The sequence below is a fragment of the Microcaecilia unicolor genome, chromosome 9 (genome assembly GCF_901765095.1).
Source record: "Microcaecilia unicolor chromosome 9, aMicUni1.1, whole genome shotgun sequence".
Classification (NCBI taxonomy): Eukaryota; Metazoa; Chordata; class Amphibia; order Gymnophiona; family Siphonopidae; genus Microcaecilia; species Microcaecilia unicolor.
Genome location: NC_044039.1, coordinates 123,838,986 through 124,127,343, shown reverse-complemented (window position 1 = coordinate 124,127,343; position 288,358 = coordinate 123,838,986). Strand labels below are relative to the sequence as shown.

Genomic DNA, 288,358 nt, shown 5'->3' with positions numbered 1-288,358 from the left:
TTCTCTGTTCTCACAAAGAATTATTTTCTCTGTCTGATCCCCTTTGTTGTTTTCTATATATTCTCCTTCTCTCTCTTATTAGCCTTGGTTCTCTAATCTCTAACTGCTCCTACTGCCTTTTTGGCATGTGGAACACAAATTCTCATAACTCTCTCTTCACTATACATTGCAATCTCTTCATTTTTCCTCATGGCTCTTACTGCCTGAATAAATTCCATGCGGTTTATGCTTAATCCCTCAGTGGCATGGATAAGAAGCGTCGAATATATAAGGGTAAAATGAGAGGTAGGAAGGTAAATGTTTAACTTTCCTCCAGCGAGTCATCTGGAGAAGAAGAGAGACCAAGAAGACACAAGCCGGTTACAATGAGTACACAGAAGGCACAGGATCAAGTTAGTACATTACCTGACTCTTTTTTTAAGGCTTCCAGATCAGATGCAGCCTGCATCCACGACGAGCGAGGCTCCAATCCAAGGCGCGTGCGCTGCGCACGGTACGGGAAGGCAGCAGAAGTAGAGCAGCGCATGCGCATAGGTGCCGACGCGACTTATTTTTTAAATTTAATACTATACTCGGCCGGCGGCGGCAGCACCCTTGATTGGCAGGCGCCCCCCTGCCGTGCTTACCCCGCTTGCTGGGTTGGCACGGCCCTGCTTGTGACACACCAAGCCAGTCTGGTTTTTAAGATATCCGCAATGAATCCACATGAGAAAAAACTTGCATACACTGCCTCCATTGTATGTAAATCTATCTCAAGCATATTCATTGTGGGTATTCTAAAAACCTGACTGGCTGAGTATATCCCAAGGACTGGGTTAAAGTGATGGGTCACCTCACCGAGCAAGCTCATGTTTTCAAAAGCTTAGGTTGTCACAATTTAGTTCATTCTGAAATAAGAGTACACCTTTGGTACTGCTCCAGCATACAAAAGATCCAAGTACATGATTTCACACAATGCTCCTATAAGATGCCCCATACCTGTCACCAACAAAAACTGAGGTAGCACCAGCCCCTATTTTAGCTTACTTCTCTATCTTGTGGGCTACAACCAAAAGAAAAAAAAAAACAGAGAGAACAACATCTTTTTTGAAATGCGAGAACCACCTAGTATTCAAAGGGCAGTTGCACCATGGAACAACATAAAGGCATTATAATATTCTTTCTTTATTATACATTTTTTTCCTAATAATTCCTTGGCCTCTGCTGTACACTAAGCAAAGGATTTCAACATATCTATGATAAGACTTAGATGCTTTTGCTGGGTGGTGATTCCTAATGTGGAACCAACCCCACTCTTTACCTTTCTCCATTGAGAATACTGACAATTTAACTCTATTCTCTATACTCTCTGTTTTAACCATTTCTTAATTCACAGTAGGACACTGCCTCCTATCCTACTACTTTTTACTTTTCTCAGAAGTCATTCATGAGGTACTTTTTCAAATGCTTTCTGAAAAACTAGATATGCAATATCAACCAGCTCATTTTTATTCATCCCTTTGAAAAAAATATAGCAGATTGGTGAGGCAAGATTTCTCTTGGCTAAATCTATGTTGGCTTTGTCCACCATTCCATTTCCTTTGTACATTTTAAGTAATTTGGGGGGTCTTTTACTAAAGATTAGCTCGAGTTATCTGCAGCAGGGCCCGTTTTATTCCTATAGGCCCTGCTACAGATAATTCAAGCCAATCTTCAGTAAAATTCCTTCTTTGTTCTTTATAACAAATAGTCTCATCATTTTGCCCAGCACCGACATCAGGCTCAACGGTATATAATTTCCCCGGTTGCTTCTGGACCCCTTTTTAAAAATTGGTGTTACCTCCTGGAGGGGACTGCTTTTGAATAAAAGCAATGCTTATGGGATCTCAGACAAAAATCAGGAGTTATTCTTGTGTAAGACCCATGCAGTGGGGAAAAAATGTATACTCACTGGCTGCAGGCTGAGCCACCCTCCTTTTGGTACTGGAGAAGTAGGTTCCATGAGCTAATGCTCTGGGAGGCCAGGGAGGCTTACGGTAACCCAAAGAAAAGAAAGATCTTTCTTAATATATGGTCTAAATATTTACAAAATATCTCCCACACAACTAGAAGTGCAGTGCTTAACAAATTGGATACGTCCTAGATAGTGAGACATACAGCAGATATTTGCTCCGGATTTTGGACCGGTTAAGACCTATAATAGATATTGCTAGTATAATTACCATGAAATAAGTAGATAAAGGTAAAGGAGTAAAATAAAGGGGAGGTTGGGGGGGGGGGGGGAAGGGGGAGGAAAGGATGTAAAGTAATGATGATGATGTTAGACTAGATGCATATGTACAATTATGACATGACTGAATGTTTACAAAATGTTTGACTTTATTGGTTTTGTTTGACGTGGTACATCATCAATAAAAACTGTTGAAATATAAAAAATTGGTGTTACATTGGTCACCCTCCACTCTTCAGATACCACACTCAATTTTAAAGAGAAGTTACAAATTACTAACAGTAGATCTGCAATTTCATTTTTTAGTTTTGTCAGTACTTTGGGGTAGGTACAATCCAGTCCATCCAGTCCAGGTGATTTGTCACTCTTTAGTTTGTCAAATTTGCCCTATTACATCTTCCAGTTTACAGAAACTTCTTTCAGTTCCTCTAGCTCATCATCATCATCAAATATTATTTCTGGCATGGGTATCTCCCCTATTCCTTCCTCAGTGAAGACCAAAGAAAGAATTCATTTAGCTTCTCCAGTATGGCCTTGTCCTCCCTGAGTACCCCTTATACCCCAAAATCATCAAGTGGCCCAGATTCTTTCACCAATTTCCTGCTTCCAATATATCTTTAAAAAAATTATTCTGTATTTTTGCCTCTGAGGCAAGTTTATTTTCAAAGTCTCCTTTTGCCTTCATCAATGCTTTGCATTTGACTTGCCATCCCTTATGCTGTTTCCTATTATCTTCATTTGGATCCTTCTTCCATTTTGTGCAAGATGTTCTTTTAGCTCAAATAGCCTCCTTCACCTCACTCTTTATCCATGCTGACTGTCGTTTGGCCTTTCTTCTGCTTTCTTAAATATCTTGAATATATCTAGTCTGGGCTTCCTGGACGGTATTTTTGAACAACACCCACGTCTGATATAAAAGTTTTGACCTCTGTAGCTCACCTAAGTTTTGTTTTTTTTTTACCATTTTCTTCATTTTCCATAGTCTTTTTTTTTTTTTTAAGTTAAAGGCTAATGTGGTAGATTTTCTTTGTATACTCTCTCCAGTTACTAAATCAGATTTGATCATGTTATGATTGCTGTTGCCAAGTGGATCCAGTACCGTAAATTCCTGCACCAAACCATGAGTTCTACTAAAGACTAGCTCTATAATTGCTCCATTTCTTATTCCTGAACCTGCTACTACATGAAGCAGTCATTTATTTCATCAAGAAACTTTACCTCCCTTGAATGCCCTGACATTCTATTTATCCACTCAACACTGGGGTAATTGAAATCATTCATTATTATTGTGTGACCTAATTTGTTTGCTTCCCTAAACTCTAATAGCATTTCAACATCTGTTCATTCTGGCCAAGCAGACAATAGTATACACTTATAACTATTATTTTCCCATTTATACACGTAGTCTCTATCCATAAGGATTCCAAGATCAACTTTGTTTCCTACAGAACTATTATTCCATTTGATTCAAGGCCCTCTAACATATAGTGAAGCCCCTCCTTCAGTTTAATCCACCCCATCACTGTAATATAACAGTGTATGACAATGTCTCCATTATTCTCCTTCCACCAGGTCTTAGAGATGCCTATTTTTCTACATTTTCAGTCATATATTCTTCCATTTGTATTCAGACACTTCAGACAATGTTTTTTGTTCCTATTAACAACTTGCTCAGCAGTTGACAGTGAATTTGCAGTTTTTCTAGTCTGCTCTTTATTTAAAGACAAGTAAAAAGGGCCCGTTTCTGACACAAATGAAACGAGCGCTAGCAAGGGTTTCCTCGGAGTGTGTATGTTTGAGTCTGTGTCAGAGTGAGTGAATGTGCGAGTGTGTGTGTGTGTGACAGAGAGTGAGACTGGGTGGGAGTGTGTGTGTTGTGGTTTGTTCGTGGGTGTGTGGCAGTGCGGTGGCAAGTTTAGGAGGTACACCTGTTTACATTTGATATTCACCCCAGTCCCCTCCCCCAACTGTTCTGTTCTCCCTACCTTTTGCAGCTGCCTGACGTTCCTCAGAAATCTGAGTTATTAAAAAAAAAAAAAAAAAACCCTATACTGGGCTTTGCTGTGGTGGACTTCCAGTTTCTCAGTGTGTGTTATCTTTGTGGGAGAGTGAGCCGGCTCCAGTTTCTGCCTCTTTGCCTATGCTCCTTCTGGGGGGGGGGGGGGGGGGGGTTGTTTCCCTTCTTACTCAGTTGCAGTGTCCGTTTGGGTTTTTTTTAATGGTGGCAGAATTGGTAAAGCATTGCTGCCGCTGTGGGAGGTGGCGAACAGCGTCTGATCTTTGTTGGGGAGGGTGTTGGAGGCCTGATGTGCGTGATGTTGCTGGCGGAGAGGTTGAGGCTGTGTGTTGAGGCATACAGGAATTGCGCTGTGCACCGACTTCGGAGGAGCTGGCAGCCATGTTGGATGCATCCTTCGCAGTTAGCACATACTGGCGTCGACACCTCGGTTCTCTGAGCCTGTGACTTGTCCCGCTGTGCCTGTTAGAGAGGGTGACGTCAGTCGTAGGGGGCTGCTCCTGGCATGGTGTTCCATTAGTCTGCCTCCTCTCAGTCGGGTGAGCAATGCGATTGGATGAGTGTCAGTGTTCTGCCCTCGGCGTCATAATGTTGTGATGCGAGGGCGGGGCAGACACTCATGGGGGAACAGCGATCTACACAACTACGGAAGTTGGCTTCATTAGAACGTTGGAGTTGCGAATTATGTCTGGATGGGGCGTGGCTGAGGGCGGGTCTATGAGTGAGGGCGAGTGGTGCTGACAGCCTAGCCTCCGAACAGTACAGGGCTTCAGTGCTTCCCTGCCACGGAGTGAGCTTCAGAACGTTGGAGGTGGAAATTATTTATACAGATACATGGTCTATTGTTGCCTTTATCACAACCTATCAGGATGCTCTAACTTCCCTGTTTGATAATATCCTTCAAAGATACCTTATTCTGAACCATGTGCTCTTGCTACTGTCACCTTTTTCCAAGGTTCTAGTTTAAAAGCTGGGGATTTTTTTTGTTTTTTTAAATGTTGATGCCAGCAGCCTGGTTCCACCTTAGTTAAGGTGGAGCCCAATTTTACACAATAGGCTCTCCTTCCCCAGATATATTGTCCAGAAACATAAATTCCTCTTCCTTGCACCACTGTCTCATTCGTACATTGAGAGGGTCTTTTACTAAAGCTTAGCTCAAGTTATCTACAGCAGGGTCCATTTTATTCCTATGGACCCTGCTACAGATAACTCGAGCTAGCTTTAATAAAAGACCCCCTGAGTCTCCAGGAGCTCTGCCTGTCTCTTGAGGCTTGTGCATAGAACGGGCAGCATTTCTGAGAAAGCTACTCTGGAGGTTCTGGATTTCAACTTTCTACCATATAACTTAAATGTATTTATTTATTTATTTATGCATGCATGCATGCATTTGTACAACACATTTTCCAATCAAGTTGTCGGTTCAATGTGGCTTACAGTTTATTTCATATAGACAAGTTATTGCTATTTGGAGTAGACGCAGGCTTTGTTCAGTGACTGTTAATGATTAAGTATCATGGTGTGATTGGTTGGTGTTCCAGTTGACTTACAGGCTTATTTTCAAAGCACTTTGGGAGGCTAAGTTCCATAGGTTTCTATGGAACTTTGGGAGGCTAAGTGCTTTGAAAATATGCCTCTTAGTGGGTTTGACAAAGAAAACTTTTCTGAAGAAACGGGCTTTCAGGTATTTCTGGAAGGTTATGTAGTCTTTTGTGCATTTCAGGACTTTCGGTATCGTGTTCCACATCTTGGGGCAAATATATGTGAAGCAAGTTGTGTATAAGGATTTATATTTTAGGCCTTGGCATTTGGGAAAGTGTAGGGTAAGGTTCTTGCATCCTTGAGTGCGTTTCAGATAGGTAAATCTATCACGTTTGTCATGAATGCTGGTGCCAGGCTGAAAATTATTCTGTAAGCCAGACAGCATATCTTGAAGGATATCCGTGATTTAATGGGTAGCCAGTGTAGGTTTTGGAGTAACGGTTTTGCGCTTTCAAAACAGTTTGTTCCGAATATTAGTCTTGCAGCTGTACTTTGTGTTTTGCAATTTCTTTAGTAATTGTTCCCTGCATCTGGCATAAATTCAGTTGCAGTAGTCAGTATGAGAGAGTACCATGGATTACACTAGAGCGAATGCTACATACCTGTAGAAGGTATTCTCCGAGGACAGCAGGCTGATTGTTCTCACTGATGGGTGACGTCCACGGCAGCCCCTCCAATCGGAAACTTCACTAGCAAAGGCCTTTGCTAGTCCTCGCGCACCCATGCGCACCGCGCATGCGCGGCCGTCTTCCCGCCCGAACCGGCTCGTGTTCGTCAGTCCCATATGTAGCAAGACAAAGCAAAGGAAGACACAACTCCAAAGGGGAGGCGGGCGGGTTTGTGAGAACAATCAGCCTGCTGTCCTCGGAGAATACCTTCTACAGGTATGTAGCATTCGCTTTCTCCGAGGACAAGCAGGCTGCTTGTTCTCACTGATGGGGTATCCCTAGCCCCCAGGCTCACTCAAAACAACAACCATGGTCAATTGGGCCTCGCAACGGCGAGGACATTACTGAGATTGACCTAAAAAATTTACCAACTAACTGAGAGTGCAGCCTGGAACAGAACAAACAGGGCCCTCGGGGGGTGGAGTTGGATCCTAAAGCCCGAACAGGTTGTGAAGCACTGACTGCCCGAACCGACTGTCGCGTCGGGTATCCTGCTGCAGGCAGTAATGAGATGTGAATGTGTGGACAGATGACCACGTCGCAGCTTTGCAAATCTCTTCAATAGTGGCAGACTTCAAGTGGGCTACCGACGCAGCCATGGCTCTAACATTATGAGCCGTGACATGACCCTCAAGAGCCAGCCCAGCCTGGGCGTAAGTGAAGGAAATGCAATCTGCTAGCCAATTGGATATGGTGCGTTTCCCCACAGCCACTCCCCTTCTGTTGGGATCAAAAGAAACAAACAATTGGGCGGACTGTCTGTTGGGCTGTGTCCGCTCCAGATAGAAGGCCAATGCTCTCTTGCAGTCCAATGTGTGCAGCTGACGTTCAGCAGGGCAGGAATGAGGACAGGGAAAGAATGTTGGCAAGACAATTGACTGGTTCAGATGGAACTCCGACACAACCTTTGGCAAGAACTTAGGGTGAGTGCGGAGGACTACTCTGTTATGATGAAATTTGGTGTAAGGGGCCTGGGCTACCAGGGCCTGAAGCTCACTGACTCTACAAGCTGAAGTAACTGCCACCAAGAAAATGACCTTCCAAGTCAAGTACTTCAGATGGCAGGAATTCAGTGGCTCAAAAGGAGGTTTCATCAGCTGGGTGAGAACGACATTGAGATCCCATGACACTGTAGGAGGCTTGACAGGGGACTTTGACAAAAGCAAACCTCTCATGAAGCGAACAACTAAAGGCTGTGTCCTGAGATCGGCTTACCTTCCACATGGTAATGGTATGCACTGATTGCACTAAGGTGAACCCTTACAGAGTTGGTCTTGAGACCAGACTCAGACAGGTGCAGAAGGTATTCAAGCAGGGTCTGTGTAGGACAAGAGCGAGGATCTAGGGCCTTGCTGTCACACCAGACAGCAAACCTCCTCCACAGAAAGAAGTAACTCCTCTTAGTGGAATCTTTCCTGGAAGCAAGCAAGATGCGGGAGACACCCTCTGACAGACCCAAAGAGGCAAAGTCTACGCTCTCAACATCCAGGCCGTGAGAGCCAGGGACCGGAGGTTGGGATGCAGAAGTGCCCCTTCGTCCTGTGTGATGAGGGTCGGAAAACACTCCAATCTCCATGGTTCTTCGGAGGACAACTCCAGAAGAAGAGGGAACCAGATCTGACACGGCCAAAAAGGAGCAATCAGAATCATGGTGCCTCGGTCTTGCTTGAGTTTCAACAAAGTCTTCCCCACCAGAGGTATGGGAGGATAAGCATACAGTAGACCCTCCCCCCAGTCCAGGAGGAAGGCATATGATGCCAGTCTGCCATGGGCCTGAAGCCTGGAACAGAACTGAGGGTCTTTGTGGTTGGCTCGAGATGCGAAGAGATCTACCAAGGGGGTGCCCCACACCTGGAAGATCTGTCGCACTACACGGGAATTGAGCAACCACTCGTGAGGTTGCATAATCCTGCTCAACCTGTCGGCCAGACTGTTGTTTACGCCTGCCAGATATGTGGCTTGGAGCACCATGCCGTGACGGCGAGCCCAGAGCCACATGCTGACGGCTTCCTGACACAGGGGGCGAGATCCGGTGCCCCCCTGCTTGACGACGTAATACATGGCAACCTGGTTGTCTGTCTGAATTTGGATAATTTGGTGGGACAGCCGATCTCTGAAAGCCTTCAGAGCGTTCCAGATCGCTCGTAACTCCAGAAGATTGATCTGCAGATCGCGTTCCTGGAGGGACCAGGTTCCTTGGGTGTGAAGCCCATCGACATGAGCTCCCCATCCCAGGAGAGACGCATCCGTGGTCAGCACTTTTTGTGGCTGAGGAATTTGGAAAGGACGTCCCAGAATCAAATTGGACCAAATCGTCCACCAATACAGGGATTTGAGAAAACTCGTGGACAGGTGGATCACGTCTTCTAGATCCCCAGCAGCCTGAAACCACTGGGAAGCTAGGGTCCATTGAGCAGATCTCATGTGAAGGCGGGCCATGGGAGTCACATGGACTGTGGAGGCCATGTGGCCCAGCAATCTCAACATCTGCCGAGCTGTGATCTGCTGTGACGCTTGCACCCGCGAGACGAGGGACAACAAGTTGTTGGCTCTCGCCTCTGGGAGATAGGCGCGAGCCGTCCGAGAATCCAGCAGAGCTCCTATGAATTCGAGTTTCTGCACTGGGAGAAGATGGGACTTTGGATAATTTATCACAAACCCCAGTAGCTCCAGGAGGCGAATAGTCATCTGCATGGACTGCAGGGCTCCTGCCTCGGATGTGTTCTTCACCAGCCAATCGTCGAGATATGGGAACACGTGCACCCCCAGCCTGCGAAGTGCCACTGCTACTACAGCCAAGCACTTTGTGAACACTCTGGGCGCAGAGGCGAGCCCAAAGGGTAGCACACAGTACTGGAAGTGACGTGTGCCCAGCTGAAATCGCAGATACTGTCTGTGAGCTGGCAGTATCGGGATGTGAGTGTAGGCATCCTTCAAGTCCAGAGAGCATAACCAATCGTTTTCCTGAATCATGGGAAGAAGGGTGCCTAGGGAAAGCATCCTGAACTTTTCTTTGACCAGATGTTTGTTCAGGGCCCTTAGGTCTAGGATGGGACGCATCCCCCCTGTTTTCTTTTCCACAAGGAAGTACCTGGAATAGAATCCCAGCCCTTCTTGCCCGGATGGCACGGGCTCGACCGCATTGGCGCTGAGAAGGGCGGAGAGTTCCTCTGCAAGTACCTGCTTGTGCTGGAAGCTGTAAGACTGAGCTCCCGGTGGACAATTTGGAGGTTTTGAGGCCAAATTGAGGGTGTATCCTTGCCGGACTATTTGGAGAACCCACTGATCAGAGGTTATGAGAGGCCACCTTTGGTGAAAAGCTTTCAACCTCCCTCCGACTGGCAGGTCGCCCGGCACTGACACTTGGATGTCGGCTATGCTCTGCTGGAGCCAGTCAAAAGCTCGTCCCTTGCTTTTGCTGGGGAGCCGAGGGGCCTTGCTGAGGCGCACGCTGCTGACGAGAGCGAGCGCGCTGGGGCTTAGCCTGGGCCGCAGGCTGTCGAGAAGGAGGATTGTACCTACGCTTACCAGAAGAGTAGGGAACAGTCTTCCTTCCCCCGAAAAATCTTCTACTTGTAGAGGTAGAGGCTGAAGGCTGCCGGCAGGAGAACTTGTCGAATGCGGTGTCCCGCTGGTGGAGCTGCTCTACCACCTGCTCGACTTTTTCTCCAAAAATGTTATCCGCACGGCAAGGCGAGTCCGCAATCCGCTGCTGGATTCTATTCTCCAGGTCGGAGGCACGCAGCCATGAGAGTCTGCGCATCACCACACCTTGAGCAGCGGCCCTGGACGCAACATCAAAGGTGTCATACACCCCTCTGGCCAGGAATTTTCTGCACGCCTTCAGCTGCCTGACCACCTCCTGAAATGGTTTGGCTTGCTCAGGGGGGAGCTTGTCCACCAAGCCCGCCAACTGCCGCACATTGTTCCGCATGTGTATGCTCGTGTAGAGCTGGTAAGACTGAATTTTGGCCACGAGCATAGAAGAATGGTAGGCCTTCCTCCCAAAGGAGTCCAAGGTTCTAGAGTCCTTGCCCGGGGGTGCCGAAGCATGCTCCCTAGAACTCTTGGCCTTCTTTAGGGCCAAATCCACAACTCCAGAGTCGTGAGGCAACTGAGTGCGCATCAGCTCTGGGTCCCCATGGGACTCGATCTTCTTGGGAATGTGGGGGTTAGTTAGAGGCTTGGTCCAGTTCGCCAGCAATGTCTTTTTTAGGATATGATGCATGGGTACTGTGGACGCTTCCTTAGGTGGAGAAGGATAGTCCAGGAGCTCAAACATTTCAGCCCTGGGCTCGTCCTCCACAACCACCGGGAAGGGGATGGCCGTAGACATCTCCCGGACAAAGGAAGCGAAAGACAGACTCTCGGGAGGAGAAAGCTGTCTTTCAGGAGAGGGAGTGGGATCGGAAGGAAGACCCTCAGACTCCTCGTCAGAGAAATATCTGATGTCTCCTTCGTCTTCCCATGAGGCCTCACCCTCGGTGTCAGACACAAGTTCACGGACCTGTGTCTGCAACCGCGCTCGACTCGACTCCGTGGAGCCACGTCCACGATGGGAGCGTCGAGAGGTAGACTCTCTCGCCCGCATCGGCGAAGCTCCCTCCGCCGACGTAGTCGGGGAGCCTTCCTGGGAGGCGACCGCAGTCGGTGCCGCACGCGGTACCGATGCAGAAGGCCTCACCTCGGGCATGGGACCAGCCGGCGCCTCGCTCGACGGTACCGGTGGCGCAAGCACCCCCGGTACCGGAGGGGTAGGGCGCAACAGCTCCCCCAGGATCTCTGGGAGAACGGCCCGGAGGCTCTCGTGCAGAGCGGCTGTGGAGAAAGACATCGATGTCGATGCAGGAGTCGATGTCAAAACCTGTTCCGAGCGTGGAGGCTGTTCCGGGCTGTCCAGAGTGGAGCGCATCGACACCTCCTGAACAGAGGGTGAGCGGTCCTCTCGGTGCCGATGCCTACTGGGTGCCGACTCCCTCGGCGACCCAGAGCTCTCGGTGCCGACACGGGAAGGAGACCGGTGACGATGCTTCTTCGATTTCTTGGAGCGAAGCATGTCACCGGAGCTTCCCGGCACCGACGAGGAGGACGTCGAATCCAGCCGTCGCTTCCTCGGGGCCGAGGCCGAAGGAGGTTGGTCTCGGGGGGGCTGTACCGCGGGAGCCCTCAGGGCAGGAGGAGACCCACCCGAAGGCTCACCGCCACCAGCAGGGGAATGGACAGCCCTCACCTGCGCTCCAGACGAAGCACCACCGTCCGACGACATCAGCAAAAGAGGAGGTCTCGATGTCACCGATGCCGACGCGGCCCTCCGATGTCGCCCCGATGCAGAGGGTCGATGCCTCGATACACTCGATGCAGTCAGGGGCGAAGATGAAGGTCCGGGCGCTGACGACGTCGATGCACTGGATCCTCCCGGTGCCGATGCCGACGAAGAGCCCGAGAACAAAACGTTCCACTGGGCCAATCTCGCTACCTGAGTCCGCTTTTGTAAAAGGGAACACAGACTACAGGCCTGCGGGCGGTGCCCAGCCCCTAAGCACTGAAGACACGACGCGTGCCTATCAGTGAGCGAGATGACCCGGGCGCACTGGGTGCACTTCTTGAAGCCGCTGGGAGACTTCGATGTCATGGGCGGAAAAATCACGCCGGCGAGATCAAAAGTCGAAATGGCGGAAAAGGCACCACAAAAACAAGGGGAAGAAAACTTCGACCCGAGGCCTAAAAGCGGCCTACCCCGACGACGAAAGAAAACTTACCGGGGCGAAAAACTGAAAGTATGGGAAGGAAAAGACCGGAGAGTCTCCTTCCACACAGAGTTTTTTTTTTTTTTTTTTTAACACGAAGTAAGAACGACGCGCGAGGTCGACTTTCCGGGGTGCGACACGACGAAAACACGACCGTACCGAGCGCGGACAAAAGAAGACTGACGAACACGAGCCGGTTCGGGCGGGAAGACGGCCGCGCATGCGCGGTGCGCATGGGCGCGCGAGGACTAGCAAAGGCCTTTGCTAGTGAAGTTTCCGATTGGAGGGGCTGCCGTGGACGTCACCCATCAGTGAGAACAAGCAGCCTGCTTGTCCTCGGAGAATGAACAGAATACACTTCTTGGGAAGTAATTTTTTTTGCATTTCAGTTTCCACATTGTTTGGAACATTTTCTTCATAGTTCTCTTCAAATCTCTTATTCATCAATGAAACCTGGATCCACAGCAATAAAGACCCCATAATTCTTGACCTCTGCCCTCTGGGCTACAAAATACTACACCAAACCAGAGGAGGAAAAAAAAGGAGGAGGAATCGCACTCATTCATAAAGCCCACTTTGAAATAGAGCAGATAATCAAATGTTACGTCCCTCACCTGCAGTGCGGCCCGCGCGGCCGGTTCACCTCCGAGCACTGTCCCGGTAACGGTGGCCAGTCATGCGGGCTGTCAGCGGCGGTCTTGGTCTGTCCAATCATGGTGACAGGTCTTGATAGGCTGGCCATGCTGGTGCTGGCCGGCCATATTGTAATGGCCATGGTGGCCGTCCACGCGGACTATTGGCATTCCAGAAGAGGGGCTTGCTTCCGGCGCGGTTCCCTCGCCGCGCCTGATGGTGCAGGATTGGCCGCCTTTCGCCGCTGCTCCACCTTTTTCCAGTGGCCACCAATCTAGATCGTTCCCTCCAGCTGCGAAGAGTTACTGCTGATGGAGGGACTATTTAAGAACTGCAGTCGCCTTCAGTCTTTGCTTCGGCTTCTATTGCTATAGAGGTTGGGTGCTTGCTATTGTGTGCTTTGCTGTCTACGTGCTACTTGCTTTCCGGATTGACCCTTGGACTGAACATTGACCACCCGCTGTGTTTCTGCCTGCCTAGACCCTTGGACTGAATATTGACCACCCGCTGTGTTTCTGCCTGCCTAGACCCTTGGACTGAACATTGACTACCCGCTGTGTTTCTGCCTGCCTAGACCCTTGGACTGTTCTCGACTACCCACCAGCCAGGTCAGTGGCTGTCCAACCCCATCCGTATCCCGAAGTCCTGGTGGCCACCCGCACCTGGCGGCTCAACTCCCGGGGAATGGTGGTCGCTTCCCAGGTGAAGCTAGGGGTTGTCCGGCTGCCTGACCGAGTACGGTGCTGCCCTTCAACCGTGCTCAGTCGGGGCACAAGGACTCACTATCCGGGTATTAACACCGAATCCACAACTAGAAATAATCTCAATCAGGATAAAAGACAAATACTCCCAACTCTCTGTGCTGGGTTTTCGGGGTCCAGTGTAGGCTGTGCAGTTCCATCCATTCTTTGGTTGCATACGGGTGGGGTGATCATTTTAATTCACATCAGAATCTGTTCTGATTCCAATCAGGAGATGTCCCTGGATGCTTTTGGAGCAGTCAGCCACCTCGGAGCTTGCCACAGTGCATCCTCTTCAGACGGCAGCTTCTAAAACTTCTCTCCCACACTCTCCTATATCACTGATACCCACATATATCAAGGCAGCAGGCTCCTTCCCAGGACTGCCTAAAATCTTATCTAGGTGACGCTTGAGGTCCACTACATTCACATCATGCAGTTATCAAGTGATCCTCACATCCATCAACCACCCAGCCTGCCTGGGCACATGGCTTTGGAAACTTATCCTTGGTGCAAAAGGATATTACATCAGAGTGCAGGTTCTGGCTACAGGATCACTTCCTGCTACACAAAACTGATGCTCTCCTTCTCCTCCATGGCAACACTGAGGTTGCTAGACTGGAGGTGGGAACTCTCTACTATGTCTCTCAAGATCTCCTTTATATACCTCTGTCTACTTCACCTCCTCAAAGTCTGCCACACTAGCCTCTAGAGATAAGACTCATTCCTGAGCGATAAGAACTCTTTGCAACAAGTGAACACATATGATCTTTCACCACATGAGAAATAATCATACATGTGACTCTCAGTGTAAAATAATGGATAGACCCCATCTCAATGCTGGACTGCTGCCTTCGTCTTCGTATTGGTGGATTGTTAATTAAGGTAACTAAAGGGGTATGGGTATGTAAACTAAAACAAGTTCCTTAAACTTTCTAGCTATGCTGCATATCATACTATTTTGAGCTTTTGTTAAGGACTTTAACACACTGTATTGCCATTCTGGTGTTTTTCTCTTTTTTATACTGTATCCAGTTTCCTTGCATCCAGCTTTTTATAGGTAAGAATGAGGACGTGCCAGGTAATCACAAACTTTAATTCTCTTAGGGTCATGATCCCAGTGATTTTCCGGTATATCAATACTATAATGTTTACAAAAGTTTCCAATAGATGAGACATGCCACCTTATTATGCCTTTCTGTATGGAAATTTTTGTCCATTAGAACTTCGCAGCCAGCTACCAGATGAGTAACCATTTCCAGATCTTGTGTGAAGGGTCCTCAGTGCCTCTGCTATACTTCTATATCCTTGGCTTTGGTGTGTTGGCTCAATCCAGATTCATAATTACAACCAGTATCCAGGTTCCATGATGCAATCTTGTGGTGAAAGATAAATCTGTTTCATTTTTATTCAACTCTTGCTGGAAAACACCTTTCTGGGCTCCTTCACAATATCAAAGCCTCAATGTAAAATATTTCAAGGTGCACATAACTTAGAATTTAAGATGGAGTCGCATTAGACCTGATCTATGTCGACTTTAAATGGTCCAGGACACCTTCTCACATTCTCCAAAACAATGCACCAAGTCATGAATGAATAAGGACTTTTAGAGATTCTTCTGTAATTCCACAATTAACTTTTGACATTTAAACATAAGCATTTTTCTTTGTTTATTCAACTGCATACCCTAAAGTTCACTTAAAACTATTCAGAGAATGAATTGACAATGTATGCACATCATCATCCACCTTAGAACTAGGCTCTATAAAGCACTGTGTGAAGCAGTGGCATCAGCACAAGCTCTGAGTCAGCACAAAATTAGCATTTCAGCCAACTACAATTAAATTAAAAAGGCAATGAACATCCTCCAGCATAAACTCCAAAGCACTAGGCTTTGCCAGAGAACAGCATCATAGTTTCCCTCCATATGAATTTAAACTTCATTAAGTATAGTACTCTACTTACAGACATCATTCTACAGCTTGTCTTTTTTTTCCTGGATGCCTACTACTCTATAAATAATATATGTCAATTGTTTGACATAGTGAATTCACATATTTTTAATATCACTTTGTTCCAGCTTCATTATTTTGGAGAGAGGAAAGACTACTGAAAATTATTTTCCAAGAAAGCATCCTAACTTTGAATATTTTTTCACAGTAAGCAGACCTCCCCCTCCCCCCCAACATAGGCGGTCAGTGGCCCAACTGTTTGGGGAGGCTAAAGGGGCGGGGTTAGAAGTGGGCCAGGGGTGGAGCTTACATCCATAACTGTCTGACAACACACAGAAAAAAAATAAGTAAAAATAAAATAGTCACAATTAATACCTTTTATTAAATTTAGATATTAGATATGTATCCTATGTCAAAGAATAAAGTGGTTGCTCAAAGCATATACTAACCACAATCGCTCAACTGCAAAACACTATGCACAAACTTGTGCAAAAACACACTCAGAACCTTACTGTACCATAAATATTACACTAATACATCAATATATCACCCATACCTTACCTAACACCTTCTACCTAAATTCCTCTTTCACCTCAGCTTATGATCGACTGTTTTCTTAAATCAAGTAATGACGTTCTCATTTCCATACTCTGTAAGCCACATTGAGCCTGCAAAAAGGTGGGAAAATGTGGGGTCCAAATACAATAAATAAATAAATACGGACAACATCACAGACCGTCAACAATATGAAACAAGGGATCATATCACAATTCTCATGTACAGCCACAAAACATCATTTTAGGGTGGATGGTATTCACAATGAGCTCCTTTTATTAACGACCAGAAAGAGATAAGAGTTTTCACATTTCAATTTTGGCACATTATAAGTCATCACAAACAAAATATAAGAAAACCAATGGACTGCATTAGGGGCTTATAGCCCATTTAGTTATGTTTAAACAAAAGAGATCTGCATGAAACAAAATATTTTTTATTTTGACTTATAATATAAAACCTGCCTCAGAGTCAGCACCTCTCTTGAAATCCAATGTGCGGCGTGCCACAATTTCCTTTTGAATTTGATAGTAGGTCTGGTCTGGGAACACTAGTATTCAAGCTCAGATATCAAATATTCTTCAATTTATAACGAAAAGATGCAGCAAATAACCTGGTTTTCTCAAAATAAATGACACATTTACTCACCTCTAACTTCCATGTTGTACCCAGGACACTTATAAACTGCAAACCTTCAGATTTATAATTTGATTGCAAGACATCTCAGAAACATCTTCCTAGTCATTTATAACGAACTCGTCTCACATTTTCTTATTTTTTGTGAAACCGAAAATCAAAGCATATGCAGTTGAACACACCCGCAAAGAGCGATAAGAGGACTTACTTACTTGTATTGACAGAACCAAAGCAAACAAGGAAACTAATGTTCCTGAGTGAGGACAGGAGTACACACATCCGCGCCCTTTTCAGTACCAAGTGAATTCGCACGAGAGGCTGCTCGCGCGGCGTCATGCCCTCTCAAAGTTGCATTTGCCCATAGGCAGTGGCGTACCTAGCGTATTTGACACCCAGGGCCAATCATTTTTTAACACCCCCTCTTCTATATGAAAATATTATTTTTACTAATAGTCTATGAGTCACACAACAAGGGTGTCCTAGGAAAGGCAGCATCTTAAACACTAGAGTGAGCACTAGAACATCAATACACCCATTGTAAAACTCAACAAGACATTAGTAAAAATGATCCTGCCAACAGAAAACCATGTCTTTTTCACAAACATAGAACACAGATACATCCTCACCAAGTATAGAATAAGTAACCACAAACTAAAATAGAAATATATAGACAAAAATTAAACTGAACCCCCAAGAGGCCAGATTCCACATTCAATGCAACACCACAGAAACAGTGATGCATATCCCTAGTACTGTGCAAAATATAAAGACAGCAGACGTAAATTTAAAAAAACTGACAAATACCAATCACCACTTTACAAATTAAAAAATTGAAATAAAACAAAACAGAGAAAATAAGATAATACCATTTTATTGGACTAATACTTTTTCAATTAGCATTCAGAGGCCAAAACCTCCTTCCTCAAGTCAGTACTGCTGTTACAGTCCTGTCCTTACCTAAGGATGGAGGTTTTGGTCTCTGAAAGTTGGTCAAAACTGTATTAAATTAGTCCAACAAAAAGATCACCTTATTTTCATTTTCTATTTATCACCACAGCTACAATACTACTTTATTCTAGAGCAAATAAATAAATCTTTTTTTCTACCTTTGTTGTCTCTGGTTTCTGCTTTCCTCGTCTTCACTCTCTCCCTTCCATCCAGCATCTGCTCTCTTTCTCTCTCCCATTCATCCAGCGTCTGTCTGCTTTCTCTGCCCCTTCCATCCACTATCTGCCCTTTCCCCTTTTCATATGGTGTCTGCAAGCTTTCTCTGCCCCTTCCATCCACTGCCTGCCTTTTCTTTCCCTTCTGCCTGTGTCTTCCTCTTTTCTTTTTACATATGCATTCCAGTCTCTCCCCCCTCCATCTTTATTTCTCCTCTCTCTGTTCCCCATCCATATCCATCTTCTGCTTATCTCCTATTTGACTTTTTTCTCTCCATGTCCACTGTCATTCCCTCTGACTCACTATTAATTCTCTCCTATCCATAACCTCCCCTGTCCCCTCTGTGTCCCTGTCCCTATTCCACCCATATTCAGCATTTGCTCTGTGTTCCCATCCCCGTTCCCCCCATGTTCAGTATTTGCTCTCTGTGTTCCCATCCCTGTTACCCCCAAGTTCAGCATCTGCCCTGTGTCCCCTTCCCATGATGTTCCTCACCCTTCTTTCTCCCTCTCTCCTGCACTCCCACCCCAGGGCCAGTATCTCTCCATCCTCTTCTCTCCACCCCCCCCTTTCCCTTTGGTCTGGCTGGAATCGTTCTCCCTCCGTCCTCCCCCCGATTAGTGTGGTTTTGCACTCCCCCTCCTGCATGCCTCCAAGCTTTCAGGTCTGCCAGCAGCATCTCAGCAATGAATGTGCTGCCTTCTGCCTGCCCCAGAAGCCTCCTCTATACAACTTCCCGCGTAGGCGGGACGCTGTACAGAGAATGCTTCCGGGGCTGGCTGAAGGCAGCACTCACATTGCTGATGCTGCTGGAGGCTTCGAAGTTTAAAGACTAGCAGATTGGGGTGAGCGAGGAGGGGGGAAGATGCTGGGACACCCCATGCAGCACTGCACCAGTTGGGGGAGGGGGAAGACGTCAATGAATGGCAGCACCCCTAACGAGTTGCACCTGCCCATAGGCCCCACCCCCCGCGTGCGCACAGATTGTTTTGAGTTGATGGTGCCAATCGCTACTGCTACTGGTAGCAATTAAGGGAGCAGGAGGACTCGATGCCAGCCGCCCAGCCTGACGTGAGAGTCGCGCGGGGGAGGGAAAGAGGAGAAACCGCGGGGCACTGCAAAGAAGAGAGACCGGTCTGGAGGAAGAGAAAGACGGAGAAACTGTTGATCCTGCTGTTAACTTCTGGCTGGGAAGGCTTAGCCTTCCCAAGCCTCTTATACCAGGCGGCTTGCCCCCCCCCCCCAACTGCCCTTTCACTGTAAGGACTGAAGGTGACTAGAAAGCATATTTTGTTTTCAGTACATTAGTCCCTTTAACTTATCAGGAAGTTCTCTAATTTTAACAGGTTCTGACCTGTTCTGTAAATTCAGCTACTAGTGTTTGTGTTTCCTGTATCTTTCTTTCTGTCCTGCAGTTTCACTCCTCCCAGACTACACAGATATGATAGCAATCACTTGGAACAACTAAGGGATGTTCATTTCTCTTTTTTTAAATGAAAAAAAAAAAAGAACACCCAGTGTACGCAGTTTTCAAGTAACAGGTGTTACTGTCTAGCTTTATTTAACTCCACTCTATGACTGATCAATAATAATTCATGTTGCAATGCAAAAACTGATCTCCCATTGAGTGTTACAAAAGAACCAACTTAGGCTTTTGCTCAGCAAAAGCCACTAACTACTCCCTTTCCAAACCCCTGCTCAGCAAGCAAATGTGGTGGTAGGGGGGAGTGACTGCCTAATGCTGAACTGGTCCTCTTGACAGGCTGCTAGGCAGGTACCCGAGCACCTCCCAGGTTGTGACTCTCTCTCCTATGGGAGTTGTGTGAAGAAACAGTGTGTTTTAAGCCTGTAAAATGTATTGGATATTTTCCTGCATTAATTATATTCTGAAGTGTATTTCTCCTATTTGGCCAGCAAGTGGTATTTCTTTGCTGTAAAGCTGTTACAGAGAACTGAGTTGTTTTTGTTTTAATTTAGCTTGACACAAACGGGAAGCAAGAAGCAGTATATATTTGAAATCTTGTGACTAGGCTCTGATTGGCCCAGGAGCTCATCGCATGTGGACTTTACTGGTTTTGAGTTCAGTTTCAGCCCGGGAGAAGAGCGACAGAGAGCTCTTTGCTGAAGCCCTTTAAAAAAAAAAAGCAGTTATATTTGATAACTGGTGAACAGCTATATATGATCCCCGCAGGTACTTTCTAGGAAATATGCAAATGTTTAGTTAGTTTTCTAATTGATCCATTTTTCAGTTACTTGTTACTGTTTGCTAGCTGCACATTTTTTGTCCACTGTTCCAAGTTCTGAGAATAAACACATTTGTTCATTCTGCCTGTCTAGACTGATAAAGAATCCTGGTGGTTTGTGTGTTGTGTCTGTGGGAACTGTTGGATCATTGGGAGTGTGGCTCCAGTAACCTATCATCACTGGAGGTAATTTAAGCACGAGAGACTCACCCAGAGGCAGTTCTGACCCAGTCGGTAGGAGGAGGGTGATAGTGTAGAGTACGAGCGGCAGGTGCAGGCAAACTTGAGCTGTGCTGGGGATAGACCCTCTAACTGGCCGCTGGGTTACCCCAGGTGGATGGCTAGGCGTTTTGTGACAAGTTGGATGACTCCTGAATTTGACAGGAAGGAGACAGGAATCTTTAGAAAATGATGTTGGGGGGTGGGGGGGACAAACTCAGACATTCTCCTACCCTTCTGCTCTTATATAAATCAGTGAGTGAGACTGAACATGTTCCTAATGTGCTGAAAGACTAGGCAGTGCAAGTAGTTGTTCAGACCAGAAAAAAAAAAGCTTCTTCATTTGTTACACAAGAATCCCTGCAGTAGAATCACCCAACAGTGCAAGGAAGAAGAGCATTTACTGCTGAAGTGAGAGATGGCAAAGGGGAAAGCAAACCAGAATAGATGACAGCTTAACTTAAGAGGCTAAAAATTATTACATTAAAATTTTTAAATATTTTATTATTCACTTTTAGCTATCATTCCTTTTAAATAAAACCAAGAACATTCAGCATTCTAAACACTTGAAAATTCTGTGGTTGTTCTTGGCAATACAGAGAGAGACAGGACACCGGATCTAATTCTCATACCATATTTGTTGTAACCACCAAGTTCTAAACTAATAATCTATTTTCTTTCAAATAAATGGGTTAGATTCCGCTGACCTCAGGTAGCAGTCATACTCTTCCCTTCAACAGGTTAGGTCACCTTATTTGCCTTATCATCCCTGATGTCATCTAGACCTGACAGCCTGAAAATTATAACACTATTTCAGAGGCTGAATGCTAGAGAGGAAGAAATGTCATAAAATTATACAAAAACAGTATGGTTTCCTGCTTTCTAAAGCAAAAAATAATAAACTGCAGCATAATAACTTTAGACACTGTTAATTTTTGTTCAGTTTTATTTGAAAGAATGTTTAGCATGCTTGCTACCAAACAACAGAAAACCTGTACAGGTACTGTCTTAATAAAACAGTCACTCTTAATCTTCTGGTTAAGTAGGCCAGGCACGCATACTTAAAACCCAGAGACAATATGTGTACAAGCACAGTAAGATGTTTCAATAAATTGAACATAAAGAAAGAAGTTTCCTTGGAGGTCTACAAACTCCTGAGCTGCCACTGAATCTCTACCTGTCATATTCTGTGGTTTTTCCCGTGTATTGTCACAGCTGCCATTTTTGCTTAGACTGCCTTCCCAAGTAAAACATCACATGGGAAAGATAATTGAAATGAGAAAAGTTTTTGACTGATCATTCATAAAACAGCAAACAGAGTACACAACAGCTTCAGCAAGTAAAATTTCTCCATGTCAGCAACTGAAAATCCCCACATGATCTGTCACTTTCAACCCTTGGGTCTCACTTCCTCTGTACCAATTCAGTCCTTTACTCACAGCTTGCAACAGTTCACTCATGCTCACTGGTATCAGATTACAATCAGCAACTCTTGCTGTAGTATAAATTGTAGCATTTATTAACTATATTACTGGTCATACAGAAAACAAGATTGAGGATACATGTTCTTCAGTTAATCTTCCTTCCACACAGCTCTACTAGGATACTCCTGCTGCATCCTACAGTGATGTGTGCCTAAGCCAATATAACACCTTATCCTTAGTCATACAGAGACAGCCCTACCATTAGGCCAGCAGAGGTGGGGACACTCAGGCGGCACGCTTCAAGGACTGGCATCTCGCTCCATTCCACCACCACCTCCACACACACACACCAGCCGCGGTCTAGCATCTCCCCCCACTCTTCCTTCCTCAACCCCCTTCCCTGAATCTACCTTCTTTCCTTTTTTTCCAAAAGTCAGCAGCAATTCCCATAGAATGCCCTGCTACCGGCTGCCTCTTTCTACTGTGGCCCACCTCTCTGATGCAACTTCCTGTTTCATCAGAGGTGAGCCACAGTAGAGAGAAGAGACCAGTGCCAATAGCAGAGCAGCCTATGGGAATCGCTGCCACCGCAAACTTTTGGAAAACAAGAAAAGAAGGTAGATTTGGGGAAGGGTCTGGAAGAAGGAAGGGGGGAGATGCCAGACCATGGCCGGAGGGGGGCGGGAAGGAGTTGAGAGAGAAAGAGAGAGTATGAATGAAAAGATGTTGGATTCGGGGGGAGGCAGCAGGGCAGTATCTCATTCCCTCACGTCAGTCAGCAGATTGCCTTGGGCCGCACCTGCCTACAGATACTGCCTGTTCCATCCTAAAGCTATACTATGAAAAGAGAAATTTACAGGTAATTAAGAGACTACTAAAATAACTTGACAACCTCTAAAGGATAAATCTTATTATCTAGGGACTAGCACAGTTATTGATTTACACTTTTTAAGTCATAACTAAACAGATTTCATATTTCTGCACTGCAATAGCTGTCACTTGTTTATAGTAGCAATGCAAAGAAAGAGGGGCCTGACCAGCAGGATGGGTTAATCTGGTTGCTTCAATGGGGTTCATTTCAATACAAAGTATAAACACTTGATGAACATAACTGGCAAAAGGATAAAAGGGTTTTTTTTCAATTGCTTACTATGACCGCATCCTTACAAAACTCTTAACAATCTGCATACCCAGCCATCAATTTTATTACCTCTTGCTGAAAAGGATGGCACTGCACTTACTGGTATGGAAAATTCCTCAGCAAAATACTTCAGTAGTGATGCTTCTCTAGCCAGAAGATTACTTCTCTTGGTCAGGTTTCCTTGGAGTTGTGTGTCAAACTCCTTCCTTACCACTGAGGCAACAGAGTCAACAATGACGAGTTTTACTTTTTTAGAAATGATTTCTTCTTCCAAAGACTCAATCCTGGAAAAAGAAGGTTAACATATTAATCTAACATCACAAGTTATAGTGGCAAACTACTTTGATGTGTTCAGTACAATCAGAAACATATTAAGAGCTAAATACACTAAGCCCTTTTTTTTCACATGGATGCAAAACAAGACAAGACCTACTTTTGGGACCTATGTGATACGGTTTAACCTGTATATTAAGACAGTAAACCATACCACTAATTCATAAATGTAAAGATGAATGCATCATTTGCAAATCAGAGTTTACTAGACCAATACGAAATATGCACAATATGCTCTCCACATTCACATTGCTTTGTCTTAGTGCAGATTGACCTTAGTGAAAAGGGAGAAGTTAGGCCAGGGGAGGGAGGCAAGTGCATGCATAGGACTGCCTTTCAACTCACTACACATATTTTCTAGTACATATAAAATTTCCCATGGTTTGTGTGCCACTTTCATTTTACAAAGGAAACTCCACAAGGAGTTTCCCCTTCAAAATGAGCTTGCATGCAAGCAAGCACCAAGGCAGTATCAGCATTTCCCTCCTAATAAACATAAAGATTGTAATCACACACTGATGTACTACAGAATGTTCATATATAAAACTGTATATACAGGCCATGCTATGCAAATAATTGAAATGATACTTATTTCACTACATGACACATTAACCATAGAAATTTCTGGCTGTCCACAGCACCTTTTCAGTACATCTTCACAAGTCAGTTCACGATACAGATGAATTCTGCTTGTCATGGAAAGCAGTTTTTCTTCTGTGTCAAAATATTCCGGAAAGCGATGTGTAGCGATCTCAACAAGTCTGCAGGAATAAAAAGCAAAGCAAGTTTCCTCAAGGGTGCAACCTGCGCACAGATGAGCCTATGTGTGACCTTGTCACCGTGGCACCCACTTCCTCCATATTAAATGTGAAAACTGTCACTTCAGCAAACCAAAACTAAAAAAACATACTTCAAAATTACAAAAAAATACATATACTTGTTCTAAGGCTCGGTGTAAAGCTTGGAAATATGACCGAGCTTCATTACTTTTGGCCAAACTTCAGTGGCTTCCAATCCATTTCTGTATCATTTTCAAAACTCTATGTCTTGCCCATAAGCTCTTCACTAAGGTACTCTCTCTTATCTCTCCTCTTTAATCATTCCATATACCCCAAACTGTGGTCTGAGATTCACTGGCGCTCATCATCTCATCTTACCTCCCTCCAGAAAAGCTCACAATGAGTCCACAAAAAATTCAGCATTTTTCTTTATTGTACCCAGACACTGGAATGATCTCCCTCCTAAAATAAGATCAGAATTGTCCTTTTCTAAATGTAAATCTCTTCTGAAGGTTCATTTTTACAATCTAGCCTATACTTCCTCTCACTAGGCTCTGGTCCCTGTCGTCACTGCTGCAGACTTTTTGACGTATTTCCAATTCCAACTTCTCTCCTCGCCCTTCCTCACCTCCTACATCTCTCCTATCCATCTTCCTTACACGTATGAATTCTTTTCTATACTTTATTGGCATTCTTTTCTTATTTTAGCTTTATTCTATGTTAATTTTAATTGTACACCGCTGTAATCTACATGTTTGTAATGGCAGTATATCAAATTTTAATAAATTATAACTATCAGTCTGATGCTCTACCACCCCTGAGTTGCAAGTGGCTAGTCTCATTCCCTTTTACCCACAGCAGTTTAAAAAGAGTAAGAGGAATGTAGTTTGTACATTTAACCACTGCCCTGAGACATATCACAATATGCTTTCAACAGGCTTTAAATTAGTGGAGTAGCATGGAGGAATGGCCTGTGGTTAGAGCACTGGTATTGACATTTGGAGGTGCCTGGTTCAAATCCCACTGCCGCTCCTTGGGTAAGTCACTTAACCCTCCATTGCCTCAGCTACAAACTTAGGGCCCGTTTACTAAGGCATGTTAGCGTTTTTAACGCGCCTACAATTAGCACACGCATTAACCGTGTAGGCACCTATAGAGATATTGTAGGTGCGTACACAGTTAATGCACGTACATGGTTAACGCACGTTAAAGATGCTAACGCGCCTATAACACTGCTTAGTAAACAGAGCCCTTCGATTGCAAGCCCTCTGCATGTAACTCACCTTGAGCTACCACTGAAAAAGGTATGAGTAAAATCCAAATAAAAAAAAAAACATTTAAATTAACTTGTATTCCTGTTCTGAATTTATTTTCATACAAAAACATATTTTATTGTTTCCATGCACCCATATTCCATCCAAGTTTCTGCATCAGTTGCTCCAAGAAGCAGTCGTTTATTTCATCTATGAATTTTACCTCCCTAGCATTTCCTGACCTGACATTTATCCAGTCAATACTGGAGTAATTAAAATTACTGGACCAACTGGATTTTGCTCGATTGGCTCTGTTTTAAGGTTGTTAGACCCAAAATCAATCCAATCCAAAATTAGTGGAGAAAATAGACCCCAAAGTGCACTTGTCCACAACCCTGTGACTCTTCTTGTTCCAGGCCGGAAATGGTCCTATCATTGGTCATAAAAAGAAAACTCTACTAATATTCAATAATAAATTGAACATTTGTCATAACACTTTCAACACAAATATTAGAGTGCAAAATTGTTAGGTCTCTGTGTGTCGTCAACATCTCAAATCACTAGGCACAATGTTCCATAATTCACTTAACTTGCCATTTGAAGAATTTTGTCATCCCATGAGGGTAATCTTCGAAAAGTCTTTGATCTCGACAGAGGTCCCTGTTTCCTAAACCAAGCTGTTTCAGAGGATAGCCTACACTACTGCTCATAATGTGGCCATTTAGAAGTGTGACAAATATATGTAGAGAAAGTGAAAAAGGTTACAGGCTGAGGAGACAAGTAAAATGGCAATATTATCCCACAGAAACAGAGAATAGGGGAAGAGGAAAGATGGGTTTAGGAGGAAAGATAAGATGGTCAGACTTGGTCATGTTCAGTTTCAGATGGCAGGTGGACATTGAGGCAGCAAAGTTAGACAAGCAGGTTGAGACTTGGGGCTGGATTCCTGGTGAAATTTCAAGTGCAGAGAGGAAGATCTGGGAGTCCATCAGTGTAAAGACGGTACTGAAAACTGTGGACGAGATCAGAACACTAAGAGGTCAAGTATAGAGACAGAAAAGAAGAGGTCCCAAGATAAAGCCCTGAGGTACACTGACTGATAATGTGAAAACAGTGGAAGAATGTCTACCACAGCACACACTAAAAGTGTGATGAGAGAGAAGAACAAACCCAGGACAGGACAGAAGCCAAAATCCAAGTGAGAAAAGTGTACCAATGAGTTAGCCCTTTTTTTATTATAATTATTTCAGGGTTTTTTTATTGTAAACTGATCAATAATTACAGATTTACACTGAATGTCAACGAACAGTATGTCAAAAGAGAACATAAACAGATCTAAACAGGAATTTGAAACATTCTGAGCTTTCCCTTTTTGCCTTTATCTTAGGACTCCTAGTTTCAGTTTCTTTTCAATTGAAAGAGGCCTGGCTCCTGTTTTTTTTATAGCATGAACATATCTCCTCTCTCACTTTTCTTACAAAGTATATATACATAGACCTTTGTCTGCCCCCATATGCTTTATGATGAAGACCCCTGACCATTTTAGTAGTTGCCATCTGGATCGACTCTGTCCTGTAAACCTTTTGAAGCTGCAGTCTTCAGAACTACACAGAGTCTTCCAAAATCAGATTTCATCAGAGACGGATACAGAGATACTATACTGTTAACTTGTTTTTTCCTGCTGGCTATTCCTCTCCTTGGGCGACCAAGCATCTTTCTGGCTTTTGCCATCTCCTCTTCTACCTGTTTGGCCATCTTAAGATCAACAGATTCAATCACCCCCAGATCCTGCTCTTCCTTCATGTGCAGAACAACTTCACCCTCTACACTATATTGCTCCCTTCCAGGCCAAATACATGATACTGCATTTTTTGCATTAAATCTTAGCTGCTGTATGGTATATTTTCTATTGACCACAATGAAGACCACTACAAGCTGATAAGCCTCAACTTAACTCAGTGGTGTGAAAAGTAATAGAAACGTTGCTGAAGGAAAGGACAGTTTTAAACCCAGTGGTTTTACAAGATCCAATGCAGCACAGTTCTATCAGAGGCAGGTCATGTCAAAAGAATTACATTTCTTCAACTGGGTGACCAGACAATAAAGGGCACATGTTAGATGTGGTGAACTTTGATTTTAGCGAAGGCTTTGATATAGTTCCTCATAGGAGGCTTATAAATAAACTGAACAACTTGAAGACAGTCCCAAGGATGTCAAGCAGATTAAAAATTCTTTGACTGACAGACAGGTAGTGGTAACAGCATTCAGGCAGAAAACAAGAAAGGTGAGTAATTAAGTGTCTCAATGGTCAGTCATGGAGTTGATTTCGTTTAATATCTTTGTGAACAATATCACCAGTTAGAAGGAAAAATCAGCTTTTTGTGGACAACACAAGACCTGTAACCCTGGAGGTAGTATGCACAGTGGGAAGTGATCTATGAAGCTAGGAGACTGGTCAAATGATCAGACGTTAACACTTTTACTGTGAAGTACAGCATGATGCATTCGGATTGCAGAAACCCAAAGGAGCTATATGCAACACGAGGGGAGAAGCCAATGTGCATGGTCCAGGAGAGACACCTTGGGTGATAGTGCCTGAAGATCTCAAGGCAGCGAAATTTGACAAAGCAGTAGCTAAGCTAAAAGGATATTAGGCTGTATTGAGAGGGGTATGAGAAGCCAGAAGGTGGTTATAATTACCCCTGTAGAGAAGATTAGTGAGGCTGAAGACCCTGAAAACATTTATGAGAATCCCCGTCTAGAGAAGAGTATCAAGGGTTAAATTTATGGATAGAGAAATAAATGGGCCGCCCATCTTGTTTCGATAATACGGGTTTCCCCGCTGCTTCACGGGGATGTCCTGCGAGGACGCCCTCAGGAAAACTTGGGCGCCCCATTCAATTATGCCCATCAAAGTGAACTAAGAATTTCAACAAGTTTCAATATGTGGCAAATATCCTGTTCAGCTGTTGGAAAGCTTTTAAAAGTTGTAAACATCTCTTGTGCAAACTAAACAGGAACAAGGTACAAAGCTGAACTTATATTTTTATATCCCTGAACTACACATGCAATCAAAATTTGACGTATATATGTAATCAGTATCTGTTTACCAATTACAATAGTGGGACTTTACCACCTAACTGTTGTCTGTTATTGCTTTATTCTTCACAATATTTGGACTGCTGGCCTGTTGATTTATGCAACATCTGTCAGAGGCTCTTCAATAAAAGGGCAAGAGTGGTAGGATGGGCTGAGCCAGTCAGGTGTCAATTCACTGCTGTTAAGTGAACGGCTGAGACTGTTGTTCTCAAAAGCTTTTGCCAGTTAACTAACTGTGTGCGATATTCTTTCTCTTGGCCTCTCCCAGGGATGGGAGACAAGGGTTGAGCTGGTGTTCTACCTGAGCAGATATCCAGACAAACAAGGCCACACTTGGACTACTGTGTTCAGTTTTGGAAGTCACATCTTGCTAAGGACATAAAGAAGCTGGAGTCAGTCCAGAGGAAATCAACCAAAATGGTAAGAGGTCTTCAGCACAAAACAGTTGTGAAATGGTTTTGCACTTCTAACAATTCATGGGAAAGTAACCCACATTACTCTTACCGCATGGCCATGTGTCAGGGAGCCCTTACTGCCACCCATTGAGGTGGCCATAAGAGCTCCCATGCTAACCTGGTGATAACAAATTAATGCCGTGCAAGCCATTTCCGGGGGTTTCTTTTCCCCCCGGAAATGGCGCGTGCTTGGGGTGGGACTACTGCCGGCAGCTACGTTGGGCCGGCGGCAATCCTGAAAGAGCGAGTGGTAAGCCCGTGCTGGGCTTACTGCCGCTCTGTAAAAGGGCCCCATAGAGGGGCATAATCGAAAGGGGCGCCCATGTTTTCCTGAGGACATCCTCACAGGACGTCCCGGCGAATTGGTAGGGAAACCTGTATTATCGAAACAAGATGGGCGTCCATCTTTTGTTTCGATAATACAGTCGGGGACGCCCAAATCGCGAAATTTAGGTCAACCTTAGAGATAGTCGTCCCCGATTTTCGGTAATAATGGAAACCGAGGACACCCATCTCAGAAACAACCAAATCCAAGCCCTTTGGTAGTGGGAGGAGCCAGCATTCGTAGTGCACTGGTCCCCCTGACATGCCAAGACACTAACCAGGCACCCTAGCGGGCACTGCAGTGGACTTCAGAAATTGCTCCCAGGTGCATAGCTCCCTTGTGTGCTAAGCCCCCCCAACCCCCCCCAAACCCACTCCCCACAACTGTACACCACTACCATAGAGTGAAGGGGGGCACCTACATGTGGGTACAGTGGGTTTCTGGTGGGTTTTGAAGGGCTCACATTTACCACCACAAGTGTAACAGGTGGGGGGGGGGGGGGTGTGGGCCTGGGTCTTCCTGCCTGAAGTGCACTGCACCCTCTAAAACTGCTACAGGGACCTGCATACTGCTGTCAGGGAGCTGGGTATGACATTTGAGGCTGGCAAAAAATATTTTAAAAGTTTTTTTTTAGGGTAGGAAGGGGTTAGTGACCACTGGAGGAGGAAGGGGAGGTCATCCCCGATTCCCTCCGGTGGTCATTTGGTCAGTTCAGGCACCTTCTTGAGGCTTGGTCGTAAGAAAAAATGGACTAAGTAAAGTTGCCCAAGTGCTCGTCAGCGACTCCCTTCTTTTTTCCATTATTGGTCAAGGACGCCCATGTGTTAGACTTTACTTGGTCCTTTTTTTTTTACGACCAGGCCATAAAAATGTGCCCTAAATGACCAGATGATCACAGTAGGGAATCGGGGATGACCTCCCCTGACTCCCCCAGTGGTCACTAACCACCTCCCACCCTGAAAAAAACAACTTAAAAAAATTTTTTTTTAAGAGTATGGGTGAAGGACCTCCTTCGCTATACCTCTGTCCCTGCAACGGCAGTTGAGGATGTCCTTCGCTATTTATTTGTTTAGATTCTGCTCAGACCTTTTTCAGTAGTAGCTCAAGGTGAGTTACATTCAGGTACACTGGATATTTCTATGCCTCAACGGCAGTTGAGGATGTCCTTTGGTATGCCTCCATCGTCCCTGCGACGGCAGTTGAAGACATCCAAAATGTGGATGTTTGTGAGAAGGATGTCCATACCTGGATGTTTTTGTGAGAAGGACGTCCATGCCTGCTATGCCTCCGACACCCCCTTTATTTATTTGGATTTTGGATCACAAGTAGCAGCACTGGGATTTGAACTGGCCACCTCGGGATTGCAAGACCGGTGCTCTAACCACTAGGCCACTCCTCTACTCCACTCCACGCCCTTGAAATCTGGCCATTCCTGGGGGGGGGCAGTATACAGGTCCCTTGGGGGGGGGGGTATGTGTGTGTCAGCGGAGGCATAACGAGGGCGTGGACGTCCTTCTTTCAAACATTTTGGACATCCTCAACTGCCCCTCCCCCACAGGGATGGCCAAATTTCAAGGGAGTGGAGTGGCCTAGTGGTTAGAGCACTGGTCTGGCAACCCAGAGGTGGCCAGTTTAAATCCCACTGTTGCTACTTGTGATCCAAAATCCAAATAAATAGAGAGGGTGTCGGAGGCATAGCAGGCATGGACGTCCTTCTCACAAACATCCACATTTTGGACGTCCTCAACTGCCATAGCAAAGAACGTCTTCAACTGCCGTTGCAGGGACGGAAGCATATCAGAGGACATCCTCTACTGCCGTTGCAGGGACGGAGGTATAGAAATATCCAGTGTACCTGAATGTAACTCACCTTGAGCTACTACTGAAAAAGGTGTGAGCAAAATCTAAATAAATAGCGAAGGACGTCCTCAACTGCCATCGCGGAGGCATAGCGAAGGACATCCTTCACCCATACTCTTAAAAAAAAACCACAAATGTTTTTAAAGTTGTTCTTTTCGGGGTGGGAGGTGGTAGTGACCACTGCATGCCGTTTTCTATTCACTTAGTGCATCAGTTAATCCACTGCAGTGCCCCCTAGGGTGCCCAGTTGGTGTCCTGGCATGTCAACGGACCAGTGTACTATGAATGCTGGCTCCTCCCACGACCAAATGACTTGGATTTGGTCGTTTTTGAGATGGGTGTCCTCGGTTTCTATTATCGCCGAAAACTGGGGATGACCATCTCTAAGGTCGACCTAAATGTTGAGATTTGGGCGTCCCCAACCATATTATCAAAACGAAAGATGGATGCCCATCTCTTTCGATAATACGGGTTTCCCCGCCCCTTCACCGGACGCTCTTAGAGATGGTCATCCCCGTTCGATTATGCCCCTCTGTATCAACCGTCTCACCTTTAATGACGTTTATTCACACCTTCAAAGAAAAGATGCAAATTGGTGAGAAATGTAGCAAAGAAAGTACAGAGTCAGTGTACAGAATCTCTAAGGAAGAAGGAACCGTATAGCTGACCAGTCGGAGTCAATGAGCCCACCACATAGCCTTCTGGATAGTCTCTATCTGCCATCATGTTCTATGAGATGCAAATGAGGCATGCACTACCACAAACAATGAAGTATGCACATATATGCAGATAACAACCCAAAGTTTAAGCACCCCACCTGAGGAACAGTTAATTTTGGGGGGTTGATCTACAATGCATTTAGAGTGGGGGGGGGGGGGTGTTAAACATGTGTTTCTTTCTCATTGTGCTAACAGGCAATGAGTTATTTTGAATAATTTTGAATATCACTACTTCATTAGCATAGATGCTGTATTAACATTATCACAAGCTACTTTATGCACGTTAACCACTTTAAATAGATATGCAGGCAATCAGTATGTGTTATGTCAGTATGCTTGCAGTGGCATTTACAGAGTTCAGGAGACTGGTCCCTAAGTTTTCCATTGTGTACCACCTCATTCTCTCCACTCTCACACCTTCTTATATACTTGCACTGACCACGGATTCTCCTGCTTTTTATGCTCTCTCTTCCTGATTTCTCTGAATCATTCACCTAACATTCAAGATGCCCCCTCCTTTGCAATTTTCCATTTAAAACTCAACTCATTCCTCATGTTGGCCTGTGCCCAGTGCTTAATTCCTCAGGACTTCCTCTGTCTCCACTTAGTTCCTGAGGGGTAGCCACATTAAACTAAACTAAATTGCCCTTGGCTATTTGCTTGACAGACCACCTTTCAAGAAATGCAGCAAAGCAATTTATAATAACAATATTACTAGGTTACAAAAGGCAGCAAAGACAGAATAAAGAAAATGGGGGGGGGGGGGGGGGGGAGTTACAATTTGGGAAGAACCTGGCAGAGAAAAGAAACAAGAGAAAATACCACTAAGGAAGAGTTCTTGATAGACATGCTAACTCAAAAAAACAAGTCTTAAGATCAGATATAAAAGAGGAGTGAGGTACAATATATCCTGAAATATAAAAGAATAGAAGTTCCATAAATAAAAAGCAAGAAAACCATCTGATTAAAAAAAATCTGCATCAGGGATGTTAGAACTGGCAATAGAACTAACAAAGAGGCTGGTGGCATCTCACAGGCTAAAGGATTTTTTAAGGCATAAATGGAGGACAATTCTATAAGCAGAATGCCAATATTTAGACACCAAAATACTAGCACATATGCGTATAAATGCCAATATTCCATCTACGCACTGTTCTATAACATATTACCTAAATGCAATGGCACATAGTTTGAAGGTGAGTGTACACATGGACACAGTCTGGGTGGGGCAAGCAAAAGTGGAGCAAAATCAAATAAAAGAATCAAAGAGTCCAAGGACAATCAAAACACCTGCAGATCAGTAAAACAGCACAAGAAATAAGACTCGACACAGCCGAGTTTCGGCAAGGATGACTACATCAGGAGTCAACATTCCAATTACTTGTAATGAAGTTTACCCTCACGCATGCTTCAATGCTAAAACACCAGTTGTGTTTATAAACACCAAAGAAAAGGTACACACTTTCTAATCGGGAGAACGACTGGCATTTTGCAAGTGTGGCAGTATCAGGGTAAAAACTGTTTGACTCCTGAAACACATATCCTTGTCAAAACACAGCCATGTCAAGTCATTCGTTCTGCTGTCTTACTGATCTACTGAAATTTGGATTGTCCTTTATTTTTTGTGATTTTATGAATAAACTGAGATCAAATATCTACAGTATTGGAATCTTTGGTTCTTTCATTTGACCTCACACCACTTTTGCTTGTACTTATCTGTGAGGATTTTGTTCTCCTACTTCTGATTTCTCTATAGTCTGGGAAGAACATGGTTGGGGTCTACAATCATGACCGTAAATTATAGAACACTATAATTTGCATGCATCTTTTAGATATCTAGGCAAAAGCATTTACACTAGCTCTATGGCTGGTATAAAAGCTCATGTCTAAATTATAGTGTGTATTTGGTTTGTTACACTCATATTCTATAAAGGAAAGAAGGTACTTACTTTCCTCTTTAGTAAACTAAGAAACCTTCTTCTTAGTGCCTAAAACTAGGTGCCCCTTTATAGAATTAGCCCCCTAATGACACGGACTCTTATTCTCAAAAATTTGTCTCAATATATCTATTAGTATAAAGTGCAACCAGTCTCTATGCCTCTCCTCAAGTCACTTCACTGGCTTCTGATCAGATACCGCATACAGTTCAAGCTTTTCCTACTAACCTACAAATGCACTCGATCTGCAGCCCCCCCCCCCCCCTTACCTCTCCACCCTCATCTCCCCTTACGTCCCTACCCGTAACCTCCGCTCTCAAGACAAATCCCTTCTTTCAGTACCCTTCTCCACCACCGCCAACTCCAGGCTCCGCCCTTTCTGCCTCGCCTCGCCTCACCCCATGCTTGGAACAAACTCCCTGAGCCCATATGCCAGGCCCCCTTCCTACCCATCTTCAAATCATTGCTCAAAGCCCACCTCTTCAATGTCGCCTTTGGCACCTAACCACTACACCTCTACTCAGGAAATCTAGACTACCCCAACTTGACATTTCGTCCTTTAGATTGTAAGCTTCTTTGAGCAGGGACCGTCCTTCTTTGTTAATTTGTACAGCGCTGCGTAACCCTAGTAGCGCTCTAGAAATGTTAAGTCATAGTAGTAGTAGTTTCCATTTACTCTTCATTTTGCTTGCTTTAAGATACCGTAGATGAGACACTAAGGGCCCTGTTTACTAAGCTGCTCTGTAGGCGCACTAACATTTTTAGCAAGCTAACACTAGAGACACCTATAAGAATATATGGGTGTCTCTAGAATTAGAATGTTAAAAATGCTAGCGTGCCTTAATAAACAGGGCTCTAAATATAAATTGTAAATAAAATTAAATATTAGTCCTGAATTCACTGTAATGTCTATCTGTTGCCCTTCCCCCTCAATCCCTCCTCCCAATCCCTCATACTAGAGCTAAAAAAAAACGCCCCAGCACATTCAGTTCAGGTTTACCCCACAATATTCTCATTTTAACCAAAAAACACATAAAATTCAACAAAGGACCATTAAGCCCATCTAGTTTTTGAGTTCTTGATGCAATATTATGGACCTCAGTTATCTCTGGTCTTCCCCTCGCTTCATGGCTTATCCTTTGTTTACCTTTACTAACAACTTTAAAATGAATACCAAGTGATTTGGAGGATAGGTTCTGAGAAAGATGGAAGCAGGTAATATAACAGTTGGAGGATACTTGATCCCAGGGAAGGGGTAGAAGGGGTGGTTTAGGGTACTGGTCAAGGAATGCTTGTTGCTCTGATAATATTTTACATTTGCCTTGGGATATTCATAAGAACACACTGAATCCTACGGCAAGCAGCAGTATCACTGAGGAAAGCAGGGGGAGATGGGTAGTAGCAGTATGGAAGGAACAGAATCGGGGACAAAATGTAACATTTGATGAGTTGGAACATTTAAGATTATGATGCTCTGTTGGACACTTTGTATCAGATGTTTCATCCTCAATGTTCACTTGTAGGTCTGCCAATAAAGATACTTTTAAAAGTAAAACAAACATTAATGTTGAAATCCAACCTATGCTCTTTCAGGCAACATCACCTTTAACTCATTTGTCATTGCTCTGATGAAGCAAGCTTAGCTTCAAAATATCCTAAACATATTAAGCAATGGTATACAAATTTTGAAGAGCACAAAATAAAACCCCTTTAAGGACTGAAACAGCAGCTAGAAAAAAAAAACCCACAGCCTCAACAGCACTATCCTTATTCAAATGTTTTAGAACAGTGACATCTTGTGGAAGTTTGGGCACACCACTGTTTAAAACATGGAATAATAGACTGTCAGATGTTCTCAGATAGTATTTATCTACAGAATAAGGAGGGGTTTAAAGAACCATAAATGCTTTTGAGGATTCTTCATTCTATAATACAAACATCAGGTCAAAAGACTTAAGCTCCCCCCTCCCCCCAAAAATGAAAGAACTATTCCCAAAACATATCCAGTCCAAACTTTACAGCAACCATACAAAACAAAGGGATTCTTTTAGAAAGTTGTGCTAGTGATTCCCGCACAGCAAATGAGAGGAATCTCATTTACCATGCAGGAATCGCTAGCATGGCCGTGTAAAGATGCCCTAAGTTTCTTCTATTTCTCCTGCAATTAGCAATACATTTATAGTTGAAGGCTGTTACCTTTGAAAAAGTCTTCTCTGCCATAAGACTGAAATCATATTAAGTTGTCATGTATGATCTGGTTTCAAAAGGATGATCAAAGTTGCTTTTTTACTTGGTATTGTATTTATTTGTTGTGCTCTTGTATATTTTCTGTTATAATAATTGTGTGTGTTTTAGAACCCACCAAAGCCACCGAATTGGAAGGATACAAATATATATATTGAATTTATACAAAAAGGGAGCAAAAGTGGCAGTTCTGAATTAAAACACGACAGTTCTTAGAGGAGTTATGAAACAGAAATAGGTTTGTAAGAAAAAAAACGCAACACAAACAGAAAAATTTGGCAACACAATAGTAATGGAATATTTTATTACCAAAATTACAAAAAATACTCCTGTAGTCTAAGTGCTGTTTATGGACAAAGGTAAGTAACTAAACGAATTATGTAAGAAGGAAAGGGAAATGGGACTAGATATACTGCCTTTCTGAGGTTTTTGCAACTACATTCAAAGTGGTTTACATATATTCAGGTACTTATTTTGTACCAGGGGCAATGGAGGGTTACGTGACTTGCCCAGAGTCACAAGGAGCTGCAGTGGGAATTGAACTCAGTTCCCCAGGATCAAAGTCCACTACATTAACCACTAGGCTACTCCTCCACTCCTCAGGATCCTGTACCTTAACATGCAAAAGGATAATGGTACCAAAGGGATCTATAAAATAATTGGGCCTGTAAACTGTCCAAAACTGTTTATTTCAGAAGTATCAAATAACCCCCCCCCCCCCCCCCCCCCCCCCCCCCCCGTTTACTAAACCGTACTAGAGGCTGCTACATGGGAATGCAGACACAGCCCATTCAAAGTGAATGGGCTGTGTCAGCATTAGCACAGGGTAGCCGCTAGTAAACAGGGGGGAAGTGTTTAACTATGAATGGTGGAGAAAAAGACTCATTCTAAAAACTGGGGCCAAAAAAAAAAACAGCACAAAATGTTATTGCCAATATGCCACACTTAAGCAGTCCATAAAATTCAAAAAACATTTTGTTCAAATAGAACTGACAGTCTTTGACAACCTTGCCATGTGTATTAGTTTCTTTGCTGCCCTCTTATTCATTTGGTTTTGTGCTATGTTTTGTAACAGTGGGCATTTCTTTAAAGACCTTTCCTCTCCTCCTTTCTCATGGTTTTGTATTAAAAAATAAATTACTTACTTTCAGACTCTTGTATCTATTAAAATGATAAAAGCTTTCCCCTTTAAGTAGATTTTTTTTAACAAGTTACATCATTAGTATATTTGCTTGTATATTTTTCAATGCTGCTTTCATGTTTCATTGAACTGTTAAAAATCTGTGTACCCAGTTTCTTTTAAAAATAAAAATTTGACAAACAAAATGAACTGACAATGCTTGACAACCTTGGTTTCCATTATATCATGAACAACACAATTCCCAGTAAATGCAGGTTTTGCAGGTAATTTATACTTAGCTTGTAGCACAGAAGCACATCGGCTGCTCCCCTTTAACTCTGAATGTATGCACTAGAGAATGACACGAGGATGGGGATCCACAGTAACTGCGGAGATGAGGACAAAGCCCAGGGGAACAGGGCGGGGACAGATTCCATGGGGATGGGGACAGAGCCCGTGGGGACGGGGACAAACTTTGTCCACGTGTCATTCTCTACTTTGAAGCCTTTTAATAAACTGGACTGTTATTTATGTTTGAGTGATGCAGACAACGATATTTTGATTTTTTTGAAAAACAAGCGAACATACTGGCCACAACTGGCAAACTTTGCATGGTGGATCATGTACATCCCTGCTACCAGCACATCTTCTAAGAAGACATATTCTATTGCAGGAAGGGCTGTGGAAGACAGGAGAGCTAGACTGAATCCTGAGATTGTTGATGACTTATTCATCCATAGACTTAAAAATCATAACAGTGATTCATAGGGCATATTTCTCCACCGCTAGGGCATACAGAACAGGTTGTATTTTGTGTATTTTGTACCCCTGGACACTTTAACAGTGTGAATTAGGATTCCTTGGGGTGGTAGAAATCAGCTATTGTTGAGGTTGGAAGTGTGAGGGTAGGAGTGGGGGGGAGGGTTATTATAGCTACTCGTTGTTGTTGTTATTATTGTTTTCTATTTGTGATTTATACACAACAGTTGCACAGCATGTTGTTCCTTGCTATACTTTAATAAAAACATTTAAATATAAAATCATAAGTGTTCAAGGCTTCTGCAGATTAGGACAGAGCCCACAGGGATGGGGTGGGGACGGAGACTGGGCCTGCAGGGATAGGATGGACACAGAACCTGCATGGATGGGGTGGGGATGGAGACAGAACCCATAGGGACAGGGTGGGGATGAGGACAAACTTTGTCCCCGTGTGATTCTCTAGTATGCACTCCACTCAGGCTATTGCAGCAAACAGCAGCTCTCCTCTAGCTCTCAAACCATTGTCTCAGTGCTCCTAACAAGGGCCTCATATTTTGCGATAACATAAAATCAAAAAGCTCTAAAAAAAAGGCTTTCCATTCCAAGGAGGCATTCAAGCCACCACGCTTAACTGTCTTAAGACCAAAATTCCATCCTTGTTCTTTCTGTTGTAAACTTTTTCAGATGTTTCCTGAACCTAATATAATCATAAACACAACATCCGTAAAGGAGTGTTGACTTTTCAAACAATGTCAGACCAAAAGTTCTTCTAATTTCACATGAGTAACAGAATGATGATGTTCTATCACCCGAGCCTTAAACACACATGTGGTTTGGCCAATATATCTTAATGAACAAGGATAAGTACTCATATATATATATAGCATTTCTAGGAGTATAGGTAGTAGATTATCTCAAGTAAAAGTTTTTCCCCGTCAATAGATCCATAAAATAATCCTCTTCTTCAGTCATCTCAAAAATGGAACTTGCCCAGATTTTGATTACCCCAATATCGACCTGGTAGATGCCGTATCTATTTAGTTACTAGGTCAGTGGTTCCAAAACCTAGTCCTGGAGGCACCCCAGCCTGTCATGTTTTCAGAATATCTACAATGAATATCCATGAGAGAGATTTGCATGCACTGCTTCCACTGCATGCAAATCTGTCTCGTGACTATTCATTGTGGATATCCTGAAAACCAGACTGGCTGAGGTACCTACAGGACCAGGTTTGGGAACCACTGTTCTAGGTAAAATAAATGCAGATGATCCTAATTCAGAAAGATGTACCATTCCCTTAGCTCTTCAAATTGTACCACCCCTCCCTTAGAGACTATTGAGGTCATATTTGAAGGGTGATATAGTAGTTGCATGTACACAGGACACACAAGTGTAAATGTCACACAGATTTTAAAAGGAAGTGTGTTCTGGGCAGTGCAAGAAAATGTACAGGTATTGCTTATTCTACACAGCAAATAAACATATTTTTCTCAGCACCTTTATATATCTATATTAATAAATCCCACCTTGAACGTTCTGAAGCTCACTCCAAGGCAGAGAAGCTCACTCCAAGGCAGAGAAGCACAAAAATCCTGTAGTCTTCATAGGCTAGGACCAGTCATCCTCACTCATAGACCTGCCCTCAGCCACGCCCCATCTCTCTATATAAAACGCACCTCCAACGTTCGAATGAAGCCTCTGTTAGCCAAAAGTGAAGGGGGTGAGATTGCATTGTGTCTGCCCCGCCCACGCGTCAAACGTGATGACGTCGAGGGCGGAGCAATGACACTCAACCAATCGCAACGCTCGGCAGCGAAGCGTCAGGGAAGGAGGCGGCGCTCTCAACGTCTAGCCTTCCCTTCGCTGTGTTCCGCCTTCTTCTGACGTCAAGGATGACGTCAAAAGAAGGCGGAACACAGCGAAGGGAAACCTAGACGTCAGGAGCACCGCCTCCTTCCCTGACGCTTCGCTGCCGGAACCGCCACGGAGGTAAATTTAAAAACAAGAAAAAAAAAAAAAACCATGTTGGGGGGAGCGAAGAGGGTGGCCACAAAAGAAAAACAATGGGACCGGGAGGGCAAGGGGAGAAACGACAGCATGGATGCGAGGGGGAGGGGGGGGGAAGAAGAGGGCGGCCCAGGCTGGGACATGGGAGAGAGAGGAGCATGGATGCAAGGGGGGGTCATGGAAGGGAGACAGGGGACTTGCTGGAAAAGGATGAATGGAGGCGGCAGGGGACAGAGGAGCATGGATGGGCATGGATTGGGAGGGCAGGGCTCAGGGAGAGAGGGCAATTGCTGGAAAGGGATGAATGGAGGGGGCAGGGGACAGAGGAGCATGGATGGCCATGGATTGGGAGGGCAGGACATGGGAGAGAGGGAAATTGCTGGATAGGGATGAATAGAGGGGACAGATGGGCATGGATGGATATGGATTGCAGGGCAGGCCTCAGGGAGACAGGGCAATTGCTGGATAGGGAAAAATGGAGGGGCCAGGTGACAGATGAGCATGGATTGGAAGGGCAGGACTCAGGGAGACGGGAATTGCTGAATAGGGATGAATGGAGGGGACAGATGGGCATGGATGGATATGGATTGCAGGGCAGGCCTCAGCCAGAGAGGGGAAATGCTGGATAGGGAAAAATGGAGGGGCCAGGTGACAGATGAGCATGGATGGGCATGGATTGGAAGGGCAGGACTCAGGGAGAGGGGAATTGCTGGATAGGGATGAATGGAGGGCACAGATGGGCATGGATGCATATGGATTGCAGGGCAGGCCTCAGGCAGAGAGGGGAATTGCTGGATACGGATGAATGGAGGGGCCAGGTGAAAGAGGAGCATGGATTGGAAGGGCAGGACTCAGGGAGAGGGGAATTGCTGGATAGGGATGAATGGAGGGGACAGATGGCCATGGATGGATATGGATTGCAGGGCAGGCCTCAGGCAGAGAGGGGAAATGCTGGATAGGGAAAAATGGAGGGGCCAGGTGACAAAGGAGCATGGATGGGCATGGATTGGAAGGGCAGGACTCAGGGAGAGGGGAATTGCTGGATAGGGATGAATGGAGGGGACAGATGGCCATGGATGGATATGGATTGCAGGGCAGGCCTCAGGCAGAGAGGGGAAATGCTGGATAGGGAAAAATGGAGGGGCCAGGTGACAAAGGAGCATGGATGGGCATGGATTGGAAGGGCAGGACTCAGGGAGAGGGGAATTGCTGGATAGGGATGAATGGAGGGGACAGATGGCCATGGATGCATATGGATTGCAGGGCAGGCCTCAGGGAGACAGCGGAATTGCTGGATAGGGATGAATGGAGGGGCCAGGTGACAGAGGAGCATGGATTGGACTCACACTTTCACTTTGACTCTCAAACACTCACTCTCACATACACTCTCCCAAACATACACACTCAGAGGAAAACCTTGCTAGCGCCCGTTTCATTTGTGTCAGAAACGGGCCTTTTTTACTAGTCTGTACATAAAATGCTACCTCAACATTCTGAAGACAACCTGCTGAAGCCATCTGCAAAATCCCTAAACAGTTCGTAAGTTCATGGTGGTGAAGCCATCCAACTCACCATGTCTCTCTGCCCCGCTCTCGAGGGCGGAACACAGAGAGTAAAGCGATCCATAAAGGCACCCCTACCAACTGGCAACCCCCTCCAACAAACAACGACCCAGGCAGGGGGAGTGTTTCCGTACTCCTCCCCCTGCCTAGGAATCGCTACAGACTGCTGGCAAACTCCCCAACCACACGACCACAAAAGCCACCCGCAACCCCCCCCCCCACACACACAAACACACAAACACAAACACACACACAAACACACAAACGCAAACACATACACACATAAACACACACACAAACGCAAACACACACAGAAACACACACACAGAAACACAGAAACACACACACACACATAAACACACAAACACACACGCAAACACACACACACACACATAAACACACACACACATAAACACACACGCAAACACACACACAAACAAACGCACACACACATAAACACACACACAAACACACAAACACACACATACATACACACAAACACACACACAAACGCAAACACACACACATAAGCACACACACACATAAACGCACACACACACATAAACACACACACAAACACACACATAAACACACACACATACACACACACACGCAAACACACACACACGCAAACACACACACACACAGAAACACACACACAGAAACACACACACAGAAACACACACACAGAAACACAGAAACACACACACACAAAAACATACACACATATAAACACACAAACACACATGCAAACACACACACACAAACACATACACAAACACACACGCAAACACACACACACATAAACACACACACAAACGCACACATAAACGCACACACACACAAACACACACATACACACGCAAACACACACACACACACAGAAACACACACACACAAAAACATACACACACATAAACACACACACAAACACACACATACACACAAACACACACACAAACACACACATAAACACACACACAAACGCACACACACATAAACACACAAACACACACATACACACAAACGCAAACACACACACATAAACACACACAAACACACACAAACACACACAAACAAATGCACACACACACAAACACACACACAAACACACACGCAAACACACACACACACAAACACACACGCAAACACAAACACAAACACACACACACAAACACAAACACACAGAAACGCACACACACAAACACACACACACACAAACGCAAACACACAGAAACGCACACACACACACACACAAACGCAAACACACAGAAACGCACACACACACACAAATGCCCACACACAAACACACAAAAACATACACACAAACACACACACACACACACACACACAAAATACACACACACACAAACATACACACACACACACACACCCACAAACAAACACACACACACACAAACAAACACACACACAAACACACACACACACAAACACACACCCACAAACAAACACACACACACAGAAACACAAACGCACACACAAATGCCCACACACAAACACACAAAAACATACACACAAACACACACACAAACACACACACACACACAAAATACACACACACACAAACATACACACACACACACACACCCACAAACAAACACACACACACACAAACAAACACACACACAAACACACACACACAAACACACACACACATACAAACACACACACACACCCACAAACACACACAAACAAACACACACACACAGAAACACAAACGCACACACAAATGCCCACACACAAACACACAAAAACATACACACAAACACACACACAAACAAACACCCACAAACAAACACACACACACACAAACACAAACGCACACACAAATGCCCACACACAAACACACAAAAACATACACACAAACACACACACAAACACACACACACACACAAAATACACACACACACAAACATACACACACACACACACACCCACAAACAAACACACACACACACAAACAAACACACACACAAACACACACACACACAAACACACACACACATACAAACACACACACACACCCACAAACACACACAAACAAACACACACACACATACAAACACACACATACACACACACATACACACAAACACACACACAAACACAAACACACACACACACAGAAACACAAACACACACACACACAGAAACACAAACTAACACACACACACAAACACAAACACCCACACACACACAAACACACCCACACCCACAAACAAACACACACAAACAAACAAACACACACACAAACACCCACAAACACCCACACACACAAACACACACACACACACACACAAACACCCACAAACACACACACATACACACACACACACACACAAACACACACACACAAACAGCCTCAACGGTGCACCTCTAAGTGCCCCCCCGCCGCATCGCCACAACAACCCGTGCAACGGGGCATCAGAAAGCCCCTACCCCCCTTCCCTCCTTGCCGCATCACCCAACCCCTCCCCCGCCACTTCACCAAGCCCCTCCCCCCCACATCGACCGCCTCGCCACCCGTGACCGCTAATACAAACTCTGTCCGGCGGCTGCTGCTGCTTCTATTCAGCAGCAGCAGCCCGTACATAAAGAAAACAAACAAAAAAACAACCTCCTAAAACGCACCTCCGTGGAGAACCATCTCACATTGGCTGACGTCTCTGCAGCCGCTCCTCCTCTCCCCTCAACATCAGTGCCCCTGCTGTAAGACCCCGGAGAAACGCCGAGATGTCAGAGGGGAGAGGAGGAGCGCATGCTGAGACTTCAGCCAACGTGAGATGCTTCTGAATGGAGGTGCGTTTTAGGAGGATTTTTTTTTTTTTTTGTTTTCTTTATGTACGGGCTGCTGCTGCTGAATAGCAGAAGCAGCAGCCGCCGGACACAGTTTGTATTAGCGGTTGCGGGTGGCGAGGGGGTTGATGAGGGGGGAGGGACTTGGTGATGTGCCACGGTGGGGGGGGTCGGGTGATGCGCGAGGGGGGGGACAAGGTTTCTTTGGGTGCTGTGCCGGCTGAGGGGGGCGGGAAGGGGGGTCTCGCTGGACATGGGTGGCTGGAAGGAAGCAGGGGGAGGGGAGGGTCGCTGCACATGGGTGGCTGCAGGGGGGGCAGGGAACAGGGAGATAGGGATGGGGCTCCACACACCACATGGGTGCCTGCAAGGGGAACAGGGGATATAGGACGGACACTGCAGGGCGGGCAGGGGGACAGAAGGGTTGGTGGTCATCAGGGGGGACAGGTGGGTTGATGGACATGGCTGGCCACAGGGGAGGAACAGGGAAAAAGGAGAGGAGTGTCCTCAGACATGGGTGGCTGCACAGGAGAGGAGGGTCGCTGGATATGGGTAGCTGCAGGGGGGGGCAGGGGGACAGAAGGGTCGCTGGACATGGCTGGCTGCAGGGGGGACAGGGGAGAGAGGAGGGACGCTGCACATGCGTGCCTGCAGGGGGACAGGAGGGATGCTGAGGGGGGGGGGGCTGAGACCACATGGGTGGCTGCAGGGGGAGCAGGGGAGACAGGAAGGACGCAGCAGGGGGAGAGGAGGGTTGATGGGCATGGGTGGCTGCAGGGGGATGCTGGACATGGGTGGCTGCAGGGGGAACACGGGGAGAGGAGGGTCGCTGCACATGCCTGGCTGCAAGGGGGCAGGGGAGAAGGAGGGGGTGAGGAGGTTCCTCACACCACACGCAGTCACTCATTCTCTGTCTGCCACATACACTCTCACTCACACACTCACTGTCTTTGTCCCTCTCTCTCACACAGTGTCACACAGAAACACAAACACTGTCTCTCACACACTCTCTCTCGCACAAACACATACACTCTGTCTCTCTCTCTCTCACATTCTCTCTCTGACACACACGCTCCATCTCTCACACACGCTTTTTCTGAAACATACACTCCAAGGAAAACCTTGCTAGCGCCCGTTTCATTTCTAACAGAAACGGGCCTTTTTTACTAGTATTTTACAAAAGGCTCAATGTTCACAGCAGTGTCTTTTATAAAATATTCAGGGGAATTGAGAACATCCCGACTTGGATGCCCCAATTCCTCTACCTGGATGTCCTGTGCAAAATAGGCCTTTAATTATCCTACTGCTTTCAAATCTTTCATTATCATACCTTAAGTGTTCCATAGACCAACTCAGGATAAAAGGCCTTATTAAATCAAATAGGTTTGGCACTTGTATGCACCTTTCACAAAAGCAGGATTGGACAAAATATAACCCATACTCATAGTAAGTTTTTTTTAGTCATAGTATTTTTATTAGATTAAATACAGAACAACGAAGTATGAACCAGTGTAGCAATAATAATGTACATATTATCTAAAGTTACAGTATAGAGAGAGGGGAAGAATGGAATTAAAAAAAAAACACTTCTCAACATGCTTCTTTAAAATAAGACAGCAACAAAGACCACTTCTCCTTATATAAGATAAACCGAGGTGACTCTTATAGTAAGTTTTACAAAAAAATAGTTCTCCATCAATGGACTGGGACAAGCTTGACAAAGTAACCAAAACGAAACGATATAATGGTATTTCCTCTACGTAGGCCATTATTTCATGGAATCCCTCTCCAATCCATAAAGGCTCACAAGTGAGCCACTGCACAATAACCATTAATGTTCAGGATACATAAACTACCATGTGATTTATTTTAATATAAAAATACCCTTAGTCATTCTCAGGAAAGGGGTCCAAATGAAGTACAAAAAAATTCTTTTATGCAAAGCTCTGACTGCCTTATTGGGGACTTCAATTGAAGAGTTTGAAATAGTCTGATTAGCCTAGGGAGGATATTCACTGTAACACTAACAATAATTCCTTACCAGGAAATATTGTCCCCGACCCACACATCCAGGTCCCAATGTATAGAGTTTAGCATAGGAGTAAATATTTAATCTGGCCTACATTTCCTACTATTTTTATTTTAAATATTAGAAAATTTCCCTTGTCCATCTAATGGAAAATAAGTCCTGGAGAGTTGCCACCACCCTATCCTGTAAATTAACTTTGAAAGCTTCAAACTTACTCATATTGACTTTGAAGCCAAACACTTTATTATATCTGTGGAGTTCATTATCAAGGAACAGAACGGACATAATAGGTTCCACAATCATAATCATCCCCAAACAAGGAAATCTTGTACTCTTGTTACACCCATATATATTCTCTTTACATGAGGCTTTGTGGAAAATGTTGGCAAGACAATTAACTGGTTAAGATGGAACACCACCACCTTAGGAAGAAACTTAGGATGTGTGCACAGAACTACTCTGATATGATAAAACTTTATGTAAGGTGGATCAGCTATTAGAGCCTGCAGAACACTGACTCTACGAGCTAAAGTGACGCTGCCACCACCAAGACCTTCCAAGGTCAAGTACTTCAGATGACAGGAATTAAGTGGTTCAAAAGGAGTTTTCATCAGCTGGGTTAGGATGACATTGAGACCTCATGATGCTGTCAGAGGTTTGATGGCGGGCTCTCTCAGAAGCAAACGTACATAAAACAAACAGCTGTGCAGAGATGGGTTTATCGTCTGCATGGTAATGGGTAGCACTAATTGTACTGAGGTGAACCCTTACACAGTTGGTTTGAGACCAGATTCACAGAGGTGTAGAAGATACTTGCGAAGCTTTTGTATATGGCAAGTGAAAGGATCTAGGGCCTTGCCCTCACACCAGATGGCAAACTTCCTCCATTTGAATGTATAACACCTCTTAGGGGAGTCTTTCCTGGAAGCCAGCAGTATCTGGAATCACCCTCAGGAGGTTGAAGGGATGCAAACTCTACACTCTCAAGACAAAAGAGCCAGGGATTGAAGGTTGGGATGCAGGAGAGACCCCTCATTCTGCATGGTGAGGTTTAGACCAAGGTTATTTAGAGGACAACTCCACAAGAGGGAACCAAATTTGCCGTGGCCAAAGAGGCACACTGAGGATCATGGTTCCCCTTTCCTGCTGGAGTTTCAGCAGGGTCCTCCCTATTAGAGGGACTGGCGGTTATGCATACTGAAGGCCCTCCCCTCAACTGAAAAGGAAGGCATTTGATGCTAGCCTGCAACCCGAGGGGGTGCTCCTCTCTCAGAGGATCTTGTGGTCTATGCCCATATTGAGAGATCACTAATGTGGTTGCATCACCCTGCTCAATCTGTCTGCCAGACTGTTGTCTTTACCTGCCAGATATGTGGCTCTGAGCACCATGCCATGGTTGGCCCACTGCCACATCCCAACTGATTCCTGACTCAAGGGATAGGATCCTATACGCCCCTGCTTGTTGATGTAGTACATGGAAACCTGATTGTCTGTTTGGATCAGAACAATTTGGTTCAACAACTGAGCTCTGAACCTCTTTACCATACTGCCCGCAGCTCCAGGAGACTGATGTGAAGTTGACTCTCCTGAGTGAACCAGTAACCCTGGGTGTGAAGCGATCTACATGAGCACCCCATCCAGGTTTGATGCATCTGTGGTCAGAATTTTCAAGGGAGGAGGAGGAATTTGGAATTAAAGTCCCCAGGTAAAATTGGTCAAAGTTGTCCACCAGAGGAGGGACTACTCAACTCGGGGGTGAATGAGATGCATCCTTCAGGTTCCCTATGGCCTGACACCACTGGGCACCTCACAAATGGAGGCATACCATGAACATAACATGCACAGTGGAGGCCATATGGACTAACAAACTCAACATCTGCCAAGTTGTGACCTGTTGACTGCTGCAAACCTGACAAGTAATGCAAATGAGCGCATCTACCCACACTTGAGAAAGGTAGGCTCAAGCTTGAACCATGTCTAGCAGGGCTCCAATTTACTCCAATTGTTGTACTGAGAGTAGATGTGATTTTGGGTAGTTGATTATGAACCCTAGTAGCTCCAACCTACTAAAAGTTCTCTGCATTGATTCTTGTGCACCTTCTCTTGATATGTTCTTTACCAGTCAGCTGTCCAGATAGGGAAACACGTGTACTCCAAGTCTTCATAGCAATGCTGTAAGTAAGGCAAGACATTTTGTAAACACTCTTGGAGGCAGACGTGAGGCCAAAAGGAAGAACGCAATACTGGTAGTGGAGTTTCCCCCTACTCAAAACCTGAAATCCTTCCTGTGACTGAAATGTTTCCAGATATGGGTATAAGTGTCCTTTAAGCCCAAATAATCATGGGAAAAAGTCATCCTGAACTTGTTTTTAACCAAATATTTGTTCAGGACCCTTAAGACTAGAATGGGAAACACATTCCTCCTCCTCTCTCCAAAATCTTCTTAGGTACAAGGATGTTCTTGGAATAGAATCACATACCTTCATCCCCTGGTGAATGGGCTCAGCAACATGAGCCTTTGAAAGAGAAGAGAGTTCCTCTGCGAGCACTTACTGATGCTGTGAGCTAAGTTTTGACACTCTTGTTAAATTGCAAGAGGATTGTGAAAAATTACAAGCGGACCTTCCGCGTCTGGGAATCCAAATGGCAGGTGACGTTTAATGTGCACAAGTGCAAAGTGATGCAAGTGGGAAAGAGGAACCCAAACTAGGTCCCCTTTTGTTGAGAATGAGATGGATATAAGACTTCCCCTAATGAAGCAGTCATGAAACTGGCTCCCGTTGGGACTGTCCCATTATAAGATAAGTCTCTCTCTCACACTCAATGATTGAAACATAAGGGTTTTCAAATGAATCTGTTCAGGAAATGAGAATTTTATATATAAATAATTTTGAAGAAAAGTATAATTAATACGGAGGTTTTTTTGAGCCAATGATTGAATGCGGCTGAGTGGAGAATGCTACAATATGCAGTTCCCATGAATGTTATCGAGGTTTCAGCAATAACTGAGGCTCTTTCCCTTCCATTAACAAATATTAAAATTAAAGAGTGATTTGTATGGTAAAGATTCCCTGGACAGATACATTTTTTTTTTGATTGATCGCTATTTAGAAAAACTTTTAGTGGAAACGTTTTCCAGTGATCATAGTCTTCATTTTGTGGTATGATATTGAAATATAATGGTAGAGAATTCCATAAAGAAGGGACAAGGAAAGCAACAGAGAAACATGTCATCTGTAACAGAATCCATGAAGAAGGGGGCTGAAAATGAATAAGGCAGTCACCTAACAAGAATAGGGTTTAAGGGGATCAGTCAACCAGGCAAGATTATCTAAAAAAGGGCCCAATGTGCCAGTACCACAAATTTAAATTTCAGATGATATGGCACCAGCAGCCAGTGTTAGGAAGCAAGTAAAGGAAAGACGTGGTCAACTCTTCAAGCCCCAGTCAACAACTTTATCATTGTGTTTTGCATGAGCTGGAGATGCTTGAATGTAGTAAATGGAAGGCCATTAACAAAGTATTACAATAATCAAGTTGAGAGATGACAAAAAAAAAACAGAAGCATCCTAAGATCCTGTGCATATAACTGCTCTGAATAGAGCTAATCCTGCACAATGCAGCAAAGGACAAGTGAAGTGTTTGGAGCTTTTGCACAAAAGAAGAGTCCACTATAAAGTTTAGCGTACAATTTTAATTGTATAAAGCAAGGGAGTGCCCTAACATTGAGTGAGAAAGTTGAAAATTAGGGCTCTCAAACCAGACTACTTCATATTTGCTGATATTAAGACTTGTCTGTGGTCAACAAGCCAATCTACAACTGTATTCAAGTAGCCATTGAGGGCCAATATACAGGGTTGATAGATCAACAGGAAAAACGTTTTGAATGATTTATCTACATAGATATGTAGCAAACCTCTCAGATTAGTGGTGCCAGGGGATAAGCCTGAGGTCATTTTTCTGGTGTTTGCATCCAAAAGACTTCAAATCTCCCAAAATGTATTCCAATGCAAAGGGTCACTTAAGGGCAGGTTTAAATATTAATTAGCATAAGACAAGCACAGCAAAGTCAAAAGGTAAAAATGTAACTGGGAGACTGTATGTAATTATAATAAGATTCCTATTTATTGAGCTCTCCAATACTACACAAATATATACAAAAGTAGGCAAACAGTCCATAACAACAAAGTGAAATAGTTACACAAAGAATCAAAAAGTTTCAAAGGATTCATCACTCTTGTTCTCGTCTAAGCAGTGCTACCTATTTCCAGCTCAAACATTTTTCATAGCTCTTTGTAGACAGGACGGCTGTAAAAATCCTTATTCCTCTGTATGGTGCCTTTGGTCTCCTTTAAAGATGTCAGCAGCCTCTATCTCTCTTTTTTTCAGTCCTTCACAAGTATGGGTCTTTTAGGCAAGGGTTAATTAAGCCCTGTCCTTTTCTCCTCTCACTGCCTCTTGGTAAACAAACAGATCTCCTATGCAGTGGCGTAGCGAGGGGGCTGCCACCTAGGGTGGGGCGGTTCGCCGTTGCACCCCCCCCCCCCCGGGTGCAGCACGATGACATATCCCCCCCCCCCCTCGGCGCATCGACACCCCCCCCCCCCGACCCAGTGCCCACCCTCTTCCGTCCAACCAGCTCCCTACCTTTAAAAAAATATCGGAATCTGAAGCAAGGCGCAGCGCCTCGCGCCTGCACATAAAGAGTAGTTACTTACCTGTAACAGGTGTTCTCCGAAGACAGCAGGCTGCATATTCTCACAAGTGGGTGACGCCACGTCGGCCCCGGAGGATTTTAAAGCAAAATCTCAAAATCTCTTTACGGCGTTCCGACGCGCGAGCGATCGTACTGCGCATGTGCGCACACCTCTTCCCGCTCGCCGTGCGGACACGCCCCTCAGTTAAATCCAAAAGATGGAGGAGACAACTCCAAAAGGGGAAGGTGGGAGGGTTTGTGAGAATATGCAGCCTGCTGTCTTCGGAGAACACCTGTTACAGGTAAGTAACTACTCTTTCTCCAAAGACAAGCAGGCTGATATTCTCACAAGTGGGGTATCCCTAGCTTCCAGGCTTACACAACAAACAGTGGTCAATTGAGTCTCGCAACGGCGAGGCCAGAATAAAATTGACCTGAAAAGAAGAAATATCTAAATGAGTGTAGCCTGGAACAGAACAAAAATGGGCTTAGGAGGGTTGGAGTTGGATTCTAAACCCCAAAGAAGTTCTGCAGCCCCGACTGCCCAAACCGACTGACGAGTCGGCTATTGCTGAAGGCAGTAGTAAGATGAAAATGTGTGGACTGATGACCACACCGCAGCTTTGCAGATCTCTTCAATAGTGACTGATCTTAGATGAGCCACCGACTTAGCCATGGCTCTAATTTTGTGAGCCGTGACATGGCCTTCTAGAGTCAGTCCAGCTTGGACAAAAATGAAGGAGATACACTCTGCTATCCAAGAAGAAATTATGCAGTTTCCGACAGCAACTGGCATTAAAAGAAATAAACAACTGGGCGGACCGTCCGAGGGAGCTCGTCTGCTCCACGCAAAAAGTGCGGAGCTTGCTTTCGCCAGGGCTTGTAAGATGAGGGAGAAAGAATGTTGGTAAGACAACTGACTGGATCAGCTGGTACTCTGATACCAGCGCCAGTAAGAACTTTGTCTGCATGCAGAGAACTACTCTGTTAAGATGAGAAGTAAGGTAAGGCGCTTGAGCTACTAGAGACCGAAGCTCACCGACCTTACGAGTTGAAGGAACAGCCACTAAGGAAAACGACCTTCCAGGTCCAATACTTCAGATGGCAGGAATCCAGTGGCCCGAATTGAGCTTGCAGCAGCTGGATGAAAACGACATTGGGACCCCAAGATACTGGATAAGGAGTGATAGGAACTCTGACCGAAGCATAAGAGCCAACTGTCAAAATTATTGTGGGTGGTAAGCCCAACAGAAATAATCTCCCCTAGACACATACAAGGAATTCTCTCAATATTGGGGGAGAGATAAACCTCTCGTGAAGTGGACAGCTAAAGGCTGACCTTTCACACGTTGATGATAAGCTCTATTGCACAAAGATGAATACTGACAGAGTTGGTCTTGAGACCAGACTCTGACAGGTGTAGAAAGAACTCAAGCAAGGTCTGTATAAGACAAGATGCAGGATCTAGGGCCTTGCTGTCACACTAGACGGCAAACCTCTTCCATGAAAAAGAATAACACCTCTTTGTGAAATCTTTTCTGAAAGCAAGCAAGAGTCGGGAGACACTCTGGAAAACTCAATGAAATCCCACTCTCAACATCCAGACCGTGTGAGCCAGAGATTTGAGGTTGGGATGTAGAAGTGCCCCCTCGTTCTGCGTAATGAGAGCTGGAAAACATTCCAACTCCAGAAGAAGAGGGAATCCTATCTGATGCAGCTAGAAAAGAGCAATCAGAATCATGGCTCCACAATCTTGCTTGAGAAACAGCAAAGTCTTTTCCACCAGATGTATGGGAGGATACGCATACGGAAAACCTGTCTCCCAAAGAAGGAGAAAGGCATCCGATGGTAGCCTGCCGTGAACCTGAAGCCTGGAACAGAACTGAGGGACTTTGCGATTGGACTAAGTAGCAAAAAGATCCACTGAGGGGTCTTTCGAACTATAGGCATGCTCAACTGTAGCATTATCCTGCTCAGCCTGTCGGCCAGACTGCTGTTTACGCCAATTAGATAAGTGGCTTGGAGAAAACATGCCGCATTGCGGGCCCACCGCTACATCTGCATGGCATCCTAACTCAGAGGGCAAGATCCAGTACTCCTTTGTTATCGAGTACATCACAACCCGATTGTTTGGTTGAATTAAAATAATTTGGTTGGATAGCCAGGAGGGATGCAACCTTCGTCAGCAGCTTTTGACTGAGTAAGATGCCTCAGAATCAAAATAGAGAGAATTAACCACCTCTGAGGGGAATACCGAAGACTGGCGAACAGTCGGGTTACATCCTCTAGATACCCTAAACTTGATACCACTGGGAAGCTAGGATGCACTGAGCGGATGTCATGTGCAAAAGTGCCATGGGAGTTACATGAACTGCGGAAGCCATGTGTCTAGAAGTCTCAATATGTAGTGTGCTGTAATCTGTTGAGACGGGCAATCATCGTGTTAAGGGAACACGTGCACTCCCAGTCCATGAAGATACGCTGCAACAACAGCCAGGCACTAGGAAAAAAACATACTCTGGATGCAAAGAGAGTATAAGTATCCTGTAAATCCAGAGAGCATAACCAATCGTTTTCCTGAAGTATGGGAAGAAGGATGCCCAGGGAAAGCATCCTGAACCAAATCTGTTTAGGCCCCTTATGTCTATGATGGGACGCAACCCACAAAGAAAGACCTGGAATAGAATCTCAACCCTTCTTGCCCTGGTGGAACGGGCTCGACTGCATTGGCGCTGAGAAAAGCAGAGAGTTCCTCTGCAAGTACTCACTTTTGATGGAAGCTAAAGGATTAAGCTTCCAATGAACAATGTGGAGGGTTTGATTCCAGATTGAGAATGTATCCTAACCGGACTAGTTGAAAAACCCCACCGGTTGGAGGATAAAGAAGTCACCTTTGGTGGAGAAAATGTAAACTTCCCCCTCGACAGGCAGAATGGCCGGTACGGACATTTTTTTTTTTTTTTTTTTTAGTGGCTATACTGAATTGGAGCCAGTCAAAAACCCCTCTGTTTCCTGGGGAATAGCTGCAGGGGCCTGATTAGGTGCACGCCGCTGACTAGAACGAGCGTGCTGAGGCATAGCCCGAACCGGCTGTCGAGAAGTAGGAGTATAGGTACGACCCCTTAAGGCACAAGGAAAACTACTCCTCTCTCTAAAGAACTTCCAAGATGAGGAAGTGTATGTACAGCATATCTATAGTTTTCTGCTGAGTCTCCTCCTCCAGGAGAGAGGCACACAGTCATGAGAGTCTGTCACTGTACCTAGAGCAGAAATCTAGGTGTTACATTACAAGTGTCGAAAACGCCCTTGGACAGGAACCTGCGACACACCGTGTGCTACCTGACCACTTGGTGAAAAGGTCTAGCCTATTCCGGTGGGAATGCTCGTAAAGATCTGACAAGACTTGATTTGGGATGCGATCATGCCAGCCTGGTACGCCATTCTCCAAAAGAGGCTAAGGATGTATGCTCTGGCCCTGGGGGCGCCAAAGTAAGTTCTTAGAACTCCTATCTGTTCTGAGTGCAGAAGACTCAGGTGAAGATAGTAGTCCAGGACCTCTAGCATCTGGGCATTGGGATTCACAATCTCCACTGTAATGTCAGATGACCATCATTGAACTGAACTAACTACTCAAACAGAGCAGCTCAGATCCAAACACGTCCGATATGGAGGCTAATATGGGTCGAGAAGTTGCCCCAGTAGGGTGCGAACACCCATACCAGAGGCAGCATCGGTGAAGGAGACCAGGTGAAAAGCCAGATGCCGCAGGAGGCGGTAGCACCCATGGCATCCAATGGTACCCATGGTCCCGAAGCCAAGGACAAAGTCTGGAAATGCAAGGGAATCGAAACCAGACTGCTAGACCATGGCACCGACAGTACCGATGATACACATGGTACCGATGGACCCCGGTACCAATGGTACCCATGGTACTTGGTACCGATGATAGTCATGGTATCCGGTATCGATGGTACCCATGATACCTGGTACCGATGGTAACCATGACATGTGGTACCAATGGTACCCCTGATATCCGGCACCAACAGCACCGACGGTACCGATGGTACACATGGCACCGACGGTGCTCATGACACCTGGTACCAATGGCACCCATGGCACCGATGGTACCTGGTCATGATATCTGGTATTGATGGTACTCATGTGCCGACGGCATCCATGATACCTGATACCCATGTATCCACGGTACCGACGATACCTGATAGTATGGTACCGATGGCAGTCATGATACTCGGTACCGATGGGCGATGATACCTGGTACCGATAGTCGATGGTGCCCATGATACCTGGTGCCGATGGTGCCCATGATTCCCGGTACCGACAGCACCCATGGCACCGATGACACTCGGCATCAACGGCACCCATGGTACCGATGATACCCGGTGCCGACGGGACCCATGGTACCGATGATACCCGGTACCGACGGGACCCATGACACCGACCATGGTACCAATGTAGTTGGCGTCGATACTCCTCGGTACCGACGCACCGATGATATTCGGTACCGACAGTACACATGGCACCGATGATACTCGGTACCGACGGCACTCATGGCACCGATGATACCCGGTACCGACAGCACCCATGGCACCGATGACACTCGGCGTCGACGGCACCCATGGTACCGATGATACCCGGTGCCGACGGGACCCATGGTACCGATGATACCCGGTACCGACGGGACCCATGACACCGACCATGGTACCAATGTAGTTGGCATCGATACTCCTCGGTACCGACGCACCGATGATATTCGGTACCGACAGTACCCATGGCACCGATGATACTCGGTACCGACGGCACTCATGGCACCGATGATACCCGGTACCGACAGCACCCATGGCACCAATGACACTCGGCATCTATGGCACCCATGGTACCGATGATACCCGGTGCCGACGGGACCCATGGTACCGATGATACCTGGTACCGACGTACCGGTGCATCGACGTCCAATGCCAGGATACCTCCATAACAGAGGGAGCAACGCTCTCGGCACCGACTGATGTCTGAAGCCCGGATACCTCCATAACCGAGGGAGCAAAGCTCTGGGCATCTCCTTTGGGCATCCCTGGCAGAGTAGAATACGTCTCGTTACTTTGAGACACTACTTGCGCTTCACAGGGAGATGATCCGGCCTAAGACACATCCGCCGATGCGCCCGAATGACCTGCCAAGCAGGAGGCGCCGAGGCAGGTGGAGACCTATTCGATGCATAACTATACCCAGCGTGCATCGGTCTCTGTCGGACTCCAGAATGATCTCCTTTGGGCATCCCTGGCAGAGTAGAATACGTCTCGTTTCTTTGAGACACTACTTGCGCTTCACAGGGAGATGATCCGGCCCAAGACACATCCTCCGATGCGCCCGAATGACCTGCAGAGCAGGAGGCACCGAGGCGGGTGGAGACTCACTTCAAAGGTTACACCACTGATATTGTGTCACCAGGTTGCCCATTCAGTGGTTGACCAGGGATGCACCTGCTTAGGTTCCTGGTTTTTCCTGTGACATACACCTTTTATCACTTGTGGGGCTTAAAGACAGTGGTGTGCTGGAGCAGGCTGTCACAGCTCTGGAGAGCCGTTTGTAAAGTTTTAATAAATGGATCATAAAAATGTGGGCTGTTTAGTTTGCTGGCTAGAGAGAGCCCACAGATAACAATATACCAGCACTTTCAAGAAAAAAGAAAAGAGAAGCTTATATGCTTTGTTCAGGCACAGCCCCTTGTGACTCTGGCAATTACTTAAATTTTTTCTTGCCTCAGGTACAAAAAATACCTGTATATAGAAGCCACAATGAGCCTGCCATGAAAAGTACAAATGAAAAAATAAAAAAGAGATTTAACTCCGAAGACCTGAAGAAAACACGAAGCCCTAACGAACTCCGTGTCTCCTCAGACGCGGAAAAAGAAAAACTGAGGGGCGTGTCCGCACGGCGAGCGGGAAGAGGTGTGCGCACATGCGCAGTACGATCGCTCGCGCGTCGGAACGCCGTAAAGAGATTTTGAGATTTTGCTTTAAAATCCTCCGGGGCCGACGTGGCGTCACCCACTTGTGAGAATATCAGCCTGCTTGTCTTTGGAGAAAAGAAATGTGCACCATCTCATCGGGCCTTCCCGCACTCTGTTTGTCCCGCCCTCTGCTGACGCAACTTCCTATTTCCGCAAGGGCGGGACAGACAGAGCGAGAGAAGGCCCGATGAGACGGTGCACATTTCTTTTACGTGCAGGCGTGAGGCGCTGCGCCTTGCTTCGGATTCGATATTTTTTTTAAAGGTAGGGAGCTGGTTGGACGGAGGAGGGTGGGCACTGGGGTGTCGATGCGCCGAGGGGGGAGGAGCTGGCAGGGAGCACCCCCCCCCCCCCCGAGCTGACACCCGGGGCGGACCGCCCCCCCCCCCTTGCTACGCCACTGCTCCTATGCTCCAATCACTCTTCTCTAGCTCTGTGTTCCCCAGTGCTCTTCTATTAGAACAGGCAGATTAATCAGTACCCAAGTAGAATTTTTCCTCCTATCTCTTTAAGGTATCAGCATTCATACCTGCACTCTCCTAGCATCCAAGTCCTTGCTCCATAAGTACTGCATTCTGGTTGCAGCTTCATTATGTATGTCTCTGGTAAGATCAGGATCAGATCTCCTCAGTGATCTATCTACTCCTCTCTTTGATTCTATAAAATACACTTTGGTACCTAGCTATTTTATATCTATATCTATCTATCTATGCACGCACGCACGCACGCACACACACACACACACACACACACGCACGCACGCACGCACGCACGCACGCACGCACACACACACACACACACACACACACACACACACACTGTTTGGGGAAAAAAAACCCTAACTCCTCACCCTAAACCTCTAACTTTGTTCTTTAACAACACAATTTAAGCAAATTTGGATGATATGTACCAAAATAAAATGGCAAGCAATACTTTGCATAATTGACTGCCAGAAATGGCTGCTTACTTACTTTTTCTACCATTCAAATGTGACATTCAGTGTGATGTCACTGTTTACAATAACTGTGAAAATGGAATTTACTGAAAATACAGTTGTCATCAAGTTTTTTGCGAGAAACTAAACATCACAAAGAACTGGACACTGGGCATCTTACATAAGCTTCTGATAAAGACTGATGAAACGGGTACAACAGAACGGTGGAAAGTTAGTGGCCAGCTATGCACCACTCACAAGGTCACAAACATTGATCACATTCATGGTCTTATGCTGAGTCAAGAAGAACCATCACAGACTCACAGAACTTAGCATGAAATTGCACGAGACCTTTGCTTGAGATGCTACAAAAAGTGCAAAGCAACTGAATTAACTGAGGCAAGCTGAGAAATGGTGTTTTATATTTAGGTCTATATTATAAGGTCTCAGCCCAACTTCTAGAAACAGGTTACAAGGTACTTTATTTATTTATTTAAAAGATGTACCGCTGGTATGCGGAAGAATGATAAATTTAGGAAACAGTGTGGACAAGAGGGGTCCTTCCTACACATGTGGTGGGGATGCACCCAAATTAATGCTTTATGGAAGGTCATGGGGGGAGTTAATTAAGGGGTTAACGAAGAATCAAACAGATGTGACCCTAGAGTGTTGTCTACTCCATTTGATTAATATACATAGGCAAGGCAAGACAAAACATCTGGTTTATTTTACTGTGCCTATTAGCCACCAAACATTGTATTGCTTACTGCTAGAGACAGCCCATCATTTCCACAAACTCTGAAGTGACATAAATGCCGTTGGCTATCTACCAGATAGAATGAATCACTGCGCTCTAGACTCAAACCATAGGTGCCTTCCAAGATTTTTGGAGTCTCATTCTTAGTTGGTGGCAAGCACCTCCGTTACAATGATGCTGAAAAATTATATACAGAGACTTTTTTCTTACTTAGTTGTCTGTAGAGTAGAGGGGTGGGCGGGCGGGATCTGATAACTACATTTTGATATTGATGATTTTTTTGTAGGTATGGGATATTAATAAATAAATAAATATTATAGGGAGGAGGTTGTGTTCTTTTTGTATTGTTTATTCATAATAAAATGAATAATTAAAAAAGGGTAGGGGCAAGCAGAGACCCTTGGGAACCACATATGTGATTTAGAACAGCAGGAACTCCTGCTGATACTTTGTGGGCTCTTTTGTATTTTCGGATGACAAATGTGTTATGATAAGTGCCTTTAATATGATGCCAATAGAGAATACAGCTACACAGCTTGTGGTTAGAGGCAGAAATTATTCATGGCAGTCGCCTCCCTTGCACAAGAGGGGGTATGAAGTGTCTGGGCTGCACAGACTTGCAGCTAAATTTCCACAGTGCTCAAAGCAAAAAGAAAAGCCAGAAAGTCCAAAGAAAAGCCCAAGAAAGAGCCCCAGAGAAAGCCTTTTCAAAACTACCAGTGCATAGCTACAATTATACTTTTATTCTGTCTGGCCCAAACAGGGCAGGACCTGGCCAAGATAACCAATCAGAACATGTGCATGAACATAGAACCTGGCCAGGGTAACAGGTGCATGTGCACAGAAAGGAATGTTTCCCAGTCACTAACTGATAAGGGAGGTGAAAGCTCTTTAGTGACACCCTTTAGAAAGAGGAACTCAATACTACAGCAGTGTAAACATGGACATGTAAATAGTATCAAAGAAGAAAAACAGACAAGGGTCAAAATAAAGATTAAATGACGGCTTTGGATGCTCAAGGAACCTTCAAGTGCGCCCAATTTGCAGTAACAGAAGCAAGTCAGTTTTTTTTCATTCACTTCTAAGAAACTGGGATCACAGATGTGTGCCCTTTGTATCATATAGTAGGATAATCAGGCCTAGGACTACATATTGCAAAAAATGTCTGTCAGGATGTATGATAGGCCTTCTCCTAGGAACCCAGAAAGATTCACCTAAAGTGTTTCTAGCTTTATTGATTATCATATTATCAATTCATTTCTACTGTTACATATAAGGAATAAGGCAAACCACAATTACTAACAATCAGCTTTTGTTGGGCACATAAGCAACAACACTAATGCTATTCAGATGATCTTCTTTTGCCATTCTTGACAATAATACATTTGTTGTGTGTCAGTTCATCGTGGCCTTGTGAAGAGAGTTGCATTCACAGCTCCCATTGCACGTGGAAACTTCTGTCTCGCACTTTCAACGGTTAATTTCAGTTCATCTCTTCTGCAGCAGCATGAGGTAGATGTTTCAGGTTATCAACAGTATCAGCCCAGATGCTGACTATCAGATAGCTGTGGTCAGTATTCTTGCAGGACAGGTTTACTGTTCATCAGTGATGTGACATCCTCTGGGTAAGAACAGCAGTATCTGGACCATACCTGCTAGGAGTGGGAAAGCGCGGGCTACAAATGTAACAAAATAAAAATATAAAGCTCCCTTTCCTGGGTTCATGTCACGGTTGTGCCCAGGTTCCTTGCTTACAGACACCTCAGCCCCCGGTGGTTAAACCTGGCGGGTGCTGGGAACTGATGGCTTACCGTTTCCCATGTTCCAGAAGATATGCTGGTCCGGTCCGGTCCGGATCTTCCAGCCTTCCAGAGTGTTTTGGGAGTTTTTTGAAACCAAGCAGTACCCGTACTTAGTGAACTCCCTTGTAGGTTGCCTTTATTAACCACCTGGGTAGGTCTCTAGTTTGCCTTGCAACAGAGGTCCTCAGAGGTGTTTCCTTTGGTGAGAGTTGTTGCAGTGCGCCTGTGCTATTTTTTCCCTTTTTTGTCTTTGACCCTGCTTGTCTCCTGGATTATTCTCCTGCCTGCTGCCTGCCCAGACCCAGCTTGTTGTTGGATTATTCTCCTGCCTGCCCAGACCCGGCTTGTTTCTGGACTATTCGTCTGCCTGCTGCCTACTTGGGACCCCAGTTGGATGGTTGACAACCACCAGTGGGATTGTTTCCCACAAGATACTCAGGGTTTGAGAGGGCATTTTCTGTTGTAAGCCCTATTTGCTGAGTTTATTCAGGCATTCAGCCAGTTCTTCTTATCTTGCCTGGCAGGCAATGTGGATGACCAAGGTGATCTCAATCAGCTGCCCATGTTGCATGGGCTGCCCGGTGAAATGACTTCCTGCCAAATCTGCACACTGTTCTCTGGAAAATATCCACCTGATGGACACCAAATGATTTAGAACAGCAGTGATTCCTGCTGATACCTTATAGGTTCTTTTGTATTTTCTTATGACAAATGTGCATAAACTACAGACTCACACACACTCACCCAGGAAACAGATATGATAAATATATTTAATATGATGCCAACAGAAAATACAGCTACATAGCTTCTGGTTTCAGGCAGAAGATATTCATGGCAGTGTCTCCCTTGCACAGGGAAGGGGAACGAAGGGTCTGGACCAGTATTCCCTCTAAGGTAAGCGTGAGTGACTGCTCATATAAACTGGGAGCGTTGTTCACGTCAGGTCAGTAATCACTCACTGGTCCCAAGAAACCTTATATTCAGTGCGGGGGTAGACAGTTTCAATTAGAATACACTCTCTGTTGGTTAATATCCCACTTTCTCTGCCACTAATAATTTTTAAATCTTGCTCCACTCTCATTGATCTACCAGACCATCACAATACTCTTTTTGATATTCTAATTACTATTGTTCAACAAATGATTTTGGCAAATTGGAAAAATTCATCGCTCCTGCATGAGCACTTTTGGTGGCAGTCTATTCTCCTTTATCACACATATGAACTGGCATTGATGAATTTTCTGGATCATTTATTAAAAGACATTCAATCTTGTCCCCTTTTAATGACTATCAGGTGAATTTTCGAAAGAGAAGGATGACCATCTTCCGACACAAATCGGGAGATGGGCGTCATTCTCTCAGGGTCGCCCAAATCGGCATAATCGAGTGGGGAATATAGCTATTTTCAAAACAGAAAAATGTCGATCTTGTTTTTTGAAAATAAGTTTTTATGCTCTGTGCGTTTATCTTTTTGGGCCATTTTTGATTTAAAAGAAACAAAAAACGTCCAAGTGAAAAACGCACAAAATCAAGCCATTGATATGTAGGAGGAGCAAGCATTCTTAATAGACTGGCCACACAGATATTATAGAAAAGCAATGGGGCGGTACTGGAAGTCATGTGTCCCCAGTTGAAATCGAAGATACTTCCTGTAACCTGGAAGTATCAAAATGTGAGTGTAAGCATCCTTTAAATCCAGAGAGAATTGCCAATCATTTTCTTTAATCATGCGGAGAAGGGTGCCCAGGGAAAACATCCTAAACTTTTCTTTGACCAGGAATTTGTTCAGGGCCCTTAGGTCTAGGATGGGATGCATCCCCTCTATTTTCTTGGGCGCAAGGAAGTACCTGAAATAGAATCTCTGCCCTTCTTCCCCTGGGGTTTCTGCCAGGCACTTGTGAACTGGAAAAGGGTATTTGGCCAGATGGACCATAGGGCTGACCCAGTACGGCTATTCTTATGGTGAAATGGGTTCGACCGCATGGGCCCTTAGAAGGGAGGTGAGTTCCTCTGCAAGTACCTGCTTGTGCTGAGAGTTGAAGTACGACACTCTCGGTGGGCAATTTGGTGGTCTTTGACCCACTTAATGCACATCCACTCCCAGTGTCCAAGACAGACCTCTCAACCATACGGACCAATGCACCTGATGCTGATACAACTCCCGACGTCAATGTTGATATCGACGCCAAGGTTTCAGATCAGGCTCCAAAATTTTTTTCTCTTTGAGCCTCTCTGGCTAGCTGGGATATTTTCTTCATACATAGGTAAAGAGCGCAGCTGGAAGGGATACATTCAGGCCCCAAACACTGAAAACACCAAGAATGAGTGTCTTTGCCAGAGATGGTCCTATATGAACTGGCTACAGTGCTTATAGCCCCTGGGAACCTTTGGTGACATGGAAGGGAGAACAGCAGTGGCCAAATCAAACGGCTCAATGCTGACTGAAAAAAGGAACAAGCACCAGAAAAATAGAGCCTGACCAAAGCTCAAGCCTAAGAGGGCCTACTGAGTGTGGTAAAAATAAAGGAAACATAAAAGTGGGAAAAACCGAACTAAAACTATAAAAGAAGGGAGAGGAAATTTTTCAGAAGAAAATAAAACAAAAATCGGGGGGGGGGGGGGGGGGGGGGGGGGACTCTTTAGGGAAGGCACAAAAAAAGCTCGAAAACCAACACACGCACCAGACACTGTGAGGAATTCAGGACAATGCTTTCTCTCCTCATGGCAAATAAAGAGACTGCTGGTCCAGTGCTTTCACGGCAGGTGGGAAGGCACTCACACATGCGTGGTGGGGATGCTGGGGGTGCTCTTAAAGGTAAAATTATGTATAATCATACCTGATAATTTTCTTTCCATTAATCATAGCTGATCAATCCATAGACTGGTGGGTTGTGTCCATCTACCAGCAGGTGGAGATAGAGAGCAAACTTTTGCCTCCCTATATGTGGTCATGTGCTGCCGGAAACTCCTCAGTATGTCGATATCAAAGCTCTATCCGCAGGACTCAGCACTTAGAGAATTACACCCACGAAGGGACACTCTGCCCAGCTCACCACCGCCGAAACGGGGGAGGGGAATTAACCCAGCTCATCCCCACACAAGTGGGGGAGGGGAATCCGTCCAGCTCATCCCCGCGGAGCGGGGGAGGGACACCACACCCGCCGATGCGGGGGATCTGGCTTATCCTGCAACCGCAACCGCGGGAGGAGCTGACTGACCCTAACACCGCCGAAGCGGGAGGGGTACAAAGCTGCCCTACAGCCGCACGAAGCGGGAGGGAGTGCCGGCAGAATTTATGTCTCAATCCAGCCCCGTAAAACGGAGGGGAGAGGAATGCAGCAGCTCACTGTAACACAAACTCGTCTCAACTCTTGAAGAATCCAAGTGAAAGAAGAACTTGAACACGAAGTCCTCCTGAAGTAACTGAAGGCTAAACTTGAACCTAAAATTCAACCAGAATATAAACAGTACAGATATCTGGGAGGGGCTATGGATTGATCAGCTATGATTAATGGAAAGAAAATTATCAGGTATGATGATACATAATTTTACCTTCCATATCATCAAGCTGATCAATCCATAGACTGGTGGGATGTACCGAAGCAGTACTCACCCAGGGCGGGACATAGAAATCCCTGACCTCAACACTGAAGCTCCAAACCGGGCCTCCGCCCGTGCAGCCACAGTCAAACGGTAATGCTTGGAGAATGTATGAGCCGAAGCCCAAGTTGCCGCCTTGCATATCTCTTCCAAGGAGACGGATCCGGCCTCTGCCATCGAGGCCGCCTGAGCTCTCGTGGAGTGAGCCTTCAGCTGGATAGGCGGCACCTTCCCCGCGGCCACATAAGCCGCTGCAATGGCTTCCTTGACCCATCTTGCCCCTGTAGGCTTAGCAGCCTGCAGACCCTTACGAGGACCTGCAAACAGGACAAACAGATGATCCGATTTCCGGAAATCATTGGTCACTTCCAAGTATCTGATGATGACTCGTCTCACATCCAGATATTTAAGAGCAGAGTACTCCTCTGGGTAGTCCTCCCTACGAAAGGAAGGGAGACAGAGCTGCTGATTCACATGGAAGCGAGAACCAATCTTGGGCAGGAAGGAAGGCACTGTGCGAATAGTCACTCCTGCCTCAGTGAACTGCAGAAAAGGCTCTCGACATGAGAGCGCCTGGAGCTCGGAAACTCTTCTGGCTGAAGTGATAGCCACCAAAAAGACTGCTTTCAACGTCAGGTCTTTCAGAGATGCCCTCGACATGGGTTCCAAAGGCGGCTTCTGCAATGCTCTTAGCACCAGGTTGAGATTCCACGCAGGCACCACTGAGTGCAGAGGAGGGCGCAGGTGATTAACTCCCTTGAGAAAGCGCACCACATCTGGCTGCGAAGCCAGGGAAACACCCTTCAGGCGGCCCCTGAAGCAAGCCAGAGCCGCTACCTGGACTTTAAGGGAACTGAGCGACAGGCCTTTCTCCAGACCTTCTTGCAGGAACGCCAACACTGAAGAAATTGGAGCAGTGAAGGGAGAAAGTGAGCCTGCTTCACACCATGCTGCAAAGATACGCCAAACCCTGGCGTAAGCAGTAGAAGTAGAGCGCTTCCTCGCTCTCAGCATAGTGGCGATGACCTTGTCTGAGAAGCCCTTCTTCCTCAGACGCTGCCGCTCAATAGCCAGGCCGTAAGACCAAAGGGAGAGGGATCCTCCATCACCACGGGACCCTGATGTAACAGGCCCTGCTCCACTGACAGCCGCAGAGGATCGTCGACTGAGAGCCTGAACAAGTCCGCATACCAGGGACGTCTGGGCCAATCCGGACCCACCAGGATTACCCTGCCGGGATGCTTTGCCACCCGGTCTAGCACCCTGCCCAACATGGGCCAGGGCGGGAACACATAGAGGAGCTCTTGTGTCGGCCACTGTTGGAGAAGAGCATCTACTCTCAGGGATCGAGGGTCCCGTCCTCTGCTGAAAAAGCGCGGCACTTGGCCATTGGCCGATGACGCCATCAGATCTAGGCTCGGCTGGCCCCAGCGCTTCGTGATGTCCAAGAACGCCTGAGCAGATAGTTGCCACTCTCCGGGCTCCAAGGTATGGCGACTGAGAAAGTCCGCCTTGACATTCATGACTCCGGCAATGTGGGCCGCTGAAAGCTGCTCCAGGTTCGCTTCCGCCCACTGGCAAAGACTCATAGCCTCCTTGGCTAGAGGGGCGCTCTTGGTACCTCCCTGGCGGTTGATATAGGCCACAGCCGTGGCATTGTCCGACAGGACCCGTACAGGCTTCAACACCAGTACCGGGATGAACTCCAATAACACCAACCGAATGGCTCTGAGTTCCAGGAGGTTGATAGACCACTTGCCTCTGCAGGAGACTAGAGCCCCTGCGCTGTCCTTCCCAAGCAGTGGGCTCCCCAGCCCATCAAAGAGGCGTCTGTCGTGACGACAATCCACTCCGGGGTCACCAGAGGCAATCCTGCAGACAACTTGTCTGTCTGCGTCCACCAGCTCAGCGCCTTGCGCACTGCTGGGTCCACGGGAAGGCGCACAGCATAATCCTCCGACATCGGAGTCCAGCGCAGCAGCAGAGATAGCTGTAGTGGTCTCATATGAGCCCTGGCCCAGGGCACTACTTCCATCGTGGCCGTCATAGAGCCCAACAGCTGCACGTAGTCCCAAGCCCGAATAGGAGAGGCTACTAGGAACTAGTCCACCTGAGCCTGAAGCTTGACAATCCGATTGTCTGGCAGGAACACTCTGCCCACTTGGGTGTCGAATCGAACTTCCAGATACACCAGGGACTGAGTCGGGCGCAGCTGGCTCTTCTTCCAGTTGATGATCCATCCCAGGGAGCTCAAAAGAGCAATTACCCGGTCCATAGCTTTGCCGCACTCTGCATAAGAGGGGGCTCGGATCAACCAGTCGTCCAGATAAGGATGGACTTGTACTCCTTCCTTTAGCAGGAAGGCCGCTATGACCCCCATTACTTTGGAAAAGGTCCGCGGAGCAGTAGCCAACCCGAAAGGGAGGGCTCTGAACTGGAAGTGTCGTCTCAGGACTGTAAAACGCAGAAAGCGTTGGAGAGGAGGCCAGATGGGAATATGCAGGTACGCTTCCTTGATGTCCAAGGAAGCCAAGAACTCTCCTGCCTTCACTGCCGCTATAACAGAGCGGAGAGTCTCCATGCGAAAGTGCCTCACTTTCCAGGCCCGATTGACCCCTTTGAGGTCGAGGATAGGCCGGACAGAACCTCCTTTCTTTGGAACCACAAAGTAAATGGAGTAACGTCCCTTGCCAATCTGATTTTTTGGCACCGGAACGACCGCACCCAGGCGGATCAGGTTGTCCAAGGTCTGCTGCACTACCACAGCTTGACCGGAGACTTGCAGGGAGAGAGTACAAACCCGTCTCTTAAGGGTTGGCAGAACTCTAGCTTGTAGCCGTCTCTGATGACTTCCAGCACCCACGCGTCTGAAGTTATAGTGGTCCACTCGCCCAGAAACGAGGACAGCCGTCCTCCAATCTGCACTGGGGCGTGGACCAAGGCCCCGTCATTGGGTACGAGACCCTGGGGGAGGACCGGAGGGAGCACCTCCGGGACGGCGGTCTCTGCGAAAGGAATGCTGCTTGGGGGAGAAATTCCTCTTGAAGGAAGAGGGGGCAGAGGAACCCGACTTGCCCGGGCGGTACCGATGGGCTTCCTGCAACCGTCCTCTGGAGGTATCGGGACGAGTACTAACCCGAGCCCTGACCTCTGGTAATTTCTTGCCCTTAGACGTGCCGAGATCGGTCACGATTTTGTCCAGCTCGACCCCAAAGAGCAGCTTGCCTTTAAAAGGCAATCTAGCCAGGCGGGATTTAGAGGCGTGGTCAGCAGACCAATGTTTCAGCCAAAGCCACCGCCGCGCAGAGACTGTCTGAGCCATGCCTTTAGCTGAGGCTCTCAAGACATCATACAGCAAGTCTGCCAAATAGGCTAAGCCCGATTCCAGGGCCGGCCAATCAGCCCTCAAGGAATGATCCGAGGGGGAAGCCCGCTGCACCATAGTCCGGCACGCCCTGGCCACATAGGAGCCGCAAACTGAGGCCTGCAAACTTAAAGCAGCTGCCTCAAAGGACGACCTTAAGGCCGCCTCCAATCTTCTGTCTTGGGCGTCCTTTAGGGCCGTGCCACCTTCCACCGGCAACGCCATTTTCTTAGTCACCGCAGTGATTAAAGAATCCACGGTAGGCCACAGATAGGCCTCACGTTCACTCACAGCCAAAGGATAGAGGCGGGACATAGCCCTAGCCACTTTAAGGCTCGTTTCCGGGACATCCCATTGAGCCGCAATTAAGGTGTGCATGGCATCATGCACGTGGAAGGTTCTAGGCGGGCGCTTCGTCCCCAGCATAATGGCAGAGCCAACAGGGGCTGAGGGAGAGACGTCCTCCGGAGAGGAAATCTTCAAAGTGTCCATGGCCTGTAACAACAGGTTGGGCAAATCCTCTGGGCTAAAAAGCCGCGCTGCAGAGGGGTCATCCGCTCCAGCCGAGCGGGGATCTATCTCCTCCAAGGAATCCGCAAAGGATCGTTGGGAGACCTCAGACACGCTGCCCTCATCTACATCGGAGGAGACAAAAGTCCTCCAAGGCCTGGAAATCAACCCGAGGGCGTTTACCTCTGGGAACCTCAACCTCTTTATCAGAAGAGGGAGCAGGGGCAGCGTTTTGCATGAGGAAAGCCTGATGCAGCAGCAAAACAAACTCGGGGGAGAAACCCCCCAGACTGTGCACTTCCGCAGCCTGGGCAACAGCCCTAGACGCACTCTCAACCGGCGCTCGCAATAGCGGGGGAGAGACATGCTGCACATCCAAAATGGCGTCTGGCGCGAAACTCCGTGAAGGAGCCGCGCGGGAAGAACGGCGCTTAACTTTAGCCGCTTTTGTGCCGTCGCCCAAATTAAGGGCGTTCATGGCATTAATGTCTCCAACCTCAAGGGCGGCCCTGAAGAAGCCGTCCGAGCCGCGTGGCCGGCCAAGATGGCGGAGGCGAGGAGCGGGGGATGGGCGTTTATGGCGGGAAAAAACCGCCACGCCGGAGGAACGACCGGGACATTCATCGGTCACTAAACTATCACCCATCAAGGGCGAATCAGGTTGTAAAACCCCCGCATCCCCTCTAGAAGCGCTCCAGCGATCCGGGGAGCGACCCTTTGCGCCCTCGCCCTCCGACACCATTGCCACGAGGAGAAGAATCGGGGAACCCCCTGCCCGCTATAAAAAGGTAAAATTACCTGCTTGCCGCTCCGAGCTGTAACGAACTGGTGTCCCAGTGAGTAGCTGCAATGAACGTTTAAAGAAACGTCGAATTAAACGCCTTTAAAGACGTTTAAAAATATATTTTTTTTTTTTTTTAAACGGAGCCAGCGGGAGGGGGGAGAAAAGGAGGGACCTGGCACCACCAGGTTTGCACTTGCTCAAAAGAGCCCTCAACCCCAGGCCTCAACAAAACCTAAGGATTAGGCTTGGAGGCCTAGCCAGAGCTGCTGCTGTGTGTGACCACCACCTGCTGAGATAGAGAACATACTGAGGAGTTTCCGGCAGCACATGACCACATATAGGGAGGCAAAAGTTTGCTCTCTATCTCCACCTGCTGGTAGATGGACACAACCCACCAGTCTATGGATTGATCAGCTTGATGATATGGAAGCTGTATTAGCTTTATTCAAGCATTGCACCAGACGACGAGAATAACATCACCCACTTGTGAGTATATGGCTTGCTTGTCCTCAAAGAAATGATATTACAATGAAATAAAGTTTATATATTAGAAAATAATTTGAGAAATGTATTGCTTTTGATTGTAATTTTTCAGAGCTTATAGTTCTCATATTCAATAACACCAAGGAGCTTTTTTATTCTGGATGTGGGTCAGGCTGGTATAATGTCCCGCAGTATAGACCAGTGTCTGGACTCCTTTACCCTATTGTAGGAAGAATCTATATCATGCTTGTCTTTAATCAGTTTTATAACTAAACATATAACGGGAAACGTCTCAATGCTACTTTCTCGTTACTCCTGCACAGTTTGGGTAAGAATAAAAAACTGGTAATCATAATTTTTTTTACACGCTCTCAAAAACGTCCTGTCTCAGAGGATATTTAACTACATCTGCATTGACTTGGGAACTAAACATACCACACTTGTAATGAAGTCATTGTTAAAATGGCTCTCCCAGTTGTCACTCTGTGCTTGTAATTCCTGGAACTGGAGAGTAGTAATCTCCTGTGGGTTTAGCAGAGGGCTGCTGACTGCAAGCTCTAATTATACCCAGTAGGCCTCATTGGTTCAACATTCACTAAATCATGCTGCTCTGTTCCAAATGTCCATAATACATGAAGCTGTCATAGAGCCCGTATCCCCTTCTGGTTTCACTTTCAGGAGAGAGGGAGGGGGACAGCAACCACTGGGGGATTAAGGAGGTATCGTGCATTAATCCCTCCAGTGGTTAGCTGCTCAATCAGAACACCTTTTGTACCCCAAATGTGACTGAAACAAGTCTAACTAAGGACGTCCTTTTTAGACATGGAAGTTTCTTTCCCTTCGATAATTGTTGTTGGATGTCCTGCTTTTGGGCCCTCCCTACACATGCCCACAGCACTCCTGCTTGCTATTTGGATGTACGGCAGTGTTGGATGTCCAAATCCTGCCTTTGCAAAATTGGGATTCGGACATTTCAAGCACATGGACATCATTTTTGGCATTTGGGGACATCCATATGTTTCAAAAATAAGTGCCATAGGCACCTAATATTATATTATCACAAAATTTGCGGCAATTGTAGCTAAAATGCTGCTGCATACATTCACACTAGCTCAGGAGCTGATGTAAATCTATGCAGCTGAGGTACCTGTGTAGGTGAGTATTTTATAACCTACATATGTACTTCAAGACCCCGCCTACATTCTGCACCAACTCCTCTCCCAAACAAACATTCCCTCTAACTGCATACAAGTGCACACCTTCTCTTCACTGTGTACTTTATTCTGTGGGGTAATTTTATAAGAAATATTTACATGTCAATAAGGTTTATGCATAAACAATCCATAATAAAATTACCCCAAGTGTATACTTATGATGTACACGTGTATTTTATAAAACACATACCTACATTACAACTCCACCCTTGCTTAACCCAAACCATGTCCCCAGGAACGTTTACATATGGTGCACATGTAAGTACATGCCATCTTGTGGACTATGCATTCATAAACACACATACCGTTGAACAATTTATAAAAGGCCTTTTTGTACATAAAGCATGATATATGTATGAGAAAATCTTTATAGAATTATCCCCTTAAAAGCAGTTCCCATCTTGGCAAAGAACAGTATAAAAAACATACCCATCACATTACCTCTATAACCCCTCCAAAAACCATTAAGGCCTTAACAGGTCTCCATTCATTGATAGCCCCAAATCTCCATTCAAGCAGCTATCCCCACACAAAACAAATCCCCCAACCCTCTCCTCTATTCTATCTCACTCAACCATCCAGTCTGCTCCTGCTCTCACACACAAGACTACAGCAAGAAGGAGCAGCACCCTCCCAGCTAGAGCAATTGCCTCTGTTTTAAAAAGTTAAACTGCGATTAAACCAACCACCAGGCTCATGTTTTGTCAAGGCAAGATTTACACTATTTCTATTCTAGTCTTTACCAAACACTTCAGGACCTGGAGTTCTTGGGAGTAACATAAAACAGTCTATGGATGGAGTACAGAATTTCCTTTTGTGGGGCTATATCCAAGGCCTTCAACAGATCTGCATTTCAAATCTCTACCTGCTCTGTTATATTATATCAGTCTCTCATCTATTAGGGAATATTCTAGAGCTGTTAAGCAGGTTTTCAGGAATCTGTCATGTCTAATTTTGGATGAACTTCAGGATTCTTGTAGGGTCTACCTCTGAGGTCACTTTGAGGACTTTATAACACTTTCATGGACTAACCATTCACTAATAATCTTTACTCTGGCAGCCTTGTGTTCTGGAATGTTAACCTCAATAAAGACAAGGGTGTTTCCAGTTTCATGGGCTGGAGACTTAATGACCTGAGTGAAATCTAGTGCTGTCATAATGGTGAGGAAGTTTTCGGTAAGATGTTGGGCCGAAGTTTTGCACGGGGCGAAGTTTCGCTAGGGCCGAACTTATCCCTAAAAGATCTAAGTTCTGTTCAACTACAATATCATGAATCAATAGTGATTATTTCTTTACTGATCTGGCATTCATCAAGCCTACGTCTAACATTGTGCTGAGTGGGTAAAATTCAAAGGAGCTATTTTAATGTCAACAAACCTTTTTGTAAGGAAAGAAAATAAAAGTAACAGAAAAAGAAGACTGCTTTGTTTCTCAAAAGTTACATAAGTACATAAGTAATGCCACATTGGGAAAAGACCAAGGGTCCATTGAGCCCAGCATCCTGTCCACGACAGCGGCCAATCCAGGCCAAGGGCACCTGGCAAGCTTCCCAAACGTACAAACATTCTATACATGTTATTCCTGGAATTGAGGATTTTTCCCAAGTCCATTTAGTAGCGGTTTATGGACTTGTCCTTTAGGAAACCGTCTAACCCCCTTTTAAACTCTGCCAAGATAACCGCCTTCACCACGTTCTCTGGCAACGAATTCCAGAGTTTAATTATACGTTGGGGGAAGAAAAATTTTCTCCGGTTTGTTTTAAATTTACTACACTGTAGTTTCATCGCATGCCCCCTAGTCCTAGTATTTTTGGAAAGTGTGAACAGACGCTTCACATCCACCTGTTCCATTCCACTCATTATTTTATATACCTCTATCATGTCTCCCCTCAGCCGTCTCTTCTCCAAGCTGAAAAGCCCTAGCCTCCTTAGTCTTTCTTCATAGGGAAGTCGTCCTTCGCTGCACCTTTTCCAATTCCACTATATCTTTCTTGAGATGCGGCGACCAGAATTGAACACAATACTCAAGGTGCGGTCGCACCATGGAGCGATATAACGGCATTATAACATCCTCACACCTGTTTTCCATACCTTTCCTAATAATACCCAACATTCTATTCGCTTTCCGAGCCGCAGCAGCACACTGAGCAGAAGGTTTCAGTGTATTATCGACGACGACACCCAGATCCCTTTCTTGGTCCGTAACTCCTAACGTGGAACCTTGCATGACGTAGCTATAATTCGGGTTCTTTTTTCCCCACATGCATCACCTTGCACTTGCTCACATTAAACGTCATCTGCCATTTAGCCGCCCAGTCTCCCAGTCTCGTAAGGTCCTTCTGTAATTTTTCACAATCCTGTCACGAGTTAACGACTTTGAATAACTTTGTGTCATCAGCAAATTTAATTACCTCGCTAGTTACTCCCATCTCTAAATCATTTATAAATATATTAAAAAGCAGTGGTCCTAGCACAGACCCCCGAGGAACCCCACTAACTATCCTTCTCCATTACTGAATAGGTATGGAAAAAAAGAGATTAGCCTTTATAAACTACAAGAGATCACAAAAAGAGGAAAACCATTAACAAAATTTGGAAAATCTAAGAGAAACTGGTAAAGTTGTCAGGAAAGCAAAGATGTATATGGGTGAAGGAGAGGAATATGTAGAAGCTGATAAGGGATAAGGTGACTTGCTTAACAAATATTTCTGTTCTGTGTTCCTAGGTGAAGGGCCAGGAGTAGGACTGCAGAAGACAAATACAGATAGGAATGGAAGTAGGGTAAGCTAGCAATGGGGCTGGATGGCATACATCCAAAGGTACTGAAGCAACTTAGGGAAGTTCTGGCAGCTCCACTGTCTGACTTTTTCAATGTTTCACAGGAGTTGGAGGGTCCTAGAGGACTGCAGAAGAGCAGATGTGGTCCCTCTCCACAAAAGCAAAGTACAGAGGAGGTTGGGAACTACAGGCCAGTTAGTCTGACCTCTGTGGTAAGTAAGTTAATGGAAACATTTTAAACACAGGTAATAGTGAGGTTTCTTGAATCCAACAGATTGCAAGACCCAAGGCAGAGTTGTTTTATAAAAGGCAGGTCTTGTCAGGCATATCTGATTAATTTCTTTGACAGTTTGATTGAGGGAGAGTGCTAGATGTGGTGTACCTAGATTTTAGCAAAGCCTTCAACACAGTTCTGCATATATGACATAAATGAACTGAGTTTTGGATGAGTAGAAGGTAACCAAGTGGTAAATGGAGCTCACTCTGAGGAAAGGCATGTTATCAGTGTTGTGCTACAAGAATCGGTTCTCAGGCCGGATCTTTTTATACTTATAAAAACCTTGTGCTGACACTGTAAGTAGTATATTATGCCATACTTTGTATTGTCTGAATATCTTTACTGCTTTGTCTATTGCTCATGTTTGATTTATTCTTACTGTACACCGCCTTGAGTGAATTCCTACAAAAGGCAGTAAATAAATCCAAATAAATAAATAAAATAATAAATATTGAAAGAAGCAATGTGAAACAGAGATCAAGTGTTTATTTCAGTAGGATTTAGTGTAGTAGAGCCCTGGATTATTCGTATTCGAATTTAAATCACTATTCAGTTGAATATAATGTATTTGTGGTACTATTCAGTGTCAAATCGAATTGAATATGAATATTCAGTACAGCCCTAATAAGAATAAATGTTAAAATGGCTTCTTTTTCTCCAAACACCCGCCCCCCCCCCCCCCCCCCCCCACACACACACACACGAACACATTCTGTAAAGTAATAAAAGTACAGGTTTGATATTTTATAACATTTCAATCATGAATCTGAGTATCATTAATAGATTTCTTCAGTTTCTATTACCTTTCAGCACTGAACGCAGACTCCGTGTCAATGAAAACAACAGCCCCATTCAGTCCTCTCATGCTTGAAGGTAATGTGGCTAGCAAGCTCATCAAAATGCAGAACTGTGTTTTGCCACATCCTGAAGGGCCTGTTACCTGAAGTGAGACAGCAGTTTTACTAGATAGAAGCAGCAGGGACACCACACAAAATAGCAAAGTAACTCACCTGTAGTAGGTGTTCTCCAAAGACAGCAGGCTAAGTATTCTCACATCTGGGTGATGTCATCTGACGGAGCCCAGCGAGGATGCTGATTAGCAACATTAATGTAGACATTTTTACCATTGCCCCACCTCACATACGCTTGTATCTTCCTGCCCGACGCACAAGCACGGGCCCCTGAGTCATGTAAAACAGCTAAAGAATACAACTCCAAGGGGAGGTGGGAGGATATGTAAGAATACTTGGCCTGCTGTCCTTGGAGGACACCTGCTACAGGTGAGTAACTTTGCTTTCACAAAAGACAAGCAGACCAGTTGTATTCTCACATCTAGGAATCCCTACCTACCAGGCTCACTGAAAACAATAATGCTAGGATAATAGGGACTCGAAACATCAAGGCCTAAAAGTCAATTAACTATATACATACTAGTTGTGAAAGTGCAGCCTGGAACCAAAGAAAACTGGGTCTAGGGGGATGGAGTTGGATTCTAGCTAGAGAATGACACGGGGATAAAATTTGTCCCCGTGGGTTCTGTCTCCGTCCCCACCACGTTCCCACAAGCCTTGTCTCCATCCCTGTCCCATCCCTGCCCCACCCCATCCCATCTCCATGGGCTCTGTTTTCATCTGCAGAAGCCTCGAACACTTACGATTTTATATTAAAATCTTTTTATTACAGTATAAAAAGGAACAATATGCTGTGCAACTGTTGTGTATAAATTACAAATAGTAAACAACAATAACAATGAGGAGCTATAATAAACCCTCCCACCAACACCACCCTCTACCCACCCTTCCAACCCCAACAATAACTGACTTCTACTACCCCAAGGAATCCTAATCCACCCTGTTAAAATGTCCAGGGGTACAAAATACAAACCATTCTGTATGCCCTAGAGGGGAGAAATAAGCCCTATGAAGCACTGTTATGATTTTTTAATCTGTGGATGAATAAGAAGTCATCAACAATCTCAGGAGTCAGTCTAGCTCTCCTGTCTTCCACAGTCCCTCCTGCAATAGAATATGTCTTCTTAGAAGATGTGCTGGTAGCAGGATGTACAGGATCCCCCATGCAAATTTTGCTAGCTGTGGCCAGAATATTTGCTTGTTTTTCCAAAAAATAAAAAATATTGTCATCTACATCAAACATAAATAACTGTCCAGTTCATTAACGGGTTTCAAAGAAGAAAGTGACACGGGGCCAAAGTTTGTCCTCACAGGCTCTCTCCCCATTCCCACCCTGTCCCCGTGGGATCTGTCCCTTCCCCAGCTCCGTGTCATTCACTAATTCTAGACACCGAACAAATTCTGCAGGAATGTCTGATCGAACCTGCTGTCATGTCGGGTATCCTGCTCAAGGCAGTAGTGAGATGTGAATGTGTGGACAGAAAACCACGTCACAGCTTTGCACATTCCCTCTATGGAGGCTGACTTCAAGTGGGCATAAGTGAAAGAGATGCAATTTGCTAACCAATTAGAAGTCGTGCATTTGCCAATGGCTACCCCTCCCCCTATTCAGCTTGGGTTAAAAGAAACAAAAAGCTGGGTGGATTGTCTATGGACTTTAGTCCGCTCAAGATAGAAGGCTAAGGCTCGCTTGCCATCTAAGGTATGCGGTACAATTTCACCAGGATGGGTATGTGGTTTTGGAAAAAATGATGGAGGAACAAACTGACTGATTAAGTTGGAGCTCTGACACTACATTAGAAAGGAACTTAGGGCATGTGTGTAGAACTACTCTGTTGTGATGAAACATTGTGTAATGTAGATCAGCTTTTAGGGCCTGAAGCTCACACAACTTTTCAGGTCAAATAATTCAGATCAGCTGGGTGCAGACAACACTGAGATCCCATGACAAAATTGGAGGCCTGACAGGGACTTTGTCAATATCAAACCTCCCATGACGCAAACAACTACAGGCTGTACAGAGTTGGGCTTGCCCCCTACACAGTGATATCCACTAATTGCACTGAGATGAACTCTTTCAGAGTTGGTTTTCAAACCAGACTCGGATAAGTACAGGTGGTGTTCAAGAAGTTTTTGTGTAGGACAAGTGAGGGGATCTAAGGTTTTGCCCTCATACCATATTGCAAACCTCTTCCATTTAAATGAGTAACACCTCTTAGTGGAGAGCCAGCCTAGAAGCCTGCAAGATGCGAGAGATATCCTCCTGAAAATCTAAGGATTTGAATTCTATGCTCTCAACATCCAAGCCATGAGAGCAAATTATCCACAGGATGCAGAAGGGATCCCTCATTCTGCGTGATGACATTTCGGAAAACAATCCAATCTCCCAAAGAAGAGAAAACCAGACCTATCTTGATCAATGAAGGATGATTAGGATTACAGCTCCCTAATCTTGCGTTTCAGCAAAGTCTTCTCTATGAGAGGCACAGGAGGATACGCATACAGAAGACCCTCCCCTAATGTAAGAGAAAGGAGTCCAATGCTTGTCTGCCATGTGATCTGAGCCAGGAACAGAACTGTTGTTGAAATGAGTAGCAGAAAGATCCACCGAGGGAGTGCCCCACTCTCAGAAGATCTTTCGGGCTACGCCCATGCTGAGAGACCACTCGTAGGGTTGCAAAACCCTGCTCAGTCTGTCCACCAGGCAGTTGTCCTTTCCTGCAAGATAGGTGGCTTGGAGGACCGTTTCGTGAAGGAAGGCCCACTGCTTCCTGACACAAGGGCTAAGATCCCGTACCCCCCTCCCCCCTGCTTATTCAAATATCAAGGGCAGAAAATAAATAAATAAATAGAACATTACAATCTGGTTGTCCATTTGAATGAGAATAATTTGGTTGTGTAGTTGATAGTGTGTTTCACATGGCCCTGAGCTCAAGGAAGTAAATATGGTAAGTCATTTCCTGAGTAAACCCTGGGTGTGAAGCCCATTCACATGAGCTCTCCATCCCAAGTTGGATGCATCCATTGGTAACACATTCTGAGGCTGTGGAATTTGGAATGGTAATCCTACAGTCAAATTCATCCAAACTGTCCACTAGAGAAGGACATGAGTCAACTCTGAAGGAACCTGGATTACATCTGAAAGATAGGTCTCTGCTCTTGCTTGTGAAAGAAAAGCCCAAGCCTGCAATGTATCGAGCAGGGCTCCTATGTACTCCAATCACTCAATCAGGAGAACATGAGACTTGGGGTTCTTTATCATGAACCCTAGTAATTCCAATACCCAAATAGAAGCATTGACTCTGTTACTCCATCCTGCAATGTGCTCTTGACCAGTCAATCATCCAGATAGGGAAACACACATAACCCCGGTTATGTTACAACTACCACTAGATACTTGGTGAATACCCTGGGAGCTGATTTGAGGCCAAATGGCAGAACACAATACTGGTAGTGGTGTTTCCTTATTCAGAATCTGAGATACTTCCTGTGACTGGGAAGTATCGAAGTATCGAAATGTGGGTATAGGTGGCATAAGTCCGGATTGCATAGCCAATCTTTTTCCTGAATCATGAGAAGAAGGGTGCCAAAGGAAATCATCCTGAACTTTTCTTTGAGCAGGAATTTGTTCAGGGCCTTTAGATCTAGGATGGGATGAAATCCTCCCATTTTCTTGGGCACAAGGAAGTACCTGAAATAGAATCCCTTTCCTTCTTCCCCTAGTGGCATGGGTTCAACCGCACTGGCTTGTAGAAGGGCAGAGATTTCCTCTGCAAGTACCTGCTTGTGCTGAGAGCTGATGAACGATGCTCTTGGTGGGCAATTTGATGGTCTTTGATGCCAATGTGTGGCGTAACCAAAATGGACTATTTGAAAAACTTATCAGTCATAGGTTACAAAAGCCATCTGCGTTGGAAAAAATTCAACCTCTCTCCTACCGGTAGGCCATCCGAGGCAGTTAACTGGAGTGCGGCTATGCTCTTCTAGAGCCAGTCAAAAGCTCGTCTCTTCCATCGACTGGGGAGCCAACTGGGACTTCTGAGGACTGGGCTGGAGAGGCCAATAACACTGGGCCTGGGGTTCTGGGAAGAAAAAGGTGGTGGCAGAAACCTATGCCTTTGAGAGTAGTTGGGAAGAGGCTGTAGTCAAGACAAGCACTAGATGGTATCAGTATGCTTCTTTATGAGGTCAATGACCTCCTCCACCTTGTACCCAAAAAGATTATCTCCTAGCAAGGTATATCCGCCAACATCTCCAAGGCACACGATGCAGATCGAGCATGGGTCCGTCACAGAAATTACCTGATTACATTGGGCGCCCCTGTTGAAGCCACTAGGAGTCTTCTTGGACATCGAGAAAAGAATCGCAACCAAATTAAACTCCTTAATTGTGAACCATAAAAAGCGACAGCGTTCAAATTGAAGTTGGTGCTCCAGCTTAAACAGGCCTAGCAACTCACAAAAAAAAGAAAAGAAACTCAAAGAGCAGAAAACACTACAAAAATTAAAAGGCAACAGTATAAAATGAGAGGAAGGATAAAATAATTGGACAAAAATATCCACATGGAAAGGCATTGTTAATGTAGAGAAAAAACACACACAGGAGAACATGATGAAGAGTCCTCCCTGCTCTGCAAAAAAAACAAAGAAAGAGGAACCCGATGTTTGGTGGGAAGGCACCAGTGCATGCGTGGTGGGACGCTGCTAAAACTTTCTACATTCATCTCGCTAGTCAGTGTTCACACTGAGCTCCATCAGATGATGTCACCCAGATATGACAATACAACTGGCCTGTTTGCTCTTGGAGTAGAGGAGTTTCAGTTCATTATACTGACACAGTGAGCCATTTAAAATCTAGAACTGGATTAACACTATATTGGGCCCTAGCCACACAAACATTTGTGAACCACTGCCATGGCCCTCCATTTACTTTATCACCATACCCCTCCCCCAAATCATATTCCCTTTTTGGCTGCCTGCTTGCCGTCCTCCTTTCCCCTACCCCACTCCCCCCCTCCCCAGATCTTCATTCATGTCCTTTTCCCCAAACTTCACCGCCCATGGGTGTAGTTTGACTGTTTCATTGGGGGGGGCAAAGGATGGGGCAGAGCATATTAGCATATTCATTTGCATATATATATATATATATATATATATATATATTCAAATGAATATGTTAATATGGAGGAAGGAAGGAAGGGAAAAAGAGCTGGCTTTTTTGGGGGGAATAACCATAATGAATATGTATGAGATATCAAGCCAGCTCGTTCTCCCTTCCTTCCTTCCTTCCTTCCTCACCCAGCACTCCCTCTTCCTCTCCAGTAATATTTCCCCACCCCCTTTCCCATACCATGCCACTGTTGACCTTAGAAATGTATAGGCTCTATATGTAGATCCCTCAAGAGGTAGTGTGTGTCATGATTTAGGCTCTACACCCTTTCTGATGTTTTGGTGCCACCTCAGTAAGGCCAACACACAATCTCTCCACTGCAAAACGCTATACACAAACTTGTGCAAAAACACACTGATATCCTTACTAAACCATAACAGCACTAACTCCAACGACACGACGAGCTACAACCTTATGCGTGAAAAGGCAGAACTGTAATTACACCAGGCTCTAAAACACCAATACACTACCTCGTGAAAAAAAGCAAAACTAAAAGGGCTGCAAATACTACACGCTAGCAGAATACTGCACCTTGATCTCACATGAAAAACACATGACACAACAGACATGACACAAGGAACTAGAAATCAAAAAATATGAAGGCAAAATACTAAACTGGAAAGTTAACTCAAGAAGTCAGACTCAGCATGCAGCAATAGCAGAAAAATTGAAACTTACATGCAAAATATCACAGATGCACATTTCCAAAAGCTGACATATTCCAATTAATACATTTTGAAAAAAATACTTTTTTCTACCTTTGTTGTCTGAGCATTTAGTTTTTCTATTCGCTTTGGTCCCGGTGTCTTCTGTTTTATGCAGTGTCTTCTTTCCATTTGATATTTTTTCTCTCACCATGTCCACCATCCTCCTGTGTCCTTATGCGTCCTGTCTACCATCTGTAGCCCTGTCCCTATCCTTCCTCAAGTTTCAGTATCTGCCCTCAACGTGTTCCAAACCAGCCCTTAAACTCAGCAGTTTCCCCTCCATCCATATCCAGCATTTCTCCTCACTCCCCTCCATCCATGTGCATCTACTTCTTCTGTCTTCCCTCCCCTCCATCCATGTACAGCATTTCTCCTCTCTCCCTTCCCCTTCATCCATGTGCATCTCCTTCCTTTGTCTTTCCTTCCCTCCATCCTTGTCCAACATCTCCTCTCTTCCCTGCCCTCCCCTCCATCCATGACCAGCATTTTTCCTCACTTCCCTCCCTTCCATCCATGTGCATCTCCTCCCTGACTTCTCTCCCCTCCCTCCCTCCCTCCATCCATCCGTCCAGCAACTCTCCATTCTCCCCTGCCCTCTCCTCCATCCATCCATATCCAGCAAATTTCCTCTCTCCCCTTTCACCTCCATCCATCCATCCATGTCCAGCAGTTCTCCTCCTTCCCCTGCCCCTCCGCTCCATGTCCAGCAACTCTCCATTCTCCCCTGCCTTCTCCTCCATCCATCTCCAGCAAATTTCCTTTCTCCCCTGTCCCCTCCTTCAATCCCTGTTGTCCAGCAATTCTCCTCTCTCTCCTGCCCATCCTGTTTCTTTCCATCCCCTTCCCCATTCTATCCAACGTCTCCCTCCCCCCCTCTCTCTCCCCCTTCGCAGCATCTACTACTACTACTACTACTATTTAGCATTTCTATAGCGCTACAAGGCATACGCAGCGCTGCACAAACATAGAAGAAAGACAGTCCCTGCTCAAAGAGCTTACAATCTAATAGACAATCTAATAGCATCTCCCCTCTCTCTCTCAATAAAAAACAAGAACATGGATGCAGCAGCTCACAGGTTTGCTTGCTGTGTTTTGAGTGAACGGTGACCCCTGCGCGGGGGAGTGGAAACAGATTTACCAAATGGCTTCCTTCCTTACAGTGGACTAGATAGGCTGGCTCACTTCCACTCCACTCCCGAAGTTGCAGCGGCGGACGGGCGGGCGTAAAAGCAGGCTTGACTCCATCCTTCGCTTCCTGCCCTCTCTGCGTCCCGCCTTCTTCTGATGTCATTTCCTTTCGGGTGGGCGGGACGCTGAGAGGGCAGGAAGCAAAGGACGGACTCAAGCCTGGCTGCTTGCTGCTTTTACTACTGGAGTGGCGCCCCGCCCGCTAGTTCGCCACTACGGGCAAGAACATTAAGTTGTCGTCATTGTTTGGGGGGGCAATGCCCCCCCTCACCCCCCCAATCTACGCCCATGTCACCGCCTCAGAAGTGGTGTGTGGGAAAACTGCAGGGCCTAGCTGTGAAGCAGCAGTAGGTTGTGAATGAGCATGCAGATTATGCAAGTACATGCTTCAAAATGGAGTGGTCTAATAATCAAAGCATTGGGCTGACACTAAGGAAGATAGGCAACTCATTTTTGCCCTCCCACAAATTAGAGTTGCCAAGGGTTTCAAAGACTGACATTTACAGGTGATGTACTTGAGGTCTAAATACATATGGAAGAAATAACAGAAAATAGTATTTAGCTTTCTCTAGTGGCTCTGAAAGGATATAATCTGGGTTAGCAATAGTAACAGGCCACTTTTCAAACAAATTTGCCCAGAATAAATACCTGGGTCAGTTCCCTAAGCTTAAAACCTCACTTGCCTACACACAGATATATTTGTACCAGTATATTTCTGCATTCCAGCTCGCATCTTCATAAGGAAATTCTATGACACTTTACCCACCCAAAGAGATACATAAATGGGGGGGGGGGGGGGCGGTACATGCATGCACTTCCTTGCTCTTGAGATACATAAATTCTGGTATTGTGCTGATGTCTGCTCTTCATGTGTTCACTCACCGAGTGCCTCCCCTAATACAACTCTTTATCGTCATGTAAAGTTCTTGCAGTTGGTGCCAGTGCTCTTCCTCAGTCTGAAGCAATTCCCTCCCTCCAATACATACATACATACATACATGCATGCACACACACTTCTCACCCCTCTCACAGGAACTTCCCCCAGACCCATCTCCTCATTTATTTTGACAAGAGCTGCTTTCCAGTGTTCCTGTCCCCATTGCCTTCCCATAGTCTCTGATGTCTGTCCTGGCCCCTTTCTGTATGACATTGGTTGTAAGAACTGCTAACATCTCAGGGGAAGTTGAGTGACTTGCCAGTGCTTTTACTGGCACTAGGTGCAGGCACGACAGGTTCAAACACACAACAGGAAAAACTAAACAGCTACAAAAAGGTCTGACCATTTTGCCATCTTTCTGGCTTTTGGACATTAATGTAAAAATCTATACAGGCCTGAAAAAAATCCAGACAACCCTTGCCTCTTGACTCCTGGGCACATCCGATAGGCCTAGCTCACCTATGTCTTAATCCAGCCTTGGGTGGTACATCTTATAAAATGGTTCATGACGGCATGGAACATGCCCCTCAAAAATCTGTCTCATTCAGAGAAGCCCTTGAAAGGTTTCAAATTTCAAGTATGAAAGGAATGGTGGTGACGGTTCTGCTACAATGAACAAACCATGGTATAAGAATAAAAGGACACCAGCATTACCAAATCTACAAACAATTGAGAAGTGAGTAAAGCCTACATGAAAGAGCACACTCTTGTCAAGGTCAGATTGAAGAAGCTGTGTCACTTGGCAGTACAATCCTTGGGGAACCATGAAAATGGGAATCTGAACGGGAAAAAAAAAAAAGAAAGGCTAACTCCACAATTGTAGGCTTCATTAGCTGTCTCATTTGTAAATCAGGGATTGGTCTCAATGCACACAAGCAGGTTTATAGCAATTCCCTATGAGGAATAAAATATTATCAGTAGGAGACACCATTTTATTTGGAGACATTTATAGAACTGTAGGTTGCACATTTGAATGGCCGCCTTTTTGCTTAAACATTTTGAATACACGTTCAATAAAAAAAATCATTCATGTATTCAACATCTTTTCCATTTCTGGAATCCTTGTAAACAAGGACATCTCAAATTATTCAATTGTGGCATCTACAGCAATGGGCACTGTTTTTCAGAGTCTCAGCCTTGTCCATTTTAACATACTTGTCAAAAAATTGTAGGTGTGTTAAAAATGCTAACGAACCTTAGTAAACAGGGCCCTTGGTCTTACCCAGGATGGCAATTCTTAAGTTCTTTAAAAAACCTGTGAGCAAATGCTAAACAAAACTAATAAAAGAGCTTGCTGAGTAGCAATAAAATTTTGCATCAGTGCCTGTGAGAGGGTACTAACTTTGAACATTAACTATTAATTCGACACCACACTTCTACTGTGGGCTCATACAAAGTACATGTGTGGCAGAGTCAAGGATGGAAAGAAAAACTCACAGCCCTATTTTGGGTTTAAACTATCTTGTCTAGCAAAGTGGAGATCTAAACATCTATTCTACACCTGTTGGATATCAGAGTTTAAAGATTCTCATGAAAAATAAGATTCTGATTTTGCATTTTCAGAAAGAGGATTATGTGAGACAGGCCAGCTTCCAGTGCAGCTCAGTTACAAACACTCTAACCGTTCTTGTCAAAATGACTATTGAACTGACATTGGAGAGGCTACTTAACTAAAATGGATGCAAAAAAACAGATCCAGAATTTTTTTTTGAAGTGCATACTGAAATGAGTCAGATGGATCAAAATTTACCATTAGTAAAGAAGTGCTTATTCACAGTACTATCCGGGTAATTCTATAAAGAGCTACCTAGTTTTAGGCAGAAACAATGTTCAGAAAACATAGTTACTCACCTGTAGCAGGTGTTCTCTAAGGAGATAAATATCCTCACTAATGGGTGACATCAACAAACAGAGACCAGCACAGTACACGGTGCCCAGTGTTCTTCTAGAAGCCTTTAGAAGAAACTCATCACGCATATGGCCATCTTTGTGCTCGTCACTGTCAAAGAGGACCAACTAAGTCCAATATAATAGCTGATAGAATGCAACTCTAAGGGGAGGTGGGCATGACAATATGAATATTCACCTTGCTGTCCTCGGAGAACACCTGCTACAGATGAGTAGCTTCGTTTTCTCCAAGGACAAAGCATGATGATATTTCCACACTGATGGGAATCCCTACCTACCAGGCTGTGCTAAATAAAAAGGGGGGAAAAAAGACACCTGCAACATGCAAGGCCCAACAATAAACAGATAACGTTAACTTTTTTTCGTAACAGCCTAGAACAGAAACAAATCGGCTGGGTGGGTGTTGGATTCCGAATGACTGTCTGGTTAAACTGGCTATTGCATCAGGAATCTTGTTCAAGACAGTAGTCAAGAGGTGAATGTGTTGACAGAAGCCCACCTTGAAGCTCTGCAAATTTCCTCTATGGAGGCTGACCTCAAGTGGACTACCGACACAGCCATGGTTCTGACATTATGAGCCATGACATGACCCTCCAAGGTCAAACCAGCCTGGGCATAAGCAAAGGAATTGCAGTCTGTGAGCCAATTAGACAGCGTTTACTGATGGCAGCCCCCATCCTGATGAGATCAAATGAAACAAAATACTGAGTGGACCATCTATGGGCTTTAGTCCGCTCCAGACAGATGGCCACGGCTCTCTTACAGTCCAAAATGTGCAGTATGCCTTCACCAGGAATGGCACAAGGTCTTGGGAAAAATATTGGCAGAACAAATGAATGGTTAAGATGGAATTCCAACACTGCTTTGAGAATAAAAGATGTGTGCAGAAAACCATTTTGTTGATGTAAAATTTTGTATAAGGTGGATTTACTACTAAGGCCTAGAGCTCACTGACCCTATGTGCTAAAGTGACTGCCACCAAAAATAAGATTTTCCAGGTTAGGTACTTCAGGTGACAGATGCCAAGTGGCTCAAAGGGAAATTTCATTAGCTGTTGGGACCTCTTTGTTTAATGGAGACCCTGGCTTGAGAATTAAGGAAAAAACAGTGTAAAGAAGAAATCAGAGAGAGGGACCAACACAATTAGAAAAACAAAATGACCAATCAAAGGAATGTACAAGAGACAGTGTTAGATATGGCTGAGGCCTACAAGAAAAACCTCACTCATTGTGGTGCTAAATCTCACAGATTGGGATGGGCCACCCTTGGCATCTCTGAGAGGTTATGCTTCCACTGCCACCACTCTGCTATCCTTGGCTGGGGGTGGGAAAAGCAAGGGCAAGGTGAAAATGGAGGAGTAGTGGAACAGTGTTAGGGACAGAGCTTGAGCCCCCCCCCCCCCCCAAACAAAAAGGTGTTCTGTTGCCCCTGGGACTAACAGTACATTTTTTTGGAATCATTAACATCTTTTTGACTAGCTTCTGTAGGCTAGAACCTTATTTATATTTTTTAATTTAAATTTTTTTTTTGGTATTTGCTATTCCATCCTTCAAACCCAGAGCAGACCTATTTACAACAAAATAAGGGATACACAGTCCTACCAAAACAGAGCTAACAAAATAAGGTAATCAGATAAACTGTAATAGGAAAGGTACTGACAGGACAGAATGAATAAATTGCCAACCTGAGGCAGCACTGCCTCAGCCATCCCAATCCCACTATCCTGCCAATGTCTTTCTGTATTATTACGCTTTCAAACCTGCTTTAAAAACCTCTCTCTTCCCAAAGACTGCTTCATAATAATCCATCATGACTTCTACTTCCTAGTATCATCCATTATCCTTTCCTTTAATGTTTTTAGTCTCATGCATTACACCAATGGTCTCTAATGTTTCTCATACCTTACACTATCTGCTTTTGTCTCACCTAGAATGTAAATTGCAATGAACCCTGGAAAGCGGATATTAGTGGTATACAAGAAATTAATTGAATTGAATTTAAATTCCTATATGATGTTTCAAGCTTCAAATAATTTGGAAGTGAATTCCATATTCAAAAAAACTCTGATCATCTTGTAATGTCAAGCCAAGGAGAAACCATCGGTAGAATAACAGAGGGTTTTTTTTTTTTTTTTTGCTGTGAACAAGCAAGCACAGTGGCCTATATGATATAAGCATAGTAGACGGCTAGAGGAATCCTTGTAAAATGTCTTATAAGCCATAAACAACATCTTAAACTAACTTTATATGACACTAGCAACCCAAAATGAAGCAACTGATATGCACTTATTCTGGCTTAAGTGGAACATCATAACGTTACTCAATGGGTGTGAATTATCAAAAGCACAAGTGCAAAATCTATTAACAGAAATCCACAAAGTGAAAAATACTTCAAAAAATTATCAAAAGGAAGGAAAAAGCCTCAAAGATTATGAACTTTAGAATTTAATCAAGTTTTGCACTTTAGATATCAAAAATTGGAAGGTTTTTTAGCCGATGATGAAAGAGTGAGAGATCATTTTGATCTACGTAGCTCTGTCAATCTGCTTAGATCCGAGCTCTTTGAGGCTTTTTCCTTCCTTTTGATCATTTTTTTAAAGTATTTTTCACTTTGTGGATTTCTATTAATAGATTTTGCACTTGTGCTTAAGTGGAACATTAGCCAGAAAAAGTCGTGTTTCTATTTGCCTTATTCAACAATCTCCACCAACCGGCATTGATCTGCTTTTTTAAAACTGATTCAGTAATTTCCTTGAATATTTGTTAACATTTCAAGCTGTCAAACAACACAAATTCAGGGGGGTCTTTTATAGAGGCACGCTGGAAGTTTCAGTGCGCGCACAGAAATATATGGGCATCTCTAACATTTAGAGCGTGCTTATTTTTAGCACGCGCTAAAAACGATAGCATGCCTTTGTACAAGGACCCCTCAGATAGGGATGGTATCCAGTTTCTACAATACCTCTGTGAGTGTTCCACAGGCCACGCCGCCATGAAGAACTTTGTCCAGACTATCAAGGTTTGTGGGTAAGAAGGCCAAAGCAGGATCATTCAGTTGTCTTTTCCTCATGTCATAAGCCTTAAATTTAAAAAAAAAGGAGCTATAATATATTTCACTTTTTCTGCATCTCTTTGTATAATACTTTAATATAACCCAACATTTGCATGATTACAGTTATAGACGTGCTGAGAACTGCAGTTACAGTGCTTGTTGACCATTAGTTCAAAAGAAGAAAAAAACAAAATACTGCTGTGTCTATGGGAACCATTAACTGAAACTCATTATCATACATAACTATGCGTTTCAGTCAATGATTCCCATAGACAAAGCAGTACATGCTAATATTTCAGCAAGGAGATAGTAAAACATAACAATTAAATTCATGCCAATAAATGTCATTTTTGCATCAAGTTATTTACTATATAGTTAACGGTTCTGAAATTTTGATGTCTTTCTGATGCTGCTGTCAATCTTCTGTATGTTAGCAGTTGCTTTGGTCAGTGTAACTATTTTATGCCTGGATGCTATAAGGGTAATTCTATAAATAGTGCCTAAAGGTAGGTGCCAATAATTGTGTGTCAAGGTTTATAAAATACAAGTACATCCACACGAGAGTGGGGCCCTTAAGTGGCAATTGCATGCATATTTGCAAGGTGCTATTCTATAAAACTGGCATGCTAGTCACATGGTGCATAAAAGCAAATGGGCTGGGCTGTACCGGCAGGTGGCATGTGGATGTGTCATGGGGATTCTACTACTATTAATCATTTCTATAGTGCTACTAGACATACACAGCGCTTTACACATTATATGCAGGTGCTTTCTCTATCCCTAGAGGGCTCACAATCTAAGTTTTTTGTACCTGGGGTAATGGAAGGTTAAGTGACTTTCCCAAGGTCACAAGGAGCTGCAATGGGAATCGAAGTTGCCAGGATCGAAGCCTGCTGCACTAACCATCAGGCTAGGATTCTACGTAGAACATGCATACCTTACAGAATAGTATCAGATACACAAACCGCAAGGTGTGCCAATTTATGCCTAACGTTGACCTGATGTAGACTGCTGTGCCTAAGTTTCGGCACAGCAAAGCAACTTTGCACTACTATTCAGTAACAGGTTGGGTGTGCCTTATCGCCATTATAGAATTGGCACTAAGCACACCCCTTTGTTGTACCTACATTATAAGAACATAAGCATTGTCACACTGGGACAGACGGAAGGTCCATCAAGCCCAGTATCCTGTTTCCAACAGTGGCCAATCAGGTCACAAGTACCTGGTAAGATCCCAAAACAGTACAATACATTTTATGCTGTTTATCCTAGAAATTTAGGTGCCACTTTATAGAACTGCCTCCTAGATATTCAGTGCTGTGCCAGATATCTAGTGCTTCTTCGGTTTCATTTTCATTAGAGCTGAACATTAAAAAAAAAACAGGTGCAAACTTCGGTATAAGCTTAATTTTCTATGTGCAGAAAAATGGGTGTGGAAGGAGGGTTTCCAGAGGCAGGGACCCACTGTGTCCCTACTTTAGATGTATAGGCACAGATACTGAGCGCCTATATGTCTACCATATATATTTGGGCTCGGACATGTCAAAAACAGGTATAACCTGACATGTACAGCCCAAATGTATATGTTACACATACATACTCAATAATACTAGACTGGGTGCATAAATGTATATCGATAAAGTAGTGCACACTATACATGCAGCATTACTGCAAATGCACCTAATCTTGGAGTACACTTCTCCCATCTTAGCGGACATCCAATTTCAAAACTAACCTCGGATAATTATCATTTAATCCTCAGCCCTTTTATTGCTCAATCTCATAAAACAATCCTTTCCAGTGTCAAATGCAAATAAAATACAAGAAATTCAAACAATTCTCACTTCATCCTGCTGTGAGGGATGTTAACCTGAATGCAGACTGGAATTTTCTATCAGCACACTCAGGGCCCCTTTTACCAAGCCGCATAATTGCCTACGCACGCCCAACATCCACCAAATTGGAATCACCACCCGACTACCGCGTGGTTCTTGCAGTAATTTCATTCTTGGCGTGCGTCCGATACATGCGTCTGAAAAATATTTTTTGTCTGGCGCATGTAGCGGATGCTCGCCAAGCGGCATCTGATGCGTGCAGGTCATTACCACCAGGTCTATGGCTGGCGGTAAAGTCTCAGACCCAAAATGGACGCGCAGCAATTTTGTTTTTCACGCACGTCCCTTTTTGGCAAAAAAAAAAGGCATTTTTGTAGCTGTGCTGAAAAATAATTCTGCGCGCACCCAAAACACCCGTCTACACTACCGCAGGCCATTTTTCAGCGCACCTTAATAAAAGAACCCCTCAATTTGATGTAGAGAGATCTTGAACTCCCTTCAAGGGTTTTTGTCAGACAAATGGTGACAGAACCAATAAGGAAGGAGAAATATCGGGCCCGATATTTATGAATGAGGCACTGCTTCTAATGTACAGGTTAACTGCCCACCTCGGCATCAGTGATCATGAGATGGTATAAGTACATAAGTAATGCCATACTGGGAAAAGACCAAGGGTCCATCGAGCCCAGCATCTTGTCCACAACAGCCATAAACTTCAAAGTACTGAATTTCAACAATACCAACTATGGTAACATTTTTTGGAGAGAAGGGGGTTACTTTAATGCCATACTATGTTCTCACTGGACTCTTCCCCTCCCTCTCCAGATGATGGCATTCCACTGCCCTTCCTTGCAGCCATGATCTGTCCTCACTCATGCTTCTCTTGCCCCTCATCCTCCTCAGCATACTCAATTCTCATGCTCCTACCATGCCCATGCATGCTGAATCACATGTCCCCCTGCCATGCTCAATTTTCACCATTCTTATGAACTGTCAGTCCTCAATTGAAAAGCATGACACAAGCGATAATACATTTGACAGAAACCGACAGATTTTGAACCTCACTAATACCAAACAAATGGAAGGGAAACAGATTAGGAAACAAGAAGCACAAGACACTGCACATAGCACCTGCCCATATCTCATACTGTATCGCCTGATTCTCCCCACTTTCCAACTACTATGATGAGCACAGCATGCGGTAACTTCCCTTTTCTGTATTATGGGAGGAGCTGAAATAAAAGTGATACATGGAATGGAACCAGTATTGCCACTCAAATTATTAATATGCACGTTTTGTTTCTTTTTAAATGTGCATTTGGCTGGTTAGGTGTGGCTCAATAGCTATATAAAGAAAACCAGGTAAAGGTTCCTAGTAAATTCTGGCTGCTCTGTGGCCAAATGCTAATCTCCTTAGAGAACAGTATGTTTGCTTTAAAAAAAAAATTGTAATAAAAATTCAGCGCTTCCATGCAAAACAAAAACAATTTCTTGACTGTGAACTTTGGTGAAATCACCCCCCAATGCATATCATAAGTGGCTTTGCTAGTAAACTAAATGGCCACCTCCAAGTTACATTAATAAAAAAGGTTTCCAGTAGCAAGATTTAATGAGATGTCACTGAAGCCTGTTAAGTCTTCCAACTGAAACTGCATTTTAAACAAATATTAGTAACTATATTCAAACTGTAATACAAGTCCTTGTAAAATAAATTCATCAAATGTGTGATCTTGATGTAAGTTTAGGAAAAAAAAAACCCAAACCTTTCAGTACATGCAATCGGAAGCTATCCCTTTCCAAGGAACAGGAAGTGTGGACAAAGGAGAAGACCAACATGATTGAAAGAAAAGCTAGGAAGCACTGAAAAGCCCCACTAGAGGTTGAAAGGTCTACAAGGAGGCCAATTAGGAGGGAAAAGCAGAGGATGTGTTCCCCCAGATTCTATATATGGCACCCAATGTTGCACACACAAATATATTGGATGCTAACAACCACTGGCACTCATTAAAATTGGCATGCACATCTGGATGTGCACTATTCTATACGACATGGTGCCTAACTTCCATAGAAGAGAATATACATTTGGTTTTACAGAGGGTTTTGGGTTACATGGTGGTGAAATACATGATAGTGTTAAAGCAAAAGATAGTATAGAACATTTCTTGGAAGGATGAAGATTGAGGAAAGTGCGAGAAGATTTTTTTGAGTTTCTGGGTGGAAGTTCTATTAGGTCTAACATGTAGGCTGGGGCGTCACCATGGATGATTTTATGGACTAAGGTACAAAGTTTGAACTTGATGCGTTCTTTGAGTGGGAGCCAGTGTAGTTTTTCTCGTAGGGGTTTTGCGCTTTCGTATTTTGATTTGCCGAATATTAGTCTGGCTGCCGTGTTCTGGGCTGTCTGGAGTTTTTTTAAGTATTTGCTCTTTGCAGCCGGCGTAGAGTGAGTTACAATAGTCCAGATGACTGAGTACCAATGATTGTACCAGGTTGCGGAAGACATTCCTTGGAAAAAATGGTCCAACTCTTTTTAGTTTCCACATTGAATGAAACATCTTTTTAGTTATGTTTTTCGCATGATTCAAGTGTTAGGTGTCGGTCAATGGTGACTCCGAGAATTTTTAGGGTATCCGAAACTGGTAGACTTTTTCAACTCCTCTAAAATTTCTTGAAACTCGGATCGCACAGACGTGAGGTCCAACTTTATCTCTCGAAACCACTGCCGCATTTTGTTGAAAAGGGACGTCAGCTCTGTAGGACTTGCCTACGAGGCTCCATTCGCCATCATCTTGCCAGCCGGGTGTGTGCCTGCTCTCGAGGGTGGAATTGCAGATAATTTCTCCGCTGTTGGACACCAACAGGCAAACATCCAAATACAGTGAAGTCCTGCAGCACCGTACACACCTTAAATGTATTGATTAGGAGTGCAATTTACATCTCTTGTCCCCAGAAAGTCCCGGAGCTTGTGGCTTAAGCTGCCATCTATGTGAATGATGTCCCACTACATCTCTGTTCATGGTTTCCACACCTTCCTGTCTATCCTGCTACTGATTTTTGTATTATCTACAAAACAGCAAACCTTTCCCAAAAGACCTTCTATAACATCACTTACAGAAAATACTGAAAAGAACTGGATGGTAAGAGGATGTAGTCTAGTGGTTAGAATCAGGAAAGTTAAGAGTTCAACTCATCCTTCCGCTACTATCTGAGACCTTGTACACATCACTATCTTCCATCGCCTCAGGTGTTCACTTAGACTGAAAGATCTTCAGAGCAGGGTTATACTGCACCTAAATACTTATCACTACTATACAACACTGTGCACATCAAGTAGTTCAATAAAAATGACAAGTATCCTTATAGCACACCACTGTAATGCCCATTTTCTCAACCAGTTTCTAACCCAGTCAGTCACTTTCAGTCCATACAAGACCAATCAGTTTATTTATTAGTTGCCTATGCTGAACAGTGTCAAAGGCCTTGCTAAAGTCCATGTACACCACATCTAGCACACTCCCTGATTCAGCTCTTAGATCACCCAGTCAAAGAAACTAATCAGACTTGAGACCTTTACACCAGCAATGGAAGTTCCTGTACCATTCAGTTCAAACCTACAGAGAAACACACCTTGCAAACTGCCTGAGGGCTCCTGTTTTGGCAGCCAATTCAGGATACCAAACAATGGACAGCATAAAATCCTAGGTGTCGTGGTATAATTTCTAGGTGCCATGGCAACCTGGCACCCAGTATTTATCATGTCCTGTTTTAGAGGAATCTGGTCCAGGAAGCTAGCTGAAAGCAAATAAAAAAAAAAAAAAAAAAAGAGAGAAACAAAAAGACAGCTGGCAGAAAAAACTCAGAGAGAAGAAGAAATAAGTGCTCAATATCATCAGAAAAGAGAGTCCATGGTCTAGCCAGGAGAACCTAAGAGCCAACATACTGATGAAGAGACTGTGAAACCTGTGGTAGCCAGCTGCTAAAAGAGTTCAGCAGTTTATTAGTCTACAGAAGCAGAAGTTGTTTTCTCAATGCACTGCGTTGTGCTGCACTGCATTTAACCCCTCATTTACCTGACTGGAATCCCTTATCAACCTGAAAGTAATGCACTTATCAGCAGAAATAAAAATATGTGGCATATCTGGGAAGAGGACAGAAGTTAAGGGGCCCTTTTAAGTTACAGTAGAAAGGTGTGGTAGCCGTGTTAGTCCACTCTTAAAGGTTATCAATAGAAATCAAACAAAATAAAACATGGAAAAGAAAATAAGATGATACCTTTTTTATTGGACATAACTTAATACATTTCTTGATTAGCTTTCGAAGGTTGCCCTTCTTCGACAGATCGGAAATAAGCAAATGTGGTAGCAGATAGTATATATAAGAGAAACATCAAAGCATTACTTTGACAGTCTGACAGAGTGGGAGGGTGGGGGTATGCATGGGGACATCTTTCATTGATATTCTAACAGGATGGGTGTTCGTAGGTGAGAGGAGGGTAACAATCAGAGAAATAAACAGAGAAATACAACTTTATGGTTTATAATGGATTAGAAAACCCAGATCCTTATTAAGTCCTGTCTGTTGGGTGTTAAAATATTCAATCATTCTTATTTCAAAGGTCTTACGTTCCTGTATTGTTTTAAAATTATCTTTCAGTATTCTTACTGTGAAATCACTGGTGCAGTGTTCTGGTCTTGTAAAGTGTTGGCCCACAGGGGTGGGGGCTTGACTGGCACCGGCTATTTTCATGTGATGTCTGTGCAGATTGAATCTTGTCTTAAGCATCTGGCCTGTTTCTCCAATATAGCATCCTTCGTTACATTTTTTACACTGAATGATGTATACCACATTGGAAGATGAGCATGTAAAATAGTCCTTTATGCTGAATATTTTTCCCCTCTGAATGACTGTGGGGTCTTGTGAAATGTTTTGGCAAAGCTTGCAGCTGGATGTGTTACAGGGAAACGTGCCCTTTTCTTTTTCAGTCTGTGTTGGGAGTTTACTTCTGATCAGCTTGTGTTTTAAGTTTGGTGGCTGTCGGAAGGCCAGCACTGGTGGGGATGGGAGTATCTCTTTCAGTAATTCATCCTCCTGGAGTAAGGGCTGTAGGTCTCTTATGATTTTCCTCAGTTTCTCCAGCTCTGGGTTGCATGTCACTACAAGGGGAATTCTGTCTGTGGCTTTTTTCTCTTTGTACTGTAGCAGATTTTCCCTGGGTGTTTTGAGGGAGGAGGCAATATTCTTGGAGATTATTTTGGGGTTGTAGCTTTTCTGTTTGAAGGATGCAGTCAGGGTTTCAAGGTAAAAAGTGGACTTAATGCATCCTGTCCCACGCATTCAGGCCATTTTTACCACAGCCGTAAAAATGGCTTTTTTGTGTCTTTATTATTAATGACAATGCGCTAATGTTGTCATTAGTGTGTTGCCATTTTGAAAAATTACTGCATATGCACTTACCTAGGTGGTAAGGGCTCATGCACTATACGTGCACTAACCAGGTGATAACGCAGCTGCACTAACTGATCAGCTCAGGATCACCCAGTCTCTTCCTCCTAACAAACATATTTTTTAGCGCAAGCACATTTAGCAGTTACTGTAGGACAGCTGAGCAGGTCCTGTGCTACACCATTTTAAGGTGCATTAAGCACGCGTCAGCACCTAAAGCATATTAGTAAAAGGGCCCCTATGTCTGAACCCCATAGAGTTTACTAAGGGGAATACATCCTGTTTTACTACCCAATCATACAACTCAGAATCAGAGACTATTATTCAACTTTGAGCAGAAAACACATTCCAATACAAAAAAATATATTGAAAATGAAAAGAAACATAATTTGACTTTAGCTGAAGAAGCAGGCAGCTCTGGATAAAGATGCTCAGTTATTTGTGTGTGGCAGAATTTATGTTACATTTGCAAGACAAAAACTTACAGTCTGCATTCTGGGTACACAAGACTTGCTGACTGTTTGAAGAAACCTTTGAACATTCTGGTAGCTCTGACCTGTCACCTTCATCAGCTCCAGCAATGAAAGACAAAAGAAGTCCTGAAAGATATTTTAAAAGACCAGTTACTTTAATAAGCAAATTTTAGGCTGGCACACTTCTGCAGAAATACTGTAGCTAAATCCACATTCAAACTGGAATAACTAATCCCGCTGAAAGAAGAAGATTCAACATTGAATTAATTAGTTATTTTGGAGAAATGATGGATTAAATATAAAGGGAGCTCTGGGGTCAACTGAAGACATAAGAAATTAATCCAGATTTGACTGTGGAGCAATTTTCCAGTGTGAAAAGAACATGTAGTCAGACTAACTAACCCAGAACCAAACTCTGTTGTAACTAACCCAAGCTTTAAAAGATGTGGGTGTGAGTGGCAGTATAAACATAATAAGACCCAAGTGGCAAGAAATACTCTGGGATAAAACTAGGTCATTTTTACTTGCCCTTAATAACCAGGACTCATTTGCTAAGCCTAAAAATGCTGAAAAACAAATCTTTAGCAGACAAGCTTAAGTGTTCACACTGCATAAGAAATGAGCCACAGTTTCTTCTCTGTGTGTCCTGATTTTTATTGCAGTTCTGCTCGAAACCATTTTCAAGACCCATGTTCATTTGATACTTCTATTTCTATAACTGATACATTATTTATTTAGCAGAGTTTCAGAGACAAGGGAAAACCATCACTGGAAAAGATAAAATGTTTAATTAAGCTGTGACTTCACCACTTTTTTCTTCCCCAGCAGTTTCTGCCTGTTCCTTTGGGCTTCCAGTTCAATCAAAATCAGTTCATAGCTACACTGCTACATTCACAGCAACCCCAAATTTTTCTCTTATTTTTATATGCCTTCTCAACTCAGCCCAGTCAGAGACAGTCCTTCAGCCCAACCACTACAATGACAATCACTGGCTCAGGGCTACAACCACAACTCCCTCCATAACACATCTAACATGGACCTTAAGGTATCATTATTTAGTAAACTTTGAGACTTTCTACATCAAATGCCCTGGGCTGTGAATACTGCCTCTGCAGCATCCACAGGCCCTTGCCCAGGAATCAAACCAAGTCCTTTACTTGCACAGCACTTCCTTTTCATGGTACCAAATCCTGCACAGGACTTCATACTATGCTATGAGGACAGCCTCCTATTTATGGATTTGACAGGAAATGACCTCATACTACTGCCTTATAAAAAACTGAAAGGCAGTACAAAACAACTCCACAGTTGTAAAGCAGGACTAGCCAGACTCTGGGGTAGATTCACTAAGGCCCTCGGAAGAGCCATTCCCATAGCGAATCGGTAGGGAACGGCCATGCATCAACGAAAGGAAATGCAAATGAGCTGCTCATTGTAGCTCACTTGCATTCTCTATTCCCTCGGAAACCAGTCGGCCAGTCGAGCATGCGCAGAGCAGCCAAGAGTTATGCTGGCTGCTCTGCGCATGCCAAAGACGTCCAAAAAGGACGTCCCTGACGAGCACTTGTCAGAGCCGCGGGCCAGAACAGAAGAAGGGGGTGGATTGCGGTTGGCCGTGCAGACCCTCCTCCCCGGGAACGCGTGGCTCTGGGGGCGATGGAGGGTGAGAGTTGCCCTAAATGACCACTGCCGGCATCGGGACGTGCGAGGACGTTCAAAAAAAACCTATTTGGACGTCCCTTTCGATTATGCCCCCCTCCAGGTTTCTCTCAGCCAATCACAGTGCGTTTAGCTGACACCAGTGACCGCTAAACGTGCTGTGATTGGCTGAGAGAGATCTTGAGGAGGGGCATAATCGAAAGGAGATTTTTTGATTTGGACGTCCTCGCAGAAGACCATCACAAAAAAAATCTGGGGAAAAACGTCCAAGTGCTCCTCAGGGCCGTCCTTTTTTTTTTTTTTTTTTCAATGAAGGACGTCCATGTTAGGCACTTTAGAAGGACAGCCCTGACGAGCACTTAGACGTGGCTAGGCAGTGAAGGACGTCCATAAAGGCCGGCCCTGACAAGCACTTGGACGTTTTTTTTCCCCGATTTTTTTTTGCTACATTTATAAAAGTTTTGAAATCCCACGCAGCCCCAACGAGAGGTACAGATTTTCCACGGTTAGGCAATCGGAAAACGGTAGTGCATCTCATTACAATACGATTTCCACACATTATAATACTATTTGCTCATCTGCATTCCGTTTTCGTTAGCTGCTACCATGATCGGAAATTGGCTGGGAGAAGCATTTAGTGCATGCCACGGTTTACTACTTGCTCGTTAATGGCTCATTAAGTTTAGTGCATCTGGCCCTCTGATGGGTGATGGGTTTTTCAAAGCAGGCAATGCAATGGGTAACACAAAAGGTGCCAAATTCAGGTTTCATCTGATTTGTTTATTCAAGATCTTAAAACAGTAACAGCTACATTCTTCAAAATAGGAGCATGTTTCTTAGCTCTGTTGCTTTCTTATATGCCTTATTAAAAGGTCTTTTCCTTCATCCTGATACAGTTTATTTCATATTGTTCTATACTTGTTCAGAATAAGAGGTGTACACTTTATTATGGACACAAGCTGTTTTTTAGGACATTCACCCAAGCAATACCACTTATTGGGGAAGCTACATCTGTCTGTCTATGGGATCGAGGCAGAAAGCCCTGCGGTAGAGCCATGCGCAGATGGCTAAGCACGTGGCTTCTATTGCAAGTTTACAACCTCACCGTGCAGAAAGCTAATTCTATACAAATTTTATTCACTCAGAACTCAGGCCCTGCACATAAATTTTAGCCTCACAAAAACATTTTGCTAATATTAATGGGCAGGATAACAGTCACAGATGTGTACTGGAACTTTTTGGTTTGTTTGCACGTGTACACATTATTGCTGTTACTTCCCACCTGTGATTCAACTTTGCAGATACTGTTCTGGCTGGACAAAAAAACAAGAATGAGGCTTTTCAAATAACAAAAAGGGGCACAAAATCGTCTCAACCCACCCTTCTATGCTGCCTCTGTCTTAGCGAAAAAATTCTCACGTTGTGTATGTGTTGAAAGCCACTGCTTGCTTCTGTACAATACAACGAAATCCTTAATGACCTCATTACCATTCATTTCAATGAACTGTGCAGCAAGGTCCTGTGCGTGAGTTAACACCCGTGTTCAATCCCTCTATATACTGCTTGGCCAGTAAACATGTGCGTACACTCCATGGTAACCGTGCAGTTAGGTTCGCAATAGCTTTCTGCATTGGCTTCCGTGTCTGTCTGTCCATATGCATAGACACAAACACACACACACACGCTTCATCCAGTAAAGCCCTTGTCACCATAAAGACACATTTTACTGTGTCTTTTCACACCCAGTCTCCTGATATGCATGAGTTTGCAAATGCAGGAAGAGAAACGCGCCATTTTCTCAAACTGTAAGTGTGCACTTTTCACCTTGTTTTAAATCCCTTGCCCCTTGGCTTCTCTTTAGCTGTTTGTGCTACACTCACAGCTCACAGGTATGAGTGTGATAGATGTACAGAAGGTTTTGATCAGGACTGACTCACTGCAGTTCAGAATGGTGGGGGGCAGCCAAACAGAAGCAGCTTTGTGAAATTTTAAACACTAATATCCTCTCAGGAATTAAATCTGAATTAGAACTTAAAAGTGAGAGCTTAATGGTTTTGTGCAGTTGCCAGATGCATTATCTCACCTTCTGGTTTTTTAATAGTGTGCTGGCTTAGCAGCGTCCCTCTGCGGTAACCCAAGAGATAAAAGGGAAGTCGGGCCTTGTTACAAAACCAAACATGGGGACGTAAAGGCAAAAGTATGTGAATGGTTCAACAATGCCCACACTTTTACCTCTGTACAGCAAAGGAGATCCCGGGAGCAGGGTGAGGGCAGAGGACTGAACAATAGATATAGTTTTGATCACTCACAGATATGCATGATGTTTCATGTCAAAAACTAAGTGCAAATCTCTGCAAGTGCTTTTTCCTTGGGCAAACATCAAAGCAAAACTCCTAATGCAAATCCCAGGGCTAAATGTGACCCCTGAGTTTGCAGCAATGTGTCCACTTTTGACCGTTTACCATTTAAATAGCAACTGCCAGATACGCACCTTTTATTATGGACACACCTCTTACTAATTAAAGTGTTCTTCCCCAAGTCCACTCTTCAGCCATTTGTCTTGGCTGGAGCCTTCTGTACTACATATACGACAATGTTTAGCAAAAAAAAAAAAAAACCATTTTGAACGTCCACATCATTTCACAGCAGTTTCAGCTGGACCCAACTAAATGCCTTACTGAGACTTATACCTACATAATACCTACTACAATTATAACTTTCTGTAATTACAGAAATGAAAATTCTCAATAATCAAGCGATACAAATGTTACCTCATTCCTGATGTGACACTGAAGTATACTAAGTCAATGTCAAACATGCAGTCCCCCAGATGTATTTATCCATATTTTAAATTGTGAACTGCCTTGACAAGCTTTTCGTTCAAATCAGTCAATTTTTTTAGACATTTTATTATAACAATCAATGTACGAGGATCCCTTATCCTCCACTCCTGCAACTACCCAATACTTTAACCTTTACCTTAGTATCTCCAACAAGGGATCTGCATCCTTAGACTTGCACAATGGAAGGGTTAAGACGTCCTCATGTTACTTGTACCCCTTAATTAGGATCACTATCTCATTCATTTTGCCATATACAGTCAGCAATGTCTTCATTTCCACATTCACCTACCTGACAGGTGTGAATGTGATATCGGCCCAATCTATCACAGAGCTCTTGGGATAAGCCTGTTCGCTTCAGTTTTTTGTTGGCCATGCTGTGCAGCCAAATTGTTACCAACCCCTAGAAAACTAGAAACAAAATTGAGGTGGTTTTAATCACAAAGTAAATAAAGGTCACAAGGAGGCAAAAGTTTTAGTTCAGAATTTTAAGTCTGGATTAAAATGCTTTCTACGATATATATACAAAAGAAAAGCACCTTATGCTCTTCAGTTAACGGTTATATAAGAAGTGATTGTGCATGAAGTTTTAATCCATGATCACTCAACACATTTTATACATATTTATGAAAAATTTGAAAATACATGCAAATAACTGAATTCAAAACATAGATGTGTGTGTGTGTGTGTGTATATGTACACACACACACACACACACAAGAAAGCCAGGTATGACAAATTAGACATAGGGGAGCAATTCTATAAATTGGTGCCAAAATGTAGGTACAATGGGGCATGCTTAAAGCCAATTCTACAATGGATTCTAGATGCAGCTAAGTTATTGAATGCTAGCGCAAAGCCACTTTGGCACACAAAGTTAGGTGAGCCAACATTTATCATGTCAATGGCTGGAATAAGTTAGCGCACACAGGTGCACCATGCAATGCAAGCAACTAATAGTAAATTATAAGTTGTGAATTAGAGTGGAGCTCATTTTTTTAAGTTTATAAAAATGATCTTCTTATCCCATAATTTATTGGTAGCTCAACAACAGTGGTGTTCTGGAAGCATCAAATAGTAACAACTCCGCAATACACATTATAGCACCTGTTATGGATAGATTTCCTTGTAGCTTGTATCTAGCGAACTATGGTCATGTTGTTTTCTTTTTGAAATTTAATAAAAATGAGTTGAATATGAATATGTGCAGTTATGAACCAAATTAGGCTATTAGCATTTTGTAAACTACAATGAAACAACAAATTGAACATGTAACTCCATCACGCCAACCAGCATGCATACATCATCACTCATCAGCTCATGATTTAAGCCGTTGCATGTGCGGCAAAAGTATGATGCTAGACACTCAGGACTGCTGTAAACGTTTCACCATTTGGTACTTTGTAATGTGATTTCAAATTTTGTTGAAGTCTTAGCCTGTATGATGGAAAATTATGATTTACCCGATAATTTTCTTTCCTTTAGTCCTACCAGACCAGACCAGTCCAGAAAAGAAGATTATTTCCCTCTACCAGCGGATGGAGACAGAAGAAAAAGTAGTTTCGGGTAATTCACTCCTTAAGGGCATCATGCTGCCTAGAATGCTCAGTATTTCAAATAGGCAAGTAATGTGTTCATATCTCCTTGGGCAGGCCACCATAACAGGTCAAGAAAGGCATCATAAAACGCATAGCCTGCGCAACCAGTGAGGCCCATACTGTACCCACATACAGAAATCCTCTTGAGATACAAGGCAAGAGGACCTCATTATGTCCAGGAAAACTGGCCCTCTGAAACAAAATGTAGAGTGCACAAACAAGCTAAATTCATCAAGGAGGGCTTCTGGATTGGTCTGTTAGGACTAAAGAAAAGAAAATTATAATTTAAGACAATTTTTCCTTCCATTTCGTCCATACCAGACCAGTCCAGACAAGTAAAATAAAGCAAAGCAGTGCCCCAATAAGGGCAGGACCCAAACGTTAGAAGAACAGATGAGCCCTGGAAAAATTTGCCCCTTGCAAAAATTGCCCCAAAGAGAAAAAGAGCAAAGATAAAAGGCAGAAGAACAGAAAAACGTGTGAAACCTTATCTCCCATTGAATACCTTCCGTAGCTTGGTACAATCCACGGTACTCGTCCACGCAGATTACTGTAATAGTATCTTTGTTGGATGTAAAGCCCAAATCATGAAAAAACTTCAGACTGCCCAGAACATGGCAGCTAGACTTATTTATGGGAAACCTAGATTCGAAAGTGCAACACCTCTCCGTATGAAATTTCATTGGCTCCCTATTAGAGAACGAGTCAATTTTAATAGTATCTTCGTTGGATGTAAAGTCCAAATTATGAAAAAACTTCAGACTGCCCAGAACATGGCAGCTAGACTTATTTATGGGAAACCTAGATTCAAAAGTGCAACACCTCTCCGTATGAAATTTAATTGGCTCCCTATTAGAGAACGAGTCAACTTTAAGGCCATCACACTAATCCACAAGATCATCCATTGAGTATCACCAAATTACATGGTCAATCTATTAAACCTTCCGACCAGAAACATGTCAACATCTTCACGATCATACCTTAACCTGCACCTTCCCAATTGTAAAGGACTAAAGTACAAAACCTACCATGCATCTAACTTCCCCTATCTGGGATCCCAACTCTGGAATGCTCTACCAAGAAACATCGGTCAATTAGTGAATATCTTCCCTTTAGGAAACTATTGAAAACCCATCTATTCAAACAGGTTTACCCGAATGACTTGACATACCATAAACAAACATAAGCAATACATCTATTTACCGGTTCAACTAATCATAATAACAATGACTCAGAAAACATCTTCTACCAACCTTCTTACCCTTCATGCTCGTCCCAACTTCTTCTTTATTGCCCCACCTCCTTACCTATCCCTATCCTTTCTCTCACACCTCTTCTATCCCATTTACTCCTTGTTCATTTGTCCCATCATATACCTCCTTTGTTGATTCTGATACTACAGATTGTATTCTCTTGTTACTGTGTAAGCCGCATTGAGCGGGAAAGCGGGGGGGGGGGGGGGGTACAAATGTAATAAATAAATAAATAAATAATCCCAGCCTGAGAATTTTCAATAAAGCCTTAGCAAAAAGGCCTTTGGAAGGCAATAGCAAAGACCAACAAACTCCAAGAAGGGGAACCAACATCTACCAAGGAAAAGCAGAAGAAAGAGATCACAACCACAGCTACCCCTGAAAGAAAAAATTATTGGTGGCCAAGGTATCAGCCCTAGCAAGCATAATGATACAAAAATAGTGCCTATAGAAAAGGACAAGCGGCAGGCCCAAACAGTTGGAGCAGAAAGAATGAGTTGTGAACTGCCTGAAACAGACATGAAAAGGAGGCCAGCCTCAATAGAAAACTTGATGTTAAGGAAGTTGCCTACATGAACAGACTTAACCCCATAACAGAAAGTAGCAGCAGCTGTCCCAGAAGCGGCAGCAGGAATCAGAGCTGCCTAATCTGAAAACACATGAATGGAGTAAAAGTGTTGTTCAAAGGCCATGCTACCTAAGCAAGAACAGCAACCAAGACCCCGTAGGTAGCCTCATGATGCATAGATAAAGAAGTAACCCTAGAATATGGAAGTCATAAAGACTACTGCCACTGTGAGCGCCATGAGGTCAAGTGCAGCATTTGCTGCCAGAGAGGTCACTGCCGATATTGAGGCCAGACAGGTGATCAATGTTAGTCTAGAACATTCAGAAGAGGATGATTAACACACAGCTGCAGGCAGAGCTGTCATATAAGAGAAAATTGTGGATAAAAAAACATCCAATATTCTCTTCTCAATCAGCACGTCCAAAAAAAGCAAGCTTCTGAACATCTCTAGACATCTCAAATTTAATCTAAGAGTGACATCCATTTAAATAGCCAACAAATTGTTCCAGCATTTCTGCAGTACCATTCTAGATACAAAAAATGATGGTTTTTTAATCCACAATTTTCTCTAAACCAACAGATAAGAATTCGATGTTGTGTTTTTCAAGCATGCACCCTCTACATATGAAAAAGAATATCCCTTTTCCACAATTTCTTTGTTACCGAAGAATTTGTTCTTCAGATGCTGAATTTAAAGAACTGCTAGAGAATTGAGTGATAAACTTATTATGATACCCATGCTGTAAAATGTGGTGAAAATGCTGCAAAAAGGGCCTTTTTTAATCCAAGAGAGTCACTGCTGCAGTATAAGGCAGTACAACAGCAACAGGATATTTTACCATTTGTTATTAATTATAATGCGAAGACAACCAGGTTAAGTGACTAGGAGACACTTTGAACTGCTGAAAGTACATACAGCCTTTGAAGGAGCAAAGATTCAATTTTCTTATCAGAGGGGAAGCAATTTGGGTGACCTGCTAAGTCCTAATGATGTGTGGTCTTTAAAAAAAACTCAGAAAACAATTGGCAACCATAAGCAATGTGGCCATCGCTCAGTATGTCATATCATTTTGGAAAAGAATGAATTTGTTCATTCAAAAACTGGAAAGAAATGTGTCCTTAAATTGTTCACGAACTGTGAATCTATGGGGGTTATCTACGTGATTCGTTGCCCTTGTGATCTGATACATATAGGACAAACTACTAGGAGTTTAAAGATGAGGTTGATTGAACACTGATCCTCTTAAACTATGCAAACGGGAAGCTCCTCTGGTTCTACATTGCGCGTCAAAAAATCATCAATTTGATGGGCTGAAATGTATTGTGCTAGAACAATTGGAACGTTCCCAGCGGAGAGGCGATTTTGGTTGCTGTTTGCGACACAATCAGAACAGAAATTGATTTTTTTCTTTAACTCTGTGAAACCCAAAAGATTGAACATTCGGGTTGGTCAACTTTTTTTAGAATGCAGTCTTAAGTGACATCATGACGGTGACATTGATTGGGGATTGATTGCCCTCTATAAAGTAGGTGGTGCTTCTTCTATTTAAACATGTTGGTGGCACCTTTTTTTCAGTTACCCTTTTGAGCTTCATATAGTGGATATGACACAGGATTGCTGCCCCTGATGCAACTTTGGCGAAACAGGGATTCCTTGTTGGGTATTTGGATTTGCGGACATGCTGGTTAAACTCTACAGTGGATGAGAAGTGAAATATAATAATGTGACTAGAATGCTTAGAAGCCGTTTAAATGGTAACAACATTTTTGATTTCCTGTGGGAAATCACTAAAAAACCAACCTGTTTAAAAAGGCATACCCTACCGATCCAACTTAAATGCCTAATCTCTGCAACACAACCAAACTGTGATGGTGAGCTGTGCCTATGCCTTATAACTTTGGTTGACTGGGTGGCTTGACTGAGGCTTTTTTCTCCACTTTGTGGTAGGTGCTTAAGTGTTTTCTTCTTCCAGTGCATCTGTATATGTGATATTATAATATCTTGTCAGCCATATTTTGTACAGTTTATAGACATTTTATGAACTAAAGGAGAAGCCCAGCATAAATAACATTACAATAATCCACATGGGAAGCTATCAATGCTTACATTAAGGTCTTATGTGAAGAATCAGAGAAGACACTTCTAAACTGTCTTAAGGCCCAAAATCATTTCCTGACTAAGGCCTTATATTCTCACTTATGGGCAGGGGCTTAGCCAGACTTGACATTTTGAGGGGAGCCCAGAGTTAACATGGGGGGGCACTAGGCATATAGGTGTGAGTACTGTTTGCTATACTCTTAAATAATGCCTTAGAGTGAACTTTATGATGGATTTATAAGTAAACAGTCTGTTCTGTATCAACATATAAACATCCACACTCACAGAACAGAGACCATCCCTCACCAATTACAGAACAAAGGACCAAAAATGAGAAAAGAAAACACTGAGAAATCACACTATCTATAAGCAGTACAACACAGAAAAAATAAAAACACAATATCTACTGTACGAAGCAAAATGAAAGATCACTTTCTACCCCAAAATAAATCCCACAAATAAATTATCTGGATACCCATAAAATGTTAACAATTTGTGGGACACAGTGGGGTTCATTTTCAAAAGAGAAAAACGTCCAAAAAGTGGCATAAATCTACATTTGGATGTTTTTCTCACAAAAACATCCAAATTGGTATTTATTTACACGTTTTTCTATGAAGTCTGTCAGAAGTGCATTCAAATCACAAGGGTGAGTGTGAGGGGCATGTTAAGGGTGTAATCTGGGCATTCCTAACACTTGGATGTTTTTCAGTAAACAAAACTGTCCAGGACTAAAACTAAGATGTTTTGAGTTGGGCCTCTTTTTATAGCAAGTAAGGCACAAAAATGTGCCCTAAATGACCAGATAACCACTGGAGAGAATCAAGGATAACCTCTCCTTACTCCCCCAATGGTCACTGACCCCCCCCCCCTCCTCCTACGCCCCCCCTCCCCCAAATGTGATTAAAAACATTAATTACCAGCCTCTATGCCAGGCTCAGATGTAATACTCAGGTCCATCAGAGCAGCAAGCAGATCCCTGGAGTAGTCTAGTGGTGGGTGCAGTGCACTGTAGACAGGTGGACCCAGGCCCATACCTCCCATGCCTGTTACACTTCTGGTGGAAACTGTGAGCCCTCCAAAACTCACCAGAAACTCACTGTCTACAAAATCCTGAGTGGTGTAGAATGAGTAGAAGTAAATCGATTTTTCACTCATTCCAAAAGTACAAAGACTAGGGGACACCCAAGGAAGTTACATGGAAATACTTTTAAAACAAATAGGAGGAAATATTTTTTTCACTTAATGAATAGTTAAGCTCTGGAACTCTTTGCCAGAGGATGTAGTCCAGCAGTTAGCATACCAGAGTTTAAAAAAAGTTTAGACAAGTTCCTGGAGGATAGGAGACGGACATGGGGAAGCAACTGCTTGCCCTAGGATTAGTAACATGGAATGTTGCCACGATTTGGGTTTCTTGGCCACTGTTGGAAACAGGATACTGGGCTAAATGGACCATTGGTCTGACCCAGTATGGCTACTCTTATGATTTTGTGTAGGTGCTCCCTCCACCCATAAGGCTATTGTAGTTGTGTACAGTTGGGGGTAGTGGGTTTTGGGGGGCTCAGCAGACAAGATAAGGGAGCAATGGTAGATGTGTACCTGGGAGCATTTATTTGAAGTCTACTGCAGTGCCCCCTAGGGTGTCTCACTGCTCTCCTGGGATGTCTGTGTGACCAGTCTACTAAGAATGCTGGCTCCTCCTACATCCCAATGGCTTGATTTTGTGCATTTTTCACTTGGAAGGGGTTTTTTTTCTTCCCCCAAATTTTTTATTTTATTTCCATTTTGCTCACACCTTTTTCAGTAGTAGCTCAAGGTGAGTTGCGTTCAGGTGCACTGGATATTTCTCTGTCCCAGGAGGGCTCACAAAGTCACAATCTAAGTTTGTACCTGAGGAAATGGAGAGTTAAGTGACTTGCCCAAGATCACAAGGAGCAGCAGTGGGATTTGAACCGGCCACCTCTGGATTGCAAGACCAGTGCTCTAACCACTAGGCCACTCCTCCAAAAAGATAAACACACAGCACAAAAACATCTATTAAATAGCTATTGGGGGGGGGGGGAGACTTTTTCTGTTTTGAAAATGGCTATACTCCGCACTTGAATTTTGGACATTTTTAGCAAAACGTTCAAAGCTGGACTTAGATGTCATATCAATAATGCCCCTCCACGTCTCCAGCCACAGTATTTAAATATATTCCGCAAAGATGTGCCACGTATGTTAGGCAGGTATTTATCGAATAGCAGTTAGACAGCATACTAGCGTATTTGTGTGTAACTGGACACATATGCATCTATATGCTAATATTCCAAACATTTACATCAGTAACCTCAGTGGTGAGTAAGCTAATGGAAACGCTTCTAAAGAGGAGGATTGTGAGCTTTCTTGGACTACATGGAATACGGGATCCAAGGCAGCATGGCTTCACATGAGGGAAAGGTCGTGTCAGACGAATCTGACTGTCTTCTTCGACTGGGTGACCAAACAGTTGGATGTGGGAGGGGTGCTTGATGTGGTATACTTGGATTTCAGCAAAGCCTTTGACATGGTTCCGCACAGGCGACTGATAAATAAATTGAGTGCCCTCGGTATGGGACCTAGAGTAACGGATTGGGTTAAAAATTGGTTGAATGGTAGGAGACAGAGGGTAGTGGTAAACGGAGCTTGCTCTGAAGAAAAGGATGTCGTCAGTGGAGTACCGCAGAGATCGGTCCTAGGGCCGGCTCGTTTTAACGTCTTTGTGAGTGATATTGCGGAGGGGCTGTCTGGTAAGGTTTGTCTCTTTGCGGATGATACTAAACTTTGCAACAGGGTGGACACCCTGGAGGGTGTGAATGACATAAGGAAGGACCTAGCGAAGCTGGAGGAATGGACCAATATTTGGCAACTAAGGTTTAATCCCCAAAAATGCAGGATCATGCACTTGGGTCGCAAAAATCCGAGGGAACGGTACAGTAAAGGGGGTGAAGTGCTTCAGTGTGCGAAGGAAGAGCGAGACTTGGGGGTGATTGTGTCTGATGACCTTAAAGCTTTCAAACAGGTAGAAAAAGCGACGCCAAAGGCAGAAGGATACTTGGGTGCATAAAGAGAGGCATGACCAGCAGGAAAAAGGAGGTGATATTGCCGTTGTATAAGTCTCTGGTGAGGCCCCATTTGGAGTACTGCGTGTAGTTCTGGAGACCGCATCTACGGAAAGATATAAACAGGATGGAGTCGGTCCAGAGGGTGGCTACGAAATTAGTAAACAGTCTTGAATGCAAAAATTATAGGGACAGGCTTATGAACCTCAACATGTAGATGAAAGAGAAGAGGGAGAGAGGAGACATGATAGAAACGCTTAAATATCTCAAGGGCTTTTATGTACAGGAAGAGAGCCTTTTTCATCAAATGAAGGAGAGCTCTGGAATGAGGGGGCATATGACAAAGTTAAGAGTGAATAGGCTTAGGAGTAACCTAAGGAAGTATTATTCCACAGAAAGGGTGGTGGAGGTGTGGAATGGCCTCCCGGTGGAGGTGGTGTAGGACTGTTCCAAAATTTAAAAAGGCATGGGATAAGCAAGTGGGATCGCTTAGGAACAGGTAAAATTGGGGGTTACAGAGGATGGGCAGACTGGATGGGTCATTTGGCCTTTATCTGCCATCATGTTTCTATGTTTCTAAGTAACAAAAACACCAGGGCTATCAATCTGAATGCAAGAAATCAGGGGAAAGCTCAGGGAACACAACAGAACCAATGAACAATACCCCCCTCCCCCGCCCTCCCTCCCCTTAGCACTAACCCCAATAAAACATGAATATAGTGAAATAGGTAGAATTCGGAAAGCCCAGGTCACCCATATCCATTCTATATCACACTAAATCAAGCTTCAATAAAGGATCAGACTTTTAACCAGTCAGCCACATCCTCAGATTCTCTGCAGCATAGGTGAGGCCCTCATATTCCCCAGCTTATCCTCTCTAGGGACCTTGGCCTTTTTTTTATTTCATCATATTAAAGGTGGATGTGGGGGGGGGGAGGGGAGAGAGGCTAGCACACTGCTGACAGCGTGCTTACAAAAGGGATAATACATACTGCTCCTCACAACAGCATACTAAAAGGCCTGATTTACTGTCACCCCTCATCACTCCAAGACACAGAACAGGAAAATAATCTACGTGAATCAGGCCCCAGAGGGTTTTAATTTGAACAGCAAACAACCCTCTCCCCAATACATCCTTCAAGTTTGGGAGGGGGGGGGGGGGGGACAACTGGTGGAGTTAAAAGAGTTCTCAGTCAGTAGCTGCTAATTTTTGGATCTGACTCCAATAACCAAAGAAAATGAGGATCAGATCATCTTATCTCAGAATTTGGGTGCTAAAACTGAAAATTTTAAATACTTGGGTAATGTAGTCCTGTGCTAGTCTAACTAAACTACCACCAAAACCAGGTCAAAACTGGTTCATTCATATCTAATCCCACTGCTTGAAGCATTATTCAGCAAAGATGAGGAACAAGACCCAGCAAGTAAATTTCTGTTTCCATTTCAATCCAATACAGAAAGTCCAGTTTTTTTGTCTACTTATTCCTGGAATGAGCAGGCGACCTTAGCCGGGATACCTCCTAGGACACCGAAGGCTAGACAGACAACAAATTGACAACACATATTAATAAAACTGGTGATCAAAATACCAATAAAATGTATTAACTAAATAAAAACATAATCTGTGTTACAATATAATTAATGTAATGAAATCATGGATTGCTGGGGAAAGCTTTTTCCATAGATTTTAATTTATTTATTTTTGACATTTATACCCCACATTATTCCGGACATATTCGAGTTCAATGTGGCTAACAGTAAATAAACAACAGACAAGGTTTACAAAGCCATAAACAAAATATCAAATATAGACCACTGATGGCCAGCTGCAATCTAAAATACTCCATCAATGAACAGAAACCTCTCAAAGAGGAAAGTTTTTAGTCTTTTACAAAATATCAAGTAATCAGGCTGACCTTTTATTGCCATTGGCAGCCAGACTCATCTTTGAAAAACCAAAATATGAAAGTGCGAAGCCTCTAAGAGAGAAACTACATTGGCTTCCACTCAAGGAACGCACTGAGTTCAAGATCTGCACAACCGTGCATAAAATCATTCACGCAGACCCCCCCCCCCCCCCACTCTATATGCTAAACCTAGTGGACCTACCGCCCAGAAACGCCAAAAGATCGGCCCGCAAATTCCTCAATCTGAATTTCCCCAGCTGCAAAGGAGTGAAATAAAAACAGGCTTATGCTACGACCTTTGGATACAAAAGCACACAGTTTTGGAATGCATTACCCAAGGCCCTGAAAACCATGAATAATCTAACCAGCTTCCGCAAAGCTCTGAAAACACACCTCTTTAACAAAGCTTACAAAAGTCACCCTCGATGATACAAATCATCCCCCAAACCACCCAAGCACACCTAAAACACCTCTCACTCAACCTACCCAATATCTGCACATGTAAATCCTCTTTACCTCAGCTTATGATCAATTGTATTTAAATCATGCACTGACTTTATCATAACCTTACTCTATAAGCCACATTGAGCCTGCAAAAAGGTGGGATAATGTGGGGTACAAATGCAATAAATAAATTCCACCACTCAGCACACTGGAATAAAGACGGCAGAGTGAACTGACTTATAAACACACTCTCTTGCAATCTGGAAGATGAAGTCTAAGGTAGTCCCTAGAACCTAGATTAGACACCATAACTGCAAATCATTTAATCCTTCCATTGCCAAACTCAGATTGTGAGCCCTCAAGAGACAGAAAAATATATACAGTACCACGTTGATATCTTTGGGCTTATAAGCAGTAGGTGAAATTACATCACAGAAGGCTGAAATTCAAGATCAAGAGCAGACTTTGATGCCCATAGACAGGACTAGACCTAACATATCCCAGAGAGTGGGAAGGGAGGTTGTCAGAGATTTCAAGGATGGGAGAGCAAGAAGAGGAGCAGAGGAAGTTAAAGGTGCCATAGCAATGCTCACGGCCCTAAAGCAGGGGTTCTCAACCCAGTCCTCAGGGCACACCAAACCAGTCTTGTTTTCTGATATCCACAATGAATATGAATGAGATAAATTTGCACAAACTGCCTCCATTGTATGCAAATCTCTCTCATGCATATTCACTGTGGGTGTCCCGAAAACCTCCCAAGGACTGGGTTGAGAACTCCTGCCGTAAATTAAGTGGGAGCAGGCTCCTCTTTGGCATCTTTGAAATTTACTGCCCTAGGCATCTGCCTGTGTTGCGATGTCTAAATCCCAATCTGACTGAGATCAGAATCACACTGAGCTTTCAGGACAGGAGCAGAGATATCAAGAGGGGGAGCAGGAAACAGAATAACACTAACTTTGAAAGCAAGAACAAAGTCCTTGAATAGGACAGTGTCATGTCAATCTTACCCAGATGATCAAGACGTAGCAGATTTAGTCTTTCCCCATTCCTAAAAGCGTCACATAGAACACGTACTTAGCTACACACAGTGGTTCAGAATTTGAAAACATGGGAAAGACAAATTTAATTTTGATGAACACCCTCCAATGCCCCTATCTTTAAATGCTCAAAGAAAGTTGCCATTTGCCAACTGATATTTCCTCTACAGTCAATTACAGCTCCTTGTGACTCTGGGCAAGTCACTTAACCCTCCATTGCCCCAGGTACAAATAAGTACCTGTATATGTAAGCCGCATTGAGCCTGCCATGAGTGGGAAAGCATGGGGTATAAATATAACTAAAAAAAAAATTAATGATTTAGGGGACCTAACAGGAAAATCCTAATTGTATTATTCCAATCTGAAATTAGATCCTCATACACAGCATCTGTAGCTTCTTCTCCTCGAGCGCTCCCCCTACCCCCATATTTTATGTTTTAGAAGTCATGCAAAATATGCTCTAGAGATGATCCCTAGATGGTTTCCTTCAGAATATTTGACAATCTATTCTGCAAGCAGCCAATCAGGATTGCTACACAAACACTTCACCAGCAAAAATACATATGTGCACACAAGGAACCAATCCTATGGCTTAGCTACAGTACTACATACAAAAAATAACTTAGGTTCAGGCTGCCAGTTCATTAGGAAACATGAAGGCTTGGAAGAATGGCTGAGTTGTGGCCGTAATTGCCACTAGAGCCGCTCCTGTTGCCATCGCAGATCCAAAACTGAGGGTGTCGGTCTCTGACAACACTTTCCTTCCAGCCCTCAGCCAGTGAGGGAACCTAAGGCACACTTGCAGGGGAATTTTCGAAAGAGAAGGGCGCCCATCTTCCGACACAAATCGGGAGATGGGCGTCCTCCTCTCAGGGTCGCCCAAATCGGCATAATCGAAAGTCGATTTTGGGCGTCCTCAACTGCTTTCCATCGCGAGGATGACCAAAGTTCATGGGGGCATGTCAGCACCGTACCAAAGGCGGGACTGGGGCGTGATTAAGAGATGGGCATCCTCGGCCGATAATGGAAAAAAGGGCGTCCCTGACGAGCACTTGGCCGACTTTACTTAGTCTATTTTTTTTTCACGACCAAGCATCGAAAAGGTGCCCGAACTGACCAGATGACCACCGGAGGGAATCGGGGATGACCGCCCCTTACTCCCCCAGTGGTCACAAACCCCCTCCCACCCAAAAAAAAAACAGTTTTTGCCAGCCTCTCTGCCAGCCTCAAATGTCATACCCAGCTCCATCACAGCAGTATGAAGGTCTCTGGAGCATTTTTAGTGGGTGCAGTGCACTTCAGGCAGGCGGACCCAGGCCCCCCCCCCCCCCCACCTTATACTTGTGCTGGTAAATGTGAGCCCTTCAAAAGCCACCCGAAACCCACTGTACCCACATGTAGGTGTCCCCCTTCACCCCTTAGGGCTATGGTAGTGGTGTACAGTTGTGGGGAGTGGGGTTTTTTTTTTGGGGGGGGGGGCTCAGCACACAAGGTAAGGGAGCTATGTACCTGGGAGCAATTTGTGAAGTCCACTGTAGTGCCCCCTAAGGTGCCCGGTTGGTGGCCTGGCATGTGAGGGGGACCAGTGCACTATGATTGCTGGCTCCTCCCACGACCAAAGGGCTTTGATTTGGTCGTTTTTGAGATGGGCGTCCTCGGTTTCCATTATGGCCAAAAACCGGGGATGACCATCTCTAAGGTCAACCATCTCAACATTTAGGTCGACCTAAATATTGAGATTTGGGCGTCCCCGACCGTATTATTAAAACGAAAGTTGAGAGTGTGTGCCAGAGAACAAGAGACAGCTGGGGGTCGGGGAGAGAACTGGTGGGCAAAAAGAGCGCTGAGAGTTTTGCCAGGGGCTAGAGAGTGAACAGGAGATCAGAGAGAAGGAGAAAAGCTGTTGGGTGAAGAGACAGCTAGCAGGTCTTGATAAGTAGGGTGAATAAGAATTGGGCAGCAGAGAGAGTAGGAAAGTTGAAGGGCAGAGAAAGTTGGTGGTTGAATCAACAGGGATGTGGGGGAGGATTCCAGTTAGGCAAGAGTAGCCAGACCTTTTCCATGGTAATATTCTGAACAAAGTTAAACATAAAGGATGCACAATTTTAAAGTACAGTGCTCAAAATTTCTTTTGTTTTGCACAGAATTCCCCAGAGTAAAAGGACCTATAGGTAGGATTACCATATGGCTCCTATAGGCTCTGCTCAAGCTAAAGTACACAGACTATGAAATGCTACACATGCTTTTTACAAAGACCAGTGACAGCAATTCAAAAAATCTATTTAACAGAAAAATTCTCTGAAAACTGCCTGCTTTGTTGGCAACCTCGTCCTCAACAATCCATTCAGATTTCAGTTGTAGACTTTCCCCAAGAGGTACTGGGACTCCATCTTCACTCAAAAATGAAAAAGTTGGCAAGGTTATGGGCACTCAGTCACTTTTAACTCCCCACCCCCCCACAGCCCTCTTCACGTTCATGTTATTGTGTGTCTTCTCATCTAAAACCCCAGCTCAAGGTCCTGCTCTTAACACAAACAAGATACAGGCCAAACTGCAAAAACCTTTCCACTTTCTGCATAGAAGATTCAGGGATTTACAACAACAAGGGGTCACTCCCCAACGCAAAGAAGCAAACCCACTTTCCTTTAAAAAAAAAAAAATTCTACAATCTCTTTTCTTAAATAAATGGGAAACACAGTTTCCTACAATCCCCTTTGTCTCTGCTAAGCTTACCTATAAACTTAACAAGTAAAACTGATACCTCCTATCTCAAACTCCTCTGCAACTGCAGGTCTTAGAAAGGAAGTGACATCACAGAAACCGAGCCTCTGCCTCCCTCTAATGGAAACAGAAGCTAGCGGCACAGCGCCCTCCAGTGTGTGAACTGAGTAATATTTTCAAATAGCTGTCGTGTTAGGGCTCTTAACTAGACTCACCCTTTTGTTCGTCCTTTCATTTATAGTTTACAAAATTCTTTTTATTACCAAAAAAAAATATATCCTGAAATTTACAGCAAAAACACATTTGATTCAGTTTTTACTCCTCCTCATCCTAATTTTGTGGCAATAAGTAGAACTTTATGAATAATTTATTTGGATTTTGCTCACTTGGGGGGCTCCTTTTACAAAGTTGCACTACTGATTAGGGCACGCTGAATGTGATGGGAATAAAATGGGCTTCTTCACATTCATGGCTTTTTTTTAACAAAGCTGCACTAACGATTTCTGTGTGGCAAATGAGAGGAAGCCTATTCACTTATGGGTTTCCTCTCATTTGCCACATGGGAATCGCTAGTGTGGCTTTGTCAAAGAAGCCCTGGGTGTGCCACTAATCAATAGCAGAACTTTGTATAAGGAACCCTTTGTATTATTCGTGCAGAATTTGTTACTGGCCCAGGCTTCACCCCAAATTTACCAGCACACCCCTGCATACCTCATTCCCTTTCCTTGTTTCCTGTCCTTGTTGGCACAGATGAGCTCAAGCAATGGTGTATACCTGTATACACCATAATAAGCTCTATTTATAAGATGGGTTTTCTTTTTCTTAAAGATACCAAATTACCCAGTTCCAAGTTGTTTTTTGTTTTGTTTTTAAGTTTAAAGCATTCACTGATGGCACTCACAGAACTGCCAAGTTACCTACCTGTAGGAAGGAGACTTTATTCCTAATCTTGGTTTTGAACTTACATCCCAAAACAGTGTGGTATTTATTGTCCCCCAGAGCGGCAAAATTTGGAGGGCAGGGCATAGATCCAACATGTGAGAAAACCTTCCCTGCTTCCCTTCCCCTTACTGGGCCTGTCACTACCATCCATCTACCAGCCCCCAGGTTAGCCCAAAGCTTAACAGCGCTGCACAAATCCTATAAGCACAGATCTGTGCTCAAGCACTACAGTATCCCACCCCCTGTAATAGGTACTCTGTCTGTCTCAGGGAAGGGGAGGGCAGGACACTGTGGGAAAAGCAATGCTGGACCCAGTGGGGTGAGGGGCAGGTGGGAGGGATGAGAGAAGAATGCTTGCTGGATCCTGGGACAGGAAGGGGAAGCAGAGATGATGGGACTATGGGGAAATAGGAACAGGGAAAGATGCTGTACCCATGGGGGAGGAGAGGAAAGGGACACACTGGAGGAGTAGCATGAGGGCAGGAGGAAGGGAAGATGGAAGGAGGGAAGATGGAAGGAGGGATGCTGGCCACTGGGGTGAAGAGAGCAGGAAGGAAATAAAAAGAGATGGTGTCTCTCGGGGATGGGGGCCAAGGGACAGGGGACAGGAGGGAAGGAAGAGAAATGCTGACCTTGGGGATGTGGACAGGAAGGAAAGAAGAGAGATACTGGTCTTTGAAGGCTTGGGGGAGACAGAAGGAAAGGAAGAAAAATGCTGGCCCTTGAGGATGGAGGCTAAGAGGAAAGTAAGAGTGATGCTGGATTGCGAGGATGGGGGGGGGACAACAGGAGAGAAGGAAGAGAGATGGAAAGATGCTGGTCTCAGAGGTAGGGAGAGAGTACAATGAGAGAATAAGCTAGTCATGGGGAGGGATAAGAACATAGAAGGGCAATGCTGGACATGTGGAGGGAGGAGAGAGATATGGACACAGAGGGCAGATGATGAACAAGGCACAAGTAAAGATACAGAAAAGGGAGAAACTCAACTTAGCAGGAGGATGGGGCAGGGACACAGAGATATTGGACAGGGTGGATAGGGATGCAGAGGAAAGATGAATGATGGACATAGAGAAGAAATGCCAAATGGACAAGGAGACCCTGGCAAGAGAGTTAAGAGACGACAGAAGAAACCAGACAACAAAGGTAGAAAAATAATTTTATTTTCTATTTATTGATTAGAATATGTCAGCTTTGGGAATGCACATATTTTAGAACTGGTTCAAAGCGTGGTCGGGACCCATGAGAAAAATCTCATTCATTGGCCTTAAATCTTCAGCATAGCGGTAGAGTGTCTCCAGCCTCGGGAGGGGCCACCCTTGGCATCTCTGAGGTAGTAAGTAATTTGTTTGAGGAGTGACAGGACAGGCATAGATAGATAGCCCCTTCCAATGATATGATTAAAGTGGACAATTTCAAAAGGGACGAAAACATTGCTATTTATACAGGTTCTTTTATCATTTTCACGTCTATGACTATTCTTTCATAAAACTTTCTATAACAAAAATAAACCACTTTGTTTTAGAATGAAATTCAGCTTCACCACCTTTTTTTTTTTACTTTATTCATCTATAAACCATGTACAAAAGCAGACTTTATTTCCAAGAATTATAGCTGTGGTAATGTGAGCAAGGCCCAGAGAACAGACAAAGCAGAGCCACACAGTGGGCTCAGGGGAGTTGAAAACAATACTTTACTAAAAGTGACAATACTTTCTTAAAAGGTATAGAGGGTCTATCTTGGAATAAGAACCAATATAAGATTTCAGCATATGCTGATGACATATATCACTAAACCAGAATCCACTATATACCTTCACTATTACAACTCATTGATGGATTTAGTAAATTTTCTGGTTACAAAATTAACTGGTCCAAATCTGAAATCTTGCCTCTAAATGTTCATGGCTATAGAGAATCGCTTAAAAACGTTCTCTTTAAATGCAAAATCAACAATATTAAACATCTGGGTATACAAATATATAATAATATTTATGAGATAGTTCATAATAATGAATAAGAAGTATAAACTGAGATTAGGGAATTATGGGCCTCCTTTACCAAACCGTGCTAGCGATTCCCACGCGACAATGCCGATGAAGACATTCAAAGAATGGACTTTGTTGGCTTTGCCCCACCAGGATCGCTAGTTGGGTTTGGTTAAAGAGGTCCTATCTTCCAAATGGTGTCTTTAATTCTTATCCTGGTGGGGAAGAATTGCAATCATTAAGCTGTTTCTAGCACCATTACTATTTTATAAAATGAGCAGGATACATGTATTCCTTTTAAATATATTGATAAAACAATATTGAACTTTCTGTGGCTGGATAAACCAAGCTACGATCTTGGTGGAGTCAACCTTCCTAATTTTTACAATTACCACAGGGCATATATACTTCAACAAGATATGCTTTTGTGCACTAAACAGAAGCTATCTCAATTTCCAAACTGGTTAACACTAGAACGTAGTTTGCTATCTCCTTTACCTTGATATAATTATATAAGTATTAAAATGCCCAAGGACCTACAACTTAATCCAATACTCAGATCTACAATACAGGCTATCCAATGTGTAGACCAGAACAGCACTACACCTATAAAACAAACTATATACTATTCCTTGTGAAATAACCCTGACATTAAAATTAATAATGTTACCATTTGCTGGAAAGATTGGATAGGTATACATTTAGTAATAGATATGATGCAAGAAAATCATATATACTCCTTTGTGGAACTGCATCACAAATACAGACTGCCTTTCTCTGCATGTTACAACCGCAGCAGCCCGGCAGTACTTCCCACCCCTAGCGTGCCGTCATTTCCGGCACTACAAAAAATTTTTTATTTTTGTAGCACCGGAGTGTACCAGTGGTAATCAGTTACCGCTGGGTTAACGAGGGAGCCCTTACCGCCATCTCAGTGGATGGTGTTAAGGGCTCCTCCCCGAAGTGGCCACGCAACAAGTGCTTTACTTGCCGCCCAGCTATTTCCTGTAGGAAAGTGAGACTTCCTTATTACCAACTGCGGTAAAAGGGGGCCTCGGCACACATGTAAAATACACACTGACGTCAGCGCCTGCCCCCTTTTGCCGCAGCTTCGTAAAAGGGGCCCCAAGTTTCCATATGACAGAACCAAAGGGTTTTCCCAGATATTACCTTTATTCATGTTATCTGAATCTTACTTTTCAAATTTGAGTTAATCACCCAGTAAAGATTTTACTTGTTAGTAATTCATTGAAGAGTAAGTGCAATGAAAGGGCAGTGTCCATTAAACATAGGACTTTGACACTGAAGATAATCTCTCCACCTCCTTCTCCGGGCCACAAGCCCAGAAGCTAGGAAGAGTGTACTCTACGTGACAGCCTCCATGGATCCAGAAGTCACAGAGGTACATTTATATGAAACTGGACATTTTTAGGTTGGGTGATATTGATTTATCCCTCTGTCTATACCAAGTGCATTAGCATAGCAACTGTGAATGTCGATTAAGTTAGTTTAATCAAGTGACTTAAATAAAGAGTGATCTGCTTGGATAACTGCAGGCATTTTTTCTCTCAGAGGCCGGGTGTTTGAAGTAAATGCAGTGATATACAGAAGTCCTGTGGAACATTATACTCCCAATGCAAGTGCGTGCATAGTACACACTGAAAAATGAATATTGGATTTATGAAAGTGCTTGTTTAAAGCTCTTTTGAAAACATTCAAGAAATCAGTGTGAGACTTGAGCATTCATTGAACTCTACCAGGCGATATCACTATTATTCATTAAGGAAACTAAGCCATCTTTTCCCTGCTCTTTATATATTATACATTAAGGTTTTAAAAATTAAAAATTCCTGTGGGCGCTAATGGCAACTCCTGGGTTATATATCAAATCTCATATTTCCATATTTCTTTATGGTGGACTTAAGTTGCTCTGTATATGGTGGTTGCAAGCCTGGGGAAGTGTGCATCTGCACCTCCTTATTTTGACCTGCCACGCTGAAGTGCCTGATCACAGCAGCAGCTTGGAAAGCAAACCCCTTCCTACCTATAGCTTCTCCCACTGGCAGTAGCAGTCACAAGGCATGGAATCTGTGGTTCCTTCAGAGGGCATACAGGTTTCTCAGTGGAACTGACACCTCCTATCCATAGGCTTCCTGTTCAACAAGGAGACAACCCATGCCTGATGCAAGACCCACATGCTTTATGACTTCTGCTATTGCCAACAGAAGCACAGTAATAACTTACACTGGGTGTCAAACAGGTAACACCTGTCCTGAATGCAAACATGGTCAATCTGGTGTCGAAATAGGTAGGAGGTTGGTTTGGGGTTTTTTTTGCAATCAGTTGGCGTCATCCACTGTTTAAGAATGAATTGTGAATGATGGGATTCAGAAACTGAAAGATAAGTACAGAAATGAATTGTTTATCATGTACAAGGGAGCAACTGCAGTGAAGTTGGACTGGTACCAATATCTGTTTTGCTGAACTTTTTATGGTCAGCAATAAAAAAAAAAGAGCATTTGGCAAACTGCTGTATGGTTAATTATTCTGCAAATAAATATTCATAGGACAACAGGCTGAGTAGGTAGTTGGCTGTGTCCCACTTGTGTGAATATTTCAAAGAAAGCCAGCCAAAGCAATTCTGAAATTGTAGTTCTTTCACTTATTTAAAACTCTCCTTCCCTGAGCTGAGCTCTCAAAGTACTGAGTCAGTAATGAATCATACAAACAGAACAAGACAGTAAAAACCAGACAGCCCATGCTGTCCTCCCATCCATACCTCCTGGTCAGCTTTACAATTCCATTTTTTTTTAATTTATGAAATTTTTCAAAATATTACACGTCAAACACTTGCAACAGAAACTCAGAAAATTAATTCAAGCCATTAGTCAGTCAAAAGAAAAGAAAAAAAAAATATTTCAGTATTTACCTTAGACCACTATATTGAGAGGAGGGAAAAGGAAATGTAAGGAGATACAAATAAGAAAAAGAAAGCAATTAGAACAAGCAATAGCATGTTAACTTCCCGTGGTCATTAAAGCTTGAATCACACTCATTGAGGGGTTCTTTTCATGATCTTCAAGTCAATAAAGGCAGGCAACTCTTCTAGTTCATAATATACAAAGTCAGCATGGTTTCAGTCAAGGGAAGTATTGTCTCACCCATTTGCTTAATTTCTTTGAAGACATGAATAAATACATTGATAAAGATGAGCCAGTTGATGTGTGCAGTGTTTCCCAAGTGGGTCCTGGAGCACCCCCTTGCCAGTCAGGTTTTCAGGATATCTGCAATGCAAATGCATGAAAGAGATTTGCATACAGTGGAAGCAGTTATGCAAATCAATCTCAAGCATATTCATTGTGAATATCCTGAAAAACCTAACTGACAAGGGGGTTCTCCAGGACCGACTTGGGAAATATTGATGTAGTTTATCTAGATTTTCAGAAAGCTTTTGACAAAGTTCCTCATGACAAACTCCTGAGAAAATTAAAGAGTCATGGGATAGGAGGCAATGTTCTGTTGTGGATTAGGAATTGGTTATTGGACAGAAAACAGAGGGTAGGGTTAAATGGTCATTTCTCTCAATGGAGGAGGGTGAACAGTGGAATGCCACAGGGATCTGTACTGGAACTGGTGCTATTTAACACATTTATAAATGATATGGAAATCGGAACGATGAGTGAGATAATTAAATTTGCAGATGACACAAAACTATTCAAGATTGTTAAAACACGTGTGGACTGTGAAACATTGTAGGAAGACATTAGGAAATTGGAAGACTGGACGTCCAAATGGCAGATGCAATTTAATATGGACAAATGCAAAGTGATGCACATTGGAAAGAACAATCTGAATCATAGTTACCTGATGCTAGGGTCCACCTTGGAGGTCAGCACTCAAGAAAAAGATCTAGGTGTTGTTGTAGATAATACACTGAAATCTTCTGCTCAGTGTGTGGCGGCGGCCAAAAAAGCAAACAGGAAGTTAGGAATTATTAGGAAAGGGATGATGACTATGACTGAATTTACTATAATGCCTCTGTATCGCTCCATGGTGTGACCACAACTTGAGTATTGCATTCAGTGCTGGTCGCCATATCTCAAAAAAGATAAAGCGGAATTAGAAAAGGTTTAAAGAAGAGCTACCAAAATGAGGAAAGGCTAGTGAGGTTTAGGCTCTTCAGCTTGGAAAAGAGACAGCTGAGGAGGGATTTGATTGAGGTCTACAAAATCCTGAGTGGTGTAGAACAAATAGAAGTGAATTGATTTTTTTTACTCTTTCAGAAAGTACAAAGACTAGATAACTGTACAGCGCTGCGTAACCCTAGTAGCGCTCTAGAAATTTTAAGTAGTAGTAGTAGTAAGTTACAAGGAAATACTTTTAAAACAAATAGGAGGAAATATTTTTTCACTCCACGAATAGTTAAGCTCTGGAACTTTTTGCCGGAGGATGTAGTAACAGCGGTTAGCAAACCTGGGTTTAAAAAAGGTTTGGCAAGTTCCTGAAGGAAAAGTCCATAGTCTGCTATTGAGACAGACATGGAGAAGCAACTGCTTGCCCTGGGATATGTAGCAAGGAATGTTGCCATGATTTGGGTTTCTGCCAGGTACTCGTGACCTGGCTTTGCCACTGTTGGAAACAGGATACTGGGATAGATGGTCCATTGGTCTGACTCAGTATGGCTACTCTTATGTTCTTATGTAAGAAACAGGACACCACTGCCCCCAAACCAAACCTAATGCAACTCCTCAACTGAGAAAGGCTTGAATAAACAGATGAGTCTTCAGCTGTGCCCTAAACTTAGAATATGAGAGTTCAACACATAGTTGAAATGGGAAAATGTACTTCCTATCCTCACAAATCAAATCCATGGCACAGCCCAGTTTCATCACACAGAACGGGCAATTTTCAAGGGATTTCCAGGGATAAACAGGAAAAAATGAGGAGAAACAAGAAAAAAATCTCTTTTAGTGTTCCTTTTTTATATTCCTTTCTTAATGTGCAGGGTTTTTATGGACTTTTCTTTAACATCACTGTAATGATTTGAAGAGTGCCACAAGCATCGTGTTGTTTGTTCATTTGCCCTTGAAAATAAGTGTGACTTTAAAGGATAACACCTGACATCCAAAAGCACTAGCTGTAGATAATGAGCTGAGGTTTGTTAATCCAAGGACTAATTTCAGCTCCCTAAACCCTTAGGAGATTTCACAGGCCATTCTTTACTATCTTTCCTTCAGTGCCACTTTTAGCTCTGACAGCCTTCCAACCAGGTGTCACCTGGCAACATCCTTATTACCATTCATTTATACGTCAATTATCACTGCTCTGTCGAACCAAAATATTTTTTTATTGTTTCCCTATAGACTTCAAACTATCCCCTGTGCTCCTGAGTTTACCTCTTTGGTGAACTGTCTTTTTGCATGATTTAATCAGTTAAACATCCAGGTCAGGAATCACGTTTGCATGTATTCCAAATATCCATGCAATAAATATTCTGTATTCAGGGTTGCCAGATGTCACCAGATCATTAGAGGCAAGTTGAGCCACTCCTGCTTTTGTTCAAATACTTGCACAGACTTGGCTTACCAATTTCTCTAAGAAAAGCAGAACCAGACACTCACAAAAACAATGAGACGGAAATAGAATCATCTGGTAACCTAATTTTTCAGATCAATATTTTAATTTTCCCCTGTAGTGAGGCTTGGAGGGGCATAATCGAACGCCGCCAGCGAAATAGGTCGCCGGTGATCTATTGTGGCGGCGGCGCAACAGCTGGCCGGAACCATATTTTTGAAAAAGATGGCCGGCCATCTTTTTTCCATAATACGGTTTAGCCCGGCCAAATGCCAGAGTTCGCCAGGTTTGAGATCGCCGGTTTTGATTTTCAGAGATAATGGAAAAAAATGCCGGCCATCTCAAACCCGGCGAAATCCAAGGCATTTGGTTGTGGGAGGAGCCAGCATTTGTAGTGCACTGGTCCCCCTGATATGCCAGGACACCAACCGGGCACCCTAGGGGGCACTTCTAAAAATTAAAAAAATATATGCAAATAGTTCCCAGGTCCATAGCTCCCTTACCTTGGGTGCTGAGCCCCCAAATCCCCCCCAAACCCACTCCCCACAATTCTACACCATTACCATAGCCCTTATGGGTGAAGGGGGGCACCTACATGTGGGTACAGTGGGTTTTGGGGGGGGGGGTTTGGAGGGCTCAACACTTACCACCACAAGTGTAACAGGTAGGGGGGGGATGGGCCTGGGTCCACCTGCCTGAAGTCAACTGCAACCAACAAAAACTGTTCCAGGGACCTGCATACTGCTGACAGGGGGCCGGGTATGACATTTGAGGCTGGCATAGAGGCTGGCAAAAAAGTGTTTTATTTTTATTTTTTTAGTGTGGGAGGGGGTTGATGACCACTGGGGGAGTATGGGGAGGTCATCCCCATTCCCTCCGGTGGTCATCTAGTCAATTGGGGCACCTTTTGAGGCTTGGTCGTGAAAATTAAAGGACCAAGTAAACCTGGCAAAATACTGCTTACCGCCGCTTTTATTGTTCCATTATCCGCGAAAGCTGGCCATCTGGTAGCCACGCCCATGCCCGCCCATGCCCCGCCTTCACTTCACCGCCGACACGCCCCCTTGCACTTTCACTAGCACAGCAACAGGAAAGCTGCGATGGTGTCAAAAACGCAGCTTTTGATTATACCGATTTCACTGCTTTTGCGAAATCACCGGCCATCTCCTGATTTATGTCGGAAGGTGGCCGGCAATCACTTTTGAAAATAAGCCTGCAAGTTACCCAGTTCCAAGAGAGATTTTGGGGCAGTCCCGGATTTCTGACAGCCCTATCATGATGGGACCTGCAATACTGATTTCAGTAGGTAGAATCAGGAAGTACACATACTGCACTGCTTTGGGATAAAATTTCAAAACGCTGGTTACAGAGTCTCTTCCTCCTAGAAATGAGTAAAGTGGCAGCTCTGGTTTTGAGTCCAATTTCTATCATTTGCCATAAATTTGGTTCATCCCATCTTTTGAAGTTCCTGTGGAATAATATTTCTAGATATTTGGGTTTTCCTTAACAGCAACTGTTGTTAAAAAAAATGTTCTGTTTATACAGTTTACATTTCCACGTTGATATGCTGATAACCTGTGCTCAGGTAACTGCAAGGTTCATGCATCCTTTAATCCCATAGTAAATATACTGCACGTGACCCACTCATTCCTATCCATTGGAATCTCCCTACTCTCATTCCCTGGCTCAGAGTGTAACTTTTAACGCTATTGGTCATCTCTAGAGACACCTGGTCATTGTGTGTAAGCTGTTGTTCCCCTCCACCTGGGTCGGCAATCTAAAATAGACTTGGAAGCTCTAAACCGGCTCACGAACTCCTCTCTCTGTATCCCCATAAACTGCATTTTCCTTTCACACTCTATGTTCAACTGATCCATCTGCAGAAAGTCTCTTCATGTCTATTTTGGCTCAGAATTTGTGCAGCACTCTTAATTTCAGTAATCTACAGTAAGTTCTTTGTTTCTTAATTGCAATAAAACCATTAGAAATTAAGGGGTCTTTTTACCAAGCTGTGGTATAAAGGGCCCTGCGCTAGTGGTGGTGGCTATTTTTGGCATGTGCTGCGGCCGTTTTTACTGCAGCGCGTAAAAAAAGGCTGAAAATGGTCATGGCCATGCAGCAGGATTGCTCTTACCACATGGCCATTAGCGCCATGCTAAAAAATATAGACCAGTTTCCCCTAGAACGGGAAATGGCGTGTGCTGGGGCTGAAACTGCCACCAGCAACTATGTTGGGCCCACAGTAGCTCCAGATTACTGTGCAGTAAGCTCGTACTGGGCTTACTGCCGCTTTGTAAAAGGGCCCCTAGGAAAACAAGTCTTCTGATATGGATGTAGGTTTGGTATAACCTGCTATCTAGTTGCTCAGCCAACATGTGTTATGACGATAGTACCTACAGTTTGAAAGATGGAAGCCGAGATGGTGTCATAAATAGATGCAGAAGCAGAAGCTCTCAGTCTGCAGTGGCTGTGCTGGAACATCATGGTTAAGTGAAAGGGGAAGGCACATACTTACCCACCAGAGACGGTGTGTCACTGCAGCTTGTTCTAGATGTCATCCTGGAAGCACAAGTAGGAGAATGTGGAGATATGGTTTTTACCAAGTACCCTGAGTGCTGCAGTGGACCAGAAACCTGGTATGGTGAGTGTTCTACAGAGGAGACCTAAAACCTTAAAAGGTGACTTTGGAAGGTTTGTGGGATGCCCTGGGGGACATGGAACAGTCCCTGCTAGCTTATATAGATGAAGTGGCACAGGTTCCAGAAGCTCTCCATTCACAGGTTGAGCAATGTATGGAAATCATTACTAAGCAGGAAGGAAGGTTGTGGCTTTTGGAAACACAGATAACATGAAAGCTGATCAGGCAGTACTGATTAAGGATAATTTGGCCACCCATTAGAAAATGGAGGCCTTGAAGAATTATGATTGTTGGTGAAATGTAAGATTTACTAGTTTTCCAAAATGTCCTGTAATAATATACTGAAGGAGATGTTGAAAAATATTTAATGGAGGTTCTCTAGATCTCTAGTGACTCTATGTTACCGATAACATGGGCTTATTTCATGGATTGGGGAGAGAAGGTTGCATGAGCTGCTGAGAAAGAAACAACTGGAACCAGTTTTGATATTACAGGTTTCTTAGAAAGTTCAGATCCTGTGGTGACTAAAGTGACTTTGATCGCTACCTTTCTTGTGGAACCAGATCTTAAATGGATTCTTTATTTGTACTTTCATCATAAAGACTTGAATTATCTGGGCCGTAGGGTCTCCATATTTCCTCACCTCTGTAGAGCTACTCAGATGAGACGTAAGGCTTTTTGGCCTTTAGTACTCAACTGTTAGCACTGGGAAGGTCATTTATTCCTTCAGTTTCCATGTAAATGTTTTGTTAAGTTTTCTGGTAAATCATTTGGGGGGGGGGGGGGGGGTTGTCCCCAAGCATTAAAAAAAATTTCATAGAAGCAAAGACTCCTCCTATCCCTTTGGTTGTATCTTCCCCTTCTATTAATCCAAAGTAGGTTTGAAGTATGAGACAGTAAGGGGCCCTTTACTAAGCCATATAAATCTCTACACGCGCCTAACACGTGCCAAAACGGAATTACCGCTCGGCTACTGTGTCCCTCTTGTGGTAATTTCATTTTTGTCACGTGTCTGATATGCACTTCTGAAAAATTTATTTTCAGGCGTGCGTAATGGACACACGTCAAGTTGCATTTGGCACACGTAGGTCATTACCGCCCGGTTACCGCATGAGTGTTTACCGCTAGGTCAATGGCTGGTGGTGAGGTCTCAGACCCAAAATGGACACGCTGCAATTTTCATTTTGCTGCATGTCCATTTTTGGCAAAAAATTTTTAAAAGGCCTTTTTTACAGGCACACTAAAAAATGGATCGGCATGCACCCAAAACCCGCGCCTACACTACCGCAAGCCATTTTTCAGCGCGCCTTTGTAAAAGGACCCCTAATACTGCTAATTACTCTGGCACTATTCTTGAATAGTTTTCCAACTTTTTTCCCTAGAAGACAATTCCTCCTAGCCCTTCATATTTCTTTTGGCTCCTCATTTTCCTTGAATTGGGGTTGCTGCTATTTCTTGTAAATATGATTATTTTTGATGTATTAATATTATTTTTTCCTTATTTCTCTGTGTTTTTTCATTGCAAGATAATTTTTCTGTTTCAAGTTTATACTTGTAACTTTGATGCAAATATTCTAAAAAAAAAAAAGTCTGAAAGAGATTCGGCAGGGTCAGAAAGATAATTCCTGCTTAATTTAAAAAAAAAAGACAGAATTCCTTTTCTTATGAACAAAGGGATATTTACCACAAACATGTGCACCATTCATTTGCCTTCAGGAGTCATCAAACCAGTATCTCTGACCCAGAGCTCTAGATTCTATAAATGGCGCCAAAATATTTAAGTGCCAAGTGCTATTTTATAAAAGATCCACATCCCTTATAGAATAGCACTAAGCACATAAAACAGTGTGGCAATTACTCCTGCTGAAATCATGCTAAACATCTAGCTATGTTTTGCTATTATAGATATTACTAGTATTTTAGCATCTATATGTTGCCCTAAACCACAACACAAACACAGATCTTCATTGCCCTTATGGAATAATGTAAGCCACATTGAGCCTGCAAATAGGTGGGAAAATGTGGGATACAAATGCAATAAATAAATAAATAAATTTAAGTCCTGCTATTCAGTTTTGGAATCAGGATATATACTCAGGATAAATGGTGTTGTGTTCACTTAAAACAGTACAGTTAGGCTTCAATACCACTCATGACTCAGCCTGATTATTACCTCAGTGAATTATGGGGGTAATTTTTTATTTTTATGATGTTTGTATTGAAGAACCGTAAAAGTTACAACAAAGCCGACAAGCATTTGTTCCTTACACTCACTGACTCAACAACATATGAGTAGGTGCGATTTTTTTGCCAGTTTACATCCAGTATTATAAAGACACATACATATGTGTTTTTATCAAATAGGCTTGAAATAGACGCATACTTGTCCTCACAGAGACGACCTGGGAACCTTACTGGTCTACACCAGTGGCCTCCAAAGCGTGGCCCCTGAAATCCTCAATATGCTGTGCTGGTAAACAATATGTAGACACAAGTATCTTATTAATAATATTTGTTACGGCTGACAAGCCACAGTTAAGTGAGTTTAAATATATCCTATTTGCGTTGTAGAATCAATATTTCATGTGCAATAATCACTTGACATAGTAATGTAAACAATCTCTCTTAAGTGTGTTACTCAGGTCTCATTTGTGATATTTGCTACTATTGACAAGCCAAAATAAAGTGAGTTTTTAAAAATATATCCTTGAAGTGTTGTAGAATCAATATTACTTTTGTTACAGTTTGTAATTTCTATGAGAGAAGCCACAAACATTTGCCAGAAAATATTCATGTACTTTTGTGATTCTACCCCATGCTCCACCCAGACTCTGCACCAGAACATTTGTACACACAGGTCATGTAAAAGCTGTCATCGCACATTCTATTGTGCATGTAACCTTGGGGAAATTTAATAGAAGCCCTTTCATGCATGTTAAATGTGGTTTTATGCATGGGAAAATTTTATAAAATTAAGAATTACCCCCTAAGATTATACTGTTTCTGGGGGATTCCATATATGGGGACTAAATTTGCACATGCAAATCAGCATGCATTGCCAATTTGTGCACACAACTTAATTGATTAATGAGCCAGTCAGTGCTAATACTTGGCTGCTAACAACCAAATATTGGTGTTAATTGTCCTAAATTGGGATTTAGCCTAGTGGTTAGTATGCAGTGGACTTTGATCCTGGGAAACATTCCCACTGCAGCTCCTTGTGACTCTGGGCAAGTCACATAACCCTCCATTGCCCCTGGTACAAAATCAGTACCTGAATATATGTAAACCGCTTTGAATGTAGTTGCAAAAACCTCAGAAAGGTAGTATATCAATTCAAGTCCCATTTCCCTTTCCCTTCCCCTTAAATCCTATAGCTCATAAATTCAAGGGGGGTATGGCCACGGGCTATTAACTACCCAGAAAAAGCAATAATATTCTTTTTTTCTTTCAGTAAATCATTTTTGTATAGGTGTGTGTGATGCCATTTTGTTTATAAATTGGATTACAGGTGAGCAGGAATGATGGGAATGAGTGGAAGAGGATGCACATATACAGGTATAGGTAATGTACCTGTTTACTACAGAACCAGCTTGACATTCTCAGGATCACATTCTGCAAATTACACCTCATCATGAATGATGTGGACCAGCCTGGTGGCTCCGAAGTGGCCATATAGAGAGTCCTGGGCTTCATTTCCAGCTCAAGCCTTGCACTCCCTAGGTTGGCTGGGGCAAGGGATACTGTGAAGACAGCATACACATCTTTCTTGTTGCCAGATTCAGGACACAAGGAAGTTGCTGCTAGCTAAGGACATTGATGCCATAATATAAAATAGAAGAAGAAACCTTGGGTAGTTATGAATGAACATATGAGGGTATCAGCACCCAGCCCTCATTCTGAAAGCTCAAAGGAGTATGAAGAAGCTGTTGAGGAAAAAGAAATCTGTGTTGGGGGAACTTGCTGTGGAGAAAACAATATTCTTCAAATTGTTCAACTAGGATTTTTAGACAAAGCTCAAGATTCTTGATTTTGAGTGTCATTACTACTCGATTACTTTACCAGATGGTCTCAGGACATCAAGGATAGATTATTTGTTTAATCACTAGTTTTTATTTTGTCTGGAAAGCAGGTATTCAGGTTTTTTATTTTAAATATCAGGATTGAACCCACACCTTTTTCAGGGGCTCTTTACCACGCTGCATTAGGGTCTACACGCGCCCAACGCATGCCAAATTGGAGTTACCACCCAACTACCACGTGGCTCTTGCTCATTTTTGGCACGCATCCGATACGTGCATCTGAAAAATATTTTTTATTTTTGGGCGCACGTAACAGATGCACGCAAAGTGGCATTTGGCACGGGAAGGTCATTACCGCCCGGTTACTGCATAAGTCTTTACCGCTAGGTCAATGGCTGGTGGTAAGGTCTCAGACCCAAAATGGACGCGCGATAATTTTGATTTTGCCGCATGTCCTTTTCGGCAAAATTTTTTTAAAGGCCTTTGTACAGGCATGTTAAAAAACAGATTGTCGCGCGCCCAAAACCCGCGCCTCCACTACCGCAAGCCATTTTTCAGCGTGCCTTTGTAAAAGGACCCCTCAGTGAGTTACATTCAGGTACACTAAGAGGCTCATTTTCAAAGCACATAGACTTAGAAAGTTACATGTGTTACTATTTAACTTTGTAAGTCTATGTGCTTTGAAAATGAGTACCCCCCCCCCCCCCCCAATCCCCAAGAGCTTAAATCTAATTTTGTACTGGAGACAATAGATGGTTAAGGGGCTCTTTTACTAAGCTGCAGTAAAAAATGGCCTGAGCTAGTTTTGGTGCATCAAATTGGCGCACGCTGGCCCATTTTTTGCCCCAGTGAGAAAAAGGCCCTTTTAAAAATGGGGCAGTAAATGGCCATGTGATAATATTAAAATGTATTCAGAAGGCGGTAACGGCTCACGCCCTACTCGTGCGGTAATCATGAAGCACGTGTCAATGTGGCCAGGCTGCTGATTACCGCCAGGAATGCCCCCTCCCCCTGTGGTAGAAAATAGAAAATGATTTTCTACCGTGGGAAACTGCGTGCCAACTTCATTACTATCGCCAGGCACCAGCGCTACCCCGACGGTAGGTTCGATTTGGCACACTCTACCCACAGAGTAGCCCTACCGCAGCTTAGCAAAAGAGCCCCTAAGTGACTTACCCAAAATCACAAGGATCAGCAGTGGGATTTGAGCCCTGGTTTCCCTGGTTTGAGCCTAGTGTTCTAAGGACCAGGTTGGTCCTCCATCTGTGATTAGAAGTAAAAATATTGACTCAGAAGCAGTATTCACACCACCATGCAAAGGACCTGAGTTGAATGCCCAGTTCAGGTCTTCTGCTTCCCCTGTTGGCTGGGGCTGGGGATTCTGCAGAGTCAGCTATTAACGAAAGATGGGGGGGGGGGGGGGGGGTTAGAGGCTCCTGTCGGGCTTTGTTGATGAGTGGCTGCATGTTTCAGGCAATGGTTTGGAAGATATTGAAGGAAATGATGGCCCTAGAAGATTTAGCTACGTTTTTTTTTTTTTTTAACTGATGTAATTGAATTGAACTGGATTGATTACTATATGGATGACTTTTACAGCTGAACTGTTCCAGTTTTTGCATGCAAGTTATATATCAATATTCAGCATCTTGGAGAATTTCCAGTTTAAGTACCAGTGCAGTCTTTTTTTTTTTTTTTTAACCTATAATGATTTAGATGCTGCACAGAAATGTTAGGGCTGTTTATAGCAAAATGATATCTTTTTTTACCAATTTTTTTTAGACTGGAGGAGATAGAAGGGCTAAGATTGACTGTTCTTGCCTGCTATATTGTGGTGGTTGATTTTCTACAGCTACATCTCTAGCTCGTGTGACTGCTTAGTTTGTAGACATGCCCATATCCCACCCATGCTCTGCCTACATGTACATCCCCTTGCAATTATGCACTATAGCGCTTACTCACGCCCTTGTAGAATAACATCTGTGGTGCTTGTGGGGCCCTTTTACAAAGTGGCGGTAGGGCTACCTTGCATGTAGCACACAACAAATTGACACTACTGCCCAGTTAGTGTACCCACCCAGTGGTAATTTCAAAGTTGGCTTGTGCTGTTTATCACAGTAGAAAATATTTTTATATTTTCTACCATGGGGGGGGGGGGGGGGGGGGGCATTCCCACTGGTAATCGGCAGCGCAGCCACACTGTCGTGCGCTGCATGAATACCATGCATGTAACATGTGAGCTATAACCGCTAGGTCAATGGTTGGTGGTAAGGACTCAGGCAGTAAAGGGAAAGGGAAATGGGACTTGATATACTGCCTTTCTGAGGTTTTTGCAACTACATTCAAAGTGGTTTACATATATTCATGGGCAATGGAGGGTTAAGTGACTTGCCCACAGTCACAAGGAGCTGCAGTGGGAATTGAATTCAGTTCCCCGGGATCAGAGTCTGCTGCACTGACCACTAGGCTACTCCTCCACTAGCAACATTCCATATAGAAGCCTGCCCTTGCAGATCAGCAACGCAGCCTCACAGGCTTCTGTTTCTGTGAGTCTGACGTCCTGCACGTATGTGCAGGATGTCAGACTCACAGAAACAGAAGCCTGCACAGCCGTGTTGCTGATCTGCAAGGGTAGGCTTCTACATGGAATGTTGCTAGTGGAATAGCAACATTCCATGTAGAATCTCATAAAGGGAAAGGGAAATGGGACTTGATATACCGTCTTTCTGAGGTTTTTGCAACTACATTCAAAGCGGTTTACATATATTCAGCTGCTTACTTTGTACCAGGGGGAATGGAGGGTTAAGTGACTTGCCCAGAGTCACAAGGAGCTGCAGCAGGAATTGAACTCAGTTCCCCAGGATCAAAGTCCACTGCACTAACCACTAGGCTACTCCTAAATAGCTGCACGCTACCTTTAATTCTAGCACGTGGCCATTTTCTGCCCCCATTGAAAAAAGCCTTTTCTCCCAGCCATGGTAAAAAGAAAATGGCCCAGCGAGCACCAAATACATGTGCTCACACTACTACAGGCCACTTTTTACCACAGCTTAGTAAAAGGACCCCTATTCGCCAATTAACCAAGTGCAGGTGTGCAGTTATAGACTTGCCCTTTTAGAGTACAGGCTCAGAGTACGTGTCTTGGCCTGAAAAGGAAGCCACCGTCTGTGTCTTTATGCTACCGACCTTTGCTATGATGGCTGAGCTATTTGGAATGGGAAAATAAAAAAGAGGAAAATCCCCTTCCTAGCTGTAAATAAAGGCACAATATGCAATAGTCCCAGTAGAGGTGAGTTATAAGAGGAAACTTGTGTTAGGTGAAGCCTTTCTCGGTGTGTCTAACTCAAGCCTGTCTCTACTTCAAGAAGCAGGCGAAAGCCTGGCTCCTCTCCTAAGCCATTAAAGGAAGAGGCAATTAATTAGCTGGTCACACACACAAGGTCTAACATTGGCTGCACAAACTGCAGCAGGACTTGCTTACCACATGTACTGTCTGTATCAGTTGCCTGCACCTTTTCTGATTGCATATGCAATTTTTCTTCGAGTTATGCAATGCCTTTATCATCCGTCTAAATTCCTGTTGTCTTTTCCGTCTCCATGTTCCACTTCTGCATGCTCCCTTTGCTGTCTTTTAAGAGGTTTTAATGTATATTGTGTGGATGTTATAAGTAGTGTACTATGGTGTAATGTATACTGTTATTTGAATATTTTACAAATGTTACTTTATTGCCCCAGTTTGGGTTATATTTGAAGTACACTGTGACTTTCTTCAAAAAGGTGGAAAATAAATCTTACTAAATAAATAATACTAAATTTAAATTTTCAGAGCAGGATTCATCCAAAATCCATCTTCATCTTCAACTCTCTGTCTAACACAAAAAAAGCACAGAAAAGAACCTGAGGTAATGTTCGTCTTACAGCACCAGTGCTAGAGGTTGCGTTTTGCTTGAGAGGAAGAATTAATAAATAGTCGTAGCTCAAGAAAATGTCGTATACACATAAGGATCCTTGGCTAACGAGGAGCAGCACTAATGTCTGACACTAAACAAGATATGCGGCACAGCAGAAAGAAAAGGAAATGGGCAAACTAGATGGGTCCCAGAGTCCTATTCTATGATCATCTGCTCATCTATGATTATCTGCTCTTTCCCCTTCATTTCTAAGAATCACATTTTGTGCTATTTCTTAGATGTGAGCATTAGTATTTATAGAGAATTTTATTGTTATGCTTCAAAATTTCTTTTCAGTTTACATGCAGTTATATATATATATTTTTTTTATTTTTTTTTACATACACACACAAACACACACACACACAGGGCTTTTTTTGAGGAATTACTTGGGAGGGTACTGAGAACCGGCACATTTTCCATTGTCTGCTGAAATTGACCCATGGTCCCCGAGTTTTAATGAAAGAGCTCAGGCTCTACACACCAATTCTGTCTTGTCATAGATTCTGTGACTGTTTGCAGGGGCCCTGGCTATTGTGGGGTGGGTCCCTCAGTGATCACCTCATCCCTGATGGGTGGCCTGGCATTTAAGTACCGGCACCTTTTTCACTAGAAAAAATGCACTGTATATACACACACACACACACACACGCAATGCAAATACAAATACAGGGGTACACACATATACACAACACACAGAAGTGTTGAAAAGAATTCTACAAGCCATACACTGCATGCTTTCCCCACTCGCATTTTCTTCAGAACCAATTTGAAAAATATATCAAGGATTATAGCATAGTTTTTAAACCATAAGAGCATAATTTTGCATGAATACACAATAATTAGAATGATGGAAACTGTAATCTAGCTAAGGAGAGGTAAATTGAAGTCAGGGACTAGCTGAACAAACCCATGTATAGGCTGGATGTTCTGAACGTTGAAGGCACTGTATCAGCTGTGTGAGACTGGAACTTTCTGAGCCAATTATGGTTTGTCCTTGAAAAATAACCGCCTCGTTAGTCATAACATTAAAAACCACACATAAGCAAATTTTACTAGACCTACTCTATCAGCATAATCAAAAGGCACAAACTTTTTTGTGCAAATAACGTGGTATAGCAAATATGAATAAAAAATAAATAAGAAATGGCATTCCAATAGTGTCTGTGCTGGGCTATCCGGAGATAATCAGCAGCACTTAATCAGATAATGCCACTGAATATCTCCTCTAGTAACAAAGTAACATAGTAGATGATGGCAGAGAAAGACCTGTACGGGCCATCCAGTCTGCCCAACAAGATAAACTCATATGTGCTACTTTATGTGTGTTTCAACACACAACACTAGCAGTACTATGGTGTCTATTTATGAACAAGGGGGAAAAGTCTCAACCATTGCGGCAACCACTCAGAAAAATTTTTGGTTGCACGCAAATTTATTTATTTATTATATTTGTATTCCGCACTTTCCCACTAAAAGCAGGCTCAATGTGGCTTACATAGTAATAGGTAACACAGAATTTTGTTATGTAAAGTAGGAAATTAAGTATAACATAATAATAGGATGGATAGGTAGGTAGGTAGAGACAGGTGATAGAGAGAGGAAGGTAAGGTGGGAGATAGAGTCTGGGTCAATGTTGTTTTCTCTTCAGTATATGTAAGGTAGATGGGTTCAAGAGATTAATCTGGGTCTTTTGGGTAGGCTTGTTTGAATAGATGGGTTTTTAGTGGTCATGGATTGCTCGGATAGGTCTAGGGAGAGCGTTCCATAGACGGCTGCCCAGGAAGGAGAAATTGGATCCATAATAAGTTTTGTACTTGAGACCTTTACAGCTGGGGTAATGCAGGTTGAGGTACTTTTGTGAGGAGACAGACATGTTTCTTGCTGGACGGTCGACCAGATTTATCATATAGTTCGGAGATTGTCCATGTATTATCTTGTGGATTAAAGTCTGGGCTTTGAAATTACGCAAGCTGGAGCATACATTTCAAAGATGAGTGCGTTGAGGCACTTTTTGCAAGATTGTGATTGAAAAGAAAAAATTGATGCATGAACAGCGTTCAGGATATTTAAAATTTAAAATAAAAAAACAATTTAAAAAATTGATAGCCACGGGGGGGTTTTCAAGTCGATGATGACTTTTTTTGCGTGCAACCAAAAACTTTTCTGAGTGGTTGCTTCAACGGTTGAGACTTTTCCCCCTTTTTCAAAAATAGGCACCATAGTACTGCTAGTGTTGTGTGTTGAATTATCATTATTAAGCCAGCAGTTACGTCGATCAGTGCAGTATACTACTTTATGTGTGCACCTGACTTTGATTTGTATCTGCCATTTTCAGGGCACAGACCTAGAAGTCTGTCCAGCACTAGCCCAGCCTCCCAACCACTAGCCCCGCCTCCCGCCACCGGCTCTGCCACCCAATCTCCGCTAAGCTTCTGAGAAACCATTCCTTCTGAACAGGATTCCTTTATGTTTATCCCACGCATTTTTGAATTCCGTTACCGTTTTCATCTCCACCACCTCCCGCAGGAGGGCATTCCAAGTATCCACCACTCTCTCCGTGAAAAAATACTGCCTGACATTTTTCTTGAGTCTGCCCCCCTTCAATCTCATTTCATGTCCTCTAGTTCTACCGTCTTCCCATCTCCGGAAAAGGTTCGTTTGCGGATTAATACCTTTCAAATATTTGAACGTCTGTATCATATCACCCCTGTTTCTCCTTTCCTCCACGGTATACATGTTCAGGTCAGCAAGTCTCTCCTCATACGTCTTGTAACGCAAATCCCATACCATTCTTGTAGATTTTCTTTGTACCGCTTCAATCCTTTTTACATCCTTAGCAAAATAAGGCCTCCAAAACTGAATACAGTACTCCAGGCGGGGCCTCACCAACGACTTATACAGGGGCATCAACACCCCCTTTCTTCTGCTGGTCACACCTCTCTCTATACAGCCTAGCAACCTTCTAGCTACGGCCACCGCCTTGTCACACTGTTTTGTTGCCTTCAGATCCTCAGATACTATCACCCCAAGATCCCTCTCCCCGTCTGTACATATCAGACTCTCACCACCTAACACATACGTCTCCCGCCGATTTCTACTCCCTAAGTGCATCACTTTGCATTTCTTCACATTGAATTTTAATTGCCAAACCTTAGACCATTCTTCTAGCTTCTGCAGATCCTTTTTCATGTTTTCCACTCCCTCCTAGGTGTCCACTCTGTTACAAATCTTAGTATCATCCGCAAAAAGGCAAACTTTACCTTCTAACCCTTCGGCAATGTCACTCACAAATATATTGAACAGAATCGGCCCCAGCACCAATCACTGAGGCACTCCACTGCTAACCTTTCCCTCATCCGATCGAATTCCATTTACCACCACCCTCTGGTGTCTGTCCGTCAACCAGTTCCTAATCCAGTTCACCACGTCTGGTCCTATCTTCAACTTGTCTAGTTTATTTAAGAGCCTCCTGTGGGGAACCGTGTCAAAAGCTTTGCTGAAATCTAAGTAGATTACGTCTATAGCACGTCCATTATTCAATTCTCCAGTCACCCAGTCAAAGAATTCAATGAGATTTGTTTGGCACAATTTACCTTTGGTAAAACCATGTTGTCTCGGATCTTGTAACTTATTGGCTTCCAGGAAATTTACTATCCTTTTCTTCAGCATCGCTTCAATTACTTTTCCATTAACCAAAGTGAGGCTTAGCGGCCTGTAGTTTCCAGCTTCTTCCCTATCACCACTTTTGTGAAGAGGGACCACATCCGCTGTTCTACACTCCCACTCCACTCCTCATTGGAAACCAGCTATGTTGTGGGCGGTCCGGGGGCAGAGTTGGGGCATGGAGGGCTGAGTGAGGCCTGCATTGACTGCTAGCACTGACTGAAAACTGCCAGTGCCAAAAAATGCGAGGTAGGCAGTGACCTTAAGGTGGACTGGAACTGGATTATTCCTGTGTGTCCTAGCATGGATGAAGGTTTGTAGCTGGTCACAGAGGTGCTGTATGGCAGTCCTATCAAAGTGGTACCTAGTAAGGCAATGCTGGTCAGTGAGATCCATGAAGCGGGTCCTGGGCCTAAATACTTTGGGATTGGGGTATCTACTCCTGGGCATCCCCTCTAAACTCTTATCCACATCCAGCAAAGCGTCAGCCAGAATAGCATTCAGCGTATCCCAGTGGCGTAGCCAGACCTCGCCTCATATACCTTGGCTGTCGGGGGTCCCCAACCCCACTAGCTGAAGCATTTACTCAGCGCTGGTCTCCACCACATTGCCTGCCTTGCGCTTCCCCTCATATCTCGTGCATGCTCGTTTTAAGGTCACAGCCTCCCTCACCATTTTTGGCACTGGCAGTTTTCCGTCAGTAGGCCTCACTCAGCCCTCCATCTCCAACTATCTTGCCCAGTTCTTCCATGTCTTTCTTACCCATATCTCAGACTATATTACCTTCCCCATTATCGCTTAGGCCATCCAGAACATTTATTTTTATTTTATTTATTATTTATTTATTTATTATGACTTATATACTGCCTTTGTGAAAGAATTCACCCAAGGCAATGTGCAGCAAGAATAAGCTGAATATAGGCAACAGATATTACAGCAGTAAAAATATTAAAATAACAATAAATAGTTAGTATGTCGCATTGCCTACCCTGCTCTTCCCCTCACGTCGCATGCATGCTTGTTTTAGTGAAACTGACCCAGTTGCCCTAACATGAACATGCACGCAACATGAGAGGAAGGGCAGGGCAGGCAATGCGGCGGAGAGCCGGAGACCAGTGCTGGACAAACGCTTAAGCTGGCAGGGGTTGTGGACCCCCGCCAGCCAAACCAGGGGCCCCAGAGCTAATTTGGAGGGACCTAGGCCCCCATTGCCCCCCATAGCTACACACCTAGATGACTGGCGTGCAAGTGTCCCACCACCACAGATGCAACCCCTAAGCCCAGTAACACCACTGTGCACTCCTCCACCTACTGCACCCAGTGGGACCCAGCAGCAGCAAAGAGTCCTCACACAATCTCTCCTAGCACCAGCACACAGTCCTCACACAAACAGCTGCAACACAACGCACAGTGACAAACTGGGAGTGGACAAACAAAGGAACAGTGAGAGACAGAAGACAAGCAGGTAGGAGCTTTGAATGGGAGGTGTGGGGGTTTGGGGACAGTGAGGGTTTGGGAGGAGGGGTGAGATACATAAGGGACAGGTGTGGATGGGAGGCTGGCAGGTGTGGGGAAGAACTTGAAGATAGGAGACACAGAGGGCAAGGCAGGAAATGTGAGGGTCCAAAGGTTCAGACAGGGGCAATGAAACAAAGGTTACAGACCACTCAGCAACTCTCCATTCTTTTTCACAAACCAACAATTGCACTTCTCCACTCTCCAACTCAGCAAAATCACAAATAGGTCCAAAGACAAGTTTAGTCTTGAGCAGGTCTAGTTCACGATGTTTTTCTTTCTGGCACAAGGAAATCATTTTGCTATCATTTATGGCAAAAAACATATATCACGTAACAATCTCCATCTCTCACCCACAACACACCCACTCTCAAAATGTTTTTCTTTCAGCGAATATCAGACTTAAACTTTTTTTTTTATTATATAGTTTAAACATTTTTCTCTGAGAAACATGTCCATCTGCCCTTGGCGCCACTTTTTGCAAGTTCTTTTCTTTTGAAAATGAGCCTCTATGGCTCTGCAGGTTGGAGAAGAGATGGCTAAGGGGAGATATGATAAAAGTCTATAAAATCCTGAGTGGAGACAAATGCACAAACACAAATTGATTGTTTACTTTTTCAGAAAGTACAAAGACTAGGAGTCACCGTCACACCATGAAGTTATATAGTAGTACATTTAAAACAAATAGGAGAAAATATTTTTTCACACAATATACAGTTAAGCACTGGCACTCATCAGAGAATGTAGTAAAAGGAGTTAGCATAGCCGGGTGTAAAAAATGTTTGGACAAATTTTGTGGGAAAGAAAATCTATAAATCATTACTAAGGTAGATATGGGGAAAGCCAGTGCTTGTCACTGAGGGTAAGTAGCATGGAATCTTGCTATTTTGGGGGATTTTGCCTGGTATATGTGATCTGGATTGGCCACTGTTGGAAACAGGATATGAACTAGATGGACCCTTTGGTCTGTCCCAGTATGGCAATTCTTATGTTCTTAAATCTCTCCCTACACTCTTCCCCTGGAACTCTGTTCTAACTCTGTTCATTGGGTAAATCTCTCTTATCTGCACCCTTTTCCTCCACTGCCAGCTCCAGACTCTGTTCCTTTTATCTAGCTGTACCATACACCTGGAATAGACTTCCTGAGCCAGTATGTCAAGCTCCATTTCTGGCCGTCTTCAAATCTAGGCTAAAAGCCCACCTTTTTTGAGGCTGTTTTTAACTCCTAACCCCTATTCACTTGTTCAGTACCCATGTCTGTTTTACCATTCCCAATTTAAGTAATTCCCTTATCCCTTATTTCTCCTGTTTGTCTGTCCTGATTAGATTGTATGCTCTTTCGTGCAGAGACTGTCTATTCATGTTCAAGTGTACAGCGCTGCGTACATCTAGCAGCACTATGGAAATCATAAGTAGTAGTAGTAGTAGTAGAAATAAAATCTTATTATTAACTCTATGATGACAAGAAGCATAAATTAATGTGATTAGTTCTCTCTCCTTCTTGCTTCCATAACTACACTCCTAAGAGCATAGTTGAGGAATATCAGAATCCGAGTGTGAAGGAACGTGCCATAACTCTGCTCATGATTATCCTCTTCTCAAGATAGACTGCCATTTCCAGTGCAGTCAACCTGGCGCCTTTCCCCAAGTATAAAATTCATAAAAATAGAACAAGCTTTACAGGAAATCTCACTTTACTTTGCTGGCCATGCAATGTTCATCGGTTTAGGTCAGACATTAAAAAGCCTTAAGGACAGAATGTTGGGGGAGGGGGAAGGAAGGAGACATAGTCGCTATTGATTTTTTAATATATCAAGCATAAGGATTTCATGATATTTTTCTATACAGTGTAGCAAACAGCATTTTGCTTGTTCAAAAAATTCAACACTTTTCTCAGTTTCTGCAGCTCTAATATACAACAAACCTTGCTCTGAGAGAGGATGATGTGAACCACTTTGAATACTTATGGTTGAAAAACAGCAAAATATAAACAATGAAAAATAAATAACTACAATGACACATCCAGCAATGTTCAGGATACCATAGATGAAAGAATTCAGTTGTCAAATGATACGTAGGGCTTCAGAGTCATTTGGAGTCTATGGGAGGGGGAACTAATGGGGGAGGTGGCTTCATGGCGGGGAGGGGAGAGGAGAAATAAATATAATAATTAAAGAAAACAATTTTTGAGACAAAAGTTGTATCACTGTTTGTTGGAGGACATACACTGACAGTCTTTAATAAGTTATATGGATGCTCCCAGGGTTCACAAATCAGATACCCATCTGTTTGTGAACCCTTGGAGCATCAAAATAACTCATTCAAGACTGTGCTTTCTTCATCAAGGTCTGTTTCTTTTCTTTTGTCCCACTGTGGATATTGTAGACCAATTGCCTTCTTGTTTCCTTATCGCTGTTTGTTGGGACATATTGTTGTAGTCTCTTGTGTACCCTTCATTTTTTGTTGCTCTGTTGTGCTTTTAATAAAAATTATATATATAAAAAAGACACATTGGGCAGCCTCATTTCTACGTTTGGTCCTTCATAAAACATATGCAACTCTTAGCTTTGTTGTGTCTGTCTGTATGCATGTATGTGTGTGCTGGAAGCCCTTAAGTTTGAAAATATACATGTAATCCTGTGCCTTAAGTGGCAAGGCAGAAGCTACCCTGCCACCCTATAATGTTCCTTTAGTACTTGAAGTTGCCCATTTTGTATGACATACCCAGTGTGACACCCAGAGCGAGGGTTGAGGGTGGGCCTGTGAAATAGCACAGCCAGACAAAGGGGTATAAATGAAAACAAGTGTTTATTTAATTGAATCCTAAGGCCTGTTACATCACAGGACCAGGAACAAAAGATAGAACGCCTCTGTAGTTCAATAAGCAGTCTTAAGCAGGCCTCTGGTTGGCAAGGCCTGAACACTGTCTGTGGCTGGTAAGGCAGCCCCGCCACAAACACAGACCAAGAGTCTTTCTTGGTTCTTCTCCGAGTACTAGGGATTGGCTCCAACCAGGTCTCAGAGCAAGGCTTGTCAGTCTCAACAAGACCAAAAGCGGCTCACCTCAGCCAGGTCACAATTCTTAACCATAGATGGTGGTGGCATACACTGGGACTTCGATTCCTTCTTTTCTCTGGGCCTCATTAACCTCAAATATAATCCAACTGGACAAAAGCAGTGTGCTAGAGCAAACAGAGTAACCTAATACCAAAAAAAACTGCTCTAACAAAAAGAACTAATTGGTGTTTATTTGAAAAAAATGGAGAAAAAAGCCCTCAGAAACCGTAGGCCAATCGCCTGAAGGTTTTGAGTGTGGTTAAAGATGATCTTACATCGGCTTATAACACACACTACAGTTCGATCATTGGGCCAAAAAACTCCATTTAAAGAGGGCTCAAAAGAATTATTAATCGCCTCAAACAGTGAATTTCTTTCTAAAGAGGGCTCAAAAGAATTGTTAATCGCCTCAACCAATGGATTTCTTTCAATGAGTTTTAAGTTTTAAATCATGCAATGCTTTTTCAAAAGAATGTCTCAACTGCATGTCAGAAAAAAACACTTAGCTTTTAAATGTGTTGAGACCAGGCACTAGCCCAAACAACCGCAACCCACAGCGGACAAAAATTTCCCTGCAGCGGGTCATGGAAAACTGCCCAATTGGGCTGGAAAACTGCCCACCTGGCAACCGTGACCCTGTCTTATATACTTCCTGGTTTAGGCTCCACCCCCTCCTCCCAGCTCACTTCCTTCTGGGTGGGACTATTACTCTTAAGGTAGCTCAAGCTGTCTAAAGGACTGTTCTTAAGGGTAAGGGGCAGAGTTCTATAAACCCCCTCACACCCATCTTCCTTGTTTCAATTTAATATCTTGATAAGAAGTTGTAAAATCCTTAAAAATAAGCACACATCCCCCATCTTAAGCAGGTCTTATGGCATCGGAAGTGCACACATGAAAAAAATGTAATGACAAAAAAACGGCTAAAGGTTATCAGCTGTAAAAGAAATTATAATAGCTATTTTTGTACTCCCAACACTTTTGTAGGAGGTAGGATTCAATATCTGACAATTGGGGAGAAGGTTTCTAAAGTCATAAGTGTGGTGAGGAGGAAGTGAATGAGGGAGGTGAGTTGAGGTCATCTATTTTTTTGTTCATCATCATCTGGGATAACATGAATTTTTAAATGTTACAATGAAATTAAAGTTTGGGAAGCATACATGAGAAATATAAAACATAAAAATATGTTATGGAATAAGCAAAGGAAGGCATGGGGAGGTATCAATATATTACAGACTTAAAACATAACATTAGAAGATACAAACTCTTAGACAGTTAAGTTAGAAGATATAAGTCACTACGGGACAAAAAGACAGACAGAAGGGAATGGAAGTTGTCTATCAGAGCAGATTCTAGAACTCATCATCTTTGACCAAAGGCCTATATGGAAAGCCATGTTTTGAATCCAATTTTGGAAGTATCGAGTTCCATAAAGATAATGCTACTTAGAAAACACAGTAAGGCAGGTCTGTTCTAATCCACATTCTTGTAGGATTGCAAACAGGAAGAAAATTGTTTTGAGAGGACCTCAAAGAACAATCAAATTCGTAACATAGGTTAAATGAACCTTTAAATAAGGCACGATGATCTAGCTGTTCCACATATGGAGCTTGAAGTGAAATTAGACCGTACTACTGTCACAGTGCTGATGGAATTCCTTGCAAACATGTTAAAAATATTTAACAAGAGAAGGCTAAGATTTCAATATAAATATATTTTCATCATAAAATCATATTTTCCAAAACCTCCAGCTTCTTATGATGCGTGGTTGAATTTTGGAGCCCTTTTACTAAAGACTTAACATGATTTAAAGTGGCACTTTTTAGGTCTTTTTCTTATTTGCAGGCCATGTGCTAATGCTCCATGTGTGATACCTGCAAAAGGGACTAATGCAGGAGCACTGACCACCTCCTATTTAAAAGGTACAAAGGGACCCTTTTACTAAGTTGCATTAGGCACTAAAGAGCGCGCAACGCAGCTTAAAAGGGCTTACCGTGAGATGCTCAGGTGTCCTGAGCTAAGTTTGACATTTGCACATGTAAAGCACGTGCAAAAGAATTTTTTAATTTTTTTCCATGGAGGGAGCATGTCGGGGATGGAGAGTGGGTGTTTTTCTGCTAATCAGTGCATCTACATTACTAGGTGCTGATTAGCACAGCATTAGCTCAGGAGTCCCTACAAAATGGCGGTAAGTGTTCATGCACTGAACTTTATTAATGGCTGTGCAACATTAGCTCATGGCCACTAGTTGAGAAAGTCGGTCATTTTCTGGCTGTGGGAAAAACCTGTGTAAGGGCACACTAAGGCCAACTTTTTCTGCAGCTTGATGAAAGGACCCCTGTGCTCCCGCATATTGATTGAATTAAAAAATGAACATGTAGAACTATTGTTAGTAATATGCAGTGGTGTACCTAGGGTAGTTGACACCCGGGGCCGGTCATTTTTTAACACCCCCCCCCCCCTCTCCAAAATCTAGTACTAGGCATGCCGAGAATACAAAACACTCAGGACCTATAGAGCAATTCTAGCATACCATAAGCAGTAATTTCTACAAGTCACACAAGGAAAAGGAAAGCATCTTAAACACTACAGTGAGCACTAGAACATCAATTCACCTACTGTAAAACAAAACCAGGCAGAATAGCACAGATCGTCCATCTTGCACAGTCAATGCCAACCGAAAGCCATGTCTTTTTCACAAACACAGATACACCCTAATCCACTATAGAATAAGCAATAATAAACTTTCTATTTAGACAAAAATTAAACTGAACCCCCAAGATGCCAGACTCTGCATACAATGCAACACCACAGAAACAGAAAATGTCCCCTAGTACTGTGCAAAACATAAAGACAGCAGATGTAAATTTGAAAAAACTAACAAGTACCAATCACCACTTCACAAATTAACAAATAGAAATAAAACAAATCTAGAAAATAAAATAATACCATTTTATTGGACTAATACATTTAGCTTTCAGAGGCCAAAACATCCTTCCTCGGGTCAATACAGTATAGTGTTGTTACAATATCCTATCCGGACCTGAGGAAGGAGGTTTTGTTCTCCGAAAGTTAGCCAAAATGTATTAAAATTAGTCCAATAAAAAGATTACCTTGTTTACATGTTCTATTATAAACAACTTTATCCTAAAGCAAAAAAAATAAATATATATATTTTATTTACAGTTTGTTGTCTCTGGTTTCTGCTTTCCTCATCTTCTTTTCACTGTCTTCCTTCCATCCAGCATCTGTATTTCTTCTCTCTCTGCCATCCAGTGTCTGCCCTCTCTGCTGTCCCCTTCATCCAATGTCTGCCCTCTCTCCCATCTACATCTGCCCTCTATCTCTGCCCCTTCCATCCACCATCTGCCCCTGTCTGCCCTCTCTCTCTCCCCCTTCCATTCACTCTCTGCCCTTTCTATCGCTTCCATCCACTGTCTGCCCTTTCTCTCTGTCCGCTCAATCCACCATTTGCCCTCCCTCTCCCATCCATCTAGGGTCTGCCCTCCCTCTCACTCCCCCTTCCATCCAGGACCTGTCCCCTCTCTGCCCCTTTTTTCCAGCCCCTAGTTCCAGCCCCACTATCCCACCAGTCCCCAGTTTCAGCCCCAGTCCTTGTCTCCCACCAGTCCCGAGCTTTAGCCCCCAGCCACTTCTCCCTGTCCCCTTTTTAGCCCCCAGTTTCAACCCCAGCCCTTTTCTGTCACCAGTCCTGAGCTTCAGCCCCAGCCACTTCTCCCTGTCTCCTTTTCAGCCCCCAGTCCCCACAATTTCAGCTCCTGCTGTCTTTCAGCCCCCAGTCCCAGTACTAGCCCCCTTATCCCACCTACCCTCCTTCAGCCCCCAGTTTCAGCCACCTTCATCCACATGCCTTGCCCCCCTTTTCAGCCCGACCCATTCTCCCACCTGACCCAGGCATGCCCCATTTTCCATCATGACCCCTTCTCAGACCCCAGTTCCAGCCCCCTTCTCCCATTTGAGAGCCCCCTCCTCCCATCTGAGAACCCCCCACCCCTTCCCACCCCTTCTCCCATCTGAGAACCCCTTCCCACCCCTTCTCCCATCTGAGAACCCCCAGAACACCCCTCTCCTCTCCCATTTGAGAACCTCCTCCCCACCCCAGTCCCCTTCTCCCATCTGAGAACCCCCAGAACACCCCTCCCCTCCCCATGTGAGAACCCCTAAAACACCCCTCTCCCATCTGAGACCCCCCTCCCCATGTGAGAACCCCCAAAATACCCCTCTCCCATCTGAGGACCCCGACCCGACTCTCCTGCTCCCACCCTACCTTTAAAAAAATTATTTTGAAGCGTCGTTGCAGGCAGCACCTCGCGTCTGCCCTGCAGAAGTAAATCTCTTCGCTTCGAAGTTCGTCGTCGTCGGGCCTCACTATGTCCCGCCCTCGCGGAAATAGGAAGTTTCCTCAGAGGAGGGCGGGACATAGTGAGGCCCGACGACGACGAACTTCGAAGCAAAGAGATTTACTTCTGTAGGGCAGACGCGAGGTGCTGCCTGCAACGACGCTTAAAAATGTTTTTTTTAAAGGTAGGGTGGGAGCAGCGGGAGCGAAGCGGATCACCCCCTTGGTACGCCACTGGTAATATGTCATTTATCTTTAAAATCAAGCATGGTACCAGAAGATTGGAAGGTGGCCAATGTAATGCCGATTTTTTAAAAAGGTTCCAGAGGAGATCAGGGAAATTATAGACCAGTGAGCCTGACGTTGGTACCGGGCAAAATGGCAGAGACTATTATAAAGAACAAAATTAAAGAGCATATTCAAAAGCATGGATTAATGAGACAAAGAGGGGCACAATCCAAGGGGACGCCCAAGTTTTGCTGAGGACGTCCTTGCAAAACGTCCCGGTCGAGGGGCGGGGAAACCCGTATTATCAAAACAGGATGGACATCTATCTTTTGTTTCGATAATACGGTCAGGGAAGCCCAAATCGTGAAATTTAGGTCGTCCTTAGAGATGGTCATCCCTAGACTTGGTTGCTTCTGATTTTCGGCGATAATTGAAACTAAGGACGTCCATCTCAGAAACAACCAAATGTAAGCCCTTTGGTCGTGGGAGGAGCCAGCATTCGTAGTGCACTGGTCCCCCTGACAAGCCAGGACACCAACCGGGCACCCTAGGGGGCACTGCAGTGGACTTCAGAAATTGCTCCCAAGAACATAGCTCCCTTACCTTGTGTGCTGAGCCCCCCAAACCCACTACCCACCACTGTTCACCACTACCATAGCCCTTATGGGTGAAGGGGGGCACCTAGATGTGGGTACAGTGGGTTTCTGGTGGGTTTGGGAGGGCTCACATTTACCACCACAAGTGTAACAGGTAGGGGGGGATGGGCCTGGGTCCACCTGCCTGCACCCACTAAAACTGCTCCAGGTACCTGCTGTCACGGTTGTGGCCGTGCCCTTATGTTCAGACCTACTGTTTCTCTGTATCTAGTTCTGTGACCTCTCCAGTCTGCCTTTTTTCCTATTGTTGTTCTTCCTGTAAGACAAGCCTCGCTTTGGTCTCCCTGCTTCTGCTTCATTTCCTGTTGTTCTTCCTGTTAGCCAAGCCTCGCTTTGGTGGCCCTGAAGCCAAGCCTGGCTTTGGTCTCCCTGCTTCTGCTTCATTTCCTACTTGTGACATCATCATCAGCCTACTCCTTTATAAGGACCCAGGGAGCTTTCCTACATTGCCTTTGCAAGAGGTCTCTTAATCTTGTGTTACCTGTTTAGATCATATCCATGCTTGGCTTTGTTCCTGAGTGTTTTGCTCCTGAGGGTCCGTGCTGTGTTTCTCTGAGTCTTGTGTTTCAATGATTTCCTTTGTTTCTGTGAGTTTGCTTTTGAATCTTGTTTCCTGAAAGCCTGGCTGTAGAGCCACACCCTGCCCTTGGTGTCTGTATCTGTTTGATTCTACCCTTGGCTCCTGCTTTTAGTCTAGCCCTGCTTTTGACTCTTGATATAGTTAAGCTCTGTGTTTAAGCTAACCTCTATGTTTAGCCAAGCTCTGTTTCTGAAGTCCCTGTTCTGTTTACTGTGTGTGTGGTTCTTGTCTGTTTATTCTGAGTCTTTAGAAGCCAGCATCATACTGATTACTTCACTGCTATCCAGCTGTGGGTGCTGGTAAGCACATTTCTTTTTTGTTTGTCTTCCCTTAGTCTGCTATGTTTGCTTCCTGGCTCTTGAGCTCTGTTTCTGCCAAGTTCTGTTCCTGTTGTGTGTTTGAGCCAGGTTCTGCTCCTGCTGTATGTTTGAGCTAGTTCGGTCCCAGTTCCCTGCTAAGCCAAGTCCCTTTCAGAATCCTGTTCCAGGCAAGCCTGTTTGAGAATCCTGAATCCTGTTTGAGAATCCTGAATCCTGTTCCAGTCCAGCCTGTTTGAGAATCCTGAACCCTGTTCCAGCCCAGCCTGTTCGAGAATTCTGAATCCTGTTCCAGCCCAGCCTGTTTGAGAATCCTGAATCCTGTTTGAGAATCCTGAATCCTGTTCCAGCCAAGCCTGTTCGAGAATCCTGAATCCTGTTCCTGCCTTGTTTGTTGTCTTGCTTCTGTTATTCTTGTTGCCTAGCTCCTACCCTGTCTTGCCTGTCTAGGTGTGCTTTGTCTTGTCTCTTTCAGTCCAGTCCTGTCCGGATCCAGTCCTTGCCTTGTCCTTGTCTTGCCCTTTTCTGGACCCAGTTTTTTCTACTTCCATGTTTTACCTTGTCTTGCATTTCTGGGTCCCAGTCCCAGTTTTAATCCAGTTCCGAGTCTTGCCTTGTCCTGTCTGGGTTCAAGTTCTGGCCCTTGCCTTCTTTTCCTTGCCTCGTCTGGATCCAGTTCTTGTGTTGTCCATTGTGTTTAGTTACCTCTGTCCTGCCTTGTTGAGTCTGTTAGTTAATTCTAGTCCAGTCTGTTCTGATTCCTGCCTGTGCCAGCCCAGGTGATTTGTCTGCCAAAGCTCCGGCTTTGGTCCAAGGGCTCACTATTCCTGAAAGTTGTGACACCTGTATACTGCTGTGATGGACCTGAGTATGACATTTGAAGCTGGCACAAAATATTTTTAAAGATGTTTTTTTGAGGGTGGGAGGGGGGTTTGTTACTACTGGGGAAGTAAGGGGAGGTGATCCCCGATTCTCTCGGGTGGTCATCTGGTCAGTTTGGGCACCTTTTTGTGACTTGGTCATAAAAAAAACAGGACCAGGTAAAGTCGTCCAAGTGGTAGTCAGGGACGCCCTTTTTTTTCCATTAAGGGTCGAGGACACTCATGTGTTAGGGACGTCCAAGTCCCGCCTTCGCTACACCTCCAAAATGCCCCCGTGAACTTTGGTCGTACCTGCGATGGAAAGCAGTTGGGGACACCCAAAATCGGCTTTAGATTATGCCAATTTGGGCAACCCTATGAGAAGGATGCTCATCTTCTGATTTGTGTGGAAAGATGAGCGTCCTTCTCTTTCGAAAATAAGCCTGACAGCCAACATGGATTTAGTGAAGGGAAATTTTGCCTCACCAATCTATTACATTTTTTTGAAAGGGTGAACAAAAATGTGGATAAAAGTGAGCAGGTCAATATTGTGCATCTGGATTTTCAAAATGTGTTTGACAAAGTACCTCATGAAAGACTTCAGAGGAAATTGGAGAGTTATGGGATAGGAGGTAATGTCCTATTGTGGATTAAAAACTGGTTAAAAGATAGAAAACAGAGAGTAGGATTAAATGGTCAGTATTCTCAATGGAAAAGGGTTGATAGTGGGGTTCTGCAGTGGTCTGTGCTGGGACCGCTGCTTTTTAACATATTTATACATTAGATATGGGAATAACTAGTGAGGTAATTAAATCTGCTGACAACACAATCCTCAAAGTTGTTGAATTGCAAGAGGATTGTGAAATATTGCAAGAGGACCTTACGAGACTGAGCATCCAAACGGCAGATGACGTTTAATGTGAGCAAGTGCAAAGTGATGCATGTGGGAAAGAGGAACCCAAACTATTGCTATGTGATGCAAGGTTCCACATTAGGAGTCATTGACCAGGAAAGGGATCTATGTGTCATCACTGACAATATGTTGAAACCATCTGCTCAGTGTGCAGCAGTAGCTAAGAAAGCAAATAGAATGTTAGGTATTATTAGGGAAGGAATGGAAAACAAAAATGAGGATGTTATAATGCCTGTGTATCGCTCCATGGTGTGAACGCACCTTGAATACTGTGTGCAATTTTGGTCACCGCAACAGAAAAAAGATACAGTGGAATTAGAAAATGTACAGAGAAGAGCAGCAAAAATGATAAATGGGATGGGATGACTTCCCTATGAGGAAAGGCTGAAGTGGCTTGGGCTCTTCAGCTTGGAGAAAAGACAGCTGAGGGGAGATATGATAGAGGTCTATAAAATAATAAGTGAAGTGGAAAGGGTAGATATGAATCACTTGTTTACTCTTTCCAAAAATACTAGGACTAAGGGAAATGCAATAAAGCTAAAAAAAATTGTAAATTTAAAAGAAATCAGAGAAAATATATCTTCACTCATTGTGTAATTAAACTCTGGAATTCACTGCCAGAGAATGTAGTAAAAGCAGTTAGCTTAGCAGGGTTTTAAAAAGGGTTGGATATCTTTCTAAAAGAAAAGTCCCTAAGCCATTATTAAAATGAACTTAGGAAAATCCACTGCTTATTTCTAGGATAAGCAGCATAAAATGTATTGTACTGTTTTGGAATCTTGCCAGGTATTTGTGACCTGGATTAGCCACTGTTGGAAACAGGATACTGGGCTTGATGGACCTTCAGTCTGTCCCAGTATGGCAATGCTTATGTTCTTATGTTATCTAGTTACTGCACACTCATTATAATGTGATAGGCAGATAATGCAGGAATGCTCACTCTCTACCCATAACACTCTCACTCTGAAAAATGTTTTTAAAAAAAATCAGTAACACGCAGGTTAGCATGCGCAAACAAGCAAAATAGTGCAAAATATTTTAACACGTTTCTGCAGCAGCCCGTTTGTGTGCTCTAAACATGCATTAAGGGCGCAACAGCTTTTATTAAAAGGGCCCCTTCAAAACTAACTGACTTAGGTCCTGATGTTCAAAAGTCGCCATTACTTACCGTATGCATTTATAGCTGCGGTTGAACTTACCAATTTCTAAATAGTGACCCATGCGCAAAGGAAATCGCATGCAAATGAGATGCACAGAAATTATGTATGCGGCTTGTCAGGGAAAGCGCCTAGCACATTCGCAGAAAAGTCACTCAGGTATGGGTCCACGTTCTGCACATGCCCAGGAATCATTTTGTCCCACTGCTGCACTCTCTGCTTTCCCCTGCAGTGCTCCAATGCTTGCTCCACCTTCTTCCTGCAGCTTACTTGATTTCCCTCTGGCTGCCCCAATGCACACTTGGGAATCTCCTTGCTGAAAGCCCACCAGCTACTACTACTTATTATTTCTATAGCGCTACTAGACGTACGCAACGCTGTACACTTGAACATGAAGAGACAGTCCCTGATCGATAGAGCTTACAATCTACTTAGGATAAACAGGACAAATAAGAGATAAGGGAATTACTAAGGTGGGGATGATAAAATAAGGGTACTGAACAAGTGAGTAAGGGTTAGGAGTTAAAAGCAGCATCAAAAAGGTGGGCTTTTAGCCTAGATTTGAAGACAGCCAGAGATAGAGCTTGACCTACCGGCTCAGGAAGTCTATTCCAGGCATATGGTGCAGCAAAATAAAAAGAACGGAGTCTGGAGTTAGCAGTGGAGGAGAAGGGTGCAGATAATAGAGATTTACCCAGTGAATGGAGTTCCCGGGGAGGAGTGTAGGGAGAGACGAGAGTCTAGAGGTACTGAGGAGCTGCAGAGTGAATGCACTTATAAGTCAATAAGAGGAGTTTGAACTGTATGCGGAAACGGATAGGGAGCCAGTGAAATGACTTGAGGAGAGGGCTAATATCAGCTGATATCATAGGGGCTTTTCCCAGGCAATTGACTGTCTGGTTTTGTTTCTCTGTACTTCTAAGCTGTTCTCTGCTCTCCGACACTATTGTGCTCCACCCATTCCTATTCCAATGATATTGAAAAATGAAAGCAGGCTGCTCCTCCCAGAAGTTGCCCTCACACAACGACAGCTCCAGACCTGCTGGAAAATTTGGCACGTTAAAGGTAGGTGCTCCTTTCTGTGCATCGCACGGAAACATCTGTGCATCACAAAGAATGCCTAGTTTTAATACTAATGAGCTCGTTGTAATATATTTGCATTGGATTATCAGTTTCTGTTATGGCGAACAGTTAAAACCACACAGAACTCCTTTGTGCCTTAGACGCTACACAACGTTTGCTTTAGACCAGCTACAACTGTTGCGAGCATGGTAAGTTTTGTGCATCGGGCCCTTAGAGTTAAATTTTCAGTTGAGATGTGATGAACATTGCTACTAAAAAAAACAAACAAAAACAGAGGCATGATCCAACAACAACAACAAAACCAAAGAAGTATGAAAAAGAAATGGATAACACACACAGTCCAGTGCAGTATGGTAAAAGTCACTTTTATTCAAAGTAGCCTGACGCGGCCACGTTTCGGCTTGCTCCTCTATGAACATTGCTACTTACTTCTTGTCCCTTTAAAATATTTCCTAGTGCATCAATAAAACAGCTTTCTTTTATGGGGGGGGGGGGAAAAAACAGCCATATACATCCTAGAAAAAAAAAAATAGATATGCTTGATGTAGCTGGGAAACAGAGCTCAGTATGCATAAAGCACTAAACAGTACTGCAGACATCCCTCTGCCTGCTCCATAGCCTGCTTAATAGCCAGGAAAGTGCCTTAGGGAAACAGTTACTAAGAAGTCAGGTGCAGATCACAGTAAATTCACAAGGACCAGTGTGATTCAGTCATATGAAGGCAGATGTTAGATACAGAGCCTGGAAGGTGGATCTTTCCTTTTGCTCTATATAGCATCACAAATAGTGTCAGATTAACTAAAACAGCTAAACTGATTGTCCTGAGAGAAAAGCACATTACTAACATCAAACAGCAGCATATGCAAATCTTTACACTCAGGCATTTTAATAATGGCAAATGGGGCATTGGAGTTTGAGAGTGTGCCATACAGACAATCTGACTGAGCAAATCTAGAACACATCAGCCCGTTTGATCATCAGACTAAGAAAATTTGACAGAGTTACGCCTTGCTTGAAACTGTTACACTGGCTTCCTATTCAGAAGAGAGTGCTATTCATAGCTACCTGTTTACTGTTCCAAGTTGTATGCGGTTAACATCAGAAATGCTGATTAACATTTTTAAAGGTTTCATATTTGGTCACTCAGCACGATTGCAATACCTCTTGATATTCACAATACGCCTTGAACTCTCTTAGTTTATCTTTAGGAAGAAACTGAAAACCTTTTCCTATTCAACGATTAATGGCCTATGGGAAATCGCAAATTTTTCTATGTGCTAATGATGAATGCAATTCTAAGGAAAGTTTTCTGTTTTGCTGTGAATCACAGTGAACCCTTTTAGCAGATAAGGCGGTATGCAAACAACATATTGATATACCCCCCTCCCCCTGCACACACACCTTTTACAAAGCTGCACTAGCGGCTGCTGGTGCAATAATGGCGACACAGTCCAAAGTGAATGAGATGTGTTGGCATTGCCGTGCGGCTTTGTAAAAGGGGGGGAGGGGGGTGGATAGTTGCTTAGTGAAACTAGATAGTTAGATTTATCCACTCAGCAGGGACATTATTCTGGATAATTCACTTCTTAGTTAGCTGGCTAGACACTTTTTCAAACTCAGCCCCATAATGGACAGGTCTTTATACCTTTGGGGATGTCAGTCACAAACACGCATATATTTGATTGCCATATTGTGGAAAATCTTTAGCATCAATTCTATGTTAGTTGAATGCAGTGCGTTCTTTCTAGCAAAAAAGGTGCCGGTACTCAAATATTAGGCCACCCTTCAGAGGTGGGGTGATCACTGAGGGATCCACCCCACAATAGCCAGGCCCCCTGCAACCAGTCACAGAATCTATGACAAGGCAGAATTAGTGTGTAGAGCCTGAGCTCTTTCATTAAAACTTGGAGTCCATGGGCCAATTTTAGCAGACAATGGAAAAGGTGCTGGTACTCAGTACCCCCTAGTACCCCCTCAAAAAATCCCCTAGTTGAATGTTCTAATGCATGCTTATTAGGTATTAGTATTATGCTAACATTGTATCATATCTCTGGTATTTGAATTTCAGTGCTGTTAAATGTGTATATTTTTGATACTATTTCATGGTAGTTCTATTATTAAGTTTCAATTTACAGTTTCAAGTTATCTCATTTATTGTATTTATGTTTATTCTTGGTTATTTTACTATTGTTATACTGTTAACAAAATTTAAGTTTTATGTTAAACTGTACCTGCTGTACACCACCTTGGGTGAATTTCTTCACAAAGGCAGTTAATAAATCCCAATAAGTAAATAAATATTCGATTGCTGCTGATTCTATATGTAGTGAAACTGAACATGCCAGTGCTGGCATTTAAATTAAAGTGTGACCACCACTGCTAACAATTGCCCCTCTATATTTCTATAGTCATTGGGGACAATTCACGTATGTTCGTCAAGGCACCATCAAATTGACAGGTGCCTATACATTAGGGGCTATTCTATACGGTAACACCTATGTGCCATAAAGCCTAACTGGGCGGAGCCTATGGCCTTGTCTCCTAGTTACACACATAGGGCCAGATTCTATATATGGCGCTCAAAATGGCGGACACAAATTATGGTATGCACCCAATTTGCACACGCAATTTAATTGGTTACTGAGCCAATTTGCACTAATAATTAGGTGCTAACAACCAATTATTGGCCAATTATTTGATTTTATGCACTCATTTTGCAAAGCGTTATTCTATAAAGATGTGCGAATAAATTCTACGGGAGGGGTATGAGTGGGTCAGGGGTATTTACTAGAGATGCACTAAGTATTATAGAGTTTGGGGGATCTGCGTGTAACTTACGTGCCAGGTTTACACCAGCTTTTAGTTGGTGAAAATGCTTGCGCCTAAATGTTGGGCGTGGATCATGGAGGTACATGCCATTCTATAAACAGCACCTAACTTGGAGCACCATTTATAGAATAGTGCTGAACGTGGTTTTTGTTGACCTCCCAAATTTGGACAGCATTTATAGAATTCCTCCCCCCCCCCCCCCCATAGTTCATAGAATACTATAAACTACATGTATCAATCAGGGGTTCATTTGAAAATATGCCTCTTAGTGTACTTAGGCATGCCAACTTATGCCTGCCATTGAGATAATGTAAGAAAGTACGCCTACCCATGGGTGCACCAATGCCAATCTTACACTAGTATTCCATAATGGAATCTTGATATCAAGATGCTGTTATAGAATTGGCGTTAAGCAAAAAAAGCATTGGGGCACCTAGAGTGAGGTGCCAATTTACAGAATTCCCTTACTGCTTCTCCATCCACAAGACACAACTGCCCAGCTGTGACAGCCAACAGCTGCATTGGCTCAGCTCTCCTACAGTTTCCACGATGGAAGTCTGGCATTGGGATTATTCATCAGGATTCACCATACATCTTGACAGAGAGGATCCCTTTCTTACTAGCCTTGGCCTGGAAGATGTATGCATTATAAGGCCTAGGATGTGGATGGGAGGGAGAGGGGCATGGGGTAGTGACCAATATAGCATCGATTTTTAAAAGGAGGTTCCAGGAGTGATATGGAATCTAATCAGTGAGACTGATGCCAGTGTTGGGGAAAATTGTTGAAACAATTGCTAAGAGCAAATTACTGGGTATAAGAACATGTATACTTCAATGGGAACTAGACAGTATCAATTTAGCAAAGTGAAGTTGCCTTACTCATCTATTAGAATTTTTAGAAGGTGTAAAGCATGTGGCTAAGGGCACATTCTTTTACACCTCAGAATTCAGACAGCATGCAAAATAACAAATAGTCTCACAGAAAAAATACAATAAAAATGCAGAATATATATATCAGTATCCTGACAAGTGATTTGGTTCTATAAATCATACATTGCAGTTAGTACAGTTCTACAGACTGGAGGAGACTCACATTAACTTCTGTGAACAAAATTGGAAGACTACACAGTGCTGCCTTCTGCTACAGAGCAAAGAAAAATATTCTTGATGAAGTTGCTGAGACCTATCTACAGTGCCAGTGTGTCTGCAGCTTCTGCTAGTCCTCTCATTTGTAATTCTACTGTTTTATAAGGGATGGCCTAGTGTAGGGGTTAAGAACATAACAATAGCCATACTGGGTCAGACCAATGGTCTATCTAGCCCAGTATCCGGCTTCCAAAGTGGCCAATCCAGGTCACAAGTACCTGGCAGAACCCAAACTGTAGCAACATTCAATGCTACCAATCCTGGGGCAAGCAGTGGCTTCAACCATGTCAACTCGGTAAGAATATGGACTTTTCCTCCAGGAGCTTGTCCAAACCTTTTTTAAACCTAGCTATGCTGACTGCTGTTACCACATCTTCCAGCAGCAAGTTCCAGACCTTAACTATTCTTTGAGTGAAAAAATATTTCCTCCTATTTGGTTTAACAGTATTTCCATGCAATTTCACTGAGTGTACCCTGGTCTTGAAAGAGTGAAAAATTGATTCACTTTTACTCGTTCTACACCACTAAGGATTTTGTAGACCTTAATCATATCTCCCCTCAGCTGTTTCTTTTCCAGGCTGAAGAGCCCTAACTTCTTTAGCCTTTCCTCATATGAGAGGAGCTCCATCCTCTTTATCATTTTGGTTGCTCTTCTTTGAACCTTTTCTAATTCCACTAAATCTTTTTTGATATACGAAAACAAGAATATTGCACCATGGAGCGCTATAGAGCCATTACAATATTCTTGGTCTTATTTTGCATCCCTTTCTTAATTATTCCTAGCAATCACTTAGCTTTTTTGGCTGCTGTTACACAGTGGGCAGAATATTTCAGCATATTATCTTCAATGACACCTAGATTTCTTTTTCTTGAGTGCTGACTCTTAAGGTGAACCCTATTATCAGGTAACTATGATTCAGATTATTCTTCCCAATGTGCATCACTTTGCATTTGAAATATAATATTTCATCTGCCATTTGGATGCCGAGTCTTCCAGTTTCCTAAGCATTTCTTGCAATTGTTCACAATCTGCATGTGTTTTGACAACTTTGAATAATTTTGTGTCATCTGCAAATTTAATCACCTCACTCGTCATTCTGATTTCCAGATCATTTATAAAAATGTTAAATAGCACCGATCCCAATACAGATCCCTGTAGCACTCCATTATCCACTCTCCTCCATTGAGAAAAATTACCATTTAACCTTACCCTCTGTTTTCTGTCCAATAGCCAATTCCTAATCCACAGGACAATGCCTCCTATCCCATAACTTTTTAATTTTCTCAGAAGTCTCTCATGAGAAACTTTGTCAAAAGCTTTCTGAAAATCTAGATATACTACATCAACTGGCTCACCTTTATCCACACGTTTGTTCACACCTTCAAAGGAATGAAGCAAATTGATGAGGCAAAACTTCCATTGGCTGAACCCATGCTGACTCTGTCTCATTAAACTATGTTTGTCTATGTATTCCGTAATTTTATTCTTTATAATAGTTTCCACTATTATGCCCGGCACTGAAATCAGGCATACTGGTCTGTAGTTTCCTGGAATGCCCCTGGAACCCTTTTTAAAAATCGACGTTACATTGACCACCCTCCAATCTTCAGGTACTATGAACGATTTTAACAACAGGTTGCAGATCACTAACAGCAGATCAGCAATTTCATGCTTGAGTTCTTTCAGTACCCTGGGGTGTATACCATCTGCTCCAGGTGATTTATCACTCATTAACTAGTCGATTTGGCTCAGTATATTTTCCAGGTTCACCGAGATTTCTTTCAGTTCCTCCACATCTTCACCCTTAAAAACCATTTCTGGTACAGGAAGATCTCTTACATTTTTTTCCATAAAAGCAGATGCAAACAATTCATTCAATTTTTCCATTATGGCCTTGTCCTCCCTGAGTGCCCCTTTTGCTCCTCATCATCTAATGGTCCCATGGATTCCCTCACAGGCTTTCTGCTTCTGATGTACATAAAAAAGATGTTACTATGAATTTTTGTCTCAGCCAATGTCCTTTTAAGCCCTATCAGTGAGGAATGCTGCTTTAATAAACTTCCGGAAATCACTAAAGACTAACCTGTTCGAAAAGGCATACCCCACAGACCCAACTTAAATGCCTGAACTCTGCAACACAACATATGTAAAGTACGTAATGGACATAACACAACTCTTCCGTTGGCTGTGCCACATGAACTTTGTCTTACCACAATATCACATTGTATTTATTCTCATTGGAGTTGTGAACGCCTCTCCGGTACCATGTAAGCCACATTGAGCCTGCAAATAGGTGGGAAAATGTGGGATACAAATGTAACAAATAAAATAAATACAAATAAATGTTTTCAATCATTAGGTACAGGCAGGTCCTCTGGTGTCCTACAGAGCTTGCCTGTCCCTCTCTATTGAAAATGTGATATTGAAACAGTACCACCACTAGCAAGAATGCAGGTAGAGGACTCTTGCACAGCTTAGAGGAAGCATTGGTTCCTCCATCCCTTTAACTGATCAATGAAACCATCACACCTCCTTCCTAAACCACATGTCCACTAGTGACTACTGACAGCTCATGTCACTGTTAGCCGCTAACAGTGCTAACTGCTAGCATGTTGCTAACATTAAGTAGTGCACAGTTATATTACCAACTAGCTCTACCCGGCCACGCGTTGCTGTGGCTCAGTCTGATTAATGGAAAAGAAAGAAAAGAGGAAGCGCACGTTTCTAATATGTTTAATTTCACAATGCTTGTGGGTATACAATATTTTTTGTTGTTCTATTGTGTGTGCAGAGATAGAGATTGTTTGGTTTGCCGACTTTAGAACATGCAACATATAATTGTCCATGTGATAAGCAATCCATGTGTAGATGTAAACGGGTGAATTCTAAAGATTGGCCCTGAGCTTTGTTGATGGTGATTGCAAACGCCAATCGAATTGGGAATTGCAATCTGTTAAATTGAAATGGCATATATGTTGGAATCATAGGAATGCGAGGAATGAGGACATCTTGACCTTTGAAAGGTCCTGTCAAGATTGTTGCTTGTACGACATTGCTCATTAATTTTTTTACTGCAAGCCGCGTGTGGTTGCAAAGCTTTGGCTGGTTGCTATTTCGCAACATGATAATTGGCATACCGATTTTCAATTGCAGTACGTGCGGTGGCATCCCTGGCAGATCAAGTGAATTGAAAAAGTCTGTTGGATAATTAAGAGCTTCATCTGCTTCCAGAACAGTGTCAACGGACTTGTATGTGAGTGGCTCGCTTTGAATGTTAGACTGAATAATATTGTTCAGTTCGTAGACGTCTTTGTTCTTGGCCGCAAGAATAGCTTGTTCATTCAGCGAATCTTGATTCTTATAATTGGTTTGAATATTGGGAAATAGTTTTTCAACCAATTGTTCTTTTGAGGTCACTAAATTGCAGAAGTTTTTTGGCAATGAAATTCGTCCTGAGGTCAGATGAACCGGCACCTTTCCGTTCCCAATTTCCAGCAAATGATGTGAGAATATCTGAGCTGATTGATCATTTTGCAGCTGAACACGCATATTTGTAGTTAAGTTTAACGTCTTTACGTGTTGCCACAAAGTAGAGTATTTTAGGCAAGCATTTATTTCGTCCGCTGGTGTCAATCGAGGAACTACAGGTAATGTTTGCCTGAAATCTCCTGCAAGCAATATTAATGTGTTCCCAAATGGTCTGATGTTTCCACGCAAATCTTGCAATGATCGATCAAGAGCCTCGAGTGATTTTTTTTGCTGTGCTGTTTCCTCGGCATTTATTTGAGCCATTTGTCTGTTTCACTCGTTCGCTGATGCCCGTTCTTCCTCAGTTTGATTTGCAATTGTAGATATATAAAAACACGCGTGTATTCGAATGCAACATTGTGTCAAAATTTGAAAGCAATCGGTGAAGAACTTTTGCAGATTTAAGCTACTCTCAGCCTGTCACGTTGATTCTGTTGAGAACGAAGCAGATCTGAAGCTGCAGAACGCGATCGCCGTGTTCACAACCGTGCATCGTGAAGTCTGGCTGCACGTCGCTCTGCTGTTTCCTTGGCATGTATTTGAGCCATTCTTTGTCTGTTTCTCTCGTTTGCTGATGGCCGTTCTTCCTCAGTTTGATTTGCAATTACTCGTCGCACTGCTTCCGCTCCGCGAGTATGACAGCTGTGACATCTACATAATAGTAGGTACATAAAAACATGCGCGTATTCGAATGCAACGTTGTGTCCAAATTTGAAAGCAATCGGTGAAGAACTTTCGGAGATTTAAGATTTTGAACAAACGAACATTTACATTTTTATTTCTGCAGGCACAGCTGGTTAAGAACGCTTGGCCTAGTGGTTAGAGCACCAGAATGACAACCATGGAAGCCAGGCTCAAATCCTGCTGCTGCTCCTTGTGATCTTGGGCAAGTCACCTCCATTGCCCAAAGTACAAACTTAAGGGCCCTTTTATTAAAGCTTAGCTAACGCATGCTAATGGACATTAGAGCAACCTAAGTCCTAAGAAGCCTATTATACACCTATGGGCTTCGTAGAATTTAGTGCATGCTAATTCTGTTAGCACATGCTATGCTTTAGCAAAAGGGCTCTGATTGTAAGTCCTCTGGGGACACGAAAATACCTGGTGTATCTGAATGTAACTCACCTTGAGCTACTCCTGAAAAAGGTGTGAGTTAAATCCAAATAAATAAATTGGAGGTTTCTCCTTCCATAAATCTTGTGTCGAAGTATAATCTGTGATTGACAGAATCATGCTGTTATCAAGGTATGACAAATGAGATACCAGAATTTCAGTCATCATTATCATGCAGCAACTGTGGACAGAGACTGATCATCTAACCTCTCCACCTCCCTCCTATGATGTGATAGAAACAGTTTGCCAACTGTCCATAAACAATACTTGCAAAGAATTAGCAGAACCTCACTCTCTAGCTACAAATTCTTCCTGAGATCTAAGCTGCTGTACAAATGTACATGATAATAAGATTGGCTTTATAAACTGTAGTCATGATAACAAATCATTAGCTTAACTGTGTGATTTTCTGGTCTCCAAGAATTGTTTGATAGTACCTGTAAGTCCTATTTCTTAGTTTGGCATTGTTGCCCTTTACTGGCCCCTACAATTAGGAAGCCAGAGGGCATGTGGTAGGAACCTACAATCCGATATTCTGCACTATTTAACCAGCCAGAATGGCTGCTGACTGGTTAAATAGCACTTAACCATCTATCCACCGAAATAATCGGCTATCTGCCTATTTTTAAAGCCAGTTTAGCGGTCATATTTGGCTGCGTGAAAAGGTGAGATATCCTTGGCCAGTTTAAAGATAACTGGCATTGAATATCTGGGCTCGGCGCAGGCAGCGAGCGTTAGCTGGTTTAACTCCCACGGTCTGAATATCAGCCCCCTAGTTTATAAAGAAAAATAGGAGCTTACTTTCTTTTATAGATTATTGGTGTAATTGGGTATATACATGCTTAACATTTAGGGGCAAACATGACAGCCATTGAGATGGTATAATTGCATAGCCTGTCTGCGTGCTCTAACCACTCGTTAAGGGCTTAATGTCCTTTATTAAAAGGGCCCCTGCAAAATTAACTACTAGCACCTAAGTGTGGTAGACAGGTCTGCATTAACACTATATTGAGCCCTAGGCAAACATATATTTGTGGGCTGCCCCTACCATGGACCGCATCCTTCACCATCACTTCACCTCTCCAGAAGTAGCAAGGAAAAGTGCAGAGACTAGCTATGGATATGACAGCAGATATAGTTTGTGAGAGAGCATGGGGGCTATGCAATGGAGAGGCTTAAAGGCAGTGGTTTGCTGGAGCAGGCTCTCACAGGCTCTCGAGAGCCGTTTGTTAAGTTTTTAAGAATTTTGGGAGCCGGTTCTCCATGGCTACTTTAACAAATGGATCCCAAAATGTGGGCTTGGGCCCCTCCTGAATTCTCTTTTACTTTGCTGGCGAGAGAGAGCCCCCTGTTAACAATTTACCAGCACACCCCTGCTTAAAGGGTAAAGATGGAGAGCTGACAAGTTTCCCAGTTCCAGGAGGGAAATTCTGAGCCAGTCCTGGATTTCTGCAACCCTATCCCGGTACATTATGGCAGCAGAAGTGCTGATTTCAATTGGTGCTATCAGACTATAAATAGAACATTGACCTGGGATATAAGTTCAAAAACAGGACTGGCCAAAAAGTCTCACTCCTGGAGCTGGATAACTTGACAGCTGTGCAGTAGTGGGTTGAGAACCAGGGGAGCTGGGCAAGATGGACTGCCAGAAAGAGTGAGATTTATGGGCAGTATTTCCAAAATATATAAATATACAAAGTTTTACATGTGAAAGAGATTCACAAATGGAAAAAGCAAAATATATTTTAGCTTTTTTTGATGCTTCTGAAAGAATTTAAGCAGAGTGGAGTCAGTATTAGGTCAGTGTTCAAAGGAATTTGCCCAAGTAATTTAATAGTTAACAGGGTAAGTTCCTTGGGCTGAAACTTTCCCTTCACTGAACTTCTTTATTCTAGGCCAAATTTAGAAAAGGGAAGTTTTATTGATATGAGACTGTCCTCACCAGATACACAGAAACATACACAAGTACATGAACTTTCTAGGTCTCTTTTCTAGTGCTGCCTGCCGCTCATGTGCTCATTCAGGTAGTGCCCTCCCCCACTCCCAACAGGCTGGTCCACCATCATGTTAAATTCTGGCATTTGCTGCCAGTCCTTTTCCTCTACTGACAACAGATCTTTAACACTTTCTTCAGACCTACTCATTTGTAACAATCTCCCCCCCCCCCCCCCCAAGAACAGTCACTGGCTCCACTAGTTCTCTCCAAAAAACCCTGTGCAGAGCTCAGCAGGGTTGCCATATAAAAAAAAAAATTCCCACACAAAACCGCTCAAAACCCGCCCAAAAACCGCACACACCCCATCCCCGACGTCATCACCCCGCCCCTTCCGTCATCACCCCCACCCCCGCCATCATCACCCCGCCCCGCCATCATCAGCCCCACCCCCACCGTCATTGCCCGCCCAAAACGTCACAAACCCCGCCTCTGTCGCCATTAGCCACACACCCCGCCGGCCGAAAAACCGCCCAAAACTTGCACCGAAAAAAGAAAACCAGCCCAAAAAAACGCAACCCGCCGCGGGCAAAAGTTTCCCGTGGCGGGTTGCGGAAAACCGCCCAATTGGGCGGCAAAACCGCCCATCTGGCAACCCTGGAGCTCAGCTTCTCCCACAGCCCTTACAGCTCAGCCCCTCCTTCCTGTGACTCGAAGCCTTCCCATTGGCTAGATTCTACCACAGCTTCTGCACTGGGTAGGGGGGAATATTGGAGAGCTGTAGTGGGCTAAACTCTGAAAAATATCCACACAGCCATCCTTATGGCTTTGAGACAGACAATTTACAAATATTTAGAATCCTGAAAAAAATGTACATAGTTGGCAACCCTAGCCTCCTGAATCCTGAGCACATCTGACACGCCCCCCCTAAACATTTGGGCCAAAGGCACATGCGTAGTTTGGCTACGCCTTAATCTGGCTCTGGTAGTAGATACCAAGGAGGTTTAATGTCAAGAGATGGCATGATGTGAAAAAGCTGAAGCTGGTTCTCCCAGCAGCCGCCATCTTGGTATGTCGATAGCAAACTAGCAGCTGTTCCATCCACATTGTTGTTGTGCATTGTTATTTTATCTCAGTTATATTTAGAAACATGCTGTATTGTGCAGCATAGGGATGTACACAGAGGAACTACATATGGGAAACTTTCAATAAATAAAAAAGAGAGGACGTGAAGAAGTGAAAGGCTTCCAGGGGGTTTTGTGTGCGAGACCATGAGCAGAGGCACAGAGAGAGAGAGAGAGAGAGAGAGAGAGAGAAAGACAGAAACTTGTCGGTCAATATTCAGTCCGCACCTCAAGTGATTTAACAGGGTAGGAGCATTTTCTGCTCAGTTAGTTTGCTTTGCATTGGGCGGTTGGAGTCTAATCACATCAGACAGGAATGAATGTTCATTATGCGCAAGATGCTAAATTTTAGAAGGGAGTCAATTTAACTTTCATATGTGTATCAACTTTTCATATAACTTGCAATTCACATTCTCCAATAAATGTCTTTTTTAAATGAAAAAAAATTTAAGACATATAGCTCAGCACTAAAATCCACAATATAGCATTGCAAATAACAAAGCAAGAGCACTGACAAAAACATTAATCCTCCTCCCTTCACATCCCCCGCAACTTCCATCTAGGGTTACCATATGTCCGGATTTCCCCAGACATGTCCTCTTTTTGAGGGCGCCGTGGGGAGTCCGGACGGGTTTTCAAATTTCCTCGATTTGTCCGGGTTTCTCAGTTCGGGTCATCACATGACCTGTCCTGAGTATGACCTATCATGAGTATGTATGGGGTGCGGGCCGACGCTGGCAGGCAGGCTGCAACGTCTGTGCCTGCAGGCTGCCAGAAATCAGCTGATCTAAAAGTCATCGGGGGCGGGTGGCGGTGGCAGCAGTGAAGGCGTGCAGGCTCCCTCCGAGTCCCCCCCTCCTCCCCCCTCCTTCGTCTTTCCCCTTCGAATTTAAAAAGCCATCTCTCTTCTTACCTCGTCGGGGTTACGGTGGCGGCAGGCCTGCAGCAGCAGTGAAAAGCGCTGCATGTACTCTTCAGCCCTTCTTCCCTTCTCTGTCTCTCAGCTCTGGTCCCGCCCTCATTTCCTGTTTCTGCAAGGGCGGGACCAGAGCTGAGAGACAGAGAAGGGAAGAAGGGCTCAAACGTGCACGCAGTGCTTTTCACTGCTGCTGCCGGCCTGCCGCCACCGTAACCCCGAGAAAGTAAGAAAGAGATGACTTAAAATTCAGAGGGGAAACCCTGGAACTCAGAGGGACCCTGGAACTTGAAGAGAGGGAGGGAGGGAGAGGGGGCCTGAACTTGAAGGGAGGGAGGGAGGAAGAGGGGTGGTCTGGAACTCAGAGGGAGGGGGGGCCTGGAACTCAGAGGGAGGGAGGGGGGCAGACCACCAGGGCAGTAGTAAGGTAAGGGTGACGGGGAGGGGAAAACATGAAGGGATGGGGCAGGGTGTGAAAGGGGGCGGGGCGTGTCCTCCTTTTGGGGGGACAAAATATGGTAACCCTACTTATATCCCCTCCTAACAGAGAGAATGCAAAACCAAGGAGGTTTACTAAAACAATATAAACCTCACAAGTTTGCTATTGTTTTCAATAGTGTTTGCTATTGTTTTGGGCAAACCAATATGGCAGCAAGCTCTGCCTACTGCCATCAGCCCAGATAATGGACCAGATAGGCTCATTCTGTCTCCTATCATTAAACCTCCTTGATAGATACCCATGTAACTTAGAGTATTCTCTAGGTTACATGCATAGATAGGAGGGAGATCTGCCAATGCCCCACCCCTGTGCATGCTTCCTTGCAAATATGCCCTATGTAAATTAAACTGGTATTTGCAGAATAGTGCTTAGATGTCATACTGACACATATGCATGTATATGAACTATTAGAGCGGAAAACAGTGTGGAAAGTGTGATGTGACTCACTGGGTAAATTCCACTCAAGTATCCTTTGTAGTGCAGAGGGGCCTTGGGGCCCATTTTAAACTACTCTTTTATATTGGTGGTTCCCCTGCTCTGGAAACTGTTTCCAATATTTTACTTGGATTCCATAATTTGAACATCTGACAGTGAAGTGTTATTTAAAGGCATGTGCTAGTGAAATGTAGCATTGGGTTATGTTTATATTTATTAGGATATACTGCCTTTTCTGGAGCATGGATCAATCTCCAAGAGGTGGGAGTAGATTGAATAGTATATATACTAGAAATGGTGGGGATAAATTTAAAAGTTTGATGATAATAGTATAATTTCTGTCTTTGATCTTATGGTTATGCAATTTGTATGATATATTTGTTTATGGATCCTCACGTGTAATATAATACATCATCAATAAAAAAGTTAAAACATAAAAAAAAAAAAAAAAGAAAAAACACCAGATAAAACTGAAGGGGTCTTTTACTAAGGTGCGCTAGTGTTTTTAGTTCACACTAAAAATCAGCTGAACTAAACGTTGAGATGCTTATTATGTTCCTATGGGCGTCTCAGTGTTTAGCGACAGCTGATTTTTAGCATGAGCTAACAACGTTAGCGTATGTTAGTAAAAGACTCCCTTACTGCAGTACAAACAAAAGAGAGTGCTCCTTGTAGTGACATACAATCCAGAGCTTGTAAAACTGAGAAGAATCATAAAAGTTCTACAGATGCTACTCCAGAAAGAAGAATTACTGAAAGACATATTCTCAGCTCCACCTATGCCGGCCTTCCAACAACCACCAAATCTGAAACAAAAATTAGTGAAAACAAAACTCCTAGTAGAGACTGAAAAAGAGAATGATACATGTCCTTGCAAGATATCAAGCTGCAACCTGTGTGAACACATATCACAGGCAGTGGCGTAGCCAGGCTTTGGCAGGAGGGGGGTCCAGAGCCTGAGGTGAGGGGGCACATTTTAGCCCCCCCCAGCGCTGCTGCCGCCAACCCCCCCCCCCCCCCCCCCTGCCACCGACCCTCTCGACCACCCCTCCCGCCGTCAACCCGCCGTTGCCTGCCTTTGCTGGTGGGGGACTCCAGCCCCTGCCAGCTGAGGTCCTCATCTTCTCGCAGTATTTTTATTTTTTAATTTTTGTTACATTTGTACCCCACACTTTTCCCACTCATGGCAGGCTCAATGCGGCAGGCAATGGAGGGTTAAGTGACTTGCCCAGAGTCACAAGGAGCTGCCTGTGCCAGGAATTGAACTCAGTTCCACAGTTCCCCAGGACCAAAGTCCACCATCCTAACCACTAGGCCACTCCTCCACTCCACGGGGCCCCCCTGGCTCCACGTAGCTACACCACTGATCACAGGAACCCACTGTCACTCACATGGGAAAAACAATCAACATACGGGATCTTACACATGCTCTTCTTCAAATGTAGTATATATTATTCAATGCAAAAAATGTGAAAAAGGATGCTATGTTGGAGAGACAGGCCAAATGCTTAAGACAAGATTGAATCTACACAGATACCACATCAGAAACTATACAGCTAACCAGGGTGATATCTCTGTAGGACAGCATTTTGCCAGACCAGAGCACTCCGCTAATGACTTTATGGTGAGAACACTAAAAGAAAATTTCAAAACCATCCACGAATGTAAAACCTTTGAAGCTAAAATGATGAAATATTTTGGCACCCACTAGACAGGTTTTAACAAAGATCTGGGTTTTCTATCACATTATAAACCATAAAATTATACTGCTTTGCCACTCTCTTATCACGCATCTATCTATCCCTGTTTCTCACCCCCCTCCCCACACACCCCTACCTTTCCCAAGAGACTGTCATTGGAATGCATTTATGTTTCATAGATATATTCTGATATATGTCATCATTTGCTCAGTTCTGAATTTCTGATCTGAAGAAGAAGGGTTACCTTCGAATGCTCATCAAATATGTATTGTTAGTCCAATAAAAAAGATATTGTTTTATTTTTATTTGTTACCTTTAAAAGTGGACTAACATGCCTACCCTACTACTTTACTCAAGAATCTCTTGAAGAAATAGCCCTTTTCCTGGAGCCCCACCAAATTACCAGTGAGGTTATAGGATGGCATCTTTGTCACAGTGAGTTTATCTACAATTTGCATATACCCCTCTGATTTGCCTTACCTTTCCAGCAGAAATAATGCTGTGTTTGGAGAAATCTATTCAAAGAGCATAATAAGCACACACTAAATGTTTTTAACAATTTATTATGTCTTTGATTTCATGGTTTCAGTGGAGGTTCATGGATACACTTGATAACCCTAGAGAAAAGACTAGTATCTAACTACGTGTTATGGATATTTCATGAGACATTGCATGCCACAGAAGAATTCTAATTAACACTGTTTTGTCAATACTTGTTCATATCGAGATTTGTAACCAACAATTCCATTTGTTATAATGGAGATGCTTCCCCCTTCCCGCCCTCAGAACAGTTGTGTATGGAAACAACAAAAGAGAGCTCCTGTGCGACCCAGGTAAAAGTGTCAAGACTTATACAGCTGCACAGTGACAGTAATTACAGTACACCCTCCCTTGAAGGTTATGTCAGGCATAGGGTGGGTATGCACAAGCTGCTATTGTCAACTGACAAGGTATGACATATCATCAAGCAAATTATAAAAAGTTATCAAGTACAATTTCTGTCTACTGAGAATAGCTCGATTAAAAGCAAATACTCTATTCAGATTTCAGCATGATTTGTCATGTAAAAATACAATGGTCAATATTCAAACTCCATGATTGGCATTGGCGTTTGAAGTTATACCCCAATAATCCATGCAGGTTACTATCTGGATATCGGTGCTGACTAATAGGAAGAGCTTTGAATATCCAGACAATGGTAATACTCAGCCCCATTACTCGGATAACCATAGTCGTAACTCAGAACAACATTTTTTGTTCTGTCCTAAGTTATCGGGATGCTGGTGCTGACTATTGCCTGTCTCCGGAGTAGCTCCCAGCTCTGCCCCTGGATCCTGCCAGGGTGGTCTACAGAGATCCAGATATGCTGTTGTAAATCCAGGTATGGCCCCACTGAATATCTAGGTAAGTTACTTGCTGAATGTATAGATATGTTACCTGCTGAATTTCTAGATATAGTACCCGCTGAATATCAGGTGGACAGATTTTATGCTGTGAAATATCCAAAACCATTGAATTAACTGGCAACAGTGGGACAAGCGATTAAGGCTATGGTCTATCTAGTAAACCCTAAGTTTTAATCAATGTACTTCAAATCCAGACACCCTTAGTCATTGATGGGGCAGTTCTATAACATAATAACTAACATTTATGCACCCATTCTCTGGGATTCAGTAAATGGTGCCCAAATTTGAGCACCCAAAATTGTTTGCAATCCTGAGATCTGTACACAATTAATTTAGTTAATGAGCTATTAGCAATCAATAACTGGCTGGCAACAATCAATTACTGACGTCGATTGGCTCTAATTTGGATTTGCACGCAGATCTGATTACCCTTGATTTTATAAGGATCCATGCCCAAATTCTCTCGCGTGCATCTCAAAGGGGGGGGGGGGGGGGGGGGCATGGCTATGGGAGGGCATGGATGGATCAGGGTGCTTTGATTACTCACTTCTGGCGACCGGCATTGAATATCTGGGTTCTTCAACACCGGCTAGAACATGACCAGTTAAGTTGATATTTAGTCTTAACTGGCCATGGTTTAGCAGGCAAAGATAATCCTGCTTTTTATGCGGCCTTATTTGGCTGCTAAGCCTAGCCAGTTAAGCTCCAAATATCGGGACTTAATCGGTCACACCCCTGAAATGCCCCCAATATCGCCAGCTTTATTTTTGGTGCTAACAGGGCATTTTCAGTGGTCATAACCAGTAAATGCTGCTGAAAATGACCAGTTATCCGCCAAGACGTGAGTTAACTGGTCAGCGGCCATTTCTGGCTGGTTGACTTGCACTGAATATCAAGCCCTATATTAATACATGGTTAGGCTTGTGATCTATAAAGGATAGTAGGTGCCTACGTTTCTTTATAGAATAGGCTCCTACCATGTGCTCTCCAGGTACCTAATTCTGAGTTCTATGTTATAAAATTGCCCCGTTAAGAACTTTGACCTCAAGGAGTGACTTTTCCTTCTTGGTCACAATGACACAAAAAAGGGATGAATTAGCAGAATTTTAAAACTTGTGAGTACTAGCGCCAATTGTCAAGACGTTGACCTGTATACACTGATATCACTCATGCTCAGTGATGACAGATGACTCTTTGGGAAGGGAGAGATCTTTAGGACTGCTCTCTTGCTACAATCTTTGTACTATGGAACATTTGATGGGATCTGGAACAGATAATGAACTGGGTCCTGTCACAGGGAGGAAGACCTGAGATATTTAGGTATTTTGGCCTGTTTGCTAGGATTTGGAGTGTGACTGGCAGAAGTCAACAACTGGAAAAGGCCTCAGAAAATTCTAGCAACCATTTATAGCCATTAATCGAAGGACAGTATAAATGCATGCCATGGGACAAAAATCAAACATTACACTGTAGCCTCTTTTGCATGACCGTATGTCTTTGTTATGTTAGAAAAATAGGATCCCAGGGAAGTTATTGGTTGCAAGTACCAAAGTAGTCAAATAGAACAAACCAATCTCTAAGAGTTACACTTAACACAGGGCACTAGGCCCCTCCAATAGTTGATTTCCCATCTCAGACTATATTGGGTTTTTTTCCTTCAAATAAATGCAGACAAATATCTTTTTGTATTGGTTAAAAGTCACAGCTACGAGATTATCAAGTAGCTAATGACACGAATCCTTGCAGTCCAAAATATATATATATATATTAAAAAACTTTTTTGTCATGCGTGCCCATGTAGATTAAATATCATACAAGAACTGGCAGTTCTTGAAGCCGTCAATGACAGTTTCTGGTGAGCACCACATTGCGTACTCAGGGAAGCAAGTTCAGGCAGTTTTAATATGCCCATTTGCAAGGGACAGTGTGGTCATAACGGGCACACCTGGCTCTGCGTTTTCATCAAACCGCAAACGCAGCGTATTCCTGATGACTAGCTGTTCCATGATGAAGGCGGCACAGAACCATGGAATGGCGTACTCCAGTGTTATCAGACCCATGAAGTCAAAGTCAAATTGTGAATAATCCCATGGACAGGCATTGAACTGTCTTAGGACAAGTCCTGTTGTGAATTCCCATATATATGTCCAGAGAGTGTAAATCAAACAGCGAACTATTATGTTGCATTTATCTTTCAAATATAGGTACATCTTCTCCACAATAAGGATGGACGTGCCATATATAAACAGGGCCCAAACACTGGTGACACCAGGAAACTTCCAGTTATAGTTTACAACAAATTCCCAGGCAGCTGTGAACATTACTTCACAAAAGTAGCCATGAATTGCGTAGAGGTACCAACGAGAGAGGGCAGTGAGTGGCTCTACTGCGGCCATCCTTCCACGAAGCATATGGCAAGAACACTGGAAGAAAAGGAGACAACAGTTACAAGCCAGTATTTTTTTTATCACACAGGGTTATGGGCTAGATTCAATAAATGGGGGTGGGGGCCCTCAAAAATTGGTGCCGAAAAGAATAGGCAGCCAATGCTATCCTATAATGACCATTCAAAGAAGAGCGCACATTATAGAATAGCATTGAGTACTGATTTCGGCACCCAAATATGTAATTCCTGGTACTCAATTTGGATGCACATCCCCGGTATTCTATAACACTGTGCGCAGATTTTAGGTATGCCCTTGACCCGCCTATGCACCTCCCATGGCCACACCCCCTTCTGAGTTGCATGGATAGGATTTGGGTGCACATTGTGATAGCAGAGTGTGTAGAAAGATGTATGTGCAAATTCAAATTGGTGCCTATTAGTGCCAATGAGCACCCAATTATTGGCACTAATTGGCTTGTTAGCCAATTTAGTTGAGCACACATCTAGGATCGGTGCCCAGTTTTGGGCACTATGTATAGAATCCGGGAGTATATGCACAGGGAGGGTAATTCTCACAAGCACTCCTGCACATTATGTGCATCAACAGACTATCATCAAATTGTATGCCTGAAGGGCAATTCTATTATTGGGTGCCCACATTTTCTTTTAATAACAATAAATTCTTATTGCAATGAAAATACAAAAAGGCAATATCGCTCCATCAAAAACAGTAGAAAACAATACAATAAAATCCAAAAATGAAGATGAACAACCTGACAAAATAGAGTAAACCTTAATCCCCTAACATGAACCAAACCTCCAATACCCCTCCCCTTATATCCCATCCTCCCAACCCAACCCAACCCAAGATACAATGTTCTCAGTACATACAGCTGAGACCCAGGTGTTCTTCAGCATCCCAGAATCAGTGATTCTCACCCCTCTCCACCCAACCCCTTCAACTGAGTGCCCACATTTTCATGCGGCTTGTGATCATAAATTTACAGAATACCGGCACTTATTTGTTTATTGAGATTTGCTATATCACCGTTAACTAACTTGCAAATCACAGTGGTGTATAATGCTAAAATTTCACATCAAATCAGAGAAGGAAAGGAACTACAATTTTAAATAGGAAAGTTAGCATTCAAACTGAAGGGTAAAGTCCACAACGCAAAGAACGGGGTGACAGAAATGGATAAGGAAAAGGTAATAGGGGAGTAACCCAAAAACCTAAGTAGAGTCGAAAGCCTGATGGAAGAGCCATGTTTTCAATGGAAGAGCCACGTTTTCAAGGCAACTTTAAACTTAAAAGAGAGTTCAGCTCAGATAGAAAGAGGCATAGAATTCCAGTGGAAATGGACAACAAAAAAGAAAGCATTGTGTCTAGTGGATTCTAACTGTGCGTTTCTGGGACTTGGAAGGCAAAGGCAATAATCGTTAAGAAAACAAAGGAGCCAAGCTGGAGTATATGGCATGGTAAGATTAGAGAGGTAAGAAGGCAGGCCAGTTCTAAGAGCCTTTAAAGTCAAAAGAAGAACCTTGTAGATGATCCACTTGTCAAGAGGAAGCCAATAGTGTTTCACATATCATCAGTGATCTAGTTCAGTAGGGCCTAGCAATAAGCCTTGCAACTGAAATGAGGGACTGTTCCTTAAATATTGAGCCAACCTATGGATTGTCTCACCGGTAATTGAAACTAGTTTATTCAATTACCATGAGTAAGTGGCAGCACAGCGTCTAACTGCTATTCTGTAAGGGTGTGTGTAAGTGGCATAGGGGTCCTTTTACTAAGCTGCGGCAAAAAGTGTTTAAAACGCCATTTTTTACACAGTGGTAAAATGGCTAATTTTCCATTTGTTAGATTAATGGCCATGTGCTAATGTTGCCATTAAAAGAAATTAGCAAATGAGCACTTACCGTCACCTATTTTGGAGGCTCACACGCTAATCCCGCACCAGTCAGCACTCTCCACTCCAGACATGCACCTGCCAACAAAAATCAGAAAGTTTTTAGTGAGTGAACAGCACACTATGATTTCAAAGTTAGCGCAGGATGCCTGAGCGCGTCCCACAGTAAGCCATTTTAAGCTGCAGTAAGCGCACACTAGCAATACTGCAGCTTAGTAAAAGGACCTCATAGTGTGTAAAGGCAGAGCAAGGGCAATTCTGGCACTTAAGCATGCAAGGTACACCTTTATATCTGTCTATATTAACTATTCCATGTTCTATCAACAACCACTGCATGGTTTTACCAGGGCCTCGTCCTGCCCACAGTGCATTCTTTTTTGCTGTTCCCCATCTTTGGAATTCCACGTCTATCTCTCCATAGTGAACTATATAAAGAAATTTAAGGCCCTGTTGAAGGCTTGGTTGTTCAAGCAGGCTTATACTGGTTGATTGAGACGGTCTCTTGGAGTGGCCGGTACCTGGGAGAAGGAAGACCTATGTCTGTTTTATTTGAGAGCTTGATTTTGCTTGTGTGCTTGCTCATCTTTCCTGTCAAAGCATTGTAGCTCCTTTTCCTTGCTTTTATTTTTATTTTATTGTTAACCGCCTTGCTCTGTTTGTCAGTTAAAGGCAGTATATCAAGTTTATACATTTAACAAAAAACCTACAGAATACTGTAAGTTACGCATGCTTTTGCTGCATCTGTTCTCCCGTAATTATGCCAGGTGGAATGTGACTGCATAAACATAAGGTGCATTGATACTAGGTTAAGTCAATATTCTGGAATGGAATCTGGGTGCCCAGCTGTCATTTATAAAATAGGCTTTTTGTTCTTTGCTCTCTGCTGAGATTCCATTGAGGAAATATTTCAAAGCAATTCTTATGTCGGCAAATTCTGATACTATTGTTATTTCTAAATGTTATGATTTGCCAAAGAAGGCTCTGAAAGCGAGCCAGACTGAGGTATTGACTGTTAATGGAAATGGTATTTCAGCTTTTTTGGAAACTACTCGGGACCATTTCACTGAGCGCTTTGCTTTGCTGGATTCTTTTGCTTCAGAGCTAGACAAAGTTTCAGTTTTAAAAACTTACTTTAAGAAGAAAGATGACTTCTTTTGTGAAATGAAAATTCAATTATTTCCTGATATGGCTAGGGCTACTCAACTTCGGTGTAGACAGTTTTTGCAATTAAAAGTAGAGTGTTGGCTCTGGGTGCTACTTTTTTTTCTAAGATCTCCTTCAAACGTGGAGGAGTGGCCTAGTGCTTAGAGCACTGGTCTTGACATCCAGAGGTGCAGCGTTCATATCCCACTGCTGCTCCCTGTGGTCTTGGGCAAGTCACTTAACCTTCTATTGCCTCAGGTACAAACTTAGATTGTAAGTCCTCCAAGGACAGGGAAATATCTAGTGTAGCTGAATGTAACACCTTGATCTGCTACTGAAGAAGGTGTGAGCAAAATCCAAAGAAATAATATATTATTACTTTTCCTGATGCCAACTATATTTTCTTTGAACCAGATCAGCTAGAGAGGCTACTGATAGATAGGGAAGCTAAGTAATTAATTTATAGGTGGAATTTTGATTAGATCACCTATGTAAGTATATCTTAAGTGTAATTATATGTTAATTTAATATATTTCCTAATGGTTTTTCTTTTTGTAACCTCTCTGTTTCCGGAGATGTGGGCTATATCGTTTCTTGTAAAGTACTATTTTGTGCTATTTTGGAAATTTCAATTTAAAAAAAGGCTTTCATTACATGACATTGGGGCACCCACGTTTAGAATTGAACCCCGTGATGTGCATAACTATCCAGAGTGAAGGGAGGCAGTCCTGGCAATGGGGTCAGGGAGAGGTTTGCATTTGACAATCCATCCATATCCCCTCACTCTAGAAATGGCACCCACCGATAGGCATGCAATTGGGCACGCATTTATAGAATAGCGCCATTTGCGTTTGTAAACTAATTGGCACCTAACTGGTGATAACTATCAATAAATGGCCTTAGCAAGCACTAATTGGCACTAATTAGTACTTAGATGAGCTCAATTCCAGTGGTATTTTAGAAAAGGATCCGCTGATGTTGTTACACCCCTCACTTCTCCATAAGTGCCTTTTGAGCCAGCTGACAACAGCAAGAGAGGATACGCTGTCTTGAGCTCACTGGCAGTTTGGACGCTGAAGCAGCTAAGTGACACACTGGCCACTTTTGGTGGCCTAGTGGTTAGGGTGGTGGACTTTGGTCCTGGGGAACTGAGGAACTGAGTTCGATTTCCGGCACAGGCAGGTCCTTGTGACTCTGGGCAAGTCATTTAACCCTCCATTGCCCCATGTAAGCCGCATTGAGCCTGCCATGAGTGGGAAAGCGCAGGGTACAAATGTAACAAAAATAAAATAAATAAAATCTGATGGAATTATAAGAAGCTACTATTACTAATAATCATTTCTATAGTGCTACTAGACATACACAGTGCTATACACATTATATGCAGGTACTTTCTCTGTCCCTCTGTCTTTGTACCTGGGGCTATGGAGGGTTAAGTAACTCGCTCAAGGTCACAAGGAGCTGCAGCAAGAATTGAACCCAGGTTGCCAGGATCAAAGCCTGCTGCAGTAAACATTAGGTTACTCCTCCACTCCAGAAGCTGGCTTGATACCCGTTGCTTAAGATAAATGTAATGATTGTTTTGAAACGTTCTTGAATATTTGCATCAGCAGAACTGAAGCTTTCTTACATTGAACAGATGCGTGAATAGAACTGAATATCACCTTCACTGGAAAGTTTCGTGAAAATTTCACATAAAATTGATTCATAAATGGAACTTTTTTTTTACGATGATGTAGATGAGTAGATCTTGCTGATCACATTCAGCTCTATAAATCTTTGGATTTGGAGCTCTTTAAGGCTTTTTCCTTCCTATTTTTTACGTGGAGGGGCATAATCGAACGGGGCGCCCAAGTTTTCCTAAGGACGTCCTCGCAGGATGTCCCGGCGAAGGGGCGGGGAAACCCGTATTATCGAAACAAGATGGGCAGCCATCTTTCGTTTCGACAATAAGGTCTGGGACGCCCAAATCTCAACATTTAGGTCAACCTTAGAGATGGTCGTTGTTCCCAGCAGGGGCATATCTGCGTGGGGCCACAGGGGCCTGGGCCCCCGCAGATTTCGCCCTGGACCCCCCTACTACCGCCGTGGGTACCTTTGCTGGCGGGGGACCCCAACCCGCACCAGCCGAGGTCCGCTTCCTCCTGCCGCTGCGAGGTTTTTTAAGTTCATCGGGATTCGTCCTCCGTCACTCTGTGCTGCTGTTCAAAGAAGCTGCTAGCTGAATGCAGTTTCGGACTGAGTCTGACGTCGCTGCTGCACGTTGTACATGAGTCTGACGTCCTGCACGTACAACGTGCAGCAGCGACGTCAGACTCAGTCCGAAACTGCATTCAGCTAGCAGCTTCTTTGAACAGCAGCACAGAGTGACGGAGGACGAATCCCGATGAAGAACTTAAAAAACCTCGCAGCGGCAGGAGGAAGCGGACCTCGGCTGGTGGGGGTTGGGGTCCCCCACCAGCAAAGGTACCCACGGCGGCAGGGGGGGGGGGTCGGAAATGGCGGCGGCTGGGGGGGGCTATAATGTGCCCCCTCACTCTGGCTTCGGCCCCCGCTACCGCCGACTTTCAGATACGCCCCTGGTTCCCAGTTTTCGGCAATAATGGAAACCGAGGACGCCCATCCCTTTGGTCGCGGGAGGAGCCAGCACTCGTAGTGCACTGGTCCCCCTCACATGCTAGGACACCAACCAGGCACCCTAGGGGGCAATGCAGTGGACTTCATAAATTGCTCCCAGGTGCAGAGCTCCCTTACCTTGGGTGCTGAGCCCCCAAACCCCACTACCCACAACTGTACAACACTACCATAGCCCTAAGGGGTGAAGGGAGGCACCTAAATGTGGGTATAGTGGGTTTCTGGTGGCTTTTGAAGGGCTCACATTTACCACCACAAGTGTAACAGATAGGGAGGGATGGGCCTGGCTCTGCCTGCCTGAAGTGCACTGAATCCGCTAAACCTGCTCCAGGGACCTGCATACTGCTGTCAGGGAGCTGGGTATGACATTTGAGACTGGCATAGAGTCTGGTAAAAAATATTTTTAAAGTTTTTTTTTAGGGTGGGAGGGGGTTAGTGAGGGGAGGTCATCCCCGATTCCCTCCGGTGGTCATCTGGTCAGTTCGGGCACCTTTTTGAGGCTTTGTCGCAAGAAAAAATGGACCAAGTAAAGTCGGCCAAGTGCTAGTCAGGGACGCCCTTCTTTTTTCCATTATCGGTCTACTACTACTAATACTACTATTTAGCATTTCTATAGCGCTACAAGGCATACGCAGCGCTGCACAAACATAGAAGAAAGACAGTCCCTGCTCAAAGAGCTTACAATCTAATAGACAAAAAACACCCATGTGTTAAGCACGCCCCAATCCCGCCTTTGCTATGCTTCCGACACGCCCCCTTGAACTTTGGTCGTCCCCATGACAGAAAGCAGTTGAGGGTGCCCAAAATCGGCTTTCGATTATGTCGATTTGGGCGAACCTGAGAAAAGGACGCCCATCTCCCGATTTGTGTCGAAAGATGGGCGCCCTTCTCTTTCGAAAATAAGCCTTATAGTAGTCTTTATTTTTTGAATGGATCATATTACTTTGATGTTACTATTATTGATTTTGTGATTCAACACCCATTTTTTGATGTTGTAGTTGATACTAATTAAAAGCTATGCATGTAACTGCTCCACGCCCCTATTCTATAAACAGCGTGCCTGATTTCTATACTGTGGAACACAAAGGGGGTGTGGCCAAGGGAGGGGCATGGAGGGGCTTTTGGCTGGTGTAAATGCTTTCACCTAAAGCTAGGCACAAAAAGGAAGACTTAAGCTAGTATTCTATAACAACAGTTCTACGCGGAACTGCCTTTATAGTATCCCAGTGCCTAACTTTAGATGCCCTTTATTGAACCTACCCCATAATAAATGGAAAATAAACCTGAACATCTGTGTGTGCTAAAGAGCAGGTATAAAGGTAGGCAAATAATTCCCTGGGGTAATTTTCTAAGCAGAAGCGTGCTCATATGCTCATACTTTACTGAAATCTACACAGGAAAAAACTAGGCATGGACTTCTATGTATGCATGCAGTTGCAAAATTATCTTGAAAAGTTCACTACCCTAACACCTTAGTTCAACATGTAATAATGCCCAAGGCCAGTGTTAATGCACAGAATTTCGATGTGTATAGCATTATCCCAGAGTTCCTGATGGTAGCACTAATGCAGATCCAAACTTTAAAAATTATGCTAACTTTTAACAGGTGTAAAAATCCATTTTGTATGGAATGTAGATATTTGAGATGTCTAGGTCAGGATGTGCTCAATTCCAGTGGTCTTTTAGAAAAGGATCTGTTGATATTTTTACACCCCTCACTCCTCTATAAGTGTCTTTTGTGTCTTTCCAGTTGGTTAGCAGATTAACTCATTTATCCATCCCTCATTTTTGGGCATAGACTACAGAATGATACGGGAGCGGGTAAACCGCAGTAAACCGCAGCAGAAAATGTATGAGTTTTACCGCAGATGCAAACAGCAGTTATGTCCCCACCCCGCAGGAGTGGTTATGTTCCCATCCGGCACCCCTGCACCCGTGGTAGAATAAACGTCTACCTTTTTACCATCTGTTCTGCTCTGCTTGTTGCTAGTTGGCTCGGCTGTTCCTCCCAGGCTCAGTGTACTATAGCGTGAAGTCACAAACACAATACACAGCGTCCTTCCTGAACGTAGCCCCTCCTCACCCATCACACACGACGTCATCAGAAGACAGGACCCCCGATTGGCCTCTCTTGAGTCTTCTGACTTCCTCTTTCATCCAATTTGAGCAGGAGGAGGAGGACTCAGGAGGTTCAGCAACTGCAAGCACGTCTCTCTTGAGTGACTCGGAGGGAGCTGGAGCTAGCATGCGTGAGCAGGCCAGGAGCCGGAGCCAGAGATCGGAGACAGTTACACACACTTAAGAGCGGCCCTTTCTGAAGACCGATAAGCTAGAAGCTGTAGCATATAAACTAAATTTTGAGCTCTCCGACCCTGGTTGACTTAAATTCGGCCTGTTTTCCCTTTCTTTCTATAACAAAAATAATTGAATGGTTCACATGCTTAAATAGGAAATAACATAAAATTCACAACTGGGAACATGGGTCATGTGGCAGCTGCAGAGGCAGAGCGACAGATGTATTAAGGGATTCGAGCCGAACCCTACAATGAGATTTACACCAACTAAAATGTTTATCTGTTCGGCATTCTTTAAAAAGAATTGTTTGAAAAATAAGTGATATATTCTTTTTCTGTTTATAAAGCATAATAGGACTGGAAGGAACTTCTGGTCATTTAATTCATTTGCTGCTGTCTCCAAGCAGGATTCACTATACCTAAGATGGTCATATGATTGCTTTTATAGATCTCCAAGGTCGAAGTGTATTAGGCATTTGCTTTAAACTTTGAATTCGTTTATTCAGTCCTTACATGCACATGGTTTTGCTTTTTAAACTCAGAGGTAAATCTTAAAGGTGGTTAAACAATTAGGTATAAACTGTGTTGTTTCTGAGAGTTCTGACTTTACTCGTTTTGGACTGCTTTGGGTCCCTCCCTCCTACTGATCTCTATATCTGCTGTCTAGAATTTTGAAAGATGGAAATGTGAAATAAAAATTAAGTTTTGGATGTACTCTGAGAGTCTCTGTAGAAGTTGGTTTGTTTACTAAGTTTTGAAGTGTGTTTATATGGAATATGGATGCCTGTTGTGCACTGTGCATTATACATAATGGCTATGATTTCAGAACATATGATGCGGCATCATTAAAGGACAGACTGTTTTAAATGCCCGGATACAAAGTACAAAACAAACGATCCCAAACAAAAAGCACCAGGAGCCTTCAAGACTGAAACATGTCCTTTAATTGATAGAGGTAGAAAACATATTCCAGTCTTGAAGGCTCTTTATGCTTTTTGTTTGGGATTAAATGCCCACTTGCACAGGTACGATATTGCTGCTAATCTCAACTTTGTTACATCATGTTTCAGAAATATCCATCTATTTGCTCCCATGATATAACTGAATCCTATTATTCTGTCTCACTGTATTTTCAAATGTAAGACACATTGAACCACATGAGTTTGCTTGGGATAATGTGGAATATAATAAATGTAAAAAAAAATCCTTTACCTCTACCTTTTAAGACACTGCCTAACAGTGCCTATGCAGCCGGTGATGGCACAAGGAAATAGGAAAGCAAGTTTGGTCCAGTGATGACTAACTCAAGTAACCTGTTCATTAGCTGGGCTCTACCATATTGAAAAGGTGACCATACCATGCCTCTGTGGTTGTGTTCCACTAATAAGTTAAACGATTAAGTGGCATGAAACAAAAGGGAAGGACGAGTCATTGACAAGGAGTAAGGCATGAGAGAAATGTTGGTGATGGAGGCAAGACAGGGAGAGCAGCAGCATCATGTTTTGAGTGCCCCTAGCTAGCACTCTGACATCACCTGGGCCTTTACCTTTTATGTTGTGCTGAGATGAGGCAGAGCAAACGCCTACTGCACAGCCTGCACTACTACTATGGTGAAAGTGTTGATGAGGCTATAAAGACTTAACCACAATCTATACCCTAATTCCAACCAGAACACTAGTTCAAGAGTATAGGGAGTACTTCTATCAGCAAGATGCTTTATATTTGCTGAATGCAAAGGTGTTTCTTGTACGTGGGGCAGGGAGGAAGTATAGGGAGGGATGTTTGTGAAAGGGGAGGAGGGAGGGAAGATACTTAAAAGATCACCTCATTGCCACGCCAAAGCTACCCCCAGCACCCCCAGACCACCCTTGGGAACTATAGGACTGGTGAATGCCAGATCAGCTGCAAAGAAATCCTCGGTGATCCATGATGCCATAAATGAACAGCATCTTAACATCCTAGGAATAAGTGAAACCTGGCTAGATGAAAGTGGGGGTTTACCACTAGCTGAACTATGCCTAACAGGTTTCAACATCCAACATCAACCAAGACCAGGAAGACAGGGTGGAGGGGTAGCAGTCTTAATTCAGGATACAATAAAACTATGCAGAATATCCATCCCCCAGCTACATGAATCAGAATCTCTTTTAATCCAACTTGAAGAGGAGAAACCAATCTGGCTGCTCATGATATACCGAGCACCTCGCAACAACACATTATCTGTACAAGAAATCCTAGACCTGATTACTGAAGTGACCGTGAATTACCCTAGGCTGATAATCATGGGAGAATTCAATATACACATCTAAACCATAGATACCACCATAGCTGCCTTTCTGGTCACAATGACAGCACTAGGATTTACACAGGTGATCAATTCTCCAACCCACAAAAAGGATCATATACTAGACCTGGTATTCTACAAAGGGGTGGATATCCCAGAACAACAGTATTGAAATTACACCCCTATCATGGTCAGACCATTTTCTAATTAAATTTTCCCTAAGTGACTACCTGAAACAAATGGCACCTCCCAGAGTTTGGAAGGAGATCAAAGACAAAAAAAAGCTGACCGCTGAGAATTTCCTAGAGGCCTTGGATTATCCACATGTGGATAAAATGACAACTACAGTGTCAGAACAAGTTGACATCTGGAATACATACTTAGCCAAGACCTTAGAGAAGACAGCACCACTAAAAATGGTCTTATGCCCCACTCACAAACGCTCACCTTGATTTTCTCCAGAACTTCAGATCCTTAAACGGGAAGGACGAAAACTGGAAAGGAGATGGCGCAAATCTCGCCTGGATGAAGACAGACTAAACTGTAGGAAGCACATGGCAAAATACCACCAAGCATTAACAGAAACCAAAAAACAGTATTTCTCTCAATGCATTGCACAGACTGCCAATTCAACCAAGCAGTTGTTCAGTATAGTTAACAGCCTACTAAAACTCCCACAACAGAATCAGCCTGCCCAGTCTAAACTGAACTGCAATGATTTTGCTACATACTTTGCCAACAAAATTAAAAGTCTCCTCCAGCAGTGGCGTACCAAGGGGGGGCGGTGGGGGCGGTCCGCCCCAGGTGCACGCCGCCGGGGGGTGCCGCGCAGCAGTCAGCGTCGTTTGTTTCCATGCTCCCTCTGCCCCGGAACAGGAAGTAACCTGTTCCAGGGCAGAGGGAGCAGGGAAACGAACGACGCTGACCGACGCGCGGCACCCCACCAGCAGCGTGCACCCGGGGAGAAGGGGGTTCTTTCGCCGGGGTGGGGGGTGTCCTTTTGCCGGGGGGGGGGGGGGGGTCAAGCTGCATGGGGGGGGGCGCTGCACCCGGGGGGTGGGGCGCATCGGCGATCCGCCCCGGGTGTCAGCGCCCCTAGGAACGCCACTGTCCTCCAGGATTTACAGGCAATCCCACCCAGTCCCCAACCAGTCAACCAGGGGTGCACAAACTCGCTCCCTCCTGACAGAGACAGATGGGACACTTTTAACCTAATGTGTCTCTGGGGAGGAGGGGGGGGGGATCCTCATAAAAAGCAAGAGGGGCTTGGTAGTCCCAGTCTATAAGCTCTCACTGACAAGTAGTGTGATAGAGCTGTCAAGCACCTCTTATTATTGCTCTGCGGTTGAGACGTGATATTTTGGGTCTGCTAAGCCCCTCTTGCTGTTTCTCTGTGGTTGGAAAGTGATATGTTGGGTCTGCTGAGCCCTTCATCCTATTTCTTTAGGGGTAGAAGCCTCCCAGCCTCAAGGAAACAGTAGGAGGGGCTTGGCGGCCCAAACCTATAAGCTCCCACTGAGCGGTAATATGGTGGAGCCACTGAGCCTCTCTTGCTGTTTCTTGTCAGCTACTCTTGTTGTTGCTCTGGGGATGATATGTTGGGGCCGCTGAGTCCTTCTTGCTATGTCTCTGGGCGGTGGGATCGTTCCGGCCTCAGCAAGAGAAGCTTAACAGAGGAACATGATTAGAAACATGATTAGAAAAATGACCAGTCAACAAAAGTAAGAAAAATCATTTTATTTTCTATGTCGTGAATAGAATATGCCAGCTTTTGGATTGTAGATCTGCCAGAATTGGTTTTAAGCATGAGCATGAAATATAACAAATAATGCTAACTCTGTTAATTTCTAAATTTTCTAAGCTCAGAATGCAATCTCATACCTCTTATACCCATTGTTCATACCTCTGAATGACTGGCTTTTTCTGGCTTGTTCCTATTTTTATTGGTGTTCCTTGCCTACATTTTTATATCAGTGTACTTTACTTTGTAAACCACTTTGTCCTACTAGTTAGTAAAAGTTTAAGTGGCTGTGGTTGCATTCCTTGTATATTCTGAACACAGTTTGCACTTCTGTGCCATTACTATGTGCTATTTATTTTTAATTTTCATTTGGCATACGCATCGAAAAATGACTTGTTTCACTGGGGCCTATTTATGAAAAACAAACAAATAAAAGTTCTTCACAAAAGTGGTGAAGCTGCCTGTAGTGACCAATCAAGTTTCATCTTTTATTTTCTGGGAAAATGAAACAAGGAATCTGATTGGTCTCTACGGGCAAGTTCTCCATTTTAGTGGAGAACGCTTGCTCCTGTCTTTATAAATAGACCTCCTCTATGAGTCTCTTTCATTTTTACTCAGTTTGTAAGAAACACACCACCTGTCAAGGGGCCAAACAGTTTATATGAGAGTGAAATATAACACTGTCAACTGTATCTTGGTCTGTATGCCATTTTCCAATGACTTGTATTTGCTATTTATGTTGCTAAATTAGTTAATTGTTTAATAACAGCATATCCATTTCAAAATCTCTGCTGATCAGTGGTCAGGGGTACTCGGTTGAAATTTGTTTGACTTAGAGGGTACCTGGCTTGAAGAAGTTGGGAAACACTGATCTAGCTCAGTAGGCCTACCAATAAGTCCTGCTACTGAAATGAGGGACTGTTCTTTAAATATTGAGCCTACCTACAACTTCCTAATGAATTATAGGGTGCCAGGGTGGGGGTGGGGTGGGGTAGTGGGCAGAGGGGATTTAGGTTGTAGTTGATCAGTTGGGGGAGGGGGTTTAGTTACACGTTTACATTGTTGAAAAATGTTTGTTTTATGGCTATCTTGTACCTTATATCCTGTGCTGTGATTGTTTTGTTTGACGGTCATGAATAAAAAATATATTCACTAAATATTGAACCTACCTATGGACTGTCTCAGTGGTAATTCAAATTTGTTCATTTTGTTAAGTTTTTGAATAAAGGGTTATTATTATGGAGCCACAAATTGTGTAGTCTCAGGCCCGCCCACCCAACATCCCCTCGCCTGGGGTTTAAATCTTTTTTACCTCCATCAAAGCGGCCGCGTCATTGAAAGCCCTGCCCATCAAGCCTTCCCTTCGTGAGTTCGATCCCTCAGAGTCCCGCCTTCTGACGTCATTTCCTCTTTCTGCGCAGGCGGGACTCTGAGGGAACAAACTCATGAAGGGAAGGCTTGATGGGCAGGGCTTTCAATGACGCGGCCGCTTCGATAGAGGTAAAAAATGATTTAAACCAGAGGCTGGCCCCGGTGTAAGTGTTCTTTCTGCTAGGAGGAGATCTTCTGCTGACGGGGCTTGTGGATCTCCTGCCAGCTCAGGTATTTCTTTTGGTTTTATTGGGGGGAGGAGAGAACCAGAGGGAGGCTGAGGAGAGCACCGGAGGGGGAGAAGGAGGGCAGGGAGAGCACTGGAGAGGGGCTGAGGAGGGCAGGGAAGAGGAGTTTTCGGGCCCACCTTCTTTGGGCTCAGGCCCACCCTAAATTTGCCAGCTGGCTACGCTCCTGTGTAGTCCTAAATTATTTGTTCATCAAAGGTACAGAATTATAAGCCAGTCAAATGGCCTTGCAGGAACACCACAGGATTCTCTCATCATGAGGGGAAAAACTTGACTTTGAAATGAACATTATCCTGCCACATTTGGAGCAGAGTGTGATTCTTCTGGTTGTTGATAGTGCAGGAGCAGAGGCATGAGCTGCACTGAGTTGGGAAGGCACAGAAACGGTTATTCCTACTACTCTGTTTGGAAAGGAGTGCCATTAAGGAATCTTAGTGAGTATTCTGGAAACCCCTCTGATGTTCCCCTTGGGAGGCATGGATGCATTGGGTACTTTCCTATCTCCTCAAATTAAGGAACTGTCTGATAAAGTACAGACACATGCAACTAGAATTAAATCTCTAGAGATGGATCTCTCTTAGGTTTGGAACATCCTTCAGGATCAGGAGCCTACGGTGCAAATTCTTTCAGTTATAAATACTGCAGTGATTAATGATTTGACATCCTTCAGATATAAAGTAGAACATCTACAGAATGCAATAAGGAGTCCTAATCTTAGACTGGTTAATTTTCCAAAATCAGTTCTCCTTACCCAAAGGACATGTTTAAAAATATCTTTCAAGAGTTTTGAAAGTTCCATCTGAATTGATACTTCCAATAACAAGGGCATATTATTTACCAAGTGGTAAGAAGCAGCCTAGGGAAGTTCCTCAGGATGAATGTGGTTCTGTCGATACGTTTGGATGTCTCTGCATTGTTGGAGCAGTTGGATTTGCATAACATTGGTCTTTCTACAATGACTGTGATTTTGGATCTGTGCACAAACAGAGACTGGCTCCTTAGAATATATTTTAGATATCAACCCTTGGATTCTATATATGGCATTCAAGGTTGCATGTACAAACTGGATGCATACACAATATGTGCGTACAATTTAATTGGGTAACAAGCCAATAAATAGGTGCTATCAATTTTTGTCACTAATTGGCAATGATTTGGATTTATGCACGCATCTTGCTAGGTGCTATTCAAAAAAGATGCGCGCAGCTGAAAAGAGGGTGTGGGTATTGGAAGGGCATGGACGGGTCAGGGGCATTCACTAAAGATACATGCACTATTATAGAATATGGGGGATCCACGCCTAATTTGCATGTGAGGATTTAGACCAGGTTTCAGTTGGATTGAATCTCGCACTCAAAGATGGACACGGATCTCGGTGCTACACGCTATTCTGAAAACGGAGCCCAACTCAGAGCAGTGTTTATAGAATAGCTCTCGCTTGTTTTCCACGGCATCCAAATTTGGGTGCTATTTACTGAACCTAGTCCCAAATGCTCTTATTTTTAAATTGTACTATTAAAATATTTCCTGATGCGACAAGAGATACCCAAAAGAGAAGCAAGCAATTTCTTATTCTTGGACCTATTAGGTGCTTTGTTCTTCTTAAAACCTCGATTTAAATTTGTGGCTAAATGCATTCTTCTCACAAGCCTTTAAGGAAGAAGTAGTTAACTTGCCGGTTGCACAAGGACTAACACCGACTGCACATTCTATAGCAGGATTTGCTTAGCCACTCCTACCCTAGCTGAGATTTATTTTATTTATTTTATTTATTGCATTTGTATCCCACATTTTCCCACCTTTTTGCGGGTTCAGTGTGGCTTACAATATGAGATAAAAGTTGGAAATACAATTTGTTACAGATTGGTTATGGATTACATTGTGCAGAGTTATGTGAAACAATTGAGGTGTCGTTAAGGAATGGAACAATGGAATGCAAACATTGAAACTTTGGAAGGGAACAATGGGAGCTTAGAGGGCGATAAAAAGGCATGAAGACATATGGTATATGTCTTTCTGTGAGTAAAGGTACGAAAAATGTGATCGTATGATTATATTCATGCATCTTTTTGACCTCATTTGCAACTTTCTTTAAATTAGTCCACTTATTTTCTAGCTGCTGTTACTCTAACTTATCTGTCTATTGGGCTCATTTTCAAAAGAGAAGGGCGCCCATCTTTCGACACAAATCGGGAGATGGGCGTCCTTCTCCCAGGGTCGCCCAAATCGGCATAATCGAAAGCCGATTTTGGGTGCCCTCAACTGCTTTCTGTCGCAGGGACGACCAAAGTTTCCGGGGGCGTGTCAGAAGCATAGCGAAGGCAGGACTGGGGCATGCTTAACACATGGGTGTCCTCAGCCGATAATGGAATAAAGAAGGGCGTCCCTGATGAACACTTGGCCGACTTTACTTGGTCCTTCATCCCTAAGGGCTATGGTAGTGGTGTACATTTGTGGGGAGTGGGTTTTGGTGGTGGTGGTGGGGGGGGGGGTTGGGGGGCTCAGCATATAAGGTAAGAGAGCTATGCACCTGGGAGCTTTTTCTGAAGTCCACTGCAATGCCCCCTAGGGTGCCCGGTTGGTGTCCTGGCATGTAAGGGGGACCAGTGCACTACGAATGGTGGTCCTCCCATGACCAAAGGGCTTGGATTTGGTTGTTTCTGAGATGGGCGCCCTCGGGTTTCATTATCGCTGAAAATCGGGGATGACCATCTCTAAGGTCGACCTAAATGTGGAGATTTGGGCGTCCCCGTCCGTATTTTCGAAATGAAAGATGGCGCCCATCTTGTTTTGATAATACGGGTTTCCCCGCCCCTTTGCCGGGATGTCCTGCGAGGATGCCCTCAGGAAAACTTGGGCGCCCCTTTCAATTATGCCCCTCCTTGTAATCCACCTTTGCTTCCAGCCTATGCCATCTAGTCAAATGTTTTATTCAAATTGTGTGGACATTGTAAGTACAATACTATGCCACCCCTTGTACAGTGTATTATTATTTGAATATTTTTACTGCTGTAATTGTCTATTGCCTATGTTCGACTTATTCTTGTTGTACACCACCTTGGGTGAATCTTTTTCAAAAAGGCGGTAAATAAATCCTAATAAATAAGTAAATAAATAAAAATATTTTTGAGTCATCCCAACTCATTTCATTTATCAACAGCAAAAGATTAATGGTCACCTCACCAAAAGCCTCTGGAACTTAATTGTTCTGCTTTGCACAAGTATTATCTGGTGATAGTAAGGCTATAGCGGCCATTTCCTTTTTTTTTTTTTTTTTTCTGTTGACAGGATTTTCCTCATGACATCCCAGTATTGTGGACTTGAAGTTACATAGGCTTTGTTATTGTTTCTTTTTTTTGTCTGATGACAAAAATTCTGACCATGTGCTTACTCTTTACGAGTGAATTGCTTGGTAAATATAAATATTAATAAACATAAGATGCACAGAGACCATGAGGCCCTTTTACTAAAGCATGGTAAAAGTTTGTATTTATCATGCACTAATTGCCAAGTCTCTGGTCAACTGTTGGGGGCACGTCCTGCATTGTTGGGGTTATGCCCTGCTTCTTTCCATAAAGTTTATGCAGAGGCAGTACTCTTACATGCATTAACTGCATTGCAGATCATGCCAATGTGCTTAATACCACCTCCTGAGGTGGTATTAACTGTTACGTGTTATCTGCTGCATTAACGGTTATTGCATAGTAAGGAGGTAATTCTCAATAGATCGCCTAAAGTTAGATGCTGGGATGATGCATGCTAATCTCAGATTTTACAACGGCAATTACACACACAGGAGAAAGGGAAGTTGGCATTGGGGTGAGGGCCACCTATTGGGAGAGGTGCCAATGCTGGGATGAGGTCGGACCCTTTACAGAGGGAGCAGCTCTGGAATTTGAGCACACAGCTTATAGAATACTGGCATAGGGCAGTTATGCGCATAACTGCCAATTAGAACCAATTAACACCAAGTATAGCCAATAACTGGTTGTTAAAGCCAATTAGAATCTGATTAATCTATTAAGCTATAAACTCTGTGTGCAAATTTGGGTGCTAGTTGGAAATTTGGGTGCACAACTTTCTAGATTTAGGATGTAACAGCATGTTATCTATAAGATGCAACCCATGCCACTACCTAGCCTAGGTGCTAACACTTAACTGAGGACTAGATTCAATAAATGGTGCTCAAAAATTTAAAAAATGAAAAATATTGGCACTCAATGCTATTCTATAATGAGCACTCAAAGATGAATGTCCATTATAGAATAGGACTGAGTGCCGATTTTGGTGCCCAAATTTGGGTGCCAGGACTTGTGCCTGCTGAAATCAGATGAAATTCCTGGTGCCAAATTTGGACACACATCCCCGGTATAACACTGCATGCAAATTTTAGGAATGCACCTGACCCGCCCATGCACCTCCCATGGCTACACCCCCTTTTGGGTTGCGCGCTATGGGATGTGGGTGCACATTATTATAGAAGAGAGTGTAGCACAATATGTGCGCAAATTCACATTGGTGCCAATTACTGGCACTAATTGGCTCATTAGTCAATTTAGTTGGGCATGCATCTTGAATTGACACTCAAATATCGGGTGCCATATATAGAATTCGGGGGTATGTGCATGAATATTTAGAATACTAGTATATAGAAGCATATGTATGCACTTATATGTGTATATGCTAGTGCCACACAGCACTATTCTACATATACCTGTTTAACTTCAACAGCCCATATAGGGGGGCGGGGAATGCACAGGGAACCATGGGTAGGTCATAGGAAAGGGCTCCCATGTACATGTTTAACTTACTGTAAGTTGAATGTGCCCCTCTAATGCTGGCATAAATGCAAATGCCTAAATGTTGGGTACAGTCCCCTAGATTCTATGTAGCATTCCGCGCCGAAATCCAAGCCTATTCTATAACAATGCACACAACTTAATTGGCTTAACAAGCCAATCAGCGTTAACAGCACTTAACAAGCAATAATGAGCACTAATTGTCAATAATTAGAATTTGGGCACACAACTCCCTAAGCATATTCTGTACGAACTGAGCCTAAATTTTAATGCGTGCAGATATTAAGAAGGGATGTGGTTATGGGCAGGGAAATGGGCGTTTCATGGGCGTTCCAAAATTTATGCATGTTGTTATAGAGTATGGCCTTCTGCTCCTAAATCTACGTGATGGGATTTACACCATATTTTGGTCGGTATAAATGGATGCGCATAGTTTTAGGCACTAGGAAATCGACTAAGCATATTCTTTATACCGCATCTAAAATCTAGGTGCCGCTTATAGAATACGCTTAGGCGGAAATGTTTTCCGCGTGGATTTTTTAAGCGCCATATACAGAATCTGACCCAGTATGTATACTGATCTACACTAGTATTTTCTTTATAGACTAGGCTCTTACAACACACCCCTTGCACCTAACTGAAGCAGCCGCCACCCAGTTATAGAATTGTTTCATGTGTCAAGCCATTGCTTTTATAAGCTAACACTGTTGTGTACTACCAGCACTCACTTAGTCACATTTGCTGATTAACACACTCAAGTGACCCCCCCCCCCCTGCTTTTGCACTGGAAGGACCTGTCTCTCGGACTTTATTTGTGTGATTGTGCACGATATTGTCCAGTTACAGGCTTGAGGACTGAATATACAATCCATTGCTTAAGATACTATTAGGGATGGGCTGTTGTTTGAAATGAATGTCATCTGCCGGTAATAACGCGCTCTCTTCTTAAAGAGTTCCAGCATGTGCACTCTTTCTCCCCCCCCCCCCCACCCCCCGGATGCCTGCGCAAACTATGACACATGCACAAACCACTGAGCATGTGCATCATATCATAAAAGAATGCGCAGCGCACCCTGGGCAAAGAGGAGGGCACACCATTAACAACATTCATTGGGGACAAAAAAAATGTAAACGAAAATGACACATTTTTTGGGTGTCCTAGATTTCACTGTATGGACTTTCAGGGAAATATTGCTATTCCTTGAACTAAAGCAAAGCTAAGGTCTCAGTGTAAGGCTTCAGCTATACACCGATACATCTTTCCGGATCTTTTGGCTGAAATTAAAATCTCTTTAAAAGGGGGGGGGGGGGGGGGGGGGGAGAGAGGAACCCAGTTCAGCTCCAGTTTTTTTTGCCATCCATAAGCTGAGTTTCTAGGCCAAAAGTCCCGCAGGACTCTTTACCCAAGTTTCTGCTTCCACAGATTTTTTTTCTATGGAGCTCCACTGGACTTCCTATTCGTATTTTTTTATATTTGTTTTTAAACAGGAGGTTTGGCAATGTTTGTTATGTCTTGATGGTAATTTAAGTACTGCAGGAACCTGAGGGAACACTTACCACCTGTGCTGCAGGTGAGGGCGGAAGAAAAGGGTTATCAGTAAACATAGGTGCTGATTAGATGTTCTCACAGCTTTTGCCTAGTCATATCATTATTCATTGATGCATTTATAAGAAAGAATTTTGTTTCTGAAAAGGTTTTGCATCATTCTATATTTTTTTCATCCAAGAGAGGTTACCACAACTACCCAAGATTACACATCTTACATTTCATGCATGGAATGGGACCAAATCTGACTTTATCACACTTAAAGCTGATGAATGGAAAAAGAAAATCTACTAAGTAAATAAATCTGCTACTTAATGCGTAAATACCTTAGCTGTTCCTTAGCTGGCTTCTCCCACTTGTAGACCTTGAAAACCAACACTGGTATTTTATAAAATGGGGTGTCACACTTCCATAAAGCTACCTATGAAGAGCAAAGAATACTGTTTATTCTTCTGATTTTATTTTAACAGATTTCCGTAATCTCTGATCAAATAAACGTCCACTGTATTCAAACGTTGTGAATATAATTGACTAGAGTACAAAAGAAGACTTTGCTTAATATTCTGTTCCTGTTTCTTACACACTCTCTCATTTAACACCAGCAGAATGGAAAATCCCTTTTAAACAGTGTCAAAACCCTATTATTCTTTGATTATAATAGTGTCCACATTTGGGAGTAGAAAACATATCTTAGGTGCATGCCTTTTTGCTGCAGATTAAGTATATCTCTTCTTTTTACTTTATTTTATAAGTTAAAATAATTCCTTTTTTTTTTAACCTATCAACTTCCACTTACTCCTTTAAGTTTCCAGATAATTTTCAGTTTGGTGGGGGAAGACTGTAGTCTCAAAAATAGTCAATAAAAATTGCTGACTAAGGGGTCCTTTTACAAAGCAGCATTAACAATTGGCCTTAGTGCGCCTTTACACAGGTCTTGGGGGGGGGGGCAAAATTCCCTGGGCCTGGGCCTCCAAGGGGGGCCAGGCACTGGGGCCTCTCTTTCTCTCTTGCTCCTGACAGGACCCGAGGGATTGCATCCCGACAGGAGCAGGAGAGAGAAAACTCCGGCACCCCTTGGAGGCTGGGGAGGACCCAGAGGAGCAGACACTGCAGGTCTTCCTCCAGCACTGCTCTTCTGCCCATTGCTTGCTGAGAGGCTGCTTTTCCTCTCAGGTGCGCATGGTCAGTTTTGAAACCGAGCATGCCCTGAGTGAAAAAGCAGCCGCAGGGGCAGGCAATCGGCAGAGTGAAGAGTCAGCATTGGAGGAAGATGTCTTCTGCTGGCAGGATCTCAGGATCCCCGCCAACCAAGGTATTTGAATTGTGGCAGCAATCCAGAGGGGTTGCAGCGGCGATGATCGTGGTGGGGGGCAGCAGCGGATGACGATTGTGTGGGGGGGCAGCAGCCCTGCCCTGGGCCCAGTTCAATCTCTCAGCAGCCCTGACAGAGACAGTCTACTTCAGAAGCAGAACGGACAACCAAACAGCAGCAGTGATCCAAGGAAGGACATACGCAGCAAGAGTTTATCCAAATGTCAACTTGAATGGAAACAGGACCCAACCTGGCCAAGTTTCAGAAAAACCTTCATCAGGGGTCACATAGGTCCAATTCCAAAAGTCAGTAACCACCAAGACCGTGGTTACTGACATTTGGAATTGGACCAGAGCTTTTTCTATGCAGGTACTGCAGTACATGTTTTGAATCTGTGAATGTATTGTGGAAACCTATGTGACCCCTGATGAAGGTTTTTCCAAAACTTGGCCAGGTTGGGTCCTGTTTCCATTAAAGTTGACATTTGGATAAACTCTAGCTGTGTTTGTCCTTCCTTGGATCGCTGCTGCTGTTTGCTTGTCTATCACATGCTAACGCCATTAGGGTGTGGCTATTAAAAAAAGATTAGCTCATGATCCCTTACTGCCACCTATTTTGTAGGCGATACGGGCAGAAGCACAAATCAGCATGTGGCAGCGTAGTTGCGCTGATTACCCCAGACGCTCCCTCCACGTAAAAATTAAAATAATGTTTTAGTTACAGAAATTCAAACATGACTGCTTAAATAGTAAATTTGAGAAATAGAGTATAAAATTCAAAATGGACCTGCCACTCTGGTCATGTTTTCCCAGAGACTGTCAAAAATAAGGAAAAGTCAAAGCTGGTAGGGCTAGCTAACTCCCACAATACCATTCCCGAAACTGTGTACGTGGCTTCAGGCATACCCTTATCAGTAGAAAAGCAGTCTCAAGTTTTGTGGTTTCTGTTAGATTCTACACTATCTCTGGATCCCCTGGTAAATGCAGTTGTGGAAGCATGAGCAGCAGGCTTGGGCTCCTCACCTGTACAGGAAGCAGACAGTTTAAACCAAAAGAAAAACCTTTATTATACTTTTATTCATGCACTTTGGTTCACTACATAACATAAGTCTGTCTTTCCTTTCAGGCAGGCAAAGCAAGTAGGTTAACTTAAAAGTTATCCTTCAATTTAACCACTACAAAGGCCTGATCTTTAACAGGTCTGCCAGTCAGACACAAAAACAGGTTCTAGCACTCTCTGCCCCTTGTATATAAAGGCCTGTCCTACTTTGAAGGCTGTAGTACTCAAACTCCTTCTCAGCACTCCCCCAGCTATGGCTGGCCAGGTTTAGATGCAGGGAACCAAAGCTATCTTCAGTCACCATTGGCAGAGCAAGGGAGTCTTCCTTCAGCTCCCTCCAGGGTCTCCCTGACTCCCCCAACTCAGATGATTTATTTTTCATTATCCCAGCCACAACCTCCTGCCTAGAATTCCAAGGTTTGGGTCTGTTAAGGTGTCCCAGGGAGGATGTGCCTTATGAGGAACTAGGGTTTGCCTAGGTAATTCCTCACAGTGGTAAAGTATTTTTAAACTGTGTCAGTTATGTATAATTAGGCCACTATTCTAAAAGGAACAATTCTGGATACTAGTTCACACCCTAATTTTTCCACATTTCGATTACTGTAATGTGCTATACTCCAGGTTATCAACCATTTCAGAAGATAGGCTCCGATTGTTACAAAGCACAGCTGCATGACTGATTTTTAAGTCTTGTAAATATGACAAACTTACACCACTAGTGCGAGTGCTGATAAACGAACGAATTAGATTTAAATTAGTGTGTATGAATATACGTATCTTGAAGGCTTTGCAATATTGTATGGAATTTTGTTTAATAAATTTTCCTAACCCCTCCCCCCCCCCCCCCAGTTTTAGTGCATGGTGTGTGCACAGTAATTCAGAACTTACCACAGGATGCCTCAGCGCATCCTGCGGTAAGACCTTTTAAGCCACAGTGAGCATGTTCAAGTGCTTACCATAGTTTGGTAAATGGACCCCTAAGGGCGGAGGTAAAACAAAATAGAAATTGAAAAAGGCAACTTTTAATGTCTTGTTTAGGGCCCCTTTTACCAAGCTGCGGCAAAAGGGGGCCTGCGCTGGTGTTGACGCATGTTTTTATACGTGCAGAGGCCCCCTTTTACCGCAGCAGGTAAAAGGGTAAGTCTTTCATTTCGGCAGGAAATGGCCGAGTGGCAAGTAAAGTAAAGCACTTGCCATGTAGCCATTTCGGGGGGGAGCCCTTACCGCCATCCATTGAGGTGGTGGTAAGGGCTCCGCATTAACCCGGTGGTAACTGGGCAGCATGCAGCACTGCCCGATTACTGCCAGGTAAACACTGGCGCTAAAAAATAAATATATTTTTGTAGCACAGGATATGACGCCACTGGGGGTGGGAAGTACCGCCGGGCTGCTGCGGTAGCCCAGTGGTACTTCCTGTTTAGTGAGCAGTAAGCCTGCGTTGGGCTTACCGCCGCTTTGTACAAGGGGTCCTTAATGTTTAAGGGCTCCTTTTACTAAGCTAGAGAGCACTTACCACAGCTTAAAAGTGTTTAAGGACGCGCTAAGGCATTCTGCAGTAAAAGCCCACTATGCACTCGCATAACCCATGCTAAAGAATTTTTCTTTAGTTTCTCGGAGAGGCATGTCTGGGAGGTGGAGAGTGGGTGTGACAGTGTGAATCAGTTAGAGCATCCACATTACCACGTGCTAACTGATTAGTGCATGAACCCTTACATCTACAAATTAAGTGGCAGCAAGAGCTCATGCGATAATTTTTGGTAATGGCCGTGCACTATTTGCAACATTAGCGCATGGCCATTACTTTGCAAAATGGAAAATTGGCCATTTTCCAACAGTGGTAAGAATGGCCTTAGTGCATGGGAAAAACCCATGAAAGAGCATTGTAAGGTCACTTTTTACCGCAGCTTAATATAAGGAGCCTTAAATCTTTTCATCGAAATGCATAAAATTCCATAATTGAAATCAATACTTCCTAGCTGAACAGTAACATGCTCATACATTCCAACATTGCTAATAATCTCTCCCTCATTATAGAAGCAAGCAAGAAAAGAACAACCCTTGCACACTCCCCCACTTTTTTTAGTGAACTGAACATTTCTTCCCTTTCCCGGTGTTTCCACACTATCATACTTCCAAATTGTTCAACAATGCACTATACAATCTGGAGGTTAGAGTTCCACACTCCTAGAAATCTCTTCTTAGCCACTCCCCCCCCACCTACTCTCTTCCGCCATATGCTCCATTCTTAGCAGCTCACGCATTTGATTCCTCCACAGCATCACTAATCCATTGTAACAACACACAACATTTTGCTATGAAATAGGCTTTACAAATCATTTGTGTGCGTGCTTCATTGTGCACCACAGTATCAGAATCTTTTTCCAACTGGCACCCAAGACTTTTTAGCCAATCGTACTCGTACATTTATTTATTTTTTGTAGAGTTGTTGTTTTTGCTGTAGATGCTGGTATGGTGTCATGAACAGCTCATATACTGAAGCTCACATAGTTCTTCAGTGTGCTGTGGAAAACAATTTTAAAACAGGGCACCTAGGTTAACAAGGCTTATAAGCACATATGTAGTGTTTATTGTATAAAGGCACAGAATTTTACAATGGGATGCAACGATATGAATCTCAAAACACACTCCCGCTGTTAAAACAAATTCCGTAATGAATTATTGAAAACCTCAGTGGTCCAACTTGCCAGCAAATTTTCACTGTTGCAAGACTTGACTGCATCCACCTCGTCGTCGGTTCTCAAGAACTTCGATATTTTTGCTAGAGGCGATTCTAGGGGACGGTCCTTGAGACATCCCGTGTGGGTGAAACATAGTCATGTTGGATGCTGTGTCCCCTTTCTGACATTGTTTCATACAAATCTTTAAGATGAGTATAGATTTAAAATATATTGTCCAGTCTAAAAGTGTGGAGCTTTATAATAAAAATTAAATATTGAGAAAGTATCAAAGTTCTTGAGAACCAATGACGAGGTGGGTGCAGTCAAGTCTTGCAACAGTGAAAATTGAGGTAGCGGTAAAGGGGCCCCGCGCTAACTCGGCGGTATCCAGGCAGCACCACCAGGTAAGCACCAGCGCTACAAAATAAAAAAATTTTGTAGCGCCAGAAATGGCACGCACTGGGGGTGGAAATTATCACCAGGCTCCTGCAGTAATTCCGGATTGGCGTGTGGCATGGCATGTCTGTTGCCGTGCCCCATAATGTTGTATTATTGGTTTTGAAGGTAATTTTATTAGCAGGCTACCTAACTTGCGTGACAGGAATTTGCATAAGTTACACCAATTTTCAAAAGAAAACTTTCTGTAAATCTTCTCTATATACTGTTACAGGGGAGAGGGGGCTCTGGAGTGGAGGAGTGGCCTAGTGGTTAGAGCACAGGTCTTGGAATCCAGAGGTGGCCGGCTCAAATCCCATTGCTGCTCCTTGTGATCTTGGGCAAGTCACTTAACCCTCCACTGCCTCAGGTACAAACTTAGATTGTGAGCTCTCCTGGGACAGAGAAATATCCAGTGTACCTGAATGTAACTCACCTTAAGCTGCTATTGAAAAAGGTGTGAGCAAAATCCAAATTAATAATATACATACATTTTAAAATTTCCCCAAATGAGGCTCTGCATGTTTCTGACTGCACAGGAAAAAGCAGCACATAAGAAGTCCTGCTCACTGACTCTTCCTGCCAGTTGAATGGCAGTGCACATGAGGTGGGGAGAATAACCAGACCTCTGTGAGCACTGCTGGCTCTTCTTTCTGCCACTAGCTGACTTACCAGAGCACAAACCTGCCTTGAGAGCTATTGAATTGGCTTATCAGAGAGGCAGCTTCCTATGCATTTGGGTCCTCCTAGGCCCATACCTGGTTTGCCTATGCCTTAATCCTTCTGCCCTGGATACTGTTGGAACTTCCAGCTGGAAGTGTTTAGGATAGCTAACGATAACATTACCTATCATACCCTCAGAAAAAAAACATTCCTTTCTTGCTTAGAACACACTGGTTCTGCCCATCACTGCCACTTTTCCGAATCACATTCTCCACTGAGATAGCTTTAACGGTAACTGCATAACAAATGCACAAAGAGAAAACAATGCCATCTTCAAGCAAGTGGAGGAAATGTAGAGATACAGCTAATGCCAAATATTTTCCAAAGTTAGATGCAACAGCAGCAGGTTTTCAGCAGATAACATTAAACAGAGAGTGCAAGACTCTGCAATCCAGTTCAGCACTTCCCTTTATTTATTTATTTATTTGCTGCATTTGTATCCCACATTTTCCCACCTCTTTGCAGGCTCAATGTGGCTTACATTATGCCGTAATGGCAGTCACCAATTACGGAATGACAGAACAGAATAATATACAATTAAGGTGCTTAAGATATCGAAAAATTAGAAGAAATAATCAATACATATTAGATATGTAAAATGTAGGATCAAGAGTAACATTAGATGATAATAGTGAAATTAAAGTAGTCAGATTAAGGAGTTCAGTGTTGATTAGTACTAATACAGTTCTGATGATGAATCTTTATGAAGGATTTTTTTTATATGTCTTATTGAATAAGTTAGTTTTCAACGATTTCCAGAAGGCTGTCGAATCATATGTTGATTTTAAGACAGCCGTAGTGCATTCCAACGTTGCGTGCAGATGAATGAAAAGCTGGATGCATATATCACATCAGCTCCTTAGATACAGGCTGGATTAAAACTATAAAGGGCCCTAGGCAAACAAATAACATTTGTGGGTCCCTCTACCATTGACCTCCACATATTTACTGCTATTCTTACTAGCACCTCCTCCCCCGATCTTCATTCATTCACTTCACTTTCCAGAATTAGCAAGGAAAAGTGCAGAATCCAGCTGTGGGCGTGGTGGCAGAAATGTTTTCAACAAATGCTGGTTTGCCCACGAATGGATAAGAAAAACACAATCAGAAATTGCAGTCTGTCAAGTTTGATAATCTGAGGTCACAGGGATCAACACAAATATATCATCTGCGTATGAAAAACCACACAATCTTGATGAATCTAATATAAAACTCAAAGAACTCATAATAACGTGACGCACCCTGCGGCACTGCAATGCTTGGACTTCAACTCCAATTTTATTAATGTTTTAAATGAGTTCTTTGGGCTTTATATTAGATTCATCAAGATCGTGTGGTTTTTCATATGCAGATGATATATTTGTGTTGATCCCTGTGACCTCAGATTATCAGACTTTACAGACTGCAATTTCTGATTGTATTTTTCTTATTCATTCGTGGGTAAACCAGCATTTGTTGAAGCTTAATGTGCTAAAGACAAAGCTTCTTTATTTTAGTAATGATTTAATAACTGTTGAAGCTAGCATTTTATAATATATTCTGATGAACAATTACAATTTGAAAGAACCTACCAAGGCATTGTGTATAATTCTGGATACTAAGCTAACAATGAAATATTAGGCAAATCAGTTGTGTAAGAGGCGCTTTTTTTTTTTACAATACGTCGGTTGAGAACAATTAGATCTGTACTTACACCTGATCATTTTAGAATGATTGTACAGGCTATTATTTTGCCTCCATTAGACTACTGTGATGTATGTTGGTTTGCATTCCAATTTAGCTGGCAGATTACAGGCTTCTTTAGAATGTTGCAGCAAAGTTGATATTTAGTTGTTCAAAATATGATCACGCAACTCCTCTTTTGAGAAGTTTGAACTGCCTGCCTTTCCGTGCATGAGTTAAATTTAAGATCGCCTGTATGGCATTTAAAATTCTGCATGGTCATTGTCCTGTTTTCCATACTCAGTTATTAACATATCCGATTTTTTGAGAAAATTCACGCTTCTGTTCTACTCTATTATTGGGTTTTCCAACATCTAATAAGGTTCATTTCAAATAAGTTTTAGATAGTTCATTTGAGCATCAATCTAACAAAATTGGAATTCAGTTCTGGAGCAAATTTGTGTTCTTTCTGGATGTTCTGTAAAGCTTTGAAAACATTATCTGTTTACCAAATATTTGAATATGGTACTGGGACCAATTCTGTTTAATATATTTTTGAAAGGTACTGCCTTTTTGCGGATTTCATGAAGATAGCCAATAGTGTGAATACTCCAGAGAGATCTCCAAAAATTAGATGGACAAAGGTCTGGCAGTTAACATTTAATGCGAAGAAGTACAGAGTGATGCAGTCGGGGTGCAGAAATTCAAAGGAGATGTATAAGATAGGAGGAGAGAGACTGATAAGCAAGCTCAGGAGAGGGACCTTGAGATGATAGTGTCTGAGGATCTCAAGGTGACAAAACAGTACGAAAAAGCAGTGGCCACAGCCAGAAGGATGCTAGGCTGCACAGAGAGGGGTATAACCAGTAGAATAAAGGAGGTGTTGATGCCCCTGTACAAGTCATTGGTGAGGCCCCACTTAGAGACCTCACCAATGACTTGTATGATGGTGAGGCCTCTAAGAGTATGATGTTCCATTTTGGAGGCTGCATCTTGCTAAGGACATAAAAAGACTTCAAGTGGTTCAGAGAAAAGCGACAAAAATGATATGGGATTTGCGCCAAAAGACGTATGAGAAGCGACTTAATAACCTGAAGATGTATACCCTGGGGGAAAGGAGAAACAAATATTTGAAAGGTATTAATATACAAACAAATCTTTTCCAGAGGAGGGATGGTGGTTGAAATAGAAGATATGAATTTAGATTTCGGGGGTGGGGGGGGGGGGGCAACTCAATAATAACATCAGGAAGTACTTTTTCATGCGGGAGGTGGTGGAGATGAAAACCGTAACAGAATTCAAAAATGCATGGGATAAACACAAGGGAATCCTATATGGCAGGCATGGACCCAAACGCGCTTAGCAGTGATTAGATGGCAACATCAATATTTGAGAAGCAAAGCCAGTGCTGGGCAGACTTCTACGATCTGTGCCCTGATCATGGCTGCATAGATTCCACTTCAGTTGTTGGAGAACAAGTCCAGTGCTGGGCAGACTTCTATGGTCTGTGCCCTGATCATGGCTGGAGAGATCTGGATGGGCTGGAGTGGGCTTCGATGACAGCTTCAGTAGTTGGAGAATAAGGCTAGTGCCAGGCAGACTTCTACGATTTGTGCCCTGAAAATGGCAAGTACAAATCAAGATCAAGCATGTATATGTAGTATCACTTCATATCTTATGCTATGAGTTTATCAATTTGGGCAGACTGGATGGACTATACAGGTCTTTATCTACTGTCATCTATTATGTTACTATTGGGCTCATTTTCAAAACATAAAAACGTCTAAAAAGTGGCATAAAGCAGCAGTTGGACGTTTTTCTCACAAACACGTCCAAATCAGTATTTTCAAAACCTATTTCTAGCCGTTTTTCTATGAAGTCTGTCAGAAGTGCATCCAAATCTCAAGGGGGCGTGTCAGGGGTGTGTTCAGGCTGGGACTTGGGCGTTCCTAAAACTTAGATGTTTTTCAGCTATAATGGAACAAAACAAAACCGCCCAGGACTAAAACTAAGATGTTTTGAGCTAGACCTGTTTTTATAACGAACAATGCACAAAAAGGTGCCCTAAATAACCAGATGTCCACTGGAGGGAATCAGGGATAACCTCTCCTTATTCCCCCAGTGGTCATTAACCCTCTCCCACCCCCTAAAAATGTGATGAAAAACACTACTTGCCAGTCTCAGATGTTATACTCAGGTCCATTAGAACAGCATGCAGTAGTCTAGTGTTGGGTGCAGTGCAAAGCAGACAGGTGGACCCAGGCTCCTACCTCCCCCTACCTACAGAATGAACCTTTATCTGGTCCTACCTGTTACACCTGTGGAGGAAACTGTGAGCCCTCCAAAACTCAGCAGAAACCCACTGTACTCACATATAGGCGCCCCCTTCACCTGCAAGGGCTATGGTAGTGGTGTACATTTGGGGGTAGTGGGTTTTGGGTGGGTTTTAGGGGGCTCAGCACAGAGGGAGCAATGGTGAGATGTGTACCTGGGAGCATTTTATGAAGTCCACTGCAGCGCCCTCTAGGGTGCCCCTATTGCTGTCCTGGGATGTTAGGGGGACCAGTCTACTAAAAATGCTGGCTCCTCCTAAATCCCAATGGCTTGATTTTGTGCATTTTGCACTTGGATGTTTTTTTTTCGAAAATGGACCAAAAAACAAAATGTCCAAAATCACAAAACCTTGTTCGCAACAGTATTTTCGAAAACAAAAGATAGGACATTTTTCTTTTTTGAAAATGGCCCTCTTTCCTATTGGGATTTGGGAAGTTTTTTGCAAAACGTCCAAAGTCAGACTTAGACGTCATATTGAAAATGCCCCTCCACGTTACATTAAGCACAATGTATGTCTGGCCATTGTTTATATTCTTTGCAATTAGAGGCATTCTTTCCTTTATTACTGTACAATAGGTAGCTACAGGAGAGATCCAAAGAGCAGCTTGGGACACTCTATTCACCGTGGGGGAAGGGAAAGAGAAAAGATAGGAGGCGTACTGGGAGAACAGCTGGAGTCAGCATTAGGGCAGAGACTGCAGAAGAGGATGAGACTTCACTTGTTGCCAGTAATGTGAATGTAGAATATACAGAAGTCCTTCTCAGATCAAGAATGCAGCTGAAATCAATGCCTGTACTTCATTTTTTACCCTTAGAAATAACTATGGAGAAACCCACAAAATGCCTATACATAGGCTGCCTTCTCATCTATTATTTAAGCATTAATTGAGCCAATCTTCAATCCCTAATGCTTTGTGGTTGGAGTTGAAAAGGCAAGGCTGGAACCAAAATCTCTCTGAGGAACTAAAGGCTGAAGCTCTGTACACATATTCACTTTCATTTGTTCATTGTCCCAGATCACTACTTAGTATTTGGAGAGTACAGTAATCATGTACTGCTTACAGTCTTTGTTGTAGATATTCATGAGTCCAAGTAGAAGACACACATAATCTATGGCTTTACCATAATTTATTTTTATTCAAATGTTTAATATTTTATTTTCCCTTACAAGTCTCTAATTTTCTCTGTAGCTAGCTTTAAAACTTAACCCTCCATTGCCTCAGGTACAAACTTAGATTGTGAGCCCTCCTGGGACAGAAAAATATCCAGTGTACCTGAATGTAACTCATCTTGAGCTACTACTGAAAAAGGTGTGAGCAAAATCTAAATAAATAAATAATCACTGTACCATACTGGATAGTTTCTTTGAATGATTGCCTAGGTACCAGACCCTTGTAGATCAGCATGTAATGAATTTGTTTCTACAGGTTGGCTAGAGGATGATGTGATGCAATATTTGCTGAAGTCAACGTTTCAAAAAAAATTGTGGTGCTCATCCTGAGCACAAAGGAAAGGAGGTCCAAGTCTTCCACAAACTAGCCACTCTCACACAGTGGATTGTGGACTGCACCGCGTAGCTCATTGCTTCTCATTTTTGAGAGGTTCAGATGCAAAATCTATACATATCAATTTGTTGACCCCTGAAGAAGGCTTTATAGCCGAAACACGGACTGTGTAGGGTCCCAATAAACTGTGATTTTGGTGCTCTTACCACCGTGGTTTCAGGATTGGTCTTTTGGACTTGGTTTTCTTGCACCCCTGTGTACTTTGCTCATCCTGAGCTCCAGCACAAAGGAATTACAGTATTCCTGAACTCTGCAGAGATGTATAATAAAGAGCAATGGATGGTGACGCTCAGGGCTGGCTCAAGGCATAAACAAATGGACAACTACCTAAAGTAACAGAACTGGAGGGATGGTGTCCAGCAGGACCTCACCAAGCTATAGTTGAGCCCTGTGCAACTTACCCACTGGCACCTCCCCCACCACTACCCTGTCTTGCCTGCATCGCTACCATCAATGCGAGGAGATGGTGGACCGGGAACAATTTTTGCGTTCCTCCATATTTGTATCCTACTTGGTCACACCCCTCACAAAGCCCTCAGTATAACGCTGGTGTCCAGTACTAGACCTCTCTTGGAGCTGAAAGCGAGGTCCCAAGATCTTGGTTGCATGATCTCTCCTGCCATATGTTTCTTCTCAGCTGCAAAACCAAGTGTGCATACTTAAAGCACTTTCTATCTGCAGTGTGTTGTAACCAGTGAACAAGATTCTGCCACATTCTTGCCACTCCTTTAAGCTGACTGACATCTTTCACCTTTGTGAGCTGCCTGTCATGGTGTACTGCCACTTGCAAAATTGCAAACGCTGACCTTTAGGCACTCAGACAGTATAAGAAAGACTGCCAGAGCTTGAACTAGGCAGCATGATGATATAATCAGCATGATGCTATCTGTCCAGGTACAAAAACTTGTGAGCCCACTAGGGACAGAGAAAAATACATGTATATCAAGGAGGTTTGATAATAGGAGATGGCATGAGATTATCTGGCCCATTGTGTGGGCTGAAGCCAGTAGATGGAGCTTGCTGCTATATCGAGGGACGCAAAACATTTGCAGATGCTACTGAAAACAACAGCAAACTTGTGTGGTTTCTATTGTTTTATTAAATCGTCTTGGTTTTGCTTTCTTTCTGTAAGGAGGGGTCGGGGGGGGGGGGATGTAAGGGGAGTTGAGGGGGGTTAGGAAGTTTTCTGTGAAGTAGGGGGGAGGGTTATATTTACAATGCTGTGTCAGTGCTCCAGAACTTGCTTTGTTATTTGCAATGATATATTGTGGTTTTCAGTGCTGCGCTATATGCATTTATTTTTGCTTATGATGACAATAAAGATATTTCTATGTAAAAACAATAGCAAATGCTTATGACTGTCTGTGTGGATTTTTCTTTTTAGTTGACAGCTTTTTTATTTATTTGAAAGCTTTCTATATGTACATATATATCAAGAAATAAAACTGGAATTCACTAAAACAGCATAAAAAATATTGTCGCTTGTAGAAACAGCAGTAATAAACTGTCTGTATTTTGTGCTCATTTTTCTACAGTGTTCTATAGAATACAGTAATACATGGCCAAATCCCTCAGTGAGGATATCCTGTTTCCTAATGGGTTCATCTTAACTGTTGTTGTAATCTGCCTTGGGAAGCCTGGTGTTATAAAGATGGAATATATTGAAATTAAATGGAAGTAAAATAAAAGCCTCCTTTCATTAGAGTACAAGGAATCACATCTTCACTTCATCTCATTTGTAGAAGTTTACATTTTATTTATTTATTTGTTGCATTTGTACCCCACATTTTCCCACCTATTTGCAGGCTCAATGTGGCTTACATAGTACCGTCAGAGGTGTTTGCCCAGTCGGTGGATAACAAATACAAAGTTGTATAGTGATCATATGAGGTATAAGGGGAGGGTCGGAATGGATGAAGATTGCGTGTTGTCCTGTTCGATCATAGTCATGCTGTGTTGGTAGGTGAAGAGGGTTACGTGGGGTCGTTGGGGTAGGCCTTTTTGAAGAGGTTGTTTTTTAGTGATTTCTTGAAGTTCAAGTGGTCGTGGATTGTTTTCACGGCTTTTGGAAGCCCATTCCATAGTTGTGCGCTTATGTAGGAGAAGCCGGCTGCGTAAGTTGTTTTGTATTTCAGTCCTTTGCAATTTAGGTAGTGTAGGTTTAGGTAGGATCTTGATGATCTGTTTTAGATACACAAATGGATTATTCTATTTTGAGCATGTTTCAGGGACAAGTGGTTTTATAAGTAAGTAAATATATATATATATTTTTGTTTTGTTTTGTTTCATGCAGATAACTAAGGGGGTCCTTTTACTAAGGTGCACTAACAGAATTAGTGTGTGCTAAATGCTAAGTCGCCCATTACATTCCTATGGGCATCTTATCATTTAGCACACGCTAATTGTTAGCGTGCGCTAAATCGCCACAAGTCCTTAATGCAGGCCATAGGTTTTCTTATATTTTGTTCTTGTGATGACCTATACTGTGCCAAAACTGAAAACTCTCTTCTATTTGATCGATAATAAAAGGAGCTCATTGTGAACACTATCCACGTTAAAAGGTTGTTTTGTGGCTGTATATGAGGAACTGTGATATTGAATAAATAAGTATGTGTTTTTGTTCCTAGTCATGCATCCAAAACTTATATAATCTTTTCAAGAAAGCCAGTTAATCATTTAACTTATTAGTGGAACATAACCACAAAACACAGTATTGTCGCTTTTTCAATATTGTAATATACTAGAGTCCAGCTAAGGAACAGGTTATTTTGAGTTAGTCAAACTTGCTTTCCTTGTGTCATCACCATCCAGTTGGAAAAGCAGTACGTTCAAAAGTGGAGGATAAAGGATTTTATTTTTTTTTTAAATTTATTTGACATGTATATCCCATATTATCCCAAGCAAACTTGGGTTCAATTCAGCTTACATTTGAAAATGCATATGTACCCAGAGGAACCATCAGAAGTCAGTAACATCATGGGAGTAAATAGATGGATACATCTGAAACATTTAACAATTAGCATATATACACAACTTGGCATTTAAAAATCTGTCCTTTAATGATGCCGCATGTTCTGAAATCATAGCCTTAACTATAGACATTTATTTAAAACATTATCACATGCACATACCAGAACAGCCATCCATACACACATTGCAAAAGTAAACAACAACTTCTACAGAGTATAGCCAAACTTAATTTTTATTTCCTCATTTACATCTCCCAACATACTAGACAGCAGATGTACAGATCAGTAGGACTCACAGCAGTCCAAAACAAGTAAAGTCAGAAACAACACAGTTCATACCTAATTGTTCAACAGCCCTTAGGTTTCGCCTTTGGGTGTAAAAAGCAATACCATGTGCATGTAAGGTCTGGATAAATGAATTAAAACCCATCAAATTTTTAAGCAAATTCTACAAATATGTAATACTTGGTAGCAATACCTCTCTCTCAGATAGTAGTAATAAAAAATATCAAGTGCATTTTTATAATATACCACTGCATTCTACAAATCAAAAGGAGCATATTACCACATACTATCTTTCTTTTTTGATCTAGGCACAGGAAAAAAAAAAGAGATTTTAAATGCTCCCAGGTTTCAGCCTAATTAAGGTTTTTAGAAAAACCTTTGTAGTTAAAAATAAAAACTCTAAATGTTGGACACCTGATTCTCATAACATGATATATGTTTTGGTGGCCATTTACTAGGTGAAAACATCTCAGCACCAATAAAACGCCAGCTAGAGTATCCCAACAACCAGCCCCTCGAAATGACACACTGATTATGATTTAGAAAGAATTACAACTCTAACAGATGTGGTGCATTCTGGGGCCTTCTGCCATATAAGGGAATATTCTTTATAAAGGTTATGGATTTGATATAAAGGGTAAAGGATTTCATATAGCATCTGTGGTACAACTAAAACAGTTTACAGTTATATGCATCAATGACTGGAGATAGCGTGACTTCAAAAATCTGAAGCCATCTGCCCCCAGAGCAGCCATATTGGTGGACGCAAAACAAACTATCTGCTGCCACATCCTTGTTGGTAGTATTTATATTTCATCTCAACTATAGAAACATGCTGGCTTATGCAGCATACATACGTACAAACAGGAATCAACAGAATGGAATAACCTTGCATGCTCATTGATTATAACATGCCACTGTATTTTTGTGTGGTATTTTACAGTACAGCAATTAAATTAAAACAAAACAAAGCTCGCTCCAGTTATGAGGTCATTTAACAGCAGCTCCAAAGGTAGGGAAGTAAGACAATGCCAGACTTCTATGGTCGGCATCTTGTAAATGGCAAAGACAATTACTATGTTACTAAATAATGGGTGTATATAATGTCCATGAGCAAATGCAGAAACACAGAAATTTTAGTGTTAAAAGTAATCTAAATTGTAATTTTACCTAAATGAATTGATTTTATTTGCGTAATAAGTTCTACTTTGCAAAGATTCAAGATGGTTCTTTCTCCCCATTAATTCTATGAAAAAGGGAACAGGAGAGAGAAAAATACTGTTTTGCAGACAGCTGATATGGCTATATTTTCTATCCGTGTAATAAACTGGATTTAATTAAGAAAGTTAATCAAGGTTTTGTTTATCAGAATTTCAACTCCCTGTTATCTATTCCTGTGGAGACAGAACTTACACAAACAATTTAAAAGACATAAACTCAAAAGCAGAGCTGTGCTCAAAACATGTTTTAAAGCAAAATAGATTTCATTAGGGATGTGCAAAAGGATACAAAACAAACTGCAGTTCATTTTAGTTTTGTTTGACCTTTTGGTCAATTTTCAGATTTTTTCCCCCATTTATTTATATTCTTCAAATAGTAGATTAACATGTTAAACTGATTTTCAAAGCGAATTAAGTGGGCAGGAGAAGCTCCTGGCTGGTTAAGGGGCCCTTTTACTAAGGCGAGCTGAAAATTGGCCTGCGGTAGTGTAGACGCGTATTTTGGGTGCAAGCAGAATCATTTTTCAGCGCACCTGTACAAAATGCCTTTTTAAAATGTTTGCTGAAAATGAATGTGTGGCAAAATGAAAATGACTGCGCGTCCATTTTGGGTCTGAGACCTAACCGCCAGCCATTGACCTAGTGGTAAGGTTTCACACGGTAACCGGGCGGTAATGGTCCAAGTGCAAAAAATGCCGATTACCACCTGATTACTACCCGTGTGCCAGAAAATATAGTTTCCAGCCAACATAGTGGGCGTGTGTAAAAAATGAAATTGCCATACGAGCTAAGCGGTAGCCGGGCGGTTACTCGGAATTGTCGTGCATTGGCTGCGTGTAGACGCTTATGCAGCTTACTAAAAGGGCCCCTAAATCGCTTGTGTGAGGGTATTGGCTGATATTCAGTGGCACTTCATCAGTTAGTGCCACTGAATATCAGCACTAACCACTAAACTGAAAGCTGGTAATTTTGTGAGTGGTCTTGGGGAGAGACATTGAAACATAGTAACATAGTAGATGACAGCAGAGAAAGATCTGTACGGTCCATCCAGTCTGCCCAACAAGATAAACCCGTATGTGCTACTTTATATGTATTCCTGACCTTGATTTGTCCTTTGCCATTTTCAGGGCACAAACCGTACAAGTCTGCTCAGCACTAGCTTTGCTTCCCAATTACCGGTGTTGCCACCCAATCTCCACTAAGCTTCTGTGGATCCATTCCTTTTGAACAGGATTGCTTTGTGTTTATCCCACACATTTTTTAATTCATCTCCACCACCTCCTGCGGGAGGGCATTCCATGTATCCATCACCCTCTCTATGAAAAAATACTTCCTGACATTACTCCTGAGTCTGCCTCCCTTCAACCTCAATTGATGTTCTCTAGTTCTATCGCCTTCCCATCTCCGGAAAAAGTTTGTTTGCGGATTAACAACCTTTCAAATATTTGAACGTCTGTATCATGTCATGAAGTATTTTTTCACGGAGAGAGTGGTGGATACTTGGAATGCCCTCCTGCAGGAGGTGGTGGAGAGGAAAAGAGAAGGAATGGATCCTCAGAAGCTCAGTGGAGATTGGGTGGCAGAGCAAGTGGTAGGAGGCGGGGCTAGTGGTTGGGAGGAGGGGCTAGTTCTGGGCAGACTTCTACGGTCTATACCCTGAAAATGGCAGTTACAAATCAAAGTCAGGTATACACATAAAGTAGCACATATGAGTTTATCTTGTTGGGCAGAATAGATGGACCATACAGGTCTTTCTCTGCTGTCATCTACTATGTTACTCGTTACTATGTTACGTCGCCCCTGTTTCTCCTTTCCTCCAAGGTATACATGTTCAGGTCGGCAAGTCTCTCCTCGTACGGTTTGAAACGCAAATCCCATACCATTTTTGTAGCATTTCTTTACACCGATTATGCGGTTAAGTGCCAATATTCATCACTTAACTGCCTAAGGCCCCAATGCTCAAAAGTAGACGCAGGCACTAGAGGCCACTTGGTACATGTGGGTACCAATGACATAGGAAGATATGGGAGAGAGGTTCTGGAAGCCAAATTTAGGCTCTTAGGTAGAAAGCTCAAATCCAGAACCTCTAGAGTAGCATTTTCTGAAATGCTACCCGTTCCACGCGCAGGGCCCAAGAGACAGGCAGAGCTCTGGAGTCTCAATGCATGGATGAGACGATGGTGCAGGTAGGAGGGTTTTAGATTTGTTAGGAACTGGGCAACATTCTGGGGAAGGGGGAGCCTATTCCGAAAAGATGGGCTCCACCTTAAATAGGGTGGGACCAGGCTGCTGACATCGGCATTTAAAAAGGAGATAGAGCAGCTTTTAAACTAGAAACGGGGGGGGGGGGGGGGGGGGGGGGGAAGGCCGACAGTCACTCAAAAGCGCAGAGTGGATCGAATTGGTGGAGGGGTAGCATTGTATATTAAAGAGAGCCTTGAATCAAATAGATTGAAAATTCTGCAGGAAACAAAACACTTCTTGGAATCACTGTGGATTGAAATTCCATGTGTAAAGGGGGAAAGGATAGTGATAGGAGTGTACTACCGTCCACCTGGCCAGGATGAACAGACAGATGCAGAAATGTTAAGGAAATTAGGGACGCAAACAAACTGGGCAACACAATAATAATGGGTGATTTCAATTATCCCGATATTGACTGGGTAAATGTAACATCGGGGCACACTAAGGGGGTAAAATTCCTTGATGAAATCAAGGACTGCTTTATGGAGCAGCTGGTACAGGAGCCGACGAGAGAAGGAAAAATTCTAGACCTAGTCCTTAGTGGAGTGCATGATCTGGTGCGGGAGGTAATGGTGCTGGGGCCGCTTGATAACAGTCCATAGACCATTATTAAATGGACTTGGGGAAAATCCACTATTTCTGGGATAAGCAGTATAGAATGTTTTGTACTTTTTTGGGATCTTGCCAGGTATTTGTGACCTGGATTGGCCACTGTTGGAAACAGGATGCTGGGCTTGATGGACCTTTGGTCTGTCCCAGTATGGCAATACTTATTGTACTACCCACACTTACCTGTGCAGAATGTTCAGAAGGGTCTAGCGCAGGAAATAAGGGGTCCTTTTACTAAACCGTGGTAAAAAGTGGCCTGCAGTAGCGCAAGCACATCTTTTGAGCACGCGCTGGGCTACTTTTCACCGTGTCTAAGAAAAGGGGCCTGCTTTTAAGGGGTCAGAAAATGGATGTGCGCTAAAATTGAAAGCAGCACGTGTCCATTTTTGGCCTAAGACCTTAATGCCACTCATTGACCTAGTGGTGAGGGCTCACATGCTACATGCACAGTGACTGTTCGGCACACGCCAACTTTTGATTAATGCCAGAAACGCCACGCGCGGTAGGAAATTAAAAAATAATTTGTCCAGCGTTATGGGCTCACACCAAATCTGAAATTACTGCCAGGGGGCACACTAGCCTGGCGGTAGTCTCGTTTTGGCGCATGCTGCACACGCACAGAGTCTACCGCAGCATGTAAAAGGGCCCCTGAGAGCAATAGGCAGGAGCACAGATAGCATGCAAATGTAGTCAAGCTCATGTTAATGAGGTCATTTTGTATTCCTCCTCAATGCTCAGAAAAGAGCGCCCGAAACCAGGTCACAGCAGCCATTAGGGCGTTGGAAGAGAGGATTTCCCATGATTCTAATGCTTCTCTCATGATTCTTTCTGCAAAATCTGCTGGTGGTTTTGATTGCTTTTGAAAGCAGAAAGAAGCCCTTTAAGTCCTTAAGCACTGGTCATGAGAAACAGCAGACCCAAGCAAAAGCACACATTGGGGTCTGTTTTCCTGCATCTAAATTTAAAGCGTCCATGCTAAAAAAAAAAAAATCTAAAGCCCAGTGAAAGCACGTATTAGTGTCTGTTTCTTGCATCTAAATATGAGCGTCTAAGCTAAAAATGTTAAACGCTTATATTTAGGCTGCAGAAAACAGATGCCGATGTGTGCTTCATGTTCGGGTTTTACCAGACATGTGCACAGTAGCCGAGCTTACAGCGGAACTCTTCTGAACATACGCCAGCACAATCCTCCTGCCGAACTCCCTAATGCTCAACGCTATGAGCGTGCTTATATTTGCATCTCATTAGCGTTGAACATTAGGGCATTGTTCTTCTGTGGTGTTCCGGTGATATTTTTACGGTGCTATTCGGAACAGTGCCGGAGTTTTGAGAATTGGGGCTTAAGTTAAGCAGACAAATCAGATTGCATAAAACTCAGTCCTATCTTTATCCGGTTTCACCTAGGCAGTTAAGTGTTGAAAATCGCATTTAAACCCACATTAAGAGATAGCTGGCCACACAAACTTCTGTCAGTTGATCTTGGTGCTTAATCTCCTCCTTTCATTCTCCCCATTATGCGTTATTATTGAATTCTTTATATATTTACTAGTAAAAAAGGCCAGTTTCCGAAACCAATGAAACGGGCGCTAGCATGTGTTTTTTTTTTTTTTGTGTGTGTGTGTGAGTGTGTGAGGGTGCGGTGTGTGTGCAGGTTGTTGATGATGGAGGTGGTGCGTCGGTGTGCGGTTGTTTCGTTAGTTTGGCAGCCAGTCTCCAGCGATTCCTAGGCAGGGAAGGAGTACTCCTCCCCCTTCCTTGGTCGCTGTTTGCTGCTGGCTGGGTCGCGGGTAATCCTTCTAGCTGGGCCGCAGCTTGTCCTGTTCGCCCATGTCCCAGATGGTGACGGGCACGTTGTTTTCCGGCTCCTCTGACTCCATGTCAAGCGATCCCAAATATAGTCTGTGCTATAGGCCCTCTGGCACTCTTCAGTACTGGCATTAGGCATTTAAAAATTTCTCCCCCCCTCCCCCGGTCTATTTTTGCACATACCCACAGCAGGAATATTCTTCTCTTGTTCCAGCGGTGGTTCTGTGCTCTCCATACTGCACAGATAATGAGCCATTTTGCTGGGGAATGCTCCTCCCTTATTGTCACGTAGTTTCCTCTGATTGGTCCGTCTTACGTTGCCTAGTGTTGCCTGGGAACGGTGTTGTGATGGTCCTTTGTGTTTCCGAATGTTGAGGGTGTTTTTTCTGATTGGTCCGTCATGCGAGGGCGGGGCAGAGAGACATGGTCAGTGTTGTGGCTTCACCACCATGAATCCATGAACCCTTCAGTGAGTGACTGAGTGACTTCAGAACGTTGTCTTCAGAACGTTGAGGGTGAGTTTTATTATAGTAGATGATTCTTTCCTTATTAATATGTGTGGGTTTATATATTTTGTTTCATATTTTGTAATGACTTCTTTTTAGCTTGTTAGCCACATTGAACTCGAAATTGTGGGGTATAAATGTCATAAATCCGGATATTCAATGCCTGGTCCCCAGACATGGCCTGGTATTGACTATTTTTATTTATTTTATTTTAGTTACATTTGTACCCCGCGTTTTCCCACTCATTGCAGGCTCAATGCGGCTTACATATACAGGTACTTATTATCAAGGGCATAAAGCCGGTGGCAGCTAAAAACAGCTCACCACCATCAGATGAAAATTAATTTTTTAAGGCACACTAGCAACTGTACATCCCTAAATTTCAAATATATTTTACGGAAAACGTTCATTTTTCCCAATCTGTTTGTAGTTTCCATAATGGATATAATGGGTCAAGAGTGTCTGTTTCTCTATAAACAAAGCAACTCTCTGAAAATTTTACAGGACAGAATCAAATCTAGCATCGGGAAAAACGCATCGAGTTCAAAAAAGGGCATCAGACTGCAGATTCGAAAGAAAATGCTCCCCTAAAAATAGCCAATGCATTTCTATGGGAGAAGCAGTTTCCACTTCCTGCAGTGTGGAAACTTTGAACTAGTGAAAACATAGCACTCTGGGATCTGCATATGGGTGAGCCATGCAAAGTGCTGAATTTCCTTGATACATAACAATTACATATAATGTTAGTACACAGAGAAACAGTAATATAACTCCAAAGATGAGAGAGAGAGAGAGAGAGAAAGAGTGAGAGAGAGATTACATGTTATGGATTCTAAGAGGTGCAGTCAGGAATACCAGCCCTGACCAATGAGTGTAGGACTGAAATTTTGGGCAGTTAGGTTTCAGGCTGGGAAAAATAGATTATCAGGCAAAAGTTGTACACCTTCTCTGTATGTTTTTTGCCTAGTTGTTGGCCAAAAGGTTGAGAAAGGAGGAGTTACTTCAAGCTGGGAAAAGCTAAATTACACACCATGATTTAGTTAGCTATAATCATAGACAGCTGCAATCAAGAAGAGCTGTGGGGACTATTACAGAAACATCTCCAAGTGTAAATAGTGGCATTTGCGCACTTATATCCTATGCCAATGTAAATGATGGTTTCAGGAAGTTGCTATTTACACATGGAGATCCACACCATGCAGAGATTTCAAGGCTCAAGCGGGCCAAAAATATACACATATGTTCCCCATTTTACAATGGGAATACACATTTAGGGGGAAAATGTCCCCATCAGGTTTTGCATCAGCTCAGAAATATGCACAGATTTTGCAAAAGTGCTTGTTTTGGCCAGGGTTTTTTTTTTTTTTTTTTACAAGGGATTAAGGGCCCCTTTTACAAAGGCACACAAGTGGTTTTAGCATGCGCTAAACACTAAGACACCCATTATATTCCTCTGGGCATCTTAGCATTTAGTGCACGTAAATTTTTAGCGCATGCTAATAACGCTAGCACAGCTTTATTTAAAAAAAACCCTAAAGGGAATAAATTCTCCCTAAGCCTCCATTTATTTCTGCCTCTAAAATGAGAGACTATAAAAATAGTGGCTACTGTACTTCACTGGTGCCACCTTACATGTAGCTTTTTTTAAATGGGCAGGCTACACATGGAAGTGGCATTATTTGCTTGTAGAAGTAGCAGGGGTGTAGCCAGACTTCGGCGGGAGGGGGTCCAGAGCCCGAGGTGAGGGGGCACATTTTAGCGCCCCCCCCCCCGGCGCCGCCAGCACCACCAACTTTGCCCCCCCCCTGCCAACGACCCTCTCGACCCCCCCCCCCCGCTCGCCCGCCCGTCGCCGTTGCCTACTTTTGCTGGCGGGGGCCCCAACCCCCGCCAGCCAAGGTCCTCTTCTTCCTTCTTTCTGTTTCTGAGTCTGACGTCCTGCATGTACAACTTGCAGGACATCAGACTCACAGAAACAGAATGAAGCCTTGCGATCTGCAGGGCTTCGTTCTGTTTCTGTGAGTCTGAGACTCAGAAACAAAACGAAGGAAGAAGACCGGCTGGCGGGGGTTGGGGTCCCCCTCCAGCAAAGGTAGCAGACGGCGACAGCGGGTTGGCGACGGGAGGGAGGGTTGAGAGGGTCATCGGCAGGGGGGTCCAGGGCCAAATCTACGGGGGCCCAGGCCCCCATGGCCCCATAGTATCTACGCCCCTGAGAAGTAGCAAAATAGGAAATGTCAGTACTTCTATACAGAAGTACTGACATTTCCACGTGAAAACACTCTTTTCAACATGTATATTTCTAAAATGGCTGTTCCGTCCATACAACCTTGAATGTGTTTTACAAATACTCTGTGTTCAGCAAAGCCTTCATAAAACGCCATCGGAACTGAGCATGTGTAGACCTCAAGTCTCATGTCTGATCTCAACATTCTATGTAAAATTGGCCTTTATATCAACCAAATCGGGGACTTAGCAGGACTCCTAGGGGTCCTTTTACCAAGCTGCGGGGAAAATGGCCCTGTGCTAGCGGCGGGGGCTCTTTTTCTCGAATGCCAGGGCCCTTTATACCGCAGCAGGTAAAAAAAAAAAAGCCCCCAGAACTCCTGTTGAGGTGGCGATAAGGGCTCCCGCTGTAACCTGGTGGTAACTAGGCAGTGCGCAGCAATGCCCGATTATTACTGGGTTACTGCTGCGCAAGCCATTTCCGGGGGGGGGGGGGGATCTTTTTCCCCCAGAAATGGCACACACTTGGGGTGGAACTACTGCCGGCGGCCATGTTGGGCCAGCAGTAGTCCCAATTTAGCATTCAGTTTACCGACGCTTTGTAAAAGACCCCCCTAGTGACTAAATCCTCCCGACAAGGGCACTGTGGATTTTGAAGTGCCAGTGGCTATGATAGTATGTAATAGTTTTCTCTAAAGTATATCTGGGCTAGCATGAACACAGTAGACACGCTATTTTTACTGTATAAGGGCCTCAACTTTGGAACTGGCTCCCCATCTCTCTTCACTTACAGACATCACTTGAGAAATTTAAAACAGACCTGAAGACCCATCTTTTCAATGATGCTACCAGTAATCTCTCTATGCATTCCTAGTGCTTTCCCGGGAGAATCTCGAAGATCCTTGTAGCATTCCCTCTTGTTTTCCCCCCTCCCCTCCTGTTCTATTATTGTAGTTCTAGCCCCTATTCTGTAAGTCACGTCTAAACCCCATTCTATTTTCTCATTTCTCCTTTATTTTTAGATTGTAAGCTGCCGAGAAAGTCTCCCATAGGGCGGGTTAGTAAATGAAAACTTGATGATGGATTGCAGTTCACCCTATGCTACTTCTAGAAATGTGAAATATAGAAGAAAGATGATAAAAACTGGGAAGGGGAATCATTAAAAGAATTAATAAGACTCTATGGGGGGGGGGGGGGGTTCAGAAAAAGAAGTAAATGGAGGTTCACGGTAGGGGCCCACAGGAAAATCTATCCTTTGAAATCTGGTCCGTGACATCTAATTGTTTCATGTGGGGGGCATTTTTGATATGACGTCTAAATCTGGCTTTGGATGTTTTGCAGAAAATGCCCAAAAATTCAGTAGCAAACATAGCCATTTTCAAACCTGAAAAACATCTATCTTTTTTTTTCTAAGTACATCTATCTTTTTGAATCATTAAAAAAAAAAACGCTCAAGTGAAAAACGCACAAAATCAAGCCATTGGGATGTAGGAGGAACCAGCATTCTTAGTAGACTGGCCACACAGACCGCAGCAGAGTAGTGGGGCACCCTAGGGGGCACTACAGTGGACTTCACATAAAAGGTTTCAGGTACACATCTCACTATTACCCCCTTATATTGTATGGTGAGCCCTCCAAAACCTACCAAAAACCTACTGTACCCAACTGTATGCTACTACAATAGCCCTTATGTCTGCGAGTGTCACTCATATGTAGGCACAGTAGGTTTTTGGAGAGCTCACACTTTCCACCACAAGTGTAACAGAGTGGGTTATGGGCCTGGGTCCCCTCTCCATAGTGCACTGCACCGACCGCTAGGCTACTCCAGGGACCTGCTTGCTCCTCTAATAGCACTAACCATAACATCTGAAGCTGTCATAGAACCTGGCACGCACTGTTTCTTTTATATCTTTGGAGGGTGGAAGAAGGGTCAATGATCACTGGGGAAGTGGGGAGTCATACCTTAACCTCTCCAGTGGTTATCTGGGGCACCTTTTTGTGACTTAGTTGTTATTAAAACAAGTCTAGCTAAAAACATCTAGGTTTTAGCCCTGGACATTTTTCTTTGTTCCATTATGGCAAAAAAAACTTCCAAGTGTTAGAACACCCAAATTCTGCCCCCAAGATACCCCCTTGTAATTTGGATGCATTTCAGATGAACTGCAAAGAAAAACACCTTAAATGGGTTTTAAAATAGTGATTTGGACATTTAGGGGGGAGGAAACATCTAAATGCTGCTTTGTGCTACTTTTTGGACATTTTTCTGTTTCGAAAATGAGCCCCGTAGTATTAAATTTACTTTAATTATTCTTTCCAAAGCAACAGAATGCTTGGGTACTCCACCATTCAAGCTGGCCCTTCCTCTCTCTCCCACAGACAACAGACAGTTACACACACATACACATAATTGGAAAAAATTCCATGAGCCATGCTCTACATCAGTGTTTCCCAACTCTGGTCCTGGAGTACTCCTTGCCAGTCAGGTTTTCTGGATATTCACAATCAATATGCATGACAGAGATTTACATATAATAGAGGCAGTGTATGCAAATCAAGTTCATGCATATTGATTGTGGATATCCTGAACACCTGACTGGCAAGGGGTACCCCAGGACTGGAGCTGGAAAACACTGCTCTCCATGGTTTCCCCACTTGTGTTTTGAAAAGCCATTTTTTACTCTCATGAATATGTAATTGTCTTTCTTCATTTAAACTGGCTTGAATATGGTGTGTGTATAGTTAAAGTACTTCATTATCTAATCGTACATATGTTATCAAGCCAAATATCTTTGAATTATTCAGCAAAGCGGGAGAAGAATTATTGACAGAGGTCATCAACAGAACAGCTCTCGCTTCAAGCTGGCATAACGGACCAAACTACCTTTGCTCTTACAGAATCAGGCTTCATAAGGAAGTGAGCGAGAACTTGCTAAGAAGGTTTTCTGGCAGAAAGATGTGAAAGAAAGTTATGTAGGCAGGATTAAGGCAAAAGACGGATATAACAAAGCTGATCAGGAAATTAAAAAATAAGAGCTTGAATTCTGTGGATCAGGAATGCCACAGTGATTGAAGTCATTTGAAAGTCATTTGATGGTTAGAACACAGAAGTTTTCCTTGCAGATGGCAGTATCAAGGTTTTTATTGTTTGTGGTGTGGGGAAGAAGTTGTGCTAGTATTTGCAGTATAGTGTCTTTATGCTGTTGTGTATTGCAATTGAGGCTTGTATTGTATTTTTGACTTGTAAGCCACTCTATTATCTGTTAATCAGTTAAAAGGGTGGGGCATACATTAAAAATTACACTATGAGGGGCATTTTTGATATGACTTCTAAATTCAGTTTTGGACATTTTGCTGAAATTGTTCAAAAACCAAGAGCAAACCAGAGAGACAGCCTGGAAGATAAGATAAGTGTAAAACTGAGTGATATTAAAAGGGATGAAAAAGAAGAAAAAAGTGAATAAGTAAAAACTATTAATCTTGACTAATGAGGATTCCCGCTGTTATAACAAAGGTACAGCGGAGAGGTGAAGTTTATGAAGCAAATAATTAATAAACACACCGGAAATCTGAAATCAGGATTATCATATTCTTTAAAACGACTGTGTTGAAAAATTTAAAGTGCCATAGTGGTATTAATTGATAGTATCGATTTTAAGGAGCACTTGTTGTGAAGTGTAATAATCAAAAATCAAGTGGCAAACAGTGATTTTTGAACCAGAAAAACGTCTTATCTTTTTGTTTTGAAAATGTCTATCTCTTAGTTGTTTGTGTTGTAGTCTGGCGCCTAGAGGCTGAGGAGATGTGAGTTCTAAACCCTAGCCCGAAAGGACTATGGACAGCCAATGAACCCCTGAAGTCTTCACCGCAACCAACTGCCGTTCCCTGGGAGTTGAGCCCCCAGGTGCAGGCAGTCAGTGGAACTTGTCACCACCAGAAGGACAAAAGAGAGGGGTCAGGCAGATCACCAAAGGCCAAGGCCGGTCAAAAGGAGACGGGCGCGAGTGCAGCAAGTAAGAAACCCAGGTCACAGCAGGACTCTAGTCACAGAAGCAGGATTCACGGTAGCACTAGCAGTCAGGTCACAGAAGCAGGAACTCACTGAAGCTCCAGTCGCAGAAGCAGGACTTCACAGTGGCAGTAGCGGTCAGATCACAGAAGCAAGAACTCTGGAACAACTTAGCAAGAATGCTGGCAAGAGCTGACAGAAAGAGAGGAGCCTTCCATGACGAGCGTTGCCGAACCCCCGAGAATTCTGAGCAACCGCATTTTAAAGGGACTCGCGGAGACGTTTGGAAACGTGGGCATGGGGAGCGCCGTTGATGTCAGGATGTGCAGAGGCAGAGGGCACACCCCAGAGCGATGCTGCGGAAGCTGCGCCACGCCACACCTCACATGCAAAGATTCCTACCATTGCCGGATTCCCTGCCAGTATGCCCTCCCGAAGCACTTCCAGGTAAGGGATGCAACAGTTTGTTCTCAGTGAGTTTTTCTTTTGTGACACTTCCGAAAAAAAATACCATCCAAGGGAAACATGCACAAAAACAAGCCATTGGGAAGTATGGGGGGGGGGGGGGGGGGGGGGGTCAGCATTCTTAGTAAACTGGCCAAGCAGACATCCCAGCAAAGCAGTGGAGCATTCTAGGGGGCACTGCAATGGACTTCACATAAAAGGTCCCAGGTACACACCTCACCACTACCCTCTTATATTGTATAGGGAGCCCTCCAAAACCCACCAAAAACCTACTTTACCCAACTATACACCACTACATTAGCCCTTATGTCTGCAGGTGTCATCTATATGTGGGAACAGTAGGCTTTAGGTGGATTTTGGAGAGCTCATACTTTCCACCACAAGTGTAACAGTTAGAGTGGATTATGGGTCTGGGTCTCCTTCTTTACAGTGCACTACACCAACCACTAGGCTACTCCAGGGCCTGCTTTGCAGCTCTAATAAGACTGGCCATAACATCTGATGCTGCCATAGAGGCCGGTATGCACTTTCTTTCACCTCTTTGGGGGTGGGATTAGTCAGTGACTACTGGGGGAGTAAGGGGCGGGCCATGCTTTAATCCTTCTAGTGGTCATCTGGACATTTAGGGCACCTTTTTGTGACTTAGTCATAATTGAACAAGGTGTAAACCAAAATATCTAACTTTTAGCCCTGGGGATTTTTGCTTTGTTCCATTATGGCATAAAATAATCCAAGTTCTGGGAATGCCCAAGTACTGCCCCTGACAGCACCTCTTTGTGATTTGGCTGTACTGCAGACAAACAGCATAGAAAAAAATCTTTAAAATGGGTTTTGAAAATAGCGATTTGGACGTTTTGGCAAAAAAAAAAAAGTCCAACTGTCAATTTTTGGACATTTTTTTCTGTTTTGAAAATGAGCCCCTAAACTAATGGTTAAAAAAGGAAAGTTAGGTAATTCTGGAACATTCTTTTGTTAGTTTAGTAGCTAGCTGTTACAACCACTGTTCCCTATAAGACCGCACAGACATGAACCTGGTTAGAGAGCTTCTGTGACCACTGCCACTTCTCCTCCCCATCTGTGCCAGCCTTGTGAACATGTTCAAAATGTGCAGGTTGGCACTGGCACTTAAATGTATGCAAGAAGTATTGGTAGGAGAGAGGGGAAAGGATAAGAGACAGACCAGAGCATATTTGCAATGATGCAAAAGGATGCCCTTACATAGCCCCTGCTCACCTCTAAAATTAAGTGCCAGAGAATAGGACAAATCAATATATGTCTGGAAAATTTAGAGGAAACTATCTATGCTTTCCCAAAGTACCTGAAGACCCATTAACAATGCATGCGGCATCAAACATTTTTGGAAAAAGGTATATAAAAAGCAACTCAGTTACAGAGAGAAGATGACTGTTACTCTGGTTTGTGGGAAGCTTGGCTAACAGCCAAGTGAGCTAAATAGCAAATTAGAACATGAAGTCAGCATCTTAGCAAACAAAGGAAGATGGAGGAATCATGGAAGATGGAGACATTGAAAAAAAGGAAGAACAGAGGATAGAACCCTGGTGAGAACTTGGCAGTGAAAAGAAATTGCTACTGTAAATTGTGCCTAAAACTAACAGACTGCAAAATAATCTTAACTGAAGAGATTTGCCTGTATCTTATCTCTGGGCTCACTCCTGGTCAACATTTATAGCATGAAACAAAACTTGATTTATTCTAAGCAGAGCAGAGTGGCTTATATTGTTTATTTGCCTACTGAGAATGTTTCTAGAGTTTTGGTTACAAGGAACCAAGGACCCCAAAAGTCTTCAATTGGTGTTACTGAATATCAACCCTAAAAGTTACAGAAAGCAAAAAATAATCCATAAGGGGTTACTACACTAGGTTGGTGCAGGGTTTTAATTGGACAGGAAGAACAGATATAGAGGAAGGTTGAATTGAAAAGCACCTCAATTGAACCACAATGAATTCTGTAGTTATGATCTCCTGTCCTCCAGACTAAAGTTATGGGGCATCAAATATTATAATTACTGCATTTTATGTAAATGCTAGCTTATTAGCCCATTAAAAAGATGGAAGCGCCTCCCTCAATACATTTCTTGCAAATATTCTTCTATTTTCTCTATTTTTTTTTTTCAGCAATGTAAATTTTCAGGCCAGTCTCAATTTATTGTTTTTCTCACTGGCACATATAACACTGGTTCACCTAAAAGTACTGGATCAGTTGTCTATTCTTAAGATTTAATTATTGTAATCACAAAAGCAGGAATCATGGGAAACGGTTATTTCTTCAGAACAGGGTGAGGAAACAGCAGTTCCTGATATAATGACCCATTCTCCTCTGTTATTTTCAGCAAAAATCTCAGCATCAATAAACAGTTGATAAAGTTATTGTCATAAATAATTTTATTCCATTTAGCAATCCTTTCTTCGGATTCAAACCTGTCATTATTACCATAATATGAACACTATAAACCTCAGACTTATTTCCTATTGTGTGTTAATTCAAGTTAACTGCATACTTAACCCCCTGTTTACAAAGCCACGTGGCAATGCTGACATAGCCCGTTCAAAGTGAATGGCCTGTGTAGGCACTAGTGCACGGCAGCAGCTAGCATGGCTTAGTAAACAGGGAGGTCAGAGAGCAGTCCTATAACTGGGCACAGTAATGTTGGCATCTCAATGCTGAGCACAAAGTACTAATTCTATAACAGCAACTGGGTGCCAAGATACCATGCTAGAATACAAATGTACATTGGCAGGGGTATGCCTATATTTTGGTGTGCTCCCTTACCCCAAGCGCAAGCCACAAAGGTATTTTAGTATTATGTGTTACATCTGTAAGGTGGAGACACACTCTTGCCTCTCCTATGCTCCACCCACATTTGAAGCAGCATTCCCAATGAACCTTGTCCATTTACAGACTCTTAATTGCTTAAAACAAATGCTATATGAGCCACCTGGGAATGCTCATTTGCTCAATAGACTCTTTGAACTGCAAAGGAATTGATTAGATCTCATTGCTGGATGTATGAAATCTTGACAATGAAATTTGAGACATCTCTATTAAGGTAACATCATAAGCCCCTGAAGTAGGCACAAGCTGATACGTGGCTGCGTCAGACAGGTGACTTTTATACCAGCAAATGAACTAAAGATTTTTTACCATACTGCTCTGTTTTCATGATTTATTCCAACTCATCTTCTGACTGTGGGCTGTCTGTTTGTTCCAGTGGCATAGCTATGGGGGGCTATGGGGGCCAGTGCCCCCCCCAAATTAGCTCTGGGACCACTGGTTTGGCTAGTGGGGGTCCCCAACCCCCACCAGCTGAAGCTTTTGTCCAGTGCTAGTCTCTCTGCATTGCCTGCCCTGCTCTTCTCAGCCACGTAGAGCACGCTCGTTTTAGTGAAACGAGCACGCACAGCGCAACTGAGAAGAGCAGGGAAGGCAATGCAAGACCAGTGCAGGACAAATGCTTCAGCTGGCAGGAGTTGGGGACCCCTGCCAGCCAAAGTATGGTAATGCGGCGGCAGAGGGGGGTGCGACAGGGAGGCGGGTCAAAATGTGCCCCCCCCCCCACTTTGGCCTCCCTCCCCCCCCCCATCAAGGTCTGGCTACGCCACTGGTTTGTTCATTTTTTTTTTGCCCATTTACAGACTCAGTTGGGGCTGTTACATCTTAGGACATCTGTACATTCTCAGTTCTCTTTTAAAAAACTCCAAAACTTTTATTATTCAATATCAGAACATTCTAATTTTTCAGTATAAATAATTTTCTAGATCAAGGATGTCCAAGTTCAGTCCTTGAGGGCCGCAAACAGGTCAGGTTTTCAGGAAATCCCTAATGAATATGCACCAGCGTTCGAAGAGCAGAGCCCCATTGTTCCTAGTATCGGTTTGAGGCCCGCTCTGTTTATGGAGCCAAAATAATGTTTGAATCCTCAACAAGTTAAACCCCTGACAACGCACTTGGTAAAACACAGCGACTGTGTGGGTTTGACGCTAGATTTGAGAAATGGCAGACTCAAAACGGAAGCTGAAACGAGCATCATAATCACGCATTATGACAGCAATAGACATAAGTTTATGGATATAAGTTCATCATTCAACTACTGAAGGAACTGATGATTACTTGATTTTTATATGGACAAACAAGTTATTATAAACCTGTTATTTGGATAAGCAAGTTACTATCGACACTCATCCAGTTTGTTGTTATAGATAGCAATTTATGTTTATGCCAACTGAGGATGGTTTATAAATGACTAGCCGTTAAGCCCGTTAAAAACGGGAGAGTATTGGTCTGTTCTATTTTCACATCTAATTCCCTCCTTCCCTCCCAGGAGCCTTCTTCTCTCCATTGGTTAGCCTCGCCCAGCTCGCCGCAGCGGCTCCACCCAGGAACATCACGGTTCTTTCCATTGGTTAGCGTCGCCTAGCTCACTGCAGTGGCTCCACCCAGTAAAATCGGGCATGATGTGGCACGCACTTGCGCCACCACATTTGACCCCCTCCGGCGTCGATCCCCCCCTCTTTCCATCGTCGCCGTGTTACCTCCCGTGAGTCCTGTTGTCAGTTCGCCTCCATCGCTCCGTCCGTTTGCCTCTCAGTTCTGCCCCCTCCTTCCCTCCCTCCTCCTCCGATTTCCACACCTATGTCCAAGACCTGCTCCCTATTGGGCTGTACTGCTGGTGGAGGCGGGGCTTAGACTATCAACGTTCGGTCTCTACTGCGCATTTGCAGGTGAGTCGGTCACATCTCACTTATATAGATTGATGTTAATATATAAAATGTAGACGATAAGGTGTAAGACTGTAGAAGAAAATCATTTATTGGTACATTGAGGGGCCCCTTAACTAAGCCTGTAAGTGCATACACGCATCCTACATACATCAATTTTGAACTACCGCCTGGCTACCATGTGGCCCGGGCAGTAATTTCATTTTTTACGTTAGTCTACTAAGCGTGCTGGAAAATTTCCGGCGTGCAGTGCTAACTGGGCGTAATAGACATTGTATGTGCATAGACCACTACTGCCCAGTTAATGCGTGAGACCTTACTGCTAGATCAACGGGTGGCAGTAAGGTCTCAGGCCCAAAATGGACATGCACCAATTTTTATTTTGCTGCACATTCATTTTTGGCCCAAAAAAGGTCTTTAAGTTTGAACTTGGACACCTCTGTTCTAGTGCATCTTGAAAATGATTCTGAATTATTGATATCACTAGTTTCATTTCTGTACATTTTTGTTGTAAGGATAACTTTTGAAGACTGAAAGCTAGTATTTATCTTGTGCCAGCAAAACTGAAACGTACTGCTGTAAATCTTTTGTTTCTTAAGGAAATTGAACATAACAGGCACAGTGACAAACTAAGCATGTTATATTAGTGATTTCACCTTGTGCTGTCTGTTTACTAAAGTAGGAAGACATTCTGAAATGTGAATCCTCCATTCCCTGGAACAAAAGCTTGAGAATCCCCACTTTCTTTCTGTTCTCTGGTGATATATTTTAAGGTATACCATGACGCCACCTCCATCTGCAATGATTAAGCAGTCACCAGCTCAGTATGCATTCCAGTTACTTTAGAACATGCATGCTGTTTATCCTTTATGATGCTTGACAAAAAAAGGAAAAGAATCATTCAAAGTAAAAACTGCAGTATAAACCGGCAATTAAAAGTAATTGTAAAACCAATACATTGGTTCTTTCATAGAGTGAAATAATTGGATGAAGTCAAATCTGGTATTTCAGTAGTGCAAGAACAGGTGTTATGCAAAGCCTTAAGCACCTCTTCACTGAGACTGCACCACAGAAATGTAGTAAAAATGAAGGCAAAAACCATATTGGCCTATCCAGTAGAGGTATGTGCAAGAATAGGAACAAAAGGAAACCAGCAGAAATCCACAGGGATGGGGACAAAAAAGTCATTACTGCCGTGGGGACGGCAGGGGATGGATCAAAAGTGAATGGGGATGGGAGGGGATGGATCAAAAGTGAATGGGGATGGGAGGGGAAGGGGGCCAGATTCTGAACCCATGCACACCTTGACTTGGAAACTTGACCCCCAACACCTCAGTTTAAAAAAAATTGAAAGAGGAGCTCACCTTGCATCAGTACATAAGTACATAAGTAATGACATACTGGGAAAGACCAAGGGGTCCATTGAGCCCAGCATCCTGTCCACGACAGCGGCCAATCCAGGCCAGACATCATGTGTTCAGTAATCTTAGCAATGAGGGAGACCACTGATATACTGGTGAGAGTATTCGTCGATTTGCTTCAAGCGTTTTGGCAGAGTATAATTTCCACTGAGCTAGTCTCTTCTATTTGACTGATAACGCAGCTAATATGAAAGCAGCATTTCGAGATGTACAGGTCATAATCTCAATCTCGTACTCTCTCATGGACTCCAGCCATCAAAAACTGAAGTTGATCCTCTGCAATATCGCTTACAAAATTGTTAAAAGGAAGGACGGAAGAGTGCCATAAACAGACTACAAACAATGACACTGATCAAACTGTAGTCGAGGTGCAGCCAATTGCCAAACCACCAACAAAATGTCCAAAATGAGAAGACTCGGAAGCAGATTTTTTTTTTGAGACATTCAAGAGCAGGAAACAGCTTTTGTGATAGAAGTGGATACATATATATAGAGCTCGGACAAGGAGTTCTGCTCACCTCTTACTAACTACAGGCAACCGAGGTCCCATGTGTGGCCAAAACTGATACATTTTGCCTGCTCCCTGCTTGGAACTCCTGTCACCAGCACTTCATCAGAAAGTTTCAATTTCAGGCAGAACAATCGAGGAACGTGAAATGGAACTCAACTCTGATTCTGTAGATGGTTTATTTATTACATTTACATAGTTTGAAATGATTTTTCACAGTCCATATTAATAATGTTTTTCTTATTTAACACAGCTATGCCTATTGTTTTATGTTAAATTTTAACAAATTATAGGATGCATTTTACTCTAAATTCTATAAATGGCGCCTAAAAAAAATTGGTGCCGGAAAAATGTTGTGCTATTCTATAAATGGCGCTCAAAGTTATAGAATAGCCTCAAGAATCATGATTACTTTTAGGTGCGACCATTTACACCAACGATACCCCGGTGTAAATCCTCGTGCCTAGATCCCCTGAATTTTAAAGGCACACCCCTGAGCTACCCATGACCCTCCCATGGCCACGCCCCCTTTATGAACCCGCGTGTAAAACTCACGGATCCCAAGCCTAAATGTAGGAGCATAAATTTTAATTAAATCCAATTAGCACCAATAATTGCTTGTTAAAATTCCAATTATTGGTGCTAATTGGCTTGTTATCAATTAAATTGCACATGTAAATTTGACACACACAAGCACCATTTATAGATTTCAGGGGCTATGTTTTGATTGAATTTACAAGATTTTTGACATGTGGGTTGGGTACAGGGATGGGAAATAAAACTGTGGAGATGGTACCAATATGATTGGGATGGTGCGGGAACAGAAAAGAATTGACTGGGGATGGTGAGGGAACTGTATTAATATGATGGGAATGGGGTGGTGACAGAATAGAATTGATTGAGGACGGGAGGAGATGGGGATCAGATTAAGGGGCCGATGCAATAAAGCCCCCGGAGACAACTGCTCGCTATTTCTACCAAGCCGCGTAAGCATCTACGCTTGCCAAAATGGAGTTACCGCCCAACTACCGTGTGGCTCTTGCGGTAATTTCATTTTTGGCGCGTCTCCGATATGCGTGTTTGAAAAATAATTTTTATTTTCAGATGTAAGTATTGGGCGCGCGCCAAGTGGCATTTGACTCACATAGGTCATTACTTTACTGCTAGGTCAACGGCTGGCGGTAAGGTCTCAGACCCAAAATGGATGCATGGCAATTTTCATTTTGCCGCACTTCCATTTTCAGCAAAAATTTTAAAAAGGCATTTTTTGCAGGTGCGCTGAAAAATGATTCTGCGCGTGCCTGAAACATGCGTCTACATTACCGCAGGCTATTTTTCAGTGCGCCTTAGTAAAAGGACCCCTAAATGAGTTATTGTGAACAAGTTGTGCCAAATCCTATTTTTTTAGTGGATGTAAATACTAACATAGATGGTAAAAGGCACCAGATAATGACCAAACCGGCCCATTCAGACTGCCCAGAAAGTGTTTAGACTTGTAACTGTCACTCTATGCAAGTTACTCCCTTGCCTTCTCTTAATTAATTAATTTCTACTCTGGAATTTTATTAAAGTTGTTTTAGCTACTAATCCAGCTTACAGTGATCTATAATACCTGCAGGCATTTGTTCCTTTATATTTAAGGCAGTTGGATTCTGGGCAGGATTAACCCTTTGTTGGGCCATAGGCAAACAAGCGGTTGGGCCTGTTCCATGATTCTGACTGCAGAGGAAGAAATGGCAGGTAAGAACTGATGGAAAGTTTATTGGTAGATGAAACATAAAAAGAATGAGATGGAGGACTGCAGGGTGAGAAAGTGTATGATATTTGAATTGACAAAGAAGCAGGAAAGAAAGACCGGGAAGAAACATTATATGATTGAGGTCTACAAAATCCTGAGTGGTGTAGAATGAGTAGAAGTAAATCGATTTTTTACTCGTTCCAAAAGTACAAAGACTAGGGGACACTCAAGGAAGTTACATGGAAATACTTTTAAAACAAATAGGAGGAAATATTTTTTTCACTCAATGAATAGTTAAGCTCTGGAACTCTTTGCCAGAGGATGTGGTAACGGCAGTTAGAATATCTGGGTTTAAAAAAGATTTGGACAAGTTCCTGGAGGAAAAGTCCATAGTCTGCTATTGAGATAGACATGGGGAAGCAACTGCTTGCACTGGGATCTGTAGCATGAAATGTTGCCACAATTTGGGTTTCTGCCGGGTATTTGTGACCTGGCTTGGCCACTGTTGGAAACAGGATACTGGGCTAGATGGCCCATTGGTTTGACCCAGTATGGCTACTCTTATGTCAGAGATAAATATAACAAGGGAAAGGAACAAGACAGGATAGAAATGAGAAATGGACAGCAGCCCCTGGAAAGAGAGTTAGCAGAAGACAGACAGGAAAACAGAAAAACTAGGATCAACATTATGGAAAAATAAATATCCAGACAACAAAGGCAGAGAAAAGTGTTTTATTTTGAATTTATTAACTAGATTACATTAGCTTGGGAAATGTACATCGTGGATGTCTTTGTATTATGTTCAGTATAAGAGGAAGTGCATTTCTGTTTTAATTTCTCCCATGTTGTGGTGCATGCCTAGTTTGACTTCTCGGGGTTCCCAGTTCAATTTTTAAAAACATAAGAACATTAGTGGAACCAAGCCCGTTTCGTCAACAATGAAACGGGCCCTAGGAAGGCTCTCATGTAAGCGTTTTTTTTGTTTCTCCCCCTGTCCAGCGATTCTTTCCTCCCCTCCCCTCCCCTCCCATCCCATGCCCTCCATGTCCAGTGATTCTCCTCTTCCCTGCCCTCCCATCCGTGTCCTGCGATTCTCTCCTCTCCTCCCATCCATGTCCATTGATTCTCCTCTGCCCTGCCCTCCCCTCCCCTCGATGTCCCGCGATTCTCTCCTCCCCTCCATGTCCAGTGATTTGTTCCTGAACGTTCTCTGGTAGCCTGGCTTCCATTCCGTTCGTATCATCCTGACGTCAGCTCACCTCCAGCGTTCCTTCCCTCTCACTGTTCTGCCCTCCTCTGACATCATTATGCCATTATGCGAGGGCGGGACAGTGAGAGGGAAGGGAACGATGGAGGCTTGCTGACGTCAAGTGATGTTACGAACCCAGACAGACAGACAGACAGCCAGAGAACGTTGGAGGTACAAATTATTATATAGAATAAGCGTTGCCAAACTCGGACTAACCAAAGGTCTTTATATCTCTGTTTCTAATTTGTAATCCCTTGTTCTGAATTTGGTAAGGGTCTGTGTTTTGCGTGTCACTGAGTTATGGTATTCTGTGGACATATAGTGTCTGTGTAAAGATCTGTAGTTGTCCCACCTTTTCTGTTTGTACCAGCACTAGGAGGTGTATTGGTGTTCTAGGGCCCAGTGTAATATTTGTAGTGCTGCTTATTCATAGGTATGGTTCTTGTTGTTTGAATCATATAAAATAGTGCTACTGTTGTATGACATGTTTGTATATGCATGTTAGGATTTTTCTTCAGGTTTTGTATTATTTCACATTGTGTTCGGTAGTGGAGAGATTTATTTTGCTATTGCTCAGCTGACATCAGAATTTTTTTGTATGGTGCCTTCGATGAAAAAATGTCTGATCTGTGCCTGCCCTGTTGTGTTTGTGTGTGTGTGTGGGTGGGCAGGCGGGGGGGGGGGGGGGGGGGGGAGGAAGATGGGTTTTTGTGGCTGCAGACCATGTTTACATTTAACTCACAAGAACTGCTATATACTGTGTCAGACCAAAGGTCTGTGAGGGTCATGTATGCAGTGTGTCACATATGCGAGCTGCATTTGTTTGGTGTGCCCAACCAGGGGCGTAGCCAGACTTCGGCGGGAGGGGGGTCCAGAGCCCGAGGTGAGGGGGCACATTTTAGCCCCCCCTGCTGATGACCCTCTCGACCTCCCTCCCGCTGCCAACCCTCCCTTGCCATCGCCGTCGCCTACCTTTGCTGGCGGGGGACCCCAACCCCCGCCAGCCGAGGTCCTCTTCTTCCTTCATTCTGTTTCTGAGTCTGACATCCTGCATGTATAACAGAACGAAGGAAGAAGAGGACCTCGGCTGGCGAGGGTAGGGGTCCCCCGCCAGCAAAGGTAGCAGACGGCGACGGCGGGTTGACGGCGGGAGGGTGGGTTGAGAGGGTCGTCGGCAGGGGGGTCCAGGGCCCAATCTACGGGGGCCTGGTCCCCCGTGGCCCCACGTAGCTACGCCCCTGTGCCCAACTCAATAAAGGTTGAGAACCATTGCATTAGAGCCTCAGCAGCATTTAATGTGCCTGAATGTAACTCACCTTGAGCTTACTCCAGAGTCATCAGACCTCTGCCCCCTCTCATTTTCCATTCAGGCCACTAGATTCCCCTTCCTTCCCTGTTTAAAAATGTTCCCCATAGCCACCAGCCCCCTTCCCTCCCTCCATATTTTAAAATGCATAAAGCTATCTCTTGCTTACAAAAACAGTTATTAGCAGGGGGATTCCCCACTGCTCTTTTCCTACTGGCCATAAAAAGAATGTGCTAGTTGCTTGAGCAGGAGGTAGGGGGAATTTCTAGACAGCAGGGAGACTGTCATGACCAAGGAAATCCTTAACAGAAGCCTTTTTTAAGCAGCGTGGGGGGCAGCCTGAAAGTAGGGGGAATGGAGAATTTTATGTGTATTAAATTGTAGCAGAAGGAAGAGAAGGGCTCTGATCACCAAAGGGAGTAAGCTTTAGAAATATTATGATAGATGTAGAACTAATAATCTGTCAGATGGGAGGGGAGGGGGGAGGGGGCATGACCCTTATTGCCCAGATCACTTGCAATCCACCCCTGGAATGTATCAATGTATTTTCAGTGGGAAGGAGCCAGGGCACAACTTGGATAAAGAGGTTTCTGTTAAACAAGCTGCCTCCATTCACATGAAGGGCAGCAACAGACACTTGAGAGTATTAAGATACGGCTGAAGTCAGACCTTTACTGCACTATAGTGTCCTTCCATGGTATACAAATAACGTAGCTTGCCATCAATCTCGCAAGCTACACTATTTGTAGTGCCTGGGAACATTGCGCACTAAGCTGTGGCCTGATGCTCCTGGGCACTTCTTACAGGGGCTGACTGAATTCAGCAGCCCACTCCTCACCTCCCAAATGTTCCCACTAATATATGCCCCCCATCTGATGCCCCTCCCCAATAACATATCCCCCCCCCAAAGGCCCTTCCATTACCTAAAAGACCCTCCTTCCCCCCGCCACTCCTATAGGCTATCCTAGGCCTACCTTTACTAATCTCTGGAGCCTGAGGCAGTCAGGGAAGGAGCTATCCTCAGTTGCTCCTACCCCTACTGGCACCGGGTTCAAAATGGCACTGGTGACCTCTAGTGGTACTACCAGGACCGTACAGATCTTTATCTGCCAACATCTATTATGTTACTATATGTTACCACTCTGGGTGAAGCTGTAGAAAAAGTGCTCAGCAGGGAATAACATCTATTTCAAAATATAAGGGCCATAAAAACTGTAAAAGTGAACAGACATAAAAAATAATTTTATAATGGCAATATTTTAAAATATAAATACTAAGCGCTCATACCCCTGCTAATATGCCACTCACTCGGGCCAGCCATGGATTTTCAATGGCATTATCTGGATAATGCTGCTAAAAATTACCACTGATCACCCCTGTACTCCGAAAGTGCGAGGGAGGTCCAAAGTCGGAGCTAAGGAGGATCCAGGAGTTACCCGGTTCGAAATATTCAGTCCCCTAACCAAGTAACTATCTAAACAAAACCAGGATAGACAAAAGGCTGTTCCAACTTTAGCTGGGTAATTATCCGGGTACGGGGCTGAATATCACCAATACCTGGATAAGTGCCAGTTGCCACTTAATAGTCCAGTTCTGAATATCAGGCCTAAAAAAGTCAGGGTGCTCAGTGTTTTGAAAAATACAAGCCATCGCAGGCTGAATATCAGGGATAACATTTTAAATAAAAAATATCTAAGAACACATAAAACGTTATTAAACCCAAACAACAAATACCTAGGAACGGCATCAAGTTAATAGAAACTCATAAAAACTCACCGGCAGAGCCGCCCACGGTCAGCATTTTTATGTCCACCGCTGGCTGTATTCCCGAATATTCGATGCCAGGCCATGTCTGGGTACTGGCATTGAATATCCAGTTCTAGGTTGGCCACTAAAGCTTAATTTCCGGATTCTATATAGCGTGCCTAGAGATCTGCGCTGAAATCCAAGCGTATTCTATAACAATGTGTGTAACTTAATTGGCTTAACAAGCCATTCAGTGTATTTAACAGTACTTAACAAGCAATAATGAGCACTAATTAGCAATAATGAGAATTTACACGCACAACTCTCTGCGTTCTGTAACGCAGTGTGCCTAACTTCTAATGCACACAAGCAAAAAGGGGTGTGGTTATGGGAGAAGAAATGGGTGTTTTGTGGGTGTTCCAAAATTTACGCTCATAGTTAATAGAATATGGCCCAGTGCACTGCTTAGTATTCCAGCATTCATGATCTTTTTGTGAAGTTCTAGCAACAAGGTATAAGACATCATGTGTATTTTATAGAGATCATCTTAGAATTTGATACATCCAATAGAAGACTCCTGAGGAAGGCCTTTGTGGCCGAAACACGTCTCGTGTTGAGTCTCGGATGTTGCAATAACGCTTCAATACACTGAACACTATCTGCTGTTTCCATCATTTGTCACCCTCATTGTGTTTGACTTGGTTGTGTGACTCCAACAGTTGCTGTTCTTCTGTTTTTTGCTGCGCCAGGATTTAAACCATGTTTTCATTGGTGTAAATGGAGGCACATAGTTTTATTTGCTGGGATATCAACTAAGTATATTCTATATACCGTGCCTAAATCTAGGCGCCACTTATAGAATATGCCTTGTTGGAAATGCTTTCCGCATGGATTTTTTAGATGCCATATATAGAATCTGGCCCTATATGATTAACCGCAATATTCAGTCCTTGACAGCAGAAACTGAATCGTTTAAAGATAGGACTTCTATTTAGGTGGCCCAATTTAAGTGGTTATCTTATGCGGCCAAGGACTGAATATCAGCATTTAACCGCACAAGTGCCAACTCCGCCCCTGGAATACCCACAAGTTAGCTGGCTTCAGCGCAGGAGCCAATTGTGAATATTCAGCGGCACTAATCAATTACATGGCCCTGAATATCAGCGGCCAATTTAAGCGGGCACGAAACTCCCTGCTTTAATCATTTTGGAATGGAAAACTGATTCTATTGCGAGGTGTGTTTCCCTAAGAAGAACATTCCACCATGAAGGAATTAAGCAGGATAATATCTCTTCTCAAAAAGGTAAAGAAGAAATTTTTAAAAATCATAAATAATCATGGAAATAGAGTGGTTTTCAGCCCTGCAATGAACTAGGAGTGGACTAACCATTCGGGCAACCAGGCAGTGCCCGAGGGCCCAGAGGCTCTGCCTGGATGCCCAAAGCTCCGCTGGTGATCTAGTGGCCTCTGCGAGGGGGGGAACATGTTCTTTCCTGTTTGGCCTGCTGGGTTGCCGCTATTCCCCCCCCCCCCCGGCACCACCGTATTTTAAAAATGGCATCCGAGACTCCCTGCGGAAGTCAAGTGAGATTGTCGAGACCCGTGCGACTACCGCAGGGAGTCTCAGTCGCCATTTTGAAAATATGGTAGCGCTGGCAGGTGGGGGAATAGCAGCAGCGCAACGGACAGGAAAGAACATGCCCTCCCCCCCCCCCCCCCCGCAAAGGCCACCAGGACCCCTCAGGTAGAACCGGGACAGAGGAGGCATCGACTGCGATAGCAGGGGCAGCAGGGGGTGTTGGGCAAAGGCCGGGTGGGGAGTCCAGACCCCCCTCAGTGCCCGGGGGCCTAGATCACCCTCAGTTCGCCCCTGCAATGAACCAGTAACCACTGCAAATCTTTCAGAATAGAACTTGAATTATCCCTCTAACCACAGCCCGCCAATACCCAGGAAAAAGCATTTTGTACCAACTGCAATTGCTTTATTGATTTAAGAAAGTGACTAATACACAGGGCATTTCAGTACAAAAACAAACTGAGCATGGCTGGAAGCCAGTCCCCCTGAGGGCAGATAGGAGTCTATTCTGGAATTTGTGATCATACATTAACATAAGCTATATAATCAAAGCTGGTGCATAACATAAATTAAAAGTACACGATCACTGTTTGAAATATGTAGATGAATGAGGCAATTCTATAACTTGGCCTCTCAATTTAAGCTTAGTGCCAATTCTATAACGGCACTTAGACGTGCCGAAGTCGATCTAGAATACTAGTGCAAACCTGCATAGGTGTGCCAAAACTCAGGCACAACTATTTATGCTGTGTCAATGGCAGATGAACATAAAGGACATAAGCGTTGCCATACTGAGACAGACCAAAGGTCCATCAAGCCCAGCATCCTGTTTCCAACAGTGGTCAATCCAGGTCCAAGTACCTGGCAAGATCCCAAAACAGTACAATACATTTTACGCTGCTTATCCTAGAAATAAGCAGTGGATTTTCCCCATCTTAATCATGGCTTATGGACGTTTCTTTTAGGAAATTATCAAAACCTTTTTTAACCCCTACTAAGATAACTGCTTTTACCACATTCTCTGGCAACGAATTCCAGAGTTTAATGAAGAAATATTTTCTCCAGTTTGAAACTTAGTAAATGGTCACACCTAAGTGTGCCAAGTAGCACGTGTAACCGACAGTATTCTATAAGTTACACAAATTACTTGGCACAATGGCCATGGTCCACCCCTGCTTATTCCCACCTTGGAGTTTCATGCTATAGAACTAAGGAGCTACTTTATAGAATATCACCTAGTGCACTTATGTGTGAAAACACCAATTAAAAGGGTGCCTTTGATGTGTATAAGTGACATGTGGCACTAGGCACGAACATATAGAATTGCCCAGAAAGACAGTCTATCCAGTCTACCCATCCACACCAACCACTAGGTTCTACATTCTCTTCTTCTCCTTCAAAGATAATCTGTGCTTGTCTCATGCTTTCTTGAATTCAGATACAGTTCTCATCTCCATCACCTCTACTAGGAAGTTGTGCCATACATCCACCACCTTAGATTCTCCTGAATCTATCCCCTTGCACCTTCATCATATGACCCTCGTTCCTGAAAGAGGACCACTTCCTTTGCATTTATACTATGGACGGGTTTTTTTTACTACATTTTTTATTGAGATTTTGAACATGAATCACAGAATACAATTTCTTATACAGAACAGAAAAAAGAAAATTAATCATAACAGTATAACCAGGTTCCAAGCTGAATATATGAATTCCATTCAAACTTCACTAACTGGAAAAAAAAAACCCTCAAAAACTTAAAAGCACAGACTACTATATCCCACAAACCAGTAAATTAACGAACACTCATCTTCCAGATAAGACCCCATGAAAAACCCCCAGTAGCCCTGTAACACTGTAATAAACCTCCCCACCCCTCCCTCTCCCCCATTGTCTTCTGAGAGACACTGTGAAGTCATTAAGCAGTTTTTTTATTTATTATTTTATTTGTAGCATTTGTATCCCACATTAGTTACTGAGCCATCACTCATCCTGGAAGAGGACACGTAATCAGTGCACCAGAATCACACTGTTGGACAGAATCAGCTGTATACCCTACGCGGGGGAACCACAGAGGTATTTAAATAACTTTATTGTATCTCCCCTCTCCCACCTTTGTTCCAAAGTATACATATGGAGATTTTTATGTCTGTCCCCATAGACTTTATGATGAAGATCACTGATTAATTTAGTAGCTGCCTACTGGACCAAGTCCATCCTGTTTAAATCCTTTTGCATAATTTAGCTAAAAAAATGAAGGTGGAACATACGGCAAATTGATAAGTTATTAAAATGTGTGGAGAACATAAAGTACTAATCTGTACAATTTCATTTCACGATTGCAATTTTTGTCTCACTGGCTTTAAGCTCTGTCGTATAGACTAAAGATACAGCCAATCACATTAGATTAGGTAAAAACAATGTATCCTTGCTGGGTAATGTATATGGACACGTGAACATAGGCAGCATTAGAGGGTGGGCCACTAAGACCATGGCCCCACCATAATTTTGCCCAACATAGCATTAACTTCTAGAGAGCTTGGGGGCAGGGTGAGAAACTGGTTATTTGAGACCCTCCAAGTAATAAAATGTTCCACTGTCTCTACTTGTGGAGGTGGTAAGCAGGATACAAGCAGGGTTATATGTTTCACTCACTGTAACTGAGGGCGCCTAAGCTTTAGGTCCACAATCTTCATACTGCCCACATAGCTACAAATTTCACAAGTACCCAGGGTTTCCCAAACTGTGCGTCGCAGCACCCTGGTGCACCGCACCGAACTCTCTGGGGTGCCACGGCAAATCCCGACCTCCCTTCCGCCCGAATCACTACTGCAGACAACGGCGGCAGGAAAACAACAACAAAAAAAGCAAGCGCAGGGTTGCAGCAGCCTTCAAGCATGTGCTGTCAGTTCTGTCGGTCCTTTGCCCCTGGAACTGAAGGCTGCTGCGGCCCCGTGCTTGCTTTTTTTTCTTTTTGTCTAAGCCACAGAGCAGAGCAGATGGCCTTCGGGACTCGCAGAGGAGAATAGATGAAAACAGGAGACAGAATGGAGTCAAAAAGTTGAAACCAATAGGTCAGTATCGGTTTCCCTTTCCATTCAACAAAGCAAGCAAACCTATGAGCTGCTGCATCCAAGCTGTCTTTTGTTTATTGTTGGTAGCATTTTTTATTTAATCTCACTTATATTTTTAAACATGCCGGCTTGTGCAGCATACAGATGTACAAAGAGGAAGTATAACAACAGAATAACTTTTCATAGGTAGAGTAGTAATTTGCTATAAATCGCAATCAGTGTGTCATTTGGAGGGGCTGGTTACAGGGACACTCTAGCACTGCTGTATTTGTGCAGAAAAAAAAGATGGGAGACCTGTGTGGCCAGGAGAGGGCGAAGATCGGTGTGGCTGGGGGGAGGTGGTACTGCAAAAAATTGCTCGGACACAAAGGGTACCGTGAAATCTAAAAGTTTCGGAACCACTGAAAGTACCTTTTACCTGTGGACTTTGTATCAGTTTTCAAAGTGAAAGAATGCATGTACTTTTTCTTTGAAAGCTACCTAAAGAAAACGTTCTCTCACACACTTGCACCTACTTTCTCTGTGGTACTTTTTCCGATTAAAATAACATATGTGCTTTGGAAGACACAAAAAATGCATGTATAATTGTAAAGCTCATCCTACACTCACCTCCAGGAATACCTATTCTAAATGTAGGTTCAGGTGGAACCACACACATGCTTTTGCCCCTGGGTTTTTGTCTGTAACTAAAATATATAGGAAAGGCTTCCTACATCATAATCCTCCTTATAATCATAATTTTATGCTTAAGGTGGGATTCTATACATGGCGCCTGGAAAATCAGCACAGAAATCATTTTCGCCTAAGCTTATTCTATAAGATTTAGGTGTGGTATATAGAATAAGTTTAGTTGATATCCCACTGCCTAAAACTACGCACATCCATTTACACCAACAAAAACGTGGCATAAATGCCTACGCGTAGATTTACGTGGACTGGGTCATATTCTACAACAACATGCGTAAATTTGGGAATGCCCATTTTCCCATCTATAACCATGCCCCTTTTTGGATGCGAGCATTAGAATTTAGGCATAGTGAGTTACAGCATATGCTTAGAGAGTTATACGCATAAAAATTCGAACTATTGCCAATCAGTGCTCATTATTGCTTGTTACGTGATGTTAGCAATGCTGATTGGTTTGTTAAGCCAATTAAGTTACGCGCATTGTTATGGAATACACTTAGATTTAGGGGCAGAATGCTAGGCGTGATACAGTGGTGGAAATAAGTATTTGATCCCTTGCTGATTTTGTAAGTTTGCCCACTGACAAAGACATGAGCAGCCCATAATTGAAGGGTAGGTTATTGGTAACAGTGAGAGATAGCACATCACAAATTAAATCCGGAAAATCACATTGTGGAAAGTATATGAATTTATTTGCATTCTGCAGAGGGAAATAAGTATTTAATCCCTCTGGCAAACAAGACCTAATACTTGGTGGCAAAACCCTTGTTGGCAAGCACAGCGGTCAGACGTCTTCTGTAGTTGATGATGAGGTTTGCACACATGTCAGGAGGAATTTTGGTCCACTCCTCTTTGCAGATCATCTCTAAATCATTAAGAGTTCTGGGCTGTCGCTTGGCAACTCGCAGCTTCAGCTCCCTCCATAAGTTTTCTATGGGATTAAGGTCTGGTGACTGGCTAGGCCACTCCATGACCCTAATGTGCTTCTTCCTGAGCCACTCCTTTGTTGCCTTGGCTGTATGTTTTGGGTCATTGTCGTGCTGGAAGACCCAGCCACGACCCATTTTTAAGGCCCTGGCGGAGGGAAGGAGGTTGTCACTCAGAATTGTACGGTACATGGCCCCATCCATTCTCCCATTGATGCGGTGAAGTAGTCCTGTGCCCTTAGCAGAGAAACACCCCCAAAACATAACATTTCCACCTCCATGCTTGACAGTGGGGACGGTGTTCTTTGGGTCATAGGCAGCATTTCTCTTCCTCCAAACACGGCGAGTTGAGTTCATGCCAAAGAGCTCAATTTTTGTCTCATCTGACCACAGCACCTTCTCCCAATCACTCTCGGCATCATCCAGGTGTTCACTGGCAAACTTCAGACGGGCCGTCACATGTGCCTTCCGGAGCAGGGGGACCTTGCGGGCACTGCAGGATTGCAATCCGTTATGTCGTAATGTGTTACCAATGGTTTTCGTGGTGACAGTGGTCCCAGCTGCCTTGAGATCATTGACAAGTTCCCCCCTTGTAGTTGTAGGCTGATTTCTAACCTTCCTCATGATCAAGGATACCCCACGAGGTGAGATTTTGCGTGGAGCCCCAGATCTTTGTCGATTGACAGTCATTTTGTACTTCTTCCATTTTCTTACTATGGCACCAACAGTTGTCTCCTTCTCGCCCAGCGTCTTACTTATGGTTTTGTAGCCCATTCCAGCCTTGTGCAGGTGTATGATCTTGTCCTGACATCCTTAGACAGCTCCTTGCTCTTGGCCATTTTGTAGAGGTTAGAGTCTGACTGATTCACTGAGTCTGTGGACAGGTGTCTTTCATACAGGTGACCATTGCCGACAGCTGTCTGTCATGCAGGTAACGAGTTGATTTGGAGCATCTACCTGGTCTGTAGGGGCCAGATCTCTTACTGGTTGGTGGGGGATCAAATACTTATTTCCCTCTGCAGAATGCAAATAAATTCATATACTTTCCACAATGTGATTTTCCGGATTTAATTTGTGATGTGCTATCTCTCACTGTTACCAATAACCTACCCTTCAATTATGGGCTGCTCATGTCTTTGTCAGTGGGCAAACTTACAAAATCAGCAAGGGATCAAATACTTATTTCCACCACTGTATATAGAATCATGCAAAGTCGCATGCACAAGTGAATAATGTCAGCTACTTGTGTAACCTGATATAATAGCTTCTAATTGGCGTTAACAACCAATTATTGACTATAATTGGTGCAAACTGGCACTACTACTACTAATCATTTCTATAGCGCTACCAGATGTACACAACTCAGTACACATTATATGCAGGGACTTTCTCTCTCCCTAGAGGGATCACAGTCTAAGAGCAGTTACACAAGTAACTTGCTAATCTGGTATTCTATATACTATGGGCCTGATATTCAGAATGATTTAAATGGGCAGGAGAAGCTCCTGTTCAGGGCTAACTAGGCATTTTCAACAACGATTAACCAGATAGCGCTGCTGAAAATGTCCGGTTAGCACCCAAGCTAAAACCCAACTAGTTTGGGGGCGTTCTAGCGGCAGAGTTGGCACTTGCCAATTTAGGTACTGATATTCGGCTCTTAAGCGGCTGAAGTTAACAGCATAAAGAGGACTGCATAAAATGCGGCCCTATCTTTATGCAGTTCTTGGTAGCTGGTTAAATGCTACATATTGCACTTAACCGGCTATGTTTTTGCTAGCTCCTTATACCTGGAAATTCAATGCCAGAGCCCGGACATTGCTCAGCATTGAATTTCCAGGAATAATGCAGGTGCCAGTCAGCAAAACGCTGATCACCACCGTCTGAATATCAGGCCTTATGTGCCCAAAAAATCCCAAAGGGCACCACTGCAAGGGGGCGGGACATCAGAGGGGCGTGGACAGGTTGGGGTCTGCCCAGTTGAAGCATGAGCATTTATACCAGCCTTTGAGCTAGCACAAGTGCTCGCACCTAATCTTAGGTGCCCAACTGCAGACTTACGCTAGTATTCAATAATGGCTACTGTATACGCAATTGCCAGTATAGAATTTGCGCTTAGCACACATCATCCCAGTGCCTAACTTTAGATGACTTATTGAGAATTACCCCCAATGTGTTTCCTTTCTGCCTTTCTGTTGGGTGGGTAGGTGGGGCTGGAGGTCCACCAGACCTCCAGCCCCCTTGTGTCCTTGGGTCAGGGGGCTGGAGGGAGGGAGAAGGCCAGGTTGGTTGGGGATCCAGCTTTGGTGGTGTCCACTGGAGGACCCCCAGGACCGACGGTGGCAACCCGAGCTGACAGTGACAGCCCGGGCTGCCTGGCTTGGACAGGGAGGGGGGGGTGCCTTAACCCTAATGTCAGTTCTGAGTTGGCGTAAGGTTAAGGCGGTATTCCACCTGCATGATCAGAGCACAGTGCTCTGTTCATACTAGAAGAATACTGCAGAGCTCATTTAAATATCCTTTAAATGAGCTCTGCAGTATTCCCTGGTGCGCGCATTGTTTGCTGCACTAGGGCCCTTTGATCATCCCGTGCTGGTAAATGTGGGCACTAGTCCAGCGCTAGTGGCCTCTAGCGCCAGCATTTACCTTTGATTATCAGGGCCTAAGTTGTAAGAAGATTGTTTACAAATCAATTCTTGCAGCGGGATTTGCTTATCAGGGCACAAAATATTGGAACACCTTGCTGAAGTCAATTAGGGGTCAGTGTGATTATATGATATTCCATTAAAAAAAAAACTTTCCTCTTTCAGAATTTTTTAGGTGTGGATACTGATCTCCCTGCCTAGTCAATTTTTGGTTACTGATTGTTTTCATTGTTCTGTAATGTTTTTTTTACTTTCTCTTTCTATTGCAATGTACTATGTATTATAGTCTAGTAGTATGTTCACTTTGTGTCCTGCATGATGTGACTTCTCTGTATTGTTAGCCACATTGAACTCAGGTTGCGGGGATAATGTGGGATATAAATGTCATAAATAAATAAATAGTTAAAAAAGCTCTTGATTACAAAATCTCAAGGCACTCAGCCATATAAAAGTACTTTTCATTTAAAACTGTCTGCAAAATTTAGCATGCCATGATACCTAATCTGAAACCAAGGAGCTTAATGAATAGGAACAAGCCTGTATATTAATTCCAAGGCCATTTCGAGCTTCTGATGCACATTTTCAGGGGCCTTACTTCATCATGCACATGGTGAATGTACACCCCTTCATACATAATTACCTAATTATACAAGAAGAATTAACACGAGCTAGTGATTAAAAATCCTCTGAATTTCAAAAACTCATGTTAATTTTTTACACATTTATATGATGTCCTAAACCCGGGCAGAACATGGTCAATGACACAGAAATATGCAAGTGTTCAGCTCAGGAAACAATTGGGTCTTACGATATGAGGTGAATGTGAGCAATGAGGGAGAGTCCTTGATATCAACAGCAGGAGACTATACTATTGATATGGGACTAGGAAAGAAAAGGCACAAATGAATAACAGAACTTGTTTGGAGTAGCTCCTGTAAGATGGAAAGCCCCATTTTAGAAAGAACCTGAAGAGAGTCTTCCACCTCCAAGGACAGAAAAGGATGTAAGAAAAGAACCCAGGTCAATGTCAGCTCATCAGCTTTATAGTAACATAGTGGATGACAGCAGATAAAAATACGATCCATCCAGCCTGCTCAGTAGGTTTGACAGGGCAGTATCAGGAGCTTAGCCGAGATTGGGTGGCAGAGCCGGTGGCGGGAGGCGGGGATAGTGCTGGGCAGACTTATACGGTCTGTGCCAGAGCCGGTGGTGGGAGGCGGGACTGGTGGTTGGGAGGCGGGGATAGTGCTGGGCAGACTTACATGGTCTGTGCCCTGAAAAGAACAGGTACAAATCAAGGTAAGGTATACACAAAAAGTAGCACATATGAGTTTATCTTGTTGGGCAGACTGGATGGGCCATGCAGGTCTTTTTCTGCCGTCATCTACTATGTTACTATCCTGCTTATAATCGAAAGAGAAAAACTCCTATATTGTGACCCAAATCGGGAGATGGGTGTCCTTCTCCCGTGGGCGCCCAAATCGGTATAATCGAAAGCCGATTTTGGGCGTTTCCAACTGCAATCCGTTGCAGAAACGGGTAAAGTTGACCAGGGCGTGTCAGAGGCGTGGTGAAGGCGGAACTGGGGCGTGGTTATCAGCCGAGGAGAGATGGGCGTCTTTAGCTGATAATCGAAAAAAAAAGGCGTTTTTACTGCGATTTTGGGTCACTTTTTGTGGACCCTTTTTTTTCACGAACAAGTCCCAAAAAAGTGCCCCAACTGACCAGATGACCACTGGAGGGAATCATGGATGACCTCCCCGGACTCCCCCAGTGGTCACTAACCCCCTCCTACCAAAAAAACCCTACTTTAAAAACTTTTTTTCCAGCCTCTATGCCAGCCTCAAATGCCGTACCCACCTCCATGACAGCAGAATGTGTTCTATCCTCTGACAGCCTTTCCCTGGTTCTGATGTGGCTCTCAGGTGGGTGTGACACCTTTTCTGTTATGCGCACTGCAGAGTCACATCAGCAATGCATTGTGGTGGGTGTAGGGTATTGGGCTCTGTGATTCCAGTAGCTTGTGGCAAATGCTCACGATGTTGGTAGTTGGTAGGCTCTACTCCCATGGTGCTTTTCCCTCTGCTAACCGGGTCAGAGTGTGTCCAGTTTTGTTTCCGGTAGTCCATGAGGTAGTGGCCATTTTTGTAAGCCAGTTTTAGATCCCTTTCACGTGTTAGCCACGTTACAGAACTTAGTTCTTACCTTGAATGTGGCTGAAAGAGGGCATTGTACACCATTCTGCCAGCTCTGACCTACTGCTAATCTCAGTACCAGGGAGACTCTTTGCCAGTGGGGCACAACCTGTGATCTGCAGTCAACTGTGAGTAAGTGTGCTTATTCCAATAAAGGACGTTTATGGAGAGATTAGTCTTCAGGTGTCAACTGGTGTGCCAATGTTATATAGCAGCAACAAGTCCTAGAGGCCTGCGTGTATGCAGGTCCCTGGAGCACTTTTAGTGGGTACCGCAGTGCATTTCAGCCAGGTGGACCAAGGCCCATCCCTCCTACCTGTAACACTTGTGCTGGTAAATGGGAGGTCTCCAAAACCCACTGTACCCACACGTAGGTGCCCCCTTCACCCCTAAGAGCTATGGTAGTGTTGTACATTTGTGGGTAGTGGGTTTTGGGGGACGGGGGTTGGGGGGTTGGGGGCTCAGCACCCGTGGTAAGGGAGCTATGCATGTGGGAGCGTTGTCTGAAGTCCACCGCACTGACCTATAGGGTGCCCAGTTGGTGTCCTGGCATGTCAGGGGGGCGAGTGTACTACGAATCGTGGCCCCTCCCACGACCAAATGGCTCAGATTAGGATGTTTTTGAGCTGGGTGTGTTTAGTTTCCATTATTGCTAAAAAAAACAAATGCCCAGCTGAAATACGTCCATTTTTTGAAAATACGGTCTGTCCCGCCTCTTCACGTACCCGTTTTCAGACATAGACGCCCATGAAGATAGGCGTTCGCGTTCGATTATGCCCCTCTATGTATGTTACTATACTGTGCAGGTAAATTTCCCTATGCCTTTTTGGGATTGTACCTGCTGTGTAATACAGGTAATTTTCTCCATGGTTTCTTAGGATAAGTACAACAATCATTTCTCAGCTATTTCAAGTTAAAGTGCTCCATTCTTGGTTTCCACCCTCTTGCCCTTCAGGGATCCACTGTATCCCATTCCTTTTTGAATTCCGGCATACAGAAACACGCCTCCTCTGAAGGCACCTCATAATGGTTAGTGCCTGAGATACCTCAAAAAATTGTAAATCAAATGTCTGGAGGAAAATACACATCAACACTCCTCTAAAGTTCTTCCAATTATCACTTAAATCTTATTTAAATTTTACGCAAGAGGGAAAGACCTCAGAAATTGCAAAGGGGCTTTTTTTTCACTCAACAATCAGTGAACTGAAATAACCCTCTACGTGCATGCAGCGTGTGTCAAAATGAGACTACTGCCAGGCTAGTGTGCTCCTCTGGCGTTCATTTTGGATTTGGCATGTTCTCATACCGCTGGGACAAATTATTTTTTAAATTCCTACCACACGCGGCATTTCCGGCATTAATCAGCAGTTAGCCCTTACCGCTAGATCAATGGGTGGTGTTAAGGGCTCATGCCGTAAACAGGCACACACAGACCCTTTACCCGGCCCATTGAAAAAAAGCCCTTTTCCCCAGACTTGGTAAAAACTGGTCCGGCGCGTGCCAAAAACATGCGCCCAAACTACCGCAGGCCACTTTTTGCTGCAGCTTAGTAAAAGGACCCCTTAGTACATAAGTAATGCCACACTGGGAAAAGACCAAGGGTCCATCGAGCCCAGCATCCTGTCCACGACAGCGGCCAATCCAGGCCAAGGGCACCTGGCGAGCTTCCCAAACATACATTCTATACATGTTATTCCTGGAATTGTGGATTTTTCCCAAGCCCATTTAGTAGTGGTTTATGGACTTCTTCTTTAGGAAACCGTCTAACCCCTTTTTAAACTCTGCTAAGCTAACCGCCTTAGTGATGCACACATCATGATAGGCATGTTTATATGAATAAACACTGCCGCCATATTTTTAATACATTTATTTTGAAAGTGAGTAGTGTGTGCAGACCGTAAAACAGTGAGTATGAGCGGTTTGAATTAGAAATGATAAAGTACATCTGGAATTACATTATTTTTAATACTGGATTTGTATGTTGCAGATGTTAGCTGGATGCGATCCCCTAATGAAGCCTCTGTGAAATAGGTGTCTGAAGAGATCCAGCTCATAAAAGATGTGTTACTGCACAGCACAAATGTGTTCAATTTTTGGATTCTATACATATGTAAAAGGCATTTTAAGAATAAAAAGATAAAAAATTTATAGTGTATCAAGAAAACTACAAAGACCAGTTTCAATGATTAATATTAAACAATACAAATAGATGTCTGGAAGAAGGTTTTTCACTGGTGATTGGTTTACAATTTGGGGGGGGGGGGGGTATATATTTCTGGAGAGGACATTTTTGCCATTAGTACCTGAGATACTACATGCTCCTGTCTGATCTCAGCACTCAGGGAAAATACACATCCCAATGCAACTAGTACAGGACACTTTTGTGACATCCTTACAACCAATGGAATATATATATTTTTTCAGTTCACACCTATTCAGCAGTAGTTTAAGGTGACTGACATTCAGGTACATTGGGCTTACAATTTAAGGACATTCACCGTGCGCTGAATGTAACGAAGCCCATAGGAATTGAGTGGGCTTTGTCGCATTTGGCATACCACAAATCACTAGCACAGCTTTGTAAAAGGAGCCCATGATTTGCTAATGCGTGCTAATGCCATTAACATATTATTAGTAAATTGCTGTACCACTTCTTTCAGGGACCACTGTGCTTAAAATAAGGGCACTTGAACTGGTTCTGTGAATGAACTAAATTTGGATATATCCAGACCATACGTCATTCATATTCACTCAGTTCAGATCTATATATTAATCCATTAGTATTAATCCGCAAACGAACCTTTTCTAGAGATGGGAAGGCGGTAGAACTAGAGGACATGAAATCAGGTTGAAGGGGGGCAGACTCAAGAAAAATGTCAGGAAGTATTTTTTCATGGAGAGAGTGGTGGATACATGGAATGCCCTCCTGAGGGAGGTGGTGGAGATAAAAAAAGGTAACAGAATTCAAAAATGTGTGGGATAAACATAAAGGAATCCTGTTCAGAAGAAATGGATCCTCAGAAGCTTAGCAGAGATTGGGTGGCAGCACCAGTGATTAGGAGGCGGGGCTAGTGGTTGGGAGGCGGGGCTAGTGCTGGGCAGACTTCTACGGTCTGTACTAGAGAGTTGCACAGGGACAGAAATCCAACCCATCCCCGCCCGTCCCTGCTGGAATCTTACCCGTCCCCACCCATCCCCACTGGAATCTTACCCATCCCCACCCATCCCCGCAAAAATTTAAACCATCCCAACCCGTCCCCACCCGTCCCCGTAAGAATTTAACCCATCCCCACCCATCCCCGTAAGAATTTAATAGTACATAAAAGAAAGTTCCAGTCAGCTCCCTCAGTCTCTTTCTGGATTTGAGCCACAGCACTGTAGGCAAGGAAGGAATGGAAGCTGGAACTTGGAACACTCTGGTGCACACATGTAAGATTTGTCTCTGATTCACTGGCAGTGTGTGCTGAGAGGCCTCCACATGCACGCGCCAGTAGGTCAGGTGACATCTGATTCTTGTGCCTGTGTCAGAGCTGAGGTCTGTGCACCAGCCTGGGAGCAAAGAGGATTAATAGTAACATAGTAAGTGACAGCAAATAGACCTGAACGGTCCATCCACTCTGCCAATATTCACACTCATGATCAATTCATCATTAAATCAACGAGTGTGATATTATATACTTGATTATGGTCTTTCTTTCGTTTTTCTGGAACAAAGACCACAGAAGTCTATCTGGCCCCATCCTTATGTTCCAACTGCTGGAGTTGCCATCGAAGCCCACTCCAGCCTATTCATGTTCTCATTTGTGGGACGCAGACCGTAAAAGTCTGTCCAGCACTGTCCTCATGTTCCAGCCACTGAAGTTGCTGTCTAAGCCCTTTCCAGCCCATCCTACACCAGATTGCCATGTATGAGACACAGAACATACAAGTCTGCCAGGTATCAGCTCTAATTCATCACAGCCAGAGTCACCATCTAAGTGTCACTTGACATATCCACACACATGCAGCCATTTAAGGTTAGCTTTTATATAACTTCCATTTTCTAATTAGGGATCCTCTGTGTTCATCCCACGCCTTTTTGAATTCCGTCATCATTTGTGACTCTACCACCTCCTTAATGGAAGACTTTCCACATTTATGCTGTTAAAGCAAGGAAGAAGAGGAGGAGGAGGAGGAGACAGCACTCAAATAAATTGGAATTCGGTAGATGAGAGGCTGGTGCAGGTGCAGGTGCAGCTTACACTTCCACGGGAAGCCCACAGAACTGGTTCCATCCCCACGGGAACCCCGCAGGAACTGCCTCCGTCCCCGCGGGAATCCCGCAGAACTGCTTCCATCCCCGCGGGAACCCCGCAGGAACTGCCTCCGTCCCCGCGGGAATCCCGCGGGTTCCGCGGGATTCCCGCGGGGACGGAAGCCGTGCAGCTCTCTAGTCTGTACCCTGAAAATGGTAGATACAAATCAAGCAATACACGATATCCTCAGATAATCCTGAAATGTGTTTATTCTTTAGGAGGAAAAACCTCAAATTCAAAAGGAAACACTCCTTCGTTAGATGACTAACATAAGGGAGAACCCTTAAATCATCATAGGTAAAAAACCTCCTACTTTTAATAAACGGCAACTGCTCAATATTTTCAGAAAAATATATTCATAAATATGAACCGTTTCTACTTTTTGTTAAACAACGGATCACTTATCTTTTTTATCTTTTGAGATTTGCAGTCATGAGAAATACCATCCACGGTCCGACTTCGGCCCAAGTTTCACATTCTGCCTCAGGGTCCGTGGTATCTGACTGCTAAGGGGTTTCATTAACGATAGTGGTAGTGTCAATTTTAGTACACATTACCCACGCGTTAGCCCTACCGCAGCTAAGTAAAAGGGCCCCTTAATTCATTTGAAATGAATTTTCTGCTCTATCCTGAGCTTAGTATATAATAATGGTTAATGCATAGTTCCGTGATGTTTGACTGTTCACCCATGACCTCACCTCAGTCTAGGCAAAGTTCCAGCTAAAAGTGAAAAACAAAGTGAAAAGTATATCCTTCCTTCACACCGAAGTAAACATACCCTGCACACCCACATCACGTCTGTGATAAACACTCCTATGTAAATATCAAGGCGGATGTTCAGGCAGTGGATTCAGATCAGTTTATATTAACTTTACTGCCCTAAACTGATCATCAGATTACATTTTGTGTCTCACTACCTATAACAAGAAATGTCACTAAAAGTGTAGTAAGAGGTACCAGGTATGGACTTGAAGAACAGAATAATGTAATTTCAAAGAACAAAACTTTTAATTGAAATGATTCCAGGTCATATTTCCACCAAACGTCTCCTAAACATATAACTGAAGGTAATGTTTTAAAATACAGGGTACAGCTCTTCCAAGGAGGCTCTGTACCACTTCTTCCATGGACCACTGTGCTTAAAATAAATCCCAGTATGGCAATACTTATGTACTTATGAATGCTGCTTCTATTTGGGTTTCTGCCAGGTGCTTGTGACCTGGTTTGGCCACTGTTGAAAAGAGGATACTGGGCACGATGGGCCATTGGTCTGACCCAGTATGGTTACTCTTTATGTTCTTATGTAGCACATGAACTGGTTCTGTGAACGGACTAAACTTGGATAAATCCAGACCATAGGTGACAAATATCTGAACAGAGTGAATATGTATAATACAGAGGTTCTCAACCCAGTCCTCAGGACACACCAAGTATGTCTGGTTATCAAGATAACCACAATGAATATGCATGAGATCAATTTGCATACACTGCTTCCATTGTATGCAAATCTGTCTCATGCATATTCATTGCAGGTATCCTGAAAACCTGACTGGCTGGGTGTGTCTCAGGCAGGGCTGCCGAGAGAGGAGGGCAGAGGGGGGAAAATTACCCGGGCCTGGGCCTCCAAGGAGGGCCCAGCGCTGGGGTATCTCTCTCTCTCCTGCTCCTGACGGGACCCAGGTGATCGCGTCCCGATAGGAGCACAAGAGAGAAAACTCCAGCGCCGAACCCTCCTTGGAGGCTAGGGAGGACCCTGAGGAGAAGACACAGCCGGACCTCTGGTTTGGCTGGTGGGGATCCCCCCCCCCCCCCCCAGGCCCGCCAGCAGAAGAGGTCTTCCTCCAGTGCTGCTCTTTCCTCTGCTGCATTGCCTGCCAAGCGGCTGCTTTTCCCCTCAGGCCACACATGCTTGGTTTTGAAACCGAGCATGTGTGATGTGAGAGAAAATGCAGACGCCAGCCAAGGTATTTGCAGTTCGGGTGGGCGGACGGCAGTGGTGGCCATCCTGGGGGGGGGGGGGGGGGCCGCTCTGCCCATTGGTTTGATTACCCCTGTAATAGAATGAACATGAATACTCATTGAGTCACACTGATATCTGATATATGGCCATGATTCCATAAGCACGACTCTAACCTCTACTACAGTGTTTCCCAAATCGATCCTGGCATACCCCCTTGCCAGTGAGGTTTTCAGGATATCCACAATGAATACGCTTGAAAGAGATTTGCATATAATTGATTTGCATACACTGCTTACATTTCAGGTGTATTCATTGTGAATATCCTGAAAACCTGACTGGCAAGGGGGTACACCAGGACCGACTTGGGAAACGCTGCTGTACTGTACCTATACTGATCAGTGCTATCTACTTTGGCAGTGTGTGATTTTTAAAGGGTAACGTACCTTTAAGGAAATATGTTATCAGTGAAATCTAGTGAATATAAATGCTGAGACTCATACATAAAAGGGAAGTGTCAGCAAGATTCCCCAGCTTCTGCCAGCAAAAATGGGTCTGGAGACACAGAGTTCTAGCGGGAAAAGTGCCTTTGGAGTCTCCAGTTCCTGCTGATGAAGATCATTTGGACTTTTAGAAGTAAGAAGAGATGGGAGAAACAGAGTGAGAGTGGAGCCAAACGGAAGAGAGGGGTGGAGATCAAAGCATACTCAGAAAGGGGGGAAAGCTGGCTGAAAAGGGAAAGGGGGGATGGGATTTGATACACTGCCTTTCTGTGGGTTACAAATCAAAGCATCATAGTGCTTTTTACCCCCCTTTACAGCCCCTTATCTGTGGAACTCCATGCCGTTATTCAAATGTAGTGAAACTAATCTCAAAGAAGGTAAAGCACTTTTAAAGGCAGGGTTATTCCAGAAGGCATATTCCAGTGAGTGAGGCGCCTCTTTCGGGTGCTGTTACCTGGGAACGAATATGTACGATTACCAGTTTTATTGGACACTATTTTTAATAGGTATAGTTTTCTTGTATGTATATTTTACTTTCCTGTCTGATTTTTGTAGTTCTTTTCTATTGATTTTATTTGTAAACTGCTTTGATGTGTCAGGTAAAGCGGTATATTAAGCCATGAATAAATAAATACTTGTACCTGGGGCAATGGAGGGTTAAGTGACTTGCCCAGAGTCACAAGGAGCTGCCTGTGCCTGAAGTGGGAATTGAACTCAGTTCCTCAGGACCAAAGTCCACCACCCTAACCACTAGGCCTTTACCTTCTAACCCTTTGGCAATGTCACTCACAAATATATTGAACAGAATAGGCCCCAGCACTGATCCCTGAGGCACTCCACTACTCACCTTTCCCTCATCCGAGTAAATTCCATTAACCACCACCCTCTGGCATCTGTCTGTCAACCAGTTCCTAATCCAGTTCACCACGCTGGGTCCTATCTTCAGCCTGTCAACAGGGTTGCCAGGTGGAAAATTTCTTTCCAGCCCAAAGGAGCCCAAAATCCAGCCCAAAACCCACCCAAACTCAAACCCCGCCCCTGACACCCCCGCCCCCGCGTCATCACCCCCGCCCCCGCCGTCATCAACCCCGCCCCTGCCGTCATCGGCCCCGCCTCCCCCGTCATCGGCCCCGCCTCCCCCGTCACTAACCCCGCCTCCCCCGTCACTAACCCCACCTCCCACGTCACTAACCCCGCCTCCCACGTCACTAACCCCGCCTCCCACGTCACTAACCCCGCCCAGAAACGTCATTAACCCCGCCCACCGCGGCCGAAAAAGCCTGCGAAAAAACCGCCCCGAAGCCAAAAAGGAGCCCAAAAAACCGCAACCCGCCGCGGGCAAAAATTTCCCGCGGCGGGTCGCGGAAAACCGCCCAATTGGGCGGTAAAACCGCCCACCTGGCAACACAGCCTGTCAAGTTTATTCAAGAGCCTCCTGTGGGGAACCGTGTCAGAAGCATACTGTTGTTCTGTTTTTTTTACTGCTGCCTTTTTAAAGGTACAGTTACTAGTATTTGTGTGTTTCAGAATTGGTGCTCCGAGAAACATCTTTGGAAGATTTACTGTTACTTCATAAAGTATGTGGCACTGAAAAGTTTTTTTGTTGCTATTATTGAGGTGCTGCCCTAATATCTGGCGAGTGCTGGGTAGAGGAAGCGCTGACAGGATCAAAACTGCTGCTTGTGCATGTGACTCGTACTGCCCATGGTGTCATTATATTATGCTTCCACTATAATGGAAAAGTTTAAGTTATGGGATATAGAATACCAGCTTAGCACGGATCATCTCAGCACCTAACCTTGGACACCATTTACAGTGGTGTGGAGGAGTGGCCTAGTGGTTAGGGTGGTGGACTTTGGTCCTGGGGAACTAAGGAAGTGAGTTTGATTCCTGGCACAGGCAGCTCCTTGTGACTCTGAGCAAGTCACTTAACCCTCCATTCCCCGCCGCATTGAGCCTGCCATGAGTGGGAAAGAGCGGGGTAAAAATGTAACAAAAATAAAAAAATTATGTCCAAACTATACCCCATCCACATGACCTTGTGCTGGATACCTCCACACCCCCAGTCACTCACACAGTTCTACAACCCCCATCCATTCATTTAGCCCTATTGCCAGTACTTTCCTATCTACTCATTCATTCAGCACCACTCTTAAACCTTAGGCCTATTTTCTCTGTTAGCTGAGGAGCACCTGGCTGGATCATGGATACAATACAGAGGAAAATCAGACTGGATGAAGTCTCCTCATTTATTTCCTTTCTACATAATGTTTTGCAAGTGGATTTTAGTGTATTTTGATGAACTTTGCTGGAAGAGCAACAGTATGCAATTTGTTTAGAAGAATTTTTAATTTGCTGCCAATAATATACCAGAAAAGGACACAAAGACAGCTAAGATGGTCCAGGAAGGATGAACAAAAATAGTACAAGTTCAATATTTTTATTGAAGAAGGACCCGACCTGGCCAAGTTTCAACCATAAGGTCTTCATCAAGGGTCAGCAGATTGTTCAATAATAACTATTATTAACTAAAATGGATAGAAGAAAGAATACAATCATCCGCAAATGTTATAACACGATAATATACCACCAGGGTGACTTTAACCACTTAAGGGGCTCTGGGCAAATCTTCTGGAAGTTCCCCCCCCCCCCCCCCCCCCCCCCCTTTTATTTTTTCTCATTTTGACCACCATCCTCTCTTTTCTTCCTGAGCACAGCTCTCTCTCCTTCTTCCCCCTTCACCCCCAGTAATATGATCCTTCCAGTCTACCGCTGCAACTTTCCTTTTCTGCAACAGATGATGGGAAGATAGCTGCATGCCACTTCCTCCATAGAGCCCACACTGACTGATGCAAATATACATACATCTACTTCTAGCCATGCAATCTAACAAAATAATGCCTCTATCTTTTTCCGGCTTATACATTCCATTCAAGTCTGGCCTGTGTGGGCTGCTGAGAAGCCAGCATTAAGGGTCTTATGCTGTGGTAAGTTCAATACAAGGATATTAACATAGGAACAGCCATACTGGGTCAGACCAATGTCACAAGTACCTGGCAGAAACTCAAAAAATAGTAGCAACAGTCCATACTACCAATCTCAGGGTGAACAGTGGCTTTCCCAAATCTATCTCAACAGCAGACTATGGACTTTTCCTCCAGGAACTTGTCTAAACCTTTTTTAAACCCAGATACATTGACCGCTGTTACTACATCCTCCAGCAACAAGTTCCAGAGTTTAACCATTCTTTGAGTGAAAAAATATTTCCTCCTATTTGTTTTAAAAGTATTTCTATGTATTAGGCCCCAAGAGAAACTTTCAGCCTTGTGCATCTCACCCAAATTAATTTTCAGGCCCCTCCATGATTTTGAAAATTAATCATTATGACCCCAACCCAGAACAATCTTGTAAAAACACATAACTGAACTCCCCAGCTGCAGCCACTAGATTAAGCAAAGTAGAGGGGGCCAGGGCTAAATCTGTGGGGGCCCATGCCCCCGTGGCCCCACCTAGCTACGCCCCTGCTCAGGACCACATTGCCCACCTTTTGCTTTCATCACCTCACCATCCCTTTTGTCTTCTCTCTTCTTCTCAGCTCTCAAGCTTCAACATTTTCTTCCTTTCATTCAACCACCTCCATTCTGTCTGAGTGCATCTCATCTTCATCACCGTCGTCATGCCTCTCCTACTCTTCTCCATACTCTCTTGCTCCTTCTCCTGCTCTCTGCTGGGGATATCAATCCCAATCCTGGTCCTCCAAATCAGCTCTCACGCTACTCGTGCAGGTCACACCACAATGTCTCCTATCTAATTTCTGTTTCTCTCTTCTCCCCTGTGGAATGCCTACTCTGCTTTCACACTTAAACACCTTCCCCCTCCCCGTCCCATCCAATCTCCACCTATACATTTAGGAATCTTCTCAACCACTATGTTATCCAAGTCTGTCACTGAGGCTGTCTCTTCCTATAATACTGTTCTCTCCTCTACTCTGAATACTCTTGCTCCTCCCATTCCCCTTCTGCAAGGCGTACCAAACCCCAGCCTTAGCTGACCTCTAGAATCCACTACCTACATTCTTGTGCCCGATCTACTGAATGCCTTTAGCTGAAATCCCATGCTCATATTGACTTCATACATTTCAAATTCTTGTTGAGCTCCTTCCAGACTGCTCTTTTACTTGCCAAACAGGACTACTATATCCACTTGACAAACACTCTTGGTTCAAACCCTTGACGTATCTTTGCCACACTGAAGTCTCTCCTTAAAGTGCCTTCACCTCCAACCCCTCCACTTTCTCTCCAGACTATGGCTGAGTACTTTCATGATAAGGTTCACAAGATTAACCTTGAGTTGTCAACCATGTCGCCTCCCCCTCTCCTTCCCCCAGTCCATTCTGTTAACCCTCCTTCAACCCCTGCCTCCTTCCTTTTATGAAATTACTGAATAGGAAACTGAACATATTCTTTCCTCCTCCAAACCGACTACCTGGTCCTCTGATCTTATTCCCACCCACCTACTCAGAATTATCTCTCCTACTGTCATCTCTTCTATCTCTATATCTTCAATCTTTCACTTTCCACTGCAAGTGTTCCTGATGCCTTCAAACATGCCATAGTTACACCACTCCTCAAAAAAACCTTCATTGGACCCAACCTGACCTTCCAACTATCACCCCATCTCCCTCCTTCCTTTCCTATCCAAGATACTTGAACATTCTGTTCACTGCCATTGTTTTGACTTTCTTTCATCTCAAGCTATTCTTGATCCACTTCAATCTGGCTTTTGCCCTCTACATTCAACTGAAACAACCCTTGCTGAAGTCTCCAATGACCTGCTCCTGCCCAGATCCAAAGGTTTCTATTCTATCCTCATCCTTCTCAATCCCTCTGCTGGTTTTGACATTGTTGATCACCACCTACTGCTTGATACGCTGTCCTCACTTGGATTTCAGGGCTCTGTTCTTTCTTGGTTTTCTTCTTATCTCTCCCATCACACTTTTATTGTATGCTCTGGTGGATCCTCCTCCACTTCTGTCCCACTATCAGTTGGTGTATCTCAGGGCTCTGTCTTGGGACCTCTTCTTTTCTCCATTTATACTTCTTCCCTTGGTGCTCTCATCTCCTCCCATGGTTTTCAGTATCACCTCTATACTAATGACTCCCAGATCTACCTCTCCACACCAGAAATTTCAGCAGGAATCCAGGTCCAAGTCTCAGCCTGCCTGTCTGACATTGCTACCTGGATGTCTCATCGCCCTCTGAAACTAAACATAGCCAAGACTGAGCTTCTTATCTTTCCCCCTAAACCCACCCCGTCTCTTCTCCCATTCTCTGTGTCTGTGGATAACATTCTCATCCTCCCTGTCTCATCAGCTCATAACCGTTGACTCCTCTCTCTCTTTCTGTGCACATATCCAATGGACTGCTAAAACCTGTTGTTTCTTTTTCTATAACATCACCAAAATTCATCCCTTCCTTTCTAAGCACACTACCAAAACCATTATTCACACTTTTATCACCTCTCGCTTAGCCTACGGCAACTTGCTTCTCACAGGTCTCCCACTATGCCATCTCGCTCCCTTTCAATCTGTTCAAAACTCTGCTGCATGACTTATATTCTACCAGTGTCACTATGCTCATATTACCCTCTCCTCAAGTCACTTCATTGGCTCCCTATCCATTTCCACATACAATTCAAACTCCTCTTATTAACTTACAAGTGCATTCACTTTGCAGCTCCTCAGTACCTCTTCACTCTTATCTCTCCCTATACTCCTCTCCGGGAACTCCGTTCGTCGGGTAGATCTTTCTTATCTGTACTCTTCTCCTCCAGTGCAAACTCCAGACTCCGTTCTTTTTATCTTGCTGCACCATATACCTGGAATAGACTTCCTGAAACAGTACGTCAAGCTCCAGCTCTAGCCATCTTCAAATCTAGGTTAAAAGCCCACCTTTTTAAGGCTGCTTTTAACTCCTAACTCCTATTCACTTGTTCAGTACCCAAGTTTGTTTAATAATTTCCACCTTAAGTAATTCCCTTATCCCTTATCTGTCCTGTTTGTCTGTCTTGATTAGGTTATAAACTCTGTCGAGTTTCTAACATGTTCAGTGTACAGCGCTGCATATGTCTAGTATTGTTATAGAAATGATAAGTAGTAGTAGTAGTAGCACAATACGCCGAGTGCCCATCTGTATGACTAAATTTAGTTGCACGCAATTACGCCAAGCAAAGCTTGGTGTAAATGCCAATGCCTAATTTAGGTGTAGACTGGATGTATTCTATAACAATGCGCATAAATTTTAGAAACTCCCACACTCCCTTTTCAACTATGTGACTTAGAATTTATGCACATCACATTACAGAATACGCTTAGAGAGTTGTGCACGTAAATTCTAATTAATGCCAATTAGTGTCAATAATTATTAGCAATTTTTGGTGCTGATTGGCTTAACTAATTAAGTTGCATGCACAAATCCAGAATACGAACAAATTTATGGTATCCGGGGGTAATGTGTATGTGTGTGTGTGTTTATATATGTATATATATATACACACACACATGCAGATGTATAGATAGATATGTGTAGATGTACATAATACTAACATAAAAATCAAGAAATGCATAACTTTATAAATGAAAAGAAATCCATACTGCATTGGTTGAAGGTAATCACTGAAATAGCTGGCTAGAGTAAACAAGGATGTTCCCCTTAGTAGTCACCATAGGGAAAATATCAGATTCTGTTGTCACATCAGTAACAGTAACATGAACTGTCTACTTCTTGGAAGCATTCTTTCTAACTCTGTCAGCATTGACTGTGAGATTATACAGCATATAGCTAAGATCACAGTGTACCAGACAACTGTACTGTCCACACTGCTGTACACATGTGAATCTTGGATGCTTTATCACATAACCCCCCCCCCCCCCCCCCCCCCCCATTGCCCCAGGTACCAAAACTTATATTGTGAGCCCACAAGGGACAGAGAAAATACCTGCATATAATTAAAATATAAAACGCTTTGGTTGCACCACAGAAAGGCGGTATATCAAATCCATGACCCTTTACCCTTTTACCCCTTTATCACATACACCTTAGGTAATTCCTCCAGTGATCCCTGAGATCCATTCCTCCGCAATATAATGTGGCAGGACAGGATCTCCAACAGAGAAGACTTTAAAAGGAGCCAGATTTCTAATGTAGAAAGAATAAATAGCAAAAGCTATGGACAGGCCATGTCATAAGAATGTAATATAGGAACACAGAGTGAGGGTGCCAACACCATAGCAACAAAAGAGCAATGCCATAAACAGTTAGCCAGTGGCGTAGGAAGGGGGGGGGTGGTCTGCCCCGGGTGCACGCCGCTGGGGGGTGTCGGCTCCGCGCTGGTGCACTGCCCTCTCTGCCCCGGAACAGGTTACTTCCTGTTCTGGGACAGAGAGAGCACTGAACCAGCGCGGAGCCGACCCACCCCAGCAACGTGCAGTTGGGGCAGATCGGCCCTCCCGCCCGTCCCTCGCCGCAGGTATGTGCTCCGGGGGGGGGGGGGGAGGTATGCGCTCCGGGGGGGGGGTGCGCTCCAGCGGGAGGAGTGTGCGCAGCAGCGACCCGCCCCGGGTGTCAGCTCCCCTCGCTACAGCTCTGCAGTTAGCCACAAGAAGAAAAAAAGCTCTACAATCCAATGTCTGAATAAATGGTATTGAGGAAAGCCCAACACAGACTGTTTCAGCAACTGCCTGTCAGAGGCCTATAATTTTTTATAAATAAAAAATAATTAGAACAATTAATTTAAAACTTGCTTATACAACTAATATTTACCAATACTCTGCTACAACCATTGGGGCTCTTTGATGTCTTGCAGTAATTTGCCAGTTAGCACATGTGAATCATACTTTATTTATTTATTTCTATTTTGGGGGTGAGGAGGTGTGCTACAGTGGTGGAAATAAGTATTTGATCCCTTGCTGATTTTGTAAGTTTGCCCACTGACAAAGACATGAGCAGCCCATAATTGAAGGGTAGGTTATTGGTAACAGTGAGAGATAGCACATCACAAATTAAATCCGGAAAATCACATTGTGGAAAGTATATGAATTTATTTGCATTCTGCAGAGGGAAATAAGTATTTAATCCCTCTGGCAAACAAGACCTAATACTTGGTGGCAAAACCCTTGTTGGCAAGCACAGCGGTCAGACGTCTTCTGTAGTTGATGATGAGGTTTGCACACATGTCAGGAGGAATTTTGGTCCACTCCTCTTTGCAGATCATCTCTAAATCATTAAGAGTTCTGGGCTGTCGCTTGGCAACTCGCAGCTTCAGCTCCCTCCATAAGTTTTCAATGGGATTAAGGTCTGGTGACTGGCTAGGCCACTCCATGACCCTAATGTGCTTCTTCATGAGCCACTCCTTTGTTGCCTTGGCTGTATGTTTTGGGTCATTGTCGTGCTGGAAGACCCAGCCACGACCCATTTTTAAGGCCCTGGCGGAGGGAATGAGGTTGTCACTCAGAATTGTACGGTACATGGCCCCATCCATTCTCCCATTGATGCGGTGAAGTAGTCCTGTGCCCTTAGCAGAGAAACACCCCCAAAACATAACATTTCCACCTCCATGCTTGACAGTGGGGACGGTGTTCTTTGGGTCATAGGCAGCATTTCTCTTCCTCCAAACACGGCGAGTTGAGTTCATGCCAAAGAGCTCAATTTTTGTCTCATCTGACCACAGCACCTTCTCCCAATCACTCTCGGCATCATCCAGGTGTTCACTGGCAAACTTCAGACGAGCCGTCACATGTGCCTTCCGGAGCAGGGGGACCTTGCGGGCACTGCAGGATTGCAATCCGTTATGTCGTAATGTGTTACCAATGGTTTTCGTGGTGACAGTGGTCCCAGCTGCCTTGAGATCATTGACAAGTTCCCCCCTTGTAGTTGTAGGCTGATTTCTAACCTTCCTCATGATCAAGGATACCCCACGAGGTGAGATTTTGCGTGGAGCCCCAGATCTTTGTCGATCGACAGTCATTTTGTACTTCTTCCATTTTCTTACTATGGCACCAACAGTTGTCTCCTTCTCGCCCAGCGTCTTACTGATGGTTTTGTAGCCCATTCCAGCCTTGTGCAGGTGTATGATCTTGTCCCTGACATCCTTAGACAGCTCCTTGCTCTTGGCCATTTTGTAGAGGTTAGAGTCTGACTGATTCACTGAGTCTGTGGACAGGTGTCTTTCATACAGGTGACCATTGCCGACAGCTGTCTGTCATGCAGGTAACGAGTTGATTTGGAGCATCTACCTGGTCTGTAGGGGCCAGATCTCTTACTGGTTGGTGGGGGATCAAATACTTATTTCCCTCTGCAGAATGCAAATAAATTCATATACTTTCCACAATGTGATTTTCCGGATTTAATTTGTGATGTGCTATCTCTCACTGTTACCAATAACCTACCCTTCAATTATGGGCTGCTCATGTCTTTGTCAGTGGGCAAACTTACAAAATCAGCAAGGGATCAAATACTTATTTCCACCACTGTATTTATTTTATTTATTTATTTATTTATTTAGATTTGCTCACACCTTTTTCAGTAGTAGCTCAAGGTGAGTTACATTCAGGTAGACTGGATATTTCTCTGTCCCAGGAGGGCTCACAATCTAAGTTTGTACCTGAGGCAATGGAGGGTTAAGTAACTTGCCCAAGATCACAAGGAGCAGCAGTTGGATTTGAACTGGTCACCTCTGGATTGCTCTAACCACTAGGCCACTCCTATGGGTAGGAATGGCCATAGAAACGCTATCCAGCTAGTGCATTCTGATTAGCATGTGCTAACTGGATTATATAGACTTAATATAGGAGCATTTAGTGCCTCCTAAATAGGAGCTGGTAAGTGCTCCCGTGTTAATGTTTTGCAAGTCCCATTGCTAAACAAAAATTTGCATAAGACCTGCAAAAAAAAAAAACAACAATTATTTTAAAAGTGCTAATGGAAAAAGTTGCATAAGCCTGCAAAAAAAACAATTATTTTAAAAGCCCTAAACACTGCTGTGGAAAATCTGGGCTTAATGCCCAGCAAAGGATCTGATCTTGGTGCTGTGTTGAGGAAGGCAAACCAGGAAATAGGCTTTGGACGGACATTTTACCGTTGCAATGGAATAATTTTTTTTATTTATACAAGAAATACTTTGGGCCCCTTTTACTAAGCCGCGTAGGCACCTGTGCGCACCCAACGCGCGCCAAAATGGAGTTACCACTCGACTACTGCATGGCTCTTGGGATAATTTCATTTTTGGTGCACATCCACTACGTGCATCTGAAAAATATTTTTTATTTTCTGGCACGCGTAGCGGACGCACGCCAAGTAGCATCTGATGCACGTAGGTCATTACTGCTCAAATTCTTTACCGCTAGGTCTATGACTGGCAATAAGGTCTCAGACCAAAATGGACGCATGGCAATTCTGTTTTTGTCGCACGTCCATTTTCGGCGGAAAAAACAAAGAGGCCTTTTTTACAGGTGCGCTGAAAACGATTCTGCGCGTGCCCAAAACCCGCACCTACACTACCGCAAGACATTTTTCAGCACACCTTTGTAAAAAGACCCCTGTGTTTCTTATTGTATGTTAGATACCTGTCCTCTGTATCTTATACAATCAGCTCCTGCATGGTTCCATGATTACCTTTTGAACTGGATTCAACTACGGCTATCAAAGGGTGTTTTTCCAATTTAACTTAATAAAATAATAATTACCTCAATTTTAAAAGACCTAAGCAGTATGTGACTCTCGTGTCAAATTATAGACCAATAGCTTCAAACTCTCCAAGCTAAGTGAGGGATTGGTCACATTGCAACTGGAACGACATTTAGATCAACATAATGTGCTGCATAGTTCTCAGTCAGGCTTTCGTTCCATGTATAGCACTGAAACAGTTCTAGGTTCCTTAATGGACCATGCCAGGGTTTTATTAAGTGAAGGTAAACGTGCATTACTATTTCAATTCGACCTTCCATCGGCTTTCAGTTTGGTCGATCATGTTATTCTTCTTCTGCAGATAATGGAGGAAATTGGTATTACGGGTAATATTTTGAAATGGATTTCTGGATTCTTGACTAGCAGGTCCTATAGGGTAAGGGTACAAAATGATCTTTCCCCAACATGGTCTAACCACTGTGGAGTACCTCAGGGTTCTCCACTCTACCCTATATTGTTCAAAATCTTTTTGGTGTCACTGGGGTTTATGCTGGAGAACAATGGGGTTTGATCATACGTTTATGCAGATGACATCTCAGCTCTTATTCCATTTAACTTCATCTCTGAGACTGATCCTTTTAGAATTCAATATTGTATGAATTGGAGAACGGCGGAGGTGGTCCCTCTTCACAAAAGTGGGGATAGGGAAGAAGCTGGAAACTACAGGCCGGTAAGCCTCACTTCGGTTATTGGAAAAGTAATGGAAGCCATGCTGAAGGAAAGGATAGTGAATTTCCTGGAAGCCAATAAGTTGCAAGATCCGAGACAACATGGTTTCACCAAAGGGAAATCGTGCCAAACGAATCTCATTGAATTCTTTGACTGGGTGACAGGAGAATTAAATCAAGGACGCGCTATGGACGTCATCTACTTAGATTTCAGCAAGGCTTTTGACACGGTTCCCCACAGGAGGCTCTTAAATAAACTAGACAGCCTGAAGATAGGACCCGAACTGGTGAACTGGATTAGGAACTGGTTGACGGACAGACGCCAGAGGGTGGTGGTGAATGGAGTTCGCTCGGAGGAGGGAAAGGTGAGTAGTGGAGTGCCTCAGGGATCGGTGCTGGGGCCGATTCTGTTCAATATATTTCTGAGTGACATTGCCGAAGGGTTATAAAGTAAAGTTTGCCTTTTTGCAGATGACACCAAGATTTCCAACAGAGTGGACACCCCGGAGGGAGTGGAAAACATGAAAAAAGATCTGAAGAAGCTAGAAGAATGGTCTAACGTTTGGCAATTAAAATTCAATGCGAAGAAATGCAAAGTGATGCACTTAGGGAGTAGAAATCCAAGGGAGACGTATGTGTTAGGCGGGGAGAGTCTGATAGGCACGGACGGGGAGAGGGATCTTGGGGTGATAGTATCTGAGGACCTGAAGGCGACGAAACAGTGCGACAAGGCGGTGGCCGTAGCGAGAAGATTGCTAGGCTGTATAGAGAGAGGAGTGACCAGCAGAAGAAAGGAGGTTTTAATGCCTCTGTATAAGACGTTGGTGAGGCCCCACCTGGAGTATTGTGTTCGGTTTTGGAGGCCGTATCTTGCGAAGGATGTTAAAAAAATGGAAGCGGTGCAAAGAAAAGCTACGAGGATGGTATGGGATTTACGTTCCAAGACGTATGAAGAGAGGCTTGCTGACCTGAACATGTACACCCTGGAGGAAAGGAGGAACAGGGGTGATATGATACAGACGTTCAAATATTTGAAAGGTATTAATCCGCAAACAAATCTTTTCCGGAGATGGGAAGGCGGTAGAATGAGAGGACATGAAATGAGATTGAAGGGGGGCAGACTCAGGAAAGATGTCAGGAGGTATTTTTTCACAGAGAGGGTGGTAGACGCTTGGAATGCCCTCCCGCGGGAGGTGGTGGAGATGAAAACGGTAACGGAGTTCAAACATGCGTGGGATATGCATAGAGGAATCCTGTGCAGAAGGAATTGATCCTCAGAAGCTTAGCTGAAATTGGGTGGCGGAGCAGGTGGGGGGAAGAGGGGGTGGTGGTTGGGAGGCGAGGATAGGGGAGGGCGGTCTTATACGGTCTGTACCAGAGCCGGTGATGGGAGGCGGGACTGGTGGTTGGGAGGCGGGAAATACTGCTGGGCAGACTTATATAGTCTGTGCCCTGAAAAGGACGGGTACAAATTCAAGGTCTTGGGCAGATTGGATGGACCATGCAGGTCTTTTTCTGCCGTCATCTACTATGTTACTATGTTACTATGTATGGACTTGCTAGAAAGGTGGATGTTTCATCTTAAATTAAAGCTTAATACTGACAAGACTAAATTTTTGTGTATTGATGGTAAACCAGATTCCATACTTAATACTACTACCTACATTAATCACACAGATTACAAATTGTTCACATCAATAAAGATCCTAGGAATTTTTGTGGACAGTTCATTATCTATGGAAACACAAATTGCTACATTGGTAAAAAAAAATAAAAGTCCTTCTTTTTGATGAGGAATTTGCGTTGTGTGCATAGTTATTTTGATTTAAATCAATTTAGACTTTTAGTCCAGGCATTATTACTTCACAACTAGACTATTATAATATAGCCTATTTGGGATGTACTAAAAGTCAGTTAAAATGATTACAAGCAGTTCAAAACACAGTTGCACGTTTAATTTTTGGTTTGTCCAACTATGATAGCATTTCTTCTTTTTATATCAGAATTCACTGGTTGCCCATTGAGGCGAAGATTCTTTTTAAGCTGGCCTGCTTCTTATTTAAGATTCTGCATGGATCAGCCCCTCTATCTTTAATCACGTTTCCAGTTTGCTATTTCTTCAAGAGTTAGAAGATCAAATTAGGTGTATCTGTTTTCTTTTCCTTCACTTAGAGGTAAGAAAAGATTACGAATGTTGGAATTAACCTTCAAGCTGCTAGACTTTGGAAGAATCTTGCTAAAATTTTTTCATCTTTCAAATCATATCTTATATTTCGGAAAAAAGTTAAAACTTTGTTATTTCAGAAGTTCAATCTAGGAAATAATATCTAATTTGAACAGATATCTTCCCAGAAGTTTGTTATCTGGTTCTCATGTTGTGTAATCCATTTGGAAATGAAAGATGTTAGCAAAATATAAATCAGGTTATGTTATGTTAAAATGCGTTAAGGCCAGACTGTAACATGTTTTAGTAAAAGGGCTCCATTGTAATCTAATAAACTACAATCAAATTTGTCATTGTTTTAATAATAAACAATTTTCCAAACTAAGGAGCCCTTTTACTAAGCTGCAGTAAACACTAACATGTGCTTACCACAGCTTAAAATGACTTACCTTGGGATGTGCTCAGGCATCCTGTGGTAAGTTCCAAACTGGTGTGTGCTACAGGGGTGTAGCTATGGGCCCCCACAGATTTAGCCCTGGCCCCTTCTATTTTCGACACCCTGCCACCGACCCTCCCCGCCACTTTCGATCTCCCCTCCCCCTGCCGCCGCCGATCCTCCCCCGCTGCCGCTGCCTGAGACCTTTGCTGGCGGGGGTCCTTAACCCCCGCCAGCCGAAGTATTCTTCAGCACCGGTCTCCGGCACCTTTGATGATCTGTTTCTGTGAGTCCTGACTCCTGACGTCCTGTTTCTATGCAGGCCTAACCACTTTGGGCTCAGGTCCACCCAGCAGCTCCCCAAACCCTGCCAGATGAAAATTCCTAGCATCTCTCCCTCCCATCCCTTGCAGATATTCTAGTATCTCAGCTCCACCTGCCAACCCCCCATACCTTTTAAAGCCTTCATTTATTTGCCAGCAGCGAGCAGCGACTCATACTCGCTGCTTATACCGGCCCCCGAGCCTTCCTTATGATGCAAGGTCAGATGGAAAGCTCAAGGGATGGTGCAAGCAGTAGGTATAAGTCACTGCTCACTGCCAGCAAAGAAATGAAGGCTTTAAAAGGTATGGCGTGAGGGTAGAGTTGAGAGACTCCCAGTCACCTGAGAGGGGAAGTTAGGGGAGAGAGAGATGCCGAGCAGGGGCAGGGTTCTCATGTCCACCCATTTTGGGCTCAAGCCCACCCAAAATTGAGTGTCTGGCTATGTCCCTGTTTCTATGCTGACGATATTCTTCTTGTTTTCCGTTCTGACCTTTGCAAACTTGTCCTCTCAGACCTCCATCTTTGTCTGGATGCTGTAGATGAGTGGTTTCCTGCATGTCATTTAGTTCTAACCCCCTCCCACAAAATATCAGTCATCTGGATTACAGGCCATTCTTTTTATCAGTCCTCAGTCCCTTTGCTTAGGGGCTCATCAGTGACCTTGATTAATTCCCTGCAATATTTGGGGGTTATCATTGACTCCCATTTATCATGTGAACCGCACATTTTTGCAGTCACCAGAGCTTGTTTTTCTTCTCTGCCTTATATGCTCCCTGCACAATTATTTAGATGATGAAGCCTGAACTATACTCCTGTATTCATTCGTGGCCTCCCAGTGGACTACTACAACACTGTCCTTGCCAAACTTCCTAATGCTCTCTTAAAGAGATTACAAATTGTTCAGAGTGCTGCCGTGCGTTTACTCTCACACGCTCTTAGGTTCAATCACATTTCCCCACTCCTGACACATTACCATTGACTACTTAGTCCCCCTCCACATTCATCACAAGGTTCTTTGACTCACAAGGTTCATTTCTCTGGTGTTCTGCTCCTCATTTATTACCCCTTATGTCTCTTCCAAAGCATTACAATCAGCTTCTCAAAAAAAAGTCCTACAACTCTCCCTGTCTATTGTTCTGACTGGAGTCAACCTGGCATTCTGTATTTTTTGTCTTGCCCCCACCCTTTGGAATGTTCTGCCTCCCCAGCTGAGCAATTTTACCCTAAATTTAGGGCTGCCCTGAAGTCCTACCTGTTCCTGTTGGCTTTCCTTTGCAAGTAATGAGTGGGTAGGCACCCTGATCCTAGCAGAAATACTTCACTGACTCTCTTGCCTCATCTTGGGGCTTTCCTCTTCTTGATCTCCTGTCCTATTGATTTTTGCAGTTCTTTTCTATGTTTCTGGCTAGTTGCCTATTGTACACCACTTTGAGTTTTCTAGTGGAAAGGTGGTATATCAAATATTTTTAAATATTAGAGTGAAGGAGTAGCCTAGTGCTTAGTGCAGAGGACTTTGATCCTGGGGAACTGGGTTTGATTCCCACTGCAGCTCTTAGTGACTCTCGGCAAGATACATAACACTCCATTGTCCCAGGTATAAATAAGTACCTGTATATACTATGTAAACTGCTTTGAATGTAGTTGCAATAACCACAGAAAGGCAGTACATCAAGTTCCTTTCCCTTTAATATAACATCACTATTGGACAATAATATACAATATGTGCAAAGGTTCCAACTTCTGAATTGCAAGACCAACAAGTACTACTCACTGAAAAGAAGATCTATGGCCAAAGAAACACATGGACTGTGTGACTGAGGCAGATAAGGAACTTTTGTTTCCTTTGGTCCAAAACGGTCCCCATTGTTTGGGTGTGAGAGAAGTATTTAAGTCCTTCTCCCATAATACACCAAGCAACTTCAATTCAATGGTCAATTTGGGAGAGTCAGTTCCAAGATATAGGACTCTTTAACTTCCCAATCCTTTTTATTAATCCATCAAATATTTCTGGAACAGAAAAATTTGTAATAAGTGATGAAATGCCATATAATTACTACTACTACTACTATTATTTGACATTTCTAAAGCGCTACCTTCCCTTCTAATATCCTCAGGTAAAGAATTTCATGCTACTGCTGCTTGAAGTGAAAATTGTTTATTCAACATTCTTTTGTAATGAAATTCTGAAACAAGAGGAAACGCCAATTTAATATTCTGATTCAGAGCCTGTCCTGTCACTACATGGACTAGGTGTACACCTAGGGTGGCAAGGCTTGGGGATGGCAGCACAGCTGGCAAAAATAAAGGTGGACAAAACAGGAAGCAACCACAGAAGTGGAGAAACTGGATCCGCTACAGGGGGAAATGCAGAGATAAGGGAGTAGCGAGATAAACGGGACACTTCCAAGCAAGACCAAAGAGACAAGAGATGGAAAAAATATTCTTTAATAGTGGATAAGACTCAGTAGATAAGACTCGACACGGCACCCTGTTTCGGTGAACAATGCCTGCCTCAGGAGTCTGTGTGTGGAGATCACTTGTAGTTGCAGATAAAGAGCGAGCAAACCAAATCAAGCCTTTAAAAAGGCTAGTGAATGGTAAACATACAAGTTGTGTGACTAAAAGTACAAACAGAACTTAGAGTGGCATCGAGTCCAATATAAACCAAGCATGAAAACTGACAGCTATAGACTTTGCCATGAAGAAAACATTGAAAAGGTCAAATGATGGCATTTAGTAGAATTCTGCCAGGTACTTATGACCTGGATTGGCCACTGTTGGAAGCAGGATACTGGGATAAATGGACCATTTGTCTGACCCAGTATGGCTATTCTTATGTTCTTATCAGAGCCAGCTCATGCACTTGGACTTACACTGATAATGTAGCACTGCTGGGAGAAACAAGAGAGCCTCCAGGAACAGACAACCAGTTTGGATAACTAGTCTGCTGGGAAGACTGGACTAATAATCATTCATGAAAAGACCAAGATCATTGCAAATTGAAGGTCAAGTCTGTACATGAATAACCTTTAATCAACAATCTATCGGCAATGTGGACAACTTCATCTATCTTGGCAGTATTATGTCCACTGATGGTAATATTAAGAGGGATGTCAATTATAGGCTTGGCAAGTATTTCAGCAGATATGTCGAATATGGGCAGCAACAATAACAATCAATACTATGATGAAAATTAAGCTTTATAAAGCTATTTTCTTACCAAATGTGATCTGTGCCTGAGAAACATGAAAATTACTACAAAGACAACTCAAAAATGGAATGTATTCCATCAGCAATACCTGTGAAGAATTCTTGGTATCACCTAACATGACCATATTACCAATGAGGAAATCCTAAGAAGAACTAACTCATGGAAGCTCCAACATATTATTGGTAAGCCAATGGTCCTGCTGGCTAGATATATTCTAAGGCTTCATAAATTAGCAACATCTCAAAACCGAAATGTGATGGGCACTAACAAATGAGAAAAGAGACAGAGAGACCAAAAACAACCCAGCATAGCACATTCAAAGAGGATCTTCAGTACCATGGTACAAACTGGTCCTAGAGGCACCCCAGCCAGTCAGGTTTTCAGGATATCCACAATGAATATTCAAATGAGATATCTGCATACCAAGAAGGCAGTGCATGCAAATCTCTCTCATTAATATTCATTGTGCAGATCTTGAAAACCTGACTGGCTGGGGTGCCTCCAGGACCAGGTTTGGGAACCTCTGCTCTAGCATGTTCATTATGCTCAGATGCACAGGTGGGGACCCAAGTCTAAGTCCAAGGACAATTCCTGAGACTGCATCTTCAAAAAGATAAATAGAATGGAGTTGGTCCTGAGATTGGCTACTAAAATGGTCAGTGGTCTTTGTCATAAAACATACAAGGACAGAATTGAAGATCTGGGAAAGGCAGGAGACTGATGATATATAATAGAGACATTTTAAATAACTCTGTGGCATAAATGCACAGGAGGCAAGCCTCTTTCAATTAAAGGAAGCTGTTAAACAAAAAGGCATAGGATGGAGATGAAAGGGGAGATTCAGGGATAATCTGTGGAAATCCTTCTTTATGGTACAGGTGGTAGATGTGTGAAATAGCCACTCAGCAGAGGTGGTGGAGATGAGGACTATCTGAAGTCAAGAAAAATGGGACAACTGACAATCTCTACGAGACAGAAAGGGATTGTAAAGTAGAAGCCGAGCAAAACTGCCTTTTTCAGTTTCGGCCAAAACCAAAACTGCAACCGAAACATATTGTCTGGTTTTGGCCGAAGCAGAAACTGAAACCAAAACCGAAAAGTAACATTTGGTTGTGTGAATGTGAACCAATGAGGCTCACTGAGGATTGTCAGCAAGCAGTCGGCAGCCCTCTGCTAAACCCAGAGGAGATTACTACCCTCTAGTCCCAGGAACTGCAAGCACAGGCTGACAACTGGGAGATCCATTTTAACACAGACTTTTCAACAAGTCTGGCATGTTTATGTTCCCAAGTCAATGCAAATGTAGTTAAATATCCTCTGAGAAAGGACCTTTGTGAGAACATGTAAAATAAAAATCATGATTACCAGCTTTTTATGCTTACCCAAGCTGTGCACAAGTAACAAGAGCATTGCGATGTTTCCCATTTTGTATTTAGTTAAAAAGACAAGCATGATATAGATTCTTACTAAAATAGTGTAAAGGAGTCCATACACTGGTCTTCACTGAGGACATTATACCAGCCTGATGCACAATCCAGAATTTAAAAAAAAAGCAGACTGATGTTACTGAACATGAGGACTATATACTCTGAAAAATTACAATCAAGAGCAATAAATTTCTCAAATTATTTTCTAATACGTATATAAACTTCATATCATTTCCCTACTATCACTATAAGCTGACCAATACTTGTGCTTGAAAATAATCACTGCTGGTTACTTTCTCATAGAAAGTAATTTCTGCACACCCCAAGTTTGATTAAAACACTGCATCTTCATCATACTCCAGAGAACCCGGAAATTCTTTAGAATCACCGTAATAGTATCCAAGCCAGAATACATATAATAATTTAAATAATAAAAGACTATATTTTACCTCCAAGCAAAACAGCTTCCGCACACATGAACCTCAGCTAATGAAATCTGAAACTAAAAGCCACAGTGCTTTTACAATGGCTGACTTTGCATCACATTTGGTGTGACAGCTGATGTCATATCTCCGAGGCTAACTCATAAAGAGCAAATCATCCCAAATTTAAATTCCTACAAAATTTTTGTATCAAAAGCATTTATTTTGGAGTACTCTATGTACCGTATAAAATACTATGCAAGATCATAACTGCATTACTTGCAATTGCATAACACACACACACACACACACACACACACACACACACACACACACAAAGAATGCAAAGAGTAGCTCTCCCTTCCAGACTACCTTACGAACCTTTGTGGTCTAGTGGTGTAGCCAGGGCAGGAGTGATCCCCATCTGTTCTTGCTCATATCAGCTCTACCCTCAAAATGGCTGGCTATGACCTCTTGCGGCAGTCTCGTGAGATTTCCATTAGAGGTCATGGCAGCCATTTTGAAAGCAGAGCTAGCTTGGACATGAATGACTGAGGATCACTCCTAGACTGCCAGGGATTGTAAGATAGGTCTGAGGGAAGTACCTACAGGTGGGTAGAGGGAAAAGCAACTCTTGTTTGGAAGGGAGGGGAAGGATGGAGACAAACAGGGCAAAGCACACATTTTTGGCTTCCAAAGAAAGCACATAGTCAGTTTTGCCTGAAATCAAAACCACGGCCGTATTCTTTTGGCTAAAACTGAAACTGTACAGAAAAAGGATTTGGGGCCAGTTTCGGCACCATAACTGAAACTAAAACCGAAATTCAGTCAGCCTCTATTGTAGAACTTAGCAGCTGGCATGGATGGCCAGACTGGATAGGCCATATGGTCTTTACTTGCTGTCATATATTTTGTTTCTACGTTTCCATGAGGAAAAAGTGGAATTGCTTAATAAATATTTCTCTTTGGTGTTCTATGAGGAAGAGCTGGGAAAAGAACCACAGAAAATGAACACAAAAAGGAATGGAAGAGAAGAAGAACTCAAATGATTTTCAGAAGATTGTTTTCATGGGAAACTAGCTAAACTAAAAGTAAACAAGGCAATGGGGCTAAATGGGATATATCTGAGAATAGTGATAAACCCCTTCCCTCCTGTTCATTGCAGGCTCTGCTCCCTATAGGACCATTGCTGGAACAGTAAACAAAACAGCTGTTTTTGTCTGCCTGAGATTTAAAGCACTGGCCAATGGATTTGAGGCCCAAGCCCTATCTATCCATGGTTAGCAACACTCCTGTCACTGCCATTGTTTCATATTTATATTTTTGACCTGGAAAATGGAGGACTTTAGCTGCTCTTGAAATTCCACTGAATCACAATAGATTTATAAATAGAATGGAGCCCTTTTACTAGAGTCCGGTAAGTTTTGTACTTACCACACATTTAATGCAAAAACGGAGGTGCAGGAAGGAGGCATGCTCTGCATTTATCACACAGGGCAGAGAGTTATCACACAGGAATGTGTTACATGCAGTCTCACTCCTGATCCAACCAACCCTCCCCGATCTCATCCCCCAAGCCTTGGATCACCAAACCACCCTGATCACCTAACAGACCCCCCTGATAACATCACCTATCACCCAAGCCCTCCGATCACCTGACAGACCTCTCCCCAATGCCATCACCCTAGAGGTCGACTGAATTTTCGTTTCAGTTTCAGCCTGGCCAAAAAAATTTGGCTCTAGCCTTGTTTCAGTTTTGGCCGAAAAATGTTGAAACCAAAACTGTGCTGTGCAAACTGCAGCCCCCACTTGTTCCCTTAACACAAGAAGACCCCTCCCAGACTTATAGGTAGGCATCCTCCATCCTGGACCCACAGGTAGGACCCCCTGGACCTATCTTATTATTAGTGGTCTAGTGGCTATTTGGGGCAGCAGCAATCCCCAGTCACTCCTGCCCATCCTGGCTCCACTGACAAAATGACTGGTGGTAGCACAGCTGCCCTTATCACCCAGAGACCACCCATGTCACAAACCTATCCCACCCACTCCTGCATTACTGCAGTGGCCTGACAACCAGGGAAACCAGGTTCAAGTCCCACTGCAGCTCCGTATGACTCTGGGCAAGTCACTTAACCCTTCACTGCCCCAGGTACAGCTTAGATTATGAGCCCACTAGGGCATATAGGGGTCCTTTTACTAAGCCATGGTAAAACGTGGCCTGCAGTAGTGTGGGCAAGTGTTTTTGGTGCACGCCAGACCAGTTTTTACCACGTAATTCTTTTTTTCAATGGGCCGGGAAAGGGCCTGCAGTAAAACTGAAACCAGTGCACGCCTATTTATGGCCTGAGCCCTTAGTGCCACCCATTGATCTAGCAGTAAGGGCTCACGCACTACACATGTGGTGACCGGCTGGTGCGAATCAAATACCGATTAACACCAGAAACGCCGCATGTGGTAGGAAATAAAAACTCATTTGTCCCGGTGGTATGGCCGCATACCAAATCCGAAATTACTGCTGGGGGGGGGGGGGGGGGGTGCTAGCCTGGCGGTAGCCTCGTTTTGGCACGCACTACACACACATAGAGCCTACCTTTGTAAAAGGCCTCCTAAATATGTACAGTACTGCATATGTCTAGTTGCACTATAGAAATGATTAGTATGGAGTGGAGTGTGGCCTAGTGGTTAGAGCACCAGTCTTGCACTCCAGAGGTGGCCAGTTCAAATCCTGCTGCTGATCCTTGTGATCTTGGGCAAGTCACTTAACCCTCCATTGCCTCAGGTGCAAACTTAGATTGTAAGCTCTCCTGGGACAGAGAAATATCCAGGGTACCTGAATGTAACTCACCTTGAGCTACTACTGAAAAAGGTGTGAGCAAAATCTAAATAAATAAATAGTACTAATATAGGAGACAGTAGTGCAGGCCCACATTACAGTCTACCTTGTAGTAAACCCCAAGCTAGTTGCTAAATGCAGCTTAGTAAAAGGGCCACATTATCTTTTGCTGAAGTCCACACTCCTGCTTATAATCGAATGAGAAAAACGCCCAAGTTCCGACCTAAATCGGGAGATGGACGTTTATCTCACAAAAACGAATAAAGCGGTATAATCGAAAGCCGATTTTTGGACGTTTTCAACTGCAATCCGTCGCGGATGCGGACAAAGTTGATGGGGGCGTGTCAGAGGTGTGGCGAAGGCGGAACTGGGGCGTGGTTATCTGCCGAACAGAGATGGGCGCATTTCACCAATAATGGGAAAAAAGTATGCGTTTTTAGCTAGAATTTAGGACACTTTTCCTGGACCCTATTTTTTCACGAATAAGGCCCCAAAAAGTGCCCTAAATGACCAGATGACCACTGGAGGGAATCGGGGATGACCTCCCCTGACTCCCCCAGTGGTCACTAACCCCCTCCCAGCACAAAAAATGATGTTTCACAACTTTTTATTTTCACCCTCAAATGTCATACCCAGCTCCCTGACAGCAGTATGCAGGTCACTGGAGGAGTTGTTAGGGGGTGCAGTGGACTTCAGGCAGGTGGACCCAGGCCCATCCCCCCTACCTGTTACAATTGTGCTGCTTAATGCTTATTAGTCGTCCAACCCCCCCAAACCCACTGTACCCACATGTAGGTGCCCCCCTTCACCCCTTAGGGCTATAGTAATGGTGTAGACTTGTGGGCAGTGGGTTTTGAGGGGGATTTGGGGGGCTCAACACACAAGGGAAGGGTGCTATGCACCTGGGAGCTCTTTTACCTTTTTTTTGTTTTTGTAAAAGTGCCCCCTAGGGTGCCCGGTTGGTGTCCTGGCATGTGAGGGGGACCAGTGCACTACGAATCCTGGCCCCTCCCACGAACAAATGCCTTGGATTTATTAGTTTTTGAGCTGGGCGCTTTCATTTTCCATTATCGCTGAAAAACAAAAACGCCCAGCTCACACATTGTTGAATAAAACATGGGCGTCTATTTTTTTCGAAAATACGGTTCGGTCCGCCCCTTCACGGACCCGTTCTTGGAGATAAACGCCCATGGAGATAGGCGTTTTCGTTCAATTATGCCCCTCACTATGTTCTATAAAACAGACAACAAACTTCAGAAATCAAATTACAAAAACTCTGTAAGAACTGCAGTGTCAAAATATCCTTAAACAAAGACAATGGCATTTAAGGAAACTGGCGTATTAGAACCAAGATCATTGTTGAAAACATTTTGCATTTTAATTTCCTTGATGGTCACATTATTTTCAGTGGTGAAAATGAGACGTCAGATAAATTATATTGATTCAAATCAATTTGTGGTGCCACAGATGATAAACAGCTTAAATCTGATAACATTATGACCACACCAACACTTCTATGGATTGAAATGGGTTTCGCAAAATAAAAATATCAGTACAATTCAGACAGCAGAAAGAAAACGTTTAAAATCGGTTAAAAGATGCAATACACAAGACTGGATTAGGAACGAAGACATAAGAAAACTGCTACCTGTCTATTGCATGAAGGAGAAACTCAAATATCTTAAAGAATAATGGAAACAATAGAGTAGATGGAATGAAAAGATGGAATTCTCCCAAAAGAAACTCTTCAATATAATTCTACAGAAAGAAAATAACCAAGCAAGTTATAATAAAGCTAGAATCATAAGCTGTAAACATCCTACTGCAACCCCCACAACAGAATCAAACAGCCTAGTCAAAACTGAACTGTAAAGATTTTCTTGTATACTTTGCCAATAAAATTAAGACTGTCAGGATTTACAAACAGTCTCACCTAGTCTCATGTCAGTTAGTGAAGAGTACACAAACGTGCCCTTTCTTTACGTAGAAATATGGGATTCTCTTAACCCAGTAATAGAGGAAGGCCTTGACAAATTCCTAAGGAGCCTCAAGCCAAGCAGGGTCCTCATAAAAGGGGCTGTAAAAATCATAAACACCTCTTTTTCTAATGGGAAGCTACCAACTGCATTAAAAAGGGCAATGATGCATCCTTTGTTACAGAAGAGCATCCTTGACCAGGACAAGCTTGAAAGTTACCAGCCAATATAACATCCAATTTCTAGGAAATGACTTATAGAACAAACAGTCTATGTTCAACACAATGGTTAGCTAGAAGAAAGAAACTGGCTAGATCTATGCTAGTCTGGATTCAGACCCAATTATAGGAAAAAAAACAGGTCTCATATCCCTATGAAATGATCTTTACAGATACCAAGACAGGTGATTTGCCTTGGTGTAAGTACTGCTGTTTTCTCAGCAGCCTTTGATACTGTGAACCACAATATCATACCAGCACAACAGATAGAAACAGGTATCAGTAGATTAGCACTTGCTTGGTTCAGATGCTATCTATCAGATAGGCAACAGAACATACTGTTCAGTAGCACCTTATTGCCACCATAAGTACTGGCCTATAGGGTACCATATGGATCGATAATGTCACCTATTCTATTCAATATCTACCTCTAGCCACTAGCCAAACTGATTTGGTGATTGGACATTCAATTCTACATCCAAGCAAATGATATGCAGCCACTCATATCCACTGAAACAGACTTACCTACAGACCTGAATAAATGGACTACCTGTTTAACTGCAATTCATGTATGGCACATACTTGATATCAAAATCTCTTTTGGGAGATAGGAATTCCCCCTTAAATCACAAGCCAGGAACCTTGGAGTATCGCTAGACTCAACACTTAAACTGATCCCCCAAATCCAACCTTCAAGAGCTGCTTCTATCAATAGCGACAACTAGTCTGCCTCTCGCTCCATACGTTGAGAAGACAAGTCTTGTCACAGTGGTTCATGCCATCTCAGAATTCACGAAAGAATCCACACTGGAGAGGAACCATATAAATGTTCTGAATGTGATAAAAGCTTCAATCAGAAAACAAACCTCAGAATTCATCAAAGAATCCATATTAAGGAAAAACAAATGGCACTTTCATTAGTATAGTGAGAAATACAATCATTCATTGAAGAAAACTGGGAATACAAAAGGTTTACATTTTCCTCTCCTTAACTATAAGATGAGCAATTGATAATTGCAGCTCAGGACTTCGAATTACAGACAAAATTCACATCACCTTCTAACGCCCATCTCCTTCTACACCTCATTCCTCCTATGTTAAATTTTACTTATACACCTAATTCCTCCTTTGTTCAATTTACTTATTTCTTAACCCCATTAATATTACGTTTACTACAAATTGTATATTCTTCTTACGACTTGTAATTCTTCTTATTGTTACTATGTAAGCCGCATTGAGCCTGCCATGTGTGGGAAAGCACGGGGTACAAATGTAATAAATAAATAAATAAAAATCAAGACTAGATTACTATAATGCACTGTACACTGGTTTGACTACAAAGAGTTTGCACCAGCTCCAGTTGATTCATAATGCTGCTGCAAGACTGATAAAAGGTTGTAGGTGACAATTGACACCATTTCTGTAAATATTTCACTGGCTACCAGTACAATACAGGGCTAAATTTAAAATTCTATGTCTGACTTTCAATGCCCTTAAAGGAACTAGGCCAGAGTACTTAAAGAACAATCCCTCTACACATGCCCAAGGTCCTCCAAGGAGTATCCCTAACCACACCCTCTCTGAAAAACATCACCTGCCAGTGAGCCTTCCCTGGAGTAGCCCCCATACTCTAGATTGCACTCCCTGAAAGGCTTCACTTAACACAGGACTATCTCTACTTCAAAATGCAGGTGAAAGCCTGGCTCTTCTCCCAAGCATTTAATGGAAGAAGCAACTAACTTGCTAGTCATATACACATACACACACAAGGACTAACATTGGCTGTGCATACTGTAGAAGGACTTGCTTACCCACGCCCACCCTGGGCCAGCTTAACTTATGGCCCAGGTGAGGCTCTGGCCCAGGATACCAGCAATAAAGGGCGCCAAATGCCTGGGCCTGTGATGTCACCGGCCTTATAGGTTAAGTTGGCCCACAGGCAGAGGGATCTTACCTGGTGGTCACATGTGCAGAGAAAAAAAGTATCAGCTTTTGAGTTCCTCCCGCTTCTGAGCAACGCCAATACCTTTTCCCCCATCCCCAATGCACACTGGGCCTCTGGCATTCACCAAGGCTGTTTAAATATCCTCCCCACTGTGACAGCTGTGCCTGTGATAGGTACAGCCCCACCAGGAAGACATGTTGCACTGGGCATCCAAACCCAGGGAGAAGTGGGAAGCAGAAGCATTTAAACTGTTTCAGCATCTTACCACATTCTTTTGGCCTGCTGCTGCCTGGACCTGAGCATTAACATTCCCAGCCATCTTTGAAGTTGATAACTAGGATTTCTAGCATTTCAGCAGGTAAGAAAATTGTTGAGGGGGATCCTGGTTCCAGGGGGAGGGAGGAGAGAGGGAGAAGAGAACTTGGAATCTTGCTATGGCACTGGGGGGGGGGGGGGGATGAGGGGGCGGGAATCTTACTGTGTGGGGTATTTGTGTATGAGAAAATAAAAGCTAATGGCTTCTAGAAAGGGCTGAGCTGGGCTTGGCTGGGTGGAGGGGGAGGAGTTGCTGAAAGGAAAGAATATTCCAGGGCATTGGGGCAGGAAAAAAGGTGGGAAAACTGAAGGAGAAAATATACAAGGAAGGGGGAATGGGGGATTAAAGCTGAAAAAAAAAGTTGCCAAGGTGCCACAACCTCTTGAGCCTACCCTAGCTAAGAAAATCTTCAAACATCTTTCTGACTTCATGTGCAACACTCTTTAACTTAGTCCTCTTATTTTCTAACTCCGGTTATTCTATCTTATCTATCTATATGTTCCAACTTAAAATATTTTATTGCAGATTGCATTGATATTGTACATAGGACACAATATCATACATTGCACCATTATTTGAATATATTTACTGTTGTAATTGTCTATTGCCTATGTTTGACTCGTCCTTGCTATACAGCACCTTGAAATTTCTTCAAAAAGATGGTAAATATCTTCTCTATATATAAAAGGCACCACCAACATTCTAATGAAGCCTCCAGCCGGAAGTGTGAAGCGCCAGAGATATCCGGTTTCCCCACGAGTGAAGGAAAACAGCACAGCACGAAATCCCTCTCTCTGTAACAGTGAAGGACTCAGAGGGGGGAGGGGAGAGAGACGCCCTCACTCTCTCTCTGTAACACAAACACAGTACAGCAGGAAACTTAACACTGAAGGACTGGACTCGGAGGAGGGAGGGGGGAGGGGGGAGGGGACAGACAGCACAGGGGAAGGGAGAGAGGGCAGAGGGCAGGGACACACACACTCCCACATGCATAATCTGAAGAAAACCTTGCTAGCCCCCGTTTTATTTGCATCAGAAACGGGGCTTTTTTACTAGTAACCTAATAAATTTAAAATATATATATAACTAGTAAAAAAGGCCAGTTTCAGACAGAAACGGGCGCTAGCAAGGTTTTCCTTGGAGTGTGTATGTTTGAGACAGTGTATGTGAGAGTGAGTGTGTGTGAGCGAGAGAGTGAATGTGTGTGTGTGTGCTTTTCGGTAGAAAAAAAAAACGTCTGTGTGCTTGGTTTTGAGTGTATGGGAATGACGGCTGTGTTGGGGAGTGGAAACAGAGATTAACCAATGGGCTTCCTTGCTCGTGTGTAGTAATTGTCGTGCACCATGGCCGGAGTCGGAGAGGAGAGGGAGGGCGGTGGAACAGTGAGCAAGCGGCTGCGGGAGGGTGGGTGAGGGGGACTGTGGGCGGGGGGACGGGGTCCAGCATCGATGTTGGTTTGTTTTGAGTGTATGGGAATGACGGCTGCATTGGTGAGTGGAAACAGAGATTACCCAACGACAATCCGATTTGGTGAGTGTCATTGCTCCGCCCTCAACGCCATCACGTTGTGGCGCGGGGGCAGGGCAGACACTCATGGGATCTTGCAACTACAAATTTAGAACGTTGGAGGTGCCTTTTATATAGAGAGATAATAAAAAGGAGAAAGGGAAGGAATAGGTGCCACCATATCAGGTCAAAGGCAAGCATTAAGGCATTCACAGAGGAGGATGGGTTGAGCCCAATTACATCATGGGGCTTGAGCATGATCACATGGCATGTAGGACTAGAATTAAGGCCTACAAACTAGAGCTGGATGAAAATGTTGTGGAAAAACAGTTTGTCCTTGCAGAATGAGATATAAAATTGTCTGCATCCATCTAGTTTTTAATCTCAAAATTAACTGAGGAATGGTCGAAAGTATTAATGCTAAAAATGCAAGGTCTTATAGACCTATCCTGCAGACTAAAGACTGTCCCTCATATCCCAGCCTGGTAGCTTAGACCTATCTGCATCACATAGCAGTGTTATGTTTATGTCCTTAATACTGTCCCTCCTGTTTCTTACAAAATGATGCTCTTTCTGTAATAATTGATATTTTATTTAGTATTTGTAATCTAAGCTTTCTTGTATAGTTCTCCTATATTTGTTGCTTCCTCCCATATTTTTATTTTTGATTGTAAACTACTTAGAAATATATCGTGATTTGTGGCATATCAAATAAAAGTGAAATATAAAAATGATAATAAGTAAATTTGGTACAGTATAGAAGTGAAATATTTCTGTGAACAAAAGAAGTGTGGGATCTGGAGTGATTATATTCGACGATCTTAAGATGGCCAAAAAGGTAGTAAGGGTGATGGGAAACCCCAGAAAGATGCTTAGGTTGCATAGGGAGAGGAATGGCCAGCAGGAAAAGGTGGTGATAGTGCCTCTGGTGAGACCTTATTAGGAGCACTGTGTACAATTCTGGAAACCACACCTTCAAAAAGATGGAGTCAGTCTAGAGGGTGGCTACTAAAATGGTCAGTGGTCTTCATTAAAAAGTGTATATGGACAGACAAAGACCTGAATATGTATACTTTGGAAGAATGATGGGAGAGGGGAGATATGATAGCGACACTTAAATACCTACGTGACATAAGTGCATTGGACAACCACAACAATGAAAAGCAGTTAAGAAACCCCTTTGGTTAATCCAAAGCAAAGAATGAAGGAGTATGGGATGACCAAGTAACCTCCTGCAAGCAAATGGGTAAAATGCAAAACTTTATTGAGCAAGCACCATATGAAGAACCCGACAGCAGCATTTGTTGGATGTGTTCTTGTAATATCCTGTGTTGTACCATCACTATTGGTCCAGGGTGTTTGCCTCTATGCTGTACAGTGTTTGTGACCCCTGAGGCAGGTGGTTTCACCCACCAAAACATGGTCCCGTGTTGGGTTCTTTATATGGTACTTGCTCAATAAAGTTTTGCATTTTATCCATTTGCTTGCTGGACGTTACTTGGTCATCCCCTACTCCATTAATGCATTGGAGCCACGAACCTTTCAGTGGAAAGGAAACTCTGGAACAAAGGGGTAATTTGATGAGAGTGAGAGCGAAAGGGGGTAGACTCAGGAGTAACCTCAGAAAATATTTTGTTACAGAAAGGATGGTAGATGTGTGGGACAGCCACCCACCAGAGGTGGTAGAGTCAGATGAGCATGAAAGAAAGCATGAGAACAGATCATCTTTGAAGGACAGGACAGGATTGTAGAGCTTAGTAGTTGGTGTAGTTGAGCAGACTGGATAGACATGGTATTTTCTGCTGTCATTTTATATGTGTGTATGAATTGTTTTATGAAACAGATGAAAAACAGCAAACTTTGCAGTTTCCACTACATTTACAAACCTCTCTTTTTTTTAACCGTATGCACAGAACTGATCCCATTTAACACCTATGGCAAAATTCTTAATGAATGGGCAGATTATGTAGAATCACGAGTGGCCGCAAACAGGGACACAGGGGTCGCTTGCTCTCCCTGGATTTTAAATGATACATTTTTTGCAACTATTTCTATTTTTTTTTTGTTTATTTTCATATACAGTACCCCTATTTTCTTTCTTTTTTTACGCCTCTTCTAGTGAAAAAGTTTTCTGCTGATGCTGCTGTGCAAAGTATTCATAAATAAACATTGCACCGTATCCCAGTCACTCCATTAGAAGTCTAGATCCATTGCCTCAGGTACAAACTTAGATTGTGAGCCCTCCTGGGACAGAGAAATATCCAGAGTTCCTGAATGTAACTCACCTTGAGCTACTACCAAAAAAGGACTGAGCAAAATCTAAATAAATAAATAAAATAGATCATACTTCTTCTCCTGGGGGGGGGGGGGGGGGGGGAGAGAGAAAGGTCATGTGATAAGAAGTGAATCAATATCAGGTTTTAGACAGAGACCCCGTGCAGAAATTTGGAAGAAGACCCAAAGCCCACAAACATACTGTGCAGCTTCAGGCAGGCTTGAGGCTCTCTGTGTGATGGGAGCGCAGGGCAATTGCCAGATTCTGCCCCCCTGATGCTGGACCTTCAAAAAGGTACAGGAATAGGGCCTGCTTTTGTGTGCTCAGACCACTTACAGTCCTGCAGAGGAAGGAGGGATCCCAAGCACTTGCGTCAGTGCTGAGCTTGCTAAATGGAGCAACGCTGGTGGCAGAAGGGTCTTAGCATTTCCACTTACACACAAAATGCCCATTCATAAAATCCATGGTACAAAGAAAGTTATCCACCACTTTTTTGTACTTTTGCCATAATCTTAGGGGTGCACCATGGGTCACAACTGAGAAACATAATGTGAAAAAAAAACCCAAACATTAAATGATGTTAGGTAGTAGTAGTACTGTAGACATCTCAGTTCCATTTTTTTTTTTGCATAGACTTCGAGCATGATGTCTATTTTAATTAAAGAGAAAGGCAAATTCTCCTGGCCTGATGAAAAATGCCCAGCAAGACAAGAATGAATATTTATCAGTTCCTGATCTGAGTTTAGTCTCTGCTACTGCACAGTTTTATGCTAATGAACTTGGCAGATCGAGAAGCAGCATGGAAAAAAAATGAAAAACAAACCTGAGCTTTGCAAACTAAAATCCCTGAAAAAATGTACCACTTTTCCAACAGCTGCGGTGGCAAAGAAAAAAACGATAACAATTACCTAATACGAGCGAGACAAACATCTTTATGTATTTATTTATTTATTTAGGGATTCCGTCTGCTCTCTGATTAATTTCCTCTTGGTCGACTGGCTGTGCTGAGCCAGTTCCTGTTTCAGGAAGACTGCTGTCTTTTCTTGCCGGCTCAGACCTCGCTTCGAAAGGGAAAGCATAGAAAACCTATGGGGGTGGGGGGGTTACATATCACCCATACTTATACTTTGACGCTGGTGCATTCCCCCCCCCCCCCTTCTTTTTTCACACAGAGGAGAGCAACCCCTTATTTGCCTTCTGCTACCCTGGGCAACCAGCTGAATTACAGACCCCGTTCAGTTCTCCCCCCCCCCCCCCCCCCCCCCCAGTTAAAGTTCAAGAACACATTTCCTTGAACTCCTGGCACCCAGAGAAAAGGGGCGCAGGGCAGTAGCGCACAAATGCATCTCTTTCATCTCCTGAAGCTTGGAGACCGAAAGCAAAGCAACAGCAGCAGCAGCAGCAAAACAGATCCGACCTCCCACCACCGTGAGGCGTTTCTAGAATACAAATGTACTGGACATACCGTGGGGCAGGAGGACGAAGCAGCAGAAGGGTTGCTAGGGTGAGAGGCGGCTTTTTCTCAGCAGCACTGCAGTCTTATTTTCCCCCATGCGTGCAGGATAGCTTTAGCTGCCTTCTAGCTCAAGTGAGCCAGTGACAGTAACACATCTTATGTATGCGCTGCAGCTGCACACGCTCCCTTTTGACAAGTCTCCTTCCTAGGTTAACTCCTTTGTTGCTGCTGCTTTGTTCGCTCCCTTGCTATGGAAAGCGGGGATGGACAGCTCCCTTCCTGGAGTGCCGCAAGCAGATCTGTGTTTTTGCACGAGCTGCACAATAAATATTCATGACATGTTAGTGAGGCTGGCATGATTCATTTGCGAGCTGAGGGTATCCCGATAACCTATTTTGTGGTCCTCAAGGACAGGCGCTGGCTGTTTCTCCAACATAGGCAGTGAATTCAATCCAACAATCATGCAGTACAATTTCTAAAATCAGACCTATATTTCTTGATCTTTCAGGTAGATGAAAGTGGTTAAGAAAGGTTGGCTGTTTGGGGAGTATTTGGTTATATATTTATTTTTTAATTTGCTCAAAATTAGGAAAAGCCTCTTTGGCAATACAACACGTTTGCATGAGAGCAATTGTTTTTGTGAGCGGCCCTGAGCAGAAATCAATTAGAACATGGCTTTAACCGGAGGTGCAGAACCGAGTCTGTCAGTAATCCTGTAATTTACAGTTCGGAGTATAAAGGGTTTGGGTTAGGTGCGATGAGAATTACGACCTTTGCAACAAAAATATGCAAATCGAAGTGACAAAAAGACCCTGTTGTTGCCTGTCTTTAAAATAAGTGCTCACCAACATGGCTCAGTTTCCTGAGTTGGATTTGCTATCTTCTACTTACACACAAGAAGAAAATAACACAGGTAAAGCACAGGCATAAATTATAAGGCAAATCATCAAAAAGTGCACAAAATGTAATTAACATGATATTATTTATCATTTATTTGAATTTCCTATACCGCCTTTTTTGTAGCACAAGACAAGTCAAGGCGCTTTACAATTATACAAAGTCAATAAGAAAGGAACTCCATAATTGAAAATAGGATAGGTATCGTCTTTACTTTAGACATATAAATGAGCCTTTTTTTTTAGGATCAAAAGTCCGTATATTTTCTTATGTATCTAAATTTTCACAAAAGAGATGCCATGCTTTTTTTGGCACTTCGCTCTAATGTTCAGGCTCATGAGGCAAGGGAAGTCTTTAACTCTTGGAACTGGGACCTGACATTAATACCCCACCACCCCTCCCCCTCCCCATTCTCCTTCCCCTCTTGGTGTGTGTGTGTGTAATGGCCAATGACCCCCGGTCATATTTCCCTTTCAAGACCAGCCTCACTTGGGATAGCAGTAGGCCGTAGCTTAATTTATTAACACTTTCAAAAACATAGCAACATTGGGAAATAACATACACCCCAAGCTACAGCTGTCAAAAGGTAGAAACATCCAAAAAAAACCAGCCAGTGCTCACCATGTCAGCAAAGCAGCAAATCTGCTTCCTATGGTCAGCTGCCAATCTCCCTCTTCCCGCTCCGCCATGTCAGCAAGAGCCCTAGGTGGTGTGAACCTCACACCCTTAATCAGGGTCACCCAACCCACCCTTTAATGACCTGGCTCATCCCCCATGAGCCACTGCTCCTGTAACTCTGGTTTTCCATCACAGGGCCTTTGACACCTGTTAAAGACCCTCCCCCACCAAAAGGAAAGCTGCAGCCTACCAGAGCCTCCCTAAACAACACTGAACCAGCAATTCCTGAATATTGTTTAGGGAAAGGTCCAGTCCAAAGTCCGACAGATGAACCCTGTCTCAAGCAAAAAGGCCAGCATACTGGACGTCGACCCAGTCATATTTAATCTGATAGCCCCCAACCTAGCCATCAGTCAGACCCCAATCTAGTGCAAACCCCGTCTCCACTTGCACGCAGGCAATCAAGCTGGCCTGGGAATAAGCTCAGACCATGCCAGTCTGGTAGAAGGAAACCAGGAAAGTACAAATCACAAATCATCCTTGATCCTGTTTAGAAGAAATGCATCCAGTTTAGATGGAATGAATCCATGGAATCTTAGTGGAGATTAGGTGGCAACGCCGGTAATTGGGAAGCATAACCCTTGCTGGGTGGACTTCTATGGTCTATGCCGTGATTGTGACTGAATAGATATGGATGGGCTGGAGTGTAAATTTTAAGGGGTTTTGACGTTAGCTTCAGAACTTAGTACAAGAACAGTCCTGGGCAGACTTCTACGGTCTGTGCCCTGAGAATGGCAAGGACAAATCAAACTCGGGTATAAAGTAGCACATACCATGTAAAATGAGTTTATCTTGTTGGGCAGACTAGATGGACTGTGCAGGTCTTTATCTGCCGTCATTTATTATGTTACTATGGTATCAATCAATCTCTTGCCCGTCCAGCTGTATACCTCATTCCCACCCAGATGGATGATCAATACATGCGGGTGCCGAGGCTTGGTGTGCAGACGATACAGAAGAGGCAGGAGTTGACACCATCTCATCCCACAATCTCCCACCTATGAGATGTGAATCCCCTGCCACACCAGACCCAGGTGAATTCCTCCAGGACAACACATAGCTCGGCATCCAGCCCAGTGAACAAAAGTATGGCCGATAATCCAAACTGACTGGATCGGGCATTCTAGAAAACAACCATGCAAGTGGGAGAGTGTGGCCATAGCAGAGCAACCCTGCCAAACAGCCCCAACAGCCAACAGGACAGGAAGAAGGTCAAAGGAACAGAAGAGTAAGAATCCAGAGCTAGACCTGGCCACTCCTCCCGATCAGGAAGGCCAAATATAACCCTGGAAGGCCTTAGACAACCACCTGCCAATACTCTGGATGGCTGCCACCCCGCTAGTTGCCGGCCCAGAGTGAAAGAAGTGGGTGCCAAACAGACCAGGAGATGTACTCCATCGAGCAAAGTTCTGTGGGAATGCCTGCATTGACTGATCGACCGATTGGGAGAGAGAGGTTATGTACAAATCTGAATTTCCCTGACACCTTGTTTGGGATGACCACCAGAGGAGAAAGCATCAAAACTGAAAAAGGCCAACAATTAAATGGGCCATCAATCCTGCCCGAACCTAGCTCCTCCAACAGTTTCCTCATCACCACCTCTCACAGCCAAGTAGTAGACACCAAATTGCGTACACTATTGTTGACCAATGGACTTCGGAATGGAGCAACAAATCCTTCCCTTAACCCTCTCTCAAGTATCTCTGCCTCTTCCTTATCAGGGTAACGATGTAGCCATGGAAGCATAACATTGACCCGCACCAGCGTAGGGGCCTGGAGAAACAGATCAAGGCTTTCCAGTAGAGGGGGCGCCACCGGCTCCCTTCTTAGGACATTTGTCGGTGGAATGTTCTTGCCAACCACATTTCTAAACTTGCAGTCTGGAAAAGGACAGGACAACCTGTTGAACTTCCAGCAGATCTCTGATGAAGAGGCAGATCCTGACCCAGGGGCACTTCCGCTATGACCAGAGGGATGAAAGGAACGCAAAGTCGCCAGAGGGGTCAACCCCACCTTGCCAGCCCCCACCACCTCCACTGAAGAAGACCAAGGAGCCATATGTATCAACCGCAGGTTGATATCCTGCATCCCCCAGGATGTATGGAGTTTTGCCTCCATCTTGTCCCTAAACGTCTCATCATAGTTTAACCATGACCACCCGCCATATCTCTGAAAGGCATCAAGTACCGTATCTGCATAAGCCAACAGGAGGCTGTACTGCCCGGATTCCTGTGTCCCCAGACGCTGGCCAAATGCAAAGATCTCATCCAATTAACCACATTTTTTGTCACCCTTTGCTCCTTTATAGCCCTGTTTCCTGGCCCTATTCTTATCCTTCCTATGCCCCCATTCCTCCATCAGCTGAAACATTTCCTCTTCCTGATCTTTCTACACATCACACGTGGGACCTGCTCCCACAATTCAGAAAGGACTACCAATGCAGGCGAGTCCCTAGCCTGATCCCTGTCAGCCAGTGCTGTCCCAGAAGACTAAGATAAGACCACAGAAGGAGAGGAGGAAGAGGAACCAGAAGAGGTAAAAGAGGATGAGGAAGAGCCAGAAGAGGAGGAGGAATCTGTACACCTCTTTCCCTTCCCTTTATTTTTATGCTTAGTGCCCCGCTCCTACTTAGAAGAGTGAGAAGATCTTTTATCAGATCCTGAAGCTGCAGCTCCTGCCTTTGAAGTCCCCGAGACCACACAGGGCCATCTCCAGTTGACCTCCCAGGAGGTTCGGCCGCTGAAACCACAGTAGGAGCAGCAGCCTGAGCAAGACCCGAACTGGCTAGGTTGCTTGTACAGGCTGCTGATGGCCTGGGGTCTGCCTCCATAGACCTCAACGCTGCTATCCTCGTTCCTCCTGTTGCACCAGGCACCACCACAGCCTGCTCCCCAGATTCTTGCACCTGCAGAGACACAAAAGGAACAGCAGGAGGACCAGGTCCAATGGCTCCCACCTCCACCCCTGCCCCTGGTGACACCCCCTCCCCCCACCGGAGGATCCCGAAAGAGGCAAACCTCCAATAGCCCAAGGTCCATAAGGGGGGGATGGAGGCAGGGCCCACCCTTGGGGACCAATAGTAAGGTTGCCAGAGTCCCAATGGGAACTGACTGAAACCCAAAGGGGCTCCACCCACCAGAGAATTAGGAGGGGTACTCCCAGAGGGGCCTGCAGGAAAACTGCAATAGGCAGACAAGCTACAGGGATAAGAGGGCAATCTAGAAATTCCTTCCCCCTTGTCCTCTGGTGGGAATTGATCCCACAATGTTAGGGATACTGTCTCTGACACCTGACACCGATGCAGTAGAACCTTCATCCTGCTGCAATGGAAATGATGTGGCAGAAGCAGCGGGAGAAAGGAGAAAAGCCAGAGACCCAGAGGATGACTCTTCCACCAAAACTCCCCCACCCAGGACTGGCAGCAAGACAGGCCCAGAGCCTGAAGAAGAGGTAGGCTGCCCAGGGGGTTCCCTTGCCAACTCAGAAAAACCTGTGAGCCGCTCAGGCCTCACTTTCTGCTTCTTGGTCCCAGTAGGAGAATTCCCCTTCTTGCAGCACTTCCTGTAGGTAACCCATGCCACATCCACCGCTATGGCTGTCTGGGCACTCTCCTTAGATCGGCGCAAGAGAAGGACCATTCATACCACAGGAGTACCCACCTGCTTGGGACTCCCCCAATCATCGAGGGAGTCGCTGGCACAGAGGGAAATTTCCTCCTGCACAGAGTCCTCCACTAAAGTGAGTTGACGTGTGTTCCTACCATATTCTACTAAAGTTTTGATGTGAAGAGAATTATAGAGAAACGTTGGCAAGTGGTACAGTATCATCATCAATTGAATTCTCTACCGAGGTTTGGGCGTAGTAAGAATTTGGGAGTTCAACTGAGTTCTACCATGCCTTCTATTCTGAGGGATGAATCTCGACAGGTTGGCCACTATAGTTGTGGCCAGTGCAGCTATTGTGATTTTGCCTGGGTGATGTCACTAATTCCAATTCCTGGTCAAAATAAGACATTTTATTTAAAACATAAGTTGGAGTGTAATATGTCACAAGTTGTGTGTTGTATCAAATGTCCTTGTGAGAAATATTATATTGGTTACACTACATGCAAAATCAAGATACGAATAGCTGATCATTTGAGTAATTTAAGACAGTCTTGAAAGGAGGCACCACTGGTAGATCACTGGCAGGCAAACATTCATTAATTACAGGATGTGAAATTTGTAGTATTATTGACATTGCATTTTCTGAGAGGAGGAAATGTTTCACAAGCTCTGCTATGTAGGGAACAAAATTTTATTTTTGAATGGAACACTGTCTCTCCAGCGGGTTTAAATAAAGATATAGCGTGAATGTCGTTAAAAGATATCAATAGCGCATGGTGAAACTTGGAGCCAGGTTGGGACTGAGTAATTTTAGAACCCTGGATCTACTGCACACAATAGTTGTAGCTCTCAACAATGAATGGATGAGACATATATCGTGACTAGAATGAGTCAACATGTTGACTGGGAATCTCATTGTAACAAGATAAGTTCTGAGAATATTATTTTGAATATTGCTGAGGTTGCAAGATAACTATAGTACTTATTGTGAACTCTGAATATTATCAAAACTATAGGATTTATGATCAAGAGATGTCTGATAGTGGCCAGATTTGAATGTTTTCACACTGAAACATTTTCTGAGCATATCAAATTCACATTTGACCTGCACCAGCTCCAGTTAATTCAGAATGCAGCAGCAAGACTCATAGAAGGTTGCAAGTGACATGACCACATCACACCATTTTTGCAAAAACTTCATTGGCTACCAGTACAATACAGGGCTAAATTTAAAACTTTATGTCTGATCTTCAAGGCCCTCAAAGGAAGTGACACTGAGTACTTGAAGAATAGGATGATCCTCTACACAATGCCAAAGACACTAAGGTCCTCTCAAGGACTATCACTAACCACATCCTCTCCAAAAGACAATACACGATGTGATACCCGCAAGCGAGCTTTTTCCAGAGTAGCCCCCACACTCTGGAATGCACTGCCTGAAAGGCTCCACTTAACACAAGACTATCTCTACTTCAGGAAGCAGGTGAAAGCTTGGCTCTTCAACCAGGCCTTTAATGGAAGAAGTAACTAACTTATTATTCTCACTCACACACACAAGGAATGATATGGGCTGCACATACTGCAGTAGGACATGTTTATCCACTCCTACCCTAGCTGAGATAATATTTAACCATCTCTCTGTTCTGATGTCGAACTTTCTTTAAATTAGTCATTTTACTTTCTAACTCTTCTTACTCTCTTACCTATCTATAGGTTTCATCTTTGCTTTACCCTTCACTATCAATTAAAATGTTCTATTACGTATTATGTTGACATTGTAAGTAGTATACTATGCCATACTTTGTATTGTTATTTGAATATTTTTGCTGCTGTAACTGCCTATTGCTCATGTTTGATCTATTCTTACTGTACACCG

The 288,358-nt window shown here is 43.6% G+C and overlaps 2 protein-coding genes and 1 long non-coding RNA gene across 6 annotated transcripts in view; all 3 read right to left on the bottom strand.

The window, feature by feature from the left end:
- Window positions 1-3,934, bottom strand: part of LOC115477193 — a 20,834-nt gene extending 16,900 nt beyond the window's left edge. Inside the window, exon 1 of the long non-coding RNA XR_003943290.1 lies at window positions 3,852-3,934. This is a non-coding gene — a long non-coding RNA (uncharacterized LOC115477193). The remainder of the gene's footprint in view (window positions 1-3,851) is intronic.
- Window positions 1-114,318, bottom strand: part of RAD51B (RAD51 paralog B) — a 1,398,038-nt gene extending 1,283,720 nt beyond the window's left edge. The window contains exons 1-7 of the mRNA XM_030213870.1: window positions 114,250-114,318; window positions 99,824-99,934; window positions 95,045-95,158; window positions 87,193-87,309; window positions 74,215-74,351; window positions 23,862-23,981; window positions 22,988-23,171 (exon numbers count right to left, since the gene is read on the bottom strand). Of these exons, the coding sequence (XP_030069730.1) occupies window positions 22,988-23,171; window positions 23,862-23,981; window positions 74,215-74,351; window positions 87,193-87,309; window positions 95,045-95,158; window positions 99,824-99,907 (756 nt within the window). The 5' untranslated portion in view covers window positions 99,908-99,934; window positions 114,250-114,318. The remainder of the gene's footprint in view (window positions 1-22,987; window positions 23,172-23,861; window positions 23,982-74,214; window positions 74,352-87,192; window positions 87,310-95,044; window positions 95,159-99,823; window positions 99,935-114,249) is intronic.
- A 53,706-nt stretch (window positions 114,319-168,024) lies between these two features.
- TMEM229B (transmembrane protein 229B) lies at window positions 168,025-281,497 on the bottom strand. Of its 4 annotated transcripts, XM_030213871.1 has the most exons (5): window positions 281,312-281,497; window positions 224,217-224,356; window positions 191,046-191,140; window positions 172,670-172,737; window positions 168,025-170,786 (listed from the first exon to the last, which is right to left on the bottom strand). In XM_030213871.1, the coding sequence occupies exon 5, from the start codon at window positions 170,772-170,774 to the stop codon at window positions 170,253-170,255; it is 522 nt and encodes a 173-aa protein (XP_030069731.1). In that variant the 5' UTR covers window positions 170,775-170,786; window positions 172,670-172,737; window positions 191,046-191,140; window positions 224,217-224,356; window positions 281,312-281,497; the 3' UTR covers window positions 168,025-170,252. The 4 variants fall into 4 exon arrangements, with proteins under 4 accessions (XP_030069731.1, XP_030069733.1, XP_030069732.1 ...); XM_030213873.1 differs by lacking the exon at window positions 191,046-191,140; XM_030213872.1 differs by lacking the exon at window positions 224,217-224,356.
- Between the last annotated feature and the right edge of the window lie 6,861 nt (window positions 281,498-288,358).

What these genes read in the sequence shown, in the direction of transcription:
- TMEM229B (XM_030213871.1), bottom strand. Translation starts at nt 170,774, where the DNA reads ATGCTTCGTGGAAGGATGGCCGCAGTAGAGCCACTCACTGCCCTCTCT.